This window comes from Pongo abelii, chromosome 2 (assembly GCF_028885655.2).
Source record: "Pongo abelii isolate AG06213 chromosome 2, NHGRI_mPonAbe1-v2.0_pri, whole genome shotgun sequence".
Lineage (NCBI taxonomy): Eukaryota > Metazoa > Chordata > Mammalia > Primates > Hominidae > Pongo > Pongo abelii.
The window spans coordinates 139,730,455-139,959,012 of record NC_085928.1 but is presented as its reverse complement, the minus strand read 5'-3'; the positions used below and the strand labels follow the sequence as shown (position 1 = coordinate 139,959,012).

Genomic DNA, 228,558 nt, shown 5'->3' with positions numbered 1-228,558 from the left:
CTCATTAAAGGAATGGAGATAAGGATATCTTACTCTTGCTTTTGTTGTCAGCATTAGATGAGATAATGTATATAAAGTACTTACTACACTATCTGGCACATAGTAAGAACTCAACAGATGTGGTTTTTTTTCTTTTCCCCCTTCCTCTTGCCTTAGGTGTGGAAGTAGTATCTATTTTATCTTTTTAGTATTTGTCCTTTTAGATAGTAGTCATTATATGCTATATTGATCTTCCAGAGAGATTGACTGTATATTTACACACACATCAGGGCACACATAATGAGGTATTTGTAGGAATATGTAAAAATAATTTTAACAAATTTAATGCCAAAATGGCTCTTTTGCCTGTATTCCAAATATAATTAAGTTGTGTTTAGCACTGAAGTCACCGGGAGCTTTAAAAATGCTGTGTCCAGGCTGCATTCCACAGCAACTCTGTCAGGATCCCAGGGGTGAGATGCAGGCATTAGTAGTTTAAAAATCTCCTCAAGTGATTCTAGCAAATTACTAAATCAGAAACTCTGGGGTGAGGCCTAATAATGTATATTTTAATAAGCTCTCCAGGGGATTCTGATACACACTCAAGTTTGAGAACCCCAGTCTAGACACCCAGTCTTCTCCTCTCCCTTATCTTCTGTCCAAACCCATCGATGATCATATGCGACTAATTTTATCTTTTAAGTATTTTCCTCATATGTCAACTAATTTCCACCCTGAGCACCACTATCCATTCTTGCCCAGATAACTGGTTACCCTGTGACTAGTTTTTCTTCCCTCTAGTTCCCTCTTCTTTCAGCAGCCAGTGTGAGCCACAATAAATGTCTAACCACGTCTCTTCTCTGTCCTCAGGGGCAGCCCAGTACCTCCAAAATAAAATCTAAACTCTTCAGCATGGTGCACAAGGGCCTCTGCGGCTGGCTTGGGCTAAGCTCTCTATCCTCCTCTCCTATCACTCCTTGACTCCATTTCAGCAATACAGAATCTGTACAGTCACTCCCTCTTCCCCATGAACGCAACAGGGCTTATGGTTTAAACAAAAATCTACTTAGGAATGAAGAGCCAGGAGTCCAGGAGAGGCTCTTCCTTCATTCTGGGTTGCCTATCTTATTTTTTCCTGAATAAATTTCATCTAGTCATTTTCATTGAGATCAAAGGAACACCCTTGAAGAAACCCTCTCTGGGTTCCCAATCTGGACTGAGTCTTTCTCTATATCCCCACACCACTCTCCGTATATCTTCACCTTAGCACCACTACATGAAATTAAATGATCTCTTTCTGGGTCAGTCACTCCAGCTAGACCATGATTTCAAGGCACATGCCACCTTTTATTGAGCTTTATATTCCCTGCCTCTGGCGCAATGAACGTTATATGGTAGATACCCAATATACCATGCCATTCAGAACTAAAAGTCTATAAAACACATCTACTCATTCACAGAGCTCCAAGCAAATGAATTCTAGGTCAGCACTTTGCAAACTTAGATGTGCATATGAATCACCTGGAGATCTTGCTGGAATGCAGATTCTGATCCAGTAGACTTGGAATGGAGCCCAGCGACTCTGCATTTCTGACAAGCTCTCAGGTCATGCTGGTGCTCCTAGTTCAAGGACCACTAGCTATACTATGATTAGCTAGCACTGTGGCCATCCAAAGCCATGAAAAACAAGGTGCTTGTAGATCAATTTATGTCATACTAGAAAAACTTTTTGTATTGCAGAAATACCAGCAACTGAGAGGACAAAAGATAATTTGAGTTGTTTACTAGTCTATTCTTATGATATCCATCATTCTGGACTCTTACCTATTCTTTGAAAGAGATTACAAATAGTCCTCTTGTGAGCCAGTCCTCTGCACAGCTATTGTTCCCATCACAGGAGGTGAGAACTTCCTTATCATCAGCAGCCTTTGTGTGGAGGGCAACTGCTAGTTATTGCAGGATTTACAATCCAAATTCATCTTGGGAAGTAGAACCTGTGGAGAAGAAGAGAGAGAGGCCAACAGGATTTTACCCAGGCTCAGCAAGACAGGGTTTATTCATTCATCCCTTCCTCTATGAATAAAAATAGGTGTTGAACGTCTATTAAGTTCCTAGTGTTCCACAAAGTGAGACAGTCTAGGGTTTTCAAGGTGGATAATGCACATCTAGAGAAGAAACTTGGTTAAAAGAAAATCCCAGGGTTCTGGGGCTGGATCTCTGGTAATCTTGCAGTGGGAGAGGTGTTCTGCAAGTACAAACAGGTTACTCTAGAAAGATGGAAAAGTGTTCCAATTTAGGGAGGCTTACTGGAGCTGGACAAACTTTCAACTGTGCCTATTCAAATTTTCACCCCCACTGCTTACACTCAGATAAGATTTAAAAATTAGGTTTGAAATGTCAACTGCAGTTTTCCAGAGATATCACAGGATTCTTAGTCATCTGTAATTCTGACCAGCTGTTCTACAGCATATTTTCTCATGTCACGTAAGGCTGCAGTGGGTTGGCCATGGGTCATTTCTGCATAGAACTCTGAAAAATGGGTGCTTAATGCATATATCATGGCTCCTTTTTGAGGGCATGCAGTTTTGCTTATAGATCATCCCATATTCCAATTGGATGTTGTGGAATGGTTCAAAATTTTTTTTTAATTTGCTATTTTTAAAGGCTTTTTTTAAAAAGGCACTTCAGCCACTCACCACACTTGCTGTGGTCTCAAATTCCCAATCACACTGGCCTCCATGCAAGCCAATTTCTCCACTTGCCTTAGTGCACAGACACACAGCTCTTTCTAGCTTTTGTTTTCTCATCATTGTTCATGCCAGTTCCCCTCACTGCCTTCAAACCAAACCATATTTATCCTTCAAGGCGAGTTCGTTCACTCATTCATCAAATCTTTATTGCGTGACTTTTAAGTGCCAGGCACCATCCTGGGTACTGGGAGCACAGCGATAAACAAGATGGAGAAGCTCACTTCAGTGCCTCTTGGGGATATTGATAAATGAATGGGCCATTATAACTCTCCCTAATGAGGGCCCAGAGGGAGAGATCCGGGTACTAGGAGAATATACAGTGTATATTCTAACTGTATATGCAATCCCAACCCCACTGTATGGAAGGTATTCTTAAGCAGGTGACAGCCAGCATGGAAGAATCAATAGGAGGTAGAGAGTGGAAGAGATTCCTTGCAGTGAGAACAGATTGGGCTGGAAAGGTGAGCAAAGGTCAGATTAGAAACTGACCTATAGAAACTCCTTCTAAGGCATGAAAGGATTTTTCATTGTTATTATGAAGAAACTGGAAGGAAAGCATTGTGAGCCTTTAAGTGGGGACCTGGTGTGAATCCCATTTATTCTTTGAAGTCTTCTTCAATTATTTAAATCCCAGGTGATTTTTTTTTTCCTTCTTTGATTTCCAAAGCAATTACTGACTGTACTTAGCAGCCTGACTCTGAATTCATGCACTGCATTTTTATTAACCTATGTTCATTCTCTGATGTTGGTTGTTGACATTTTGTGCCCACAGCGGACATTCAGGTGTTATGTTTTTTGCTTGAATGCCCAAAATTTACTTATTTATTTACGTATTTATTTTTTTGAGACATAGTATTGCTCTGTCACCCATGCTGGAGTGCAGTGGCGCGATCTCGGCCAGGATGGTCTATCACCATGTTAGCCAGGATGGTCTCTATCTCCTGACCTTGTGATCCGCCCGCCTCAGCCTCCCAAAGTGCTGGGATTATAGGCGTGAGCCACCGCGCCCAGCCCCAAAATTTATTTAAAGCTCCCTGTATTTACAGTGTAATTGCTCCTCCAATGAAACAATGCCACTTAATATCACCCATCTTATCTCTTATGTGCATCAAATTGTGCTGTGCTCTATGCAACCTCAAATGACCAGACATAAAATTTTTACACTGTTGGTGGGACTGTAAACTAGTTCAACCATTGTGGAAGTCAGTGTGGCAATTCCTCAGGGATCTAGAACTAGAAATACCATTTGACCCAGCCATCCCATTACTGGGTATATACCCAAAGGATTATAAAACATGCTGCTATAAAGACACATGCACACGTATGTTTATTGCGGCACTATTCACAATAGCAAAGACTTGGAACCAACCCAAATGTCCAACAATGATAGACTGGATTAAGAAAATATGGCACACATATACCATGGAATACTATGCAGCCATAAAAAAGGATGAGTTCATGTCCTTTGTAGGGACATGGATGAAGCTGGAAACCATCATTCTCAGCAAACTATCGCAAGGACAAAAAACCAAACACTGCATGTTCTCACTCATAGGTGGGAATTGAACAATGAGAACACTTGGACACAGGAAGGGGAACATCACACACTGGGGCCTGTTGTGGGGTGGGGGGAGGGGGGAGGGATAGCATTAGGAGATATACTTAATGTTAAATGACGAGTTAATGGGTGCAGCACACCAACATGGCACATGTATGCATATGTAACAAACCTGCACATTGTGCACATGTACCCTAAAACTTAAAGTATAATAAAAAAAGAAAAAAAAATTAATTTCATACATTGATCAACATTATGTGGCATATCAGTGAAGGGGACAAGTTTCCCAGGTGCTCAATGTTCAAGAAGAACCATTATCTCAGAAGGTTACCTAACTCTAATGACCTTGACTTAGTGCAAACTCCTCAAGGTCAAGTAGAGTTATCTAATTAAAAAAAAAAAATCCCTCTCAATTCCTAACATAGTCCTGGATGTAGCACAAGGATTTACTTGAATTTTGCATTTTTATTACTTAATTTACTCTTTTAAATTATGAAATGTCAGGCACTGAAATATGTAGAGAATAATAGTAAGGAATGTACATCTTTTCCATCATCCAGCTTAAGAAATAAAACATTATGATGATAATTGGACCCCCACTTTACCTCTTACCACTGAAAGATAACCACTGTCTTGAATCTGGTGTTTGTCATCCCCACATATGCCTTTGTGTTTTCACTCCAGTTGTCAGTGGCCATAAACATTATGTGGTATTGCTTCTCGGGTTTTAAAATGTATAAGTGATGTCATAATGTATCCATCTGCAACTCTTTCTGGTTCAATATTATCTTTGAGGTTTGTCTCTATTTGTAGATACAGCTCCAGTTTATCAATTTAGCTGCTCTATCGTATGCTATTGTATGAGTAGACCACATTAGGATGTTCATGTTGGCTTCAGCTCCTCTCTAAAACACACAGCGCTGCAGTGAACATGTTTGTATTTGGTTCCTGGCGTATATATGTGAGAGCTTCTCACACATAGCTGTAGAGATCTAGAAGTGCGATTGCTGGGTTTTAGGATATGTGTATCATCCATCTAACTAGATATTGCTACAGTGCTGTTTAAACAATTTACACCCCCATCAGCAGAGGGTGAGTTCCTGTGGCTTCACATTCTTGATAATCATGTCATTTTCAGATTTAGGTATCTGATGTATTCTTCATGCATATGTTTACACACACACACACACATGCACACACACACCTACACATATCAGGGTTCTTAGGGGAAAACAAAACTTTACTAAATGAGTAGAGTTGAATATGGAACTTCCCAGAGAGCAATAAATGGTTACTATAAAAATCTCAGCAACTTATAATTAATTGGATTATTTTAAAATTATGCAAATAACAACAGTAAGGTTAAGGAAAATTATATGGGAAAAGTACAAAATAGACTATGATATTATCCCATTAACATAGTCATTTCATTTTTTAATATAATAGATGCTCATAGACTTGGTAATTACTTGTTGCCTTAGCCAAACTGAATGATTTTTAAAACTAATTCACTGTTGGCTAACTTTACATTTTATGTAAATGTTCCAAATATATTTAGTCATCTACTGGTGTTCTATTAGGGTTGAGTTAGACTGTAGTTAAATAATAATGAACAGAACAAACTTCAAAGTCAGACTTGTTTTTATTTTAGAAATTATCTCTTGCTACATTGTAATTCCCAAGAACATCTCTGGTCATATAGAGTATCTGTGCTTTTCCATAATTCTTTTGCTGCAAAAATGCAGTATACACAAAGCAAAGCATGCTAAAATATAAACAAAAGATTACAGCACAAAATATGGTTCATAAAATTAGCCTCTTATCACTTTTTTCTTTTTCACCAGTTCCATTCTTTTGCCAATGTCCTGGTGAAGAGAAAGCATTAACTATGGGTCATAGCAGCCCGACACGTGGGTTTTAGAAGACAATCACTGCTAGATGAAATGTTAGGGTCATCCCAGAACTGATGACATGGGCATGGCTTTCCAGTTTTAAGAATTAGTAGAAGATATTCCTAGGAAATTCCAATTCTAAATGCTTTTAGAGGAGTCCAATCTGAGATATAGATGTGATGAAAATAATAACAATCTTTTCCAGGCAGATACATCATCAAAATCAATGCCTGAACTGTGCAGAGCTTTCAAAGAAAAGTTAACTCTTATAGGTCGGTTTCCCCAGTTCTCAGGAGAAATGAAATCATTCCTGGTTTGTCAGGTCTTCTTACTGATGTCTTCACTCCGAAAATTCTTCTCCTCAGATTGGAGATGGAGAACAAATTTAGCATGCTATTAGCCAATTGTTTTTGTGAAAAGTCCCTGTCATTTACCACGCTACCTCTAATAGATGATTATACATTCTGGTTAGAACCACATGGGATTATACATGTCAGTGGAGCTATCTTCTTTTCTCCTATGATGATCTTGTGTCTTCATCATCTGCAAAATATAAAAATATTCACTGCCTTTAATGTCATTGTATTTATTCAAAATGTTCCTCCAGGGCCTACTCCTTTATATGCCACATATAAAACAAACACAATATTTTTGTCATTTTCAATGGTCAAAATAGGAGTCCAGCTCAGGGTGATGTGATAATAGATATAAATGAGCAATGTATAAGGAGAATCATAGACATAATTCTTCCTGGAAGAATGTTGGTACATTAATGATTTCACATTCCATGCTTAGCAAATTTAGTGGCTGGTATTATTAAACAGGTGCTTGAAGGGGTGTGCAATAGACAATATCAAGGTTTTGCCCAGAATCCCTCTAATCTTTCTTTTTTAACATTAATTTCTAGGACAATATTCCTTCGTTTTCTGTCTTCCCCTTCTTGGCGTCCCTCCCCAACAATTGCCATGTGAGCTTTTGCTTCCAGCATCAGCACCTATTATTCTTTGAGGACTGCTGTTAGCTACTTCACCTGCTTTAACTACATGCACTATGAGAACCTGGAGTTTACATTCCTCTGGACAGCAGCTCTTGACCAATCAATAACCTAGGAGGAAGTAAGAAAGCCCAACTTTCTCTTTATCCAATTTGCCAGTCTGTGTCTTTTAATTGGGGCATTTAGCCTGCTTTACATTTAAGGTTAATATTGTTATGTGTGAATTTGATCCTGTCATTATGATGCTAGCTGGTTATTTTGCCAATTAGTTGACATAGGTTCTTCATAGTGTTGATGGTCTTTACAATTTGTTATGTTTTTTGCAGCGGCTGGTACTGTTTTTTTCTTTCCATATTTAGTGCTTCCTTTAGGAGCTCTTGTAAGGCAGGCCTGGTGGTGACAAAATCTCTCAGCATTTTCTTGTCTGTTAAGGATTTTATTTCTCCTTGGCTTATAAAGCTTAGTTTGGCTAGATATGAAATTCTGGGTTGAAATTCTTTTCTTTAAGAATGTTGAATATTGGCCCCCACTCTCTTCTGGCTTGTAGGGTTTCTGCAGAGAGATCTGCTGTTAGTCTGATGGGCTTCCCTTTGTGGGTAACCCAACTTTTCTCTCTGGCTGCCCTTAACATTTTTTCCTTCATTTCAACCTTGGTGAACTGATAAGCAACTTCAGCAAAGTCTCAGGATACAAAATCAATGTGCAAAAATCACAAGCATTTCTTTACACCAACAATAGGCAAGCAGAGAGCCAAATCATGAATGAACTCACTTTCACAATTGCTACAAAGAGAAAAAGATACCTAAGAATACAACTTACAAGGGATGTGAAGGACGTCTTCAAGGAGAACTACAAACCACTGCTCAAGGAAATAAGAGAGAAGACAAACAAATGGAAAAACATTGCATGCTCAGGGATAGGAAGAATCAATATTGTGAAAATGGCCATACTGACCAAAGTAATTTATAGATTCAATGCTATCCCCATCAAGCTACCATTGCCTTTCTTCACAGAATTAGAAAAAAACTGCTTTAAATTTCATATGAAACAAAAAAGAGGCCAAATAGCCAATACAACACTAAGCAAAAAGAACAAAGCTGAAGGCATCATGCTGCCTGACTTCAAACTATACTACAAGGCTACAGTAACCAAAACAGCATGGTATTGGTATCAACACAGATATATAGACCAATGGAACAGAACAGAGGCCTCAGAAATAATGCCATGCATCTACAACCATCTGATCTTTGACAAACCTGACAAAAACAAGCAATGGGGAAAGGATCTCCTATTCATTAAATGGTGTTGGAAAACTGGCTAGCCATATGCAGAAAACTGAAACTGGACCCTTTCCTTACACTTTATACAACAATTAACTCAAGATGGATTAAAGATTTAAATGTAAGACCTAAAACCAGAAAAACCCTAGAAGAAAACCTAGGCAATACCATTCAGGACATAGGCATGGGAAAAGACTTCATGACTAAAACACCAAAAGCAATGGGAACAAAAGCCAAAACTGACAAATGGGATCTAATTAAACTAAAGAGCTTCTACACAGCAAAAGAAACTATCATCAGAGTGAACAGGCAACCTACGGAATGAGAGAAAATTTTTGCAATCTATCCATCTGACAAAGGGCTAATATCTAGAATCTATGAGGAACTTAAACAAATTTACAATAAAAAAAAAACCCCATTAAAAAGTAGGCAAAGGATATGAACAGACACTTCTCAAAAGAAGACATTTATGCAGCCAACAAACAAATGAAAAAAAGGCTCATCATCACTGATTAGAGAAATGCAAATCAAAACCACAATGAGATACCATCTCACGCCAGTTAGAATGGTGATCATTAAAAAGTTAGGAAGCAACAGATGCTGGTGAGGATGTGGAGAAATAGGGACGCTTTTACACTGTTGGTGGGAGTGTAATTAGTTGAATCATTGTGGAAGACAGTGTGGCGATTCCTCAAGGATCTAGAACCAGAAATACCATTTGATCCAGCAATCCCATTACTGGGTATATTCCCAAAGGATTATAAATCATTCTACTATAAAGACACATGCACACATATATTTACTGCAGCACTATTCACAATAGCAAAGACTTAGAACCAACCCAAATGCCCATCAATGATAGATTGGATAAAGAAAATGTGGCACATATATACCATGGAATACTATGCAGCCATAAAAATGAGTTCATGTCTTTGCAGGGACATGGATGAAGCTGGAAACCATCATTCTCAGCAAACTAACACAGGAACAGAAAACCAAACACCACATGTTCCCACTCATAAGTTGGAGCTGAACAATGAGAACACATGGACACAGGGAGGGGAACATCACACACTGGGGCTTGTCGGGGGGTGGGGGGCAAAGGGAGTGATAGCATTAGGAGAAATACCTAATGTAGATGACGGGTTGATGGGTGTGGCAAACCACCATGGCACGTGTATACCTATGTAACAAACCTGCACATTTTATACATGTATCCCAGAACTTAAAGGATTAAAAAAAAAGAAAAAAGAAAAAAAAAGAAAGCCTAACTCTCTTGCCTCAGCTCAGGAAATCTCTGCAGCCTAATTTAGATGCCTGCGCTTCCTTGAAGGATCAGGCTTAAGCTGCCCTCTATGGGACTTCGCCTGAGATGACACCCTTACTTGCCTTCCACTCCTTCCTTGTCTTGCTTCCTTCCTTACTGGTTCTCCTGTGAGCACTCCCTCAGTAACTCACATCCACAGAAATTCTCAACTCTGGGTTGGCTTCAGGGGAAGCTGGTCCAAAACAGAATCTTAGAGAGGCTCCAGCCTAGTTGTCTTTTAAAATTTTTGCTTACAGCCACACCTCAAAGGAAAACAAAACACCTACTTCTTGCCTTGGACATTTTAAATATCTATTTTTTTCATTATGAGTTTAAGTGGTTGAAAAAGACGTTAAGTTGTGTCATATTATAAAAACTGACATTTAAAAATAAAACCTTAACATCTCTCTCTTAACTTATCCAACAGAGTCCACCATTATTTACTAAAAATATATGCAAACATGCTCATGTTTAAATGTCAGATAGTTTATAGTGTTCATTTCTCTCCTTAAATTTGTATTTCCCTTCCACTTTCCCCATAGAATTTCATTCTAACTCTAATATGTTTATATGCTTTAAAATATTTCATTTGCCTAATCATAATTCTCTGCAAAAATATATATACTTAAGTGTATGTTCTTATTTTCTATGATGATAAGCTTCTACATATTAACACTTTTTAAAGATGAATTATCATTAGAATTTATCAAAACAACATATATATTTAAATTTTGGTAATTCTATTAAGACAAAAAGTAAACATTTTTGTTCAAAATACATTTATTAATAAAATGGATAGTTTTTCCCTGTTTTTTTTACATATTACTGTTTTTGCTAGGTAAGGAAAGATTTAATATCAGAATTGATAGAATTATTAATATCTATTGTTATATATTTAAGCACTGATAAATATTATTTACATCGATGGATCTTGAAGTTTTATCAGAGCAATGTCAAACAATTATTTGACTTTTTTCTGAATCATATCCCAAAAATCACCCAGTAATCTTTCAAAAAGTTTTAGAAAAGAATCAGTTATCCAGTCATTTAGATGACATTTTCTAATTTCTGGGAAATATTGTTTAAAAAGTGCCTTACCAAATGGCTATTAATTATACCTGTTACTCTTTTACTGAGAGGCACTGTATTTATCTTGAAAAACTAAAATGTTTGGAAAAGTTTAATATTGCTAAATTAAGCACACTTGACACATATTATTAGCATATTTTTTGATAAAATATTTTAATCATCTTTTCTGTATGTTTTTACTTCAGAATTTTGAAGCTTCAATTTAGTTCATTCACTTTATGGGAAATGTTCCCCATGTAGCCTAATTGGAAGAACTGGTCTTTATTGTAAAAGCCAATCCACACATGCTCTGCCTTTGAAAGAGTCTAATCTCATCTCTCAGTTGAAATAATTACGGTATTGGGGGTTCCTGTGATGATATCTTACTATGATTCTCTTCCAAGATAGGTTGATAGCTCTTGCCATAGTGGGTTTTTGTTTGTTTTCTGTTTTGTGGTTTTTGTTTGTTTTTTTGTTGTTGTTTGTTTTTGTTTTTGTTTTGCCTGATAAAAGAATGCTTGCTCTCTGTTTTAGTCCATTTAGGCTGCTATAACAAACTACCATAAACTGGGTGGCTTATAAACAACAGCAATCTATTTCTCTCAGTTCCGGAGGCTGGGAAAGCTTGTGATCAATGCAATGGCCCATTCGGCATCTAGTGAGGGACCTGCTTTCTGGTTCAAATGTGGTGCCTTTTCACTAAATTCTCACATGGTGGAAGAGAAGAGGAGTCCCCTTGTGTCCTTTATTATAAGGACACTGATCCCATTCATAAGGGATCCACCCCCACAACTTAATCACAAATATCCTACTTCCTAATACCATGATCTTGGGGGTTAGGACATCAACATACTAACTTTGGGGGAACACAAACATTCAGGCCATAGCATTACTCATCAACATTTCTCCAATACACTCTCTGTTTGTTCTCATGGAAATCCCAGTCAGGAGATATACACCCTTTCACAATAGTTGGGAAATGGGAGGGGCCAGATTACAAAATGAAATTTATCATCATCGCTATCACCCTCACTCCATGATACACCTGAATTCAAAACATTCTAACATGAGTTCAAATACCCCATTTCTAGCAACACACTTCTTCCTTAACAGAAGTATGTACAGGATGGAAAAGATTTGAAGCCTTACTTGGGTTTATGGTGCTTTGATTAAAGAAGGACTACAGATAGAGTATTTTTAAATGACTCCTGGTTTGACAATCCCCACTGCACCCCACCACAAATATCTCTCTAGAGGGGTTTTACATCTGGGGCAAAGCACCACAGTTAGATTCAGAATGGCTGAGAGATGTGCCATTTTGTGTGTGTGAACTGGGGGATGTTTTTAAAAGGGGATGCAGAAAAGGATGCCCTTCTGTGATTCCTTAGACACAAATACATTCTCAGGTAGATGGAGCCTTTTAAGACTAGCTTTTGAAATCCATGCATTGGAAAATCTTTGTGTGTCACCCAGTATGTGTACCCCAGTATAAAAAACACTGGCTTCGTCCAAGCTTTTCATTACACCGAGAAGAAAGTTTAGGACCAGAGCAATCAGGTGACTTCTCAAGATCATAAAGCCAGTTAGCAACAGAACTAAAACTAGCACTACGGTGTTCTTTTCACCATAACCACTAGCTCTGATATCATTTGTTATCATCACTGTCATCAACATGATCACAATTTTAAATAGCAGCTAACATTTATGAAGCTTTTACTCTATGCTAAGAGCTGTTTGAAGCACTTCATATTCATTTACTGCTTACATTAGCCAATGTCATAGGTTATATTATTATCCCCATTTTGCAGGTGAGGAAATGGAAGCCCAGAGAGGCAATGTGACATGCCCAAGATCACATGACCAGTAATTGCAGAAATAGGATTCAAATTTACAGCTGGCTCCAGTATTAACTCTTTCAACTCCTGTTTCCTGAAGTGTTTTCTACAAAATACTAGCCCTATAAAATGCTGTTAAAAGTTTCTGTGGCCAAATTGGTTTGATTATAGCTGTTTTCTCAGAATATTAATAGAATTTAATATTCCATTAAAGACAATAAAAAGTCCTGCAGAAAAACCCATATCTACTTATCAGTGATTTCTAGAGAAATGATTTTTTTTCCCAAATACTTATTAATATCCAATGAAAGGACCCCTATTAAAGAAGTCTGATTTAGACTTGATATTTATAATATTAGGTCAGTGGTTCTCAACCTCTGGAGGCTCTACCTCCAGAATTTCTGATTTGGTAGATCTAGGGTACAATCCAAGAATCTGCATTTCTAATGAGTTCCCAGACAATGCTGATGTGGCTGGTCCAGGGATCATACTTTGAGAAACACTACAGTTGATATTGGAAAAATAAATAAGAAACAAGCCTTGGGTTTGGCATAAAGAAAAAAAGATACAGTTCCACTTAAAAATATATACATTAAATTCTTGAAAATGTACTTTATAATGAGCAAACAGAAAATCTGTCCTTTTAGTAGAAACATATAATGAAAATATCAAACAAATGGACAGGTGAAAAGAAAAGTTCAACCTCTTTAGGAAAACAAAAGATGAACAAAACAACATAAAGTGATAATTTGATACAATGGATTTATATTTTTAATTGTCAAATAGATGATCAAACTTAGATAATTTAAATAAGGATAATACTAGTTGATTATATTCCAGGCATAGTGTGTACTTTGAGCTTTATATGCATCATCTTCAACTTTTCAACAACTCAGAGATAGACTGTATTATTTCTGTTTCATGGCCTAACTTTAAGGTAAACTTATGTTCTATAAACATAGAGTATGAACCAGTATGATGAAAGTATTGGATTAATTACTGAATTCTTAGGTAAGATGCTTCAGATGTCTGTAGCTTCCATTTCCTTATCTGCAAAAAGACAAAGTACAACTCAGTGATTTCCAGTCATTAAGCTTTCATGAGTGCAAGAAAAAGTCAAGCTGATATTTTCTGAAGAGACTCAGATTGGCTTCAGGGAGCAGGGCTGGCCAAATATAACTAACCCAAGCTGTTGGCTAGAGATCTGTGAGAAAAAGAATTAAAGACATCACCTATTTCTAGATGTATAACATATCATTACAATAGAAAAAATGCAGAAAACTTTTGGAGAAAATAATGAAGAATAATAACAAACAACAAAGATGCACACTTGATGATAATCCTTTTGATTCTACCAACCTTATTATTTTCAGCAGCAAATCACCTTGAGATATCTAAAGCTGTCTAACAGGAATGATTCAACCAGGATTTATAGCAGTGTTTTGCAAACTTGAATGCACATTGAAATCACCTGAGAGCTTCAAAAAACAAAACAAAACAAAAAACAAAAGAACTGATGCCTGTGTCTTACGTGTAGAGAATGTGAGTTAATTGATATGGGGCATGGGCTAGACTTCGGACTTTTCAAAAAATAACTAGGTGATTCTAATGTATAGACAAGCTTGGGAACCACCAATTTACAGGGTTCTTTCCTGTGAGTAATTTTTAATTATATCCGCTGCTATAAACCGAAATGCGTCTCTTGCCCACAAATTTATATAGTGAAGCCCTAACCCCATGTGACTGTATCGAAGATAGGGCCCTTAAGGAGGCATTTAAGGTTAAACGAGGTCATAAGGGTGAAGCCCTGATTTTACGGAACCATTACCCCTATAAAAAGAGAAAGAGACACAAAGATCCTCTTTCTATCACGTGAGGACAAGGAGAGGAGGCAGCTATTTGCAAGCTGGGAAGACAGCCCTCATCAAAAACCTTATAGGCTGGCACCTTGCTTGGGCTTCCAGCCTCCACAACTATGAGAAAATAAATCAATGTTATTTAAGCCACCCTGTCTATGGTCTTTGTTATGGCAGTCCAAGTAAACTAATGTACCTCCTCTTCAACCCACACTTTCTGTTTCTGATCTACTCCTTATTCCTTCCTCCAGATGTTGGAAAAGCATAACTGAATCAGAAATTACCAAAACAGAGTCACTAGCAAGGCACTAAACCTCTTTGAGCCTCAGTTTCTCCATCTGTGTACTAGGGATATTAATTCTTGTCTCTCACACAAGGGTTTTAAAGGGAATCCAACAAGATCATGGGTATGAAATTACCTCACAGACAGTACAGCTATTCACATGAGCAAGCTGTGTCTGGTACTCACCACTTTCTCTTACTCAGCCTTCCTCCCTTTCAATCACCCATTTGATTTCTCATTTGTGCCCCTTCCTTAATTTCACCTGCCCAGTATGTCTCCTGTCCACTGGGTCACCAGGCATTTGACCTCACTCCAACTCCCTGGCTGTCACATATTTCTCCTTTAGAACAGGTCTGCTGGTGACAAGTTCTCTTAATTTTCCTTCATCTGAGAATGCCTTTATTTTATCTTTATTCCAGAGGGAGAGGGATATCTTTATTGGATATAAAATTCTGTGTCCATAGTTCTTTTCTTTCAGCACATTAAAGAGAAAAAAAAGAAGTTGTTCCACTGTCTTCTAGCCTCTGTGATTTCTGATGAGAAATCTACAGTCATTTGAGTTGTTCCCTTATTTTGTCTCATAGTTTTTCCTTAGCTGCTTCAATATTTTTTTTTCTTTATCCTTGGTTTTCAGCAGTTTGATTATGATGTGTCTGAATTTTTTTTTAGCTTTTAAAATTTGTAAATTTATATCTTTTACCAATTTGGGGGGATTTTTGGTCATTATTTCCTAAAAGGTTTTTTTCTGCATGAATCTTTCTACTTCCCTTATGGAATTCTAGTGAAACAAATGTTAGACCCTCTGATACTCAACAAGTGTCCAAGGTTCTGTTCGCCTTTTTCTCAATCTTTTCTCTCTTCAGTTTGTATAATTGTATCATTAATCTTTCTTCAAGTTCATTGACTCTTTTTCTTTTCTTTTCTTTTTTTTTTTTTTTTTTTTTTTGGAGACATGGTCTTATGCTCTGTTGCCCAGACTGGGGTGCAGCAGCATGATCATAGCTCACTACAGCCTTGACCTTTGGGGTTCAAGCAATTATCCCACCTCACTCACCTGAGTAGCTGGGACTATGTACAAGTGCATGACACCACATCCGACTAATTTGTTGTTGTTGAGATGGGGTCTCACCATGTTGCTCAGGCTGGTCTCAAAATCCTGGGCTCAAGTGATCTATTCACCTCAGCTTCCCAAAGTGCCAGAATTGCAGGTGTGAGCCACTGCACTCAGCCTCTCACTGATTCTTTCTTCTCTCATCATCACTCTGCTATTAAGCTCATCCAGTGAATGTTTTAAAATTTTAGATATTGTAATTTTTACTTCTAAAATTTCCTTTGGGTTCTTTTTTGTGATCTCTATTTCTCTGCTTGAAAATGTCTATCTTTCCATTCATTTCAAGTTATTTACCTTTACCTATAGAGCATACTTATAATAGCTACTTTAATGTCTTTAATCATTGCAACATTAGAGTCACCTTGAGGTTGGCATTTCTTGGTTGTCTTTTTCTCTGAGAATTGTTCACATCTCCTGGTTCTCTGTATGTTGCATAATTTTGGATTGTATCCTGAACATTTTGAATATTATGTTGCTTAGACTCTAAGTCCTGTTATGATTCCCTGTAGAATATTTTTGTTTTAGCAGGCAATCATCTCAGGTTCAGCATGCAAGTGCTGTCTGATTGTCTGTGAGTAGCAGTTACAGTTTAGTTTCTACGGCTTTTGCTATCCTTTTTAAGGTCTTTCTCATACATGCACAGTTTAGGGAAGAGTCTGAGACTTATATAGGTCCCCTAATTACAAGTAGAGTATTCCTTTGTTCAGCTCTCTTCTCCCTAAGGTTACCCACACATGCTGGCCCACAAGGTCTTCTTTTCCAGTTTCTCTGGCCAGAAATGTGACAGACTGCCACGGTTACTACTTGAGACTGTCACTACGACAGTTACTGCTGTTACTACTTGAGACTGTCATTACAACAGTTACTACTGTTACTGCTTGAGACCATCATTATGCGACTGAAGGAAGGGACAAACATAGAAATGAAAACTTAAGACAAAAGAAACTTTTAAAGGAAGGGGAACCAGGGAAGAAGAAGAGAGCTCCCTGCTTCTAGTGAGCAAAGGCAGCCCCTGAGCTTCCACCACCCTTCATATTTATTGAGTAGCAAGAGCAGGGAGGAGGAGGTAACACTTGGTCAGCTGCTTAATTGATCACAGGTTCATATTGTTACTAACAGGCTTCAGATGTACCTAATCACAAGAAACACTTGCTTTTGGGGCATGACTGCTCTCAGCATTCCTTCTGGGTGGCACACGCAGTTTGTCAGTTTGCCAACATTCTTCATTTATGAGAACAGTTTGCTCTGTACTCATATAGCCTCCAGTGGTATACTGGGTTGATCATGACCCTCACTCTTTCAGCCTTCAACAAGAAAGAAAGGGTTTCTCTTTAATTTTAAGTGTCTAGCTTTCCACTTAGCTGCCAGCTGATGCCTGCCTTCAAAGCAAACCCATGACAGAAAAGGGGGAAAAAAAGCAGGATTTCTTTAATGCACAGGGCCTCTTTTCCTAGTTCTTCTGGCCAAAAATATGGGGTTTCTAGTGAGGTTTAGACATCTACTTCACTGCCACACAGTTCCTGTACTTAGGCTTGCCCTAGGCATAAAGCCACACAAGAAAAGAGAAAGGAAAATGGGAAACTCATGCCCCTTCACAATATACGTGCTTTTGCTTACTTTTCAGAGCCCTCAGGTAGTTGCCTTTTGTATTTCATCCAGAATTTTTAGTTGTAATCAGTGGAAAAGATAAGTGATATGGGCTTATTCCATTTTGAAACAAAAATGAACTTATTCCATTTTGATTAGAACCAGATATTTCGATATACTTATATTTAACTTTTATTTTATTCCATCTTCTCTCTCTCTCTCTTTTTGTCTGTATTTTTCCTATTTTCCCTATATTCACTTGTCTTATTTTCTATCATTTTGCTGATTTTGTTCTCTCTACAAATATATATCTACAATTATACCCATATCTAAAACTAAATATATGTTTATGTATGTGTGTGTATATATATCTATAGCTTTAGCTATATCTATATTTATAAATGTGTTTTATATATATATATATATATACACACACACACACACATATATAAACTTTTTTGAAGTATACATATATGCCCCTATATGGGATTTTATTATATAAATGTCTCAAAATTTATTTTTTAATTCTGCTGTTGGGCATTTTTGTTCCCACTTTGGGGCAACACAAATAGTGCTTTTATAAACATTTTAGTACATGATTTTCGGTTAATATGTATATTCTTATTGGGTATATACAATGAAGTAAAATTACTGGGTCATTGGATATACATATTTTCAGCTTTAGTAGATACCCAGGAATATTTATTTTAAAATCATTTCCCACATGACTCTGGGACACAGCAAGGACTGTGAATCACTGCCCTAGAGCCAATAGCTTCCTGCTGTCCATCTCCTGTTTTGCTTTTAGCTGTAGGTCCATTTCCCCACCCAGCCTATGGAGCTGCCGACAGTCTCCACACAGATCTCAGAACCATGGTGGCCTTATCCTCTCCAGGTTTCACTGAGGCTGAGGCTCAGCTAGGGGCCTCCATCTCAAACCAAGAAAACCCTAGTTGCTAAGGGAGAGAGCAGATCTCGAGTATTAAAACTCTGGAGGCTCCTTGCACAGTTCCACTTCACCCCGATTTTGCACAAGGATGCAGGGCTGCTCCTGCTTACTTGGGACCTGCTATCCTTGTTCTTGCCCCTCCAACTTCCCCATTCCCTGACTCCACACCAAGCATTCATACCTGCTTGTAATTCTGAATATGTCAACAAAGACTATTTTTTGCCTTTCTGAAGTTTTATCTCCCTTGGATCCTTAGATGATAAGCCCCTCTTTTATCCTCATCCTGTCATCTCTACCTCTCCCAGTGAATTCTAACTGCTCATCTTCCACCAGGGGAAAATCCAAACAAAGGTACTTGAGGGTCTTCAACTCTGTGGTACTCAAGATTACCTTCTTTTTCTTGCTGTTTATCAACCACTAGAGCTGAAATTTCTTCTAAATGTGCTTTTTCCTTGTCTTTCATTGCCAGTTTCTCAGTTGAAAAGAGCAGGTATAACTTCTGCATCAAATCAGTAGCTGTCTCAGAACCATTACTATGATTGTTCCCTAATACAAGGAAATGTTGCACCTGGGAATCAAATTCATCAAACAGCTCACCATTTTCTGTCTTTATTTCATATATCCCAGGAAGAAGTCTGAGGTAATAGAGAAGAGAGATAAAAAATTAGTTAGCCAAGTCCCCTGCAAGATTAAATGTGAATACCACCAGATAATATAAGAGGAATCCATTTTATGTATGTGATTGGAATAGTCCAAGTTCAGTTCATGAATGAAATTTGACTCGTGCAATTTTCTAATATTCTGAAGGGAACTTAGACATTTGTCTCCGCAGTTTAGAATTCCAAACCAGTATAATTTCTATCATTAAATTTTTATTGAGTACTTAGGGTTGTACTTTGTAAAATCAAACTTGAAAGAATCCTTCCTGCCAATCTTCATATGTGTTTTGCTTTCTAAATGGCCAAATGTTTTGTTTTGTTTTTTATGTTTTTATTCTGCTCTAAAATTGTTACGTGGAATCTTTGATGTAAGGTTTCTGTTTTGGCAGTACCCAATATTGGAGTTATGTTATCTACTTACTGAGAAGGTACTAATAGGAGGCTATTTTTGGTAAAAGAAACAGAAATGGAAGCATAGTTCTTTCAAATATAAGTCCTGTTCTATCTGCGATTAATTTCAGACCTATGCTATCATCACAAACGAGTAGCATTTAAAACACACACACACACACACACACAAACACACACTTGGACCTTGAAAACTAAAATGCCATTCATTTCACAGTTTTCTTAAGAACTGTTTCCAGTTGTGGTATTACCCAAACTTGGAATTTCTCAACTCACAATACAGTGTTTTCTGTGCCACCGTTCTCTGGGTTGGGAGAGGTCATGTTAACACATGTGGCTTTCATATCTTCGGTGGGATATTTGTTGATGGCACCTGGAGAGAGAGTGGGCTGGTTAGTCTAAATTTTACCCATCTACGTTATTATCTCACCCAAAGTCAGATCATCTTTTCATGTGGTTGGCAGTGTTTTCAAGAACAACTTTTATAACAGACTTGGCAAAACAGGCACATTCTGACATGGAAATTCTTTGTTCTTGGCAAAGTCAAGAAGATACAGCCAGTCATTGAATAAATAATTCCAATGCTCTATCACAAATTTGTGATATAATTTAAGGACATCTCTAAATTCTTTCTATCATTTGTTTCTCTCCCTATAAAAGGAGGATCTTTCTAGAAGACTCTATTTTTTAAAAAAATTATTTATATTTTATTATTTTTTAAAATTATACTTTAAGTTCTGGGAGAAGACTCTATTAGCTATTGAAATTGTCTGCCTTATTTATCTTCGGGTTGGGAGAAGGCACATTTTTACTTGCTACTAAACATTACTGCTAAATTCCAAGATTCCTGCGAACTATGTAAGCCCTGGGGCTTTATGCATGCCAGAAAACCTGCAACCTTGTGATTCTCTAGTAAGCTTGCAGGAGCCGCAGAGACCATTCAATGTAGCCTCTGCCACATTCCTAATTCCCAGCATGGGCTAGGACTTGTTTGATGTTACAAGGTTTTGGATGTGCTGCTATATGCATGTCTAAAGTCATAACACACGGGCAGAGGCTGGGGCAGCCACCCTCAAAGCCCCACTGTGTAAAGACACCCTAAAAAATCCCTGCCAGCTGTCTGGCATAGAGGCTCTAGAGGAGATTTGTCCCTATGGCTCATAAGAATTCAAGCCAGAACTTAGGTTAATTTATAATGACAAGACAAAATAGAAGTCCTTGGAGTAGGTGGAGGGCAGTGTCAGTGTGATATTATTTATTACAGCATTACACCTTGCTAAGGGTTTAGTAATTAAAGTATGATTTACTAGACAACAGCATAGCCCTGGGGTCAGAATGTGAGGGGTTGAGTCTAGAATTTACTAATTACTTGTGAGATTTTAAGCAGTTTATTTAACATTTCTGAATCTCAGTCTTTTCACTTGCAAAATGGGGTTATGAATACTTTCTGAGGACTGCACTGAAGATTAAATGACACAATCAATTTAAAGAACCTGCCACATAGTAAACACTCACAGGTTAGGACTAAAAAGCAGTTTTCATCCATTTGAGGATTTCCTGGCTAAAACTTTGGCAGCGCAGCAGCAAGGCTCATGGTCAAAAAATCTCGGAATTTTCTCTGAGATTTTTTACTGCCTCCTACTCACTTATACTCTACCACTCTTAACTGAAGTGAGGATCATTTTACTAAGTCTTCTGATGGACTGTACACAGAAACATTAAATCTATTGCAAAAGCAATCAAAGAGAATTAATGACTTACGTCTGATTAAATGGACAAATGGCTTGACAAACTTGATGATATAGTTCCAATCTGGCTTGTGGGTTCGGCCAAGTTGGACCAAGTGATGATCCAGAGGGTGGCTGGCTAATTCTTCTAATTCTTTGTCATTGTGTTTAGGGCCAAAGGAAAACACAAATATGGAGTAGCCTTGACACTTGGCTCTCAGAGACACATTCCTTAAGACTTCTTTGTCTACAGGGTTGGTTTCGCCAGCAGATATTACAAAGATAACTTTGTTTTTCCTCAGATTGGGGGTTCCTACAAAGACATTGTCAATTGTCCACTGCAAGGCATGGCCAATAAAAACATCTCCATTGAGCTGTTGAGAGTCTTGGAGATGATCTTTCATTTGGTGTATACTGTTATAAGTAACCAAATCAAATTCCAGGTAGACAGGGCATTCTTCAGTGTTAAGCATATAGCCTGGGGGAGAGTAACTCAGGACAGCAACCCTGTCTCCTAAGGTGGAGGTCAGTGGAGCGGGGGCGATGTGAAAGTAATCAAGCACTGAGGTTATAAAAGCTTTTACTTCCTTAAACTCATCACTTCCTACTCTTTGGGAAGCATCTATGAGGAAAGCCACATCCATGTAATATTCTTGAAGAGAGACATCTCCAGGTTCATAAGTATGATCTGGTTCTTCTTTTCTGCCATAATTTTCATGTCCTGCAACAGAATAACTCAAGTCATTCTTTTTAATAGAAAGATAAGCTTGGAGCTCCTAGTCATAGACGGCAAATACACAGCATGAGGGTATTACCATGCTGCATTTCCATACTCATGGCAGACATCAATAATCACATTGCTTGTTCCCAGATGCACCCTCCAAATCTGTACCCACATAGCGCATGCAGAGCCATTACCATTTGACATGTATGGTCCCATAAGAAAAAACCCATTTGCTATCCTATCTCAGATCTTTGTGAAAGGATTGATTTATCCTCCAGCTATTTTAATATGCAAGATGAGAAACACTCATTTTTAATGTACTCCACATGGCTAAAAAATTTGAAGTACACATGTGCATGAAACTTAATTATATGTAATGACCTCAAGAGAAAGTATAGATATTAAAGTTACATTTATTGGTGGCAAAAGCACAAAAATCTTTATATATGTGTTCAAAGTATGCACCATAGAGCAATGTCATGAGAGCAAGTATAAACAAGTGCTGATTTTGGAATCTAAATGCTGTGTGAGATATGACATACTCTAAAAACCTGGTACTCAAAGTGCCTGCAAACAGTTCATCAGCCCATTTTAAGGTAAGGAGTTTGCACCATGATGTAAGTCAACTAAATTACTAAGCACACTGATTAGTTCAGCTGACATTTATTTATTTATTTATTTTCATAGCAAGACTTTCTCCTTGAAGAAAACATTGCCTTGATTTACATTCTGAGGCAAGCTTCTTATCTTGCTGCAGATGAACACTTCAAGTAGCTCTGCTCTAAGCCTAAGGGATCATGAAGCCTCTCTACAATCATATGAATGATGGCTGATTGGTGAGGCATCAACAGGAAATGCCAGTTCGGAAAGACAGGAAGTAGATGGCCAATGTTCTTTGCTTCTATGAAAGCAGTGAATTTGTGAACCTAATCAAGCAAAAAGTAGATTTTTAACTGCCAGAAATTTATTGATCTCCATTTCTACTCAACCGTTTATTAGATACTTAATTCTCACAACAACAAATGAGTCAACCTGTATTAATGCTATAAGCCTAATATAGAAAGAAAATGCCAGAAAAATACCCCACCACCATGGGTGAAGCTGTTAACAGTGAAATGCTATATTAGATAATTTTTGATGGTTAAATGAGCCCTGCCTTCCAGTATAAATTCCATATTATCTCTTTAAAAATTTGTTGTTGGATTTAGCTTGCTAACATTTTCTTTAGAATTTTGCATCTATGTTCACATCCTGTGAATGATGTTCTGTAGTTGGTTGGTAGTTTCCCTTTCATTTAATGTCTTTGTCTAGTTTTGGTATCAGGGTAATCTGGCCTCAAAAAATGAGTTGTGAACATTCCAAATCTACTCTTCTAGCTATTTTGAAATATGCAATAAATTATTGTTAACTGCTGTTAACTTTAAAATATATAATAAATTATTGTTAACCATGAGAACACTAGATCTTATTCCTTCTAATAAGTATTTTGTGACCATTAACCAGCTCTTCTTTATTCCCTCCTCCCTATTAGCCTTCTTAGCTTCTGTTAACCACCATGTTATTCACAGATAACCCAATTATCCAGATTTGGTCATTACACATTGAATGCTCCTATCAAAATATCACATGTACCCCAAAAATCTGTACAAATATTATGTATTCATAAAAATTAAAAATAATAAAATGAAATAAGTGAGTTGTGAAATATTCCCTTTTATTTTATGTTCTGGAAGAATTTTCGTAGAACTGGTATTATTTCTTCCTTAGATTTTTAGTTGAATTCACCAGTGAAATCATCCATACCTGGAGTATTCTTTATGGGAAGATTTCAACTACAAATTCAATCTCATTAATAGGTATAAGGCTACTTAGGTTATTTCTTCGTGAGTAAGCTTTGGTAGTTTATACATTGCAAGAAATTTGTGTATTTTACCTAAGCTGATTTATATGCAAAAGATTGTTCATAATATTTCCTGGTTATTCTTTTAATATCCTTGGAATACATCTCCCTCTCATTTCTGATACTGGAAAGTTGTGTCTTCTCTTTCTTCCTGGTGAGTTTGATTACAGATTTATCAATTTTATTGATCTTCTCAAAGAAACAACTTTTGGGTTTATTGACTTCATTGTTTTTCTTTTTTCAGTTTCACTGAATTCCACTTTATTTTCATTATTTTCTTCCTTCCACTTACCTTGGGTTTATCTTGTTCTTGTTTCTCTGATTTCTTAAGGTAGAAGTTGTGATCATTGATTTGAAACATTTCTTCTTTGTCAATATAGGCATTTAATGCTATTTATTTCCTCCTAAGTACTGCTTAAGTGGAACCTCAAATTCTGGCATATTGACCTTATTTTCTTTTATTTCAAAATATTATACTTTCTAATGTCCCTTTTTATTTATTCTTTGACCACAGACTATTTAAAATTGCTTTATTTAGTTTCCAAATACTTAGGGAGTTTTCAAAGATCTTTCTGCTATTGATTTCTAATTTAATTCTGTTTCAGTCAGAGAACACATTTGCTATCACTTGAATCCTTTAAAATGTTGAGCATTGTTTTATGGTCCACAATATGGTCTATCTTGGTAAATGTTTCATGTGCACTTGAAAAGATTATATATTCTACTGTTGGTGGAGTGTTCTACAAATGTCAGTTAGGTCAAATTAGTTGATAGTGTTGCTCAAGCCTACTATATTCCTGCTGATTTTTAATCAATTATTGGGAGAAGATCCTGAAACTAATACTCTTTTCATATTTTAAATCTTTTTTTCTTTGTATTTCATTTTGGAGAATTTCTATTGCTATGTTTTCAAGTTTGCCAATCTTTTTGTTTTGCCAAATCTAATCTGCCATTATCCCATTCAGTGTATCGTTCCTCTTAGACACAATGGTTTTCAACCCTGCAAATTCTATTGGAATCTTCTTTTTATATCTTTAATGTTTCCACTTAACTTTTTAACATATTGAATACCGTTACAATGACTGGTTTGATATCTTTGCTAATTCTAACATCTGTGTCCATTGTGGTTTGGTTTTAAGTGATTACACTCTTCATTGTTTTGTGCTTTTCTGCTTCTTATGCCAGATATTGTGAAATTTTCCTTGTTAGGTGTGAAATACTTTTGTATTCTTGTAAATATCCATGTGCTTAGTTCTAGAAGGCAGTTAAGTTGCATGGAAAGAGTCTGATCCTTTTGGATCTTGCTGTTATGATTTGCTAGATGAGTCTAAAGCAGTGGTTAATTCAGGGCTAATTATTTCCTGTTACTGAGCCAAGACCTTCCTAAGTTTTCTCCCCATTACTATGTGAATTATGTTCTTTTCCAGGCTTGCTGGTGGGGGAAAAAAAAAAAACATGATTCCTAGCCCTGTTGAGCAAATGGCACTATTTTAAGAGGGTTCTTTCCCTGGTCTCAGGTAATTCCTTCACATGCATGTGCTGTCCATACTCTCCTGAATAACCCAGGGAGACCCTCCGCATACCTCTGGGGTTTACTCTCTGTGCAGTTATCCCTCTCTGGTATCCCACCCTGTCAGCTCTCACTGCCTTGGTCTCCCTGTTCTCTCAGCTCTGACTCCTCAGCTCCAGGAGCTCACTGGGCTCCTCCTCAATGCCCTCTTCTTGTACCATGTCCTGAAAACACTCAAGGCTATAAGCTGGAGCACTTGTAGCATTCATCTCATTTGTTTCCCTTCTCTAAAGATAACTGTATTTCATTTCCTAATGTCCAGTGTCTTAAAAGTTGTCATTTCATATGTTTTGTTTGCTTTCTTTTGTTTATTACAGTTGTGAGGGAAATCCAACTTCTTTACTCCATCTTGGGCAGTTCTAAAAGATGACAATTGACCATCTTGTTTGAGATGCTTCTTTTCCTTCTTGCAAAGTACTAAGAACTGGTCATATATACACCACATTCTTCCTTTATCAATACATACATTTATAGTAATTGAACAGGATTTATAGTAATTGAACAAGCATGTTTGAAATTTATGGGCCTCGTATTCTCCACCAGGAACCCAGTGGCAAACTCTTCTTAGAATTCCTGGTCAAGATTGAGGTCCTGATTAAACAACCAAACATGAAACTAGAAGTGCAGACCACAGCATATATTTTGTATTCTTTGCACATCACCACCAAAAACACTTCTAGAGTTCTCAGCCATAGTGTGTTAGGAATTGTGAAGATTAATTAAATGAACATCTCTAACTTTTTGGAGTTTGTGATCCTTTTTGGAGTTTTGGAGTTGACTAACCATTACCTGCAATGTTACGATGATCTCTGTTTTTCAACTACAGCATTTCAGTTTCTTTAAAAAGGCCAACCAACACACTTTGTTAAACATAAAGAAAAGCATTGCTGGGTGTGGTGGCTCATGCCTGTAATCTCAACACTTTAAGAGGCAGAGGTAGGAGGATTGCTTGAGGCCAGGGGTTCAAAATAAGCCTGGGCAACATAGCGGACTCATCTCTGCAGAAAATTTAAAAAATTAGCTGGGTGTAGTGGTGTGTGCCTCTAGTCTCAGCTACTCTTGAGAGGCTTATGCAGGAGGATCGCTTGAACCCAGGAGTTTGAGGCTGCACTGAGCTGTGATTACACCACTGCATTCCAGCCTGGGCAACAGAGCAAAATCCTATTTCTAAAAAGAAAGAAAAAGAAAAAGAATTTCATAAATGTTCTAGTAGAAGCAAAAGAATTAACTCACCATGTCAGTGAAATATTGTTTTCTGCAAGCCCATATCAGAAATATTACTGTTCTTCCAGTTTTCTCTTTATAAATAAGCAAAATCTCAATCCTTTTCTAAAATACCCCTCAGAACTATCTTCTAAAGAGGTATATTTCATCTACAAAATGTCTAAAAATAGGTCACCTCCTAACTTACAGGACTAGCATGAGAATCACAGAAGCTAAATGTGGACGATGTACCTTGAAAACTCTAAAATTTAGTCAAAGGTGTGATTATTCTACTTGGAGTCTAAATTCATCTTACTTAGGGAGACAAGGTCTTCAAAAATATTTTCTTTCAAGATAATCTGGCAGAAGTGTGGATAAAATATATCCATAGCTCACAATGGTGCTGTGTATTTTCTGGAAATGTCAACCCAGCCAAATTCTCATCTTCAACTCTGTGAAAGAATTTCCTTAGAATGGCAGAGGAAAGGGAGCTGGCTCGCTTTCCTATGGGCAAGATATGGAACAAATTAGGAATTCAGCAGAATTTCCAGGGAAGCACATCCAGAGAGTAGCCTGACTTTGGCCAATGACTTAAGCCACAACACCAAATGTGCTCCAGTAACATTAGGGAGAAGTGGGGGTGGAAAGGAAACTTAGAGAAGGGAGACTCTGAAGGACTTGGGCCATCTGGACTGGGATTAGATATGCTGTCAGGCTGCTATGCTGCCTTTCATGGCATTTGTGGGAAATCTCAAGATATGCATGAGTTATCCAGTGGCCTGCTTTGAAATTTGTTCAGGGGCCAAAATTAACCATGTGTTCTTCATAGGCAAGCCACATGTACAATTGAGGCTACTTGATGTGTGAGGTTCTGTCCAGATGAACTGTAGCTAATATTTTTCAAGTTGACATTTTTTATAATGACTTCCCATGAAATTAGCAGTACTTTCTTTTGGCTTTTCTACTTGCTTAGTATTTAATCAAACACTCAGTTTGCTTCGGGTCTTGTGCTCAGCTCTACGCTTGTCTTCTTTCATTTAATCTTCCTTGAAGCACTATGAGGGTAGAATCATCATTTCCATTTTACAGATGAGCAAACCAGAGCTTGGAAAGGGTGAATGAGTTGGCTAAGAAAGGATGGCTGTTAAGTGGTAGAGGCAGGATTTGAACCCAGCTTTGTCTAGCTCCTTCAGAAGAGCTGGTCATTAGAGATGAGATTCTAGCAGAAACATGAAAGGACCCATCAACCAGCTCACTTAAGGCCCTGGGACCTGGTGTGAAAAATGTGCTTCTCAGCCAATGGCTGTTCCTTCTGACTGAAGCCACCAGAGAACGTTTTCTTCCAAAAGTAAGCAACTATATACGAACTAAATGCAATTTGTAATTTTTCTCTTCTTAGGCATTGTAGAACAGTGATTATCAGCAGAATATTCAGAGTTTCAGTCCTGCCTCTGTCATTTGTTAACTTTGTGACCCTGAGTTTTCTCCATACCTCAGTTTCATTATCTTAAATATATGTAATAATATACTACAACCTTACAAGGTTTGTGAGAAAATTAAAGTTTGCACCATGCTGTGCATATCCTAATTACTCCACAAATATGATTTTTAGAAAGAAACAAAGAAAAGTCTCAGGCATCTGAAAATCCTTCCCATGACAGTATATTATCCAAACCAGGACTTCCACGAAAAAAGCAAAGTCAGCTGGTCTAGCTTACAGACACATGCACAAGTGTACAGATGCTCTCAGAAACGAGAACTCTCATTCTGTTGTGCTGATGCATGCTTAACTTCAAGGAGTAGGCAATCATTCATACACCTCTCCACTTATCACTGCCAGCCCAGGCCCATCACCCTTCCTGTCTGGTAAAGTCACTGGTCAAGTTCTAAAGGCACGTGTTGGGGCAACAAAGGAGGCAGGCACAAATATGTATGTATCTGATGGGTGTCATTGATTTTATGCCTAAGGGAAATACAGACACATTAAAAATTATCTTGTTTTGCTGTTTGAAGTCCTCTTCCTTCATTTACCTGAATAAGTAGGAATGACTGTCTTAAAATGAATTTCATCCTTTTCTCCGAAGACTTAGAATTCATGTCTTTTTGGCCTAGACTTTTCTAGGTGGCATTTAGATGATAAAAGTGAGTCTTGTGGGTCATTTCACACTCTGAAACAGTAGTCTGCAGAAAGGGACCAGCACACTGAGAAAAGGCAATGCACGCCTTAGGAGTCATTTACACCCAAATGACCTGGGATATGGCTCGTTGGTTTTAATGGAGTTATTCTGTGCTCTATGCCTCTGGATGAGTTTATAAGAAGATTTTTTTTTAAGAAAAAAATTAATTTAAATTTAAAAATAGAATTGTGTCACCAAAACTATTTTTACATTATTCTCCCAAATGATTACATGATTTACTTCATATTCAAATTTGGCCATTGGATATATCTCCTCATTTGTAAATGCAGAAATGACCATTACCAGGCAACATGGCATACATTGTTAAAAGTCCGTGTTTTTGTGTTGAAGGTCATGTTTTTGGATCCTGGCTCTGCCACTTACAAGCTACATGAATTTGTGTGGGGTTCTTAACCTTTGCATTAGTGTCTTCATTCGTAAAATGAAATAATGATAGATTTAATTTAATAAAGATTAAATAAAATCATGTCTATAAAGTGCTGATATGGTGGCTGGCCCATGGTTGCCCTTGATAAGCAGTAGCTTCTGTGATTACTATTATTCCTCATTCATTGTTCATCAGTCAAGTGATACAGTGTATGCAATACTTTGAAAGGTGTCCTGCATAGAATAAATATTGATCCCCCCAAAGCATGCCACTTTTTTTTTAACTGAACTCAATACTTCCTGAATTGTAGTAGTCATCTTTTGTACACACAGAATATACCTGACAGATGAAAAGCTTCTTGAAGACAGAGCTTACATCTGAGTCTTTTTTTAAATCTCCCTAATTTCCCCAAAAAGTCCACTTCAGGGCTTAATTCAGAACAGGAGCCAAAGACATATTTGTTATATGAAAGAATGTCTGAATAGTTAAGGGAAACTCCATGCAAAAATGTAAGAGTCTTTTCATATAGTAAGCCCTCTATGAGGGCTGCCATCAGCCAACCAACTTGCCGTCACCACTACCACCACAGCCATCACCACCACCACCACTCTCACTACCACTGCACCATCATATCTTACTTCCATCACCAGTACCACCACCACCACCACTGGCATCATTACTATCACCTCCTCACTATCACCATCATCACTACCATCATCACTACCACCATCACCACCACCCCACCTTCATACTTTTATCTCCATCACCACCATCTCCACCACCACCAATATTACCACCACCACCATCCCTACCACCCACCTCAACCACAACCATCAGCAACAGCAAACACCTTCACTACCATCATCTTCACTATTACCATGACCAATACCGACACTATCATCACCACCACCTCCATCACCATCACCACCATTGTCACCTACTTAATACTTCAAGTATCCACGTTTATTCCATTAGAAAGGGTCACATAACATAAAATGTCACCAACACTCTAGAACATTCATTAGTTGCAACAAATGATTGCACAAAACGTACAGAAGCAACATCAGTGTACGTCTGAATTCAGATAGTCCACTTATTCTGAACCCTCAGTTTACATTCATCTTGTTCACATGTGAAACCTTCACAGAAGACAATCAAAACTATAATGACAATATTAATAACAAATTGCCAAGCAAAAGGAAATGTAAACATCTCAGTCTACAGCTTAAAATGAGGTAATGGGAGACTCAGTTTATTCCACAAAGAGCAACACAGTAGTTGAGATTTCTTAATGATTTCATAAAACATGTTATTAAAATCCAGACATTACTACAATTCTGCTGCTGATTTCTTCTTTGAAAAGTGTACTGATAGGAAAGCAGAACATTCAGCTGATGTTCCTTGGATGACTCAGAAGCCAATACTGCTGCATTTTATTCCAGTGCAGATTTAAATTTAGCCCAAGTAAAAATATACATTCAAGTTTGATACATGACAGCAAAATTTAGAAGTAATCCAAGTGTTAAAAAAAAAGTAAATGGTCAAATACATGCATTCATTCATCAAAAGGAACATTTTGAGAACATTTAAAAAATCAGTATGAAACTTACAGCAATATAGAAAATGTTGTGACATAATATCATGTGAAAAGCAGGATACGCAATTAAATAAAACTGTAAACCTATATGCCTATGGAAAAACAAAAGAACATACTCTGCATTAAAAAAAACTCAATTTGCTAAATTGTTTGATTTGAAACTTGGTATTTGAATTTTTATATGTTATAATAGTACTTTTATCATTTGTAAAAAAAATATAGTAGAATCTTGGACATGTAATAAGGGAACAGCGGACAAGGTGTAGAAGTAGAGAGCCTGTTTAGTGAGTCTGCCAGTTCCATGAACTTCGGGGCATGAGGTTTCTTCTAAAACATTTCCCTTAAAAGTGACTTGATAATTCATTGTTGTGAGGGGCTGTCCTGTGCACTAGAGAATGTTTAGCAATGATCTCTATTCACTAGATGCCAGTAGTGTCCTCCAGTTTTGACAATAAAAAAATGTCTCCAGACGTTGCAATATGTCCCCTCGGGTGGGGTAGGGTAGAGCTGCTCCCAGGTGAGTTTTTACCAGGTCATCACTAATACCCTTCCAGTTCTATTATCTTACGATTAATTCAAAACAAAAAATAAATATATTGGCTCTAAAAACAAAACAATTTATAAATCAGAATAAGAGTAAAGTTAGAAAAATTAAAAACAAAACCTGTGTAAATTCCCTAAAGCATAATTCCAGCCTAGTCTGAAGCCTCAAGTGTTGCTTCTCATTTCTTAATGAGCTCATTGAAAAGAACATCAGTTGAAGTTATCCTAAGGCCTGGGGCTGCTTAAAGCTAGGAGCAGGCCCTAGGCTGAGTTTGGGTTGGTATTTAAAACCCATTACAAATTATCCTGTTTTTTAATTCTGAAAGTAGATTAGCTGTATCTTAAGTACTGGTTAATACAGCATTTAAAAAACATTTCACAAGAAAACATCTGCAAGCATAGTACAGCATCTTTGACGAAAGTGCTAATTTACCAGTGGGTCAATAGTTGCAATTTAATTAGAATTAAACTACCCATTTTAAAATTACATAATTTCAAAGAACAAAGTGCATTCTGTTGGCAAGTAATTAGAAGGGACTGCATGTTGCAAGGGATTTTTATATTGCAGATGTTATGTTCAAAAAGCCTGTTAGTATCTCTAGATAATCTCTACATATTTAGATCTTAAGTGTGTTTTGTCAGATAGATGTTGGATGGATAGATAGATGTTCTTGAATAAGATAAAATTATAATCTACTTCACCTGGAACTCTTTAGCAACACAAATTCTCATTTCTATTCTGTGATTCTAGATACCCAATTGTTTTCAGCTCCATTGAGAACACAGATTAAATCTGGCACACCAAAATGGTCAAACGTGCAGTGGCCCTTAAACTTCTGCCTACAACAGAATCACCTGAGCTGCTTGTTAAAACCCAGATTGCTGAGTCCTGCTCCCAGAATTTCTGATTCAATAGTCTGGGACAAGTGCTGAGAATCTGCATTTCTAATGAGTTCCCAGGTGATGCTGATGCTGCTTGTGTAGGAACAACACTTTGAGAACCACTGACATAGTTGATCTCAAGCTTGAGGGCATACAAATATTACCTACAGTGGTTATAAAGTTTGTAGCTTTCTCCTTCTAATTCACACTCCTAAATATGAAACAGTAGTTGTCAGGAGGGCTTAGGAATCTGTGCTTATAATGAGCTTCCAGATAATTCTGATATAGGTTGTCCTTGGGCTGCTCTAAGTAAAAGGAGGGCCAGGAAAGGTGACAGAATTGAAGATAATTTCAATTCAAACCAGAGCAGATGGGGAGAAGCAGAGAAAGAGGCATAGGTAGGAAGATAGTCAATGATTGTGCTTCTTTTGAAAGAGGGTGATACACAACTCATTGCCAGCTCACAGGACTCTGGGTACTAAAAATTTCTTACATGGTTAAGATTCCTGACTTTTCCCAGCTTCTCAGTTCAAGAGCAGAAAGATCAGCCATCAGCCGTAAGAATTAGATTATGAATGGGTAACAAACACAGCATATGGAGGTGCTTATGAAACTTATCAACCTTTTATTTGTGCCATACATCTGGAACTTATCAAAGCTCATTTCTGAGTGACTGAATAAAATATCTGAACTACAACTCACTCTACAGGACAGCACACTATACAGAAAGCTCTCAGCAGTTTTTGGCAACTGGCTAAAGATGATTGAAAGTAAGAAAGCAAAGAATAGCACAAAGTTCCTAGAAAACACTTATGATCTGAGACTCACATTTATTTTAAAGGATTAAAAAATACACATTATCCTTCTGTCTGAAACGCTCAGTGTTCCCAGGCTCTCCCAACCTGACATAATCATCCCCAGAACTCTCAGCATACTTCAACTCACTGCAGGAGAAACTGGGTGGGGCAGGATTTACATTTTTTTTGCTGCGAGAGCTATGAACAATTATTTCTTCAGCCAAATGGGATCTTACACTAACTATACAGATCTTGATTCTCAGAGAGTTGAAAAAAAACAAAGAAAAGTCTTTCTTTTATACCGAACATCAGTCATTAACAATGGCTGCAAAGATGCCCTTCTTTGCTTTCTTTCTTTCATATCCAGTCATATCTATCTTTCCTGAAAAGGCTCATGCTTCTAAATTACTAGACTTTGGAATGCTTAGCTCTAACAAAGCTATCACAAATGACAATTTGATACTCTAACTCTCTGCCAAAACACCTCTTCTTCTCTTTTTTCCCCTTTTTAAACCAAACCATAACAAATTATTGTGCCTTGAAGGCTACTCTAATTTGCATGTCATTAAAATGAACATGCACAATTAACATCCATTAAAAAGTACAAATCTTTAATTTTCTTCTTCAGGCTACGTCTACATGAAAATAAAAAAGGTTTTAACTAAAAAAATACACATTTGAATGTCTTAATGCCATGGTACTACATATATCTAGTTTTACTGCATCACTTCTTTTTTTGAGCTAAGATGCTTATTTTTCAACTAATGATTGTCTTTTTTATCCTTAATTGTAGCTTCTACAAAGGTAAGTTTAGCTGTTTTAAAGATAAGGTTCAAATATTTATATTTTAGAAATAATTGTGGGGATGTAAGTGTTAAACCCAAGAAAAAAAATTTTATCCCGGGAAGCTACTAAGAATTGAATATTATAGTACAAAATTGGCCCCTTATTCTCTTATACTTACATATTCTAACTACCACATGATACTTTCGGAACAATGCTTAAAATGCTGACATTCTGCCAAACAAGCATTTTAGAACATTCCAGATGCATAGGTGGAATGGCTGAATAGTCTCTTTGGAACTAAAAATAAATGTATTTTTAATTTATATGGATATAGAGTAGGTGTGTATATTTATGGGGTACATAATATGTTTTGATACAGGCATGCAATGCATAATAATCACAGCATGGAGAATGGGGTACCTCATTCTCATCACGGAATCATCATTTATCTTTTGTATTACACAATTGAATTATACTCTTTCGGTTATTTTTAAATGTTTTCTAAATTATTGACTATAGTTATCCTGTTGTGCTATCAAATCATAGTTCTTCCTCTTTTTTTCCTTTTTCTCTACCCATTAACCATTCCCACTTCCCCTCACACTTTTTAATGAAAATATAGACATACTCCTTTGTATCTGATTTGTTTGAAATTATTACATTTTTACAAAAGTTATTGCTTTGCCATTAAAATATATAGAGTAGGCATCAAGGGAGTTTATGTTCTATCATTTCTGGGTACCACAAAAATAAAACATACTTTCTCATATTATCACAAATTCTGGAACACTGGCCAGGCCAGCTTTTAAAAGTCATTTTAAAGAGAATCGCTTGAACCCGGGACGCAGAGGTTGCAGTGAGCCAAGACCACTCCATTGCACTCCAGCCTGAACAACAAGAATGAAACTCCATCCCACCCCCCCCCACCAAAAAAGTCATTTTAATCCCTCCTTTGCTCTGATGTTCACTATACTGCTTCCTTCTACATCATACTAACCTTCTAAACTGTGGATGCTAGAGAAATCTTAAGCTTGGTGGGAATATCAGGCACTTTTCTGAGAGGTTCTATCAGTGACCTCCCTAGCAGTGCCTGTCACCATTCACTTCTTCAATTTTAATAAAAGTAGAAGTTGTATCTACCATGATGAACTTAAAAAAAAGTTGCTTTAGATACCAGCCTTAATTTATTTGATTTTCTACTAGTGTTAAAAGATGAGGATCCTGGCTATTTAAACATTTCCATCATGACTTTTCATTTTCTTACCAGAAGTGAGACTTGCAATTTCTGCAGATTTTTTATCTTTTTCATAATTGATCATTAATTTTTGTGGCTCAAACATTTGGCTTGGAAGGTAAACCAAATAGTCACTTCCATTGTCCTCTATCTTTACAAAAGGTGATTCTCTCCCAGAATTTAATTCTTGGCCAATGAAGCCATTCTCTCCTGAAAAATCCTCTTGTAGCTCAGTAATAAATCTAGAAGAAAAAAAAAACTTTAGGTGAGTTTAGATAACTTTAAAGAAGGAGGCAAATAAAACATTCTTAACATTTAACATAGTTATTTAATTATCTCCTTAAAATACCAATTGGGTGGTGAAAATATAAATCCATTTCAATCAAATAATTCATTGAGATTCATTATACATATTATTTTTTAAAACTCTGATAAAATTTTCTACTTATTCTACCTTTTCTCACAACTGTCTAGAGCCTATTAAGTACTACTTTGGAATAACCAAGTTTGATCTGTGCAGAGTTTTATTTATTTATTTATTTTTTTGAGACAGGGTCTCGCTCTTTTGAGACAGGGTCACCCAGGCTGGAGTGCAGTGGTGCAATCACAGTTCACTGCAGCCTCAACCTCCTGGGCTCTAGCAATCTTCCCACCTCAGCCTCCTGAGTAGCTGGGACCAAAGATGCATGCCACCATGCTGGGCTAATTTTTAATTTTTTGTAGAGATTGGTTCTTGCTATGTTGCCCAGGCTGGTCTCGAACTCCTGGGCTCAAGTGATCCTCCCTCCTCAGCCTCCCAAACTGCTGAGATTACAGGTGTGAGCCACCATGTCCAGCATTTGCAGAGTTTTAGATAAGTGAAAAGAAACTCACAAGCGTTTGGAACAATCATATTATATCTCAGATTGATACCAATCACCACGGAAAATGCAGAAAATACTTAATCTACCAAGCACTGCTGTGAGAAAGTAAGATTATATAAAACATAACCCATATCAGTGCCTCTTAAAATAGTGTCTACATTTATAATCATAGCAGTTTAAGAGTTCTCTGTGATAATTTGAGAATTTTGTGTTTTTATTTGGATGATGTTATAAAACATATTCAATAGAAGTTTATTCTTGATTATGCAATTTTATGTAATTTCAATGTCCGTGTTTGCATTTGCATTTGATACTGATGTTTGGCATCCAGTAATATGATTTTAACTGTTGAGAGTTAATGAGGAGAGGAAGAAAAGTCAGACGTAGTACGTAAATAATACATTCACACCAAGAGAAAATCAAGTGATATCATGTGTGATGGTACACTGTGTGAATAATTTTGCAGTAGTGCAGGTGAAGATATGTGGTGGGGAATCATGTCATCATGTAACAGAGTAGGCAAGCTGCATGTAGATGTTCTTCTGCAGCACGCACCATATTTTATATATTTTACCAACATCTACCATTGTTTTTGGTTTTTAAAAATTCCATTTTGACAAAGAAGAATCATTCATTGCATTAAGTTAGTGTCGAAAATTTTTGTCTTACTGAGTTTGTCTGGATTTGATATATTAACTGTTTTGGTTTAACAGCTGCATAAGAACTATAAGTGTATAATATTTACAGCTAGATTTGTGTTTGTAAATGTTTAAATAACATTATAATATTTCGTCTGCTGTCCTGTAGGAATTGGTTTTCCTTATAAATGACTATGTGATTTATTCAAGGTTGGGAAACACCGCTTCACATAAGATCAGTGCCACATTGTCCTTCAGAAGGTGTTGGCTGCTAGACGCTTCCCTGCAAAATTACCAAGTAAATGAAATCTGACATTAGAGGGACATATGCTTGCATGAATTCTGGAGAACTCACCTTTCCATTTTGCTCCTGGGTGTATCAAAGAGACCTTATCTGTTCTGAGAAGCTCCTTTGCTTAATTGCAATTTGAGAAGATGGGGTGATTATGGGCCTAAACCTGGGCTTTCACAGGCTATAGTCAGGGATCTAAGCTCAAAGAAGCACATAGAAAAGAGGAAAGCAATCAAGACGGACCACTTTCACTCAGTTTGAGGGCAAAGATTCATTCAGATTAATTTGTTATATTTTTATTTAGGATACAATATCAAGGAACACTATATATGGAGTCTTTTATGCTAACTTTTGGGGATGAAACATGAATCATATGTAGTCTCAGACTTCAGCAAGATAAGAACTTGGGTAGGCCGTAATAAGTGCCTCAGCAGTGCTATAAAAAACAACTATGGGTTTTGATGGAGAATAAACATTGGCTTCTGTTGCAGGAAGTCAGGGACCCCAAACGGAGGGACCGGCTGAAGCCATGGCAGAAGAACGTGGATTGTGAAGCTTTCATGGACATTTATTAGTTCCCCAAATTAATACTTTTATAATTTCTTATGCCTGTCTTTACTGCAATCTCTAAACATAAATTGTGAAGATTTCATGGACACTTATCACTTCCCCCAATCAATAACCTTGTGATTTCCTATGCCTATCTTTACTTTAATCTCTTAATCCTGTCATCTCGTAAGCTGAGGAGGATATATGTCGCCTCAGGACCCTGTGATGATTGCGTTAACTGCACAAATTGTAGAGCATGTGTGTTTGAACAATATGAAATCTGGGCACCTTGAAAAAAGAACAGGATAACAGCAATGTTCAGGGAACAAGAGAGGTAACCTTAAACTCTGACCACCGGTGAGCTGGGCAGAACAGAGCTGTATTTCTCTTCTTTCAAAAGCAAATGGGAGAAATATCGCTGAATTCTTTTTCTCAGCAAGGAACATTCCTGAGAAAGAGAATGTGCCCCTCAGTGTAGGCCTCTAAAATGGCCCCCTTGGGTGTGGCCGTATTCTATGGTTGAAACTGTAGGGATGAAATAAGCCCCAGTCTCCCATAGCGCTCCCAGGCTTATTAGGACGAGGAAATTCCCGCCTAATAAATTTTAGTCAGACCAGTTGCTCTCAAACCCTGTCTCCTGATAAGATGTTATCAATGACAATGGTGCCCGAAACTTCATTAGCAATTTTAATTTCACCCCAGTCCTGTGGTCCTGTGATCTCGCTCTGCCCCCATTTGTCTTGTGATATTCTATTACCTTGTGAAGTACGTGATCTCTGTGACCCACACCCTATTCGTACACTCCCTCCCCTTTGAAAATCACTAATAAAAACTTGCTGGTTTTACGGCTTGTGGGGCATCACGTAACCTACCGACATGTGATGTCTCCCCCAGATGCCCAGCTTTAAAATTTCTCTCTTTTGTACTCTGTCCCTTTATTTCTCAAACCGGTGGATGCTTAGGGAAAATAGAAAAGAACCTACATGAAATATCAGGGGTGAATTTTGCCCAATGTCTGGCTGAATTTTCCCCAATATCTGGTGCCCACGTGGTCTTTCTTTTTTCCTAAGTGCATGAGGGAACCCGATTCCCTTTGGTAGGTGTGGAGAAACGTCATCGGTTTGGTCCACAGAAACACGTGTTCGACTCCCTGACAAGTGGTGAGTAGTCTGTATATGGTCCCGGTTAACTATGGGTCATGCAGAGTCTAAGCATCATGCTTATCTCTGCTATATTAAACTCCTGTTAAAACAGGGTGGTGTTCGAGTGCCTGTGGAAAATATGGTCACTCTATTCAGGGCAGTAGAAGAATACTGTCCTTGGTTTCCTGAAAAAGGAACCTTAAATGTAAAACTATGGGATCATGTTGGTGCAACATTCAAGGAACTGGTCTCCACAGGGAATTATGTTCCCGTCACTGTTTGGGGTGACTGGGCCTTGGTACCTGCTGTCCTGATGACATACTAATCCTGTGACCCCCTACAGTTACCACAGTTTTCTGAATCTGATGATCCTCCACCTTTTCCTCAACCTTCCTCTCCCGCACGGCCTTCGTTATCTGATCAGCCTCTCCCTCCGGCTAATCCTCCCCTACCTGACAATGTAGAGAATTCAATGTCTAACTCCGATGACTTTGACTTACGGTCACCCCCGATGATCTTATTTCTTTTCATGAAGAGCCGGTACATGTAACTCCTGCGGCCCCGACTCACACAGCCCAGGATCATATATATGCTAATTATTCTCTTCCCAAACCTCTGGAATCACCTAGTGGCTCTGGGACCAAACTACAATTTACCTATAATTCTGCAGTCTCTCCCCCGTCCACTTCAGCTCCTCACCCTCCTGTCGTTTCAGTTCCTCAACCGGTCACTTTACCATCCACTCAGCCTGCTTCTCTGTACCCTTCTTCACACGTGAACACCAGTAATCACCAGGATACGTCTGCTCCTTCTGCTCCTCCAATGCCCCTTTCTCACACTCTCATCTCGGTCCGACCCTCTCACCCTCAGTTTCCCTTATCTACACATGCTTTTCCTGTCACTTCTATGCCGACTCCGTCTCAGATGCCTACTCTTCAAACTTCAGTGCAACACTTATTACGCCAAAACAAAGAAACAAGTGGATTAGACGCATGGACTTATCCGATCGTGCTAGACCCACCTAACTTCCAAGGGTTACAAATGCATCGTTATGTACCTCTTAATCTTACCTTTTTAAAACAATTTAAGGATGCTTGTACTCAGTATGGTCCTACTTCTCCTTATGTTAAGATGGTCTTACAAACTTTTTGTATGGAGGTCACTTTACTTCCTTTAGATTGGGACCTTTTGGCAAAAGCTGTTCTAACCCCATCTCAGCATTTACAATTTAATACCTGGTGGTTAGAGGAGGCCCGTTGCAGGCTCAGCTAAATTGGAGTAACAGCATTCTAATTATTCAGGCTCAGCTCACAGGCTCCAATAGTTTCTCTGATACTTATGCCCAATTAAACTGTGATGCCCTTACCACAGAACAAGTAACAAAGGTGTGGATGAGAGCTTGGGATAAATTACGCGCTCCAGGCCAAGCTCCTGTTTCTTTTACCACGGTTAAACAAGGTCACTCTGAATTATACCCTGATTTTTTAGCTAAATTACAAGATGCTGTTGAAAAATCTGTCTCTGATGAGCACGCTTAAGGCATTCTCCTTCATATGTTAGCTTTTGAAAATGCAAACCACAAATGTAAAATGGCCATGTGTTCTGTCCAGTGACAAAATTTACCTGATCACAAGGTGTTGCCTGCATATATTAAAGCTTGTGAAGGCATTGGATCAGACACCCACAAAGCTATTCTGTGGGCACGGGCCATGAAGGACACCAACCAAACTGGTCCCACTAATTCTTCTCTTGGAGCCTGCTATAATTGTGGCCAACTTGATCATACTCGAAAAAATTGCACTGTTAAAAACTTACAAGCAGCCAAGCTGGCTCAACACACATGGCCAAATGCTGCTCCTACTGTTTGCCCACGTTGTCACAAAGGTAAACATTGGGCAAATAGTTGCCACTCTAAGTATGATCTAGATGGAAACCCCCTGCCACAACTCCAGGGAAACGGGGAGCAGGGCTGGTCCCAGGCCCCAACGTCAAATGGGACACTTCAAACTCAGACCAATGTTACATTTCCGCTTCAGGCGGTCCCAACGCAACCCCCAGCACAAACAAATCTACCTACAGCCAAACCAAATGGGTCCCGGCCTCTCCTTCTGTCTCAATACAATGCTTGTCCACCTCCACAGTTGGAGGCGGGGCAGTTGATCTCTGTAGTACTATTCTTCTGAATTTACTACCTGACTCTTTGCCTTTGATTGTCCCCACGGGGGTCCCTGGCCCTTTACCTCAAGGTTCGGTCTTCTGAATTTACTACCTGACTCTTTGCCTTTGATTGTCCCCACGGGGGTCCCTGGCCCTTTACCTCAAGGTTCGGTGGGCCTGGTGTTAGGTAGGGCATCTACCTCTGCTAAAGGAATCACCATTCATACTGGTCTCATTAATTCTGATTCTGTTGATGAGATTAAATTAATCGTGTCTGCCAAGGTTCCTGTTTCCATTCCGGCCAGTGAGTCCATTGCTCAATTGCTTTTACTACCTAATATCGTTTTAAACAAAGGAGATAAGACACGTGGCCCTGGGATGGGCTCCGGTGGTGAAAAGGCCGCTTATTGGATTAATGTAATTTCTAAACAAAGGCCCATGTGCACCATACACATTCAAGGAAAAAAGTTTGAGGGCCTAGTAGATACTGGTGCTGATGTTTCTGTTATTTCCTCTAGTTTATGGCCTTCCTCTTGGCTTAAACATCCCGCTAACATGGGATTAGTAGGTGTTGGAAAGGCCAAGGAAGTTTATGAGAGCACATTTATCTTGCCTTGCACTGGCCCTGATGGTCAAAAGGGTACAATTCAGCCCTATATCATGCCAATTCCCATTAATCTTTGGGGTAGAGATTTACTGGCACAATGGCGGGGGGGCTGAAATTAATATTCCACATAACTCTTATAGTGCTCCCAGTCAGCATATGATGGAAATCATGGGGTTTGTTCTTGGACTCAGTCTTGGTCCAAAGCATGAAGGGATTACTAAACCCCTCCCAGTTACTATAAAAGAAAACAGGGCTGGTTTAGGTTATCCTTTTTAGTGGCGGGCCGCTGCCACGCCTCCTAATCCTATCCCTTTACAATGGAAATCTGACACACCCATTTGGGTTTAGCAGTGGCCACTTTCTAAAGAAAAACTGGAGGCTTTAACTCAATTGGTTTCTGAACAGTTACAAGTTGGAAATGTGGAACCTTCTCTTTCCTCTTGGAATTCTCCTATGTTTCTAGTAAAAAAGAAATCAGGCAAATGGCGGATGGTAACCGATTTAAGGGCCATTAATGCTGTAATTAAACCTATGGGGGCTGTCCAAACTGGCATGCCTGCCCCTGCTTTAATACCTAAAAGTTGGCCTCTCATAGTTATTGATCTTAAAGATTGCTTTTTTCATATTGCTTTACATAAATCGGATTGTGAAAAATTTGCTTTTACTATACCATCTATCAATAATCAGGAGCCTGCAGGTCGTTATCAATGGAAAGTACTTCCTCAGGGAATGCTAAATAGCCCTACAATCTGCCAGCTTCATGTTGGACAAGTGCTTTCACCAGTTCGAGCTCAATTTCCCAAGGCCTATGTTCTTCATTATATTGATGATATTTTAATTGCTGCCCCCACTGATAAAGAATTAATTGACTGTTACCAAATTTTGAGCCGCTGTGTTACAGAGGCTGGATTACACATCGCTCAGGATAAAATTCAACAGACCACTCCTGTTCAATATTTAGGAATGGTGGCCGATAATGCATTCAACCTAAAAGGTTCAAATTAGGAGAGATTCTTTAAAAACTTTAAATGACTTCCAAAAACTTTTGGGTAACATTAATTATTTAAGACCTACTTTAGGCATTCCAACCTATGCGCTGTCTAACTTGTTTTCTATGCTACTGGGAGATTCCGATCTCCGCAGCCCCAGGACTTTGACCCCTGAGGCTTTACTAGAACTGGAATTTGTAAGGAAAGAATCCAGACCACCCAGTTATCTAGAGTACAGCTGTTTCAGCTTTTTCAGCTTCTGGTTTTTGCTTCATTACACTCCCCTACTGGACTAATAGTTCAACATAATGATTTAGTGGAGTGGTGTTTTCTTCCTCATTCTGTGTCTAAAACTTTGTCTGTTTATCTGGACCGAATAGCCACAGTAATTGTACAGGCTCAGTGCAGAATACTTCAAATTTCTGGATTTGATCCAAATGTAATTGTAGTTCCTTTAAATCGGCTCGAAGTTCAAGCTGCCTTTCAACATTCTGTACTGTGGCAAATTCACTTAGCTGATTTTATTGGCGTTATTGACAATCATTATCCAAAAAACAAATTGTTTGATTTTATAAAAATGACATCTTGAGTGGTTCCTCGATTAACCAAGGATCAACCCATTCCTGAGGCCATTACAGTGTTCACTGATGGCTCCAGTAATGGCAATGCTGGTTATATAGGTCCTACAGACAAACTTATTTCTACTTCTTATACTTCTGCTCAAAAGGCGGAGTTAATTGCTGTGATTACTGCCTTACAGGATTTCCCCAAACCTTTAAATATTGTCTCAGATTCCGCTTATGTTGTACATGCCACTAAAAATATAGAAACTGCTACTATCAAACATATTGAGAATTCTGAATTGGCTTCTTTATTTTCAAGGTTACAACAGGCAGTTAGCCAACATAGACACCCTTTCTATATTAACACATATTAGATCTCATACCACTTTACCAGGACCCATGTCTGCTGGTAACCATAAAGTCAACTGTTTGGTCTCTTTTACAACCCAAGAAGCTCAGGAGTTCCATAATCTCACTCATGTCAATACCGCTGGATTAAAAGATAAATTTGCTCTTACCTGGAAACAGGCTAAGTTTATTGTTCACAGCTGCCCTCAGTGCCAGGTCTTCGTACTTCCAAATCAGGAACCTGGAGTTAGTCCTAGAGGCCTAACTGCTAATGCTTTATGGCAAATCGATGTGACTCATGTTAGCTCCTTTGGCAGGCTGTCATATGTGCATGTCTCTGTAGATATCTTCTCAGGTTTTATATGGGCTACTTGCCAAACAGGGGGAAGGCATGGCCCATGTTAAAAAACATCTGTATTCTTGCTTTGCAGTTATGGGGCTTCCATATCAAATGAAGACAGACAATACCCCTGGATATGTTAGTAAGGCTTTTGATTCATTTATGCAACAGTGGGGAATTTCCCATATTACTGGAATCACTTACAATCCTCAGGGACAGACTGTGGTGGAACGGGCCAATCGCACTTTAAAAACCCAATTGTCCAAACAGTCTGAACAACCAAAACATGATTTAACTACTCCCCACTCCCAACTACATTTGGCATTGTTTACTCTAATTTTTTTAAATGTTCCTAAAGATAATACTCTAACTGCAGCCGAACGCCATTCTACAGGCAAAAAATTCTCCTTAAACAAAGACAAGCCAGTGTTATGGAAAAACTCCCAAACCAATACCTGGGAACCTGGCACAATTATAACATGGGGAAGATGATATACTTGTGTTTCACCAGGAGATCATCAATCCCCTGTCTGAGTACCCACCAGAAGACTCAAGCTTCGGGTGAATACTGACAACGAAAACCACAGAGAAAAGACGTCTGTGTCAGAGACTGCGACTGCCCTCAGACGTGGTGAAATCTGTGCCGACTCCTCAGAAACAGGCACGCCAAATCACAATGGGTTTAAATCAGTCCTCCCTGATGGCAATGGAGACGCATCTAACTAATCCCACTTCTCCTGATTACCCTTCTTTTTCTCCTTACAAACCTAAAAATCTCACCATTTCTATTAGCCTGAAAATAACATCCCTCTGTTCTTCTCTTCCTCCTTCAGCACTGAATCTCGCTTACACTAGGTTTTACTTAATGATTCTCCTCCTTATACTTTCTGTCTCACCAGTTTCCTCTCACACTGATTTACCTGCTACACATAATTATTCTTATTGGGCTTATGTGCCTTTTCCTCCACTTATTCGACCTCTCACCTGGATAGATGCTCCTGCAGAAATCTACACTAACGATAGTGTGTGGATGCCTGGAGCAACAGATGACCACTGCCCTGCTCAACCAGGAGAAGAAGGCACTGCATTTAAGGTAACCGTGGGTTATAAATACCCACCTCTGTGCCTCGGACATGCACCTAGGTGTATCCATCTAGAAACTCAAGTCTGGGCTGCTTATCTTCCAGAAAGATCAGCTACAGATAAAACAGAACATTTGGTCTCTGGCCTCTCCCTTTCTCCTTTAAAACAAATGAAAGGAGGAGTAATGGGAGATACCCCATACTTTCAATATAAACCTGCAGAAAAACCATGCCCTAAAAATTTTGAGGGCCCATCTAAAACTTTAATTTGGGAAGATTGTGTTAACTCACATGCAGTAATATTAAAAAATGACTCATATGGTTTAGTAATAGACTGGGCACCAAAGGGCTATTTAAAAAACAATTGCTCCTCTGGCAGAAGGGAATGCCTGGAGGCTACTTATTTTATTTCTTATCAGGAGAACGAGAATCATCATTCTACTTTGCATACAAGGTTCAGCTCATTCTTTCCCTTAAAATGGGAAGATAAAGGCATTACCCCCCAACCCCCCGCCCCAGGCCTCGTATGATACTCCCCATTCTGAGCCCACAACACCCAGAACTTTGGAAATTGGCAATTGCCATGTCTGGACTGTGAGTATGGGAAGGGAAAACTATTCTGTCTTGTTCCCACTACCGTCCCACTCTCTCAGTATCAACGTAGATCCAGACATTCTGCTTTACTTACCTCCAACCTGACTGGTCCCATACAGAGTTGTGTTAAGCCTCCTTACATGCTGTTAGTGGGAAATATCAAAATTTGGACGAATAATCAAACTGTCCAACGCATTAACTGTCATTTATACACTTGCATTAACTCCCATTTTGACTCTAGGAAAAGTGTAATGTTGGTTCGAGCTCGAGAAGGATCTGGATTCCAGTAACTTTGCCCAGACCTTGGGAATCCTCCCCCTCAATACATTTAATTAATGAAGTGCTACAGCAAATTCTAAAAAGATCTAAGAGATTTGTTTCCACTTTAATTGCTGTTATCATGGGCCTAATTACAGTCACTGCAATGGCCACCACTGCCGGAATGGCATTACACCAATCCATTCAAATGGCTCATTGTTAATGATTGGCAAGCCAATTCCGCCCACATATGGAATTCTCAACAAGACATCGATCAAAAATTGGCAAATCAAATTAATGATTTAAGACAGTCTGTTATTTGGCTTGGAGATCGGGTAGTGAGTCTTGAACATCACATGCAAATGCAGTGCGATTGGAATACTTCGGATTTCTGTATCACCCCGTATTCCTATAACAAGACTGATCATTCATGGGAAATGGTCAAACGACACCTTCTAGGTAGGGAATATAATTTATCATTGGACATAACTAAATTTAAAAAATAAATTTTTGAAGCCTCTCAAGCTCACTTATCCATTGTGCCTGGAGCTGAAGTGTTAGATCAGGTGGCAGAAAATCTTTATGGATTAAACCCCACGACTTGGATTAAGTCTATTGGGGGCTCCACTGTAGTAAATTTTGGAATTATGTTTCTCTGTTTAATCGGCTTGTTTTTAGTGTGCTGGACCAGTCAAAGAATCCTGCCTCAAAATCAAGAGAACGAACAAGCCTTCATCACCATGGCACATTTATATAAAAAGAAAGGGAGAGATGCTGCGGGAAGTCAGGGACCCCAAATGGAGGGACCGGCTGAAGCCATGGCAGAAGAACGTGGATTGTGAAGCTTTCATGGATATTTATTAGTTCCCCAAATTAATACTTTTATAATTTCTTATGCCTGTCTTTACTGCAATCTCTAAACATAAATTGTGAAGATTTCATGGACACTTATCACTTCCCCAATCAATACCCTTGTGATTTCCTACGCCTGTCTTTACTTTAATCTCTTAATCCTGTCATCTCGTAAACTGAGGAGGATGTATGTCACCTCAGGACCCTGTGATGATTGTGTTAACTGCACAAATTGTAGAGCATGTGTGTTTGAACAATATGAAATCCGGGCGCCTTGAAAAAAGAACAGGATAACAGCTATGTTCAGGGAACAAGACAGGTAACCTTAAACTCTGACCACTGGTGAGCCGGGTGGAACACAGCCATATTTCTCTTCTTTCAAAAGCAAATGGGAGAAATATCGCTGAATTCTTTTTCTCAGCAAGGAACATCCCTGAGAAACAGAATGTGCCCCTGAGGGTGGGCCTCTAAAATGGCTTCAATCTGGGTCATGAAAGACGCCTAGGGTTTCACCGAAAGGAGCAAGAGTCCCAGGCAGTGTGAAATGGAATAATTCACACAAGGCAGGTAAGAGTTCAGTGTGGCCAGAACTCATGGTTGGGAGAAATGAGAAGTGAGGTTGAGGTGGATCGAGGATAAATTGTGGGTTCTATTCTGGGGTAAATTTCAATACAGGAATTTCTGAAGAAACCATGAATTTAAAGGCAAAATTGTAATAAAGCTTATGATGTTATAAAAACAAATTGGAAATCATACTTGATATGTAATTTCTGCTATGGAAAATGGAATACATAAAATGTCTACTTCAGAGACCTTGTTAGCATCCTCAACCTAATAAAGTGTTATTAACCAGTTATACTCCCATCAGCCAATTAACAGTCACTTGTAAATATAAGAGCTTTCTAACTTACTGGAAACCATCATTTTGATTATTCTCTCCTTCTAAATTGATGAGTCTACAGGCATCCTCAAGCATCGGTGGTGGGTACTGATTGAATCCCCCTATTGAGAGAACAAGGTTATAGTTGGATTTTAAAACTGGAAATGATGTTTCCTAGGTAAAGAGAATCCCAACAGGAACCCTCTTGAAGCAATTAATGTCACTAACATATTTCAGCAAAATTTGGCTGGGGTGAAAACAGAAAATAGCAGTTAGAAATAGCACTCAAAATTTGATTTCAGAGTGTTTTAGCAGCCAAAGGACTACCAGAGTCATGGAAACAGACCTCCTCAAATTGTTCATCTAAGAGCTAGTTGTGATGCAGGGACACATGATTTTCACATGCTCAGGCTAACATAATCTAAGAGATGCTCTATTCTGATTCATCAAAGGTTTTTCACCCAGACTTACACTAACTGATCAAACAGAGACAACACAATGTTTCATTACATGATACTGATATCATTTCTGTGCTTCTGCACCCACAAATACTAATTCCTATGAGGAAAAGAATCACAGACAAGATTTTACCTTACTGGTCTAAATAATATGCCTATTTATCCCCTTCCTGATGTTGTTCTATAAATTTTGGAATATTGAGAAGTATGTTACCCTGTCCCATTCTGGAAAATAAAAGATTTTAGTTAAAGAAGGCCTTCAGCCATTGAATGATCCAAGGATCTATGAAAATATCTCAGATAACATCTGTAGTTTTATAATAATCACATTTTTGAATTCTAAGATAAGCATTTTTTTCCTTTTTTCTATTTCTTTAAAATGAAAATATATCTTCTGATTAATTGCATCTGACACTTACTGTTGGGTGGGCAAGAATTGTGATGCAGTCGTCATTGCCTGTGCATGTGGGAACAGCAAACATGCCAGCACCAAAACTTGTAGAATTGGGGACAGCAATTTGAAAACATTCCCATAAATACCAGCAGAGGAGTCTTTTCACTCCTACAAACCAAGTGGTTGTGGGAAGGCAGTGAATTGGGTGTGTTTAACACCTCCCAGGTGGAAGTCAAAAGCAGGCTACCTCTACATGATTGCAAAGCCACTTAACAGCCCAGCATGACCAGCTTTGAGTTGTTTTATAGTCTTTTAAAAATGTTGCATAATCATCAATCTTAATGGCACAAAGAAACAATACCGCATAGAAAAAAATGGATACCAATGACTCTGAGCCTAAGAAGTAGCTCACTAGAGTCAAATTCTGAATAAGAAGTTGTTTTAGGAATGCCTTAACCTGCCTATTTCACATAGATTTTCTTTTTATGCATGCACAAGAGTGATATATTTACTATACATCCAAAAGAACTCTTTCAACTGCTATAAAATAAAATGCTCTAATAGGAAAGTTGGTATCAAAATTTAATTGGAAATATTTTTTTCCTTTACATTATACAATTGAGGGCGTCTTAGATTTAAAGAAACAACAGTGTTCCCAAGAGGGCAATTATTGGATTCTTTAATTGAATATGAATCACAGGAGAAAGGAGCTCTTCTTGCAATGAAGAGTGAATGCTCAAGACATTATCACTGTGGTGTTGTGGGGAGATCCTTTGAATAGCAAGGAAACTGGGATTGTAAGGTGGTGGAATTAATTCCAGCCAAGTTTACTTCTAAACCTGTCAGATTTCCAGAAAGAAAAGGTTCAGCTCTGATTCTGTGGGATATTATGGAGAAGTGTTTCTCAGCCTCAGTGCTATTGACTTTTGGGGATGTATTATTCTTTGTTGTGGTGCGGGGTCTGTCCTGTGAACTGTAGGATGTTTAGCAATATCCCTGACCTCTATTTACTTGATACTAGTAGCATCCCCAAGTTGTGACTGCCAAATAATGCCTCCAGACATTTCCAAATGTCCCCTGGGGCAAATTGTGCCGTATTGAGAACAATTGCTCTAGAAGAGCATTTTCCCAAACATCTGTGATAGAGGACAAGGTATTCTTATTTCTAGTTCTTTGCAGACTGATACTTTTGGTCTACATCCTGTTCAATGAGACAGAGTCCACTGGTCATGCAACTGTACGCTGCAGCAATCAATGTCAAATTGCGTTAAAAGTTTCCAGATGTTTACTCTCAATCTGTGTGTTTATTTCTTCACACATCAATTTGTAGCCTGGCACTCATCCAATGAGCAAATCTTTGTAGTGCACTGGCCTAGAGCCATGCTATTCAAAGTGTGATCCATGAACCAGCAGCATTGTCATTACTGCAGTACCTGTTAGAAACGTAGAATCTCAGGCTTCGCCCTAGACATCCTCAGTAAGAACATCCTGCATTTTAACATGATTCCTAGGTGACGTGTGTGCCCAGGACTTTGCTATCTTCACATCCTCACACAGGTCTCCAGGGTGTGCCAAAGTTGGAAATGAAACAGGTATAGCAAGTAAAACTTTTACTTGAATGTTCTTCTGAAATCACCTAACTGCTGCTAGAACTTCTGAGCAAATGTGATTCATAAGACCTCTAGTCACTCTGTGGCTTTCTAGTGCCAAGAGTTTGGCTAAAAGACACACTACCATAAAAAAAGGCCTCAGGCCTCGCCATTTTGTGACCAGGATATAAACAGGGTTTAACCAGCAAATGATCCATTCCTGCCCCTATCTCACCATCTAATTCATAAATTGTGTTTAGATTAGCTATAGACACAAAAATAAGTTATCAATACTATAATATTAACAAACACTAGCTTATTAAAACAAAGAAAAACAATGAAATAATAACTTACGCCTGACCGAGTATAAAAATGGCTTTAAGAACTTCGCAATATAATTCAGATCTGGTTTATGTATTCTCCCAAGCTGTATCAGGTGTTGATCAAGTGGGTAGCTGGCTAACTCCTCCATGTCATCCTTATGTGTAGAGCCCAGAGAAATCACAAATATGATGTAGCCTTGACATTTAGCCCTCAAAGCCATCGTTTTTACAAATTCTTTTCTCTCATAATTTTCTCCAGCTGAGACCACAAAGATGACCTTGTGTTTTCTTAGATACGGTGTTTCTGGAAAGAGATTTTCAGTAGTCCACAGTAGGGCACGACCAATTGTGGCTTCTCCATTTAGCTGTTGGAAGGAAGTCTGGATGTGATTCTTCATTAGGAGTTGGTTGTTATAAGTGATGAAATCAAACTCTGTTTTTACTGTACCCATCTTTCTCCTGGAACTTTCCCAAGGAGAATAGCTCAACAAAGCAATCCTATCACCAGAGTCTGAGATTAAAGGGTCTGAAGCAATGTTGAAGTTGTCAATCACTGAGCTCACCAAGGCTTTCACAGCCTTAAACTCATCCTTTGCTATATTCTGAGAATTGTCTATGAGGAAGGCTACATCCATGTATGAATCTTCAGGTAAGAAAGCTTCTTGAATGCAAGCATTTGGAAAACATTTATCTGAAAACACACAGAGAGACACATCATTGGTTCAACACTGACCCAACAAGACACTTGTTTGAGATCTTCCAGTGACTCAGTGACTAATTACCAAGAATTATAATTTGATCAATATCTCTTTGATCTCACATAATTTAAATTAATGAGAAATTTTCAATGTCTCAGTACTTCTCCGGGCACTAGCAGACAATAAGGGAAGGGCTTTGTTGAAAGCAGATGTAGGTAGCACATACACCTGCAGTGTACAAGTCATGTCCAAGCTCATTTAGAAAATATTTTTGATATTTCAGAGATTTCCGATACAAACTACCCAATTGTCCCCAAGAAATGCTACATTGGTTGGGATAATTTTCTAAACCAATTTTCACATTCTATGGAAACTCCAAACATTCCAGAGATTGAAACCATGACATATGATATTGAAAAACTAGAAAACTGAAAATAGAACCTATGATTAAAAACAGAAATCTCTGGATAAAACCACATTCAATAACTCATCTAGAAGGCATTTAAGCTCTTCAGCACAGTCAATTCTCTTCATTGGTCTTACCATAGCAAAGTGTACAGCGCCGAAGTCTTTCTAATGTTTGATTTTCCCCATTTGGAGGAACTGGAATCACGTGAAATGTTCCAGTGTTGTCAAACTGCATTGGAAAAGAAGTGAACGCATGTTTGCTAATTGTTTTTAGTCACTATTAGGAAACCATTGTGCAGCCACTTTAAGGATTAGTTTAAAAAACACCCAACTAATCACTATTACCTTGCATTATAGCTCTTTGCTCCATTCAGTGCATGTTCACACACACACACACACACACACAATCCCCTGCTTATCCTAAACATAACACAAAAAGTATCTATAGAACAAGTATCATCATCCCTAGATTATGATGAGAAAACTGCCATGAGATAACCTGACCAGATTCACTCACTGCGGCAAGTATTAAAATCTCTTATTTCCAAGCCTGCAATTCTGGACTAAATTTGTACACACTTCTGATTATGCACCAGCTGATTATACACCACATGCCAGCTTTTGAAGTTGGGCCCTGCAGAAATTTTACGTTCCCAAGCTTCCTTTGGCCTCCGTGGGTAGTGATCCCAACTCTTTCCAGTCCACTCTATCTAGAAGAAGGCACATCTCTCAGTTGTCAAGAGGACCCTCTCAATCACAAATTCCACTTAAAAGTCTATTTCAAAAAGCAATGGACAGAATTTTATTCAAAATTCCTGGTGGTACACTGTCTGATTTCTTATTTCCTGATTACTTTTTAAAATACTTTAACACTCACTGTAATGGGCAATATACAGCACTCATTCATTCATTCAGTGAGTCAATAACTCTTTATGGGCATTTACTCTATGTGAGGCACCATGCAAAACAGATACTTTTATTATGAAAGAAATCTATCATTCCCAGGTGGTGAGGAGGCTATCTCTCCATCAACAAAGATGTTCATGCTTTTTCTCTTTCTCCCTCAGCAAATTAAAGGGCTAGAAAAGCCAAACCCTCTGTTTTTCTGTAAAGTGCTGAATCAACATTGGAAAATATTTATAATCATTCCAGCCATATGTTTAGAAACTATTTACTACATTCCTACTCTCTATTTTTATTAAATTGGATGCTTTGGGTGTTATTTTGTATTTGACCTTGTTGGTCCCACATGTAAAGACTAGATGTTGACCTGGTAAACCAAGGAAGTTTATTCATAGGAGTAAACCCCATGCTCTTCATTCATTCATTCATTCATTCATTCACTCATTCATTCAACAAATATTTATTGAATGCCTACAATGTTGTAGTGTAGTTCTAGGTTCTGGGGATATGAAAATAAATGAAACAGATAAAACCTCTATCTCGGCCTGGCACGGTGACTCACGCCTGTAATCCCAGCACTTTGGGAGGCCAAGGCGGGTGGATCATGAGGTCAGGAGTTCAAGACCAGCCTGACCAACATAGTGAAACCCCGTCTCTACTAAACATACAAAAATTAGCTGAGCTTGGTGGCATGCACCTGTAATACCAGCTACTCAGGAGGCTGAGGCAGAAGAATCGCTTGAACCAGGAGGCTGAGGTTACAGTGAGCCAAGATCATGCCACTGCACTCCAACCTGGGTGACACAGCAAGACTTTGTCTCACAAAAACAAAACAAAACAAAAAACAAAAAAACCCCTCTATCTTACATTCTAGTGGGAAAGCTATATCATCAACATAATAAAAAAGTAAATTATTTAGTATGTTGGGAAGTAATACTTTTTATAGAAAAAAAACAAAGCAGGATAATAGGGATGGGAAAATCTGGGATAACATTTAAGTAGAGCCCACTGATAACATGACATTTAAGCAAAAATTCAAAGGACAGGGAAGATGGAGAAAAGAATTTCTGGCATAGGAAATAGCCAGGTGAAAGCTCTGGGGAAGCAGGGGGAATGCCTAGCTTGTATGAGGATCAGCAGGGAAGACAGCATGCCTGGGATGGAGTGAGAGAGAACAAGACAAGGGGAAGGTGAGATCGGAGAGTTACTAAGATGGATTGGGTGGTAGATCATTCAGAGCCTTGCAAGCCATTGTAAAGACCTTAGCTTTAACTCTGAGAGAAATGATAAATTGGAGAGTTTCAGGTAGAAGAATAACCTGGGGGTTTAATAAGATTACTCTAGCTGCTGTGTTCAGACAGACTGTAGCAGGGCAAGAACAAATGCAAGGCTACTAAGGAAAAGGTGATTGCACAGTCTAGGCAGAAGATAATGGTGGTTTGGATCAAGGTGTCAAAGATAGAGACAGTATGAAGTGGTCAAATTCTGGATATATATTATTTACAAATAATACTAAGATTAGTACTTATACCAATACTTAATACTAGTACTTAAATGAATGCTATATTTACTAATAAGTACTAATATACTTTATTACACATATGTACACTTTAGTGTATATACGTACATATGTACAATTAGAAGCTTCATTTTAGATGTGGTTAAGTTTGAAATATCCATTAACATGCAAGTGGAAGTATTGAATAGGCTGCTCTGTGTATGAATCTAGAGTTCAAGGATGCAGTCTGGATGAGAGATAAACATATCATTGAGGATATTTAAAACGCTGAGTCTGGATGAGAGTGTCAAGAGATTGCATAAGGATAGAGAAGAGGGCTAAAGAATGGGCTTTGGGCAATACCGACATTCTGAGGCCAAGGTGATGAAGCCGAATCAGAAAACTAGACTGAGAAGGGACAATTAATGAAGTAAGAGAAAAACCAGGAAGATGAGGTATACTAAAAGTCAGCCAAAAAAAGAAAATGTTTCCCAGAGAAGGGCAAGATCAACAACGTTGTATACTGCAAGTAAGTCCAGAGAGCTGCAGACAGAATCAACAGAATCAACCACTGGGTGCAGAAACATGAAGATCACAGTTGACCTTGACATGAGCAATATCAGGAGAGTAGTAGGAATCCAAATGTGACTGGGATTATCTCAAGAAAGAATGCTAGGAGAGGCACTGGAGACAGCAAATATAGACAATTTTTTTTTTCCCTAGGAGATTTCTATATGGGAGCCAAGAAATGAAGCAGTAGCTGAAAATCTAGGTCAGAAAGTTGTTTTATTTCTCTTTCTTGATTGGAATAATGTGGCAGAGAAGGAAAAAATCAATCTATAGTAGACAGAGGGTCTCTTCCAGCAATAAAACTAATAAATAATACTAATACTAAATAATATAATAATAAATGATAATATATAAAACTATTAAAAATAATAAAATACTTTAGGGGAATGTGAGTAACTAATAACTCTATCCATTTTGTCTAACTCCACAAAAGGAAAGATCACGGGTAATTTTTAAAAAGATGTACTCCATAGAGAAAAATCAGATTTACAGAGATTTAACCTGCCGATACTTTTTTGAAAATTTAGAAATTTCTAGAATATCAGTAGGGCTTTGCAAGTTTAAATTCCACTTGAGACTGGATCCAGGATAAAAAGGTAAGGCTAACCACTCCTATTCAACATATTATAGGAAGTTCTGGCCAGGGCATTCAGGCAAGAGAAAGAAATAAAGAATATTCAAATAGGAAGAGAGGAAGTCAAGTTGTCTCTGTTTGCAGACAACATCATTGTATATTTAGAAAACCCCATCATCTCAGCCCATAAATTTCTTGAACTGATAAGCAACTTCAGCAAAATCTCAGGATACAAAATCAATGTGCAAAAATCACAAGCATCCCTTTACACCAACAATAGGCAAGCAGAGAGCCAAATCATGAGTGGACTCCCATTCACAATCACCACAAAGAGAATACAGTACCTAGGAATACAACTAACAAGGGATGTGAAGGACGTCTTCAAGGAGAACTACAAACCACGGCTCAAGGAATTAAGAGAGGACACAAACAAATGGAAAACATTCCATCCTCATGGATAGCAAGAATCAATATTATGAAAATGGTCATACTGCCCAAAGTTATTTATAGATTCAATGCTATTCCCATTAAACTACCATTGACATTCTTCACAGAATTAGAAAAAACTATTTTGAATTTCATATGGAATCAAAGAAGACTCCATATAGCCAAGACAATCCTAAGCAAAAAGAACAAAGCTGGTGGCATCATGATACCTGACTTCAAACCATACTACAAGGATACAGTAACTGAAACAGCATGGTACTGGTACCAAAACAGACATATAGATCAACGAAGCAGAACAGAAACCTCAGAAGTGACACCACACATCTAGAACAATCTGATCTTCGACAAACCTGACAAAAACAAGCAATGGGGAAAGGAACTCCTATTCAGTAAATGGTGCTGGGAAAACTGGCTAGCCATATGCAGAAAACTGAAACTGGACCCCTTCATTACACCTTATACAAAAATTAACTCAAGATGGATTAAAGACTTAAATGTAAAACCCAAAACCATAAAAACCCTAGGAGAAAACCTAGGCAATACCATTCAGGACATAGGCATGGGCAAAGACTTCATGACTAAAACACCAAAAGCAATTGCAACGAAAGTCAAAATTGACAAATGGAATCTAATTAAACTAAACAGCATCTGCACAGCAAAAGAAACTATCATCAGAGTGAACAGGCAACCTACAGAATGGGAGAAAATTTTTGCAATCTACCCATCTGACAAAGCTCTAATATCCAGAATTTACAAGGAACTTAAATATATTTACAAGAAAAAAACAAACAACCCCATCAAAAAATGAGCAAAGGATATGAAGAGACACTTCTCAAAAGAAGACATTTACGCGGCTAAGAAACATATGAAAAGAAGCTCAACATCACTGATCATTAGAGAAATACAAATAAAAACCACAATGAGATACAATCTCATGCCAGTCAGAATGGCGATTATTAAAAAGTCAGAGAACAATAGATGCTGGCAAGGCTGTGGAGAAATAGGAATGCTTTTATACTGTTGGTAGGAATGTAAATGAATTCAACCATTGTGAAAGACAGCATGGCAATTCCTCAAGGATCTAGAATCAGAAATACTATTCAACCCAGCAACCCCATTACTGGGTGTATATCCAAAGGAATATAAATCATTTAACTAGAAAGAGTCATGCACACATATGTTTATTGCAGCACTATTTACAATAGCAAAGACATGGAACCAACCCAAATGCCCATCAATGATAGGCTGGATAAAGAAAATGTGGTACATATACACATGGAATACTATGCAGCCATAAAAAGGAAAGAGATCATGTCCTTTGCAGGGACATGGATGAAGCTGGAAGCCATCATCCTCAGCAAACTAACACAGGAACAGAAAACCAAACACCGCATGTTCTCACTCATAATTGGGAGTTGAACCTTGAGATCACATGGACACTGAGAAGGGAACAACACACACCAGGGCCTGTTGAGGGGTGGGGGTTGAGGGGAGGAAACTTAGAAGATGGGTCAATACGTGCAGCAAATCACCATGGCACATGTATACCTATGTAACAAACCTGCATGTTCTGCACATGCATCCTGTTTTGTTTTTTTTTTTTAGAAGAAATGAAAAAAAAAAGGTAAGGCAAACTATTTTAGAGCAGACTTGCCAAAAGAAATAATAATGCCAAAAACAACGGATACAAGTGATGTGAGGTGAGTTTCACAGAAAAATTAAAATGGGCAATAAACATATGAAAAAATGTTTAACCTCACACAGGAATATAATCAAAACAATAAGAATCTCTTATTTACCTATGCAATTGGCAAACATTTAAAAAGCTCAATAGGTAAAATCCAGTGTGGGTAAGTATGTGGGGAAACAGACACTCTCAGACACCAAGGGTATCAGCTCTATGCCTTCAGAGTTGAAGCAGTGAGGACTTGATGAAGAGGATTAGAAGGAGGGAATTGAGAGAGGGGGACAGAGAGGAGGATGTCCTGAGTGGAGAAGAGCGCAAGGTAGGGAAGAATAAAGAATGACTAAAGGGAGCACTGCTCAAGGCGTGATATGCGGTCAGAATGACTGTGTGGGGTTATTATCTGGTAAGAGCGGAGTCATGAGAACCAGATAGCTTCCTGGGTCACCTTCTCTGTAGATATGATGCAAATTTAAAATGATTTTTAACAAGAGTGACTGGAGGCTCTTTCTCACTGGGGATTCTGAGGGCTTTGGCACAGTCTTATCTGAAGATAAGGATTAAATTTGATGTCTTATTAAGATTTCTTGTATTCTGGAATTGTATGCAACTCTCAAAGCTGAAATGTCACTTATTTTCCCCAGAGAGAAAAATTAAGGAGGCAGAAAAATTTCAAAAAGAAAAACTGAAAACCACAGGACTTTGACTTCCTGCAATCCTTTTTGTCAGGATCTGTTGTAACTCTCTGTGGCTCCTATTTCCAAAAAATGCTTGGATGTGTTAGGAACAGATTGATTCTCTCCATGTTATAGAGAGATTCTTTCTCTTTATATGGTAGAAATTGTACATTTTTTATAAAAATAGACCTTTATAATCTCTTGAAGGACATGATGGCTTTACACAGCTCCAGAAGAATGTATTTTATGGATAATCTGAATATACTGAAAAGTTGTAGAACAGATGAAGAGGTTTTTCAGTTTCTTAGGAGGAAGGGAAGGGGAGCACTGATCCCTTGAGAATCTGTGGATCCAAAAGTGACAGGACCTCTTTTGGGAAAAATGTTCATATACATCAAATGTTTTGCACGACCATAGGGGTTCAAAGATCCCCTGAACTTCTTCCATCACTGGTTAAGGCCAGCTGTTCTGTGAGCAACAGCAAGCAGATAACAAATTTGAGAAACACCAGAGCAGTAGAGGGCTGGTAGGGCACCATGTTCATGGTCCTTCATATCACATAGACCTAAGTTCGAATCTCAATTTAGCCACTTAGTAGTGGTATATAGTTAAGTCACTAGTAATCCTCTGGGCCTCAGTTTCCTTTTTTCTTTTTTTTTTTTTGACAGAGTCTCTCTCTGTTGCCAGGCTGGAGTGTAGTGGCGCCATCTCGGCTCACCACAACCTCCAACTCCCTGGTTCAAGTGAGTCTCCTGCCTCAGCCTCCTGAGTAGCTGGGATTACAGGCACGCGCCACCATGCAGCTAATTTTTGTATTTTTAGTAGAGATGAAGTTTCACCATGTTGGCCAGGATGGTCTCGATCTCCTGACCTCATGATTCGCCCGCCTTGGCCTCCCAAAATTCTGGGATTACAGGCATGAGCCACCACGCCTGGCCCAAGTTTCCTCATTTTTAACATGGAGATGACAGCTGTATTGACCTCCGAGGGCTGTGAGAATGTATGAATACGTATGGAAAGCTCTAGGGACAGTGCCTGGCATACAGCAGGAGCTGAGCAAATGTGGTTGCTGTTATCATTGACTGTCGTTATTATTCAGGATTGGATTTCACAGACACTGACAACAATATAGCTGTGAAAACTGTAAAGGAGTTTTCAAGAGGCCACATATATTCCTTGACTCTCTACCACTCCCATCCTGCCATATCACAATACCACTATCTTAAAAATAAAGAAGTTGCCAAGAGAAATTCTTACCCCAAAAGCTTCAAGGAAAACTCTCTCATCAAAAGCAAAGACTGTTGGACTGATATCCAGGGCACTAAACTCCATGGTGGCCGTGATGATGGATGACCTACTGGCTGTTTGACCATTGCTAAAAAACACAGCAACTCTCCTCACATTGGCTCCTGCATACGTCCGCTTGAACACGTTGCGGGTCACAAACCTCATTGCATTACCAACATCTCGGGGCTCTGTGGTGTCTTGATATTTTATTTGGGAAAGCTGCTGGAGGAGTTGCTTCTTCCTATCGTAGTCAGACCAACGGATGAGATAGCTGGTGCCTGAGTTATAGGAAACCATGGCAACTCTTGCTCCCACAGGACAGTTATTTTCCCTGATGTTAAGGTCATTGACAATGGAAGTGATGATGTCCCGTGTTTTATTAAAGCTCTCTTCTGTTACATCGTAGGAATTGTCCAGAGCAAATACTAGCTCTGTTGGATATGCCGGACATTTTTCTAGAAAAAAGAAAAGCAGAAGTATTAAGTTATTTCACTGGATCAAAATCCTTTCCCCAACCATTTAGTCCAATGAAGTGGGTTCATACAGAGGCAAAGCAAGTGCTTCATCCAGCTCTAGAACTAAAGGTACCCACGTGCAAAGAAAGGAAAGAAATCTGGCCTGCAAACTTGAAGCTGTTAACATAAATGCAGAGCATGAATATTTGGCTATATAATGCTCAGACTTCATAGCCCACTATCAATCAGTCAGCTGTGTAAAATGAAATTGGTGGGAGTTCTTGAGCTGATGGAACTCTTCTGTGTCCTGACCGGGGTAGTGGTTACATGAATCTACGCATTTGGTAAAACTGAACAGATACACAGATAAACGAATTTTACTGTGTGTAAAATTTAAAAATGAATAAAAATAAATTATAGCTTATTGGAGATCTTGAAAATCTGTCCTCCCCCAAAATCTTCCAAAATGATCTATTAATTATAAAGATAGTTGTAAGATTTCCATCCACTTATGCAACAAATATTTGAGTACCTACCACGTGAAATGCAGTATAACATTCACTGTGAAATGCATGCAAAGATGAATCAAGTGCAGCACTGCCTTCAAGGAACTTGTATTGGCAAGAATCATTATACTATAAGGTATAAAGATTATTCTTAATGAGGATTCAGAGGATAAAGAGGCTGTTTCCGAAAAGGGGCTATCTTAGGGGCTTCAGGAAAGCTGGCTTTCAATGAAGGCCGGGGTGGCAAGAGGAAGGAAGCAACATGAACCAAGAAAGGTTTGCAATAAGCTCTTATAAAAATGGGACTATCTGCCATTCCTAGCTCAATACTCACGTCTTATGATGACTGAACTTTAGAATTTCATAGAAAATCTACCCTATGTATCAAACCTCACTTTTCAATGTCCTTGTTAAAGTCTGAACACAGGAAGAGAAAAATGATTTTTCTTTTAATAAGCACTTCCATCTGCTCAGGCTGTTCTACTATCCCTAATCTGGCTAACTCCCAAAGCATATTACACTCAAAATATCCCATATCCCAACCACTGTTCTTAGTAATAAAAATAGGGAAGTATTGATTTAGAGAAGTGTTTTGAATCAAAGAATTTTACCATGAAGAAATTTCAGTAATTTTAAAATATGAAAGCTGATAATGAACAATAGAATAAGAAAAATGAAAGATATATTTAATCCTAATCCATGAAGTTGTATTGAGCACTTACTGTTTGCAAGGTATATTTTTGCAGAATTAAGGTGAATGGCTCCAAATTTGCACGGAGCTTAAAAACCCTGAGGGTCTACTTCAGCAGGCCTCTAGGAGACAAGGAGGTTTTGAAATTGACTTAGCCACTGGCTCCAATGGCCTTGCCACTCAAGGGCTCTAAGGTGCCGTGCAGCCCCGACTACAGGTTAGGCCCTGGGAAGACCATCCACAGCCATGGGCAGGAAAGGTTTAAAAGTAGTGGGCACTCAGTGAGATGACAGGTATGAGTGTGGGCCAGAGGGAGGAAAGGGCGCATCTCACACCCAAGAAGCCAGTGTCAAGGGCGTCAGCAGCAGACAGAGCAACAAAATGTGGATTAGTCAGAGAGCCATGTTTACTGAATCCCCCAGCAGCACAGGGCCAGCTCTGGGGAGAAACTGACTTCTAAACTGTGATGGGTCCCAGGCTAGGGGCTGGGATTCAGTCACCATTTCATAAACAGGTCAATCATGACACTGACAATTATAGTCATAATCAAAAGAAAGAACTGTCTGCATAGAAGGAAGAAATCCTGTTTCCCACGGGGTTGAGGGCGTCTTTCAGATTGTTCTTGTTGGAATGCAGCAGTAATGATCTCAGCAGGGAACAGCATGGTAAGAATACTCACCTTTCCAGCAAGCTGTGAAAAGCAGAGAAGGAAAAGTTTGTTACCTTCCTGAAACAAGACTAAAAATAGTTCAAAAAACAATATTTTAACAAAGCTGAAAATGTTATTTGAGTCTAACTGCAAATGAGGCTAATTCCTATGTGACAGGAAGCCAAGGTTAAAGCATTGAGGAAGATGTCAACAGAATTTTATTAATTTGTGAGCCTTCCTAACCTTTTTCATTTGTGAGCCACAGCCAGCAGACTTTAGCAGAATTTTGGTTGAAACTGAAACACTGATCACTCGTCTTAGAAGCAAAAACAGATGAGCCTCTGATTAAACGGCAAGATGGCCGAAATTCAATTTGTTTTGCCTCATCTCACAGCCTTCTGAGAGTCATTCGGCAACGCAAAGCTAAAATATGGGGTCTTATTTTCTTCCCGGATGAATACCTTGGGAGCCTTTATTTTCCCATACAACCATAGGGAGATTTCCAAGTGAATTTTGTCTTTGATAAAAAACAGCTCCTCTGTTTGAGTGATCTCCACATCCAGAGGGAGGAAGAAAAAACCCCAAGGGTTTCTCCTGAGCGAAACAGCATCTGGTTCCCTCAACTGAGAGGAATCCGGGAAAGTATTCATACATCTTTAAGAAACCACAGGCGTGACAATTTCCATGTTCATTTCATTCGATTCCTAGGAAGCAAATGAGTCACTCCAATATAATAAAAGATATTATTAATACTGGCAACACACCAGCCTTCTGTCATGCTGTCGTGCAACAGTGGTCCTCTGCCATCCACCCTGTGAACACCTCTTGTTTGTCTTAACCCCATGGCCACCGGGATGCTAACTGCCATCAGACAGCACACATAACCCACAGCCTCCTTTGCATCTGTAGGCTCAAAACAGACCCCTTTTTCCTGACTGAGTACTTCCACGTGTTAACTTCAAACACAGCTGCAAGGCTACAAGCACTGGCCATAGAAGCAGAAACCCCGCTGGGTTTGAATCTGGAAAAGCTGGTTGACTTAGGGGGAAATTACTTAAACTCTTTTGAGCAATTTCTTTAAAGTTGATTTTTCCTAAAAATCTTTACTTATGTATCTCCCTCCAAAATGCTAATCACTTGGGCCCTTCTGTTTTATTCTCAACCACCCCCTTTCTCTCTTAATTTCCCCCAGCCTTCTAGACACCTTCTTTTATTTTCCAAAGAGAGTCTCAGCCTGGCCCTCATCCCTGTATGTCACAGAGCTGCTACTGGACTGAGGAGCAAATGATGTTAGATGAGAAGGCTTGGAAATGTCAGCTATTAAGTGAGGCCATTTAGATCAGCTCTAACAGCCTGTTGCCTGCATCTTTATCTCCAGTCTGCATCCTGGAGTTCCGTGTTATCCAATCAGTGCCCTGTGTGGTTATAGGACTTGCCTACTCTTCTCTGGCCTCCTGATTTATGAGCTAATTCCTTTTATTCCATGTTGGAAAACTTCCCCCTTCAAATCCCAAACCCTCCAATGCTGGTCCTCACCTCCCCAGCCCCTTCCACCTACCTTTGGTCTTCTTTGGGAAGACGTCATTTGATTTCACTGAGAAGACTGGCAACATCGTGAGGAAGGTTGATCCCACATTCATTTCTCCCACAATGGTTCTTCCCTTTTTCTCTCCCTGTGGTTCCAGTCCCTAGTTTTCATCTCCTCCTGTGTGCTGAAGGGCCTTTCCCTCTATCTCCTCCCTTTGAACCTCCTCTCCATTGCCTCCTTCCTCTTGCCTCCTTTCAAGCTGTCCACATTTGGCAGGACTCTCCCATCTCTGGAATGCCATTTTTCTGTACCTTGGCCCCACTCTTTTTGCCAAGAAACAGAAACTCCTTGAGATTCTGTTTCTGACTCTCTAGTTTTACATTTTGAGAAACCTCATCCATCCATGTGTTTTGAAGGACCACCAGCACTGAATGACTTCAGCATCTGAGTCTCCTTCCTTCACCTTTATGAAAGTCCCATTTCATTGGGGTCGATCGTTTCATGTAGGGTCTACACAACATCCCTCTACCCCTAAAATATGTAAACTCATCATCTTCTCCAACCAATTGATCTCCCTTCACAATTCCTCCTCTGCTTACTCATCCTTGGTGACACTCAGCCTCTTCCCTGCTAGCCTGACAGTTATTCTAAACTTGCTTTTTTGCTGTTCTTTCCTTGCCACATACTTGCAATGACAACATTTTTATCTGGTCTCCTTCAGTAAAGTTTCTGATTTTCCCCTTTTACATTCTTCTGATTATGATTATTTAAAAACCACAATGGAAACATAATGAAGAAACACAGATCTCCTAATTCTACCTCCTTGAACACAGTAAATCATTGTTTTTCTACTTTTGCTTCTAGTACTTGTTTCTATGTATGTATTTACCTATCTGCAAAAATAATGAGGATTCAATTTCATTTTATAATATTTAATGCCTGTATTTTTCAAAGTTTGATTGTCTTCATAAAAACTACATTTGGTTAATATTTTCTCAGATGGTGATGTATTGTAACCTAATTATTCTATAAGTGTAAACAGTCTAAATGTATAATCATTTTGCTCTAGCAAATAATATCCCAACAATCATATTTACCTATATTTTTTCTTTCTTTTGCTGTATTTCCTTGGGACAAATTTTCAGAAATTATATCACTGGGCTTTTCTACCTTATTTTTCCTTCTTTATAACCAAAGACAACCTCTTTATGTTGACTCCTGCTTTATTCCTTTTCTGAAACTATTTTTTGCCACTCCCATCACTTTCCCATAGCTAGATTCAGTTACCCCTATGCAAACATCCTTTATTAACTGAGTAACTGACTAGTCCCAAACCACCACGATCATCCCTTTAACACCATGGCCTCCCAGTCCTTTTGCTCATAACTGTTATACTAATGTGAGTTAATTCACTCACCTTTTGGGTTTTTCTCTAATTTTCCTATATGCATGTTTTCTCTTGATGTCTGCATTGCCCCTCATGAGCGAAGGCACTTTTACTTATACCCCCTTTCCTCTCTCCTTTAATGTGCGATGTTCTACAGGAGGCACTCCAGACAAGCTTGTTACAGAGGCTGCCCACCAGTGAATTCATCCTACTGATCTCACATACCTACACTGCATACAATCCTAAGTGCCTCACCAACCATTGATGGATGCTCTTGTTCCATAACAGATACTCACGACTATGTTCCCGCAAAAACTGGATCAGATCACATTGCTGTAAATGTTGAAAAAGGAGAGAGAAAAGACGCATGAGTAAAGTGACCTTTGAGTAACTGTGTTTATTTCCCAGTGAACTTGTTGAGTTTTCTTTCATGAATAAGGAGATACATACAGAATATACAGGCTGTCCTGCCATGCCTTTAATGCCCTAGGAAAAACAAAAACAGAGCAAGTTAGTGGTATGCCAACTGAAATCTTTAGTAATAAAACAAGAGAAAACAAAAAACTTTCTTTCTTAAAAGCACAGCTGGTAGAGAGTAGTTAAAATATTCCTGAACCCAGTGGATTAATTGTCATATATTTTCCCTACTCACCTCAAGGGTATAAATTTTTTGTTTCAGTGTTAGATCAGGTAAGCTAATGTCTACCAAAGTTAACAAAATTATTTTTCTTCAGTGATAAGAAGAAACAAAGGTATTTCTTAAAGATATTTTACTAAAGATGTAATACTTAGAGGAAGGTATTTCTCATAAGAATGCTTAAAATTATAAACAGCAGACTTTTCAAAGGGCAGTGCCAAGGAGAGTAATTTATTGAGAATTCAGAGGAACAGTTACATTATGCATCAAGAGTGTAAAACACAGGAAATAAGAAACAGCCTCTACATATGAGAAAGACCCAAAGATAATTACACAGAAAAATAAACATTACACAAAAGAAGAGTTACAGAAGTGTAACTAAATCATTACAACAAGCTCGTAAATGCCAAGCGATTATGGAGCAAAGCAAAACAAATACTTTGGTGAGCTGAATCAGGGAAGACTTGCTGAAAGAAGTCAGTCCTTCTTTCTCAGCAGCTTGAGCTTTTCTCTTTGCTCCTTCTTACTTCCATTAATTAGGATCAGGCTTCTCCTTGGCTGTGATTCTTAATATATTTGCATATATAGGTTCCCTTGGGCAACTAATGAATGCCTGTATGCTCACTTCAAAAAAAATGTGATTTCATGCTTACACTTGTACAATTTCATTGACTCCCTCAGAGGTTCAACCAGGGATGTCGGCATAAGAACCTCTGTTCTAAATGACAACTGGGTCACTTCTCCATCGGTCCATCCATCCAATAAACAGTTAAAGGTCTGCTGAATGTCTAGTGGCCTATTGTGGATTGCTGGAGTTAACCAGAACTGTTGTGGCATCCCTAATCTTACCCATTGGGGCATATTAACCTTCTAACTCGAATCAGGAAATTATGCATCTATGAAAACATGTAGTGTCATTCTTCCTTTTACAAGTTATGGCAGATAACAGAAAAGAATGCATGACCATTTAAACAGAGAGATAAACAGTTTCTGGCTAATACACAGAGTAAACAGTCCACATTTTACAGAGAATCAGAACCATGGAGAGGATGTCCTGAAAGAGCGAGCCCTTAAATAACTTTGAACAAGTTCTTAAGCAGAGGCTGAGAATCAAGAGCTTGAGACAAGGAAGCCAAATTCCAGTCCAGACTAGCTGGGCCAAGCACAAGACCAGGAAGATGTAGGTGTCCCCAGATGAGAGCCCCAGAATCTGACGAGATAAATCCAGAACAGACCAGATTGGCCCAGAGACTACATTCTCATTCACATAACTAGGAATATTCACACAACTAGGAATATTCACACATTTCTTAATGCCAAAAAAAGTAAATATTGTATCAGAGTATCCTTACAGTTAGCTGATTGTCATTCTAATATGGATTCAGTTTTCCACAAAACTATTCATGTTTTTTGCTTTCATAATAAAGTCCCAAGTTCAAGAACCTCTTCAAGTAATCAGAAAATACTCACAATGCACAAAACAAGGTAAGCAGCTTATCCACTCCTTACACAATGCTGCCTGGGCCTCCACCACAAAACACAGGTGCTCGCAATATTTAATTCTCACCTGACTGTGCTTGTTAGGAGAGACAGACATGTAACTAAATCATTACAACAACCTGGGAGGCACTAAAATAGAGAGATGGCTATTTCATCAGTGGGAGATATGCCTCACTCTGCCTGAGAACGCTTCCAGAGATGCCATTTTTCTTGTAATAGAATCATAGGGGAAGTTGTGCCTATATTTCCAAATCTCTCTAATAAATTTTGAGGATAGGAAGGCGACAATAGTGGTTTTGGTAAACTCCATCAACCTGGAGTTAACACTGGAGTTAACCAATATTAACTATTTGCATTGTACTTTATATATTTTATTTACTATTAGTTATTTTGCAATGCAATATTACTATTTGTAAACCTTACAGTTTACAAAGAGTATTCACATTTGATTATCTGATCCTCATAGCTACCTTTTGAGGTAGTTAGGATAGAATATGTCATCCCCTCATTTTAGAAATAAACTCAAAGACCCAGTGACTGGGTCATATAGCTAGTAAAAAGCAGAATCTGGACTTAAATCCAGTGCATTTGACTTTAAATTCTGTGCCCTTTCCATGGAACATACTGGAAACTACTATATCCTACTTAGTTCTTATGGATACACTTACTCTCTGTCCAGGAGGGCCTGGGAGTCCTCGAGATCCCTCTTCACCTTTCAAGCCTACAGTGAGCTACAGATAGGAATATATTAATACATTAGTTTCAACATTGTCTATCTATGGGGACTACTTCAGTTTCGATAAGACTTTCTAATTTAAAAAAATATTTAAAAAAGATAGCAGCTATTAATTGAAGTCAGGTAAATTGCTTACTTGTGATATAAACAATATATTCTTAATGACAGGTAAACATCCATTTCCCTCCTAGCCTCTTTAATAGTGACATACTTTGTTCTGAAACTGGCCGTGCATTTCAATCTTAATTAGCCGTAAATCAGGATTGGTGCTAATTGGAAAAGCAAATATATGAGAGCACACAGAGATCTAATGAGAAACCTCCCATCTGTAAAAGATCAAATAAGAAAAATGATTCCCTACACACATAAGAGGACATGAGTGGGCTATGTCATTCCCATACCCCAAAGTGATGGATATGGATACTAATGAAATTTATCCAGCCAGATGGAAAGTATCCATTAAGTTGCATCTTTTTTCACACTGATGGTGACCACTGATACGGCACTCAAACTTTAAAATGAAAGGATGCTTGTCTCAGCATTTTGCTTCTAAGTAAGTAAGCATAATATTCAACTCTGCACTTTGCTAATTAGAAGATCTCAATAGCCTTCCTCAAAATAGCCTATATGACCTTGTGATGGATAGTGGAATTGTCAGAAACCTTCAGGGACACAGTGGGAAGGACATCTTCCCACTGTCACCTTCATTTCCACTCACAGGGTTAATATGCCAGGATTTAATACATGCCTTAGAAAAGACTGGAAGGCACTGACATTTCTTGGAACAGCAAGTTTTCAATTTGTAAATCTTTAAAATAGTACTGATTCATTGAACCATAAACTTTTAGAGCTGAATGTGACCTTAGATGTCACTAAGTTCAATTCTTATGTTACAGAAATAGAGACCCTGAAAAGATGTGTTGAAGGTCACAGCTAGCAAGTGGCATTTCAGATGCCCTTGGGTTGAATCAATAATCCACATTTATTATTATAACATAAAAGCCAAAGTCTGCCAAAGGAATATTTATCATTTCTGGAATTATAGGCTACTTACTGCTAGTCCCCTAAATCCTTTGGGTCCAGGTCCCCCAGGAATTCCAGGATCACCAATATCACCCTGAAGATTCAGATATAAAAAGTCAAGATGTTAAAGTATTTGCTTTGAAAGAATTTAAAAAAAAAACTCTCTGGACTCAAACTTGATTGATATTATGACAATTATATATTAATGAAGGCCAATACAACATTAAGTATCATCTTTTCCTGTCATTTGGAACTAAGTCATTGGTACACTTATTCTTCAAACTATTTTTAATTTTTTAATAATATAAATATTTACATATACATTTCAATTCAGTGGTCATCCAGTTACTAAAAATATCCAAAGAAAATGCTTGAAAACCCAGAAAAACATTTGGAGTATTGACTATATGAAATAAACAATGAATTACTTTATAAATTCATAAAACATTTATGAAAAAGTTGAGGTGAAAATAATCTATTCTGATTTTTTAAAATTTTGACAGTTATTTATCGACATGCTTATTTCACATTTATCAGTAAGTTGAATTATGCTAATTTTCTCCTTTTATCAGTAAATTGGAAAATTGATCCTCTACAATGAGGACTTTCTTTCTAATGGTTATTTATATTGTCCCTTTTGCACCCTTTTGTACTTAAGAATCTCTTTTGGTAATTCATTCATTAAAAATAGTTTTAAGAGGATTCAACAGTCGACAGTTTTCCTATACTTTATTTGATTAATTAGATATTCTATTTTTTAACCCATATTTTGTATTTTAATATAAGCATCACTTATGTAGAAGACATTGTTCTGGACTTTTTTTTCTAAGGGAGATCTTTTTACAGAATTCCAGTGTATAAAACAGACATAACTTGAGCTACTTGGGTTGAGATGAAAGGTATGTCTGTTCCTACAGCATGAAGATGGATTTCAATCTGGCAGGCAATGAGGAATTCTTGAAGATGTTTGAGTAGGAAAGTGGCATAATTTGGCTATGCTTTGGGAAAAAAATCAAGTGACAGTAGTGTTTGGAATTAACTGAATCAGGGAGAAGATGGAAGTAGGAACCCAATTAGAAGGATATTGTAATCTTTCAGGTGAGAGAAAATAAAGGGCACAATAATGAAGAACAAAGAGCATTAACCAAAGCCAAGAGTATTGAATGAAATCACCAAGGCAGAAAATCAAGAAGAGAACAGAAGACTGAACTTGAGAGGATACCTGGAGGTAGGCTTTCAAGGCAGAGGCATCAGGGAATGATGGACAGAATAATCTTTTCCAATGTAAGGATTCATAGGGGTTAAATATGATTCTTTCCTCAGGAAGCCCAAGGAAAACAACTGTCCTGGGTTTCTTCTTATTGTCCCCATTTCATTCAGACATACAGGTTTATCTCAGTTCTCAAGTAGAAGGTTAAGATCATGGTAATTTCAAAAGGTCATGCATACAATACCTTCTGCCCCACATCTCCAGGGAATCCTCTTGGGCCCTGTAATTTTCAGCACAGAACATAAATACATCAACATATCACTTCTGCAGTACGATCATTTCTTCTTGTATTATTTAGTTTGATTCATCAATGAATAAAAATAATTGCTTTCCATATTTACCTTTACTCCTTTTCGTCCCATCTGACCATAGCCTGGGATGCCAGAATCTCCCTGTGTAAACACACCAGTTTATTTCAATTTCTCAAAGGTGGAAATTAATTTTAATCTATACTGGGCAGATTACAGTGTCAGAAGAGAAGCACTAGGGACTTCCATGCAGAAGGGCCTAATTGGTGACCTTGAACCCTGGGAACATTGTGTTGCTGTGTTTTCCTCACTCCCTGATATGTTCCCTGTACTTCTTTGACCAGCTCCATTCTGTAAACATTGCAGGAAGCAGAGGGGTGGTCATTCAGGACTTGTGGAGTCAGTGGCAGTTTCTTGCCTAGAAAATTAGGAGCTGGTCCAAACAACACAGGTGAGAAACTCTCTGAAGAAGGATTACAAATAGTCAATAGACATACAGAAAAAAATGTTCGTCCTCACTGGTAACAAAAAAATGCAAATTTGACCCTGCAATGAGATACTATTTTTGTCAATGGTAAAGACGGAAAAAAGTGACAATACCTGTTGTTGTGGATGCCCTAAAACAAACACTTTCCTGAATAACACGTGGATCCACATACTGTTTGAATTTTCCTAAGGGCACTTCATAATGGAGTTCAAAGCCTTTATGAAACATGTATATATTCTTTGATCCAGCTATGCTACTTTAGAAATCTCTATGTAGAAATTCATTATGGTTTTGTCCAAAATTTTAGTTAGGTACATGAATGTTCATTGCTGTGTTGTTTACCACAGTGAAAAACTGAAAGCAAGCTAAATAACCAATAACAAGATATTGGTCAAATAAATGAATGTATATGCATTTAGTAGAATATTTTGAAGCTACTAAAAATGATGTTGAGGAAAAATGTAATGACATGAAAATATGCTCATGATACATTGTTTAGAGTGATTTTTAAAAAATTTCCAGGATGATAATGATAAATATCTCAAAATGGTGGATTATAAGTAATTTTTCTTTTCTTCCCTCTTTCCTATGTTTTATTCTGGGTAAATTTTCTTTCCTTCTCTCTCTTCTCCTCTCCTTTCCTCTCTTCCTTCCTTCTTTATTCCTTTCCTTTTAGATTCATGTTTTCAAATTAGATCACATAAAAAGATACTTTTTAAGACTTGCTGGACCATTCTACAACCATTTAATTTTATGGATAGAAAATGCAATGAAGGAAGACTGAAAGCCTTTATGGAGGCAATGGATTGTGGGTGTAGCCACAAGTCAGAAACTTGCTGTGCCCTAATCATTTGTTCTCCTGTAAGCCTCTGGCTCCTTATGTTTATTTACCATTTTTTTCTTTTTTTTTTTTTGCAATTTTCAAATATACGATATATTGTTATTAACTGTAGTCACCATGATATACAATAAATCTCTTGAACTTATTACTTCTTTCTAATTGAAATTTTGTATACTTTGACCAACATCTCCCTAGTTACCACCTCTGGCAACTACCATTTTAATTCTCTGTTTCTATGATTTTGACTTTCTTTTACATTTCACCTATAAGTGAGATCTTGTTGTATTTAACTTTCCATGCCTGGTTTATTTCACTTCACATAATATTCTCTGGATCCATCCATGTTGTCACAAATGACCAGATTTTCTTCTTTTTAAAGGCTGAATAGTATTCCATTATGCATACATACCACATTTTCTTTATCCATTCATCCATTGATGGATACTTAGGTTGATTCCATATTTTCTTGGCTATTGTGAATAATGTTTGTGTTTGGTAAATTTTCTATGATATCTATGTATAACGTTTGTAATAAACATTAATTTTTTAAAACTGAAATAATTGTTCCTATACTGGCTGCTCCATGAGCTGAGATCTTATTACAGCCAAAGCCATTAGGACAGAGTGCAGGCCTAAAAATGCGATGCCCCATTTCTTAGCCTTATTCCTCTATCTCTCATTGTCACCCTAGACTTTTGCAAGAAGGGAGGAGAAATGGGCAGTGTTGTTTTTCAACGGATATGCATCTATGTGGCCATGCTAGTTGTTAAGGTATTGAAATGCCCTGTTCTAACTCATCCATTATCCTCTCTGCCTACCCCCATTCTCCTGCTTGCTGTTCTCCTTCACGTTGACAGACTATCTATGGAATGAGAGCTTTAGGGGGTGGGAGAAATGTTCTCACATTTTCCTAGATGCTGAAATACCTTTCATGCCCCCCACACTTGGGCTGAAGGTGTCAACCCCTTCTCTTTACCTTGGAACTGAATACTCAGATCTGGGGAAGGTAGGGACTTCAAAACTTCATACCTGTCTTCCTCGCTGCCCAGTTTGCCCCACTGGCCCTAGATCTCCAGGAAGTCCAGGCTTTCCCTAGTAAGTGGGACAAGAAGAGCTTCAGATCAGTAAAATCAAACCTGGTTCCTATCACGGAAAGTTCTGTCCACTCGATGAGGAGACTCAAGGTTCTCAGTGAGGGGGTCAGTGCTCACTAAGGGGATGAGAGTAGGGCACAAATTATGGTTTTTTCATAGCTAGCAGAAGATGTCTAGCACAGCCCAGAGCTGGACTGGTGTGCTGTTTTTCCAGTGTTATAAAAGGACTGAAGGAGAAGGCAAAAAGTAGAAAATTGACTGCAGGGAAAGTTGACTCATTTGCTGATGCATTTGCCTATCCAACAATTACTTATTGAACTGCAAAATAAACACATTAGGGGCGGTCCTGCCCTCACCTGGCTGGAAAAAGAAATTATTAGACAGGCAATTATAATATTGTGAGATAAGGTTCAGGGTGCTATGGAAGCAAACAGAAGGGGAGTCTAAGTCAGATTTGGTGAGCCTGAGGAGGCTGCCGAAAGGAAAGGAGCAGGGAAGCTGAGAACTGAAGGATGAGTTGTATGTCAGGGGACTTGGCAAGAAAGGGGTGAGAGTGATCCAGGAAGAGGGAAGGCATTAGTGACAGGCCTGAGGCAGGCACGCAGGAGGGAGGTAAGCAGTGAAACCTTAGAATGAAATGGGGCAAATAGCAAAGGGCCTTGTAAATGACCCCCTACCTTATTAACAAATAATTGCATACGTTTAAGGTGTACAACATGATTTGATATACATATATGTTGTATAATGATTGCCACAGTTAAGTTAGGTAATGTATCTATTGCCTTATCTTGTTACCACTTTTCCTTTTTTATTTTTGCTTTTTGTTGAGAGCATTTAAGATCTACTCTCTCAGCAAAATTTCGAGTATACAATACTGTATTGTTAACCATAGTCACCATGCTATATATTAGCTCCCCAGAATTTATCTTGTAACTACCTTAAAGTTTGAATATTTCCTGGAGGCCATGGGAAAGCCAAGACCCATGATACAATTTGCTGGGCTCAGTGTAAAAGGAAAACTCAGGCCCCTTGCTTAAAAAATGAGATTCAGGACCATGACAGCAGAGCATTAAACTCATCAGGGGGTTCTTCTCAGCAAGGCCACCTGTGTGGCTGCACAGGTCACAGGACCCTGGAGAGGGGGCCATTGAAAGGTTTTAAACAGGGGAGTCAGATTCTGATGAGGTTAATCATTTGCTCTCTGACGATCCCCAACAGAGCCATCTCAGAGACAGTCGTGGTTCGAGAACCACATGCACCAAACGGATTTGAGTTCTGATGCCACCCATCCTCCACTCAACTCAGCAACCACGTGCATTCTTGGATTCAGTAAATCAGGGAGTGAAAGAGATCTTTTAGAGTTGTTTCTGATGGGTGAGATCACTCTCTCCTAGGAAAAGGGAGCAGCTTCATGGAGAGGTCAGCAGTTAGAAACTCTTTGCTCAATGGAAGGAAGAGAACATATTAGCGGAATGCTGGTGACTTGCTGATGGTGCTTGGATTCAATCACGTGAGGAATTAACACGAAAATCAGGAAGAAAATGGAGGTACTTTTGTATTTGAAATCCATAAGAAATGACATTTACTTTTTTCAAGAAGGAGTTCATGTCCTCTGCAGGAACATGGATGAAGCTGGAAGCCATCATTCTCAGCAAACTAACACAGGAACAGAAAACCAAACACTGCACGTTCTTACTCATAAGTGGGAGTTCAACAATGAGAACACATAGACACAGAGAGGGGAACATCACACACTAGGGTCTGTCGGGGGGTGGGGGCCAAGGAGAGGGAGAGCATTAGGACAAATACCTAATGCATGCGGGGCTTAAAACCTAGATGATGGGTTGATGGGGGCAGCAAACCACCATGGCATATGTATACCTATGTAACAAACCTGCATGTTCTGCACATGTATCCCAGAACTTAAAGTATAATTTAAAAAAAGAAAATATCACATTGTACCTCATAAATATATGCAATTATTAATTATCCATTAAATATAAAATATGTTTTTAAAAGAATTAAAAAACAGAAATAATATTTACTTTTTTCCCCAAAAGTCCAGGTCTTCCAGTGCTCCCTTTAGCTCCCATTAGCCCAGGAGAACCCTGAAAAAAAAATTAGAGACTAAAAAGTTGGCACCATAGTAATTCTTAGAAAGCCCATTAGAAACATTTCACTTTCCTTCATGTTATTCCCAACAACTCCTTGATGCAGCCTTAACAAAAGATCCAGCCACCCAGGAGGAGAGAGGCAGAGGGCAGAGCTGAACCAGATGACTCAGGTTCCAGTCCTAGTTAGAGGACCACATGTTTTAATCTGCAGGGACATCACTAGTCCATATGGGGCTTAGTGAGAAAAAGAAAAGGCACCCTTGAGTCAACACATGCTATTTCCAAATGTGGGAAAATTGTCATAATGCACTGATTTTTTTAGAACAAGACACTTTGCCACCTTTGTGCACCGTACCATATGTGCATATATAACGGCATGCAGGATATGTTTCAGCTTCCCAACAAAAAAATGGGCAGAAGTGTCTTTCACACACATATTATCAGAAAGATAACTGACCACACATGCTAGGAATATAGAAATATGGGTATCCGTTGCCTTGTGAACTCTCGCTGTCTGAGCAGAACTGAATAGATTTAGAACATTTTTCCTACAAATCCTTCACCATCCAAACTCTTATTTCTCAGGAAACAAACAGATTCAGATGGTGAATTCAAGAGGTGAACGTAGGAATCAAGTAGGTTTGAGTAGCAAGGGATCTTTGTAGAGTCAATTTTAAATATCTATAGTGAATGGAGACATATGTACATGGCATGTATAAATTTTAAAAGTTAGAAAAATCAGAATAATGTATCAGTTTTTGGAGGAAATGTTATGATTGGGCAATATTTGTTTTCTTCCAAATGCTTTCTTTAGGCTGATGAAATGGATCTGTGCTTTCAGAGTAAAACCCCAGTGAAGGAGAAAGAGAAGTGCTTGGGCTATGTATGAGGAATCTGAGCTGTGCTAAAATTTTGCCCCAGATAATCCAAAAATGAAATAATATATATGTAAATAATACAAAAAATTATATGTGAAGATTTTTTTGCACTAAGAGGAAAATAACTGTTGAGAGTCATTGAGCCTAATGTCTCTGAGTCACTCACCTGAGGTCCTTTGTGCCCCTGGCTTCCTTTTTCTCCTTTTCTGCCAGGATTTCCCTGTGACCCCTTTAGTGGTAACAAAGGAAATACAATGCAATTATGTCAATGAAAGCTTACTTCTCAGTGTTTCTTTTGAAACACCCTGCAGAAAAGCAATGATCCAACCCTTCCCACAGCCTTTTAACCCTGAGATTAAGCATGTATTAAGAGTAATTGAGGACAGGCCCAGTAGACTCAGTGGTCCAGATCTCTTTAAGGAATTCCCGGCCTGGATATAAGACCTTCATCCCTCTCCTACAGAGGAAATAAAAATAGGCCAAAGCAGGAAATGAAACCTATAAGAAAAGGAAGTAAGACACAAACAACAGTCAGATGAATTCCTTTAAAGGGATGGGTTACCTGAGCCAAAGCCCTTATTAATGTGTAAAATAGAAAGTAAAGTTGTTTCAAGTTAGCACAAAAGGGCGTCTTAGCAGCAGACCCCTATCAGAAGAATCAAAGTCTATTTTTCTGCCATATTTGCCATCAAACACATGGTTCTCATGCAGTTATCTCATACAGAATCAAAAACTAGAGGTGGCAGTAACATTTCTTCCTATTGAAGTACCAGCTCTGAAATGGCCCTGGGCTGCCCAGGAGCCATCAGGTGAGCCTTGATTCACTGTCTCAGTGTCAAAGGGACCCATGGGTGTCTGAGGTATCTGAAGTAACTGTCATTGCCACCCCCACATCCACCCCAAAGCCTGGGAATGGATCTAGGCTGGTCCCATCCCTACCCAATCTAGAGAAACTGCTAGCTCGTAGTTTGGTTCAGGGACCCCGGAACCACTCAAGAGAATCCCAAATTCCAGTTTGGTCCTAATATCTGAATTTTCTAGAAAAAAAATGAATTCCCGGGAAGACCTTAGAATAGGCACAGCTACACAGGCCCTTCCATACAAGTCCAGGCTTAAATTGGGCTTCATGTAAAGTAGGCTTCATAAGATGACTAAACAACCGTGTGTTACAAAGCTACTCTCCAGAATGACCACAGCTTCCCCTTCTGGCACGGAGGGAAGTAAGACAACAATGCTCTGACTTCCGATGCTCACATTACTAATGATATGACCATGAAAGATGCAAATGGCTCACAGAAAGCCCTATCAGTCATATTCCAGAAATACTGATACCCCTGTAGAGTTAGCTTTAGGCAAGTCCAGTAGCAGTTTCCAACTTTCAACTAATTTTCCTTTGTGGGAGCCTGTGTATGCAGGACCCCAGCTATGGAAAACCAATTTGTTGATCCTGGTGTTAATTACTAATGTAATATGAAGATATTAATCATTCACTATTACTAATAAGAAGACACAATACCAGGTGAGCACAAGAGCACATCTTTCCTCTACAAAGGCTTATTAGTGACCTGCAAACAATGAAGCAAGTTTGATGGAATGAAATCACTCCCCACCCCATGATAGGGCAGGGGGCAGATTCTCAGTTATTTATTTTTATATAGAAATATCTGCTTTCTTCCCATCAGAATAACTTTACAGCATTTATCAATATTTACAAAATATTCCAACACACCTGTGGGCCTCGTAATCCTTCAGCTCCCAATGTGCCTGTAGGTCCAGGATTTCCTGGTTCTCCCTGATGAACAAGAGTTTCCAGTGTCAAGCATTTCTACACGTTGTTTCCATATAGATTTTCTCTTCATACTATTTACATCAGAAATAGGTACTATTTTGTCTGACTCGTGGCTCACCCTCTACTTGGCCTAGGATTTTACTGTTCTAGACTATCTAAGGAATGAACACAAACTTGTTTCTTATTCCAATAAGGAATTTCTTTCTCTTGAAGTTGATTCCCAAAGCACATGAAGAGCAGTGAAATGCACAATATTTGGAATTGCACAGGTTCTGCCTGTCTGCCAGGTATCTATCAGGGAGGCTTTTCCTTAGGTCTGTTCTGCAGACCTGTTCTGCAGCTCTTAGGAGCTGCAGTGATCATTGGGTCAGTGGGGCTCACATCCAGTACTGGGCACTTCCTATACCCTTGTCAAATGCTCACGGATTTGATTCCCAGCACCACCTACATGGGAGAAACCTCCTTGGTCCCATCAACCACAGAGAACAGGAAGTCAAGATTACTTACTGAGACACCTCGGAGTCCCCTTTGACCTTCTCTTCCCTGGGACAGAAAAGGCAAAACGTTAGTATGTGGATGTCTGAATGGAGGGGTTCCTTGAGGCAGATCAGCCTCTTTCATTCTCTGATTGACATAAATAATGAGCAGCTCACAGAAACAGTTTCCCTGAGGCATTTTCCATTGACAAGCTTTCACACTGGGCACTTAATTAGAGACTAACATTTGGGGGATTGATTGCAAACTAATCTAAAAGTCATTACAGACCCAGCTCCAGTCTGACAGCCTCTAACAATTATCCAGGAGGCTGTTTAGAGAATCAAATCATCCTGAAGATCCTGTCTTCTGTATTTCCCTCTTCAGAAAATCCCAAAAAGCACTGTCTGCTAATCAGAGCCTTCCCATGTGAGAAGAGCTGTGGCACATCCAATTCTTTCTGTCCTGGGCCCCTGATTGTATCTTGGGAGAAGTAAAAAATTTCTAGATACAGTGTCTCATATGGGCCCACTGGGGCTAGTCCCTATAGAATTCTACAAGAAATAAATGGCTGATGGGGTCTGCTCAACTATGATAATCCAAATGTCCAAATGGCTACCACTAGGTTCAACAGGGGACAAAAAAGCTTGGCTGATCCCTGAAGCCCAAATCTCTCTCTGCACCTATCCAGAAGCAAGTTCACATTGCCAGCTCAGGCCCTCTACCTAGTAGTTGTCACACAGTCTCTTTTCCAGAGGGTAGCCAAATGGGAAAAGGATTCAGTCCCCAGATCCTAACTTCCTTATCCCTAAACAGCAAGAATAAGATTTGCACCCTCTTATCACCCCCTCAAACCCTGTCCTTGCCTCTTTGAGAGAGTTGTGGAACATCTCGACCACCAATTCACTTAGTGTTGTGATAAACAACTATGATTACTTTAGGTAAAAAGCAAGTACTTTTTAAAATTCTATTTCTTCATTCATTTATTCAGGAAGGTAGCCATGGAAATTATTTCAGAACTGCTGTTTTCTTTCAACTGTCCACCTTCTGAAAGTCCTTAGAATAAACTATCAGATCAAGTATCAGCTCCACCAGGTTGGCTATTGCTTACTATGTTTCCACTGAGGTTCTGCCCCTTGATTCAAGCTAATTTTTGCTTTTAAGATGCAAATACTCTTTGAAAGAAGTTACGCATTGAAACTTTTCAGCTGTTTGTACCCAGAATCAATCTCCAAAGCTCTTGACATAAAAAAGCAGAGAAGAAACAGTAAACGAAGATTGAGGCCTCGGTTCCTATAACATCACAATTCTGACTTCATTAAAAAGCAAGGATAAAATAATGTGTATTCTGTGTAACAGACTATATGCACAATGGTTAGAGATATGTCCTTGAAAATCAGGCAGACTTGAGCTCAGTTTTGTTCTTTAAAGCCTGTGTGGCACAGGGCAATTGCCCAATAAACCTCACCCAGTGTGGTTAGCAGCCCAGACTCTGGAGGGAGACAGACTGACTGAGTTCAAATCCCAGCTGTGCCACTTAGTAGTTCTTGTGACCTTGGGCAAGCTGCCCAAGGTTTCTTGATTTTTTCCATCTGGAAAAATGGATATAATAATAGTATCTACCTCACAGGTATGTTATGAGGATTAAATGAATTAATATTTGAAAGTGATTTGAGCAAGACCTGGCACAAAACAGATGCTATAGAAGTATTCTTTGTGTATGGCAGGCAAAAAGCATAGGGCCTGGAATGTGGACTCCAGTGTGGTTTTCAGCGTGTGGATCCATGGTTTTGGCAACAACGGGTAAAACAATTAATTTACATAAGTTGAAATTCTGTCACATAGAAGGCAATGTCTTGGATTGGCTTACGTTGTTTAAAATTTATCATCCACTTAAGATGCTCCCACCCTCACAGAGAATTCTATTCTGCATCGGAAAGTTGGGGGAGAGGGGAGAAAACCTGATGTTGTTTTATATCAATGTTACCTTGTTTAATTCAGGAGAAAAGAAATTACAAAGGAGGAGGTCAGCAGGGAAATGGGTAGATGAGGAGGGGGCCGAGAGCCTCATGTCCTGTAATTGGCTGGTTTGTCCACGATTTATTGCCTATACCACTCCTGGCATCTCTTTTTTTAAAGTACCTGATTGATGTGTCAGTTATAAAGCTATTTTAAACTAAAAGTATTTCCTCTTAAACCAACAAAAATACACACTTATCTTTAAGATTTATAGCATTTAGCTCATCTTGCTGCTCTACTGCTTCCTCTTATTACATTTTAATTCTCTTGTGTGAAGAAGAGGGCAAAGTCCCAAAGAATTTTACCAGAAGCACTGGGAAGCCTAACCCCTTCCAACTCCAGCTCTTTTCCTTTAAGAATTGTGGTTCAAGATAAACAAAGGCAAGTGGTATAAAAACACATTTCTTCACCATCTATCCCAGAGAGAAGGGCAATCAGCCACAGCCTTCAAAATAATGAGAAGATTCCAAATTTGTACTAGAAAAGAAATCCAAGCATTTTCAATTCCTTCTTGAACAAAACTCAGAGCCAAATCTAGGACTTTGTCCATTATTCTCTTTTAATGATGTCCATGCTGAGCGCATGAGAGAGGAGTTTTTACTACATTATAAATATCACTTCCAGCTTCAGTAGTCCACAGAAGGAAAGGCAATTTCTTGGTTGTTCCTTTTAAAAAGATAGAGAAGTCCAATGTCCCCATTTTTTGCTGTGATAGGCTTGATATAACATGGGATGCTGTAAAGTTATGCCAGCACCTCAAGGTTGCCACCTGACTCTAACTGCCAGTGCTTTGGCCCATTCAGGAAGAATTTATTCATGAGTCCTCTTTCTCATTGGCAACATGTAAAGCGAAACTATATTTACCTAGTTCATAGTATTCTTATGTAAGATACCAAAGGAGAGCTTTTGTGTCAAAATCATCAGCTCTCTTCAAAGACATCCCAAAACACCTGGAAGGTAGAAAGGGAAAGGCCAACTATGTTACAGTGGTTTCAACCAGGGGTGATTTTGCCTCTCAAACCCACCACTACTACACCCACCACAGACATCTGACAATATTTAGAGACACTTTTGAATGTCACAGGTGGGCAGTGGGGAGGGGTGGTGCTGCTGATACTAGTGGGTACAGACCAGGGATGCTGCAAAACATCTGGCAATGCATAGCATAGCCATTCACAAGAAATAATTATCTGGCCTCAAATTTCAGTAGTGTCAAGATGGAAAAGCCCTGAAAAATATTTCAGCCCTGAATCAGCCAACTCTGTGCAACAAATATTCTGAATGCCTCTGTCATCTTCAAGTGGCAAGGAGGGGAAATAAATGTCCACAGAAATACTTACCGTGCTTCCTCTGGAACTAGGACTGCCTTGCATCCCTTTCTGTCCAGTTCTACCCTAAAAATATAATAATTTCCTCAAGATCAAAAGGCAAAAATTCTGAATAAATCACAAAGGCATCAGCATCAAAACCTCAAGCACTATTAAAATGGCAGAATAAACATGTCATACTGTGATCATTCTGCATATTAACAGTTATATGCCCTTTCAAGAAGAAAAACATATAGCAACATTCACTGCTACTACATGTTCCCAAATAATATCACTTGCCAGAAACTTCATCATTTTGCTCATAAAAGTGTACCCTACTACAAATATGCATCATCAAAAAATAAAGGTCTTCTCAATGTGGTCTTAAGAGTATTTGTTCAATTACAGAAGGGTTACATATCTTACTAAATTTACTTGGATCAATAACAGAATTAATCAACTCATAGATAAAATAGATCAAATTACTTGTCTTCCTTGTTCTCCTTTGGAGCCCTTTTGTCCTTTGATGTTACTGTTTTGTCCTGGATTACCCTAGAGAAAGATTTTTAAAAGTAGTTTAGAATCCAGAAATATCAGCTTTTTCCCCAAATGGTATGATGTTCAAGTACTAAGCTAATTTGGGTCAAGGTATAAGAGGTGTGAGAAAATTTTTCATATTTGAAACTCACAGGATTTTGGAAAAAATCAAAGCAGTACTTCCTCAAGTTTGAAGAAGATTTGGCAATAAATAAAGAATTAAAAGGGTGCCTGCTACATCTTGATTTTCCCTTTTCTATGATGGCAGCTTCACTGATGCACTGGTTCAAACATTCTTAGGCTATTCCCTCAAGGGTGTAAAAAGATTCCCCTGTAACTGAGTCTGCAAATAGTGAATCTGTAGGTCTGCAAGATTAGAAGTCCAATAAATAAAGCTATGGAAATGTTCTCCCAAAGGAACCAGAAAGTCTCAACATACCATAAGGATTCAGAAGATGGGCCTAACCCAGATAAGACACAAACAGACTTTTCCCAAAGCCTCAGCCAACACCTATCACCCCTACTCCTAAGACAACCATTTGCCTACAGGATAGGCAGGAAACACAAAGGGAAAGGAGATAGGAACTGTGGAGCAAGTATAAAATTCAGAGCCAACTGGGCCCTAGAAACTTACCACATCCCCTGGGAAGCCCTTCTCTCCATACTGCCCAGGGGCACCTCTGGAACCTGGGCTGCCCTGAAAAAAATGAAATAAATTTCTGAGTTAGCTTGTAGAAGGCTTGTATAATGGTGTTAAGTGTGAAGTTTTGTATGTAGGGGGGTTAATCAGATAAAATGCTCTTTGTCCTATCACAGTCAGATTCCCTTAGACTTCTCAAGCAGTACTAAGTCCAGTTTTAAGCCTATGGTCAGGATTATTTGTAGTGAGGCTCAGAAACTGGAAAACTTCTCGTGGTCTAACATAGCACTGTCCAATAGGAGTTTCTGCAGTGATGGAAATGTTCTATATCTGCATTCATCAATACAGTAGCCATTAGCCATATGTGACTACTAAGCACATAAAATGTAATCAATGCCACTAAAGAGCAGAATTTCTTAATTAATTAAAATTAAACTTTAAATAATCACATGTGGTTAGTGGCTATGGTATTGGACATCCTAGCCAGTCTAGCAACTTCTAACATCTATAATTAAATTGCCCACTGGAAACTTCCACAGGAATGTTCTATTGGGGGAACCAGCCCCCAATATTTCAACGTAGTTTCTTTTCTATTTTCCCTAAGTGTCATTGGTCTGAGAAATAAAGGGAAAGAGTACAGAAGAGAGAAATTTTACAGCTGGGTCTCTGGGGGTGACATCACATGTCAGCAGGTTCTGTGATGCCCCTTGAGCCACAAAACCAGCAAGTTTTTATTAGGGGTTTCAAAAGGGGAGGGGTGTACAAATAGGGAGTGGGTCACGGAGATCATATGCTTCAAAGGTAATAAAATATCACAAGGGCAGAGAGACAGAGTGAGATCACAAGGCCAGGGCGAAACTAGAATTACTGATGAAGGTCCATGTCCTGCTGGGCACACGTTGTCATTGATAAACATCTTAACAGGAAACAGAGTTCGCAAGCAGACAACCAGTCTGACTAGAATTCACCAGGCTGGAATTTACTAATCCTAGCAAGCCTGAGGGCGTTGCAGGAGACCAGGGCATATTTCATCCCTTATCTACAACTACATAAAAAGAGACAACCCCAGAGCGGCCATTTTAGAGACCCTCCCCCCTCCACCACCGGGAATGCATTCGTTTTCCCAGGGTGATTCCTTGCTGAGAAAATAATTCAGCGATATTTCTCCTATTCAGTTTCTGAAAGAAGAGAAATATGACTCTGTTCTGTCCAGCCCCGCAGGCAGTCAGACTTTGTGGTTATCTCCCTTGTTCCCTGAAAATCGCTGTTATCCTGTCTTTTTCAAGGTGCTCAGATTTCATATTGTTCAAACACACATGCTTTGCAAACAATTTGTGCAGATAACGCAATCATCACAGGGTCCTGAGGCGACATATATCCTCAGCTTACAAAGATGATGGGACTAAGAGATTAAAGACAGGCATAGGAAATTATAAGAGTATTCATTGGGGAAGTGATAAATGTCCATGAAATCTTCACAATTTATGTTCTTCTGCTGTGGCTTCAGCCTCTTTTCGGGTTCCCTGACTTCCTGCAACATGTTCCATTGTCACCTCAAACCTAATTATTTCCAATTAAACTTGCCCAAGCCAGGATCCTTGCAGGCATATTGACTGACTCTCTATTTTCTGTTCCTCTAGTCACCTATATCTGGAGATTTCAGGTCCCAGAACCAGGACTAGTGTGAGATGAGAGAGGCACCTAAGGTGCAGAATGGAGGTAGGTATTTACTCCACATAACTCTGCCCCTTCTGTACCTTAGGTGCCCTGCTAGCCTCACTTCAGTCTGAGCCCTGCTACACCCTTAGTATATTTTGTGTCTTTTCTCACTATCATTGCTTTACTTGAAGGCTTCATCACTTCTTACCTGATTTCTACAGATCTGCCTCTGATCTTTGCCTTGCATCTATGTCATCTGCAAAATATTGTCCACATTACTGCAAGTAATATTTCTAAAATGTAAATCTGATTGTGATTCTTCTGCTTAAAATCTTTCAAAGGTTCCCCATTGCCTTACAGTTAAAAAACAAGCTCTTCCACATGGCTCACTAGTGCCCTCCCAATCTCCTGATCTCTTCCCACCACCTCTTGAACCTCACCTCCCAGTACCTGTATTCTAATGCTCCCTCCAGGAAGTAAAACTTGGCAGTGCCCTGAACCCTCATGTTTTTGATTATGCTACTCCCTCTGTCTGGAATGCTCTTCCTCCACATCTTTGCCTTGCTGAATTCCTGTTCCTCTTCAGCTCAGAAGTCATTTCCTCCAGGAAGACCTTCTGGACAACACATGCCCCCAGGCTGAGTTACATGCCTTCCTCTGGACTCCCATGTAGATATCTACAACACGGCCTCAATCACATTTTATATAATTCTATTGATATGTCTGTCTTCCCAACTATACTGTGGGATCTTTGATGACAGGGGCTGTGTAGTTCACCTCTGATTCTTATTATATAAGAATATATGCCTGGCCAATGACAGGTGCCTGGCACATGGCAAGCCTGACAAATGACAGGTGCTCAAAAATATTTCATAAATCAATGGGTCAGAACATAAAAGTAGAGCTGCTTGAAATCAAGTAGGCACACACTAATGAGTGTTGAAATAAATGTAAAGTTAAAAAATGTTTCACAGTGATTTGCTACCGAAGCCACCAAAATAATTTTGTCTCTTTCTCTTGCTTTTTTATTTTCTGACATAATAAAGACAACACAGAAATTACTGACATTGACGGAAACGTTGTGGTAAAAAACAAATGAACAAAAGAAACCACTGACAGGTGAAAGCATTCATTTTCAGACATGGGAAACATGCCCATAGAATAAGCTTGTGTGTGCTAAATTTTTCTAGGTGGAAATTCTTGAAAATTACATAATTACCCCCTTGCTTCAATCAGATATGCAGCATATATTCAGTAGCAATAGGCCTTCATTATATGGTTAAGTCAGTTGTAAATTTTATCCCCTATAACCACTGACACACAGCAGTTAAGACTGTCTCTGTCACCAAATTCTCCTTCTTTGATGTGTTGAAAAGAAAAGTGTTACCTGAGATCCTGGATCACCTTTTTCTCCTTTTATTCCAGGAAATCCATGAGAGCCCTAAAAGAAGACAAGAAAAACAAAATTCCCACTTAAAAAAAATTTTAGCAACCTCATGACAGTTTTATGATACTTGAAGCAATATGGCTTACCTCTTCCCCATCAAGTCCATCAATCCCATCGTCTCCATGTCCTCCCTGAGAGACGACAATAGACAGGCGTCAGGTTAAAAGCAGGTCTCTGCCACACGCTTATTGGGAAACTAATCCCATTTGTAAATCAAATTAAACTAAGAAAAAACTCCAGTACCTTAGGTCCAGAAAATCCTTTGAGTCCCTGCAAAAGATGAAATATCTCTCACTGACATATCAAAGACAGAGTGTGGATTCAAAGACTGCCTCTCTAAAGTGAGTGAGCATGTATTTCTTTAGTTGCTTCGGGCTATACATCTACAAAGAGGTTAGAGATGCAATCTATTAATGCTAAAGACTCCTTGATATTATTAAAAAGCAGAATTAATCTGCAGACAGGAAAACTCATCGATATAACTGGAGAAAGGAAAAGAGAGAGGAGTGATGGATGAGAGAAAACGAGGGAGGAAAGGAATGGGGAAAGAGAGGGAGTGAATGTTATAGAGAATTGGAAATAACATTTACAGAAGAGCCTTACCTTCTGACCCCACGCCCCTGGACATCCTGCAATCCCTTTATCTCCTTGGGGTCCTGTGTCTCCTCGTACTCCCTAAGAAAAGGAGCACAGACAGGTACCCAAAGTGATGTTTTTGCCAGAAGCTGCCAGTGGTTTATTTTCACAGAGTTAAGACAAAGCACATGGGCACTATGAGCTTTAGAAAAAGTGAATCCTCTTCAAAAAGGATTCAAAAGTGAATCCCCACTCATTTACATCTGTTTTTCCCCTCTATATTCAAACATGTTTCCTGTCAATCTTTAGGGCTTTTTATGGACCCAAGATCACAAAAAGGTGCAAGAAGAGCTCAGCCACTTCACTACCTGATCAAACAGCACAGTGGCTTCACTTTGTAGCCACATTCCAAGACTCCAGTAATCCATCTAGGGCCCTAATGCTATAATGGGAGAGTCAGTATTGCTGACAGTAGACCCACAGGTCGTTGCTAGGGTACTGCAGCTGAGTAGAAACAGTTGCTGGGAAGTGACACTACTAGGAGAATGAGAAAGCAAAGGTGAGAAAAGCCAGTCCTCACAGGAGGAATCACCAGGTTAAAGACCCCCAAAGTCAGACTATCCGTGCAGGGGTAAGCACTGAAGGTCAATGATTTGTGTGTCTCCCACCAACCCTGCTTCTCCAAGGAAATATTTAAATACAGGTAAATGCTAAAGTAAAATGGATCTTAAGAAAGGAACAATTTTGTGCTTTTTGAGGGCAGGAACCCCAACTGTGTCTTTCATCATCATGTCCCTTGTGACTGGCTCATGTCTAGGTGCATAACAGGTGCTTACATTTTGCTGTGTGAATAATTAACTAGTAATGAGCTTAATTCTTGCCTTGCCAGTAAGAGAGGGAGAAAGGATTTTCCTTTGTCCTACTTTGCTTTCTTTATCCTGAGGATCATTCCCTGCAAAAGGAGGAGGCCTTGCCCATGGCCACAGGTTGCTGAGAGGTACCTTAGCCCTATGGCTTCCCATTGCCTGGACTTTCTGCCAGCGGTGGGCTCAGCCAGGCAGGTGGGTGACACTATTCCCCACACTGAAAGCACTCCCATGCTAGTTTGGTAGTCTCCAAGAACCCTCGGAGGGTACAGAGTAGGTGATTTAGAGTACCCCCCTTAGAGGTCATTTTGTAAACTAGGTCAGCCATTAGATTGTAGAGGAACTTATAATTGCTTACAGATGAGAAAACTGAGGGTCAAGAAGTTAGGTATCTTGTTCAAGGACACACAACTAGGCCAACTCTTGGCAGTCTGACTCTAGAGTCTTTGCTTTCAATCCTTATAACTTGCTGCCCAGATGAGGAACTGGACTTGATCTAAGGTGATAGAAATCCAGTCTGGATGCTTTCTGAACTTTTTCCATCCCAAACAGAGCCACCTAACTGGTTTCAGTTTCTTCAAATTCTTTCTCATAATTTGACTGATGAGAAAGTGAGAGTTCTGGTTTTAAACATGGAGATTCGCAAACCTCTGTGTAGCATGTGACCGTGAAGCCATGCCTCTCATCTTGAGGGATGCTTTGCCAACTTCCCTTTCCATGGAAGGGTGTATGCTCCAGCCTTGGCCCAAAGCCATGTACTAAGAACTGGGTTTTAGGTCTAAAGAGAGCTCCCTGGCAGATAACCTGCTGTGCCCTGCTTGGGGGTAGAGAGGAGGCTGCCCAGGTATCTGCCACTGATAAAAACATGCCAGGATACACGTGTAAGCCTGTTCCCTCCTTACCCCAAACTTAGACTTAGTAACTGCCTCATAATTCAGACAAGGAAAAATGAAAAGAAAGGCAACCCTTCTTCCCACAAAAAAGCACAAAAATAAATATATCAACAAAATAAACATATCAACATATAAAAATAAACATATAAACAAAACCCCATCTACCCCTTTTGTATGAAAATAAGCTTTTTTATGAAAAAGAAAATAAGTGTGCATTTTTTGTTGTTTGTTTGTTCTTTTTGTTTTGTCTTTTTTTTATTATTATTATACTTTAAGTTTTAGGGTACATGTGCACAATGTGCAGGTTAGTTACATATGTATACATGTGCCATGCTGCTGTGCTGCACCCACTAACTCGTCATCTAGCATTAGGTATATCTCCCAATGCTATGCCTCCCCCCTCCCCCCACCCCACAACAGTCCCCAGAGTGTGATGTTCCCCTTCCTGTGTCCATGTATTCTCATTGTTCAATTCCCACCTATGAGTGACAATATGTGGTGTTTGGTTTTTTGTTCTTGCGATAGTTTACTGAGAATGATGATTTCCAATTTCATCCATGTCCCTACAAAGGACATGAACTCATCATTTTTTATGTCTGCATAGTATTCCATGGTGTATATGTGCCACATTTTCTTAATCCAGTCTATCATTGTTGGACATTTGGGTTGGTTCCAAGTCTTTGCTATTGTGAATAGTGTCACAATAAACATACGTGTGCATGTGTCTTTATAGCAGCATGATTTATAGTCCTTTGGGTATATACCCAGTAATGGGATGACTGGGTCAAATGGTATTTCTAGTTCTAGATCCCTGAGGAATTGCCACACTGACTTCCACAATGGTTGAACTAGTTTACAGTCCCACCAACAGTGTAAAAGTGTTCCTATTTCTCCATATCCTCTCCAGCACCTGTTGTTTCCTGACTTTTTAATGATCACCATTCTAACTGGTGTGAGATAGTATCTCATTGTGGTTTTGATTTGCATTTCTCTGATGGCCAGTGATGGTGAGCATTTTTCCATGTGTTTTTTGGCTGCATAAATGTCTTCTTTTGCGAAGTGTCTGTTCATGTCCTTCGCCCACTTTTTGATGGGGTTGTTTGTTTTTTTCTTGTAAATTTGTTGGAGTTCATTGTAGATTCTGGATATTAGCCCTTTGTCAGATGAGTAGGTTGCGAAAATTTTCTCCCATTTTGTAGATTGCCTGTTCACTCTGATGGTGGTTTCTTTTGCTGTGCAGAAGCTCTTTAGTTTAATTAGATCCCATTTGTCAATTTTGGCTTTTGTTACCATTGCTTTTGGTGTTTTAGACATGAAGTCCTTGCCCATGCCTATGTCCTGAATGGTAATGCCTACGTTTTCTTCTAGGGTTTTTATGGTTTTAGGTCTAATGTTTAAGTCTTTAATCCATCTTGAATTGATTTTTGTATAAGGTGTAAGGAAGGGATCCAGTTTCAGCTTTCTCCATATGGCTAGCCAGTTTTCCCAGCACCATTTATTAAATAGGGAATCCTTTCCCCATTGCTTGTTTTTGTCAGGTTTGTCAAAGATCAGATAGTTGTAGATATGTGGCATTATTTCTGACGGCTCTGTTCTGTTCCATTGATCTATATCTCTGTTTTGGTACCAGTACGATGCTGTTTTGGTTACTGTAGCCTTGTAGTATAGTTTGAAGTCAGGTAGTGTGATGCCTCCAGCTTTGTTCTTTTGGCCTAGGATTGACTTGGCGATGCGGGCTCTTTTTTGGTTCCATATGAACTTTAAAGTAGATTTTTCCAATTCTGTGAAGAAAGTCATTGGCAGCTTGATGGGGATGGCATTGAATCTATAAATTACCTTGGGCACTATGGCCATTTTGATGATATTGATAAAGAGGATATCACCACCGATCCCACAGAAATACAAACTACCATCAGAGAATACTACAAACACCTCTATGCAAATAAACTAGAAAATCTAGAAGAAATGGAAAAATTCCTCGACACATACACTCTCCCAAGACTAAACCAGGAAGAAGTTGAATCTCTGAATAGACCAATAACAGCATCTGAAATTGTGGCAATAATCAATAGCTTACCAACCAAAAAGAGTCCAGGACCAGATGGATTCACAGCCAAATTCTACCAGAGGTACAAGGAGGAACTGGTACCATTCCTTCTGAAACTATTCCAATCAATAGAAAAAGAGGGAATCCTCCCTAACTCATTTTATGAGGCCAGCATCATCCTGATACCAAAGCCGGGAAGAGACACAACCAAAAAAGAGAATTTTAGACCGATATCCTTCATGATCATTGATGCAAAAATCCTCAATAAAATACTGGCAAATCAAATCCAGCAGCACATCAAAAAGCTTATCCACCATGATCAAGTGGGCTTCATCCCTGGGATGCAAGGCTGGTTCAATATACACAAATCAATAAATGTAATCCAGCATATAAACAGAACCAAAGACAAAAACCACATGATTATCTCAATACATGCAGAAAAGGCCTTTGACGAAATTCAACAACCCTTCATGCTAAAAACTTTCAATAAATTAAGTATTGATGGGACGTATCTCAAAGTAATAAGACCTATCTATGACAAACGCACAGCCAATATCATATTGAATGGGCAAAAACTGGAAGCATTCCCTTGGAAAACTGGCACAAGACAGGGATGCCCTCTCTCACCACTCCTATTCAACATAGTGTTGGAAGTTCTGGCCAGGGCAATTAGGCAAGAGAAGGAAATAAAGGGTATTCAATTAGGAAAAGAGGAAGTCAAATTGTCCCTGTTTGCAGATGACATGATTGTATATCTAGAAAACCCCATTGTCTCAGCCCAAAATCTCCTTAAGCTGATAAGCAACTTCAGCAAAGTCTCAGGGTACAAAATCAATGTACAAAAATCACAAGCATTCTTATACACCAATAACAGACAGAGAGCCAAATCATGAGTGAACGCCCATTCACAATTACTTCAAAGAGAATAAAATACTTAGGAATCCAACTTACAAGGGACGTGAAGGACCTCTTCAAGGAGAACTACAAAACACTGCTCAAGGAAATAAAAGAGGATACAAACAAATGGAAGAACATTCCATGCTCATGGGTAGGAAGAATCAATAAGTGTGTGTTTGTGTGTGTGTGTGTGTGTACAGTGTGTGTGCGACGGGGGTGAGGGGGAGTAATAAAAACTTACAGGGTCTCCATCCTCTCCCCTATGTCCTCTGCTGCCTTTCAGACCTTGAGAACCCTGTGAAGAGAGAACAATAAATTTTAGTCACCCCCCCAATAAAGTCAAACTTGTGAAATCATTAGGCATTCTAAGCAAGTCCCTTCCTCCAACTTGGTTGCAGTTTTTGCAGATACAGCTGTGAGTTTGGGGAGAATCTGACAACATCTGGAGCTAGCTTTTCTCCTTGCATTCAGCTCTGAAGCCCCTCTGCAGAAGGTGACCCTCCTAACGCTTGCGGGAGGCTGACCTTTGGAATCCACCAGCAGATGACACCCACAGAGCCACACCTGCACCTGAGCGATTTGCAGGGAGGACAGCTGTACCAGCCACAACCCTTTTAGCAGACAAACCGATAACATTTCCAAAGGTATTATTTTATTTTGTCCTGCTATTTTGAGAGCTCAAGGAAGAATAACCACTTCCAACAACAAGATTGCATATATTTTAATTGCAGTCATCTCTCCCTTAGCCACGTGTGGTTTAACTGCGTTGTGGCTTACTTGTGGCAAACATTTCATTTGAGTTTGCTTTCCCCACCCTCTAACACAGGCCCAGCTGGCTGATCAGTATACCAGGGGAGTTGTGCTTCTGGAACATAATTCTAATATTGACCTGAGCAAAGTATCGAGAGAAAATTGTGCTAAACAAAACATCACAGCGCAGTAAAAAGTTCAATATAAATTGTCCTTCCATAAGGTTGGACAGTGCAGAACTCATGAGCAAGCATTGTTGATCTCTTTTTTTTTAAAGAAAAACTTCATTTTTATTGTGATACCTAAAATCCATTTGAAAAGTGCATTAAAGTGTATAAAATATAAATGTATACTTTAATTACTATAAAGTAACTTTATAGAACAATATTATAATTTTTATATATAAGGTCTATGTAGCCACCATGCAGTTCAAGAAATAGAGCATTATTGGTCCCAGGTACAGTGCCTGTCCCCAGTCACAATTCACCCCCAGCCTCTCTCCACAAGGGCCCTCCTGACTTCTGATAATATTTTCTTGCCTTTTAAAAATACTTCACCGTTAAGTATTCCTCCCTAGATACTACAACTTTTAATAAATGGAATTTTACCACATGCATTCTTCTGTGTTTTGCTTTTTTTGGTCATTACCATGTTAGTAAAAGTTATTCATGTTGTTGTGTGTAGCTGTAGTTCATTCATTTTCATTGACATATTTTATTGAAAATATCATGACATATTTATTCATCCTATTGTTGTATAATATTTTATAATTTGTGTTTTAAAAGGCTATTAATCTGCAATGCTATGATCTTTTTGTAGTTCAATCTCATTCTGTTACTGATGAAGCACAACACTTATTTATTTATTTATTTTTAAGGAGATGGGGTCTTGTTATGTTGCCCTGGCTGGTCTTGAACAATCAAGTGATCTTCCCACCTCAGCCTCCCAAGTAGCTGGGATTACAGGTGCAAGCTCCTACACCCAGCTTCATCTCCACTATTTTTTACATCTTACCACCTTTCAAACTTTCTAAAGCAGGTACAAAAGCATAAATTGCAAAACCAAGAAGCAACATTGCCAACGGTATGTAAGAGAAAAGGGAGTTATTCTTGCTAGCAGTATCAAAAGTGAGCTCTCCTGACCTGGATTTTATTCCAAAAAAGTCACATGAAATGTCCAAAGCAATTCCATTAGCATGGAGTGAAGGTTGTAAATTCAACCACTCAGTCTCAGTCCCACCTGTACCAAATCAAGGCACATTAGATAAAATAGTATCACAGGTGAGTGGCACCTTCATGGCTTGTAGTCCTCGGGTCCCATGATGTCCTGGAATTCCTGGACATTTGCAGAATGTACAGCAGCAAGTCCTCTCTGCAATGTTTCCCTGGGGGAAAAAAAGTAAAGCTGAGTGAATAGCAATTGTCAGAAACTTTATTCCATAAGAACTGTACTCATACAAATCATAATCCACCACCTACACGCCCATCTTCACCCTTTGGATGAGGGGCTGCAGAGAATAAGAGGTGCTTTCTGAATTTAACACTGCAGAGAGGGTACCAGGCACTGCACTGGCAACATCGCCTCTCCAAAGGAAATGACCTCTGTCTATAGACAGGGCATCCAGTATGTGGATGGCCATGGCTCAACTTTGCCTAAGACTTGTTGGTTTCTAGTTGACAGTCTTCTGTTTCCTGGAATTTCTGCAGCACAAACAGTTGGGGGCTTTTTAATTCAATTATGAGTTGGTTAGTTTTTTAGTTCCTTACGCATTCATTTAGTGAGATGACAAAGAATGAAAGAACATGCAAAAACAAAATACTATGCTATGGTCTTCCATACTTTTTTATATACTAAGGACAATGCACTTAATTTAGTGGGGGTAAACAAAGGCAGTCTTTGAAAGTTCTCATCAAGATTCCAATTTAGTTCCCATGGCATTTTGAACAACAGGGGATTTTGTTCAACAACTCACCAGGTACTGTGATAGTTTTTTGCCCAGTTCTCTCGTTCCAATAGTCAGATGAGTCCTGTAATCAAATCTTTTTCCAAATTCAAAGCTAGAAAACTCATGATGAGCAGTTGTGTTAAGGGACACTACCAGCAGAGCATCAAGTCCTATGTGGCAAAAACCACAATATAAATAAAGCAAAGGGGTTGTACATGAAAAAAAAGAAGACATAATAATTCTACTCAGTGAACATGATTTAAAGAATTGAAAAGGGGAAAAAACAAACATAAGAGGAAGGAGTACTCCTGACATATGAAGAAACTAACAGATAATTTGCCTGCATTTTCTGAATATGCACCAGCTCTGGTCCCTGACCGTTGCATGAAATCCCCTGATAAAAAGTATTCAAGAGAAACGATTTACAAATCTATAGAAAAACACTAATAGAAAACCGTGTTCCACATCTTACCACCAATTTTGATGCAATTCTTGGGCACTGGAAAGTGATTTTTAAGAAAGGGCATTATTCATCTCCAGAGAGCTTTTCTGAATTTTCCTGAATGTAAATTAATGATAATTCTCAAGTTATTCCCAATTCCAAACACCCCTGGGAGGCCAAGCCCTGAGAACATGAGGAAATCCCAGGGCAATTGTCTCAGCTGAACTCCTGACCACATCCAGTTCATTCATTAATTCATCTATTCACTCATTAATTCATTTACTAGTTCATTGACTTTATTCATCTTTTCACTAAACAATTTTTAAATTATTAATAGGAGCCTATTATGTATTAATCATTGTATAATAGCAGAAATACAAATGAATAAGTCAGGCTTACTTCTTTCCTTCCCAGAGTTAATGGTTAATGGAACAGAGGGTCAAGAATCAGATAGTTGCTCTGAGAAACATCAGGGTTCCATGAAAGCCTAGAGGAGAAGCTCCTAACCCATTCTTGGAGAGTCATGGAAGGTTTCTTGGAAAAATTGATGTTGAAGCTGATTCTAAAGGAGAAATGTAAGTTGGCCAGTGGAAAGAACCAGAGATGGAAGATGGAGAGAGTACCCGGGGAGGAAAGGAGATAGAGGAAGCTCTAGGCAAGGACAGAGAGAAGTGAGGCTGTAAAGTACATGGGGGCCAGGCACAGTGGCTCACACCTGTAATCCCAGCACTTTGGGAGGCCAAGGTGGGCAGATCACCTGAGGTCAGGTATTTGAGACCAGCGAACTGGTCAACAACATGGAGAAACCCCATCTCTACTAAAAATACAAAAAAAATTTAGCCAGGCATGGTGGTGGGCACCTGTAATCCCAGCTACTCGGGAGGCTGAGGCAGGAGAATCGCTTGAACCTGGGAGGCAGAGGTTGCAGCGAGCTGAGATTGTGTTATTGTACTCCAGCCTAGGCAACAAGAGCAAAAATCCATCTAAAAAAGTACATATATATATATATATAAATATATATATAAATATATAAATATATATATATATCATTACAGGAAGAATGGGAAAAAATAGTTTCATATGCCTGGAACACTGAATATAAGAAATGAGTTAGCCAGGTGCAGTGGCTCATGCCTGTAATGCCAGCACTTTGGGAGACCAAGGTGGGCGGATCATGAGGTCAGGAGATCCAGGCCATCCTGGCTAACACGGTGAAACCCCATCTCTACTAAAAATTAAAAAAAACTAGCCAAGCGTGGTGGCGGGCGCCTGTAGTCCCAGATACTCGGGAGGCTGAAGCAGGAGAATGGCGTGAACCCGGGAGGCGGAGCTTGCAGTGAGCCAAGATCGGGCCACTGCGCTCCAGCCTGGGTGACAGAGCGAGACTCTGTCTCAAACAAGAAGTGAGTTAAGGCTGAAATGGGAAGCAGAGGCCAGGTTCTGCAAAGCTCCCAAGCCATGTTAAGGAATTTGATCTATATCCCAAGAACAATGAGAAGGTATTGAAGGGAACTGTGCAGAGAAAGAGACACAACCGAGCAATAAAATAGGACATATTGTGGTCTTTAGGGAGGTTGCCTGTGGAAGATGAACCCTAGAAGCCAGTCTGGGCTACACCAAGGAATTCTTAAACAATGCATCTCATTTGACAATTAACGGAGTCTTCCATTGCTGCATCCTACTCTCAACTTCTGCATTTAGCTTCCGGCTCAGTTTGAAGCTATGACATGGACAGAAAATATATAGCGAGAAGTGCTTTTCCAAATCCACGTTGCTATCTTTCATATGGAAAATAAGAAACAGTAGGAGCTGTCTTGGGTCAGGTTCCCTAGAACTGGAATCTGAAAGAGGATTTTGTATGTATGTGGTGTCTATATTGAGAGAGAGAGCGGAAAAGGGAAGGAGATGTAACCAGGGATACATCTCAGTGAAGTCTTAGCCTTTGCCTGATTCATGAAGGACTCTGGAATGCAAATTGTACTAGAGTTGACCCATTTAAGCAAGAGTGCCAGGCTTTTGTATCCCTATATCATAGTTGCCCCCGCCCCCACCACCAAACGTGGAGCATGGTAACCCCACACCCATTCCAAGCACGCCCAGATACATAGTTCAGGTCAGTCAAGGGCACATGTCTATATAGAAGGTTATAAGTCTAAGCACTTGGCCACAGCATTTGCAGCATTTTGGGGAGGAGTGTGAGGGCTGGTCAATGGGGATTAGATGAGGTATCAACAGCCTCTGCTACAAGTAGCTAGGCAGATCTCAAGATCTACAGCATCTGAGTAAAGGTAGAGACTTGTTAAGCATATTCCACGCTTCACTGTTTAAATTTTCAACTCGGCTGGGCGCGGTGGCTTACATCTGTAATCTCAGCACTTTGGGAGGCCAAGTCAGGTGAATCACGAGGTCAGGAGATCAAGACCACCCTGGCTAACACAGTGAAACCCCATCTCTACTAAAAATACAAAAAATTAGCTGGGCGTGGTGGCGGGCGCCTGTAGTCCCAGCTACTCAGGAGGTTGAGGCAGGAGAATGGCGTGAACTCAGAAGGTGGAGCTTGCAGTGAGCTGAGATCGTGCCACTGCACTCCAACCTGGGCGACAGACTGACACTCCCTCTCAAAAAAAAAAAAAAAAAAAAAATCAACTCAATACCTGCTTCTCTGAGCCTGTCTGATTGATTTTCAAGCATTATGTTGCTTTCACTCTGGAGACCGTCTGAAAAAATAAGCAGCACCTGGAGAAATAAGAAAATGGTATGGTGTAAAAGCTAAATATATAATTGGGGAATGAAGAACAAATGGAAGAATGTGCAGATGAGAGATAAAATGTAATATGGATACCTGGCCCCGGGATGCAGATTTATCCTTAAATGTGTCCCAAAGAGACTGCAAGAACTGTGCGTTCAGATGAGTTGGCCCACTGACGTTGACTTGCAGCAAGCTGTCAAACACTGCTTTCTGATAGATTTGGAACTTGGCAGGGAATTCTTGGTCACTGTTCACTTTAAACGCCAAGCTCACGTGTGCCTCTGTGCCAGCCCCACAGCTCACCCCCCTGATAGAGCTGATGTCTTCTAAGATGCCTGGGAGGTAGGATTCCAGCTGGGGGTGGCCCTGGAACAAAGGCTGCCCCTGCACATGAGTGGAGATGTCAAACCCAACCACTATGTCCATAAAGCAATCTGGAAACCAAGGGAACAGAGTCAAGATTAACGAGTAGACAGGAGTAAGGAAGGAGAGACAGGGCAGAAAAAAGGAGCACTGTCACGCCCCAGAGCTAGAGGGTCTCTAGTCCCCAAATAGTGTTCAAGAAGGAAGATACTGGCTGCTTTATCATAATATATATATATATGTGTATATGTAAATCACATATATATGTAATACCAACATATATCACAGGGGTTTTCCCTGTCCCCTTTAAAGTATTAAAACTTCCAATAGCTATTTGAAGTTCAAACCATAATTTAGTCTCATTCTCAGTGACTCTGTTGTGCATGTGTGCGCATGCATGTGGGCATGCATTTTAATGGTGACATATTTTGATTCATATAGTCAGAATACATTAAAGTTTTGAGGCTGGGTGTGGTGGCTTAAGCCTGTAATCCCAGCACTTTGGGAGGCTGAGGCAGGTGGATCATGAGGTCAGGGGATCGAGACCATCCTGGCTAACACGGTGAAACCCCGTCTCTACTAAAAAACACAAAAATAAAATTAGCCAGGTGTGGTGGCGGGCGCCTGTAGTCCCAGATGTTCGGGAGATTGAGGCAGGAGAATGGCGTGAACCCAGGAGGCAGAGCTTGCAGCGAGCCGAGATCGCGCCACTGCACTCCAGCCTGGGTGACAGAGCGAGACTCCATCTCAAAAAAATAAAAAATAAAAAATAAGTAAATAAAGTTTTGTGCTGTCTTTTCAGATGATTTAAGTTTTAGAGGTCACAAACACAAATGGCTGCAAAGGCAGGTAGATAAGAGAAATGATTCCAGTGGGCAGGGTGTGAGGAAAATGAACTGGAGAACAATGACCCATTTCTGGGTCTGTTCACTGTTCGGTTCCAGCTGAGAGTAGCTATGTGGAAAATGGGGCCTAGTGTTGTCAGATCTTCTGATTTTTCAAAGAGGAGCCTGATGTCAACATTTTTAATGTAGAACCTTCAGTGTGAATGCTGCCAACTAATTTAGCAACTCATCAACGCTGGATAGGACAAACAAACTGCAACTGCAAGCTGCCATTTGGTTACCCTGATCCTGCCCAGGTTGCTCATTTTACAGATGAGGAAACAGTCATGTGTGGAGGTTGTTGCTGCTGAACCAGAGTTAGACCTCTAGCTTTCTGATTCCAGGCCCAGGGCTCTTTCCACCACTGTAATCTGCCTCCACTTGAGCACCGCAAATGGGACATATAAGATGCGGAGAGTTTGGAAAAACTATCACATTTTGTGAAAGAAGTGATTTCAATCATAATAACTCTAGAAACGTAAGAACTCTAAGGAATTTCTGCATGTTGTGCAAATTCCACAAACTGTTATCATTTGCTACTGCTTCCTTACATGCTGTCCTCCCAAATCCTAGCCCCAAATTTACAGAAGCTGAGTTCCCTGTGGCCACTCTCAGCTGGAGCTGAATAGTGGCATTCCTGTGAGACGCATCATTGTTTTTCAGTTCACTGTCCTCATACTCTGCTCACTTGACTCATCTCCACTACCCACCTGGCCTTTGCAGCCATTTACCTTTGTGACCTCTGAATTAAATAACCTCTAAGGACAATTCAGATCTTTAGTAGGCTGTGATTATATGAATGTAATCATTAAAAGAAGAAAAATACACTGTACACACACACACACACACACACACACGAGTCCCTTACAAGACGGCTTAACAAAGGTACAATAGTAAAACTTCCAATCAGCAAATGTTTATTTTACTTACTTCCTACTGGATGCAGGGAATTTACTAGGAGGACAGAAATAGGAGAGAGATCCAGGTGTTAAAAGGAGAATAAACACTGGATTGCTGTGAGGGAACAGGGCTGACCAGAGGACACAGCCCAGGGGTCCCCTCTAGCCTCTGCACCCTTTCCTTGTCTTTGAGGGAGGCTGAGTTATCCAAACTTCCTGGAAGCAGAGAAGTCTCTTCTCATTGCACAATAAGTGAGATATTCTCACTAAATATATGTTCTAAATATATGCTCTGCTAGAGCTAGCCCATAAGACACTCTTGGGAAATGGGGAAATGAGAAGTTTCCATGGAAGAAAACCAAACAAGGAGCACTTACTGGTTTTCCCACAGCTCTGGCAGATTTCACGGATGATTCTTTTTTTCACATCCACATTCTTTAATTTATCAAAGCCTTGAAAAGTGATTATTTTTTCAGAATTGCCTGTTATTGGCAGAAGCTGTTCCTTATAAACATCTCCTATGCCCAAAACCAGGACACAAATTCCAAGGTCCTTCAGGGTTCTTACTGCATCTGCCACATCATAGCGAGGATCTCCAGATGTGATAACAACCAAAGTCTGGGGGACACCAGCATTTCTTCTCCCACCAGCATGTAGATTAAACATATTGCTCACTTTTTTAAGGGCAAAGTCTATTCTCGGAAATCCACCGCTCTTGGAGACATTCTGAATTAGAGTCTTCCACTGGGTTTTAGTCAGAGAGTTTTTCAACTCAATAATACTCTGGTAGTTGCTTCCAAATTGAGCCATACCAATTTTCATTCTTTGAGACTGAATGTCAAAATTATCAATTAAGTCTGACAAGAAAGTTGTCATGGTTACAAAATCTGAATTAGATACCCTGTCAGAGCCATCGCAAAGGAAAATCACGTCAGCTTCCTGAAGATGACAGACTGCAATAGAAAAAAGAATAAATTATTTTCCTCATGAATCATTCGAAATTTTTCCTTTCCTCATATACTTAAATTGCTTTACTAAATACTTCAATTGCTTTACATTAGCAAATTGAGATAAGTTAACAAGAGAGAGAATCACTGATCCTCAAAAAGAAGAAAAAATAGCAAGAGGAGGAAAGATAATAGAGTTTTTTTCAAAGTTTAATTATTTATACAATCCATTTGAAAAGACAATGAAAGCTAATCAGAGAAAGAAAGTAAGAAGTTTGAATAAATTTCATGTACTCATTAAAAGGTGATTACAAAGGGTAGACGTCCCTTCAAAACACCAAGACTGGGACATTTACCCCATCAAGATAATAGCACTTACTTACTGTACTATTATTAGTACTCCTATTACTAGTCATGTTATCACTTTACATTCATATTGAGGAGTAGCATTTTAAAAATGATTTTGGCATACACTAACAACATTAATATTCACAACCACCTTATGACTAATTATTCTAATTTTACAAATATAGAAATAGAATTCAGAGGTTAAGTGACTCGCCTAAGAGCACACAGTTACCATGGAGTGGAGCTGGTATCTGGACCTCTAGATCCTTTTTACTCTTAAATTTAGCACTTTTTTTCTGCTGCAATGCTTTTTAAAAATATCATGACTCAAATGTTAGAACTTCTCAGAAGAAGCGTGAATGGCTAGTAAATAGAGCATAAGGTCAGCTCCCTGAAGTCCAATCTGAAATGTCCCAAAATCAAAGGGTGACTTTCTATACTCATTTCCAACCAAACTCAATGGCTGTTGTAGCAGCAGCACTACGGTGATTACTAAAGGTAATTGAGACAGTAGGTTACCCACGGTCACACAATTCCTTGTAAGGGTGGTGTGGCAGACACAAAGATGGGCTGCCCGGATAGACCTGCAAAGAGGAACTTACTCCCCAGCTATGGGAGTATGGGCAGGCGGTAGACAGCTTCTAGCTGTCAGCACTTTCACGGTCTGTCTCACTACAGAGAGATGCCTTGCCAAAGGTCATGCCCTTCCTAGGGCCGCCACATCCAGGCACTAAGTGGGAAGGGTGTTCTCCCTTAGTCCCAGCTGTTTCAGGCTGATGCTGGACAGCTCTCATGGGCGATATTTGCTTCAGAGCTCTCTGCTAGGTTTGGAGCTTTGTTTAGCCTATGTCACTATTTGAGTTATTTGGTCCATCTTGCTTTCCCCATTTATTTTACAGGTGTGGATCCCTAATAAACATCTTGCATCCCAAACTCCATCTCACCACTACCTCAAAAATGTAGGCATGGGAAATGAGAATAAAACAGCCTCCACATTCATAGGAAAAGACTGTAGTCTTAGTAATGCACCAGTTTTGGAGGACACCCCAAACAAACGAGATTAAGCCTGCCTGCGGAGCTTGTAGTCTTTTGATAGATACAGATAGGAAAACAGCAAATATGTGTCAAGTGCTACCACCTGGAAAATAGAAGGAGTGAGAGTTGGGGGATACAGTGGGGACATGGGGTCAGGTTTTGGGCCAGGAAACTAGCAAAGACTGAAATTTGACAGAAAAGTGAGACATAGGCAGGCACACTGGTGGGCTGGAGTGTTCATGGTGGGCAGGATAGTGTGCACAAAGATGTGGAGGAATTTCAGAAGGACAGGGTAGATTGTGAAGAGGGGAGAGGTGATCAATGAGGTTGGCGAGGTGGGCAGGGGCTACATAGAGCTCAGGAGTTTGGAAATTGCCCCAAGGGCACAGGGAGGCCTCCAGAAAAAAAAACACACACACACATACACAAAACACTGTAAGCAGAAGAGTGACCACATCCAGTGTGTAGGAGAAAGAACATTCAGTGTTAAGTGGACTGGCAGGTGTGTCAGGACTGAGGGAGGGGAGCCCACGCTTCAGAGTGAGAGTCCAGGGAGAGGATGGAACAGGCAGAAGAACTGGGGTGGTCCTGCTGCCTTGGGAAAAATCATAATTTTCCTTCGATAGAGATGATAACATCATTCAATATCTGCAACTAAGAAGATGAATTAGTTGCTTACTTAAGTAAGGTAAAGCTATGGTGGTCAGGCATAGTTTTATTTAGCCAAGCAAATGCTGATCTGACACAGGATTTGAGGGAAGGTTTTGTTTGGAGTTGGACAAGTTACAGATATGGAAGTGGGTTAATGTCAGTCTTAGAAACATGATTTATATTAGTGACAAAAGTGAGCTTCCTATTGGTAGAAAGGAAGGAATAAAGGAGGAAAGAAACAAGAGGAAGGAGGGAGGAAGGAAGTGAAGAAGAAAGGAAATTGGAGAGTTAATTGTTTCATTTGCCAGATTGGGAGGACTGGGCCAATAGACAAACCACAAGAATTCGGACCTTCCAAGTAGGCACAGCAGCACTTCCTAGGTGACTTATCAGTCTCTACTGCTTTTGAGACCACAAGTGGCAAATCTCACCCTGTCCTCACTCAGATGTGGTGTCTCCAGCCTACCAACCCCAATGGTAGCTGGTAATCATCTCAGTTCCCTTCCCTCCCTGTTTCTCTCAGCCAGCTTCCATTACCCCATGTTCAACTCTCATATCCTGCCCTCTGCACTGGTGGCGCTTGCCCAGAAAAGCACATCAGGCCACTTGAATTTTGATGTCTCTCTAGAATGCCTATGATCTCATTTAGAGGGCCCTGGATCTTTGAAAGCAAAAGTCTATCCATTTAAACCATGAAACTTTCCGTTTGAGTTTGACCTGAAACTGATGTCCAGTGGCTGCATTGAGACCACTAACCAAATGGAGCACCATGAGCAGCCATTACTTGGGGTAAGGTGAATATGACCCTAAGAAGAATTCCTTTCTGCCAGAAAAAGGCAACAGAGTAGTAAAATGCCAGGGAATGCATCTGGAACTTTCCTGTATAATCTCTTCAGTGCATGCGTGGTGAGAAGGAAACTTTGGGATCTTGTTCAATCAACCCATTTCTTTTAGAGATGAGAAAACTGATAGCCTGAGCAGAGAAATGTTCAGTCCATAACATCCAGGTAATCGGAGACCTGAGACTTATGATTTACTTTTTGTTTAAACTTTTATTGCTACCCCCATAGAAACTTTAAAAGTAACAACTTACCCTCTGGTGCTTCAGTACACATACGTTCTTGAACAAGTGTGAAAACATCTTTCAGTTTGTCAAAATTATCTACATAGATAGTATTGTTTTTATTCCCTGCCATACCCTCAAGTTCCTTTTGGTTGGCCTTTCCTACACCCACTGCAAAGATGGTGATGCCTTTGTCTCTTAGTTCCGATGCTGTGTCATTGAGCTGATCATGGTCATGGGATTTCCCATCAGTGATGACAATCAGCACCTGCTTCACATTTTGCTTGATGCGGCTGCCATGTTTCTCTGTAAACAGGGCATTTGCATGCTTGAGAGCCTTGGCAGTGTAGGTGTTCCCTCCAGTGTCCCTGCGCATCCGCAGATTCTCAATTATTGCTGATCTGTTGGAGTATGTATTAAGGTAGAAAAGGATGTTAGGTTGGTCAGAGTATTTGAGGGCTCCAAACTGAACTCGGTTCCTGCCAACATCTGCTTTCTTCACCAAATGGATAGTTAGGTTAATCATGTGATCTTGATATTGTTTTTTTATGCTACCTGAATGATCCAGCACAAACACAACGTCTAGTAGTGTAATCCTTTTACAATCTGAAAGAAGATGAAAACAGGAGTCACAAACTTTCTGCAGTGCATTCTACGCAGGGTGCTGAGAAGGGAAGCGAACTAGCATTTGCCATGAGCCTACTATGTGTCAGACACTATATCTCACTTAGTTCTTAGAGGTGGCTGCTGCCATTTTACAGAAAAAAAAAAAAGTCAAGGCTCAGAGAAGTGTAACTTGCCTACATCATGACTCCAGGGACATTTGTACCCTATCTATATCACTCCAGGATCAGTGGTCCTTATGCTATACCACTCTATTTTGCTATATCTCATTAGGATATGTAATGTCTTTTGCTAAGCAGGCTTTCAAATGAAAGGCAATGTGAGAAGCTAGTTCAATGCCAATGTAATGGCGAGACATACTGATGTTTGCCAAACTGGCCTGCTATTTTAAAAAGCTCGGGAGCTCAGTGTATAAGTTGGTGGTTTTACCCTGCTGCCTCTGGCTCCAGGTATCTTTGGACCCTCGGGTATGCAAACCATCCCTGTTTATCATGTCGCTCTGCAGTTATTTATGCTTTTTCCCCTGACCTTTTGAATTAGAACTCAGGAGTAGCCCCAAGTAGGAGAAGAGCAAAAACTCCTATCACCTTTTCCCTGACCCCAAACCCTCCTCCACATTATAAGACAAGTGACTGTTTTGGCTGGCTTTCCAAAGTGTGGACTCTTTTCCCCACTCTTTTCCTTCCCTCAATAACTTATACACATGTATTCCAAAGATTTGCTTCCTCCACTTTCCACCTGCCTAGTTAATTGTCAACTCTTATTTCTAATAATAAAGTCTCAAATTTTTAATTTTCTGACACTGTGAATGTCCCCAGGCTGTATCTGTAAAAACCTTGGTCAATGACCCACTGAGAACTGGTGACTTGTCATGACCTGATGCTTAGGAGACAATCTAATGCATGAATCAGCTGAATTTCAGGTTATGCTGTAGACAGGGCCTCCACATTTACATTAATCAAAATGAAGAAATGCCAAGAAGAGCCTTGCAGGTTTCAAAGTTGAAGCTATAGCCTTTAGGTATACCTCTCAACATTACCAAGAGTTTTGGAATCACTGCCACCTTTGGGGGAAGAATAAAATTCCAATTAAGCTGTTACCAAGGAAACTTTAGAACTATCACCTTACACTTAAGCGTTTATAAGACATTACGTTAAGTTTCTGAAAATTCCACATGCATAATTTTGATGAATAAAGTCCAATGAAAATCTCTATGTTGCCAGAGGAACAACATAAAACAAACTTACTTTGGTTTGTTCTCTTAGTTGTATCCAAAACACAGAAAATAGCACATGATAGATTTAAAAACATAGGTGTTTTAGTCTATATGTGGATTGAGAGAAAGCTCTCATTCAAAAGACATTAAAATTGATAGGCTCAAACTGAAGTTTGCACAATACAATTTTAAAAGCACTACAATTTGTAAGAATAAAATGATGACCCCAAGTAATCAGAAAAGTGACAAATTACAATTTTTCAAAGGGATGGATACATGAACAGGCAAATACAAAATATCCAGTTGATAGAGGTTAAGAATAATAATGTGAAGTGATGAAAATAAACTATCTTTAAAATACCCAGGGTTTTCTTGGTGGGTGGTGCTTAGGATACTAGATATAATTTAACTAAAAGAAAGACGAATTTATATTTCTAGTTATTTTCTGCTTAACAATGGCTATAGATAGCCAAGAAACAATTCTAGAAAATCATTTGGGATTAAAAACTGGCTCTGGAAAATCCAAGTATGTGGGTATTAAAGATTTGGAAGTTTAAAGCAAAATTCTGGGATCTTTTTGAAATATATTTGAAGTCACCAATGCCACACTAACTTGTGCCAAACTAGATGCCAAAATTGTTAGTCTGAAACATCCCTGGAGATCACAGGCATTTTAATATTACATAAAGAAGACCAAAACTTAACACTGAAGTCCAGGTGGAGGCCAGGGCCAGAGTGCCATTCACTGTTTTTCATTACAAAGTCAACAGCTCACATTCTTTAGTCCTGACAGATAACAGGGGCACTTACCATGGAGAGCACACACACGAAAGACAAGTTTCCTTTCTAGTGCCTTTAGATGATCGAAGTTCTCAACATGAAAAACTAGGCTGCCATCCCCACTGATCTCTTCTAGCTGAGATCTATTGGCATTGTATACTCCTACAGAGAAGATGGTCACATCTTTGCCCCGAAGAATTCTAGCAGGATCTCTCACATCATCCTGTGCTACTCCATCTGTGATGAGGATGAGAAATTTTTTGGCCCCCAAACGGGCCCCTTTGGAGTGGGTGAAGTATTGACTTACAAAATTTAGTGCCTTTCCAGTTAAAGTGCCTTCATTGATGAGAGACATTCTATCTATTGCATCAGAAATTTCTTGCTGTGTAAAGTATCTACTAAGCTGGAACTCTTCCTTAGTTTTATCGCTGAACTGAACAACACCAATCTGAGTTTTGTCTGCACCAACTTGAATCTTAGTTAACAGGTTTTTCATGAAGATTTTCATTTTCCTAAAATTTTCATTTCCTATACTCCAAGAACTGTCCACCAGAAACATGATGTCAGCCTTCATGTCTTCACATCCTGCATGTTATAAAAAAAAAAGACCAGAAATAACCAGGTTGGAAAGGTTCTCATGAAGTAACATTAAGGCAGAAACAAATACATTAATGAGAAAACATTGAAAATTGACTCAAGCAACTGTTGTTATGTTTGAAAACTGTATTTGCTTCTTTAGTAGAAGCTGGTTGACTAGAACCCTGAATCAGAAATGCAGCTTCCAAAATGTGTATTTATTCATGCATGCATGCATGCATAACTCATTTATTCATATTTCATTCATTCATTCATTCAATCATAATTTTGAGTTGTATAAAATGCAGAGCATCCGGCCATGTGTTAAGAACGCAGTAGTGATACAAAAAAGGAACCAGAGCCAAAGCAATCAATTCCTTGCACTCATAATACTAACACTCCAGGGTTTTATGTATATTCTGGAGAAGCACAATTTCAAATAATTTTTAAATGGCATTATTTTCTGGGATAATTCTAAGTGATTTCATAAACACTATAAATCAATATTAGAAATTGGAGAAAAAGTTTTTACTAGAGTTAAGTGCTTCAGTAAGCACATACTCATTCAACATGGACTGTTCCTTCATACATAACATTTGTAGACAGCCTACGGATTGGAAATGAACACACAGACATATGTATATATATACACACATATATACACACATATGTATGTATATTCACTGTTCTATGTATAATATAGACATATGTACATACATAAAACCAATTTCTATAATCTATTAAAAACAACATTATTAATTCATGATACATATGTTGTGTATATATATAATATGCAAATATATTGTCCTTAGCATGTATCTTTTTAGTCTTAATCCCTTTTGTCTATCTGTAATCTCTGCCATCCTCTTACAGTTTCTCCCTCAACACTCTGAAGTCTATCCCATACTTCTTGAAAATAAACACAACATCAGCCATATATTTAAAAAATGAAAAGACGTTAACTATTACTTAATAAATGTGTAAGGTCACATTCTGATCCACCAGGAGGACTACACCACCATTTTAAGATTCAAGCTGCCGTGGAACCATCTTGAAAGTCATGAGAGGAGAAATTGCTGAAGATGTTTGTGGCCTTGACAGAGTGGCCTTGACCACTGTAGTGAAGTGTGAAAGATTCTCTTCCATGCAACACATATAAAAGAAATAGGCTTTTACATACAGTTTAGTATTCACAGGATCTACCTCCTGGTATCTATTTGTGACAGAAACTACTTAATGTCCCTGAATATCTATCTTTCCATTCTTCTATGTTAATAAAACTTTAGATAGGCAGATGATTGCCTATCTAAAGATTGTATTTCCCAGCCTTCCTTGAAGCTAGCTGTGGCCTTGTGTCTAAGTTTTAACCAAAATGTATGAGCAAAAGTGATCTGGCCACTTCTGGGTCTTACCATTAAAACAGTTGAGTGTGGTAGGCTCCCTTGGTCCTTTCTCCCTCTCCATGGATGGAAGGTGATAAGAACTGGATATTCAGTTTTGACCTAAAGATGGAAGCTATGTGTTGAGGATGGAACAGCCTCTCTACTAGACCTGGACTATTCACCCTAAACTATTATGTAAGAGAAAAATAATATTCTGTACTATGTAGTCTGGGGTCTTTTTGCTATTGTAGCTTAACCTGTATGCTACTAATACACTGTGCCTCACTCCATCTGCATCTGCTCTGAGACTCCTTAGTGTTTTTCTAGTTCCGCAAGCTTTGGCTCCTTTGTTTTCCTGCCCCTCTGTTAGCCATTTTATGACTCATTTCCTTGTCCACAACATATCTCCTCCTCCAGGCATGCCAGTGCTCAGGCTGACTACTTCAACTGCAACTACCTGAAGTGCAAGGGATGTACTGTACCTCCCTAGATTTGTCCATGACCTTCTCCCTTTAAAGGATCTGAGATACAACCTACTTTATGCTTCCTGGAATCCTTTTACTTTTCTTAGCATCAACTCCAGGAAACATTGGGGAATCTTACATTCTTGCACTCTTTCTAAGACACCCTAAAGACCCAACTCTGTTACTGTCCATAACAGGGAGAAAAATGAACAAAATTGTTACTTACTTAGGATTTTGTTGTTAATGCTATTTATTTGCTTACTTATTTTTTGTTTTTGTTTTTTAGTGGCTCAGAGAAAATCAAACACGTTTTCACTTCAGTAAGTTCAAATAAGTGAGAATTCTCTTCCTTTCCTCATCGGTGAACACCTTAACCACCTTCTGCAACAGCTAACTTTTATGTAGCGCTTACTATGTTCCAGGCACTCCTCTAACTGCTCCACATGTGTTATCACCATTAAGCTTCACAATAAGCCTACAAACAAGGAAACCAAGGCAAGTAGACAGTAACTTATTCAAGGTCATGGCTAATCAGTGGTAAAGCTAGGGTGTGAACCTTGACTCTGACTCTAGCACCTTTCCTCTTTACCAGTAAACTAATGTGCTTCTCAGCAGGCAATATTTTTATGTGCTAATACTGGCAATCAACACATACCATCTTGAACTAGTAAGTGGTGTAAGTGGCCATTATTAATAATAGAAATAAAAAAACAACCAGATATAGAAATTTGCAAATTGTTTCTCCTAACTTTTGGTACTTCATCTCTAATTAGAACAAAAATGCAAGTATGTGTTTTTGTTGTAAATAAAAATGAACAATTATTACATATATACTTGATATGCATTTAATATAAAAATAATGGTTGGCATTTATGGTGCTCAACTTATAAGGATCCTCTGATGTAGGTATTATCCTCATTTTATAAATGACAATGTTCCAGGCTCAAGTGGAAGTATGTGAGTCAAACCCTAAGCTATCTAGAGCCAAAGTTCATTTTCCTTCCACTGTACCCACCTGTGCACACACAAACACTGTACTTCCCCATACTTATTTGTGTATGCACATACATACACACACACACACCTCACATGCAGAATAGAATCTTTCTCACTCCACAGCAGTGGGCTTTGTCAGGGCCCCAACATTCTTAGCAACCTTCCCACTTATGACTTCCAAGATGGCCTCGGGGCAACTGTTTGTAGAGAGATTCTCCAGTCTTGGCATTTGGTTTAAAAGTGAGGGGCTGAATCCCTCCATGGTAATAAAGGAAGCTAGCAAAATGTTATCCGGACAACTGGTCACATCAGGCCTTGTCTCAGCCTGGCCATTAACCTGCCTAAAGCAATTGATGAAATGTGGAGAATAAAGCCTTTTTTGTGTTGCTTACCTTTTTCAGTGCAGATTTCACGAACGACTTCATTTTTTATGCTTTTCAAAGCATCAAAGTTCTGCCCAAAGCTAACTCTTTCTTCTTTCCCAGCAATTTCTTGCAGTTCTATTTTATTAGCTGCCCCAATGCCAACTGCATGAACAGTGATTTGCTCAGCCCTTAGTCTCTTAGCAGGTTCCACGACTCTGTCTGTGGACATCCCATCAGTCAACACAATGAGGTAACAGGGAACCTTGCTCATTCTATCCTTCGTTCCATTTTTTATTATTTGCAGTATGTAATCCAGAGCTTTCCCAGTATAAGTTCCACCAGTTAGTTGCTTAATGTTAAAAATAGCCTTTCTTAAGTCAATGTCATTAGAATAGTCAGTGATATAAAATTCCACTTCTGTGTCATCTGAATACTGCACAACTCCAACTCGGACTTTGTCTGGGCCAATGCTAAACATTTCTGTCACTTCCAACATAAATCTCTTGATTTGCTCAAACTGTTTCTCCTGGATGCTGCTTGAGCCGTCAATGAGGAAATGGATATCAGCCTCTTTTGTATCCACACAGCCTGAAAAAAAAAAGTGCATTCTCTGTAAATTAGAGAACCTAGAGAGAACTTTGCAAGAGGGTTTGTGAAGGAACATGAGGCTGAGGCATTTCTAAAGAATGAAGACTTCGTTTTTGCAGAGCCTGCACACTTCATTAAGCACAGTCATGCCCATTTTCTCCTTTGAAATTTACAACACCTTGTGAGAAAATTGAAACAGGGCAAAATGTAGTGGTTTGTCTAAGGTCATATAACCAGTAAATTAAAGAGTAAAGATCAAATTCCAGAGACTCCAGGCTCCAAGTTAAATAGTTTTTCTAGCATTGACACCTGCCTTCTTAAACAGTTTATGTCCCATCATTTCTTGAAAAAAGGCATGGGATTGACGACCTTCTATTCTTACTTTACCAATAATCTCTTCTTCCCAGAGCAACTAGAACAAGATATTTAAATATAAACTTAGATCACATTATTCTTCCTTTTAAATGATCTATCATTGCATTTGGAACTTAAAAACTAAAACTTGGCCTTATCTTGTCTCTTGCTTTTCTCTCTGACCCTATTTCCAGCAATTCTTCATCTCCCTCACTGTGTTCCAACCACACTGGGCTTCATTCTGTTTTTAGAACACGTCCCTGGGTCTTTGCATGTGCCCTCCTCTCTTCTTGAAATATTCTTTCCCCCAAATATCCACATGGCTGCTTCCTTCTCATCATGGATGTCATCAAGTCATCTCTTAAAAAGGTCTTCTCTTCCTCTTATCTAAAGCACACCTGTCATTGTCTATCTTCTTACAGTGTTTATTTTCTTTATGTTACTTTCTGAAGTTACCTTCTTCATTTGTTCATGAGCATGGCCTGTTTCTTACCACAGAATGTAATCCATGAGGACAAAGACTTTGTTTATTTTTCTGCTTCTGCCCAGTAGGCCTGGCACATCCTAGGAGTTCAATTTGTTTTTTTTAAATAAAAGACTTCTCAATGTTCCTTCCTTTGTTAAGCTGAATCTATGAAAAACTACTTTTGCTTTCTTAGTAGTCTATTTACTACTTTATGTAGACATTCACAGAAACTGGGTAAGAGAAAGAACATATTTTCAAAATTTTGGGTTGTGTGTGTCATTATCTGGTTTTCTTGACAGCTCTTAGGTAATTTATAGCTACTGACACTACTTCAGCCCACGGCAGTTGCTCTTTAGGAAATTAGATGTACTGAAAAGAAGTCTGACCCTGAGAAATGAACTATAAAATCAATACATAAAGCATTAGGGCAAAGATAAGCGGTTATCTGCAAAAGACAGGGTTGATCCCAGGCCAACAAAACTTGAAAGTAACCAGAATGCATTAATTTATATATCTAATAAAGAAGAATTAAATGTTCAGCAAAAGAAAGGTAGTGGTGATCAGCAATGAGGGAGAGAAAAAGGTGAGTAGGTGACTGTAGCAATGCCCATTCATCCCTGCCTAGGGCTGTGCTATCCAATACACTAGCCACTAGTCACATGTTGCTATTAAAATGTAAATCTAAACTATCCAACATTAAATAAAATTAAAAGTCATCTCCTTGAGTACACTAGCTACATTTCCAGTGCTTAACAGCTCCATATAACTAGCAGCTACCCTATTAGCATAGATACAGAATATTTCTATCACTACAAAATTTCAATTAAACAGTGCCAAAGAATGTGTCCCTTGGCTCAAGGCCTCACCTGTGCATTCATATATACAGATACATATATAAATATAGATGTATGTATTTGATTTTAAAGTAGAAACATCTGCCCAATTGGATGCTACTAAACATTTCAATTATAAAACTACAGTAACTCTCTTGTTCTGATTCCACAACCCCAAGCTGAGTTTTGATTACAGTTTAGCTTCTAATTTGGCATGTCTATAAGGAGAGAATGTATCACTTGGAAGATGTGGATGTCCAAGCCCCTGGGCATTGATAGCTCTCATTTTTACATAGATAATTGTCATTCTTTTTCTATACATCGGTGGCTTGAGTTTGGTTAATGTGAATTTTGCCTTGATTTAATGAAGTTTTATGGAATAAAAACTGAACACTTAGTATGTGCCAGATGTAGTAGATATAGCAGGGACTAAGCCAGATATAGATTGTTTCTCTGAGTGTTGATCATTCTGAAATTGCAAAGCTGGCCACCACACTCTAGATCACAGAAACTTCACTAAGGTAGTAGGTCTTAAATGTTGCTAGCCTGAATTCATTAGGGAGCTCACTAAAATGCATGGGCCCAGGCCCTACCCTCAGAGACCAATTCAGTAGTTTTAGAGTGATGCTTGGGCAACTGAATTATTAACAAGCTCCTCAAAAGACTCTAATTAAGTTTACAACAGACACTATTGGTGTTTTCGCCTGTATTTTCTCAAATCTCTTACCATGTTTATGCAAACTGGTTGCTAGTGCTTTGCTTTCACTTCCAATAGCAAATGCTGTATCTGTAGGTGAGCTGCCCTTGAGTTTCTGGAAACTTCTTTGCCTGGCACTTGAACCAGGAGTGTCCAGAAATTTACATTCCTTGCATGTTCTTAAATGTAAATTCTCTACTTACGTTTTTTTGTGTGGTTTTTTGTTGTTGTTGTTGTTGTTGTTGTTTGTTTTCCTTGCCTGGGACAACTCTGATGCTTGATATACACTATCTCTAGAATGACACCATGGAATTAAGCCAATATTACTATCCATAGGACTTTTCTTATTGTCCTTTCCTTCCTGTTCCCATTTCCTCATTTTCCTACCAATCTCCGTTGTTTTTTTTTTTTTTCTGGTTACACTTCCTAATATATCAATTTCATGTGAATTTTTGCCAGGCATCTGCTTCTGAGGAGCCCAGCTTAAGTCAGGTACCGACATTTTAAAACAACTGGATTACTAAGGAGTTACATAGTGAGGCCTTATGCCCTAGCTTTGGTCCCATATCTTCCCATTTATAATTCCTATAATGACAATAATAATTTTTTGTGGCATCATTGCAAACTCCTGAAAGAGACTATGCCACATATCCCTCCTATGGCCTAATAACAGTATTAGATTGAAGCTGGTCTGAGTTTAAAATTAGCCTTTAATATCATTGGAACATTAAAATTCCTTTCCATGTTGTGTGCTGCCAAATTCCAGTTTCAATTGCCTGGAAGCATTTTCTCTACAGAGAAAATGTGTGAGGACAGCAGATATCTCAGAATTAGATGAGCTCAAAGTCATATTAAGTATCTCTTGGCATGTACCTTTGAAAAGAGCTCAGTAAAACTATAGCAGATTCACAAAGAATCTTAACTAGGAGATCCTTCACTGGAATGATAGAAGAAAAAAATAGGATCAAAATGTCAGAAAATAACCATGATTGTGCATAAAAATACAGGTAAAAGGATGTCCCTGCAAGACTTTTATAAAACCAAAACATTGGCCTATATATCCAACAATTTAAGATATGTTTTAAAAAATATGGTATATCCATTATATGGAATATTTTTCTCAACCTAAAGGAATGTTTCAAAAGAGTATTTAAGGAAACAGACAAAAGATCATAATATCAAGTTGATGGAAAAGTGGATAAGGCAGATATTACTAGCTATCTCCAATATCCATTTTCTCCTTCTTCTACACCAATTGAACCACCAGTTTTAACCTGGGTGCTTGGCTTCCCCAAATGAAGGTCACATCTCCCAGTTCCCATTTTTATAACTTAGGTGTGGCATGTGACCAAGTGCTGGCCAGTGGGATGTAAGCAGAAATGGCACATATAACTTTTGGGAGCATCCTTGAAGAAAAGGTGAAGAGGCCTGGCCCTTTTTCTTCCCTTTTGTCTTTCTTGATTTCTGGATGTGAGGGTGATGCCTGGAGCCATTATTTTGGACAACGATCCTAGGAATTAAGACCACGAACAGCAAAAAATAATGTGGAAAAGGACAGGGTCTCTGACACTGTGGTGTATCAGACTAGCTCAGTCTACATACCTCTGGACTTATTTGTGAAACAGAAAAAAATAATCTTATCCTCTTTCAATTACTGTAATTTTGGTTTCTTCTGTTGGTCACACCCAAATATAGTTGTAACTAATAAAAGTTACCCAATTGTCTATGCCTATACTGTTCAATATGACAGCCACTAGACACACCTGGCTATTAAAATGAATTAAAACTACATGACATTTAAAATTCAGTTCCTCCATCACACTAGCCACATTTCAAGTGCTCAGTAGCCACATGTGGCTGGTGGCTGACCTAGTGGACAGTGCAGATAAAGAATATTTCCAGCATCATAGAAAGGGCTGTTGGACAGCACTGATATATACAATGTGATATCATTTTTAAAAACTCTGTATTTGTCTGTGTGTGCATGAATGAAAGGAAGACAGAGAGGCAGAGAGGGGTGAAGGGTGGGAGAAGGGAGGGAGAGAAAGAGAGAGGGACAGAAGAGACTAAAGACAACAGAAAAAGTATTAATGGCTTTATCTGAAGATAGAATTACAGGTGATTCTATTTTCTTCTGTCTGTCAAGCCATACTATTACAATATTTTATAATTAACATATATTTTACGTTTTATTGAGGTGTGATTTACATGTTATAAAATTGACCTCTTGTAAGTGTATTGTTCAACGATTTTTGGCGAATGTTTGAAGTTGTACGGGCGTCACCAAAATCCAGCTTTAAAACATTCCTACAATTCCTGAAAGTTCCTTTATCCAATTACAGTTGATCCTCACTCCCACCCTAGTCCTAGGTAACCACTTATATTACTTTTATAATTAGAAAAGTATTTTAAAAAACATACCAGTTTTATCAAGATTCCTTTGTTCAGCATAAGTAGAAATTTGGGACCATATTTCATTCTGGAGCTTTTTCAGGAACTTTGTACTGTAAGTTTCTAAGTCTGCATAGGACTTCAGCGTGGAAATTGTCTGTTCTGGAGGGTAAGACACTATTTCTTCTAACTGGGTATTGTTAGCCCCTTGGATGCTCAAGGCAAACACGGTTACACCCTCCAGTCGAAGGTTCAGCGCAGCATCATGCACCTCATCATCTGATGGTCTGTGGGTGACCAGGACTGCAATCTGAGGCACTCCTTGTGCTCTTCTGCTGCCATATGATTCTGAGAAGCCGTCTCTTCTCATCTGATCAATGGCAGCCCCTGTATTGGATTTCCCAACTTGGATGGAAAGATTCTTGATTTGCTGCTGAAATTCAGATTGGGTTGTGCTTGATTTAAGAAATGAAATAGTCTTGGCACTATTGCTGTAACTCATCAGTCCAAGTCGCATGCAATTTTCCTTCACATCCGTGGAGCTGGTAATGTTCTCAAGGAAGGTCTGAAGATGCCTTAAATTTCCTCTGGTCCCAAGTGACTCATCCACCAGGAACACGAGGTCAGCAAGTGAATCTTTCTGACAGGATATGGGGAAGGGAACTATGCAGAGAGAAAATGTGTGAGGATTAGTATAAACCACTGGCCCGGAGAGAGAAAGGTACTTAGGTACTTTTTACATTGTCAAGCACATTAGTTAGGATAGCGGTAGTCATGATGGATGTAAACAGCGTCGTTTTCTTTTAGTGAACAAAAGATCAAAATTCTAAACAAGACTTACAAGGTCGTTGACTTCAAAAGCTTTCCATATGCTGTTCCCTCTGTCTGAAGAATGCTTCTGACCAATTTCCCTACCACATCCTACGACCACCACCACTATCATCTCCATGACCACCATCACCACTGGTATGATCACCATCACCACTGCCATCATTTCCACCTCCACCACCACCACCACCATTGTCACCACTACCTTCACTACTAGTGAAGTGAAGGAACCACCATGTCCACCATCACCGCTACCTTTACCACTGCCACCACCATTCTCAAGAACTGGAATGCAGGGATGAGTTAGCAGAAATATCTCTTACTACAGGGGTTCACATTCTCTGGGGAAGGCAGATAACTAGATTGTATTATTTCACACAGTAATAAGTGCTAGCAAGGAAATAAAACAGGTGACTTGACTGAGTGACTACACTGTGGTTAAGGGAGGGTTAACTTACCTAAGACATGAAGAAACCAGGGAAGGCCTCTCTAAGAGGATCACATGTGGGTTGATAAATGACTGAAGAGAGGAATTCAGCCATGTGGAGTTCTGAAGGAAGAGGAATTCTGGCAGATAGAACAGCAAGAGGTGGGAACAAGCAAGAAGTCCAGAGTAGTTGGAGCCCATGAGTGAGGGGAAACATTGACGGATGAGGCCAGAGGGAAGGAGGGCCCAGTTCTTCTGGGAGTCACATGATCTTATTTAAATATTTTAAATATCACTCCAGTTGCTGAGAGGAAATAATGAATTCAGGGATAATAATTAAGAAACAACGGCCCTAGTCCAGGAAAGAAATAATGATTCTTGGACAAGTATTACAGCTGCTAAGATAGAATGACAAGGATAGTTTTGATACATGACTTAGAGGTAGAACAGAAAGCTGGATAAATTGCATGTGAGTATTGACAACAAAAGAGGAAGTGGTGAAAACTCCCGGGATTTTGGCCTGAACAACTGAGTGAATGGTGGTGGTGTCTTTTTTCAAGATAGGGAAGATAGTGGGAAAAACAAGTTACAGGGGGGATTTGTGTTCTGTTTCAGACATGGTAAGTTTGAGAAACTACTGAGTATTGAAGAGGAGATGCCAGGGAAGCACTTGGTTATACAAATTTGGAATCTAAGGGAAAGTACACCATATTCACATAAAACATAGACTCCAAGCACAGCTGGATGAACTGCAGCTGTGGAAAGCATAGCCAAGAGATAAGCTCAACCTTGCCAAGAACTACCCATCTGTGAGTTCTTAAAAGGCAGAAACCATGTCTTACTTATCACTATCCCTCCAGTACCTGGTGCCTGGTGAGAGCTCAAAAATATTTATGGAATTAAAAATAATTCTCATAAATCTACCAACCTACTCTGAAACCCCACAGTTAGCTAAAACAAACTCCAAGAATGACCTTCTCAGGTTAGTATTTATTTGCAAATAGTTGTTACTATTAATAATAGTAAATAGTGTGCCAAATGCCATACAAGTCACCTCACTCATATTATATGGTAGACATTATTATCCTCACTTTACAGGTAAGGAAACTAATGCTCAGGATTAAGTAAGGGACTCAATGTCCTAAGTGACCAAGCCAGGGTTTGAACTCAGACCTTCCTGACTCCGAAGTCTTTGCTCCTAACCTCTAAAAGTCCAGGATGGGACAACACAGCAGATGCAGGGCTCAACACAACAGAATGCAGTCCACTGCATTGCATTACTGCACCACTGAGGGCATCCCCTCTTCTTCCTGGTCGAACACAAAATATGAACATGTACTAATAGTGTCTCATTCTAAGGTTATCATTCTTCTCACTGAGTATCACTATATATCAGTTCACAAGCATTTATTGAATATTTATTGTGAGCCTCATACTGTAACAAGATGGTGAAGGAAAGAGAATAGACAGTGATCCTATTTCTTTATCTGTAAGATCCTCATGTATTAATTCATTAAGAAATAGAACTTAATGAATTAAGTTCTATTAATTCATTAATTAATGAATGAGTTAGCATTCATTAATTACATTGTCTTCCTAAGACATGAAGTAAGGCTCATTGTCAGGCACTGTGCTTGGCACAAAGGACAGAAAGATAAGTTGTCAATCCTGCCCTCATGTGCTACCTGTTTCTTGCTTCATGGTGGTGGGGAAGGGAAGTTGGACAAACACAGAAATGGATGGTTATGGGAAGTGCTGCTGTCATAAGCTGTGTGCAAGGAACCGAAACCCAAAAAGAAATTAGAAAGGAAAGATTCCAAGAGGAAAAGAATGTAGGGATGAGATTTAAATGATGACAGGAGTTATTCAAGCTATAAGAAAGCAAAGGAGTGCAATAAGATAGAGCTCTTGTCAGAAAAAATGGCACAAGCAAAGGCAGAAGCGAGTAGGTATAATGTGTAGAAGTTTCCAATACTTCAACATGGCTAATCATGAAAACGTAACATGAGTTGCAAGAGGTGAGAGTGGACAGATGTAGACCCACCTGGGGATCAGGCACCTCTTCAACCAAGGGTTTCCTTACCTTGCATATCAGCATCGACGGCTCCCTCCTTATACTTGGTTACATCTTTGATGATCTGTGTCATGTTTTGGGAAAATGTGCTGAGGTCTCTAATTGTCCGAAGGTTGAAATGGAAATGGGACGTGGCCATGGCCTTCAGATTTTCCTCAGAAGCTTCCTGCACCCCCACGGAGATAATTTTCACCCCATCTTTCTGCAGGGCTTTCGAAGCCTCTTCCACTTCATCCTCAGACTCAGCCGAAGCCAGGACCACCAAAATTGGGGGAAACTGTTTCCTGTCTCTCCCATTTATGGGTGCAGAGAAATAGGTCCTGTGAGCCTCCTGAAGAGCCTTTCCTATCTGCAGGGACCCGCCAATGAACTGAAAGTTCTTCTTGAGGTGGTTCAGCATGGGGCTTCTGCCTTTGAAGGTGCTCAGATGGAATTCACTGTGAAACTCGTCGCTGTACTGGGCCAGGGCTACACGGTATTTGTTGGCCTCTACGGGGAGACTGTTGATCATTTTGTTGATGAATGTTTTCACGAATGGGAACGACTTAGGTCCCAGATGATCAGAGCTGTCCACCAGAAACACGACATCTGCATACACAGGGCCTGGCCCTATCAAAATAAAATAACAACAAGCAAAAACAAGGTTATCATTCAGGCTTTATATTTTAAACCACAATACTTATTTAATACTATGTGCTGGGGGGAGGAGCCAAGATGGCCGAATAGGAACAGCTCCGGTCTACAGCTCCCAGCGCGAGCGACGCAGAAGACGGGCGCTTTCTGCATTTCCATCTGAGGTACCGCGTTCATCTCACTAGGGAGTGCCAGACAGTGGGCGCAGGTCAGTGGGTGAGTGCACCGTGCGCCAGCCGAAGCAGGGGCGAGGCATTGCCTCACTCGGGAAGCGCAAGGGGTCAGGGAGTTCCCTTTCCAGGGGTGACAGACGGCACCTGGAAAATCAGGCCACTCCCACCCGAATACTGTGCTCTTCCGACGGGCTTAGGAAACGGTGCCCCAGGAGAGTATAGCCCGCACCTGGCTCAGAGGGTCCTATGCCCACGGAGTCTCGCTGATTGCTAGCACAGCAGTCTGAGATCAAACAGCAAGTCAGCAGCGAGGCTGGGGGAGGGGCGCCCGCCATTGCCCAGGCTCGCTTAGGTAAACAAAGCAGCCTGGAAGCTTGAACTGGGTGGAGCCCACCACAGCTCAAGGAGGCCTGCCTGCCTCTGTAGGCTCCACCTCTGGGGGCAGGGCACAGACAAACAAAAAGACAGCAGTAACCTCTGCAGACTTAAATGTCCCTGTGTGACAGCTTTGAGGAGAGCAGTGGTTCTCCCAGCACGCAACTGGAGATCTGAGAACGGGCTGACTGCCTCCTCAGGTGGGTCCCTGACCCCTGACCCCCGAGCAGCCTAACTGGGAGGCACCCCCCAGCAGGGGCAGACTGACACCTCACACGGCCGACCAGGTACTCCAACAGACATGCAGCTGAGGGTCCTGTCTGTTAGAAGGAAAACTAACAGAAAGGACATCCACACCAAAAACCCATCTGTACATCACCATCATCAAAGACCAAAAGTAGATAAAACCACAAAGATGGGGAAAAAACAGAGCAGAAAAACTGGAAACTCTAAAAAGCAGAGTACCTCTCCTCCTCCAAAGGAACGCAGTTCCTCACCAGCAACGGAACAAAGCTGGACGGAGAATGACTTTGACGAGCTGAGAGAAGAAGGCTTCAGACGATCAAATTACTCCGAGCTACGGGAGGATATTCAAACCAAAGGCAAAGAAGTTGAAAACTTTGAAAAAAATTTAGAAGAATGTATAACTAGAATAACCAATACAGAGAAGGGCTTAAAGGAGCTGATGGAGCTGAAAACCAAGGCTCGAGAACTACGTGAAGAATGCAGAAGCCTCAGGAGCCAATGCGATCAAATGGAAGAAAGGGTATCATCCCTGGAAGATGAAATGAATGAAATGAAGCAAGAAGGGAAGTTTAGAGAAAAAAGAATAAAAAGAAATGAGCAAAGCCTCCAAGAAATGTGGGACTATGTGAAAAGACCAAATCTACGTCTGATTGGTGTACCTGAAAGTGACAGGGAGAATGGAAACAAGTTGGAAAACACTCTGCAGGATATTATCCAGGAGAACTTCCCCAATCTAGCAAGGCAGGCCAACATTCAGATTCAGGAAATACAGAGAATGCCACAAAGATACTCCTGGAGAGGAGCAACTCCAAGACACATAATTGTCAGATTCACCAAAGTTAAAATGAAGGAAAAAATGTTAAGGGCAGCCAGAGAGACAGGTCGGGTTACCATCAAAGGGAAGCCCATCAGACTAACAGCGGATCTCTCGGCAGAAACCCTACAAGCCAGAAGAGAGTGGGGGCCAATATTCAACATTCTTAAAGAAAAAAATTTTCAACCCAGAATTTCATATCCTGCCAAACTAAGCTTCATAAGTGAAGGAGAAATAAAATACTTTACAGACAAGCAAATGCTCAGAGATTTTGTCACCACCAGGCCTGCCCTAAAAGAGCTCCTGAAGGAAGCGCTAAACATGAAAAGGCACAACCGGTACCAGCCACTGCAAAATCATACCGAAATGTAAAGACCATCAAGACTAGGAAGAGACTGCATCAACTAACGAGCAAAATAACCAGCTAACATCATAATGACAGGATCAGATTCACACATAACAATATTAACTTTAAATGTAAATGGACTAAATGCTCCAATTAAAAGACACAGACTGGCAAATTGGATAAAGACTCAAGACGCATCAGTGTGCTGTATTCAGGAAACCCATCTCACGTGCAGAGACACACATAGGCTCAGAATAAAAGGATGGAGGAAGATCTACCAAGCAAATGGAAAACAAAAAAAGGCAGGGATTGCAATCCTAGTCTCTGATAAAACAGACTTTAAACCAACAAAGATCAAAAGAGACAAAGAAGGCCATTACATAATGGTAAAGGGATTAATTCAACAAGAAGAGCTAACTATCCTAAATATATATGCACCAAATATAGGAGCACCCAGATTCATAAAGCAAGTCCTGAGTGACCTACAAAGAGACTTAGACTCCCACACATTAATAATGGGAGACTTTAACACCCCACTGTCAACATTAGACAGATCAACGAAACAGAAAATCAACAAGGATACGCAGGAATTGAACCCAGCTCTGCACCAAGCAGACCTAATAGACATCTACAGAACTCTCCACCCCAAATCAACAGAATATACATTTTTTTCAGCACCATACCACACCTATTCCAAAATTGACCATATACTTGGAAGTGAAGCTCTCCTCAATAAATGTAAAAGAACAGAAATTGTAACAAACTATATCTCAGATCACAGTGCAATCAAGCTAGAACTCAGGATTAAGAATCTCACTCAAAACCGCTCAACTACGTGGAAACTGAGCAACCTGCTCCTGAATGACTACTGGGTACATAACGAAAAGAAGGCAGAAATAAAGATGTTCTTTGAAACCAACGAGAACCAAGACACAACATACCGGAATCTCTGGGATGCATTCAAAGCAGTGTGTAGAGGGAAATTTATGGCACTAAATGCCCACAAGAGAAAGCAGGAAAGATCCAAAATTGACACCCTAACATCACAATTAAAAGAACTAGAAAAGCAAGAGCAAACACATTCAAAAGCTAGCAGAAGGCAAGAAAGAACTAAAATCAGAGCAGAACTGAAGGAAATAGAGACACAAAAAACCCTTCAAAAAATCAATGAATCCTGGAGCTGGTTTTTTGAAAGGATCAACAAAATTGATAGACCGCTAGCAAGACTAATAAAGAAAAAAAGAGAGAAGAATCAAATAGATGCAATAAAAAATGATAAAGGGGATATCACCACCAATCCCACAGAAATACAAACTACCATCAGAGAATATTACAAACACCTCTACGCAAATAAACTAGAAAATCTAGAAGAAATGGATAAATTCCTCAACACATACACCCTCCCAAGACTAAACCAGGAAGAAGTTGAATCTCTGAATAGACCAATAACAGGAGCTGAAATTGTGGCAATAATTAATAGCTTACCAACCAAAAAAAGTCCAGGACCAGATGGGTTCACAGCCGAATTCTACCAGAGGTACAAGGAGGAGCTGGTACCTTTCCTTCTGAAACTATTCCAATCAATAGAAAAAGAGGGAATCCTCCCTAACTCATTTTATGAGGCCAGCATCATCCTGATACCAAAGCCTGGCAGAGACACAACAAAAAAAGAGAATTTTAGACCAATATCCTTGATGAACATTGATGCAAAAATCCTCAATAAAATACTGGCAAACCGAATCCAGCAGCACATCAAAAAGCTTATCCACCATGATCAAGTGGGCTTCATCCCTGGGATGCAAGGCTGGTTCAATATACGCAAATCAATAAATGTAATCCAGCATATAAACAGAACCAAAGTCAAAAACCACATGATTATCTCAATAGATGCAGAAAAGGCCTTTGACAAAATTCAACAACCCTTCATGCTAAAAACTCTCAATAAATTAGGTATTGATGGGTCATATCTCAAAATAATAAGAGCTATTTATGACAAACCCACAGCCAATATCATACTGAATGGGCAAAAACTGGAAGCATTCCCTTTGAAAACTGGCACAAGACAGGGATGCCCTCTCTCACCACTTCTATTCAACATAGTGTTGGAAGTTCTGGCCAGGGCAATCAGGCAAGAGAAGGAAATCAAGGGTATTCAATTAGGAAAAGAGGAAGTCAAACTGTCCCTGTTTGCAGATGACATGATAGTATATCTAGAAAACCCCATTGTCTCAGCCCAAAATCTCCTTAAGCTGATAAGCAACTTCAGCAAAGTCTCAGGATACAAAATCAATGTACAAAAATCACAAGCATTCTTATACAACAATAACAGACAAACAGAGAGCCAAATCATGAGTGAACTCCCATTCACAATTGCTTCAAAGAGAATAAAATACCTAGGAATCCAACTTACAAGGGATGTGAAGGACCTCTTCAAGGAGAACTACAAACCACTGCTCAAGGAAATAAAAGAGGATACAAACAAATGGAAGAACATTCCATGCTCATGGGTAGGAAGAATCAATATCATGAAAATGGCCATCCTTCCCAAGGTAATTTACAGATTCAATGCCATCCCCATCAAGTTACCAATGACTTTCTTCACAGAATTGGAAAAAACTACTTTAAAGTTCATATGGAACCAAAAAAGAGCCCGCATCGCCAAGTCAATCCTAAGCCAAAAGAACAAAGCTGGAGGCATCATGCTACCTGACTTCAAACTATACTACAAGGCTACAGTAACAAAAACAGCACGGTACTGGTACCAAAACAGAGATATAGATCAATGGAACAGAACAGAGCCCTCAGAAATAATGCCACATATCTACAACTATCTGATCTTTGACAAACCTGACAAAAACAAGCAATGGGGAAAGGATTCCCTATTTAATAAATGGTGCTGGGAAAACTGGCTAGCCATATGGAGAAAGCTGAAACTGGATCCCTTCCTTACACCTTATACAAAAATCAATTCAAGATGGATTAAAGACTTAAACATTAGACCTAAAACCATAAAAACCCTAGAAGAAAACCTAGGCAATACCATTCAGGACATAGGCATGGGCAAGGACTTCATGTCTAAAACACCAAAAGCAATGGCAACAAAAGCCAAAATTGACAAATGGGATCTAATTAAACTCAAGAGCTTCTGCACAGCAAAGGAAACTACCATCAGAGTGAACAGGCAACCTACAAAATGGGAGAAAATTTTCACAACCTACTCATCTGACAAAGGGCTAATATCCAGAATCTACAATGAACTCCAACAAATTTACAAGAAAAAAACAAACAACCCCATCAAAAAGTGGGCGAAGGACATGAACAGACACTTCTCAAAAGAAGACATTTATGCAGCCAAAAAACACATGGAAAAATGCTCACCATCACTGGCCATCAGAGAAATGCAAATCAAAACCACAATGAGATACCATCTCACACCAGTTAGAATGGCAATCATTAAAAAGTCAGGAAACAACAGGTGCTGGAGAGGATGTGGAGAAATAGGAACACTTTTACACAGTTGGTGGGACTGTAAACTATTTCAACCCTTGTGGAAGTCAGTGTGGCGATTCCTCAGGGATCTAGAACTAGAAATACCATTTGACCCAGCCATCCCATTACTGGGTATATACCCAAAGGACTATAAATCATGCTGCTATAAAGACACATGCACACGTATGTTTATTGCGGCATTATTCACAATAGCAAAGACTTGGAACCAACCCAAATGTCCAACAATGATAGACTGGATTAAGAAAATGTGGCACATATACACCATGGAATACTATGCAGCCATAAAAAATGATGAGTTCACGTCCTTTGTAGGGACATGGATGAAATTGGAAATCATCATTCTCAGTAAACTATCGCAAGAACAAAAAACCAAACACCGCATATTCTCACTCATAGGTGGGAATTGAACAATGAGAACACATGGACACAGGAAGGGGAACATCACACTTCAGGGACTGTTGTGGGGTGGGGGGAGGGGGGAGGGATAGCAAAAAAAATAATAATAATAATTGTTGAATAAATGAACTTTATTGTAAAGAGGAAAAAAAAAATACTATGTGCTAGTGTTAAGTGTATATCAGAATCCCAAGAAAAGTGTCTTCTGGAGGTCAAACAGAAGAAAATATAATTGCCTTTGCTAAAATGTCAAACAAAAGGGCTTTAGTAAAGTTAGCCAACAGATATACAAGAGACAATAAACTTCTTTTCTTTTTTAGTTCTGGAACCCCAAACTGATATTGTACCAACTGAGAAAGTCCCTGACTGGACTGGTTTGGCTGTGTCCCTACCCAAATCTCATCTTGAATTATAGCTCCCATAATCCCCATGTGTCATGGGAGGGACCCAATAGGAGGTAATTGAATCATGGAGGTGCTTACCCCCATGCTGTTCTTGTGATAGTGAGAGTCTCATGAGTTCTCATGAGATTTGATGGTTTTATAAGGGGCTTTTCCCCTTTTGCTTGGTACTTCTCTCTCCTGCTACCATGTGAAGAAGGACATGTTTGCTTCCACTTCTGCCATGATTGTAATTTTGCTGGGGCCTCCCCAGCCATGAGGAACTGAGTCAATTAAACCTCTTTCCTTTGTAAATTACCTAGTCTCGGGTATTTCTTCATAGCAGTGTAAGAATGGGCCAAAGTTGTCTGAGAACTAACAGCAATTTTTGAAAACATTATAGAGTAAGCAATTGTCTCAGGTGAGAGAACAGAGTCTAAGACGGGGATTTCAGGTGAAAGTGCTTGATTGAAGGCACGCAATGTAAGAGAAACAGGATAGGACAGGGAACAAGCAGAGAAGGGCAAGTCATCAGGTAAGGTCTAGCTTTGACCTGCTCTGCAAGGGGCTCTGGGGCCTAAATTACAGCAGAGCTGTCCCTCTTTGAGGCAAGAGGGCCAGTTTTTTGTGCTACCCTATTAGTCAGTCATTGGCTGCAGACCACTCCCAGAAGTTGGAGAGAAGGAGCAGAGGGTTGTAGGCAGAACCTCTTGGTTAAGTGGGAAAGCTGAGAACAGTTCCCCTGAGAAAATGGGGCACAGCCATGAGCTGTTGCCAGCAATATTCACAGTAGCTGGGAGGTGGGTGCACCAGCCAAATAAGAAGAGTCTGGAAAGGGAGGTGCCAATAGTATCTACCTCAGCAGTCACGGTCAGCCATGCTGCTCCTGAAATTAGTAATGTGCTAGTAAATGTCTAACAACTGGCTCTTTCAAGGTAACTCAGAAATTCATCAGGAAATCTTAGAGTAACACAGTGACAATGCAGTTAAAAATACTTCTTTGAATGATGTTTTTAGTAATTACAAGAGAGAAAAACTTACTTTTCATACACGCTCTCTCTCTTTTCCTATACAGATAGGTGCACACACACACACTCACACACTCACACAGTCGTGTGCTTCACAACGACATAATGACATTTCAGTCAACAACAGCCTGCATATATGATATTGGCCTCATAAGGTTAAAATTAAGCTGGCTGGGCATGGTGGCTCACACTGTAATCCCAGCACTTTGGAAGGTCAAGGTGGTAGGATCACTTGAGCCCAGGAGATTGAGACCAGCCTGTGCAAGATGACGAAACCCTGTCTCTACAAAAAATATAAAAATTAGCCAGGTGTGGGGGCATGTACCTGTAGTCCCAGCTATTTGGGAGGCTGAGGCAGAAGGATTGCTTGAGCTGAGGGAGCAGAGGTTGCAGTGAGCCGAGATTGCACCACTCAACTCTGGCTTGAGTGACAGAGTGAGACTCAGTCTCAAAAAAACACGATTATAATAGAGCTGAAAAATTCTTATCACCTAATGACATCATAGCTGCCATAATGTGGTAGTGCAAGGTATTGCCTTTTCTGTGTTTAGATGTGTTTAGATATATAAATCCTTACCATTGTATTATACTTGTCTACAATATTCAGCACAGTAACATGCAGTACAGGTTTGTAGCCTAGGAGCAATAGGCTGTACCATATACCCTAGGTGTGTAGTAGGCTACACCATCTAGGTATAAGTATACTCTATGATGTTTACACAATGACAAAATCACCTAATGATACATTTCTTAGAAAGTACACCCATTGTTAAGTGACATATGACTCTGTGTGTGTGTTTGTGTGTAAATATATATTTCATGCTTGTAAAAGGAAAGGAAGGCAATAGTTTAGTCACGAAAATACTTAGAATTTGTTTTCTGTGTGGGGTTCCTTCTCTTTCATTTATGAGATCAAGATTCAAATGGATCTATAAACAAATGGACTGACTCAATCCATGGAGACATGTAATATTGAGATTGAAGCAAATCAATGGATAATTAAAGTTTTTCTAGCCAGGTGCAACATAACTCATGACTTTTGCTCATGGCTTTGTGCTGTCTTTCACAAGTTAAGTTTGTTTGATATTGTATAACAATTACTAAATGCTGCATACTTTTATTTTTAGTAAATTATTTCTCGCTGTTTATTAAAGTTTACTGAGATGTAAAAATATTTCCTAAATAATAATAAACATAAAATATACTGATACCTGGGCTCTGGTCTGCCAATGTTTCAGTCCAAATGATTAGGACAAATATAATTAGCAGGATCTTCATTTTGTTAGTGAAGATTTTTATTTTTGTTCTGCAAAAAAAAATTATTTACAACATGAAAAATTTTATTTTATACCATTAAGTAACTGTCAGGATAGTTGTATTAGGGCATGGTACACTGTAAACAAGTATTTGTCAAGCAGTGCCAAGCGTGTTTATAAAATTCATCAAGCATTTGGAGTATTTGTTGAAAATATTAATGCTAATGTTTGCTGAGCCCTGGCCAAGTCTCAAACACCTTTCTCAGTGCTTCACAAGTGTCATCTAATTTAATCCTCAAAACAATCTTATAGGGAGGTACAATTACTACACTTATGTGACAGATAAGAAAACTGAAGCACCAAATGGCTTGGTAAGAGGTAGATCGATCCACAGTACTAACCCAGACGAAGCAATTGCATCACCTAACCTCTTAACCACTATGTCATAAGCTTTATACAAAATTAGTGTCCTCACAGAATTTATGTAGTCACTATTCTCTACCCTTTATTGTTATGCCACTATCATATATGTTTATAATTTGGCTTAAAAAGCCAACAGTTACACATGTCTCTTCCTTCACTAAGCCCTTGTGAAAACTGCTTCCTCACTTACAGTTATGCTCAATTTCACAAACTACCTTAGGTTTGGTTTTTCCACATAGTTCACAATCAATCAGAACACTTCATGGGAAATTAAAATCTCAGGAATTTAACCAAATCAGAGTTTGTTCTTTATGTGAATAGAAATAGATTAAAATGGCCAATACTCAAAAAATAGATCTCCCTTAAAACAGATACCAAAGGTATAAGGGCTGATTTTTAGAGTTCTTTTGAAATTGTTACTCATTCAGGAAGATTGATAGAATCACTGGAAGCTGGATGTGGAGAAGACCCTATAAATCATTTAGATTAAGCCCCCAGTTCAGAGGAAACAACATTTTTATCATCCCAAAAAGAAACCCCAAACCCACAGCAGTCATTCCCCATTCCCCCACTCCCCTTCTATAGGTCCTGGCACTGAACTACTTTCTTTCTCTATGGATTTGCCTATTCTGGACATTTTGTATAAACAGAATCGTACAATATGTGGCCTCTAAGTTTGGCTTCTTTCATTTAGTATGTTTTCAAGGTTTATCCATGTTATAGTATGTATCAGTACTTAATTCTTTTTTTATGGCTGAGTAATATTCCACTGTATGGAGATATATATATATATATATATATATATATATATATATATATATGAAACATTTAAAACATTAATTGTCAGTTGATGAACATTTGGGTTGTTTCTACTTTGGGCTATTATAAATAATACTGCTATGAACACTTACGTACATGCTGGTGTGAATATATGTTTTCATTTATCTGGAGTAGGTACCTAGGAGTGAAATATTTGGTCTTATCATAACTCTATGTTTAACATTTTGAGAAACTACAAAATTGTTTTCCAAAGTGGCCACACTATTTTACATTCTCAGCAGCAGTGTATAAATCTTCCAACTTCTCCACATTGCCATCAACACTTATTTTCCATTTTGTTATTATAGCCATTCTAGTGGGTATAAATGGTTTTCATTTGCATTGCCCTAATGATGAATGATGTTATCTTTTCAGGTACTTAATGGCCATTTGTATCTCTTATTTGGTGAAACATCTACTTAAATGCTTTACCCATTTTTAACTGGGTTATTTGTCTTTTATTGTTGTAATATAAAAATTCTTTATATATTCTAGATGCTAGAATACTAGATGCTTAGCAGATATATGACTTGCTAATATACTCCTGCCATTCTGTGTGTTGTATTTTCACTTTTTAAACGTGTCCTTTGAGGCACAAGTGATTTTAAATTTGATGAAGTCCAATTTATATGGGTTGTTTTGTTTTATTCTGTTCCTAGTGCATTTAGTGTCATATCTAAAACACCATTGCCTACAGTCATGAAGAGTTACTTGTATGTTTTCTTCTAAGCATTTTATAGTTTAGCCTTGCATTTAGTTCTTTAACCCATTTTAAGTTGTTTTTTCTTTGGTGTGAGGTAGGGATACAATTTCACTCTTTCGTATGTGGATGTACAATTACAGTTGTCCTAGTACCATTTGTTGAAAAGACTTTTTTTTCACCATTGAATTGTCTTCACACCCTCATCAAAACCAAATTTACTATGAGTGGATGAGTTTATTTTTAGACTCTCAATTGTATTCTATTCATCTATATTTCTGTCCTTATGCCAGTATCACATAGTCTTGATTATGCTACCTTTTAGAAAGTTTTGAAGTTGTAAAGTGTGAGTCCTTCAACTTTGTTCTTTTTCAAGGTTGTTTTGGCTATTCTGAGCCCTGTGCATTTCTATATGTGTTTTAGAATCACCTTGTCAATTTCTGAAAAAAAAAAAAAAGACATCTGGATTTTGATAGGAATTTCATTGAACAGGTAGATAAATTTACGGAGTTTTAGCATCTTAATATTGTTTTACAATCCATTACTATGGGCTTTCTATGGAGAAGAGAATTTTTAGATCTCTTTATTTCATATTTTCACTGATGCTCTTTAAATACAGGAGATCATAAGAATTCAGAGATAAAGAGGAGGCCTTTCTCTACAGCCATGTGAATTCAGAAGCCAATAAATGTTCAGAGCTGTGTATACATCCTTCTTTAGGTTGGGTGTATGTTTAGAGAGTAAGATTAAGCTGGTCTCAACCCAGTAAAGCTCAGTTGAGTTTTGCTTATGAACACTGGAGCCCAGAGTACCTACCCCAGGTGGCCATTCATGCCCACATCCCTTGGCTTAGCTCTGCTCCCATTCTTTCTTCAGCCCAAATTCCCACTTTGCATGTCTTGGCTCCAAAATAGTAGCAATAGCTTAATTTTGTAGAGGTGGAACTGCTGAGTCAAAAGTATATTTACTTTAAGTTTCTTTGGATACTGCCAAATTGCTATCCTTTGGGTACCAAATAATATTCCCTTACCTGCCCCAACATAGTATGTCTCACTATTTTCACTTCACATTCCTATTTGTCTTTTCCATTATTTACACTGTTTTTGTATAAGTTATTCTGATTAGTCTGTCTTTTTTATTGTTCATGCTTCTGAAATGAATATTTTTTTTCATATGTAAGCTTATTTTAATTCCCTTGGCAAATAATATATGCCTAGGAACAGGGTGAAATTTGTATTCCTCCAGATAAGATGGATATAGAAGAGGGCAGCCTCTCAGAAAAGAAAACAACCAGTGCTATAATCTAGGCTCTACCCCTCCCAATCCCCTCTTCCAGCCCTGTAGTTATTCGGGGGAAGCTACTCTTTCTATGACTCTTGGTCCTTTGATGGCTCAACCTGTCTCTTTTGTAACATCTTGAAGTTTGGATTTGGTACAGGAAGTCAGCAGGCAGTGCTAAATTTCCAACTTTTCCAAAATTCAAAGTTTCCCATGCCAAAGGAAAAGTGAAAAAAATATTTAGAATATACAGACCCTAAGATATAATAGTAGGGGTCCCTTTGGAGAGAGTTGAATCACATCTCTAAGGCTCCTCCTAACTCTAAAATTCTCTGATCCTGTGATTCTATGATGGAAGGACCTGAGGTAGAAAGCCCCATGAATGAGTGATACTTTAAGGAATTAACTGGCCATTTTGGAGGAGATATACCCCAAACTAGACTTAGGGCCCAAAGAAACTCCAAGTTTGAATAGCTACCAAGTGAACCAACACACCCTTTCTCGCACTTTCAAATGCTCAAACTCTCAAAGGCTGACTGGGAATTCAAAGTTAGTATCACATCTGAGGGAAGGGCACCCCAAGCCCACTTCAGGGTAGACCAACAGCCAAACTGCACATCTGGAGAGAAGGCACACATGCTGAGGGCTGGGCATCAATCAGCTGGCCTTGCTATTTCCTGTGGGGATGCTCAGCACATGTAGATCAGCCACATAGAGATGGGGGCTAAAGCTCCCTAGCCACTGCCAGGAGACAAAATAAGAGAGTAATAATAGACAAATGAATAATCATGTCCCTTCTTTTGATTATATTCCTTTGGTCAAAAATATCTGTGAAGACAAATCTCACTCATTCTGAATGAGAAACTGTATTTTTTATGGGGCAATCTATTTTATAACCTATGGCATGAGGTGTTAAAGTGACTTGGTGAAGTAGGGAGAAAAAGCTTAATTTAGCAAAATATAAAGGCACATGATAAAGCTTGCAACCCTCTAAGAGGTTCAGACACTAAAGGGAAAAAGAAATTATTTAACAAGTTATAACTGCACAGCAAAGGCCTTGGTGTAATTCTTGAATCCATGAGATTGGAAGTAAGTATGTAAACAGTTTATTGGAGGTTTAGACTGCTAAATCCTAAATCAAACATGCCACAAATATTGCAAAAGTAATGGCAAACTAGCATTCTGAAAGAGAAAGTTTAATTTATCTTTCTCTCCTTTTGCAGTCAAAGGAGCAAAAAGTCCTGAAATATGGTAAGAAATAAAGGTCAGGTCATCTCCCCTCTGTCCTCTACACTATTTCCCTTCTTCCTAATGCCTGCCTTCTAGTTTCTCCGGTTAAGCATCCCTCACTCAGGATTTATGCAACAAAAGCTGGCCAGAATATGGAGCTCCAGTAGAGGGAGAAGGGCACAGCTTTAGGAACCACAGTCTCCAGTTGATGAGGGCGGTAGGCTGCAAATGCACCATCCATGCAATCCCACCTGAGGATCTGAGGCCACAGAACCAGTCCATGGCTGAGCTAAAGCTTAAATTCTTGGCTTAGCCTCCCTGGTGGCTTATCCCATTTCTGGAGCATCTGGAAGGCACATTGAGTTTTCCTGTCAAAACAAACTGTGAGGCTAGATAATTATTTAGCCTTATTTTCCTGTGCTGGCTGTCCATTCTGTGGGTGCCATATGACTCTACTTCCTTTGGTTTTCATTACTTTTGTTTCCTCCATGGCACCACTCCTCCACACTCTCAAATCTGTCCACATCCAGACACTCATTCTAGCCACCTGGACTGCCAAGTCCCTCCTGTTCTTTGCTACCTATCATATTCTGCCTTGTACTGAAGTTACTGAAAGGCTTTCTTAATCCCCCACTTCTCCTCCTTATCCAGTAACACATACACACACACACACACACACATTCTCACACACTCACGCATACACACAGACCACTAACACCTATAAACTCCTTGAAGGCAGAACTGGACTCTTCGTTCCTTGTCACTGAATGTCCCACTTGCTTAGGTCAGTGCCTGCTTTAGAACAGGTTCTCAAGAAGTATTTGCTGAATTGAGTTAATTACTGAGGAAGTGATTAAAAGCCCCATTTATCCAATTATTGTGCCTATTAAACCTCACACAGAAGGAATTCCAGAAATTTCTAGAAGCAAAATGCCATGTTTGGAATATCCTGTGATTGATAAAGTAAGGATCTATGCATGGGAAGCAAACTCCACTGATTTGAGCAACTCTGGGGCACAACTGAACACCATATTGGAGCATTCCAGACAAGTCCCAGGGAGCCTGCTGTAGCAGGAGAGGCTGTGTAAACCATCCTGATTCCATCTTTTCAAAAGGCAGAGGCCTCACAAATCTTCCAGGGTCAGCCCTGGGAAGAAGTAGGTGTGGCGAGGAGGTTTGGCAGCAGTACTAGGACCAGTATGTCCTTTAATACAGTTCACGTCCTTTGTAGGGACATGGATGAAACTGGAAATCATCATTCTCAGTAAACTATCGCAAGAACAAAAAACCAAACACCGCATATTCTCACTCATAGGTGGGAATTGAACAATGAGAACACATGGACACAGGAAGAGGAACATCACACTTCGGAGACTGTTGTGGGGTGGGGGGAGGGGGGAGGGATAGCATTGGGAGATATACCTAATGCTAGATGACGAGTTGGTGGGTGCAGCGCACCAGCATGGCACATGTATACATATGTAACTTACCTGCACATTGCGCACATGTTCCATAAAACCTAAAGTATAATAATGATAATAATAATAATAATAATAAAAGAAAAAAAATAAATAAATAAAAAAAACAAACAAACAAAAAAAAAACAAAACAAACAAACAAAAAAAAATACAGGCTGGGTAAAGAATCTGAGAAGTGAAGCTGCAGAGTTCTTGCCTGGCTAGAAAAAACTTCATTCCAATGCCACAGACATTTCTGAACAATCATGACGCATGAAGCTTACTGCATACAATATGAGAAAATGAAAATAAAGACCTAGTCCTTACCTAAAATAAGAATAGAATCTTTGCTGGACCAAATCCAACTCATGATTTAGAACCTGATTCAGCAAAGTTTTCTCACCTCTGTAGTCTCACTGGACCTTATAATTTATATATATATCTCCACACATATATATATGCATGCTTGGGTCTGAGAGATTATTTATCCATTCAACAAATACTCCTCAAGTGCCAACAATGTTCTTAGCACTGTTGTAGGCAGTTTGGATTTAGCAGTGGACAAAACAGACAAAAAGCTTGCCTGGAGACTTGTAATCTGGTTGCCTACATGTCCACCTCCCACTCTGAACTGCAAACTTCTTTAGAGTAGGAACCAAGTATGTTTGATACATCTTTATATCTCCAGTGCTTGGCAGAGTGAGTATTCAGCAAGAAAGGAGAAGAGGAAATGAAGGCAGGTCAGAAGGCAAGTGCTTGTGCAAATGCTGATAAAATATGGGAGGATGGGGTATTACTTCAAATGAGGGAATCGACAAAAATATCATGCACAAAGGGGAAGTGGAGAGATCAAGGATCCCAGGTAGAGGTGTCTACAAGTGGATTACACAGCACATCCGCAGAAGGAAACTGTTTCTCTTCTTTTTGGGAAATGTCTGATATCACATTCTAATAATACCTTTATCAAAGGAAACTGGATTAGGACAGAAGGCAGGAATGCTTATGCCACCAGCTCCTAAAACCAAAACAAATAAGACCTATCAGAAACACGGGCTACAGTTTAATTAACACATCTAACAACCGTCACTTTCCCAGTCTTCCAACACTGCCGCTTATAGATAATTTATGGAACTGAAATAGGCTTTGGACACAGAGTAAAACACATAAAATTCTTCCCCCAAGAGCACACAATCTATTTGGGGAGCCAGGACAGTGGCATGAAAAGATGAAATATAGAAAGCCACAAACATTAGCCCTCTAATAACTATAGGGGTTATTTTGTAAGGTCAGTAAAGGTCATAAACCTATTGGTTTTGACTAAAATGTCACTGCAGGCTCTATCATACAATAACTGTCTATGGCATTTACTTCAATGCCTACCCCATAGTAGGTGCATAGTGAATATTTGTTAAAAGAATAAATGAACATGATGTTTCAGAATAAATTGTAAAGAACAGTTAGAATGCAGTTTAAAGAATAAAATACAGCACTTCAGAGTATAATTTATAAAAAAGGCATCAAAAGGAAATATACAAAAGCCCTTGATATACTCTAAAGACTTCTACAACTTTGATCAGGCATTGTGGAAAGAATATCAAGGAATCAGAACTCATAATTCAAACCATGAGCTCCTCTCTGGGACTTGCTTCTATAATCTATAAAACAAGAGGGTTGGACTTGAGCGATAGAATGATCTCACTTTGTAAATTAGAGTACAGGCCGTCTGGGAACATGGGCTCAACCAAAGGCATAAAATGAGTGAGCAGGTCCAGCCCTACAAGGTGTGGGCCTCTCAGAAGGGCAAGACGTCACCCTTCTTGCAAGAGCGTTGGCAAAAACCACACTGATAGATATAGAAGCCCCCTCTATCGGAGCCCAGGCATCAGAATTTTGTTTCAAGTATTATTAATTACTGTTCAAGTATCTAACCCATAAGCTTCTTATACACCAGATTTTAAAAAATAAACATCCCTAGATAGAAGAATGTCTTGCTTATGTTACTAATCCTTCTATTTGTGACAACTTCGTAAGGCCTATTATATCCACATGGAAATAAATGACATTGGACCACAGCTGCCATCCAAATCATGAAGGCCCCAAATCAGCAGCATTACTATCCATAGTTTCAGTAGCCTGCTTTCCTGCTCTAGGACCCTTATGGGGTCTGGTTGCATGCCTCATTATTAGGGTTGTGGCTGAGAAAACAAAATGTGGCTTGGCTCGCTCTTCTCATTATTACTTTCTTAAGAAAGAACAGGCTGTGCGCTGGTGATTCTCAATTTTGGCTGCACACTAGAGAGCTATTAAAACTACTGATGCCAGGTCCCACTCCCAGAGTTTCTGACTCAATTGGTCAGGGGCATGGTCTGAACACTGGGATTTTTTTAAACACTCCTGGTGATTCCAATGTTCAGCCAAGGTTGACGACCACTAAGTTAGGCCATCCTGAATGGTGTAAGCAAGCTCTCTATAGAAAACACAGAGGTACAGTCCCAGAGAGAAAATCTGGGCCTCAATGTCTTTATCTGTAAGTTGTGGTCAATAATAGCTATAACATTGTGTTGTTGAGAAGTTTACATGAGACCATGTACATAAAACATCTTAGGCCGGGCGTGGTGGCTCACGCCTGTAATCCCAGCACTTTGGGAGGCCGAGACGGGCGGATCACGAGGTCAGGAGATTGAGACCATCCTGGCTAACATGGTGAAACCCCGTCTCTACTAAAAATACAAAAAAAATTAGCCAGGTGTAGTAGCGGGCGCCTGTAGTCCCAGCTACTCGGGAGGCTGAGGCAGGAGAATGGCGTGAACCCAGGAGGCGGAGCTTGCAGTGAGCCGAGATCGCGCCACTGCTCTCCAGCCTGGGTGACAGAGCGAGACTCCGTCTCAAAACAAAACAAAACAAAACATCTTAAAGGAGACATCTGTTGATTTTGTCTGCCCAACGTTCATTACTCCTTCTGAGGATTCTCTTTCCCCACTTTCAAACCATGTAGTTGCTGAAATCTTGACCTCACTCCTACTCCAGGAAAGCATACCTGGCTTAGGCTAGCATTGCTACAGTCACTGTGATTGATCCAACAATGAGCACCTGACCTACACCATCAAAGTCAGGGAGCATCAGCCAATATACAGGTTTTGCCACCTTGAAGAAGAATCCCAAGATCAAGAGAGATGTATCTTTGATGACATCAACTGAGCACCTTGATCAGCCTGATCAATCCCTCAACTTTTCAGATGTCTCATTCAATAAATTCTACTTTGTGTTTGAGCTAGTTTGAGTTGGGTTTTACTAATACATGAGCAAAAAGAATCCTGACCAGAATTCAATTGACAACCTTTGAAAATACCAGACCTGCTGGGATATCCAATATTAGGGCCTCTATTGATGGTTCTTTCCTGCTGCAACTTTGCAGAACAAGACTCACTGGAGAGATCTCGAATTCCTAGTCCCTTTGCACCTGACCAGGCACCATAGTATCCACATCGTTTTTCCCTCTGCTTCAAGGCTGAAGGACTTTGCACTTTTCTTAAGTGCAAATTCAAATCCTAATTATACTTCAGAACCTGCCTGCTCTCTGACTACTCCAGCCTCTATCTAATCCTCCATGTTTCCATCTGCCCCAAACACTCAGTCTACATCACCATTTTTTAACAGCTAAGATGTATACCGTATTTAGCTGTACTGTTTATTTGTGTGTATATGTTTGGTAGTGCTATCTCCACTGAAACTTTTGAGAGAAGGGACCATGTTTTCTTCTACTTTGGGGTTGTCCTAATACAATGCAAAGCAAGTAAATACTTGTTAACTTAAAGGATATAGTAGGTTAGGGGTAAATGCAGAAATGGTTATGCAGAGTATGATCCCAATTTTTTAAAATGTCATATGCATTTATTTCTAAGACGTGGGTTCGAGGATATTTTTGGTTCATTCTTAAATTAGAAATTATTTTTCTGAAGTAAAATTTGAGAAAAAAATCACAAATATAATATGTGGCTTCCCAGGACAGGGCCAATTTATGACTGTGGTCCCAGTGCAATGATTAATAGCACCTTAGTTATCTCTTAAAATTGCCCTGGGACTATGGTTTCTAGTTTGTTATGTGGTAGCTTGGAAGTAAGTTGTCACTCCATCCTAAAAACAAGTAAAAAATTAAGCAAACTGAAAAGTAACAATTTTTCTTTGTCACAGGGAAAACCACTGCCCCAAAATTAAAGAGACAGACAGGAGGATACAGAAAATCACAAGTACAATTTATTGGAGCAGAAACTCATGAGCTGAAACTTTTGCAGGAACCAGTGCTGGGGTAGGAAAACTTGAAGTGTAATTGAAAAATGGCTGGAGATTCAATGTGGACAAGCCTAATAGTTAAAAATTCCAGAAAAGCAAGTGTTACAGTGGCACCCACACTTTTGTTAAGTTTTACCTCAGGGAGCTCTATCAAACTCTCACAGTAAAGATAAAAGAAAAAATTCCTCATTATTCAGCAGGGTGAGGGGAATAGAAACCATTTTTAAATACACCACAGCACACTGTTCTTCTTAACAAGGCATGTTCTCAAGAGAAACTATTTCATCAGAACCCAACCTGCTGGGATTTTATCAGAATCTAGCTGGCCTAGACGAAAGGAAATACCCAACTCTAGTCCCCATTACACCATCCTGTCCCTCCCAAGACTGGTGGAAGAGAGAATGAGAGGCATTTGTAAAGTTCATAGCTCGGGAACACGGGCTCACTAAAGGACTGACACCTAATCAGAGAACTATAGAATGCTTCTTCTCACTCCATACCTTACCACTAAATCTGCCACTACATCATTAAAGTCCTATTTACAGGATGAGGAAGGGGGAATTTGAATTATTTTGTTATTATAAGTTATTTGCACTACCTGTGAAGCAGTATAGTGATATTTGAAAGTATACTTGGATTAGTTATAAATGCAAACTCTAGAGCAACCACTAAAGAATGAAGTATAACTGATATGCTAAGTAAGGAGAGAGAATTGAATCCTAAAATGCTCAACTAAAACCACAAAAAACAGGAAAGAGTAGAAGACAAAATTGGAACAAAAAACAAAGGCAACAAATAGAATATAGTAACAAATATGGTAGATATTAATGCATCTATATCAATAATCACTATAATGGTTTAAATGCACAACTAAAAGAGATTGTCAGAAATTAAAACAAACTGAATATATGTTCTCTTCAAGGAACCTGTTTAAATATAGATAAATGTAGATTAAAAGAAATTGGATAGAGAAAGATATACCATGCTAATGCTAATTAAAAGAAAGCATGAGTAACCATATTAATTTCAGACAGAGAAAACTTCAGAGCAAGGAAAGTTATCAGAGATAAAGAGGGGCATTAGAGATATTCCATGTTCATGGATAGAAAGACTCAGTACTGTCAAGATGTCAGTTCTTCCCAAATTGATCTGCAGATTTAACACAATCCCAATCAATGTCAGCAAGTTATTTTGACATTGACAAACTGATTCTAAAGTTTATATGAAGAGGCAAAAGACTCAGAATAAACAATACAATTTTAAAGGAGAAAAACAAAGTTGGAGGACTGACACTTCCTGACTTCAAGACCTTCTGTAAAGCTACAGTAATCAAGACAGTGTAGTACTGGTGAAAGAATAGACAAATCAATGGAACAGACTGAGAGCCCAGAAATAGACCTGCACAAATACAGTCAACTGGTCTTTGACAAAGTGGCAAATGCTATACAATGGAGCAAAAACAGTTTTTTCAACAAACAGTGCTGAAACAACCAGACATCCACATGCAAAAATATATATATATCTACATATATATATGGAGAGAAAGAGAGACAGAGACAGAGAGAGAGAGAGAGAGAGAAAGAAACCTTACACCATCCCCAAAAATTATCTCAAAATGGGTCACAGACCTAAATGCAAAATGCAAAACCATAAGCTCCTAGAATATAACATAGATGACATTGGGTTTGGCAATGACTTGTGAAATACAACACCAAAGACAAGATCCATGAAAAAAATAATTAATGAACTGCACTTCATTAACATTAAAATGTCATGCTTTATGAAGGGCACTGTCAACAAAATGAGAAAACAAGCCACAGATTGGTAGGCAGGGGAAGGTTTGCAAAAGACATATCCAATAAAGGACTATTACCCAAAATATACCAAGAACTCTGAAAACTCAACAATAAGAAAACAAGCCAATTTTAAATTGGGTAAAATATCTGAACAGACTTCCCATCGAAGAAGACATGCAGATGGCTAATAAGCATATGAAAAGATGGTTAACATCATATATCATTACGGAATTGCAAATTAAAAGAGTAAGATGCTACTACACGCCCATTAGTATGGTGAAAATCCAAAACACTGACAAAACCAAATGCTGGCAAGAATGTGAAACAATAGGAACTCTCATTTACTGCTGACAGGGATTAATGCAAAATGGCACAGCCACTTTGGAGACAATTCAATAGTTTCTTACAAAACTAAACATATTCATCCCATACAATCCAGCAATCATGCTTCCTGGTATTTACCCAAATGAGTTGAAAACTTACATCCATACAAAAAACTACACGTGGATGTTCAGCCTTATTGATAATTGCCAAAACTTGGAAGCAAACAATATGACTTTTAGTTGGTGAACAGATAAACTATGGTATATTCAGGCCAATAGATTATTTAGGACTAAAATGAAATATACTATCAAGCCATTAAGAGACATGAACCTTAAATACATATTAATAAACGAAAGAAGCCAATCTGAAAAGGCTATATACTGTATTTTTACAACTGTATGACATTCTGGAAAGGGTAAAACTATAAAGACAGTAAAAAGATTTGTGGCTGTCAGTGGTTAGGAGGTATGGAGGAATGAACAAGTGGAGCACAGACGATTTTTAAAAACTATTGTCTGATCCTATCATAATGGATACATGTCATTATACATTTGCCAAAATTCATCAAATGAACATTCCCAAGAGTGAACCCTAACATAAACTCCCTTGGACTTTGGATGATAATGATGTGTCAATGTAGGTTCATCGACTGTAATAAATGTACCACGTTGGTGCAGGATATTGATAGCAGAGGAGGCCTCGTGTGTTTGGGGGTAGGAGGGCATATAGGAACTTTGTACTTGTTGCTCAATTTTCCTGTGAACTTAAATAGAACGTCAGTTTGGGCATGAGAGACTTTTTGGGATTAGGAAATGCTCTCTATACTGATTATGGTTACATGGAAATATGCATTTGCCAAACAGTTCTAATAGTACACTTAAAATTGACGCATTATATTAGATATAAATTATATCTCAAAAGGGTTGATTTTGTTAAGTGCACAGTTTGGATGATGAATTATTTTATCATAAGAATGCTATAACAAACGAAGGGCTGTGGTAGTAGTCTGGACTAGCAATAAAGGTGTGCACAGAGCCTTTAAAAATAATAACAAAACAAACTTGGCCTGCTTTATTATCCCCAATGAGCAAGCAATGTTAATCAATGTCAGTAACAATCTTCACCTTCGTGGCTGCATGGACTACTTTCACCACAAATGATACACATTCCCATTCCCTAGAGACCTAATAAAACTCCTACTGATTTGGATGTATTCTTCCAGAAGGTTTCCCTCTGCATAAATGAATCATAATCTACATTAGTCGAATGCTGTCTGCATCTTAAAATCAATATATGATCAAAACAGGCCTAAGCTTAAATATCCCCCTCATAATATGAATTTGAAGAATCCAAGAATAAATCAGAAGTTTTACCCCAAATGTGTAAATTATTATCATTTAATTAAAACTTTAATAGCAAAATTATTAAAAATTGGCATTAGAGTACAGGAACAATATTCTCAGCACTGGTACCTGCTGGATTGTTCTTGAAGCCACTGCATTACATTTACGCCACACTAAGCAGATGCTCGTTTGCAGTTGATGTCTAGGAAGAGCATGTTATTTGGAGATCTATTGGGGATTTTTCCCGTAAAACTTCCTTTTTTTCTTCATTCTCTTTATATTCTTTCTGGTGTTTGGTATGAAAATGATTTAATATAAATATTGGTTATTTGGTAATTTTCCTTGTCTTAAAATTTTGAGCTGATGTAGTTGTCATTCCCCCATAACAAACGGTCATGAATTGTGAACAATTCAAAAGTAGAATTTTTCCTGAAAATTAATGGTCTAGGGAGAAGTAAATAACTAAAAATAAAATCCAGTTCATAAAGATAACTTTCTGTAATATCATGAGTGCTAATATACTAAGCTAAACTTTTCTGTAAAGAAGAAGTAAGTAAATATTTCAGGCTTTGTAGGCCAGACCGTCTCCAGGACAAATATACTACTCAATTTTGCCCTTCCAAAAGCAGCCACAGAAAATATGTAAACAAACAAGCATGACTGCCGAACCACCTATGACTTCTGCGGGTCCTACACACTTTTGCCTTATGGGATCCTCTCATAATAAAATGAATTAAAAAATTATTTTTGCTGTGGGTCCTATACATTTTTGCTTTATAGGATTCTCTTACCATAATAAAATAAATTAAAAATTATTTTTGATATAACTTTAAGCACTTTAAAATTTAATTTATTTCCGTTTTAGGCAAAATTTAATAGACTTATGAGTCCTAAAAATTACATTTTTTTCCTTGTGTGAGAAAAAATTGAACAATTTTTGACCTAAATATTCATTTTTCTTCTAATTTTTTTTAAATTAAACATTTCATAGGCTTCTAGAAAACTGTGCCTAGTGGATAAATTGGCCCTGCATGGCTGTACTCCAACAAAACTTTATTAGGTGGCAAGTTGTTAAACCTGCACAAAACAATTATACACGTTTAGTATTATTATATAATCTCTATTATTCTGCCTGGCATTGTTTCTTAAATTTTAAAAACAATTGATGGCTCAAATATTCTTCCTAAATGTACCTACCTCATTTATACTGTATTAATAATCATATTAACTGTGAATCTATTTCTATATGTATTTAACCATTTGAAAGTCCTTAAAAATTGTCACAGACTGGATTGACCATACTAGTTGAAATCAACATCCATTCTGATTAGTCAATGCCTACTCATTGTTGACTATTTTTACTATCACTCTTGTATCTACTTCATTCATCTTAACAGCTGCATAGTACTCCTTTATATCAATGTTTATTTAACCAATTCTTTATAAATAGATATTTAGATTGTTTCCAACTTTTTCACAATTCCAAACAATGTTGCAATAAACAACATCGCACAGTGGAAGAAGTATTATATTTCTAAAGGATCACTTACTAGGAATGGAAATTTGGGGTCAAAAGGAATGTATATCTAAAATTATGGCCAATATTAGACAACTGCAGCAAAAAGGTATGCCAAATCATATTTTCCCTCGGGAACATATGGAAGTCCTTATTTCCCCACACTCTCACAGCATACTTTTGAAGTTTTGGAATCCTGATTGGGGGGAAAAAATTCCACATTACCACATGGCTCTTTGAATTTGCGTTTCTATAATTACTAGTGAGATTGGGAAAGGTATTTTTCTATGAACTGTACACTTAAGATTTTTGACCATTTTGCCTGTGAGTGCTTGTCTTTGTATTTATTTTTATGTGCTCTTGATATATTATGAATATACACAGTCCTAGATGTTTTATATTTGTTGCTATTGTAAATTGAATCTTTTCTCTTACTCATGTTACTAAATTATTTATATTGACCACTTTGCTGAACTTTCTTGTTGGCTTGCTTAGACTTTTCCAGTATATTCTCATTTTAAATAAAAATAACAATAATTTTGCCTTCTCCTTTCTCAATGTAATACCTTATATTATTACATTGACCTGAACTTCAACAACGTTAAAGAGTGGTGTTGATAATGTTCCTAACTTAATGGTAATTTTTTTTTTTTTTTGAGATGGAGTCTTGCTCTGTCACCCAGGCTGGAGTGCAGTGGTGTGATCTCGGCTCACTGCAAGCTCCGCCTCCCAGGTTCACGCCATTCGCCTGCCTCAGCCTCCCGAGTAGCTGGGACTATAGGTGCCCACCACCACACCCAGCTAATTTTTTGTATTTTTAGTAGAGACGGGGTTTCACCATGTTAGCCAGGATGGTCTCGATCACCTGACCTCGTGATCCGCCCGCCTCAGCCTCCCAAAGTGCTGGGATTACAGGCATGAGCCACCATGCTTGGCCAGTTAATAGTAATATTTTAAGTGTTTTCTTCATTACACATGTTATGATCGCAGTTGGTTTATAATATATATTTTTTATAATATATATTTCTAATTATGTTAAAATATTTCTTCTTATTTTAACCTAAGATTTAAGAAAATCAAGAATGGCTGCTAAATTTTACCTTACCGAATACGTTTTCAGCACCTACTACAATAATCACATTGCTTTTTCTTTTCAAATATAACCATATATTGAACTTTATTTACAAAATATGAGTGAATAGTTATTAATATTGAATGATTTTTTTGCTTTTCTAAAATAAATTCCACTTCATTATCCTACATTTCCTTTTATGTGCTGTTGAATTTTACTTGCTAATATTTGATTCAGGAATTTTGCATTATTGTTCAAAGGTGAGAATGCCTATTATTTTTGTGTGCATGAGCTATCTTTGCCAGGTATCAATCATGTTGGATTCATAAAAATGATCTGGAAGCTTTTCTTCTTTCTCTTTGTTCTAAACATTTTAAGTGACAATGCAATTGCCAGTTATTGGGAGTTTTGAAAGGAATTACCCACATACTGACAAGGTCAAAAGTGTCAGCTTTCAGCAATTCTCAGTTCCTTCCAGGTTACCGGCCACTTAGATTTTCTGTTGCTTCTTTAGTTAGATTTTGCAGTTATCATTCATGTGCCCTCCTATCATTTTCCATTTCATCCTGGTTTCAAATTGTTTATTGTAAAGTCAAATAAATTTTCCCCCTTGTTTTCTACTCTCTAGGGTTATGTCTAATTTCTCATTCATAGAGAATACATTTGTTTTCATTCTTACTTTTTGTCTGGATTATGGTAACTAGTAAATTATACTGTTTACTGTGAGTTTTCCCAAAAGACATTTTTCATTTACTAATCAATTCCATTGGTATTCTTTGTCTTAATTCTCAATTTTCTGAGTTTATTTTTACTTCATTCTATTTTACATAGGTTTGTTTTGCTTTCCCCCAACTTGTTGAATTGAATGATTAATCCACTTCTATTCTTTCCTATATGGTAATAAGAGCTTTTTGAGGCAACGCATTTTCCTGAGTACAGCATCAGCTTTGATATGCAGGCCTGCTCATCATTACTACAGGCCAGATATTCCTCAATTATGGTTTGAAATTTTTCAAGTGACTGCATTTTCAATTTCTTCAATTGAAAATCAAGAGATTTTCCATTTTGATTTGGTTGTTTTATTGGGGTTGTTTTATTTTTCAGTGTGAATGTAGCTCTTTTATTAGTTACTTTTGGTTTTAATGCATTGTGGTTAGAGAATGTAGTCTGTACTCTTTTCTGGAATATGTCAAAGTTTCCCCTATATATAACCTAGTATATATTAGGTCGATGCAAAAGTAATTGAGGTTTTTGCTATTACTTTCACTTTTAATGGCAAAACCACAATTACTTTTGTACTGACCTAATATAATGCCTAGTTTTTGAAATGCTTAATAAATGCTAGAAAAGAAACAATATTTGCTCCTGATGATAGAGTTCATTATTAGTCTATCAGTTCATCTTTATTTATTTTTGCCTATCTTAACTCTCAAGGACTAATATGAGTGTCTCAACATTTCCCCTACGACTATATTTTCATCAATTCTCTTATTTCCTGCAGTTTCTGCTTTATGCATTTCTACACCATGCTAGTTATTTCATAAGGTTTATGACAGTTATCTCTTCAATGTGGAACATATTCATAACTTGTTTACCATGATTATCTGACTTTTGATTATCGCTCGCGCCTTCACTGTCTGCTTTGGCCCACTGTTGTATCCTCAATCTCTGTCGGTACCTGGTCAATAGTTAAAACTTCATAAATCTTGGTTGAAAAAAAGAAGATGCAAAAAAAGGAAGAGAGGGTAGAAAAAAGTATGCACTACACCTCAATTTAATATAGTTTTTATTGACCTCAACATTTTCTGATATAACCTCATAAACTCTGCTTCCTCTTGGGTAGTATGTCTTTTATAAGCAACTTAATGTCAATTATCAAATCTCTTTTGTTTTGGTTGTATCTATGGTAGACAGTGTGTGGCTGGATTCAGCTTTTGATCAGATCTGTGATTCTTTTTTTTCAAGTAGGGACTTAAACTCTTTTTATTTTATATTATAAAATATATGTTTGGGCTTATGTCTGTCATCTCTTTTAAATACATAATTCTTTACTTTCCACTACGATTTGTTTTGTTTCATTTATTTTGCCTTATCACGTTTCCATTCATTTTCTATTTCCCTTTCATTAATCATTAACTTTATGTGTGTGGGTATATATATTTTTTATTTTACTATTTTACCCTAAGTGTGTGTGTGTTTGTGTGTGTGTGTGTGTGTATACAATTTTACTAGTTTACCCTAAGTATTTGAGAGGTTTATATATCTCTAATTTTCACTTAGGGTAAACTGGTAAAATAATTTATAAATAAAATGTTTTAACTTCTATTTCCAAATTCATCAACTTTAGAAGTAAAATAATATTGATAACTTCCACCTATGAAAGATAAAATTAGTCTGCTTACATTTCCTTTCTCTTCTTTAATTTTTTGTTTGTGTTTTATAGGGGCAAGAGGAATCTCTCAATCTATTATCATTAAATTATCTTTTAAACTTTAGGGATTTTTATATCGTAGCTTTTCTTTCAAGAAGTGTAATTCTTGCTTTGTGATTATAATACCACAGTTATTTCAAGTTTATTTTAAAATTTAAATAGAATGTGCACTCCCAGTTTGTATCTATTATAGGTTTTTAATTTTGATTCTTCTTTTTGCCATGTAAAGCAATCCACATCAGCACTATTGGATAGAAACACAATGCAAACTGTGTATGTAATTTTAATTTTTTTGGTAGCACATTAACAAAAGTAAAAAAAAAAAAGGTGAAATTAATTGAATAATATATTTTACTTAACCCAATATATCTAAAGTATTACAATTTCTATGTATAACCAATATAAAATTATTAATGAGATATTTTACTTTTTTTAATACTGAGTCCTCAAAATCTGCTGTGTATTTTACTTCTGTAGCACATCTCAACTCAGTCTAGCTACATTTCAAATGATCAGTAGCCAATACAGTGAGTGGCTACCACACTGGATAGCACAGCTATAGATCGTGGAACACACAAGAAATTACAATATTATTCAGTCCTTAGCCCATGGCCTTCCATCCCAGAGTCCCAGGCTAAAGAGATCAATGTCTCAGCCTATCATAGTTCTTACAAAGCACACCAGCTGTGAAGCTCTGGGCTAGATGACTCTTCAAGTAGTACTTCTACGAAGTGACTCTTTTAGGAAGTGGTTAATTAAGAAAGTGTTTCTCAAGCTTTAACGTGCGTATGAATTATCTGGGCATCTTATTAAAATGTAGACTCTGATTTAGCAGCTTTGGAGTGAGCCCTGAGTTCTGCATTTTTAATAAGCCCCTAAAGAATGTTGGTTCTCAGAAAACACTTTGAGTAAGAAGGGATTGGGTTCTACATAGTGAGGTTTTGCATACCCAATGATGTATTTGACATTTTTTCAACTTGCTGTCTAGAGCAATCTAAATCACTGCTGTTTAATAGAAATATAACACGAGCCACATATAGAATGTGGCTATAGAAATCTTGGGTCCCATTCATTTCCTTTTCTCGCTAAGGTTCTTATATTAATTGGAACCCACTTTCATTCTCTTCTGGAATCTGATGTTGCTGAGACAATTTATGCAGCTAGCATAATTTATTTTTTCTTTTCCTGCTTGGATATTTTATCCTTTATCCTTAAATATCATCATGCTAATCTTCCTTCCTTCCTTCTTTCCTTCTTTCCTTCCCCTTTCTTTCTCTTTCTTCTTTTCTTTTTTTTGTTATTTTCTTTTCTTTTCTTTCTTGCTTGCTTGCTATTCTTGCTTTCTCTACTTCTCTCTTTCTTTTCTTCCCTTATCCAGAACATGGTGAGACTTTTGATCTGTGAATTCAGATGTTCTTTTACTTTGGGAAGGCTTTCATCTAATTCCACATTTATTTAATTAAAAGATGCATCTTTTTCACATCTTAATCTTTTTCAACTATAAATGTAAGTGACATATTCATTTAATATGTTATGGTTTTCTTCTATTCCTCCAAAATTAATTTTTAAATTGGCGGTGCATCTTGAAATTACTAATAGTTTGAGATCAAAGAAATAAATGTTTTATATTTACTTTCAGTTCCTTTTGTTCTTTTTTTTTTCAGAAATTTTACTTAGCCCTTTGCTGTTTTTCTGTTGTCTGTTTTTCATTATTATTATACTTTCTTACCACTTCTCTCTCTTTTCTTTGTAGTCAGCATTCTATGTGATTTTTTGCCAAAGCCGTCCTCTAAATCAAAACTCTATTTTTCACAAGATTTACTAATATCTAGCTGCTTCTAATTTAGGTTTTAGTTTTGTAATGGTTTTATTTTCCTTCTGGACTTCCTTGGCTTTGCTTCTCATTCTCTCTTGCATTTCTTTCAGCTCCTGATTTACAGAACTGTGTTGTCTAATGCCTCGAGTTTGGAGTTTTGTTGACTGAAACAATTCTTGATCTTTGTTTTGCATGTAACAAATGCTTCTTTTCTTTGTGGAAGTATTTTTGCATCAGACCCATACTGGTGCTTTTGGGTTTTCTGTGTAGCCTTTGGATATGTGTTTGTGGGAGGAATAAAGTTGAGGAAAGACAGATCCAACAGGGAGTGCTCTTACATATTTCATATTCATGTTCTTGGCTATTTTGTAGTTTATTGCTATTGAGAATAGAAATGTTCCTCTCATTATAGTTTTAACTGTTCATTGCTACTTTATAAAAAAGCTTTCGATTTTTTCTGGATTTATTTCGCAGTCAGCTATCTTAACATTAGGTTTCATAATTTTCACTTGATTCTCTTATTTACAGTCTATTTGGAACAGCAAACACTTACATGTTTCTTATTATGTGCCAGTCTCTATACTTTGTTTTTTATCTTTACAATTTCTGTATGAGGCAAGTACTCTTAATTAATGTCACAGAAGAAAGTGATATCAAGCACCCTGCCCAAATTCACATAGCTAGTAAGTAGTAAAATGCTGATTTGAACAAAGGTAGATGGGCTCTTAAATCATCACCCTGCTGTTTGCAAAATTTGATTATGTTATCTCCTTCTGTCCAAATAATTTTTGGAAAATAATATCACAATGGTTAAAATTAAGTATATACGGTTATCTTTATTATCTCATTTCTTCTACAACTTGCCCCCTCTCTACTAAGGAGATGCACCAGTTGTCAGAAGAGCTAAGGTTTACAGTAGCTCTGTACTAACTGGGTATGTGGTCTTGAGCAACTGTTTATCATTCTGAGCCTCAACTTGATAATGAATGAAGTGATAATAAATACATCTACCCTGTTTACAAACTCTCAAGATTACTGTGGGGTTGAAATATAATCATTTATGTAAACTGCTTTAAAATCTAGATAGAGAGATCATTATTACTCTAATTTCACACCGAGAGTACTTCTCAAAGAATTCAGTTGCCAAGAAGCTTGTTATTATCACTTTCTCTCTACCATCTGCTAGTCTCTAACACACACACTCTACTACCTACTACCCACAAACATTGCCACTTGCCATTTTCCAAAGAATCTTTTTTTTCTTATACCTTAAGTTCTAGGGTACATGTGCACAATGTGCAGGTTTGTTACACAGTTATATATGTGCCATGGTGGTTTGCTGCATCTGTCAACTCATCATTTACATTCGGTATTTCTCCTAATGCTATCCCTCCCCCAGCCCCACACCCGCCGACAGGCCCCAGTGTGTGATGTTCCCCTCCCTGTGTCCAAGTGTTCTCATTGTTCAATTCCCACCTATGAGTGAGAACATGTGGTGTTTGGTTTTCTGTCCTTGTGATAGTTTGCTGAGAATGATGGATTCCAGCTTGATCCATGTCCCTGCAAAGGACATGAACTCATCCTTTTTTATGGCTGCATAGTATTCCATGGTGTATATGTGCCACATTTTCTTTATCCAGTCTATCACTGATGAACATTGGGTTGGTTCCAAGTCTTTGCTATTGTGAATAGTGCCACAATAAACATATGTGTGCATGGGTCTTTATAGTAGAATGATTTATAATCCTTTGGGTATATACCCAGTAATGAGACTGCTGGGTCAAATGGTATTTCTAGTTCTAGATCCTTGAGGAATTGCCATACTGTCTTCCACAATGGTTGAACTAATAAACACTCTGACCAACAGTGTAAAAGTGTTCCTATTTCTCCACATCCTTTCCAGCATCTGCTGTTTCCTGACTTTTTAATGATCACCATTCTAACTGGCGTGAGATGGTATCTCATTGTGGTTTTGATTTGCATTTATCTGATGTCCAGTGATGATGAGGATTTTTTCACGTCTGTTGGCTGCATAAATGTCTTCTTTTAAGAAGTGTCTGTTCATACACTTTGCCCACTTTTTGATGGGGTTGTTTTTTTCTTGTAAATTTGTTTAAGTTCTTTGTAGATTCTGGATATTAACCCTTTATCAGATGGGTAGATTGCAAAAATTTTCTCCCATTTTGTAGGTTGCCTGTTCACTCTGGTGGTAGTTTCTTTTGATGTGCAGAAGCTCTTTAGTTTAATTAGATCCCATTTGTCTATTTTGGCTTTTGCTTTTGGTGTTTTAGACATGAAGTCCTTGCCCATGCCTATGTCCTGAATGGTATTGCCTAGGTTTTCTTCTAGGGTTTTTGTGGTTTTAGGTCTAACATTTAAATCTTTAATCCATCTTGAATTAATTTTTGTATAAGGTGTAAGGAATGGATCCAGTTTCAGCTTTCTATATATGGCTAGCCAGTTTTCCCAGCACCATTTATTAAATAGGGAATCCTTTCCCCATTGCTTGTTTTTGTCAGGTTTGTCAAAGATCAGATGGTTGTAGATGTGTGGTGTTATTTCTGAGTCCTCTGTTCTGTTCCATTGGTCTATATCTCTGTTTTGGCACCAGTACCATGCTGTTTTGGTTACTGTAGCTTTGTAGTATAGTTTGAAGTCAGGTAGCATGATGCCTCCAGCTTAGTTCTTTTTGCTTAAGATTGTCTTGGCAATGCAGGTGCTTTTTTGGTTCCATATGAACTTAAAGTAGTTTTTTTCCAATTCTGTGAAGAAAGTCATTGGTAGCTTGACGGGGATGGCATTGAATCTATAAATTACCTTGAGCAGTATGGCCATTTTCACGATATTGATTCTTCCTATCCATGAGCATGGAATGTTCTTCCATTTGTTTGTGTCTTCTTTTATTTTGTTGAGCAGTGGTTTATAATTCTCCTTGAAGAGGTCCTTCACATCCCTTGTAAGTTGGATTCCTAGGTATTTTATTCTCTTTGAAGCAATTGTGAATGGGAGTTCACTCATGATTTAGCTCTCTGTTTGTCTGTTATTGGCATATAGGAATGCTTGTGATTTTCGCACATTGATTTTGTATCCTGAGACTTTGCTGAAGTTGCTTATCAGCTTAAGGAGATTTTGGGCTGAGACGATGGGGTTTTCTAAATATACAGTCATGTCATCTGCAAACAGGACAATTTGACTTCCTCTTTTCCTAATTGAATACCTTTTATTTCTTTCTCTTGTCTGATTGCCCTGGCTAGAACTTCCAACACTATGTTGAACAGGAGTGGTGAGAGAGGGTATCCTTGTCTTGTGCCGCAAAGAACCATTCTTGTCCTGCATCCATGTAGCAGATTCTAGTTGCCTACCCAACATTCTGATACTCCCAATTCTCTCCTTCTATATTAACAGAACTCCTATGTTGATTGATGAGGCAATGTACTCAGCTATGAAAATACATCTCCAAACCTTCTTTGTAGCTAAGGTTAGCCAATGGGATATATGCGGAAGATTGATTACCCAGCAGGAAAGTAGGTATTTTTGCACTATCCCCATTCCTTCTTCTTACTACACTAAATACAGATATAACATTTAGAGCTCCAACTGCCATCTGGGGACCATAAGACAATCTTACAGATAGGAGTTCCATGCCAAGAAGGTAGAATAGAAAGGTAGAAAGAAGCCTGGGCTACTAATAACCATGTACTGCCTACCTGTGGACTTATTTTACACAAGGAAAATATTAGCATATGATTTGTTTAAGCCACTGTTTTTGAGTCTGCTATTACTTGCAGCTGAATATAATCATAATTCATATAATCTAGAGAGATATTTCATATGCACAAGAATGCACATTTAAAGCACTTAGCAATATTCATATGTAAATAAATAATTGGTGATTAAAATATAAGAAAATTATAAATTAGCTTATCTATTAATTAAAGAGGTCCTGCAAGACCCTTCTTATGCAATGTTTTTATGTATCACTAGATTATTACATTATGATTTACTTAAATTTTTGTCTTTCCTGATTGTTAAAAAACTGCCCTAGGTGATTAGCTACATAATTACAATAATCATAACTACTAGCATACATTTAATACATACTCACTATGTGCAAAGCATGTTACATAATAATCTCTAATTCTCACTTCAATTCTATAAGTTAGCTATAATTATACCCATACCACAGATGAAGAAACTAAGGCTCAAAGAGTTATCATAGCTTGCCCAAGGGCTTGCAGTCTCTACAAAGATGGTGTTCTTCCATTGCACTACGGTGCCTTTCTGAAACTCTAATTCCATTATTCCAAAATAATAATTAATTAACCAAGTGACTTATTTCATCTTGAGAGAGAACGTTTGAGGTGTCACCTGGGACAATCGAATAATGTGGAACGTTACATTGGCCTTTCAGAGACCAAGTCTTGAGTTACAGTATCATCCCAAAGGGTGGCTTGATGGATGATAATTCAAATAGGGAGTATTAGAATATTGGGTAGGCAATTAGAAATCTGCAACATGAATACAGGACAAGAATGGTTCCTTGAACTTAAACAAATTCACAACAAAAAAACAAACGACCCCATCAAAAAGTGGGCAAAGGATATGAACAGACACTTCTCAAAAGAAGATATTTATGTGGCCAAAAACATTAAAAAAAAGCTCATCATCACTGGTCATTAGAGAAATGCAAATCAAAACCACAATGAGATACCATCTCATGCCAGTTAGAATGGCGATTGTTAAAAAGTCAGGAAACAACAGATGCTGGAAAGGACGTGGAGAAATAGGAACACTTTTACACTGTTGGTGGGAGTATAAATTAGTTCAACCATTGTGGAAGACAGTGTGGCGATCCCTCAAGGATCTACAATTAGAAATACCAACTGACCCCGCGATCTCATTACTGGGTATATATCCAAAGGATTATAAATCATTCTACTATAAAGACACATGCACACATATGTTTATTGAAGCACTATTTACAAATAGCAAAGACTTGGAACCAACTCAAATGCCCATCAACGATAGACTGGATAAAGAAAATGTGGCACATATACACCATGGAATACTATACAGCCATAAAAAAGAATGAGTTTATGTCCTTTGCAGGGACATGGATAAAGCTAGAATCCATCATCCTCAGCAAACTAACACAAGAACAGAAAACCAAACACCACATGTTGTCACTCATAAGTGGGAGTTGAACAATGAGAACACCTGGACACAGGGAGGGGAACATCACTCACCAGGGCCTGTCGGGGAGTTGGGGGAAAGGGAAGGGAGAGCATTAGGACAAATGCCTAATGCATGTGGGGCTTAAAACCTAGATGACGGGTTGATGGGTGCAGTAAACCACCATGGCACATGTATACCTATGTAACAAACCTGCATGTTCAGCGCATGTATCTCAGAACTTAAAGTAAAATTAAAAATAAAAAAGAATGGTTCCTTGGAGAATGGCAAGTGGCAATGGTTGTGAGTAGTGAGTTGTGTGCATGTTAGGGAATAGGCCAGAGGAATTTAGGAAAATACCATAAAGCACCAGGGATTGATGGGGCAACAAAAATGTTTGCAACTGCCACATGCACCACCAGTCAGCCCTTCCTCATAAAGTAGGCATGCATCTCGTTTTATCTTAGATCCCAACTTTGCCCGGTGCCCAGCTCCTCTTCCTTTGCACTTTTCACTTGCTCAGTGTATACTGGATCTGAGATCCTACAAGATTGACAGGGGCATCATCAAAGCAAACTGCAATACCAAGAAAAGTACACATTCCAAGTGACTCTGTGACCTCCACTCTCAGAGCTGGAGGATTCTGAGTATATGCTCCAGGGTTGAAAATTCTTCCTTTTTGGAAGATGATTTGAACTTGAGGAAGGAAAATCACAACATGAAATACAATGCAAACAAGACATATGTGTCAGCCTTACACTTCATTATAGAAGGATGCTAAGCATATGCTCATTGAATACTTATGAACAATTTGTGCATGTAGCTATGATTCAAGATGGGAAATATTTACAGTGGCAAACTTTATTTTCACAGGCTCATAACATCGCTAGCAATGGCTCCCAATTTTACTGACATTTCCAAAGTTCTTTTCAAACAGAGAGGTGATTAGCTTTTGAAATCTGTGAAAAAGCCTTTTAGATGTTTTAACTTAATATATATATAATAAATATAAAATCATTGTATTGAATGTTTTCTATGCTTTAACACATTAATAATAGTTCAATATCATAACCACACAGGGTCCTCCGGGGAACTACTTTAAGATAATGCTAGCAGGTTCCCTATCAAGACCTTACATCCTGCACCCACCCATTGAAGAAAAGGGAAAACTGAGAAATATCTGCAAATAAATTTGCTCCAGAGTCTCCAAATAAGTCAGCAGTGGATTTAGATTTCATATTTTAAGTTAAGCCACTGAAAGGAGAATAATAATAACAACACAAAACCATTCATTCATCATCAAAGATTAATGGCTCAGGTTCTGAACAGTGATGAAGAGCCTGCCTCTTCTGAAGGAGTTATTTAGAAACTTGGGAATTATCTTCTCTACTTTAATTCATATGAAATCTCAGGATTCCTACTTATTCGATTTGTAAATTGTAGCACTGTAAACTTAAATAGAAAAAATGGAAAAAATTCTTGCAGTGTGAATTTTTTCTTAAGGATTTTTGTTCAGAATTCACAAAGTAAATATATATTTTCCAAGATACCTAGACTGACACCCTGAGTTAACAACGATTAATTTCAGAACAAGCAGTTGAATACCAAAAAACAAAATAAATATGATGTATGAAGCACTACAACAACTTGTGAAGATCCTGGTAAGAGAAATAACATGCTACCAGCTTGGGGATCCTGAGAGTACAAAATTCCCTCCAGCACTTTGAAAGAACCTTACCTGGAGACTTGCACACAGTACAAACTCAGAAATAGTTGTTGAAGCTCTGAGTGTTGTTCTTAGGAAATCTCAAAGATCACAGTTTCGTTTGGGACAGAATAGAATTTCCACAAACCATGAGTGTTTAGAAGTTCTTTTTATAACTGAATACACCCCAGTATCTAATGCCTTTGACTCATTACCTACACACCCATTGCTGTTTATTTGGGGTTCCTGCATTGGGGTTAGGGGCTCAAATGTAGGACTAAGTGACTTCTAAGGCAGTGGTTCTCAAACTTTAGCTGCATCAGAATCCCGTGGAGGATTGTTAAAATACACATTCCTTATCCCCATTCCCAGAGATTCTGGTTCAACAGGGTTTGGTGGGGTCCAGGAATTTGCATTTCTAACAAGTTTCAAGGGGAAGGCGATGCTATTAGTCCTTGCACCACACTTTGGATAGCACTGCTCTAAGGTCCTTTCGAATTCTGAGTCTACCTTTCAGAACCTGTCTTAACCATCTGTAAAATTCCTTAGAGCTCAGATTTGGGGGCGTCAACAGGTGCAAATCACCAGAAAGGAGAATCCTTCTCACATCCACCTGTCTACCCGAGGTTTCTTCCCCCGCCTGCCTCAGGCCCCAAGTCCCCGCACCCCATACTTACCCAGCTTTCCCGGGGTCAGGGGACACTCCGGACCCTGGAAACCGCCCCCAACTCTCCAGAAGAGGCTGCACCAAGCGCCTGAGCACAGTAACCGCGCGCCTCTCGGGCGCCCGCGGCGCAGTTGGATGGAGCGCGCGCCGGAAGCCCTGGTCCGCGCTGCACAGCTGCAGGTGGATGCCCGGAGCGAACGCCTCGTGCACTGAGAGTCTCTTTTAAGCCGGCGCTGACCCATGCCCTTGGCCTGGCTCTTCCCTGGGGCTTTTAACTCTTCACAAGTTTTAATGTGAGTGTCCAGAGACGCTCCAGCTGTTTGCTGGCTTTGTTTCAGAGAAGCCACCGGCTGCCAAATGAACTTGGGGAGTCAGAATTTCTCAGAAACCAAGGGCAATCTTTACTGGCAGCCGAGCTGCGGTCACTTCTACTACTTGGACAGAGGACTCGCCATTTGGCTCCAAGTTCCCCAATTTCTCAGAGGCAGCCTGCAGAGAACCAGCGAAAATGCCCAAGGAGGAGCAAAGTCCTGGGGGAAGCCCTATATGAGAAAAAGTAACGCACCCCTGATGCTAAAGGCATCAGGAGTTTCATCCAGCAACTTCTAGAAAGGGCAGGATGGGGAAATGGAGCAGGCAACAAAAATGAAGATGTGATTTTTAGTACATAGATCATAGTGAAGAACTTGGAAAGCATAGACTATTCTTACGTGCATGGCTTATTTTTTGTTGGTTTGCATGGACGTGTATTCAGGTTGAGATTTTATATTACATATCTGTATAACACCTGCCAGTAAAGGTACTCCTAGCTTGAGTGGTTAAGTTCAATCAATCCATTGCTTCAGCCTGCTAGCTTCTTCAGGCTGTCTGTGAAGAGATATGTTACAATTACTTACACTGATGAAAGTTTATTAAAAGGTCAAGAGGAAACATAAGACATGGGAGCTCACCCTTGCTCAGCAAGAACCCGATTCTGAGATTGCTTCTGAAGTTAACTAGGAAGTTTCTAAATATGTCTTAGAAAGAATGGTTGGAAGAATGAAGAGAGGGAAGGGTAATGAGGACTGTCGGGATTTTCTCCTTTTATTATTTAATTTTTTTTTTTTTTTTTTTACAAAGAGAACACAAATATGTGTAAACCAAAAACTGTTTGTTTGGTTTTTTTTGGTTTTTCATTAATAAGAAAAAACTGATGTAAGTTGAAAGTGGTTTTTCTAAAAAAAAAGTATTTTATCTATTTTGAATTCACTTGGAATAGTCAGGGTTATGGGGTGTTCTGCACAGAACATCCTGAAATCCTGGATTTGAATGCCAAGACTTGCCCTTCGGTATCAATGAGTCTCAGATTTGTCCAGGTTTTAACGGAAAATGTTCCATTGGTCACCAGAGTGAAGCACAGAGAGAGTCTATGGGCTGGAATATCAGGAAGCTAGAGTCTGGGGGGACAAAATATACATCTATTTCACATTCATGCCTGGCCCAGGCCAAAACTTTGCTACTATGATGTCCACATACCCTCAGTGTGTAAAGATTTATTAATTGAGATGTTCTTCCCCAACCAAGAGTAATGCCCCAAGGGAGAAAGAAGGCCTACTTTATACTTCAGGAGAAGGGTGGGGTTTTGCCTTCACAATTAGGGTAATATCCAAACAGTACTGAAGCCAAAAGGAAGTTGTGGGTTTGTGTTTTGGGGGTTCTTTTGTTGTTTAGAAACTTCTCTAGAAAGTATTATTGTAGAAATTTTTTTACTTTCAATACAATTATGATTTAACTTTCACAATCATGAAATAAAAGTGGCTCCAGAAATCTACAACTTTTCCACAGATTTTAACATTTCCTTTCCTTTCTTCTGCTTATAAAATTGAAACAAGGTTTTCCCTAAATAAATCATAATGTGAAATTTAGTCACTATTGAGAATTGCATTTATTCTATTAAGGATATATTAACTTAATTTACTTCAGAAAGTAGAAGTTTGGAGTTTAACATCTGAAGGAATTCAGGCCCTAAAAGTGCCAACTTTTCAATTTTCTAACAGAATAGAACACAATTGAACTTACTTTATCTGACTTGGGTTTCACTTTCCATTTTCTCTAGAAAATAAAAAGATATTGAATAAAAGAAAAGTAATCCAGAATTTCAAAAGTGTGGAAAAGACATTAAATTTTTTTTTCAGGCTTCATCATTAGTTATATTTGCCTTTTATTAACCCAACCTTCATAATCCGTATTTTCTGCAGCTGTTTTAAATAAGAGGATAACATCACAGTAAAAGATAGCAAATTCTGCTCCACCCTGCACTCGTTGATTCCCACTGGGAAATATTGATGGTATGTCTGCAAATGTGAAAACCGTACTATCAGAAATAGGCAAGAAGATTTTGGATGTGAGCTGATTTAAATGGAATATGATTAACTTTCTCATTGATGCAATCAGAATTATTAAAAGATAAAATAACATTTTTCTTACATGTGACTCAATGCCCTTTGGTCATGCCTATATACCAACAGATAAAAAGTTAACAATTAAAATGCATTATCGATAACTGAAGCCAAATACTTTCCTCTCTGCGTACTAAATAATATTGGAATATAGTATACTTTACTTTCTCTATGTTTAAGCCATGCTGAAAATAAGCAAAAATGACTTAGCTACTTGCTTTAAGAAATACTTGCTCCTAATGGACAAGGCTGTGACTAATCAAAGTGGCTTACTTATCTATATCAACCAGCTTGCTCTAGAAGACTTGTTTCAACTCCTTCATCTCCCTGTGTCCAACAATTTAAAGCTATCATGTCATGAACTCTGCCAAACCCAAAGAGTTTTCTGTCTAGCAAAACCCACCTGAAATTCACCCAGTCTAGGACCTAAACCCTGTAAATATCCTCCCTGAGTTCCTTTCTGAGACACTACTAAGATTGTCAATGTTGTGTTTACCTTTACTGCAGTAAGTTGGATCAACAGGTTTTTCCGATGGTCTTCTGGAAAACGCAACAGTTGGCAGCGCACTGTAATCATGGCTTATTACTTCATGTTACAGTATCACAGTGGAAGGTGAAGCCAACAGTGTGTGGATGGTTGGGGGTCGTAGAGTCAATAAAGCCTTAATGAGAGGGTGACATGAGAGGTGGGTCTGAAAAAGTCCTAAGTTCAACTCTGCAAGACTGGGGAGCCATGTCTCATGAAGAGAAACCCTTCACCTCCAACAGCAATTGGAACCAGAAAGCAATGTCTGTACTGGATATCCATCTGCTTTTTTTTTTGAATTCCTGAAATTACATTCCCTTCCCCCTCCTAGGAAACTTTTATTCTATCTCTACAATCTAAAGACAAATGCTGTTTTGCCAGGGTCCCACCTCCCTAGCCACAGTTCTTTGGGGATGGCCCTTGACCCAAGTTTGACCAGTCAGCCCTAGGATCCCAGGTTCAAAAAAACTGGGTTTCCATTCCTCAGAAGATAAATGTGACCCTGAAGGTTGATGGAAACCACATTCCAGTCATTGTGAAAAAAGTCTATCTAAGGATTAGAGTTGACATGCGGAGAAGAGAGATGGAGAGCTTCAGGGGGTGTTAGAATCTCAAATTTTAGTTATCTTTAATACTTTGTCCTTCCCTCAAGGTGTGCTCATTGGTGAGGAAATAGCCCTCCTTGGCCTAACCTGATTAAGCTGTGTTTCATTCAATAAAATATAATTGCTATTCACCTAGTTAATCGTGGTTGTATTAGTGAAACCATATCTTACTCATTTTGGTATCTCAGAACCATCTTGAAGTAACTTAAAAATAAAAGAGCACCACAATAGGAAGAGTAAACTGTAGTATTATCCGTTTCCATTTGAAATAAAGAGCTAACCACAGGAAACTTCAGAATATCTCATGTCCCGCTCAATGAATGAAGTCAGATACTTAAGTACACACCACATACAAGGTTCAACAACCACTGCTAAGCAAGTGGACAAGTTCTCAGTGCATCAAGTCACCAAGGAGGGCTTGTAGGAGTAGCTCAAATTTCAGAAAACATGCAATGCCTTCAACCAATGCTGTTGGGATATTAAAATTAATAATGTAAGAAATAGTTAAGGCTAATTTACTGGTACAAGTTAAATCTTAAAGGAGCCGCCATAACCTGATGGGTTCTGAACCTGTTTTCTGGCTTTTGTTTTATTAGGTTTTGGTGAGGTCAGGCTTGAGATTACATTTTCCCAAATGGATTGTGTCTCAAAGTCAATAGAGAGCTTTTTTTAAAAAGGTATATGTATAGGCCCAACCTAAGGCCAATTAATTCAGAATCTCTGGGGAATTGTGCCAGAAATTTGGATATTTTTAGGCTTCAGCATTGATTCATTTGAGCAGGAAGAGTTGAGCAACCCTAGTTCAAAGAAATGATTCACATACTCAAATGTGCAAAACCCTCATTAACAAACCACAATGCCCATTAATTTTGCCCTTGTTATGAGTAGGTCTTTCCACTGAAATCACTTCCATTATGTGAATCCTGTAACTGCTACTTCTTGAAAATATCCTGAGTGTTTATTATTATTGCTGCCTAACAAATAAACACTGGCTTGGATGTCAAGAATCCAGAGAAACCAATATAGGCCTAGGGATTTATATACAAGCAAATAAAAGATGTAAAAGAAATGCCAAGCTGGGCGTGGTGGCTCACGCCTGTAATCCCAGCATTTTGGGAGGCTGAGGTGGGCGGATCATGAGGTCAGGAGATCAAGACCATCCTGGCTAACACGGTGAAACCCCATCTCTACTAAAAATACAAAAAATTAGCCAGGCATGGTGGCACACGCCTGTAGTCCCAGCTACTCAGGAGGCTGAGGCAGGAGAATTGCTTGAACCCAGGAGGCAGAGTTTGCAGTGAGCCGAGATTGCACCACTGCACTCTACACTGGGCGACAGAGCGAGACTCCATCTCAAAAGAAAAAAAAAGAAAAAGAAAAAGAAAAAAGAAATGCCAAATGCTTTGGGTCCTTTTCTGCTGATTTTACTTGGTACTCTTGGGAAACATTTCCTGTCTAATTTATTGAGTAACTAAGATCTTTGTTTACATATCTGATTTTTTCATTATTCCTTCCTGAACCACCAAACATCTGTCAAGCGTAAGCATGAAATTCTGTAAACATGTCCCTGAAGGATATTAAATAACAAGAAATTTCAAGTCCTCAATGTTAATTCTACTGTATACATCCAATTCCTAAAAGATACATTGGCAAGATGTTATGACTTGATGCTCACTGTAATTATTCCAGCTGTATACACCTGAAATTTCGGTGCTGTGCTGCCTTCATCCCCTAAAAGGAAAAGCAAGACAAGAAACAATTAGAAAAGGAAATGTGGATAAGTCAGTGAGTGTTGGTATTTTGGCCATCACGTAAGTCTGAAAGATGTCTTTAGTGGATGGTTAAGAGTTTTTTGTTGTTGTTGTCCTTGTTAGAAAAGATTTTATAAAAAGATTCCAAATGCTTCTCAAATTCAAATGTGTAGAAAATATAAAACAAATGAAATTTCTGTGACTATCACCCAGAAACTTGGGTGAGAATTTATAAAAATGAAGAAAGTTTTAACAATCGAAGTCATGGTTCAGATTTTACACTTCCAAGGAGCAGTTGAAGTCCTTTTAATTCAATTATATTTTCAACAGCACAGAGGGACAATTCTAAAACTCTTTAAAAATTTTTTTAAATTTGTGAGTACATAATAGGTGTATATATTTACTGGAAACATAAGATATTTTGATATAGGCATGCAATGTGTAATAATTGCATCAGGATAAATGGGGTATCCATCATCTCGAGCATCTTTCTTTTGTGTTACAAGCAATCCAATTACCCTCTTAGGTATTTTTAAATGTACAACTAAATTATTAATGACTACATAAAGAGAACTAAAGACAAAAAACACATGATTATCTCAATAGATGCAGAAAAGGCCTTTGATAAAATTCAACATCGCTTCATGTTAAAAACTCTCAATAAGCTATGTATTGAAGGAACGTATCTCAAAATAATAAGAGCTATATATGACAAACCCACAGCCAATATCATACTAAATGGGCAAAAGCTAGAAGCTTTCCCCTTGAAAACCAGCACAAGACAAGGATGCCCTCTCCCACCACTCCTATTCAACATAGTATTGGAAGTTCTGGCCAGAGCAATCAGGCAAGAGAAAGAAAAAAGTGATATTTGAATAGGAAGAGAAGATGTCAAATTATCTTGGTTTTTAGATGACATGATCCTATATCAAGAAAACATCATCTCAGCCCAAAAGCTTCTTAAGCTGATGAGCAATTTCAACAAAGTCTCAGGATACAAACTCAATGTACAAAAATTGTCACCATTCCTATACACCAACAACAGGCAAGCAGAGAACAAAATTGTGAATGTGTTAGTTTGCTGAGGATAACAGCACAATTGCTACAAAGAGAATAAAATACCCAGGAATACAGCTAATAAGGGAAGTGAAGGACGTCTTCAAGGACAACTACAAACTAATGCTCAAAGAAATCAGAGATGACACAAACAAATGGAAAAACATTCCATGCTCATGGATAGGAAGAATCAATATCATGAAATGGTCATACTGCCCAAAGCAATTTATTGATTCAGTGCTATTTCCATTAAACTACTGTTGACATTCTTTACAGAATTAGAAGAAACTATTTAAAACTTCATATGAAACAAACAAACAAAAAAGCCTGAATAGCCAAGACAATTCTAAGCAGAAAGAACAAAGCTGGATGCATCATGCTACCCAATTTCAAGCTATACTACAAGGCTACAGTAACCAAAACAGCATGGTACTTGTACAAGAACAGACACATAGACCAGAACAGAATAGAGAACCCAGAAATAAGACCACACACCTACAACTATCTGATCTTCAACACACCTGACAAAAAAAAAAGCAATGAGGAAAGGACTCCCTATTCAATAAATGGTGCTGAGAGAACTGGCTAGCTATATGCAGAAAATTGAAACTGGACCCTTTCCTTGCACCTTATACAAAAATTAACTCAAGATGGATTAAAAACTTAAAAGTAACACACAAAACTATAAAAAACCCTGGAAGAAAATCTAGGCAATATCATTCAGGACATAGGTGAGGCAAAGTTTTTATGAAGACACCAAAAGTAATTGCAACAAAAGCAAATATTGACAGTTGGGATCTAATTAAACTAAAGAGCTTCTGCACAGCAAAAACAAAACAAAAACTGTAATCAGAATGATCAGACAACTTACAGAATGCAAGAAAATTTATGCCATTTATCCATCTGACAAAGGTCTAATATCCAGAGTCTACAAGGAATTTAAATAAATTTACAAAAAAAAAAACTCCATTATAAAGTGGGCAAAGGACATGAACAGACACTTCTCAAAAGAAGACATTCGTGTGGCCAGCAAACATACGAAAACAAGCTCAACATTACTGATCATTAGAGAAATGAACTTCAAAACCACAATAAGATACCACCTCATGCCAGTCAGAATAGCAATTATTAAAAAGTCAAGAAGCAACAGATGCTGGTGAGACTGCAGAGAAAAAGAAACACTTTTACACTGTTGGTGGGAATGTAAATTAGTTCAACCACTGTGGAAGGGAGTGTGGCGATTCCTCAAAGATCTAGAAGCAGAAATACCATTTGACCCAGCAATCCCATTAGTGGGAATATAAGTCATTGTGTTGTAAAGATACATGCTCACATATGTTCACTGAAGCATTATTCACAATAGTAAAGACATGGAATCAACCGAAATGCCCATCGATGATAGACTGGATAAAGAAAATGTGGTACATATACATCATGGAATACTATACAGTCACAAAAAACAATGAGATCATGTCCTTTGCAGGTACGTGGATGGAGCTGGAAGCTGTTATCCTCAGCAAACTAACACAGGAACAGAAAGCCAAATACCACATGTTCTCACTTATAAGTGGGACCTGAATGATAACAGATGGACACATGGAGGGGAATAACACACACTGGGGCCTATTGGGGGTGAGGTGGGGAGTGGGAGAGAGAGCATCAGGAAGAATAGCTAATGGATACTGGGTTTAATACCTAGGTGATGGGTTGATCTGTGCAGCAAACCACCATGGCATGCATTTACCTATTTAACAAACCTGCACATTCTGCACATGTACCCTGGAACTTTAAAAGTTGAAGAAAAAAATGTATATATACATATATAAGCCTGGAGTGGTGGCTCACACCTGTAATCCCAGCACTTTGGGAGGCCAAAGGCGGGGGGATCATCTGAGGTCAGGAATTCCGAGACCAGCCTGGCCAACATGGTGAAACCCTGTTGCTACTAAAAATACAAAAATTAGCCCGGTGTGGTGGTGCACGACTGTAATCCCAGCTACTTGGGAGGCTGAGGCAGAAGAATCACTTGAACCTGGGAGGCAGAGGTTGCAGTGAACTGAAATCGCACCACTGCACTCCAGGCTGGGTGACAGAGCTAGACTCCATCTCAAAAAATAAATTAAATTAAATTAAATTAAATTAAATTAAAATAGGCAGAAATAATTATTAGTGACTATAATCACCTTGTTGTGCTATCAATACTAGTTCTTTTTCATTGTTTCTACTTTTTGCACCAATTAACCATCCCCACTTCCTCCACCCCCACTACCCTTCCCAGCTTCTGATAATCTGGTAATCATCTTTCTACTCTCTATCTCCATGAGTTCAATTGTTTTAATTTTTAGCTCACACAAAGTTTGTTTTTCTGTGCCTGGTTTATTTCCAGTTCCATCCATGTTGTTGCAAATGACAGGATGACTAGTACTCCATTGTGTGTATGTACCATATTTTCTTTATCCATTTGTCTGTTGATGGACATTTAGGTTGCTTCCAAATCTTGGCTATGGTGAATAGTGCTGCACAAAAACGTGGGAGTGCAGATATCATTTCAATATACTGATTTCCTTTTCTTTGGGTTTATACTAAGCAGTGGGATTGCTGGATTGTATAGTAGCTCTATTTTTAGTTTTTTGAGACAACCTCCCATTCTATAGGTTGTCTCTTCACTTTGTTGATTGTTTCCTTTGCTGTGCAGAAGCTTTTTCACTTGATATGATCCCATTTGTCCATTTTTGCTTTGGTTGCCTGTGCTTGTGGGGTATTACTCAAGAAACCTTTGCCCAGGCCAATGTCCTGCAGAGTGTCCGCAATGTTTTCTTTTAGTACTTTTATAGTTTGAAGTCTTAGATTTAAGTCTTCACTCCATTTTGATTTGATTTTTGTATATGATGAGAGATAAGGGTCTAGTTTCATTCTTTTGCATATGGATATTCAGTTTTCCCAGCACAATTGATTAAAGAGATTGTCTTTTCCCCAATGTATGTTCTTGGCACTTTTGTCAAAAATGAGTTTACTACAAATAGATGGATTTGTTTCTGGGTTTTCTATTCTTTCCATTGGTCTATGTGTCTGTTTATAATGCCAGTGCCATGCTGTTTTTGTTACTATATCTCTATAGTATAATTTGAAGTAAGGTAATGTTATTCCTCCAGTTTTGTAGTTTTTTCTCAGGATAGCTTTGGCTATTTTGGGTCTTTTGTGGTTCCATGTGAGTGTCTGGATTGTTTTCTCTATTACTGTGAAGAATGTCATTTCTATTTTGATAAGTATTGCATTGAATCTATAGATTGCTCTGGGTAGTATGGGCATTTAACAATATTGATCCTTCCAATCCACAGCATGGAGTATTTTTCCATTTATTTGGTGTCCTCTTCAATTTCCTTCATTAATGTTTAACAGTTTTCACTGCATAGATCTTTCATTACTTTGATTAAGTTAATTCCTAGGGGTTTATTTGTAGCTATTGTAAATGGGATTATTTTCTTGGTTTCTTTAGGCAATTGTTTGCTGTTGGCATGTAGAAATTCTACCAATTTTGTTTGTTGATTTTGTATTCTGCAACTTTACTGAATTTGTTGATCACTTCTAATAGCTTTTTGGTGGAGTCTTTAGGTTTTTCCAAATATAAGATCATATCATCTGCAAACAAAGATAATTTGACTTTGTCCTATCTGATTTGGATGTCCTTTATGTCTGATTGCTCTACCTAGGACTTTTAGTACTATGTTGAATAACTGTGGTGAAAGTGGACATCCTTGTCATGTTCCAGATATTAAAGGAAAGGCTTTCAGTTTTTTCTCATTCAGTATGATACTAGCTGTGGGACTGTCATATATAGCTTCTATTATGTTGAGATATGTTCCTTTTTATACATTCCTGTGATAAATCCTACTTGTTCATGATGAATGATCTTTTTAATGTGTTGTTGAATCGGTTTGGTAGTATTTTTTTGAGGATTTTTGCATCAATATTTATCAAGGATATTGCCCTATAGTTTCCTTTTTTTTTGGTGTGTCTTTTTCTGGTTTTGGTATCAGGATAATACTGGCCTTGTTGAATGATTTTGGAAGTATTTCCTTCTCCCCTATTTTTTCTGAATAGTTTCAGTAGGACTGGTATTAGTTCTTCTTTAAATGTCTGGTAGAATTCAGCAGTGAAACCATCAGGTCCTGGGCTTTTCTTCACTGAGATATTTTTTATTACAGCTTTGATCTCATTACTTATTGGTCTGTTCAGGTACTGGATTTCTTCATGGTTCAACCTTGGTAGAATGTATGTGTCTAGGAATTTATTTATTTCTTCTAGATTTTCCAATTTATTGGCATATTGTTGCTTACAGTAGCCACTAACGATCCTTTGAATTTCTGTGGTATCAGTTTTAATGTCTTCTTTATTTATTTCTGATTTTATTTATTTTGGTCTTCTCTCTTTTTTTCTTAGCCTGGCTAAAACTTTGTCAATTTCATTTATCTTTTCAAGAAACCAACTTTTCATTTCATTAATCTTTTGTGTTGTTTCTTCATTTCGATTTTATTTATTTCCCCTCTGACCTTTATTATTTCTTCTACTAATTTGGGGTTTGGTTTGCTCTTGCTTTTCTAGTTTTTGAGATGCATCATGAAGTTATTTATTTGAAGTTTTTCTTTTTTGATGTAGATGCTTATAGCTTATATCTGTAAACTAGCTATAAACTTCCATCTTAGTACTGCTTTTGCTGTATCTCTTAGGTTTTGGTATGTTGTGTTTCCATTATCATTTGTTTCAAGAAATTTTTCTATTTCCTTCTTAATTGAAACACTCTTTTACTCCTGACTGAAGAGTAGAATCCTCTGCTGGGCAGGTACTCTTGACCACCACCCAGTTCACCAAATCAATGGGGTTTGTGTAAAGACAGTGACAACTGATTTTGCTTATACAGAGACCACACAGTGAGGAACCCAAGGGTTGTACTGGCAACATCTCTCCAGAGGAAAACCACACATTAGAAAACATTTATTCATCATGTCCACGTGGTTCCATAATAAGACAATTTATTTGACTTTTTAAAATTTAAGATGGTAGAGCTCATGTCAAGCATTTTTACCATAGTATGTATAAATAAATAAATACATACATACATAAAAAATATTCTTGCCTCATTGTGGTTGGGGTTTTCAGAAATTTTCTAATCAGGAAGATAGTAAGTTATTTTCATGAATCAAGACAAATGAGAGTTATATCTAAGCCCTCCTAACTGAACAAACAAGATATAGTTTTATGGACACTTAGTAAAGGGAGACTCCATCTCAAAAAAAAAAAGGAAAGAAAGAAAAGAAAAGCTCTCTTGCATCTGATTTTCTCCTTACTAATATTAGAAATGTCAATGACCATGACTCCTATAACCAAATGTCTTGAATATTATTCAATATCTCAAGACTTTGCTGATTAGGTCTTCTGAGCAATGCTGTCTAACTTCAGTAGACCTTCATTGCCATTTCACAAGCTTCTTATTTGTTCTATTCTGATTTTACTGAATTTACCACATCTATTTCAAACTTTTCTGTACCAATCAATCTCTTAAACTCTACACCCTCTTTGCCAATTTCCTAATAAGAAATAGTAGCAAACAATATTGGCTTCCTACTCAAAATTCAGTATGCCATTCTTCTTCACTAGCAGTGTTTGAGTTTTGTTCAAGTATCTACGCTCTGTGTGGCATTGTACTTAGGGAAATTGATCATATTGCCAACTCAATTTAAACCAAGTAGTTTATGTTAGTCCTATTCTTGCCAGTGGGCATGTGAAATTCTTCTAGCCAATTATACACAAAGGAAGATCCAAACATTTTTTCTTTTTATTTATACACACTGTGGTAAGAACACTTGACATGAGCTCCACCTTCTTAAATTTTTAAGTGCACAATAAGGTATCAGTAACTATAGGCGTAATGTTGTACAGCAGATCTCCAGAACTTACTCATCTTGCATAACTGAAACTTTATACCCCATTTCCTCCTCCTCACAAGCCCCTGGCAACCACCATTCTATTCTCCATTTCTATGTGTTTTACTATTTTAGATACTTCATAAAATAGAATCATACACTATTTGTCCCTCTGTGATTGACATATTTCATTTAGTGTAATGTCCTTTAGGTTCATCTGTGTTGTCACATATCGCAGGATTTCCCTTTCTTTTAGAGCTGAATAATATTTCATTGTATGTATACACCTCATTTTCTTTATCCATTCATTATTGATAGACATTTAGGATGTTTCCAGATCTTGACTATGGTGAATAATACCTCAACAAACACAGGAGTGCATATATATCTTTGAGATCCTGATGTTCATTCTTTTGGATGTATACCCAGAAGTGGAATTGCCAGATCATATGGTGTTTTGTTTTTAATTTTTTGAGAAACTGCCATACTGTTTTCCATGGTGGCTGTGCCATTTTACATTCCCATCAACTGTGTACAACAGTTTCAATTTCACCACATCCTCACCAACACTTATCTTTTGTTTATTTGATACCAGCTGTTCTAACAGGTATGCAGTGACGTCCCACTGTGGTTTTAATTTCATTTCCCTGTATGATTAATGAGGCTGGGCATCATTTCGTGTACTTGTTGCCATTTGTATTTCTTTTCTGAAGAAATGTCTTCATTTCTTGGTCCCTTGCCCAATCAGTTTATTAGTTTTGTTTACTTTAGTTTTGATTTTCATTGTTTTGTTTTTTTTTTTTTGATTTTTATTTTTGCTGTTGAATCATAGGGGTTCCTTGTTTGGGTTTTTTTTAAGATATTAATCTCTTGTGAAATACATGGTTTGCAAATACTTTCTCCCATTCTGTAGGTTGCCTTTTCAATCTGCTGATTGTTTTCTTTGCTGTGCAGATGCGTTTTAGTTTGATATAGTCTCACTTATCTAATTTTGTTTTTGTTTTCTGTAATCTGTGTCATATCCAAGAATAATTGCTAAGCCCAATGTCATGATCTATGTTTTCTTCTAGTAGTTTTACAGTTCCAGGTTTTACATTTACATCTTTGATATTTGTGTATGGTGTAAGATAAAGGTTCAATTTCATTCTTTTGCATGGGGATATTCAGCTTTTCCAACGCCATTTATTGAAGAGACTATCTCTTCCCCATTATGTATTCTTGGCACCCTTGTCCAAGATCAGCTAACTGTATATATATATGGGTTTACTTCTGGGCTATCTATTCTATTCTGTTGATTTATATGTCTGTTTTTATGTCAATGCCATACTGTTTTGATTACAATAGCTTTATAATAGAGTTTGAAATCAGGAGGTATAATGCCCCCAGCTTTGTTCTTCTTTTTCAATTTGCTTTGGCTATTCAGTGTCTTGTGATTTCACATGAATTTTAGGATTCTTTTCTCTATTTCTGTAAAAAAATTCATTGGAATCTTGATAGGGATTATATTGAATCTGTAGATTATTTTGAGTAGTATAGACATTTTAACAATATTAACTTGTTCAATCCATCAGCATGGAATATCTCTGCATTTATTTGTGTCTTCTTTAACTTTTTTTTATCAACAATTTACATGTTTTAGTGTACATGTACAAGTCTTTTACCTCTTTGGTTAAGTTTATTTTTAAGTATTGTATCATTTTGATGCTATTATAAATGAAATTTTTTCTTAATTTCCTTTTCAGATAGTTTCTTGTTAATGTATAAAATGCAAATGATTTTTGTACATTGATTGTATAACTTCACTGTATTTGTTTATTAGTTCTAACAGGTTTTTGTGGAGTCATTGGGATTTTCTACATATGAGATAATGTCATATGCAGATAATTTTACTTCTTTTTTATTTACTTACTTATTATTGATACAAAATATTTTACACACTTATGAGGTACATGTGAGTATTTGTTATATGCATAGACTGCAATGATCAGGTCAGGGTATTTGGGGTATCCATCACCTTGAGTATTTATCATTTCCATGTGTTGGTAACATGTAAAGTCCTCTCTTTTAGCTACTTTGAAATATATAAAACCTTGTTGCTAACTATAATCGCCCTACTCAGCTCTCAAATATTGGGGCTTATTTTTTCTATCTAACTGTATGTTTATCTCATTAAACAACCTCTTTTTTATTCCCTCCTCCTATCCACACACTCTTCCCAGCCTCTGATGTCTGTCATTCTGTTCTCTATCTTTATGAGATCAATTTTTTTTTAGTTCCCACATATGAGCAAGAACATGTGACATCTGTCTTTCTGTGCCTGGCTTATTTCACTTAACATAATGACCTCCAGTTCCATTCATGTTTCTGCAAATGACATGATTGTGTTCTTTTATATGGCTGAATAATAATATGTATATATACCACATTCTCTTTATCCATTCATCTATTGATGGTCATTTAGATTGATTCCATATCTTTATCTCTTTGTAGAATTCTTTAGGTTCATATTATTTGGGATACATTAGGATTTATGAGTTGAAATTAGATGTCCATTTTCCTGCCCCAAATTTGGGTGGTTTTCAGGCATTATTTCTTTAAATAAGATTTCTCTCCCTTTTTCTCTCTCTTCTCCTTCTGGAACTCTTGAAATGCATATATTAGCTCCTGTGATGGTATCCCATAATTCCCTTATGATTTCTACGCTCTTTTTTAGTCTTTTTTTTTTCTTTTGCTTCTCTGACTGAAGAATTTCAAATTACTTGCCCTCAAGTTCATTGATTTTTTTCCGCTTAATTAAATCTACCGTTGAACCTCTCTACTGATTTTTTTTAGTTCAGTTATTATATTCTTCAGTCCCAGAATTTCTGTTTGGTTCTTCTTTATTATTTTTATCTTGTTGTTAATATTCTCATTTTGTTTATGTAATGTTCTTCTGTTTCATTTAGTTATATATCTGTGTTCTCTTCTAACTCACTGAACTTTTTAAAGACAATTATTTTGAACTCTTTGTCAGGCAATTCACAGATCACCATTTTTTTAGGTACAATTAATAGAAATTTAGTTTGTCCTTTTGATTGTGTGGTGTTTTTCTGATTCTTCATGTTTCTTGTAGCTTTGCACTTGTGTCTGTGTATTTGGAGAAACAGCTCTCTCTCCCACTTTTTAGAGACTGGCTTTGACTAGGAAAGACCTTCACCAGTTAGCTTGGCTAGAGAGATTCTAAGGCTTTGTTCCTAGTTGCCTTAGGCATCCAACCTTTTTTTCCAGAAGCCCATAATCTCTCGCTCCTTCTGGTATCTGACTATGTTAGTTCCATCAATGCTTTGTGTGTGGTGAGATGGAAGCTAGCCCCTTGGGCAATGCACTGAAAGGCTGGGTACACTGGGAGCACATTCCACTCTTCCCTTTTTCCCTTGGCATAAACCCTCAGTCATACACTCTTTTCTAGTCTTACAGAGTCATGCCAGCCACAGGTGCCTTGGGAATCTGGACTATGCCAGTTTCTTCAGTGCTCTAGGGGCCAAAACCAGCCTCTTAGGGAGCATACTACAAGACCAGAGACATTAGAGCCATACTTCTGATTTCTCCCTCTGTCCTAGAGGAGAGGCCTCAGTTCTACACCTTCTCCTTGATCCCCATCACAATGCTGGCTGCAGGAAAGAGCCTGTCTAGTAGCTTCCCCAGGAACACAGGTTATACCAGTACTTTCAACACTCCATTGAGGTGAAACAAAAGCTAGCTCCTTAGGGAGTGCACTGAAAGTCAAGAGAGATTGACATTTGCCCCCCCTCTTTCCTTCTTTCCAGAGAGGAGTTGCAATCTCTCTAAATGCTTAGTTGCATCGGCTTGGGGGAAAGGCTGACATAGGTAAAGTAAAATTGCTCTTCATATTTGTTTTGGTGCAGCTGATTCCAATTTTGTATTCATCTGGGGTACTGCAACTGCTTAACTGGATTCTGGACTTCCGTGAAGGTATTTTGTTACTTATATCATTAACAAATTTATGTTTCTGTTGGGGGAAAAGGACTAGGACTTTCTATTATGGCACCTTTTGACATCACTTTCTGTTTTCTCTTTTTTAAAAAGGTACACTCTATTTTCTTCTCCTGGCATTATCACAGTCAAGTAAGATGCTTGTTGTTACAGCAGGCATCTTGTGATTAGCTTCACGATTAATGGAAAAAACCTGGGACTTAGATGATGTCATTGAGCAGATGCAGCTTGTAGCCCATGGCTCGCCTTCCCTTGGACTTCTTGTTATCTGAGACAATAAATATCCTTATTAAAACAGTCAGCTAGGTCAGGGTTTTCTATGACTTGCTGCTTGTGAGGATCCTAACTGAAACAACACTTTGACGTTGCTTTACCTAAACTGCTAAGGTTACTTAAACTGCTAAATCTCAGCCTTCATTCTCCTGAATTTTTACACAGTGTTAGGTTTTCTTGGCCTCACCACTGAATGTTTTCTTCTTTGTTTTTGGAGAGACCATACACTATAAGCTTTATTCCCATATTTTGTGACATTTCTTCCTTGACTCCATGTCCTCCTTCAGCTTCCTACCTGTGGCCACATCAAATTTCAATACCTGACTTTTGGCTCTGATTCCCCTGCATGCTGAACCAATTTCAGGTTAATCTTGCAACTCTGAGCATGTGTGTACAAACACCATGCCTACAAGACTCTGTTTCAGTTTTAGTCCCACATCTCCCACTGTCTGATGAACAGTGCTGTCTGGACATTCCATGACATCTCAATATTGACATATCCACAAGCAAGATTACAATCTTTCTCCAGAAGCCCAGCAACTCTGCAAGCCTGTATTTCTCTCAGTGCCGCAGATATTCTCCCAGAATCAAACTTCAAAGTCATTTTTTTATTATGCTGTTCTCTACTCTCTATAAAGATAGTCATCAAGCATTAAGAACCTACTTAGGCTATCTATCATCCCTTTTTACTTGCCCTTCTGTCTCTACCCACATTGTTGCTACAGAATCTGCCATATTTATCTAAGATCTGCCCCCTGGCCACTATTCATTGGCTTAGAGGTGGAAATCTCACCCAAGCTATAGTCCCAATGATGGTTCATCCCTGAGGAATGGCAACTTAGATCACTCCCTTGCTGGGAGCCTAGACTTAAATTTGGGAGCCGTCAGTGACCAGGTTTTCTACCATATGGGTGGGATAAGTTGAAAAATCCTGACTGAAGAGAGAGAAAAAGTGAGAATTAGCCAACAGAGAGAGAGAGAGGAGCAGAAATTTTAAATGGAGAAAACATCTGATGGAGTTCTAAACTTGGTCCCAGTTGTTTCTGCAATCTAGCTTTAGCCCCCACCTTGAAGTCTACAAGATATCCCCAAGTCCTTACAACGAAATCCCTCAGTTCAAACTCGGTTTTTGTTATCTGTACTAAAAAAGACATATTTTTTGTAAGATCTTACTGATATTTTCTTTGAAATATTATTTTCTTTACATTCTCTAAACACCTCCTTTAAGTTCTCATCCCCAATTGGCTCTTAACTACATTCCCTACCTCCAATATCTTTGCTGCCTGATATGTCATATGGTCCAATTCAAGGTTAACCTTCTTAAATATTGCTTTGCATATGCTATTCTCTTTCTGAAAAATCTTTCATGGATCTCTATTGCCTATGTAATTTAATACAATTTAATGTTTACTCGTACTTTGTATAACCAGCTATGCAAGGTCTTTGACGATGTGGTTCATACACTTTTCAAAGTTCTTCCACATTTTACAAATGTGAATCTTCTGCTTCAGCTAATTTTGTCTTCTAATTTTTTAGCATGTTATGCAAAATTTTGTATATTTCACCTTACTTACATTGTTTTCTCATTCTGCTTATTTATAAACATCCTTTCTTTAATGCAGAATTGTAGATTGTCTCTCTTTTTTCTTTCTTTTTTTTACTACTTCTGTTTGTCAAAAAAATCATCTCTCTTGTGTGAACTTTGGAGTGGTAGAGTGCAATATTTATTCACAATTTTTTTTCTTCTTCCACAACTTTGTCATGATTTACTGTGAGATAAGTATACCTCTCCACCTCCATTTATTATGGGTTTGGCCTTACGATGTACATTGACCAATGGAATATAAACAAACACAACAGTACCTTTTTTCTGGTTAAAGTTTTAAGAAGTATAGAGTTTCCACCAACCCTCTTGGCTCTTCACATCTTTGCCAGGTGAAGACCATAATTCAGGTTGCCAGATGCAAATTCATGGAGCAGACCTGAACCCAAACAGAAGCTGAAATCCATCTCAGCCCAGCTGAGTCTAGCCCATAATCAGCTGGACCACAGTTTAAAAGTCATGATAAAGAACTGTTTATTGTTTTAAATTACTGAGATTGTGGGGCGGGGTGGGGGGTTGCTTGTTACACAGTACTGTAACAGGAAAAAATACTCCATGCTATGCTCTTAGTCTTTTGAACAAAGACACATGGTTCTAAAAAGGGGTTTAAGTCTGCTTGACCATGGGTTGAGGTGAAGGCTGAAAACAATTTTTTTCCCTCAGGTGAAGCACTGCTAGAGTCTCCTTATGGAGAATTGCTGTGTTTTATGAAATCTGTCATTGTCCAGGTAATTGTCAATGATGTGGTGTCCTTAAACAATTTGCAGAAATGATGGGAGATTATAGGTAGTGTGTGTCCCTCTCTGATGATGTGACTTGATGATTCTTCAGTTACAGAAAATATTAGGAGAGAGAACATTTTCATGAAATGCCTGCTCAAAAATGATTGAATTTCCTTTTCCCACAACATGTGTACTTTCTGACATGGGAATAAACACAGTCCCACTTTCTGTTGATGGATGAGAAGGATATGGAAGATTTGAAATCCTAGCACTTTGGGAGGCTGAGGTGGGGGACCACTTGAGCTCAGAAGTTCGAGACAAGACTGGGCAACATGGCGAAACCTCGTCTCTACCAAAACTACAAAAACTAGCTGGGCATGGTGGTGCATGCCTGTTGTCCCAGCTACTCAGGAGGCTGAAGTGGGAGGACCACTTGAACCTGGGAGACAGAGGTTGCAGTGAGCCAAGATTGCACCACTGCACTTCAGCCTGGGTGACAGAGGGAAACCCAGTCTGGAAGGAAGGAAGGAAGGAAGGAAGGAAGGTAGGTTGGTTCAAATATCACTTTCTGTTCCAGGCATGTTACTTGGTATGACTCCTAAGGGTCCTTCCACTCATCAAGGGATGCAGAATTCTGCCCATTTCTTCCTGTGATTGAAAACACATTATTGAGCAATTTCAATTGCCCAAGATCTTTTACCTTGGGAAAGGGGTAGCAAAAACAATTTTCATCAAGATCTGCAGCAAACAACTCATTCTCATGGCCTCTGCCCTCCATCAACAGAAAACTTGCATACTTAAACAGTTTATTTTGGTAAAGAGTTAGGTTGTTTATGAAATGTAAGAAAGACAGATAACTTATAAGACTCTCCTCCCCAACCCTACACCCTGCTAATCCTATTGTAGTGATAGAGCCAGTAGGATAAATAACCAGTACTTAAGGGAAGAGATCAACTTAAAAATGCTTTATCAACACATGATTTAAAAATAATAATTTTGATAAAATTTATCATTTGTTCTTGACACAATTGCTAAATAAAATTAGAATATAAGTAAATTTGTTAAACATGATAGAGTGCTTATAAAGAACAAATAGCAACCCCCTTAATAAATGGTGAAAAATTAGATATTTCCTTGTAGCTAGGAAAAACACATGAAGTCTTCTTCCACTACTTTATCACCTAAGTGATTTGTGAATATTTTCTCCAAACTGTTTCTTATATTTTTTGTTCTCTAACAGTAAGAGCAGAAGTTCTTAATTTTGATAAGGTCTGATTTATCAAATTCTTTTATGGATTGTGTTTGTGGTATTCTAAGAAATCTTTGCCTAACCCAAGATCACTCAAACTTTCTCCTGTTTTCTTTTAGAAGTTTTACAGTTTTAGGTTTTGCACTTAGGTCTGTGATCTATTTCGAGATGTGGATCAACATCCACTCTTTTGCATATGGATATCTAAATATTCCACCACACAGTTTTTAAAAGACTATTCTTTCTTAAATAAATTGCCTTTGTATTAATAATCAATTGATCATATCTATGTAGTTCTATTCCCAGACTCTTTGTTTTGTTGATTTGTTTGTCTTTATGCTGACATCACATTGTCTTGATTTCTGTAGCTTTGTAAGTCTTAAAGTAAGGTAGTGTAAGTATTACAACTTTGTTCCTTTTCAAAGTTATTTTGGCTATTCTACAGCTTTTGCATTTCCATATGAATTTTAGAATCAGCTTGTCAATTTCTATTTTAAAAACCCTATTGGAGTTTTTGATTGGAATTGTATTAAATTTGAGGAAAATTAACATTTTTAAAACTATTGAGTCTTTCAATTCATGCATTTAAATCTTTAATTTCTCTTAGCAGTTTTGTAGGTTTCATATACATCTTTTATCAGATTTATCCCTGAGTAGTTCACACTTTAAAAATTATTGTAAATGGTATTTTTAAATTAAATTTCCATAGGTATAATCTATTTATTGAGGTATAACTTACATAAAATAGAATTCACCAATTTTTTTTTTTTTGAGACAAGATCTCACTCTGTCACCCAGGCTTGAGTGCAGTGACATGATCTCAGCTCACTGCAACCTCCACCTCCTGGGTTCAAGCAATTCTACCACCTCAGCCTCCCAAGTAGCTGGGATTACAGGTGCACAAAACCATGCCTGGCTAATTTTTGTGTTTTCAGTAGTGATGGGATTTCACCATGTTGGCCAGGCTGGTCTTGAACTCCTGGCCTCAAGTGATCCACCTGCCTCAGCCTCCCAAAGTGTTGGGATTACAGGCATGAGCCACCACACTCAGCCAAATTTACCAAATTTTAAGTAATAATTCTATTAGTTTTTTAAGCGAATTAATGTATTCATTACCAGTACAGGATATTTCCATTCTTTCCAAAAGTCCCCTCATGCCCCTCTTCAGCCAGTCTCCCATACTTGCCTCAGGTTTCTGGCAAACACTGATTTGCTTTCCATCATTGTCTTTCCCAAACTATCATGTAAATTGACTAAGATAATCTAAGACTTCTGCGTCCAGTTTATTTTACTGACTTTTTGGAAATCGTCAATAATATTGTGTATATTTGTATTTCTTTCCATTATACCTGAATACTTTTCCATTGTATGGATGTACTACAATTTATTTCCTCATTTACATGATAATAGACCTGTAAGTTGTTTACATTTTGGATTCCTAATGAATGAAGGAATTCAAGACTGCTATGAACATTTGAGTGTACTATTGTGTGAATATATGCTTTCATTCCTCTTGGGTAAATGGCTAGAGTGGATGCTGGAGCTCCTCCAGAGAAGTTCATTTAAAAATTGTTAACTAGTTAATTGAAAGGCACAGAGTAAACACGAAGGGATCTAAGGTATCATGGATATAACAACTTTCAGAAAGCAACTATGCAAGCAAAGAAAAGAGGTTGGCATTGTTCTTAAAATTTAAATTTGGAGGAGGAGCCTCACAGAGCTGAAACTCGGATCTCTGAGAATGAGGTGCTTGATTGGTACACGTCTAAATTCAGATGTGAGACTGGACTCTGAGAGGGGAACAATTGGCAGCTGTTTGCTGATGTCTCTGAACAGGGGTGATGAGGCTGGTTTCATAGGTGTTGGCAAAACTGCAAACTGGTTGTGTGGCCCCATCAAGGCACAAGAGAAGCTGAGTGATGCAGTCTAGCTGAAAAGCGAGGTGTTTAGCAAAAAGAGAAAGCAGATTTGTGGGGAGGGGGCAGTTGCAAATAATATTCTCTGCTATATCAGGTTATATTTTTGTTATAAGTTCCATGGTAATATTACACTTTTGCCAACTAATGTATTCTGTTCTATTTCTACTTTTGGAATTTATTATAAATATCTTTGGAGCCAAAAATGGCCAGTTTTGGGCAATGACTCACAAGACCTTGTTAGAAGTTTATATTCTTAGTTTTTGGGATAAATAAATAGAAAGATAAATTGATTTTATACACCAGGGGTAGGCCAACTGTTCTGTAAAAGGCCAGACAGTAAATATATTTTAGGAATGCGGTCCATATAATCTCTGTTGTATCTACTCAATTCTGCCATGCAGCATGAAAGCAGCCATAGACAATACGTAAATGAATGAGCAGGGCTGTGTTTCAATGAAACTCTATTGTTTCAACAATAAAGCCAGATCATAACAACAATGAGCCAGATTTGGCCTACAGGTCATTGATTGCTGACCCTTGTTATAGATGACATATATCAGGTCGATCTTATGAAATATGTTAATATCCCTATTAGTAATACATCGTTGCATTAAAAAATTACGCCAAAAGATAGTAGCTTCAAACAATCTTAAAGCTTTATCATCCTTTATGGTTTCAGTGGGTCAGGATTGTGGGGTTGGCTTAAATGGGAAGTTTAGGCTCAAAATCTTTCATGAGACTACAATCATCTAAAGGTTATACTTCAGCTGGTAGACCTGCTTCCATGGTTGCTCACTCACGTGACTAGTAAGTTAGTAACAGTCCTCAGGCCCTCTCCACAGGGGCCTCTCCAAGAGATCAATTGACTCTCCTTAGGACATGGTGGCTGGTATGCCCCAGAGTGAATGACCCAAGAGAACAAGGTGGAACAGCAATATCTTGCCTCAGAAGTTACACAGTCACCTTTCCATATGCTATTGATCATGCAGAACAACCCTGATAAAATGTGAAAGAGGATTACACAAGAGCATGGATACCAGAAGCCAAGGATCTTTAGGGGCCGTCTTGAAGACCGGCTACCATAATACATTTATAGTTGTATTTTTCATCTATATGATCTGCCATGGCCTAAGAAAGGCTAAATTGAAGGCTTTGACCATTGTTTTATATCTATCTCTCTGCACTCATATTTTCTAATATCCTTTGCCATAAGTGTTTTAATGCCCTAATTTGGTAAATAAAAAGCAAGACAGGCATTATAATTGAATATAGTAGATTGAACAGACATTACTGCCACTCCCAGAACTTACTAAAATTCCAGCAAATTGAATTTGTTTGTTTGAGAATAACTTGTGTTTCTTTTTTTCTCAAGGTTTTGAAATAAATTTAATTGACAAATATTTACCTATTCAAGGTGTACAATGTGATGATTTGATACAGGTATACATTCTGTAATGATTACCACAATCTAATTAATGGACACATCCATCATCACCCATCCTGCACATTGGATTCCCTGAACTTGTTCATCTTATAACTTCGAGTCTGTAACTTTTGACCAATATTTCCCCATTTTCCCCAATCTCCATCTGTTAACCGCTGTACTACTCTTGGTTCTATGACCTTGACTTTTTTAGATTCCATGTATAAGCGAGGTCATACAGTACTTGCCTTTGTGTGTCTGGTTTATTTCACTTAGCATAATGTCCCCCAAGTTCATCAACATTGTCACAAATGGCAGGATTTCCTTTTTATGGTCAATGATATTTCAGAGTGTGTGTGTGTGTGTATGTGTGTGCCACATTTCCTTTATGCATTCATCCATCAATGGACACATGTTTTTTCTATAACTTGGCTATTGTGCATAATGCTGCAATAAACATGGAGGAACAGATACCTATTTGAAATATTGATTTCATTTCCTTTGGGTGTTCACTCAGAAGTGTGATTGCTGGATCATATGGTAGTTCTATTTTTAATTTTTTCATGAAACTCCATACAGTTTTCCATAATGACTGTACCAATTTTACATGCCCACCAACAGTGCACAGGGTTCCCTTTTCTCCACACCCTCACCAACACTTGTTATCTCTTGTCTTTTTGAGAATAGCCCTCCTAACAGGTGTGAGGTGATATCTCAGTGTGGTTTTGATTTGCATTTACCTAATGATTAGTGATGTTGAGCACCTTTTCATATACTTGTTGGCCTGGCATTTGTCTTCTTTTGAGAAAGGTCTATTCAGGTCCCTTGCTCATTTTTTAATAAGGTTATTGTTTTTTTGCTACTGAGTTGTGTAAGTTCCTTACATATTTTGGATACTAATAGCTTATCAGATATATGGTTTGCAAATGTTTCCTCCCATTTCATAGGTTGCCTTTTCATTTTGTTGATTGTCTCCTTTGCTGTGTAGAAGCTTTTTAGTTTGATGTAGTCCCATTTATTTACTTTTGTTTTTGTTGCCCGTTCTTTTGGTGTCATATCCAAAAAATCATTTCCAAGACTAATATCAAGGGGCTTTTTATTTATGTTTACTTCTTATACTTTGTGTTGACCATTTCCCCTATGAAATGTTTTCTTCTAGGAGTTTTATGATTTCAGGTCTTACACTTAAGTCTTTAATCCACTTTGAGTTAATTTTTGCATATGGTTTAAGACAAAGGTCCAATTTCATTCTTTTTAATATGGGTATCCAGTTTTTCCCAACATCATTTATTGAGGAGTCTTTCATACCTCTAGTGTCTATTATTGGTGCTCTTCTCAAAGAACAGTTGATTATATATGCAGGGATTTAGATTTGGTCTCTATATTCTATTCCATTTGCCTATGCATTTGTTTTTATGCCAGTACCATACTGTTTTGATTATTGTAGCTTTATGGCATAGTTTGAAATCAAGGAGTATGAGGTCTCTAGCTTTGTTCTTCTTCTTCAAGATTGCTTTGACTCTTAAGGGTCTTTTTCATTCCATACAAATCTTAGAATTATTTTTTAATTTCTGTGAAAAATACCATTAAAATTTTGATAAGGATTGCACTGAATTTGTGGATTGCTTAGGATAGTGTGGACATTTTAACAATATTAAAGGGACAAAGTCAGAAGCAGGCTAATTTATGCTATGAAACACTCCTAAAAGTCTCAGAATTTAGGGGCTCCAGGAACCTCCAGGAAATATTGCATATGTGTACTTGAAAATAGGAGAAATGGTTGACATTATATATAAGAAGTAACTAGATGCCACCAGGCACCTTTCATTGCCCTATGTAGCCACATTATTCTTCTCTATTCCTCCCCTCTCCTGCCTCATCAAGGCAGAGACTAGTACATGGAGAAAATTCACCAGAAAAAACTTCAAATGTGACAACAGGAACAGATGAGGGGTAGATACTCACAAGAGAAGGTTAAGTGAAACTTTGCATATTGAACAATAATACTTTTATCTACCCTCCATGTTGTGCTTCCATGAAAACATTAGCAGAATGCTATACTTCTCCTGGGCAGATGATTGGAGGATCTCATGCTTTAAAAATAGACCAGGCCAAGATTAAAACAAGCAGAGCAGAAAAGATAACTGCTGGGGACAGGGCTTAATACCTGGATGATGAAATAATATGTATAACAAACCCCCATGGCATGTGTTTACCTGTGTAACAAACCTTCACATGTACCCCCAAACCTAAAATAAAAGTTAAAATAATAAGAATAAACAAAAAAACAAACAAAAGGCGGAGTTTGCAGTGAGCCGAGATCGCACCACTGCACTCCAGCCTGGGCAACAGAGCGAGACTCCGTCTCCAAAAAAAGAAAAAAAAAACACTTTAGAATATGATTATTGTGAGGTTTCTTAAGGAAACATCCCAGCCAAATCAACCCATAATATAGCCTACCCAAAGACTATACCCTCACTCTCTCTCTCATTTACATACAAGGTGTCCAATCAGTTTTTTAGTGACTTCCTCTTAAATTCAATCCAAGACTACCAATCACAGGACATTTGGGAAAAAAAGGCTAAACAATACAGCAAAACAATAAACAGAAAAAAAATAAATTAGGAAGAAATAGAAACGATGCAAGAAGCAATGCAAGGAGACAACTGAAGGAAGACGTGGGACTAGAACTAATATCCTCAGAGAGATAAGAGAAGCTATCATATTCTTTACATAAGATAAGCTATCATGTTCTTTACACAAGAAGAGGAAATTATTCAAAAGTAGTTTTACAAACAAAAAGGGCCCCTATAAGTTACAAATATGATGGCAACAATAAATAAAATAATTGGAATTAGATAAAGAAAAACCCAGAAAGCAGAATAACAATAAAAACAAACAAATGATCTGCAAAGGAGATAGAGGAAAATTTTTGAAGAAAAAAGAAAATTAAAGAGTCAATTTAGGCAATCCAATATCCAAGTAGTAGGAATTTCAGAAAGAGAGAACATAGAAAGTAGAAGGAAAAAATTATCTTAAAAGTAATTAAGAAAAATTCTCTGAACTGATGGACATGACCAACCAGATCAAGAAGTCCTCTGTGAATTCAGTGTAATAAATAAAAAACCACCCACAAAAAAGCATATCAATGTGAAATTTCTGAACCCAAGTGATGAATTGTAGATCCTAAAGTCTTTGAGAAAGTAAAAGCAGGTCAAATACAATGGACCAGGAATCATAGTATCACCATTCTTTCCAACAATACTTTAGTCTAAAAAAAGACAAGGAAAAATGCTTTAGCAATCCTAACGGAGATGTATATTTAACCTAGAATTGTAAACTTACACTAAGAATTGATTGCAAGTAGAAAGTAAATACGTTTTGGGGCTTTTATTGTTTCAAGCAAAGAAAGTGGTTTTTTTGTTTTTGTTTTTTTGTTTTTTCAAAAAAGGCTTGATCATCTAAGTAATTACTGTTGCAGGTCAAGTGAAAAGGGGATTTATTGAGCATCAGATTCAGCAACGTAGAAGTCGCTGGTGCCCACAACTGGAGCAGTTTTGGTGAAGTAGTGAGATGAAAGCTTGATCGGAGGGATAAAAGAGGAGAATGAGAACACTTTCAGGAGAGTTTTATAAAAGGGAGCAGAGAAACAGGCAGCTTCATGAGAATGTAGCAAAGGATGAGTGCTTTATTTTTTTAATCTGTGTGCTTAGTTTTGTTTTTTTGTGTGTGTGTGTGTATTTATTATTATTATTATTATTATTATTATTATTATTATACTTTAGGCTCTATGGTACATGTGTGCAACGTGTGCTTAGTTTTTAAGATGAGAAAAATTATAGAATGGTAGGATGCTAATACAAAAGACTTAGAAGAAAGAAAAATTGAGGACATGAGAGACAGAGTTGAAGTAGTCTCCCTGGGGAGGGCAGAGGGGAGGAGAGCTAGAACACAAGTATGATGAATAGCCTTAGAAAAGAGAATTGGCAATCCACCCACAGGGAGAGAAGAAAGGACAGAGGATACAGGCACACACTCTGTACAGTTAGTAGGCAGGGATGGAAATGTGGCTGTTTTCTTCAGATTGCCTTTTTTTTTTTTCCTCATTGAAACAGGAAGTGAACTCATCAGCTGAGAATAAGGGTGGTCTGGAAGTATTGGAAATTTAAGAAGAAAGAAGGTTCTATTTGTTTATTTTATTTATTCGGAGACAGGTTTCACTTTGTCGCCCAGGCTGGAGTGAAGTGGTGCGATCTCAGTTCACTGCAACCTCCACCTCCTGGGCTCAAGCAATCCTCCCACCTCAGCCACCCAAATAGCTGGGACTACAGGAGCACACCACCATGCCAGGGTAATTTTTTTAATTTTTTTATTTTTATTTTTTTTATCTTTGTAGAGATGAGGTCTTGCTAAGTTGCCCAGATTGGTCTTGAACTCCTGGGCTCCAGTGATCCTCCCGCCTCAGCCTCCCTAAGTGCTGGGATTACAGGTGAGCCACTGTGCCAAGCCAGTAAGGTTTTAAATCATCCTCTAGATCATTATTTTCAAACTTTAATGTGCACAGAAAATACCTGGGGACCTTGTTAAAACGCAGACTTGATTAACTGGGCTGGGAATAGAGATCCTGCATTTCTAATCATCTCTCAAATGTTGATGTTGTGGAACTATGAACTACATGTTGAGTAGCAAGGAGGGAAGAAAAATGTAATTTCAATTTGCTGGGGAGCACCACTGCTCAACATAGTTGTTCATTTTCTCCCAGCCACATTCACTGCCTGATGCAGGTGGCAAGGATGTGGAGAGCTGTATTTTACCAAGGTCACGTTTTCCCAGATGAATATGGAGACAGAAAAAAGGGACAAGGAAGTTGAAGGTGCATATAAGGAAATGATTATGATGGTTTCTAGAATCTGAGAAGTGGAGACATGATGGGAAAAGGAGGCAGACTGTGAAAAGGTTACGGGATCAATGGATCATAGATCTCAGTGTGGTCAACAAAACTTGTTGGCTCTGGATACCAGTAGGAGTGAGGTGAAACAGTCAGAGACCCAGATGCTTGGATTCAAGACAATGGAGAGTGCAGTATAGGTAATGACATGGGCCATGGTGGGTCCTGGGAGTATTTAACTGAAGTAGGTAGGATCTTTGTTAAAAGCCAAGGAGCTGAGAAGCCAGGATATTGGAAGGGTGATCCATGTGGATACTGATATCATCAAGAATGAGGGAAGGGGTAGTGATGGAGAGAGTGACTGTGAGCCACGAGCTAAAATCTTCATGAAGTGACTGAGGAATCTGAAGATATCTGAGGCTCAGAGTGGGGATGGTGTAGCAGAATTGCAATGGCATAAGATTAAAAGTTAGGCCATTAGGGAGAAGTGAGAAACATCCTAGAAGCAACGATAAGGATCCTTGCCTCTCTACACGGTGGTATGAGTGATGTGAGAGAGAAAAGAGAATTGGCAGTCCTCTCACTTGAGAGGCCTTATGGGAACATGGTTCCTTAGGAGTCCAGTGAGAACAAGCAATTGAAGAGAACACTCACAGAGGAGGCTGAGGGCACAGAGGACTTAGCTGGTGACTGACAGAGCTTCAGGAGATGCAGTGAGAGGTTTGGGGGCTTTGGGAGCAGGCAGAAGGAGGAGTAGAAGAATTAGGGAATGTTCAGAGCCTCCTGAGGATGGGAGTCCAGGTAATGTTGGAAGACGTGGAGGTGTTGGCTTTCTGTGGTGGCTGATATGAAAAGGGATAAAGGGCATGATAGGATAGACTGCAAGACTCCAAAGCAGATAGAGTGGTGAGTCGGTCCCTGAGTGCTGGGGATGATGGTCTAGGAGCTCTGTACCCATCTCCTCATGCCTCCCAGTGTCAGTACTAGAGCCAGGGAAGGGCTCCAGAATTCTTGGGCACTTCTAATATTTCCTACCCTATAAGAGTTTGACAGTTTTATTGAGTATAAAGTGAGATGGGTGGCATGAAGTCATTTTACAAATGTAGAACATTATATGTAAAATAACTAAGCTTATTTACTCTTCCCTGGTGTTAATGAATGAATAGATTTTGCTCCTTAACAAGATGCAGTTACATTCTGAAACTTGGAATCTGCTGTCATCATAATATTAAAAACAATATTACATTTAAAAATAATAATAATAAAAATCAATGGAATTGGTGGGTTAGATCTGTGAGTGTCCCTAGAGATGATTTAGCCCAGCTCCTTCATTTCAGGAAAGGTGAGTTTCTTTTGAGAGACCAAGGAAGAAATGTTTGCGCTACAAATGCCTGCCCCTTATCCTTCATATCCAATTTAAAAAAAAATCCCCAGTCCCATTTTTACTGTTCCTTTCGTGTTCTTCCATCTTTTAATGACAAGTATGTATCATAAACATCCCCTTTCATAAAATGAGGAAAATGATATCAGTCTACAAACACAGGGTTGCAAGAAGTACTCCATTTATTTATATTCTTTAAATCAATTCAGATCTTGCTTTTAGCACCCGTCTCTCTGGTTGGGAGGCAATTCACTATTAATTGCTGTGGGCACCTTCTTTTCTATACGACAGCAGAAGCCATGAGGTCTCCATGACACCTGGAGAACAGGGAAGGCCTTTCACCTCCATGCCCTTGTGGTTGCCCCTCACATCCTCATGTCCAAAACCCAGTGGTCGTCCATGGTCTGGAAACTCCCTGTTTCAGAAATACGATGTGCACTTGTAAATCTTTGTCTAGATGAGAACAAGGTCCTGTCTTTCTGAGAATTAAGCAAAATCAAGACTAAAAATCCCATTCTTCTAAGAAAAAAACTGGCAGTTCTATAGCCACAGTAACAAATAAATACCAGAACTGCTACTCCATTCAACGGGAACGTACTTTCCTCTGAAAGTCAGCCGATAAATGACAGCCTCCCACTTTGGAAACCAACCAGTAAGTGGTGAACTCACTCCAGTGAAACTGCTTCTAAGGCTGAAGTCAATCCACTCCTGCCTCTAGAAACAACACAACCCAAAGACGCTTACCAACAACCCATTGTCAGATCAGCAGGTTGCATTTTTCACTGAGGCCCTGCCTGTGCAGCAGAGCTCTCCCTTATGAAACCAGTAGTAAATTCATCTTTTAGGTCTCAGATACTGAAAGGTAGTCTCTACATTCATCTCTTCTTTTTTTTTCTTTTTTTTCTTTTTTTTATTATTATACTTTAAGTTCTAGGGTACATGTTCACAATGTGCAGTTTGTTACATATGTATACATGTGCTATGTTGGTGTGCTGCACCCATTAACTCTTCATTTACATTAGGTATTTCTCCTAATGCTATCCCTCCCCCATCCCCCCACCCCACGACAGGCCCCGGTGTGTGATGTTCCCCACCCTGTGTCCAAGTGTTCTCATTGTTCAATTTCCACCTATAAGTGAGAACATGCGGTGTTTGGTTTTCTGTCGTTGTGTTAGTTTGCTCAGGATGATGGTTTCCAGCTTCATCCATGTCCCTACAAAGGACATGAACTCATCCTTTTTTATGCATAGTATTCCATGGTGTATATGTGCCACATTTTCTTAATCCAGTCTATCACTGATGGACATTTGGGTTGGTTCCAAGTCTTTGCTATTGTGAATAGTGCCGCAATAAACATACGTGTGCGTGTGTCTTTATAGTAGCATGGTTTATAATCCTTTGGGTATATACCCAGTAATGGGATCACTGGGTCAAATGGTATTTCTAGTTCTAGATCCTTGAAGAACCGCCACACTGTCTTCCACAATGGTTGAACTAATTTACAGTCCCACCAACAGTGTAAAAATGTTCCTATTTCTCCACATCCTCTCCAGCACCTGTTGTTTCCTGACTTTAATGATTGCCATTCTAACTGGTGTGAGATGGCAGCAAAAGAAACTACCATCAGAGTGAATAGGCAACCTACAGAATGGGAGAAAATGTTTGCAATCTACCCATCTGACAAAGGGCTAATATCCAGAATCTACAAAGAACTTAAACAAATTTACAAGAAAAAATCAAACAACCCCATCAAAAAGTGGGCAAAGGATATGAACAGACATTTCTCAAAAGAAGACATTTATGCAGCCAACAGACACATGAAAAAATGCTCATCATCACTGGCCATCAGAGAAATGCAAATCAAAACTACATTCATCTCTTCTTAGGTACACCTTGTGCTGCCGTGCTGCTTTTTCCTGCCTCGTGGCCTCAGGCTGCCTTTTCAGTCTGGAAAAGCCTCCCTCTTTTTCCTACTATTGCCTGCTGGCAGAAGTTCTCAAGTCAAATGTCAGAAACAGGAAGGGACTGTGTCAATCTGAGTAAAGTTTACCCCATCTATAGACATTTAAATTAAAGCATTTTAAAGCCATTGTGCACCCCAAACACATTTCTTGCCAGAGTTCTATATTCACTCTTCTCTTCCCTAATTGTTCCTCAAAGGCACTTGGAATAATCTCTTCACTTGGAATGATCTCTTCAATGAATTTAGGTTCCAACAAATACGTGAAGATCCTTTTATTTCAAGTGGCTTCAGGTTTCAGCCTTGCCAAAAATTAAAATTAAAATTTTAAAATGAATTAAAATCACAGGAATTATCTAGGTCCTGGCTACCTGCTTGAAATGGCAGAAGGAACAAATATAGAAAAATAAACACAATTAATATTTTAACTCATCACACAGCATTGAACCTTATTCCTTTCAACCTCATTAATTCAGAGCAGCAATAATATAGATACATGTCACAAATAAGTGAATATTGCAAAAGAAAACCACATCCTTTAGCAAATCCTATTTGTATTCAATTTATTTCCCAGTTATAAATGAGTCCTCTATTTATTAAGGTTGGTTCAAGTAATCTATATGATGGTATGTTGTTAGCTCAGATGACGTTGTAGGTGAAGGTTTTATGTCAATTTTATTTTAGAGATTCACCAACAATGGCCTATTTTTGTAGTATATATATTACTCACAACTAATAAGTTTCAACCCTTTTATCTACCTAGTAAAGTTAATCTCACCCAGCTAGCTATATGAAAATCAAATATAAATACAGTAAAATTCAATTCAAAGTTTAAAATATATATATATATATATACATATATATATTTATAATAGTTGCCCGGTATATATATACCGGGCAACTATTATATTAAGAGCACTATGCAATACCCTGAGGATAGAGATGAGTAAAAATACCAATTCTTGAGGAATATATAGTGTAGTTGGGGAAAGAACGTCAGTCTAGGTCTGCAACTTTCAGTTTGGTGATATGCTCTGGTGACCGTACAGACAATACCCAATAAGACTGAATTCTTGATCCTGCATTTTTGCACCTGCATCTAGGATCTCGTTGTCTCTTCTTGCCTTCCAGTCCACTTCCTGGCTGGTTTCTGACTCTGCCTCATCATAGTACTTCTCTCTGGCTAAGCACTTATCCCTTGAGGCTGAAACTGAAACCAGTCCTCTAGGACTCTGGGAATGACCTCCACTTTCTCCTCTGCCAGTCCTACTGTGTGTATTTCCCACTGCTCTGAATAGCAACTCTAACTGAGGGAATCTTCTTTCTGCTGAGAATGCTTTCTGTTCCATGGAGGGAAATCAAGTACATAGCATACTTATAAATATGCATAAACCAGGCCAGGCTCAGTGGCTCACACCTCTAATCCCAGCTTTTTGGGAGGCCAAGGTGGAAGGATTGCTTGAGACCAGGAGTTTGAGATTACAATGAGCTATGATTGCACCACTTCGCTCCAGCCTGAAAGTAAGAGACAGAGAGAGATTGTTTCAGGAAAAAAAAAAGGGTAAACCATAATATAAAGTCATGAACTAAGCCCTTCATGAAGTTCTTAAAGATGATAAGTGCAATAGAAAGGAGGGAGCAGCCCCTGAGAGTCAGAGAAAGCTTTCCAGAAGAAAGAAATGAACTGTTATTTGTTGGAAAATAGGCACTTGGAATAATCTCCAACGCTTCCTTGTTGGAAGGGTCAAGGCTAGATAAGCAGAAGCATAGGGTGAGGCACTTCTACCCTCATTCCCAGAGCCATTATTACCACTAATGCTGCCACCACCACTACTGCAATGAACACATACACCCATACCCAGGAACATCCACATACTCAATTCTGGATTTATCTTTCCCCTTTTAATTCTTACTTTGAAAGAGAACCAAAGCCGTTTTTAAACATTTGTGATGTTTTGTTTTTTTTAAGGAGCTTAAATGATGAGAACTACTTAGCCTGATCCCTGTTGTCATCTTTCACTGCCCAAACATTTTGAAAACCCATTAACTACAGCAGATTCTGCATAAACATATTCCAAATCTAAAATTTCTCAGTCTCTAAGGAAAATACTGGCCATTATATATTGTCAAGATTATTTTTCTAGCAGCTTCTCAGCATTGGGTTCTTCTGGTCATTTGTATGGCACAGGACATGCAATCTCTCTCTTTTTTTCTAACTTTTATTTTAGGTTCAGGATTTCATGTGCAGGTTTGTTATATAGGTGAACTGCATGTCACAGGGGTTTGCTGTACAGATTATTTAATCACCCAGATGATAAGCATAGTACCTGATAAGTGGTTTTTTGATCCTCACCCTCCTCCCACCCTCCACCTTCCAGTAGGCCCTGGTGTCTGTTATTCCCTTCTTTGTGTCCATGTATGATCAATATTTAGCTCCCACTTGTAAATGAGAACATGAGGTATTTGGTTTTCTGTTCCTATGTTAGCTTGCTTAGGATAATACCCTCCAGCTGCATCCCTGTTGCTGCAAAGGACAAAAATCTCATTTTTTATGGCTGCATAGTATTCCATGGTATATATGTACCACATTTTTTTAATCCAGTTTACTGTTGATGGGCATCTAGGTTTATTCCATGTCTCTGCTATTGTGAATAGTACTGCGATGAGCATACACATGCATGTGTCTTTATGATACAATGATTTCTATTCCTTTGAGTACATACCTAAAAATGGGAAGCTGGGTTGAATGGTGATCGATCCTCACCCTCCTCCCACCCTTCACCTTCCCGTAGGCCCTGGTGTCTGTTGTTCCCTTCTTTGTGTCCATGTATGATCAATGTTTAGCTCCCACTTATAAATGGGAACACGAGGTATTTGGTTTTCTGTTCTTTGAGAAATCGTCAAACTGCTTCCCACAATGGCTGAACTAATTTACAATCCCACCAGCAGTGTTTAAGTGTTCCTTTTTCTCTGCAACCTTGCCAGCATCTGTAATCTTTTAACTTTTTAATAAGAGCCATTCTGACCGGTGTGAAATTGTTTCTCATTACGGTTTTAATTTGCATTTCTCTAATGACCAGTGAAGTTGAGTTTTTTTCATATGTTTGTTGGCTGCATGTATGTCTTCTTTTGAGAAGTGTCTGTTCATGTTCTTTGCCCACTTTTTAATGGAGTTATTTGTTTTTTGCTTATTAAGTTCCTTGTAGATTCTGGATATTAGACCTTTGTCAGATGCATAGTTTGCAGATATTTTCTCCCATTCTGTAGACTGTCTCTTTACTCTGTTGATAGTTTTTGTTTTTGCTGTCCAGAAGCTCTTTAGTTTAATGAGCTTGTCAATTTTTGTTTTTGTCACAATTGTTTTTGGCATTTTTGCCATGAAATCTTTGCTAGAGGACATACGATCTTTACATTCATTGCTTTGTTGATTCAACAAATATTTCTTAAGTCTCTACTATTTGCCAGGCACAGGGCATGCAAGAATAAGCAAAAACAGACACAGTCTCTGCTTCATGAAGTATTCAGTGTAGGGGAAGAGGTGGACATCATATTAGTTATCTATTATTATCTTTTGCTGTATAACAAATTATCCCAAAACCCAGTAGCTTAAAACAAGTTATCATTTATTATCTCACAAAGTCTGTAAGTCAAGAATTTAGGAGTGGTTTCACTGGGTGGTTCTGGCTCAAAGACTTTCATAAGCTAACAGTCAGAATGTTGGCCAGATGAAGATTTGACTGCAGAGGAAAGATGTGCCTCTAAAATGGCTCACTCACATGCCTCCTGGCAGGAGGCTTCAGTTATTCACCATGTGAACTCTTCATATGGCTGTTTCAGTGCCTCATGGCATGGCAGCTGACTCTCTCCAGAGTGAGTGACCCAAGAGAACAAGGCAGAAGTGAGATATCTTTTATGATTTTACTGCAGAAGTCACACATTATCTTTTCCATAATATCCTAAGTTCCATATATGTCAGCCTCATTCAAAATGGGAGAGAGCTACACTGAGCACAAATACCAGAAGGTGAGAATCTTGGGCTGGGTGGGGGCCAGTTATCTTGGAGGCTACCAGGCATTTAAAAAATGTTGACACAAATAAATGTAAAATTATACCTGCAGTAAATAAGTCTTCACAGACTTTGTGAAGATATATTTTAGTCTTTATTCTAAGAACATTGAGAATTCATCAAAATATTCTAATTAGGGGTAAAAAGTTTATCTTTTAAAAGATCACACTAGAAGTTCTGCCTTGGGCAGTGTGTGTGTACATATATATATATATGTTTTATATATAAACATATTTTATATATAAAACAATATATATACAATATATAAATACACACATATTGCTATATTAATTTGTTTTCACACTGCTATAAAGAACTGCCCAAGAGTGGGTAATTTATAAATGAAAGACATTTAATTGACTCACAGTTCTGCATGGCTGGGGAGGCCTCAGGAAACTTACAATCATGACAGAAGGGGAAGCAGGCACATCTTATATGGTGGCAGGTGAGATTGTGAGAGAGAGAATAGGAGGAACTGTCAAACACATAATAAAACCATCAAATCCCGTGAGAACTCACTATCGTGAGCACAGCATGGGGGAAACCACTCCCATGATCCAATCACCTCCCACCAGTTCCCTTCCTCAATATGTGGAGATTATGGGGATTACAATTCGAGATGAAATTTGGGTGGGGATACAGAGCCAAACAATATCAATTGCATTGCTGGGCACACAAAGAAGTACAAAAAATGTACTAGCCTAAGGGCCAGCACAAATGAAGAGTAAGCAAAAATTACAGAGATAAACAAAGATGGACAGAACGTAGTACTTCTGGGAGCAAAAATCCATTTTAGGAACCCAGAGTTTGAGGGATTAATGGTTGGCTGATTCAGGGAATGGGAGGGTAGCTCTTAGACTACTTAGGAGTCACTTGAAGAGATTGTTGAGGAAAATACCCATCTGCTTGCAAAGAGAGCCAACGTGGGAAGCTATCTGTTTCTGCTCCTTTTCTGGGTTATATCTATATATAAAACAATAGACTTCCTGAGAAATGATATTATAGGCTTGCTCTGATATAAATTTGAGATTCAAATTTATGCTACCTCTGCCTAGGTAATCCCCAGAGCTACAAGTTAAATTAAAGTGGTTTCAATTTAATAGTACTATTGGATACCCTGCAGAAGCAAATGCAAATTCTTTCTAGAGATAAACATTCTCAGTCCAGAACCATCAAGTAGTCATAGACTCAAGTCATTTAAATGTGAATTAATGAACAAAATATACCAAATAAATGAGTTAAAAGGTGACATGAGGAGTGATCAGCATAAATAATTCTTTTAAAAAACCAGACTTTGGATATTAGGACCACCAGTTACAGAATATGAAATAAGTTCTATAAAATATTTAAAGGAACTATAGTTGATTAGGCAGATTTTAAAAAGAACCAAATAGAACTTCTGGGAAGAAAAATGATGATCACCTCAATCGAGGAATTAAAAAGCAGTTTGGACACAATAGAACAAACAGTGAATTGGAAAAGAGAAATTAAGGAATTACCCAGAATGTAGTGCAGAGAACTAAGGAGTGGTGAAATATATATATATATAAAGTTAAGGGAAATGGAGGATAAAATGGGAAAACATCTAGTATATATTTTCAAAGGATTAAGCAGAAGAAGAAGAAATAATGGCTGAGAATTTTCCAGAAATAATGAAAGATACACATCCATAGATACAGGAATCACAACATAAACCAAGCAGGAAAAAAGAAAACAAATTCACACCTGGACATGTTGTAATGTAACTGCAGGGTACCAAAGACAAAGAAACTCTTAAAGGCAGTCAGAAAGAAAGAGCCACTAAACAGAACAATAATTTGACTGAAAACAGCTTTCTCATCAACCAAAAAATGGAATCCAAAGACAATGAAATAATATTTTCAAAATGCTGAGAGAAAACGATGAACCTAGGATTCTCTATCCAGCAAAATTGTCATTCAAGACAAAGAGTGACATAAACATTTTTATCATCTAACAAAAACTAAAAGCATTTACCACCAGCAGACCAGAGGAACTTCTCTGAAAAATGTACTTTGGAAAAAAGATAAATTGTTTTGAGATGCAAGAAAAAAGAGTACATAGATACGTTACAGTTAGTGTTTGTGGGTTCAGCAATACATTCATAGTTGTTCCTTAAGCAAAAGAGAGAATTTTAAGACGAAGATCATAGTGGGTTAATGATGACAGCATATCATGAGTCCAAATTGTGATTTATCCAATTACGTGCACATGAGATTTGAAGTTGGGGTGGAAAGGTCAGCAAAACGAATGGTAAATACATAGGCAAATCTAAATAAATATAGACTGCATACAGCAATAATAATGTCTTAACTTGTGAATTTAAAAAATAGTATGATAAATCCCAAATTGGACATAATAGAAAATGATAGCATATAAACCAGGGAGAATGTGATTAGGCTGTTATGTTTTGTTTCTGAAGAAAATAGAAATAATTAATTGTAGACTTTACATTAAGTATACATATTCTATTTTTAAGAATAACAATGAAAAAATAGAGTGCATAATTTCCAATTAGAGGGAATAAATGAAATTTTTAAAAATACATTATTATATCATGGAGACAGTAAAATACTGTTTTATAACATATATAGAACAAAATACATTTATTATGTTAACAGTGTTATCTCTGAAGCCATACAATAAAGTGGTTAAGAAGATCGGAACTGGAATCAGACAGCCTGGGTTCAAATCTTACCCCCAGTACTCATTAGCTGTATGTTCTTGGGCACATCTGTGTTTTCTGTTTCTCAGCCTTCTCATTTGTAAACTAGAGATTATAACAGTATATATCTTATAGGGTTGTTTCATAATTAATGAGTTAAATGTAAATTCATAGAACAGAAACTGGTATAGAGTTAATGCTCACAATATTGCCAAGATTTTTGTAAAAAATGGAAAAAGATATAACAATTTTTATATGTTTGCTTATATGTATCTCTAGATTACAATTAAGTAATGAGTGGTTGTGAGTAGGGGCAGAGAGACCTAACACTGAAAATCCTTTATTCCTTTGGATCCATGTAAATTTACCTATTTAAAAATTAAGTTAGAAATTTACTAAATATATTTAAATAGATTCTAATTTTTAAAGAGCTCACTTGATATTAAAGTAGGCTCAGTGCTGTAACAACTGGACCCAAACTCAATAGAAATGTGTAACTGGCTCAGGTGTTTCCAGGTACTAGAGCATTCCCTCTTGCTTTTCCTCGACCCTACTTAAACTTTTAAAAATCTTTCCTTTTATTTTATTTCAATAGTTTTTGGAGAACAGGTGGTTATTGGTTAAATGGATACGTTTTTTAGTAGTGATTTCTAAGATTTTGGTGCACCTGTCACTTGATCAGTGTACACTGTACCCAATACGTAGTCTTTTATTCCTCACCCTCCTCCCATTCTTCTCCCTGATCCCCAAAGTCCATTACATCATTCTTATGGCTTTGCATCCTCATAGCTTAGCTCCCACTTATAAGTGAGAATGTACAATATTTGGTTTTCCATTCCTGAGTTACTTCACTTACAATAATGATCTCCAACTCCATTCAAGTTGCTGCAAAGGCCATTATTTCATTCTGTTTTATGGCTGAGTAGATCCCATGGTATATATATATACACCACATTTTCTTTATCCACTCATTGTGGATGGGCATTTAGGTTTGCTCCACATTTTTGCAATTGTGAATTGTGTTGCTATAAACATGCACATGCATATGTCTTTTTCATATAATGATTTCTTTTCCTTTGGATAGATACCCAGTAGTGGGATTACTAGATGGAATCATAGTTCTACTTTTAGTTCTTTAAGGAATCTCCACAATGTTTTCCATAGTGATTGTACTAGCTTACATTCCCACCAGCCATGTAAAAGACTTCCCTATTCACCACATCCATGCCAACATATATTATTTTTTGATTTTTTAATTATGGCCATTCTTGCAAGAGTAAGGTGGTATCTCATTGTGGTTTTAATATGAATTTCTCTGATAATTAGTGATGTTAAACATTTTTATATGTTTTTGAGGTGTTTGTATATCTTCTTTTGAGAATTTTCTTTTTTTCTTTATTAATGTAGCTTTTATTTTATTTATTTATTTATTTATTTATTATTATACTTTAGGTATATCTCCCAATGCTATCCCTCCCCCCTCCCCCCACCCCACAACAGTCCCCAGAGTGTGATGTTCCCCTTCCTGTGTCCATGTGTTCTCATTGTTCACTTCCCACCTATGAGTGAGAATATGCGGTGTTTGGTTTTTGTTCTTGCGATAGTTTACTGAGAATGATGATTCCCAATTTCATCCATGTCCCTACAAAGGACATGAACTCATCATTTTTTATGGCTGCATAGCATTCCATCGTGTATATGTGCCACATTTTCTTAATCCAGTCTATCATTGTTGGACATTTGGGTTGGTTCCAAGTCTTTGCTATTGTGAATAATGCTGCAATAAACATATGTGTAGATGTGTCTTTATAGCAGCATGACTTACAGTCCTTTGGGTATATACCCAGTAATGGGATGGCTGGGTCAAATGGCATTTCTAGTTCTAGATCCCTGAGGAATATCCACACTGACTTCCACAATGGTTGAACTAGTTTACAGTCCCACCAACAGTGTAAAAGTGTTCCTATTTCTCCACATCCTCTCCAGCACCTGTTGTTTCCTGATTTTTTAATGATTGCCATTCTAACTGGTGTGAGATGGTATCTCATTGTGGTTTTGATTTGCATTTCTCTGATGGCCAGTGATGGTGAGCATTTTTTCATGTGTTTTTTGGCTGCATAAATGTCTTCTTTTGAGAAGTGTCTGTTCATGTCCTTCACCCACTTTTTGATGGGGTTGTTTGTTTTTTTCTTGTAAATTTGTTGGAGTTCATTGTAGATTCTGGATATTAGCCCTTTGTCAGATGAGTAGGTTGCGAAAATTTTCTCCCATTTTGTAGGTTGCCTGTTCACTCTGATGGTAGTTTCTTTTGCTGTGCAGAAGCTCTTTAGTTTAATTAGATCCCATTTGTCAATTTTGGCTTTTGTTGCCATTGCTTTTGGTGTTTTAGACATGAAGTCCTTGCCCATGCCTATGTCCTGAATGGTAATGCCTAGGTTTTCTTCTAGGGTTTTTATGGTTTTAGGGGTAATGTTTAAGTCTTTAATCCATCTTGAATTGATTTTTGTATAAGGTGTAAGGAAGGGATCCAGTTTCAGCTTTCTCCATATGGCTAGCCAGTTTTCCCAGCACCATTTATTAAATAGGGAATCCTTTCCCCATTGCTTGTTTTTCTCAGGTTTGTCAAAGATCAGATAGTTGTAGATATGCGGCATTATTTCTATTCATGTCCTTTGTCCACTTTTTGATGGGATTGTTTGGGTTTTTTTCTTGCTGATTTGTTTGAATTCCTTGTAGAGACCTTTTATTAAATTATCTTCAAATTATCTGATTTGAATGTGTCATCAAAGACTAAGCAAAGTAAAAACCAACAACTTGGAGGTGATTGGTGTGCCCAACAAGATGTGACTTTTTACCATGTCTTTCATACAAGTCTCATCCTCTGGTGTCTCTGGTGGTTAAAAGGACACGCACCAGGTTTTTTGGCTTAGCTATGATTGGCGGCTTTTCTCAGCCCATTTGCCCCTAAAAACATAACACTGGGCAATGACTTAGAAATTTTTAAGATTAAAATTGAAGGAGATTAAAATTTTTAAAAATTTTTGATACTCTTCCATGGTAATAAAGACAGAAATAAGACTTTTTATCACGTGTTTACATATAACATATGCTTTGTCTGTGTGATACATTTTATACTGTTATAGATACAATACAAAAGGGTGAAATAAATACACACATTGTTCTTTGAAAAACTAAAGACTGTTGGCACCTTGAAAGAGGTAGGCAACAGTCTCAGGTTTAGTTAGGGAAGACATATCTCCGCAGTAGCTAAGCTCATGGTGCATGTTTATCTATGATTAAATGCTTTAGTCAGGAAAATTAGAAATGCCAATAGTGTAGATTATGGCCATTCTTGCAAGAGTAAGGTGGTATCTCATTGTGGTTTTAATATGCATTTTTCTGATAATTAGTGATGTTAAACATTTTTATATGTTTTTGGGGTGTTTGTATATCTTCTTTTGAGAATTGTCTATTCATGTCCTTTGTCCACTTTTTGATGGGATTGTTTGGGTTTTTTTCTTGCTGATTTGTTTGAGTTCCTTGTAGAGACCTTTTATTAAATTATCTTCACATTATCTGATTTGAATGTGTCATCAAAGACTAAGCTAAGTATGAGTTGCCAGAATAATTCTGAGTGTAGCTAAACTGTAGTAAATTAGTAAAAACTATTCATTCCAATATAACTGAACTAAATTAGTGATTTACTAAGGAAAAGTATTAGGGAGAAAATAGCACAAAATGTGCTTGGAGAGGTAAGCCAGGGCCAATATCATGTAGGCATACTACAGACTATGTTATAGAGTTTGGGTTTTATCGAACACATTGAGAAATTATTGAAGGGTTAGATTTCGGCAGGAAAGTGACATGATTCTATTTGCATTTTAAGAAGAATGCTATGGCTGCTTTGTGATAATTAAATGGAAGCAGAGAAACCAGACTGGAGGCTATTGCAGTGGTCACTATAAGAAGTGATGGTGACTTGGACTAGGGTACTGACTGTGAAAACAGAGGAGAGTAGCCAGAGCCTTACTGTAATTTGAAAATAAAATTACTTTGATCTGGTGATAGCTCTGATGTGGGATAGAAGGGAAGAAAGGTATTAGAGATGACCCTTAGGTTTCCAGCTTGAGTGCGTGGGGGAAAATTTTGGCAAGGACAAAGAACAGACGCTTTTAACAAAATGGGTGGAATGAGAAAAAGATTGTTTATTCATCCCAATCCTAGTGATTTTTGAAGAAAGTGGATGTTTATAATTTGAGGATGTTTCTGTTTTCTCAAACCAAACGAAGTCATCATTGTCAGTATAAAAGTTTTCACATACTTGGAAAATAATATGAATTGGCAGATGTGAACATGCAAGATCAAGGTAGCTGAGTCCAAGCTGAATGGCTCTACATATAAATGTGAAAAATGTGAGACTTGGAGGGAGATGAGGACTGCACTGGGAGGAGATGGAGAGACCCTTGGCCTTTGTATAAGCAGTAGCTTCAAACTACCTCATAACCACTCTGGCTAGTGAAGTGTGAGCTACTCTACCTGGATCCTGCCAAGCTGGGGTGAAGAGAGGAGAGCAAAACGCAGTCCTTATACAGTATGAAGTAGTCCAGGACTCGGGTAAGGAGTCCTAATTCCTATCCTCTTGGTCAAATAGAAATAGATCTTTTAAAAGATTCTTAATTTAGAGAAGGAAGTTAGAAAACCTTCCCCGGAAATATTGCTTTAAGGGTTCCATGGTGCATTTAAAATCATCCAATTGCACCTCCATCCCCATTTGATGCTTGAATACTTTTTTGAAATCATATCAATATTCAGCAGCCCTACTACTGGCAAATTATTCAACTTAATCTCTGAATTACTTTATTAAACATTGTCTCTATTCTCCTCTTAATAAAGCTAGAAAATTTCCAGGAGTCATCGCCTTTGAGGAGATAATTTTGAATGAACACTTAAGGACTAATGGAACACAGAGGTCAGATGTCCCCATACAGAATCTCTGTTTTTGCTCTTTACTGTACTTGAACCACCCAAAATTCAATACTAGTTGCATTCCCCAAAGGGAATTCACTCACACTAGAAGCATTAATGAGCAATGTAATTTTGTTGAAATTTTTGCAACAGAATAGACTTTACATCACACACCACAAAGCAAAATGCTCAAAAATTCTCATGTGACAAGTTATCCTAAGTCTCCTCTTCTCTTGGCCTCTCTCTTGCAGGATGCCACTCCAAAACCTCAATTCTTCACCATGTTATTACGCTTTTCTCTCAGAAGTGTAAATAACAACCTACCAGAGTTGTCAACAAATAAAGAGCCCTCAAAAAGTGGAAGATTTTATCCTATTATTTTCTCACAATTTGGTTCACTATTGAAGTTTTTAAGTTTTGCATGGCTTAGCTATAATTAAGTACATATGGCATCATTTCAACTTGGCAACCATAGCTACTATTTTCTTGCTACTTATACTCCTATAATCAGCACCAAGAAGACAATCAGGTTCCATTAAATGTATGGGTTTCACACACCTGTGCTTCTCAAGGAGGTAGCTCCTAAGGGAATAATTTGAGGCCAAGCCACAGAGGACCCCATCAGTCTCAAGGAACAAGAGCCAAAGTGATTGGTGATGCTTGTGAATTGATGACCAAAGCCAGAGACAGGCTGAATAGAAAGACTGGAAGCAAGAAGTTGGCCAAGAAAAAAAAAACAGACTGAAAGGACTAAGTTGTATGCAGGGGACATATCAGGTGCCACAGCACAAATGCACATGACACAGTTTCTACTAAGATCAAGTAGGAAAAAGAGATGAGGAGTATACAAATACCCCTGCCAATGAAATAACATTTTAATGACACAGACCAAAGAGGATACGTGAGTTCGCAAGGGCAAGCGCAAATTAAGAATAAAGGGGGAAAAAAATCTCCTTAGTACAAAAAGAAGGAGAGAGAATTTCCCCATCCCTTTTCTTAGAGTATTTACTTAGAAAATTTATAAATTCTTTCACTGACTCTTTGAGATGGATGTGAATATTTTTAAAAGATAAATAAGCCTCTTGCCAGTTTTACAACCCAGGAATCTTTTTCTCAGGGATGTGGCACCCATCTCTTTGAAATGTAATCATCAAGGAAGATAGTACCCCCATCTCCCCATCTCCCAGTTCCCATGGAAGCATAGGACTCTCTCTTCAGCAGGACACCTGACTGTAAGTTGCAAGACTATCACCTGCAGTAAAGATATGAGAAGTTATAAGAAAAAAAAAAAGAGAGAGAGAGAGAGATACGAGAAGTTTATTTTCACTTTGGATAAAGTCTGTTAGCAAACACAAATAACCACCTCAATTACCAGGTGAGTTAGGATAAATTATGTGTGACAAAGGGCACGTCAAAGTCCCCTTACTTGAGATCTGGTTACCCTTATCTTGAGAACATGCGTGTAATGGATTGTATATGTTTGGTTTTATAAAGAGTGAGCTTTCTTTCTGTGTTTGTGATCTCTTTAGCAGATTGCCTGTGATCCACATCAGAGTCTGGTTTAAAGTTTATTCAATAATAAAACTACTTTTTTTCCTTCCTATATTTTGTGGGGAGGATTTTCTGGATGGGTAGGAGGTTTTATTTTTGACTGTATTTCCCCTGAAGTTCAGGGTAGGAAAATAAGCTTTCTGATGAGGTAAATATCAGATAAGAGAAGGTCTTCTGAAGGGAAGACCTTGAAGATGGGGTAGAATGTTGACTGAAGGAAGAAAGAAGTAGGCATTTCAGACATAGCAGACGACCCAGTAAAAGACTTGGCTGTCCCTAATTGTTGTAAACTTAAAGGCCACATTTAAGAGTTGTCTCAGAGGGGTTTGAAGTCTCATTGCTGATTTTTGTAGTTTCCTTATAATGTCAGGGGCAGATGCAGTAAAAAATCTGTACCCAGGAGAGCTTGCCCGCATGGGGAGTCTGGGTCTCCATTAGTATATTTCCTGAGTGCCCCAACCAAACAGCTGAAACCAAGTAGGATTTTCATCCTTTCCCTGAATTGTTGCTCTAATCTTGTCATAATTGCCTGGCTTAACAACACACTTTTTCCTCTGCTTTTTCTCTACGGCACAGCAAGTGGACAATACTTGTAAGTCATGACAAGTTAAATTAAAGAACGTGGCCAACTTAACAAACTCCTCTATAAACTTTTCTGGATGCTCTGAAAACTGGCCAAATTTTTGCTTGTATAAAGCCAAATCAGATCTAGAAAATGCACATGTACTCTAAGTGTTCCTCCGTTTCCATTAGCTACCTCCCACAATGAACACAGGTCTGACTTTAGGGGCTGATAGGGGACCCCACTCCTGGTGGTACTGGTTGGGCAGCAGGGTATATGTGCTGGGGCAAGTTGGATAAGCGGGAGGGTTACCTGATGACCTTGGGGTGGAATCTTTCATTAGAGAAGTGGTGGGACCTGCGCCCTGCCTCAGAACTAGGGGACTGAAGAGGCTCTGGAGAGGGTGTGGGCCTTTTAGGAAGAATAGCTCGGAGGGAATCCCTTAAGTGTAGCTTCCTGGTATCTGGAAGTAACATGAACCAGTGAAGGGCCATACAAGCCGGTACATAAGAGACCTCCTCCCATTTTCCTTCTTTTTTACAGGATAAGTCCAATTGTAAAACAGCAGTATAATGTATAGAACCATGTTTAGGCCAAATATCTTGGTTTTCCAATTTATATTAAACCCAAATGGTGTTGCGATAGAAAATGAATTTATTTTTCTTTAAGGTGAATTTGAATTTGCTCCAATAGCCTAAAAGACATCCTAGCAGTGAGTTTTCTGGGATGCTTATCATTGTCTCCATGTCAAACAAGGATTTCTATTGGACACAGAAGTTTTTCTAAGTCTAGCAAGAGGGAAAGCAAACGGGTCCTCACTATTTTCCTTTCAGATTTCCGCTGCCTGCAGAGAAGATGTAAGTGTAGGTAGCAAGGCATTACAAAAGTAGATTATAAGCATTTGCCAGTGAATTAAATATGACAAAAGAAGTATTTTTATAAAGCAAAATGTAAAAGGAAAAGAGTAAATAAAGTGACAAAGACAAGAAAATGCTATTACAGAAAATGATAACTTTAGGTCAGAAAACAAGAAAAGGGAAGACCAAGAATTTCCTAGGATGGACCCGTAACTCATAATCCTAGAGATAATGGCAATGCCAAAAACCCTAGAGTATCTGAGAGGCAGCCAACAATACCGAATGCTGAAAACCCAGAGTACCCAAGTATGAGCCAACAAGGGGCCCCACACCAAATGCTGAAAACCCCAGAGCATCTGAGGGGCAGGCAACAGTGAACCCCAAAGGGCTGGTTGGGGCCACAGAACAACATGACTCTGGCATCCCAGAGTTGGCAAAATGGAGACTTCTCACGACCAAGTGTCTTGCTTTAAACAATTGCCCAAATACAGTTAACAAAAAATCAAAGTTAAAATAACCTCAAACAAAACATATAATTGAGAACTGAAGTTAAAATAACCTCAAACAAAACATATAATTGAGAACTGAAAATAAAATGGCTGGCTCACCCAAGCTGAGGGAACCTGGAGAGACTTTCACCCGAGTCCCACATAGAAGACCAGTCAGTGCCATTTTGCCTCCTGTGGATGGATGCGTGTACCTCTGCCCTCCCAGCCCCCACCCCTCTTGAATCAAGTGAGCAGGGGAATAAAGCCTCTGGCTAGAGGATCAGTTTAAAGTCCACCAACATTTGGGTACCCCAAAGCACGTCCCTGTCACCCCTTCCCATGGTCCTTTTCCTCTGACTCCAAGCCTGGGTGAGCTTGGCTGCCATGTTGTGGGGAGATGGGGCGTGGCATGGGGACCAGTGACCTGCTGGCCTGTCAGTCAGAGTAGTGAGTCCCACACAAGGCAGCGGCACTATGGCTACTTGCCCGTCCACTCAGCTCCACTGGCAGGAAAGATGATGATCTTAAAAGAGCCTTTGACTAGCGTTACAGCTCTATAATGCTAATTGCCATCTCACCATCTCTCACTAATTGCCGTCTCTCATCTCTCCAATAATCTCTTGATTTTTTCAATAGATTGGAATACCCAAATGAGAATTTTCTTTAGGAAAGGAAGGGCCGGGCGCGGTGGCTCAAACCTGTAATCCCCGCACTTTAGGAGGCCAAGGCAGGTGGATCACCTGAGGTCAGAAGTTCAAGACCAGCCTGGTCAACATGGTGAAACCCTGTCTCTACTAAATATACAAAAATTAGCCGGGCATGGTGGCGGGTGCCTAAAATCCCAGCTACTCGTGAGGCTGAGGCAGGAGAATTGCTTGAACCCGGGAGGCGGAGGTTGCAGTGAGCCAAGATCGCGCCATTGCGCTCCAGACTGGACAACTAGAGAGAAACTTTGTCTCAAAAAAAAAAAAAAAAAAAAGAAGAAGAAGAAAGAAAGAATAATTACGACTTTTCTGAGTTCTTGCATATCTCAGGATGTCTCTTTTTTACTTTTGAACACCTAAACATTTAGGGAAGTACCCTATAGAATTGTTGGGTCAATTTGGTTAATAAGTACAAAAACAATACAATTGGATGTTATCTTAATCTGAGAATTGGAGATTTCTAATTAAGTTAGATTGTTATAGCTTTTGTTCTGGTGAACTATATTGCATGGAACATTAAACCCCAAGTGATTGCTGCTGTCAGAACTCTTCCTGGCTCTGCAACTGGTGAGTTTCTTCAATGACAAAGAATTCTGGAACACAATGAATCTCTGCTCATCTTCTACCTTTGCCATGTTTGGTGCTAGGAGTATTAATCTGAGTGAATATACAAAAAAAAGTGTTAGTAGGCAGGTGTAAGACCGGAGTCTGGTTGTTGGTGTGAGGTTCAATGTTTTTCTATCCATGAAGCCCTGTATCCCAGATTTAGGAGAGAGGTCACTTAAAGCCTTTCTCAACTTTTGAGGGGCTCCAAACTGTCTATTTCAGAGGATGACAAAGAGATGAATGATCTAGGATGATGTTCCTTGATTTGCTCTAAAATGATATGCTCAGGAAAAATTCCACTCCAACTCTGACATCTCTTATTTTCCAGCATGCTTTCCAGTTTTTATCTTTTTCTGTTTTTTTAAGGCTACTTTAATGAGAAGTTAGGAGGAGAAATATCAGGTCTGGCAGGCTGGTCTGTCACCATAGCAACCCAGAGCCCTCTCTAATTGTCTTTTGAACACACTGCTTATGTGGTATGATTATGTTGATGACTATCTATGTCATTGGTAAAAATAAAGCTGTCAGTGTGGCAATTTTTCTAACTCAAAGAATCTTCTGCCCTGAGGCTGGATAAAAGCTCTGATTCTCTGGAGGAACTGATACTCTGGGGTAGAAGTGTTTTCTGTGAACTATTTTTCATTTGTGAAGAGCTCCTGTCTCCAGGATTTCTATTTTCTTCTCCCCTGATAGATCTATTGACTCCCTGGAAAGACAGGCAGACAAATTTATTAGTTCTTTTGGATGGGGGTCATATTTCAGAGAGAACATCGAAAAATTACACCCTAAAGACAGGGGCCTGAGCTTATATTTTATAGGGGAAATTGCCCCAATATTCACGTAGGTTCTTTTCTATTCTCCTTAAGCATCGGCCAGCTTGAGAAATAAAGGGACAGATTACAAAAGAGAGAAATTTTAAAGCTGGGCATCCGGGGGAGACATCACATGTTGGTAGGTTCCATGATGCCTCACAAGCCGCAAAAACCAGCAAGTTTTTATTAGGGATTTTCAAAAGGGGAGGGAGTGTGCGAATAGGTGTGGGTCACAGACATCAAGTACTTTACAAGGTAATAGAATATCACAAGGCAAGTGGAGGCAGGGTGAGATCACAGGACTACAGGACTGGGGAGAATTAAAATTGCTAATGAAGTTTCAGGCACCATTGTCATTGATAACATCTTATCAGGAGACAGGGTTTTGAGAGCAACCGGTCTGACCAAAATTATTAGGCAGGAATTTCCTCTTCCTGATAAGCCTGGGAGTGCTATGGGAGACTGGGGTCTATTTCATCCCTACAGGCTTGGCCATAAGAGACGGGCACACCTGGGGGGCCGTTTATAGGCCTATACCGCCAGGCATGTATTCTCTTTCTTAGGGATGTTCCTTGCTGAGAAAAAGAATTCAGGGATATTTTTCCCATTTGCTTTTGAAAGAAGAGAAATATGGCTCTGTTCCGCCTGGCTCACCAGAGGTCAGAGTTTAAGGTTATCTCTCTTATTCCCTGAACAATTGCTGTTATCCTGTTCTTTATTCAAGGTGCCCAGATTTCATATTGCTCAAACACACATGCTGTACAATTTGTGCAGTTAACACAATTATCACATGGTCCTGAGGCAACATACATCCTCCTCAGCTGACAGCATTAAGAGATTAAAGTAAAGACAGGCATAGGAAATCACAAGGGTATTGACTGGGGAAGTGATAAATGTCCATGAAATCTTCACAATTTATGTTTAGAGAGTGCAGTAAAGACAGGCATAAGAAATTATAAAAGTATTAATTTGGGGAACTAATAAATGTCAATGAAATCTTCACAATCCATGTTCTTCCACCATGGCTTCAGCCAGTCCTTCCATTTGGGGTCCCTGACTTCCTGCAAAACAACATTTAACACACTATTTTTCCTTTAGTTAGCCCCTCACCAACACTGCTTCAGTAGATATCTTAATCTTGAGCTCTTGTTTGCAGGCTATTAAACAAACTTACTAACTCATTTTACTGTCTCCACTCTTTTTTTTCCAATATTTATTATAAAAATGCTCAACCTTATAGTAGGATTGAAAGAATTTTACAGTGTACTCTCCACCTAGATTCTACCAGTAACATTTTACTCTAGTTGTTGTATCACATATTTATCCATCTGTTTATTCATCCATCCATCTATTCATCTTATCTTTTGATGCATTTCAGAGTTGCATACATCAGTACACTTCCCCCTAAATGCTTCAGCCAGCATACCATGGTCATTTCTTATTCTTATTTATTTATTTGAATAATTACGAAGTTGATTTTCTAATGTTTTATTGGTGGTGTACTTTCCCTTTTTGAAAAGTTTATTGCATCCTTCATCCATTTTTCTATGAATATGTTGGTTATTTGAATATTAATTTCTTGGAGGACTTTTACTGAAATTTGATTTTCAGTTGTTTCTTTCTGAATAATTTCTTTATTATGAGACATTTATAAAATCTTAGGGAAACCCAAAAAAATAATATGAGACAACCATCTTTTCCTAAAAACTTAATATTTGGTTGAATTTGCCTTACAATCTTCTTTGTGCTGTTATCTGAAATGTATGTTTTTTCTGTTATTAAATGTATCAGTATTTTTCTGTTTAATTTTCTCTTTGGTGTAATGCTTTTAAATATTCATCTATATTTAAATATATTTCTTTTGTTTTATACTTTTATTTTGTTAATTTTTTTAAAGTGAATGAAAATGTACTGCATATGAGAAATTAATATTCTAAATTTATGAAGAATACAGAATAATGTAAAATTTCTCAGGGTCTCATTAAACATTTACAAAGGTCAATAACTGATTTTATACAAAAGAGGATATTCAAATGAATATATGAAACATATATTACCTCATTTAAAATAAAAATAATCATTTCAACAAGTTATTAATTGAATAACCTTTACGATAGTATTTTGCATAGTAAAGGGGGAAATATATTTTTAGGAGTTGCTACAGCATTTCTCTGAAGTATTGTGGCAGTGTGAATAAAACAAACCAAAAACTAATATTCTTTGACTCAGCAATACCACAGCTGAAAATATAATAGAAATGTGGCAAAATCTTTTTTTTTAATGTTTTGGACTTCTTTTTTATTATTATTATACTTTAAGTTCTAGGGTACATGTGCACAACATGCAGGTTTGTTACGTATGTATACATGTGCCATGTTGGTGTGTTGCACCCATTAACTAGTCATTTACATTAGGTATATCTCCTAATGCTTTCCCTCCCCCGTCCCTGCACCCCATGACAGGCCTCGGTGTGTGATGTTCCCCACTCTGTGTCCAAGTGTTCTCATTGTTCAATTCCCATCTATGAGTGAGAACATGCAGTGTTTGGTTTTTTGTCCTTGCGATAGTTTGCTGAGAATGATGGTTTCCAGCTTCATGCATGTCCCTACAAAGGACATGAACTCATCCTTTTTTATGGCTGCATAGTATTCCATGGTGTATATGGCCACATTTTCTTAATCCAGTCTATCATTGATGGACATTTGGGTTGGTTCCAAGTCTTTGCTATTGTGAATAGTGCTGCAATAAACATATGTGTGAGTGTGCCTTTATAGCAGCATGATTTATAATCCTTTGGGTATATATCCAGTAATGGGATGGCTTGGTCAAATGGTATTTCCAGTTCTAGATCCTTGAGGAATAGCCATACTGTCTTCCACAATGGTTGAACTAGTTTACAGTCCCACCAACAGTGTAAAAGTGTTCTTAATTCTCCACATCCTCTCCAGCATCTGTTGTTTCCTGACTTTTTAATGATCCCCATTCTAACTGGTGTGAGATGGTATCTCATTGTGGTTTTGATTTGCATTTCTCTGATGGCCAGTGATGATGAGCATTTTTTCATGTGTCTATTGACTGCATAAATGTTTTCTTTTGAGAAGTGTCTGTTCATATCCTTCGCCCACTTTTTGATGAGGTTGTTTGTATTTTTCTTGTAAATTTGTTTGAGTTCTTCGTAGATTCTGGATATTAGCCCTTTGTCAGTTGAGTAGATTGCAAAAATTTTCTCCCATTCTGTAGGTTGCCTGTTCACTCTGATGGTAGTTTCTTTTGCTGTGCAGAAGCTCTTGAGTTTAATTAGATCCCATTTGTCAATTTTGGCTTTTGTTGCCATTGCTTTTGGTGTTTTAGACATGAAGTCCTTGCCCATGCCTATGTCCTGAATGGTATTCTAGGTTTTCTTCTAGGGTTTTTATGGTTTTAGGTCTAACATTTAAGTCTTTAATCTATCTTGAATTAATTTTTGTATAAGGTGTAAGGAAGGGATCCAGTTTCAGCTTTCTACGTATGGCTAGCCAGTTTTCCCAGCACCATTTATTAAATAGAGAATCCTTTCCCCATTTCTTGTTTTTCTCAGGTTTGTCAAAGATCAGATGGTTGTAGATGTGTGGTATTATTTCTGAGGGCTCTGTTCTATTCCATTGGTCTATATCTCTGTTTTAGTACCAGTACCATGCTGTTTTGGTTACTGTAGCTTTGTAGTATAATTTGAAGTCAGGTAGTGTGATGCCTCCAGCTTTGTTCTTTTGGCTTAGGATTGTCTTGGCAATGTGGGCTCTTTTTTGGTTGCATATGAACTTTAAAATAGATTTTTCCAATTCTGTGAAGAAAGTCATTGGTAGCTTGATGGGGATGGCATTGAATCTACAAATTACCTTGGGCAGTATGGCCATTTTCACCATATTGATTCTTCCTATCCATGAGTATGGAATGTTCTTCCATTTGTTTGTATCCTCTTTTATTTTGTTGAGCAGTGGTTTGTAGTTCTCCTTGAAGAGGTCCTTCACATCCCTTGTAAGTTGGATTCCTAGGTATTTTATTCTCTTTGAAGCAACTGTGAATGGGAATTCACTCATGATTTGGCTCTCTGTCTGTTATTGGTGTATAAGAATGCTTGTGATTTTTGCACATTGATTTTGTATCCTGAGACTTTGCTGAAGTTGCTTATCAGCTTAAGGAGATTTTGGGCTGAGACGATGGGGTTTTCTAAATATACAGTCATGTCATCTGCAAACAGGGACAATTTGACTTCCTCTTTTCCTAATTGAATACCGTTTATTTCTTTCTCCTGCCTGATTGCCCTGGCCAGAACTTCCAGCACTATGTTGAATAGGAGTGGTGAGAGAGGGTATCCCTGTCTTGTGCCAGTTTTCCAAGGGAATGCTTCCAGTTTTTGCCCATTCAATATGACATAGGCTGTGGGTTTGTTATAAATAGCTCTTATTATTTTGAGATATGTCCCATCAATACCGAATTTATTGAGAGTTTTTAGCATGAAGGGCTGTTGAATTTTGTCAAAGGCCTTTTCTGCATCTATTATTTTGTTAATATTGTAAGAACATTTAAATACTAATTCATCTGGAATACTTTGGTGCGTGCAGAGTGTTTAGACTCTGGCTTAAATTTTTCCAAGTATTTAACCAGTTAACTCAGCATTATTTATTAAAGAATTTAATCTTCCCCATTTACTTGAAACCACAAATTTAACTCCTATATAATCTTTGGTCTTTTCTTGAAAATGCTTTACAATGACTGAATAATCTATTATTTTATTCAATACATATTTGTGGTATATTTTAATGCCTAACATTTCTGTGCTCCACTGGTGGTTCTTCCTTTCAATATTTTGTTTTCATTCATGAATTACTTATTCTTCCAGACAAAAGATAAAATTGCTTTGCCAAACTCAAAAAAAAAAAACTCATTGATATTTTGTTTGCTATTTTTTTGAATTTATAAATTAGTGTAGTGATAATTGGCATCTTTGCCACTTAGTTCCCCTCATTGAAGAATATAATATATTTCTCTATTTAGTAGGTACTGCCAAAAAGTTTTCTTAGGTGATTGTACCAATTTTCACTTCCATACAGTATGTGAATGTTTCAGTCATTACACATCTTTGCCAACTCTTAGTACTTTTGCCTTTTTCATTTTAACTATTCTAGTGGCTATGACATTGCTTATGACTTTATTTGCATTTCTTTGATGATTAATAAAATTATGTGCCTTTCATGTTCTTATTTGCCATTTGGATGTCCTTATTTTAATCAAGTATTTATTCAAATCTTTCCTCTGCTTTTTTCTATTGTATTGCTTGCCTTTCTCTTTTTGTTTTTTATAAGTTATTTGTACACTCAGGATTTGAGTCCTTTATCAGATGTATGTATTTCAACTGTCATCTCTTACAATGTGGCTTTCTTAAAATTCATAATTGTTTTCACCTTATTAATACAGTATTTATTTGTCTCCCCTCTGTCAAACTCTGAGCCAACCACATTCCCCAGGCTACCTGGGAATGTATAGGAAAAAAGAACATACAGGGCCAATGAGACATAGGAGAAAGAACTATGGGAGGTGGAGATGGCTCCTTCACATGGCAAAAAGAATGAGAGAGGCAATCATCAGGCAAAAGAGCCCCATGACCTCCCAGAGGGCAAAGCCCAGAATGGGATAGAAGAGCTGTTGCTTCAGAGAAGTGTTCCTGGCATAACCAATGATGAGGCTCCCAAACACAGTCCCAACCAATCCCAGCCCCAGAGCCAGCCACCCCAACTGTAGCAGCCCCAACTCCAATAAACTTGGCTGCTGTGTCAATGTCTCTTGAAATTGCACTGGTTTGGAAGCTGCAGCTAGGGACAAGTGAGATAAGGGGATGTGAGACTGCCAAGCTGCTGAGGCTCTCATCTGTCAGTGTCTCTGGTCATTTCAGCACCACTGCAGATAGTAGGCAGCTCAGCAACTGGGAGGTACTCTTGACCAAGAGTGGGTGTAGGCACACTTGGAGCAGGTGTACATTTTTAGGGGTGAGGGGCTATGGGAACACAGTTGCTTTCAGTGCAGAGAAGGTAGAGAGCAAATTTCATAATTTTAATGTAACTAATTTATTAGTTTTTTTCTTTATGGCTAATGCATTTTATATCTTGTTTAAGAATTTTTTGCCTGCCCCAAGGTCGTGAGGATATTTTTCATTTTCTTCTAAAATCTCATTGTTTTCTTTTTATAATTGTAACTCTGAACTTGATTTTTGTTCATGATGTGAGGTAGTGGAAAAAGGTAATTTTTCCATGTGCATTTACAAATGACCCAGTAAATAAATTTTGAAAGGACAAAATTATAAAAATAAAAGGGAATGTTAAAGCTGCCTGAAGAGCTCTGCAGACCCACTCTCTGGCAAAATAACCATAATAAGTGAAAATTATATTTAAAAAGAACAACTATATAATAATTACATTAAACAAATGTATTAATCTTCCAATTAAGAGGCAGACTTTGGTAACATGGACTTTTAAAAATCATTAATTTTATCCTGTTTATAGGAGACTAATTTTAGATTCCAACATACAAATACATGGAAAGTAAAACAATAAAAGAGGATACAACCATTAGAAAGTTGAAGTGGCAATACTAACATAAGACAAAATCAACTTTAAAACAAAAACTGTTACTAAAGAGATACATTTTATAATGATGAGTCATTATTTATAGAGGTATAATAATTATAAACATGTAGGTACCTAATAACAGAGCCCCCAAATTCATGAAGTAAAAACTGACAGATTCAATAAATAGATAATTCAACAATAATAGTTGGAGATTTCAATACTCCACTTTCTATAATGAATAGAATAACCACACAGAAGGTGAATGAGAAAATAGGAGACTTGAACAACAATGTAAACCAACTATACCTGACATGCATCTGTGCAATAATCCACAAAATAACAGCAAAGTACACATTCTTCTTAAGTTCATAAGGAACATTCTCCAGAATAGACCATGTGTTAGGCCATAAAGCAAACCTCAATAAATTAAAGAGGGTTAAAATCATACAAAGTGCATTCTCTAGCCAAAAAGAAATCAAATTGAAAATCAAAAACATACAGAAAAAAATTTCATTCACAAATATATGGAAATTAAACATCAGACTTCTAAATATTCAATGTGGGAAATAAAAAATTTAAAATACTTAGAGATGTATTAAAATAAAAGCACAACGTTTCAAAACTATGGAATGAAGCTAACACCATACTTAGAAGGAAATTTATAGTAGTAAAAACCTATCTTTAGGAAGAAGAAATGTTTCAAATTTATAACCTAAGCTTCCAATACAAATCACTGGAAAAAAGAATAAACTAAACTCAAACTGGTAAAATTAAGGAAATAGTAAAGACTATAATGAAAATTAATGAAGTAGAATACAGAAACAATATAGAAAACTAATGAAGCTGAACATTGTTCTTTAAAGAGATTAACAAACTTTAAGCTAGACTGACCAAGAAAAAAAGAGGCACGACAGATTCCTAAAATAAGAAGTAAAAGAGCATAATACTGAACTTGCAGAAATAAAAAGGGTTATAAGGGATATGATGAGCAGTAACTATATGTTAACAAATTAGATAAATGAAATGGGCAAATTCCTAGAAGACACAAACTGCAAACTGACTCAAGAGGAAGTAAAAATCCTGAATAGATTTAACAATAGATTGAATTAGACATTTAAAACTTCCCACAAATAAAAACAGGCCCATATGGCTTCATTTGAATTATACCAAATGTCTAAAGATAAATTAACATCAATTTTCCACAAATTCTTCCAAAGGAGGGAACACTTTCTGACTCATTCTATGAGCCCAGTATTACCCTAATACCAAAACCAGACAAACGTATTACAAGAAAATAAAAGTTTACATCGATAACTTCTATTAGTGCAATGGCAAAAATTCTCAGCAAAGTACTATCAAACCAATTCAGCAACATATGAAAAGGATTATACACCATTACTGAGAAAGATCTATACCAGCAATTTAAGGTTGGTTGAACGTCCAAGAATCAATGTAATACAGCATGTCAATAGAATAAAGGACAAAAGCTACATGAGCATCTCAATAAATACAGAAAAAACATTTGACAAAATTTGACAGTACTTCATGAAGAAAATATGCAACAAATAATAAGCAGAAGATGGGATTTCCTTAACTTGATAAAGGGCATCTTCAAAAGTCTCTTAACTAACATACTTAATGGTGAAAGACAGAACTTTTCTCCTAAGATCAGGAATGAGACATGAATGTCTGCTCCCCCTTCATCTTCCATTCAACTTTGTACAGGAGGTTCAAGTCAGGTCAATTAGGAATTTTTTTTTTTTTAAAGAGCATTCAGTTTGAAAAGAAGAAGGATAACCATATATATTTGCAGATGATATTATGTATAGAAAATCCTAAGGAATCCACTAAAAAAATCATCAGATAATAAATTAGTTCAGCAACATTGCAGGGTAAAAGATAGATTCATTATTTCAACTGATCAACATAAAAAATCAGGGCAGGTGTGGTGGCTCATGCCTGTAATCCCAGCACTTTGGGAGGCTGAAGTGGGAGGATCACTTGAGCTCAGGGTTTCAAGACCAGCCTGGGCAATATGGCGAGACCCCATATCTCCCAAAAATACACACACACAAATAGCTAGGCATGGTGGTATGCACCTGTAGTACCAGCTACTTGGGAGGCTGAAGGGGGAAGATGGTTTGAGCCCAGGAGACAGAGATTGCAATGAGCTGAGATTGCACCATTGTACCCCAGCCTGGGTGACAAAGCCAGACACTGTCTCAAGAAAACAAAAAAGATCAATTGTATGTCTGAATATTATCAATACATAATAGGAAGAGGTCCCATGTTCATCAATTGGATGATCTAATTTTATTAAAATGGAAATACTCCCCAAATTAATCTATAGTTTCAGCACAATCCTCATCAAAATTCTAGCTGGCCCCTCTGCAGTAATTGGTGAGCTGATCCTAAAATATATATGATAATTCAAGAGACCTAGAATAGCAAAAACAATTTTGAAAAAGAACAAAGTTGGAGGGCTTGCACTTCCTCGTTTCTAACCTGGCAGTAATCGAGACTGTATGGTACTGGCATCAGGATAGACATATATCAATGGAATAGAATTGAGAGTCCATAAATAAACCCTCTCATTTATGGTAAATTTATTTTTAACAAAAATGCCAGGACAATTCAGTGGCGAAAGGATAGTCTTTTCAACAAATAGTGTTAAAACAACTGGATGTCCACATGCAAAATAGTAAAATTGGACCCCTACCTCATACTATTAAATACATGCAAAAATACACCAAACTGATCAAAGTCATAGACATAAGAGCAAAAATTATAAAATTCTTAGAAGTTAATATAGGTCTAGATTTTTATTAACTTAGAATAGGCTGATTTCTTAGGCATAACATCAAAAGTACAAGAAGCAAAAGAAAAACCTAGACAAATAGGACTTTATAAAAATTTAAAACTTTTGTGCCACAAAAGACACCATCAGAAGACTGAAAAGACACCCACAGAATAGGAGAAAATATTTGCAAATCGTGTTTATGACAAGGGACTTGTATCTAAAATACATAACACCTCTTACTCTTATAACCCAATCATGGAAAGAAAGCCCAATTAAAAATGGCCAAAGGATTTGAATAAACATTTCTCCAAAGAAGATATACAAATGGTCAGTAAGTACATGAAAAAATGATCGATGTCATTAGCCATCAACTAAATGCACATTAAAACCACAGTGAGATACTACTTTACACCCACTGGATGCCAAAAAGTCAGATAATGACAAGCTATTGAACCCTTGCAAACTACTGGTGGGATTGCCTGGGACAGAGCTGCTTTGGAAAATAGTCTGGCAGTTCCTCAAAAGGCTAAACCTAGATGGAGAGTATTAGTTTCTGGGTCTTCCATAACAAAGCACCACACACTGAGTGTCATAAACAACTCTCAAATTCTGGAGGCTAGAATTCTGAGATCAAGGTGCCAGCAGGGTTGGTTTCTTCTGAGACCTCTCTCTTGGGCTTGCAGATGGCTGTCTTCTCCCTGTGTCTACACATAGCCTTCTCTCTGTATCTATCTGTGTTCTAATCTTCTTTCTTATAAGGGCACCAGTCATATTGGATTAGAACCTATCCCAATGGCTTCATTTATTTTAATTACCTCTTTAAAGATCCTGTCTCCGAATACAGTCACATTCTAAGGTGCAAGGGAGTAGGACTCCAACATATAAATTGGAAGAGGACACAACTTAGCACATGACAGAGTTTCTGTATGACCCAGCAATTTCATTCCTAAGTGTCTCAATTTGTTTGATCCGCTATTTAAAAAGATACAATAAACTTGGTGGCTTATAAACAACAGAAATTTATTTTCCACAGTTTTGAAGGCTGGGAATTCCAAGATCAAAGTGCCAGCAGATTTGATGTCTGGTGAGGAACAATTTTCTGGTTCATAGGTGGAGCCTTCTTACTACATTCTCAAATGGTGGAGGAGGCAAGGCAGCTGTCTGGTGCCTCTTTTATTAGGGCACTAATCCCATTCATGAGGGCTCTACCCTCATGACAATTACCTCCCAAAGTCCACACCTCCTAATACCATCACATTGGTGATTAGGTTTCAACATATGAATTTGAGAGGGACACAAACATTCAGACCATAGCACTAGATATCTACCCAAGAAAAATAAACATATGTTCCACACAAAAACCTTTTCATGAATGTTCATAGCAACATTATTCATAATATCCAAGAAGTGGAAATAATCCATATGTCCATCAACTGGGAAACTGACAAACAAAATATAATGCTCATTCAATGGAATATTCTTCAGCAGTAAAAAGTAACAAAATACTGATACATATTTTAATCAGGTGAATCTTGAAAACATTATTCTAAGTGAAAGAAACCATTCACAAAGCACCACATATACTATCGAGTCAAAGAGTAGATTTAAGTTTACCCATGGTAGGAGGGTGGGGAAGTTGGAACGAAATGGTGGGTGGCTGCTAATGGGTACAGATTTTTTTGGTTGGATGATTCTGATTTAAATGTTCAAAAATCGATTGTGGTGATGGTTGCACAACTCTGTGAATGTACTGAAAACTGTTGAGTTGTATACTTTAAACAGCTGAATTATATGGCATGTTAGTTATGTCTCAGTAAAGCCATTATTAAGAAAATAAGACCACTTCCTGGAAATAGAAATGCTATTATAATAGCTAACACATAAATAAAGCCATTAGATGTTAATATAGTCCCAAAAAATCTGCTGAAGCATGTATTCCATTAAAACACATGAAGAAACTAACAAATAGAAAGCCATGGAATCCAGAAAACAGATCATCAACATAAGACAGAGCCAAAGTATTCCCAGTATGATGGTGAAGGGAGAGAGCTATACAGCAAGAGCAGTCCTGAGTAGAGCAGAAAGGCTTCAGGAGAGATGGAAGAGAGACAAACCTGGTAGAATAGCTCACATATTTAATAAAGTGAAAGGAGAGTTACACTTCCTACAAAATTTGGCAATGAAATGGTGATGCATGTATAAATGACAGTCAAACAAAACAAGAAATAGAAGTGACCATTACTCCTAAGAAAACAATAAATGGCACACAATGTATAAAACATGGCTCTGTTAGGAACAATATTTGCATAGTCATAGTAATATAAACAGTAAACATTGATCTCATTTAAATAGATATAATTATTTGGAGGATGATAAGGGAAATGCAGATGTGGTTAAGACAGCCTTTAAAGAAATTCTATAGAAAATATCTAAAACTAGAAAAGCAAGAAAGAGATGCATGAGAATATTATACAAAAACGAAAGAGTTAAGTGTGGTTGTCTTTAGAGCACATGAACTGGGGAGGCAAGAGGCAAGAAAATTTTATCTCCTATAGTAACCTCAGTAGAATCAATTGACTCTTTACTCTATGTACATGGAAAGACTTATTAAAAATTAAAGTTAAATTTTAAACAGAGAAAAGAAATACTATGTGGTAGATTTCCATTTCTATCAATATTATGTGCTAGATATACTGAAGGGAAAAACCTCTCACTAAAAAGTTATCTAGAAATATTGGGTGAAATTCACTAACAGTCTTTTAATTCTATACCTGAGTTTAAAGAAAGTGAGGGGAATCCCCAAAACGAAACCAAAAAGAAACTGAAAACCAGAAGAAACCAGCATCATTTATTAGTGTTTTGTAGTTTTCATTGTAGAGGTCTTCCACCTTTTTGGGGGATGGGGGGGGAATGAGTCTCGCTCTGTTGCTCAGGCTGGAGTTCAGTGGCACAATCTCGGCTCACTGCAACCTCCACCTCTCGGGGTCAAGCAATTCTCCTGCCTTAGCCTCCCGAGTAGTGCCGGCACCATGCTTGGCTTATTTTGTAGTTTTAGTAGAGATGGGGTTTCATGATGTTGGCCACGCTGGTCTCGAACTCCTGACCTCAGTGATGCACCCCACTTGGCCTCCCGAAGTGCTGGGATTACAGGCATGAGCCTGTAAAATTGATTTATTTTAATCAATAAATTGATTAAATTTATTCTTGGGTACTTTGGGTTTTTTGTAGATATGTAAATGCGATTACTTTCTTGACTTCTTTTTCAGCTAGTTCATTATTGGTGTATAGAAATGCTAGTGATTTTGTATCCTGCAACTTTACTGAATTCATTAATCAGTCATAAGGGCTTTTTGTGGCATCTTTAATTTTTCTGTATATAAGATTATGTCATCTGCAAAGAAGGACAATTTGACTTTCTCTGTTCTTTACTCTTATTCAAGGATACTAATTAGGTATAAATAAAATCCTTTTTATTTTTCTATTATTTTCTCTGTAATCCTTTTAAATGCTCTTTTGCTTCTCCATTTTATTTTGCTCATTTTTCTGAAACCTATCCTCAATATTCCTAACTGTATTTTTGGTACTACCTTTTCTCCTTTTATTGATATTTCTAACATGGTTATCTTTTATATAATAGCTTCAGTCTCTCCTCTCATTTTTTTCTCCTGGCTCTTCCAGTTCATTTTAAAAATCCCTTTCTAGAATTTTTTTGTTATTATCTTATTTGTACACTTGTCTGTATTCTTTGAGCTCTTGGTGCAAAGAGACGTATTTCTTTTAATATATCTTATTTTAATTCAAGGAAAGTATTCAATATTTTCTCATGCTTTGTAAAATAATTATTTCGGTGTTCTTGTTATAGTGAGTTTCTTCATTTTTATCTTTTAATATTTTTGTCATAGTTTCTGGCTGGTTTTTTAAATTATTGTTTATATTTTAATGGGAGCTAGTTTTTCTTGGTCAGCTGCTTGCTGAAGAATAGTGTATGGTAACAGACATCAGTCTAGGTGAGCTGGCCCAGCTGGCAAATAGGGTCTAGATCTGTTGCCTCAAAATATTCTCCCACCAACTTTCTTCTCTGAAGCTCTGTCTTTTGGAGTTAGACGTGGGACTCCATGAGGCCAATATCCCAGATTCTTCATGTAGTGACTTTGTGCCTACTCCTCTTCAAATGACCTTGCCCCACAACATTTCTCCTCTACCCTACCATAGCTTGACTCTCATGAGATGGCATCTCTGCTACTCTTTACATATGAACTTTCTTACTGCTTTTTAATATTAAATGGGGCTCAGGGATATTCCAGTAAACCATCTGTTCCAAGATAAGAGATTGACAGCTTGTACCCTCATTAACCACCTACACATGGAGAATTCTATGCACTGGTGGAGTCTGAAGAAGCAACTTCATTTATTCAAAAAATATGTGTTGAGTGGACACCACATTGCAGGTACTGTTCTAAGCCTTCAAAATACATCAGTAAACAAAAGAAAAAATATCTCTGCCCTTGCTGAATTTGTCTTGTTGGGAGCAGGGAGAGGGGGAGAGACTATAAAAAATAATGTCATAAATTATAAAAATTGATAAATATATTGGGGAGAAGTGCAGAAAGGAGGAATCAGGAGTGGTAGAGGATAAACAATTGCAATTTAAAAGAATGGTCTAAATTTCACTGCATTTGGCAGCTATTCTTCATTGATTGTGGGTTGAGATTTTCTTCTCATATGGTCTCTGCTCTTTTTGTTGTTTCAGAAGGGAGAATAAAGTTGGCTTATCCTGATTCTGCAATACTTAACTGGAAGGCCTCTACCATCTCCTTTTGCATAAATGTATTTATTTCTTAAGTTATGGTGATTTGTAGCGTAACATTCCTTTCTGTTTTCCTTCTTTGCCATCATTCTGTATGTAGGAAAGATGGAGAAATCCGAGAAGTTCTTGAAATTCAACCATTCTTTCCCTAACCTGAATCCAATCACATTGTGACTTACATAACTCTTGTGAGTTCTCTTGAACTTTAATTAATTTATGACAACTTTAATTAATTTATGACAATTGGTTTGAGTTTTGTGGTTTTCCTTTTGAAGGTACGTTCGCACATAATTTGGAACAGGGGCGGTGGGGGTAACACCCATGAGAAAATAACCTCCTCTTCTCTTTTCCTCACACCTAAATATATAGTTACATTTGTAGGAATGTTTATATATTTTTAAGATGTGCTCATAATATTTCAAGATAAAAGCTACCTTCTTATAGGTGTAACTGAAGAGTGGAAGTCTTTCTGACAGAAAATCAGGACTGAGAGGGGATTACCAAGGTAACATCCAGGGGAGACTCTAATTTTGATTGTTCAAAGTGTCAAAGAAGAGATTTCTTAGTGGCAGATTTTGGACGTCATCCACCAGGTGGAGGGGACCTGAGAGTGAGAAAGTCCCCAGCCCTCTGATCCTTATTTTCTGGTGGCTTAGCTGGGCAGAAGTGACCAAGGAACTGTCACGATGGTGGTCAAGACTCCTAGAAATATCTGGGCTGAAAAACTGAAACTGACCCACAGAGAGAAAGAGAATTAAACATAGAAATATAGAGTTTAGTCAGAATATGAGTTTCTCATTCCAGAAGCACAACTGTATACATTTCCTAAGAAGGATGCATGAGCCAACAAATTTTTATTGCCCTGTTTTGAGTTTCACTTCTGTCACTTCCAAAAGAATCTTGACTAAAGCACAGGGGAGGAAGGGCCTTTCTACAATTGAGCTAGCGATTTAAAGGAGGAGCTTTGAATGCCTACGTATCAGTTAGGGTACTGCTGGGTTGCTATTTCCAGAAAACTTGATAAACAATGGCCCAAACAAGTAATTTGTCTTACATGACAAGAAGTCTGAGACAGGCAGACCAAGGCAGGTAGACTGAAAGTCTATGCCCTCAAGACTCTAGACTCCTTCCATCTTTCTGCCATCCTTAGTGAAGCTTCCTGGATCTCCAGGCTCATGTCTATATTGTAGGTTAAAAAACAGACAAGAAAATGGAAATACAGCACCAGCAGTCTCCCACCTGCTTTTCATTAGCCATAACTCAGTCACAAGGCCTCCTTAGCTACAAGGCAGTCTGGGAAATTCAGCTTTCAGCTTTCTAAACTTCATAGTGGAGTAGGGTTGGGATGGTTAAAACCGAAGGAGACAAGGTGGTGGCAGTGAGTAAAAGAGGCAGTAAGAAAGGAAGACAAAGCCCGAGAAATAGAGTTTGTTCTGTTTGTCAACCACCCTATCAGCCGGAGGATCCTCCTCCCACAGCCAACTTTGAAGATTCCTGGGATAGAATGTGGATCGGGGAGAGCTCTTGCTGTTAAGGCAAGTGATAGTTACAAATATAATTCATGTAATTTTATTACTTTAAAGATATATATATGTATATATATATATAGACAGAGGGAGAGAGAGTACTATATGTATATAGAGAGAGTACTATAGTATATATTTTATATAATATACACATATGTTAAACCATGTCTAAATACTAATGACAAACTATAAAAAATATCAGTAGCACATATGACAGATAATTTTCTTTATTTGCAAAGAGATCCTAAAATCAGTAAAAGATAACCAACACATCTTTTATGACTTAAAAGATATAAATAGTTTATAGAAAAAGAAGCCAAAATAACACTCCCCAAAGCTACAAAGATGATTACAATACTCATAATAAAAAAACTATAATAAAAACAGGCTTGCCAAGACTTCTTCCTCCTCAGTGCACTTTCTTCTCTCGGCGCTTCCAGGAAGGACATCACAACATCTTGATTTTCCTCCTAGTGCTCTGGTCCCTTTGTCTTGGTCTCTTTCCCTGGTTTCTCCTCTTTTCCCTGGCTTCTCCTCTAAATGCTGGAGTGCTCCAGGAATCAGTCCTCTGTCCTCTTCTCTTTTCTCTCTGCATTCGTTCACTTGGGAATCTTATCCAATCTCAGAACTTTAAATAGTATCTATAGTCTAATGACTTTAAAATACATATTTCTGGCCCCGGCCTTTTTCTAAATTCCAGACTCACATATCCAGCTGCTTACTCAACATCCCCAGCCGCATGTCCAATTGCTGTCTCAAGCTCAACATTTCCAAAGCTGAACTCTTGGTCTTTAACAACTCGTCAGACCTGCTCTACTCACAACTGTCTCGTATTTCAGTTGACAACATCTTCATCCTTTAAGCTGATTGTGCTAAAAGCCTTTCTGGCATCTTTGACTCTTGTTTTTCTTTCATATCCCACATTCGATCTGTCAATATTGGCTCTAAGTTCAAAATATATCTAAAATATCACCATTTCTTACCCATGATATCCAAGCCATCATTATCCCTTGCATCTTAATTCATCTCCCCACTGCCACCTTTGCAGGCTTGTATTCTATTGACAGCACTACAGCAGAGTGATATTTTAAAACATGAATCAAATCATCTCACTCCTCTATCAAAACCCTGCAACGGACTATACTCAAAATAAAATCTGGAGAACTTTTTAAAAGGTAGTTTTAAAACATATCTGCAAACTTTGGGATACTCCTCACACTTCAAGGTGGAACTGAATCTCCCTCACCTTGCTTAGGGACCAGCCTCAGCGACCAGTGACTCATTTCTAATGACTAGAATGGGATGGAAGTGACGGAGCATGACTTCAAAAGCTGGCTCTGTCTCTCTCTCGAGGCTCATTGAACTCCACTACTATATTGTGAGGAAACCCAGACCACATGGAAAGTTTACATATAGGTGGTCTGGCCACAGCCCCAGCTGAAGTCCCAACCAACATCAACCACCAGACATGTGAAGAAGCCTTAGGGATGATACCAGCCCCAACCTTCAAGCCATACTCACGGATGCTGAGGAAAGTAGAGATATACTTTCCCACTGAGCTGTGCCCAAATCACAGATTAGTGAACAAAGTGTTTTCATCGAGTTAAGCCATAAATTTTGGAATAATTTGTTACATAGCAATAGATAACTTAAACATAATCCTTCATAAGGCCATATCCAATATGATTCTCCTCCTCAATTCCTCTTTAACTTCATTTCTTTGACTCACTTTTTCATACCACTTCATGCATACTGGCATCATCATTGCTGTTCCTCAAACAAACCAGGTACATTTCCACCTTGCAGCCTTTCTTTCTCTTTTTTTTTTTTTTTGAGATGGACTCTCACTCTTGTTGCCCAGGCTGGAGTGTAACGATACATTCTCATCTCACTGCAATATCTGCCTCCCAGGTTCAAGCAATTCTCCTGTCTCAGCCTCCTGAGTAGCTGGGATTACAGGTGCCCACCACTATGCCCAGCTAACTTTTGTACTTTTAGTAGAGCCAGGGTTTCACCATGTTGGCCAGGCTGGTCTCGAACCCCTGACCTCGTGATCTGCCCACCTCGACCTCCTAAAATGCTGGGTTTACAGGCGTGAGCCACCATTCCCGGCCACAGCCTTTGTTTGTGTTAGCTGTTGCCTCTGCCTGGAATGACCTTGTCCCTGATATCTACATAGCCTTTCAAGGACAAGCTTTTCCTTTGCCTCCTTCAAATCTTTGCTCAAGTGTCAGCCCCTCATTGGCAAGCCCTGGCCATATTTTTAATACTTGCCCAAACCTCCCCGCTGGCACTCCAGGTACCCTTACCTTGCTATACTTTCATTTTTATTTCATAGTGTTTTCACTTTATAACACACTGGATAATTTACTTATTTACTGTGGTACTATCTCTAAGATCCCCAGCTGTGCTCTTAATATGTAAACTCCATGAGGGCAGGGTTTTTTTTTTTTTTATTACTGTTACTCTTCACTGCCATTTCCTGAGCTACTAGAAGAGTTCTTAGCACATAGTAGGTGCTTAGTAAATACACATTGACAGAATAGCTATATATCACCTCTTACATACACACTTATAAGTTTCTCTTTAAGCCCCTGTACAGTTCTGAGTCAAAACAAAATTATGTCCAAAGGACCACGGGATTAAAATGAGACCAACATTCTGAGATCACTTTTCAGTTTTCCCTGAGGAAAGTGATTAAGAAGGCAAGACCAGGAACCAGTCTGGAATTTTCTTTTCCTGACAGAAGGAATTCTGACAAAATTGCTACATTCTGAATAATGAAAAAATATGCTTTTAAAATGTGTCCACTCATAGATGCATAATGAAGAGCCCCCTCTCCCTTCCAAAAAAAGGAGATTCACTCAGGCTGACACATATCTTAAAAGAATATGTTTTATTTTCCTGAATCAGGGGTCATATGAGGGTAACATCAGCTCACTTGTCCTGGATTTGTGTTTCTGAGGAATTTCTGGATTACTATGATGCATGAAACATAAATCAACAGCATAAAATATAAATATACGCATTAATGAATACATACAAAGTGAACGCCTGTGAAAATACAACTTCGACAGAAGAATAGAACATTCTCATCATTCGTGTTTTCCTTCCTGGTCCTAGCCACCTCCCTCCACAAGAGGATTACAGACTGGAGTTCCCAGAAAACAGTCTCTGAAACAGAGACTAGCATGTAGGACATTTATATGGGAGTGTCTTTAAAATCAACACCTGTGGAACGAAGAAAAGAGCAAAATTAGGCAGCGAGAGAAGTTGGGATGTGGTGCAGTCCAGTGGAAGGCCTCAGTGAACCCCATAAGCAGCTCTGGGATGGCCTGCAGAGTTATCCCAAGTTGTTGGGCTGGGATTTTATAACTCAGTGTTGACCAGTCACTGGATGCGTCTGCCCATGGAAGGTAAATTTCTCTTCCTCTGAGGAAATTCTCAATGAGGACTGACCTCTGAGAGTCACCTTCCAGCAGCACTCACAGCAGCTGAAGAACAAATTCTTCATTCCTGAAGTGGGATGTAGGCAACACATCACGGCGTCTACCATGTTTCTGTCCTGACTTCAATGGTGACCACATATTTGGATTTTTTTCTAGTTTTACCACATAAAGGATAACAATATAATTTTAATTTTGCCTTATTTTGGAGCTTAGATAAATGAAATCCTACTGTATGCATACTTCTGTGTCTTTCTCAAATACATGCTTTTAAGATTTAGTCAATGTGGCGTAATCTTAATTCAATTTCATTCATTCATTTTCATTGTTGTACACCTTATTTTAATGTACTACAGCATATTCACACATTTCACTCTTTTGTTTGTTTGTTTGTTTTCCGTTTGTTGAGACAAGGTCTCACTCTGTCACCCAGGCTGGAATGCAGTGCACAGTCTTGGCTCACTGCAACCTCTACCTCCCAGGTTCAAGTGATTCTCCTGCCTCAGCCTCCCAAGTAGCAGGGATTACAGGCACCCACCAACATGCCTGGCTAATTTTTGTATTTTTAGTAGAGATGGGGTATCACCTTATTGGCAAGGCTGGTCCAAACTCCTGACCACGAGTGATCTGCCCACCTTGGCCTCCCAAAGTGCTGGGATTACAGGCATGAGCAACCACGCCCAGCCTACATATTTCACTCTTAATGAACGCGTGGGTTGTTTACAACTTGGGTTTTTTTTTAAAAAATGCTGCTGTGAACATCATTCATGAATGTGGTTGTATCTTGGTCATCAAGCAAATGAGTTTTCAGGGAATATGCTTACGAGTAAAATTGCTGGTTCATAGTACTTAAATTTTTAATTTTACTAGAAAATGCCAAAACATTTTCTAATATTTGCTTCCAAAAGCCATGTTTGAGGGTTCCCATTTCTCTATATCTGTATCTCTGGAGACAGGCCTGGAAATGCTTCAGTAACAACCCCCTAATTTTGGTGGATTACAAAAACAAAGGTTTCTTTCTCAATCATATTTTGTGTCCATCATGGTCAGCTGTTGAATGATCACCACAGGCTCCAGGCTGATGGAGAAGATTCTTTCTGTAACATTGCTGTTATCTTAGAATGTTTTACTTTTCTAGATATATATTCATATTGTGTATGAATAGAAACTATATTACATCTTCCTTTCCAATTATTCTGCTTCTAAATGTTTTCTCTAATCTAATTGTGTTGGTGTTTTAAGTATTTTGAGGCTATATTATTACATGAATACAAATATACAATTTTTATTTTTTTTTATCATTAGGAATTGACCCTAGGCCAGCCAACTGACCAACAGACTGGTAGCTGACTAGACACATGAGCAAGCCCAATCACAACTTTTTGCAATTAATAATTACCCCAAAACTTAGTGTTTTAAAACAACAGCCATTTATTTAGCTCAGTATTCTGCGGGTCATAAATTTGGGTTGGGTTCAGCTGGATGGTTCTCCTGTCCTCAGCTGGGCTTGCATCTTTTAGCTTCCTAAGAGATTAGCTAAAGAAGGAATGCTTTTGTTTGCAGAATTTAGAGAGACTATAAAGGTGCAAGTAATGTTTCTCTCCTCTCCAGTCTCCTCAGACAGAAAAGACCAAAGCCCAAAAAAATAGAGTATCTTCTATGAAGTCACCAGGAAAGCTGCGGAGGGAACCAGATGCTGAATTCACATGCCCCAGTCTTGGTATTTCCCATAACACTGTAATCCCAACATTGACCCTCCAGCTTTATTAGAAATATACCTTTGAGATTATTCAAAAGTTAAAGGAAGAACCCACCATGAGATCACAAGAGGTCAGAAATTAAAGGAAGAACCATAAACAGTACACAGTCAGCATGATCTCCACTCAGGAGAGCTCGGGGAAAATCCCTGTATGCATTTATACATTTTGATACATGGCTGGGAACCAAGTTCTGAGCCTACCAATCGCAAACCCTCCACTTTTCTAGGATCAGTGAACTCCACTACATGTTTAAAAGCGCAAAGCAGTCAATTCACATAATGATTAAAACCCTTAAACTTTGCAGAGCGAATCAAGCAGATGCCAAGTCAGTTCAAAACACATTTTAACTCTAATTTTAGGCTACCAATTGAATCATGGTGTAAGATTTGATGCCACTTGACTTTTCTGGGTCTCAATTCTTTCATCAGATAAATTAATATCCCCAAAGCAGTGCAAGGTTATAATTAACAAAATAACAGATCCAAGGAGGAATTTAAAAACACATGAACCTTTTTACAATTGACTGATGGAGGCAGATGCCCTGGTGTCTGAAACAAATGCAGAACAAAAATAAATGCAGAATTACAAAGCAAAAAGTTGTCCTAGAGCAAGAGATATAGAAGGCAACCAACTGTTGGGGTGGCTGTGGGGCATTTCTAACAGTCTGAAAACTGGCAGGGAGTTTAAATATCAGAACTAAAGGGAGAAGCGTCAGGCCCTGTCCTGGGCAGGGGATTCCAAGATGAAGAGGCTCATGGCCTAATAAGGAGACTAATTGGCAAATGGTGTGAAATAGAGGGAAAAGGGCAAAAAGATAAGGGTATACAAGGCAGCCTATAGGAGCTACTGATTAATTCTTTCTTGAAAGGGGGCAATGGGAGATGTTTTCCTGAGAGGCAATGAGAGCTGAGCTGGGTTTTGACACACATAATGGATATGGTACATAATAGATGCCTATTAAACATTTGTAAATAAGTTAAATAAAGGCATTTCCCACAAAAGTATCACCAAGGGCAACAGCATAGGTGAATGGAATATGGCATTTCCAGGAAATGGTATTGCTCAAATGAAAAGTTGGAGGGTCAGAACAACCACCACCATAGGTGAGGCTAGAGATGAATGCAGAGGCTAGAGATGAATGCAAAGGCTAGATCTCTGAGAACTTGCACAAATTATTTTCATTGTGTCCTGTTGGATTTTGGAAGCTAGGGAAATTTGAAAACAATGCAAAAGGACATTCCAGGTAAAGGAACTATGATGAGTGTGGTTTGTGCTCTGCAGTTCCTGCTTCAAGGAAGAACTTGTTACCCCACCTGCTAGGAGTGCTGTGAGCAGAAAGGCTTCAGCTGGTCGACTTTAGAGTCTGCCACAGTTTCAGAGCTGCCTCCTCCGCAGGTATGCCCTTCTGGGTGATGGAGGCAGGGGATACAGACCCAGCCAAGTTAGCCCACACTGGGGTAACTCACACAAGCCCACTTAGGTGCAGAGATCCCTGCAGGGTTGGCTGAGGCTGCCATAACAACTGACCTGCACTGCCGTTCAACTTCTCTTTCAGTCCATTCCTACTTCCACCCAGGCCAGAACCACAGGGGTGGGGGGTGATGGGGTGGGGTGTGGGGGTGGGGTGGGGTGGGGTGAGGGTGGTGGGGTGGGGTGGGGTGGTGGGGTGGGGTGTGGGGGTGGGGTGGGGGGTGGGTTGCGGGGGTGGGGGGGTGAGGGGGTGGGGGGGTGGGGTGGGGGGTGGGGGTGGGGTGGGGGGATGGGGTGGGGGGGTGGGGGGATGGGGTGGGGGGGTGGGGTGGGGGGGTGGGGTGGGGTGGGGGGGTGGGGGGTGGGGGGGTGGGGTGGGGTGGGGGGGTGGGGTGGGGGGTGGTTTGTGGGGGTGGGGGGGTGAGGGGGTGGGGGTGGGGGGTGGGGATGGGGTGGGGGGGTGGGGGGTGGGGTGGGGTGGTGGGGTGGGGTGTGGGGGTGGGGTGGGGGGTGGGTTGCGGGGGTGGGGGGGTGAGGGGGTGGGGGGTGGGGGTGGGGGTGGGGTGGGGGGATGGGGTGGGGGTGGTGGGGGGTGGGGGGATGGGGGGGTGGGGAGGTGGGGGGTGGGGGGTGGGGGGGTGGGGAGGTAGGGGGGCAGCAGATGGAAGAGCAGGGAATCTGAGGCAGAAATCAAGCCCATCCTCCCACCCCTGTAGCTCTGACTTTCAGAATTCTTTGGTGGCAGCTAACGGTTTGGAACAAATGCAGTATAGCTCAAGGAGCCCTAGTCTCAGGATAAAAAGGAGTTCAAGGCCAATTGCTGTTACGGGTCTGAGCCAAGCCACATCACTTCTGTAAGATAGTTTCTTTATCCCAAAAAGGGGACGAACAATGCCAACACCCAAGATTTAGTGGTGGGGCTGGGCAAATACATGACATAACATGGGAAAGTGCTTTATAAACTGTGTATACAAGAGTGGGTATGAATATTGAAACAATAGACAATTGTTTCTGCCCTTGGCTATATTGTTGCTACCTCGGAATTTGTGGAGTATAAGGTTTATGCTGAGCGTCAGAGGAGCTCCGTGAAAGGGTTATACCGCCACCTAGTAAACACAGGGAGAACTGCAGTTGGATCTCATGAATGTTCCAAGGATGGGTAAACTTTAAAATCCTAAGCCCCTATCGGCTGAATGGACTCTCTTGGCAAAGGGAACCCCAGAAATACCTTAAAACTGTATTCCCAGCCATGACGGGATGGAAAGTCAGACATGCCTGGTTATACCTCCTCCCTTTTAGAGTTTAGACACAACTGACCAGCGTTAATGTTAAAATAGGGATCATAAGACTGACAGAGGAGACTTTTCATGGCAATAAGATACCAAATTATAAACAGGACCTAAGACCACGCCAGGCAAAGGGTTAAGTCACTCACTCCTGCACTTAAAGAATCAACTATGTTCTAACTGCCACAAGGTTTCTCTTTTTCTCTAGCAGCTAAACAAGCACTGGCCTCCAGATAAACAGTATTAAAACAATTACAACTCATCCAGCTCACAGATGCTGATTCACTGAACCCCTGTTCCACCAACCAGAAACAGCTTTGACTGGACAAGAGGCTGATTTCAGTAACTTTCTCCTGATGAGAAGACCACCAGCCATGGACTGGTTCTTGCTGGTTTACAGAGACTGCACACCTGTGTGCCTTCATGTCCTGAAAAGATCTTTTGACATATAGGGGCTAGATATAATACATTTCATCTATTCATTTCAAAATGAACATCAGTCATAAGTTACATGTATGTTTATCTAATATGCCTGTGTCAGGACCACTTTCTTGAATACTCAGCTCCTCCTGTAACTTGTTGAACATGTATGTTTAGCCAACCTGTTCAGCATAAAACTCCTACCCCAACCCCTCCTCCTTCCAAACGCCTGTCTCTGGTCTTGGCTAGAGGCAGGCTTCCCAGCCTGTGAGACAACCACCTTGCAGGCTGTAACCTTTTATAAGAATTAAAGCCTCCTCTCTTCTAAATTTATAAATTATGTTTTTTCTTAAGTTAACAAATGGGGACAATCAACACACTTGAATGTTTCTTCCCAATGATGTTCTTATTATTGAACCTTTGCCTTGATGTTCCCAACTCCTGGACATAGGAAGGGAAGAATGGGAATAAGAAATAGAAAATGAATCACAGTTCAAATCAAATACCATCCTCAGGATAGATCACTTTGGCCATTTTATGCTCAGGCAGCTGAAGTTATGCCTAAAACAGAGAAATGCATATATACCCATTCATAAGATGAGCAGCTCTGTGGCAGGATGGAGCATCTGCCATTTAATTCCTGTCAAAAATCAGTTGCATGTACTGTGTTAGGGAAGAAAAAGAAGATAGTATATTCATTCATTAGAAAAAGCCTGGATTATATCAAAACGGTTACCTTTGGGAGAAAAGATTATAGGTGAACTTTATTTTTTCCATGTGCATTTCTGTGTCTTACAGATTTGCTACCATGAACACAGTCATCCTTTTGTGATCATATTAAAATGATTGTTATAAAAATAGAATTTAAAATGTGCTTCTTTGAACATTTTGTATAAAGCTGATTCCATCCCACCTGCTATGTCACCAGACTGTGTGGAGGAACACACAGATTATAGCAGTCACACTTACGGAACCAGGAACTTACCAGAGAGCAACTCCATCCTGTGTCCCTGGGGGACAACCAGCTGCTTGTGATCAGTTATGGACTGAATGTTTGTGTTTCCCCAGAATTCTTAGGGTCCCCTAATGTGGCTATAGTTGTATTTAGGGCCTTAGGAGGTAATTAAAGTTAAATGAGGTCATAAGAATGGTCCCCAGTCCAATAAGAGTGGTGTGCTTATAAGAAGAGACACCAGAGCCAGGT

The 228,558-nt window shown here is 38.4% G+C and overlaps 1 protein-coding gene and 1 pseudogene across 1 annotated transcript; both read right to left on the bottom strand.

Moving 5' to 3' along the window:
- Positions 1–1,803: 1,803 nt before the first annotated feature.
- On the bottom strand, positions 1,804–126,218 carry COL6A5 (collagen type VI alpha 5 chain). Its single transcript, XM_024244913.3, has 40 exons — positions 126,152–126,218; positions 117,049–117,648; positions 113,741–114,373; positions 108,409–108,969; positions 104,629–105,183; positions 102,009–102,584; positions 98,312–98,887; positions 95,882–96,222; positions 95,694–95,775; positions 92,625–92,767; positions 91,944–92,036; positions 90,144–90,197; positions 85,227–85,298; positions 84,867–84,893; positions 84,710–84,754; positions 84,564–84,617; positions 81,512–81,574; positions 80,827–80,892; positions 80,374–80,427; positions 77,048–77,083; positions 76,481–76,543; positions 74,918–74,980; positions 73,805–73,867; positions 71,695–71,757; positions 69,431–69,481; positions 69,274–69,309; positions 67,851–67,913; positions 66,729–66,791; positions 64,374–64,409; positions 64,220–64,256; positions 61,039–61,050; positions 58,678–59,162; positions 51,203–51,296; positions 49,993–50,652; positions 47,229–47,319; positions 35,074–35,285; positions 21,277–21,963; positions 19,792–19,888; positions 18,839–19,083; positions 1,804–1,973 (listed from the first exon to the last, which is right to left on the bottom strand). Exons 1-40 carry the CDS (start codon positions 126,216–126,218, stop codon positions 1,942–1,944), a joined length of 7,851 nt encoding a protein of 2,616 aa, XP_024100681.3. The 3' UTR covers positions 1,804–1,941.
- Positions 126,219–208,826: 82,608 nt separating this feature from the next.
- On the bottom strand, positions 208,827–219,713 carry LOC112132661 (ATP synthase F(0) complex subunit C2, mitochondrial-like; annotated as a pseudogene).
- Positions 219,714–228,558: the final 8,845 nt, after the last annotated feature.

Coding starts and splice junctions, on each gene's coding strand:
- COL6A5 (XM_024244913.3), bottom strand. CDS start 126,218: ATGAAGATCCTGCTAATTATATTTGTCCTAATCATTTGGACTGAAACA. Junction 84,618..84,709: donor ATGGACTTGATGGGGAAGAG/GTAAGCCATATT, acceptor GTCTTCTTTTAG/GGCTCTCATGGATTTCCTGG. Junction 69,310..69,430: donor TGGGACGAAAAGGAGTAAAG/GTAAATATGGAA, acceptor TGAAAATTACAG/GGCCCAAGAGGATTCCCTGG.